The sequence below is a fragment of the Scyliorhinus torazame genome, chromosome 2 (assembly GCF_047496885.1).
Source record: "Scyliorhinus torazame isolate Kashiwa2021f chromosome 2, sScyTor2.1, whole genome shotgun sequence".
NCBI classification, from domain to species: domain Eukaryota; kingdom Metazoa; phylum Chordata; class Chondrichthyes; order Carcharhiniformes; family Scyliorhinidae; genus Scyliorhinus; species Scyliorhinus torazame.
The window spans coordinates 344042473-344330830 of record NC_092708.1 but is presented as its reverse complement, the minus strand read 5'-3'; the positions used below and the strand labels follow the sequence as shown (position 1 = coordinate 344330830).

The following is a 288358-nucleotide window of genomic DNA, read 5'->3' as shown; positions in this document are numbered from 1 at the left end:
ACCAGGTAGGCTGTGAGTGATATGAATTAAATAATCTGAATTTTGAGCCCCCGCCTTGCCTTTGGAGGCCCCATGCTCAGGCATAATGTGTTTAATTGTAAATCCGTCCCTGGTTCTAGTAGTTGATAATGGCTTACTTACAAGTGAGCTGCTAAAGACTACAAAAATTTCACCCAACCTACTCAGATGTAACCAACACCCTGTGGTAGTCTGTGTTAGAAGGATTACGGTACCTGGTAATGCCGGAATACCATTGGTGGAGAATGTACTTGTTCCCATTGGTTAAGCCTGTATGTTAGCTCCGCCCTGCAAGGCGGGGTATAAGAGCCCGTGCCGCCCCAGCAGCTTTCTTCTGTACCTCCACTGCTGGGGGAAACATCTAGCGTATTAAAGCCTTCAATTGTCTCCAATCTCGCTTCTGGAGTTATTGATCATGCATCAATTTAATACGCTAGTTTTTAAAGAATGGAGCTCCGAATCAAGCCGGAGTGTCTGCAACTCAGCCCCCACGCGGCAAACTCAGCGGCAACCTTCAAGCACTAGCTGGCGTGCTTCAACGTATAGCTCGGGACGGCCGAAAACACACCCACGGGAGAACAGAAACTACAAATTCTGCACTCGAGGGTGAGCCCAGAAATCTACACCCCTCATCAAGGACGCGGATGATTTTGATGCCGCAATGGAGCTGCTGAAAGGACATTATATTCGCCCTGTATACCAGGTCTACGCCCGACATCTACTAGCGACGAGGCGACAAATCCCTGGGGAATCACTGGAAGAATGCTACCGTGCGCTCCTGGTGTTGGGGAGAAACTGCAGCTGCCCGCACGTTTCAGCAAACGACCACACAGAACTTTTGATTCGGGACGCTTTCGTTGCAGGTATGCTGTCCTCCCAAATTCCGCCAGCGATTGCTGGAGAAAGAGACACTAGGCCTCAAGGAAGCACGGGCCCTTGCCGGCTCCCTGGATGTGGCCTCCCGAAACGCCCGCGCTTACATCCCCGACCGTGCGGCAGCCCCCTGGGCAGCGTGGAACCCCCCCCGCGGCCGACCCCGAGGCATCTCCCATCCCCCCACAAGCTTGTGCTGCGAGACGGCCTGGCAACCTCGGGGGGCCCCGCTGCTATTTTTGCGGGCAAGCCTAGCACCCCCAACAGTGCTGTCCGGCCCGTTCATCCATCTGCAAGGGATGCGGCAAAAAGGGCCACTTCGTGGCGGTATGCCAGGCCCAGGCAGTCGCTGCGGTCTCCGGAGGCGAATGCGGACCGCCACCACATCCCTCTCCATGGACCCTGTGCAGCCAGCGGGCGCCGCCACCTTCCTCCTCCAGGGCCACGTGTGGCCTCCGGGCGCCGCCATATTGTCCTGCGGACGCCACGTGCGATGGATGGGCGCCGCCATTTTGTGCACCCCCAGCCATGTGTGACCAGTGGATGCCGCCATCTTGGATGGGCTCCCAGGACCCCAGTTCGGCTGACCACACACCGCCCGAAGAGAACATCCAACTCCTGCCATGATTAGCCTCGGTGACCCTGGACCAGTCTCGGCCCCGAACACTCTCGACTGCTACGACGGCGGTGCTTATCAATGGGCATGAAACATCCTGCCTAATTGACTCTGGGAGCACGGAGAGCTTCATACACCCCGACACGGTAAGGCGCTGTTCTCTCCCCGTCCACCCCGTTAATCAAAAAATCTCCCTGGCCTCCAGATCTCACTCAGTAGAGATCAAGGGGTTTTGTGTAGCTAACCTCACGGTCCAGGGAAGGGAGTTCAAAAACTACCGACTCTACGTCCTTCCCCACCTCTGCGCGGCCACACTCCTAGGGTTGGACTTTCAGTGCAACCTCCAAAGTCTAACTTTCAAATTCGGCGGCCCTATAACCCCCTCACTGTCTGCAGCCTCGCGTCCCTCAAGATCGATCCGCCTTCCCTGTTTGCGAACCTCACCCCGGATTGCAAACAAGTCGCCACCAGGAGCAGACAGTACAGTGCACAGGACCGGATCTTTATTAGGTCAGAAGTGCAACGGTTACTGAGGGAAGGTGTCATTGAGGCTAGCAACAGCCCCTGGAGAGCTCAAGTAGTGGTTGTGAAGACCGGGGAGAAGCATAGGATGGTCATCGACGACAGTCAGACGATCAACAGGTTTACACAGCTCGACGCATACCCTCTCCCCCGCATATTCGACCTGGTCAACAGGATCACGCAATACAAGGTCTTTTCCACAGTGGATCTTAAGTCCGCCTACCACCAGCTCCCATCCGCACTAGTGACCGCAAATACACTGCCTTTGAAGCAAATGGGCGGCTCTACCACTTCTTAAGGGTTCCCTTCGGTGTCACTAATGGGGTATCGGTCTTCCAACGAGAGATGGACCGAATGGTTGACCGGTACGGTTTATGGGCCACATTCCTGTACCTCGATAATGTCACCATCTGCGGCCATGACCAGCAGGACCACGACACAACCTCTGAAAATTCCTCCAGACCTCAAAAATCCTTAACCTCACGTATAACAAGGATAAATGCGTGTTCAGCACTGACCGCCTAGCCATCCTCGGCTACGTAGTACGTAATGGAGTTATAGGCCCCGACCCTGAACGCATGCGCCCCCTTATGGAGTTCTCCCTCCCGCACTGCTCCAATGCCCTGAAGCGTTGCCTAGGGTTTTTTCCTACAATGCCCAGTGGGTCCCCAACTATGCGGACAAGGCCCATCCACTTTTCCAATCCACAGTTTTCCCCCTGTCGATAGAGGCCCGCCAGGCCTTCAGCCGCATCAAAGCAGAAATTGCAAAGGCCACGATGCACGCCATCGATGAGTCCCTCCCCTTCCAGGTCGAGAGCGACGCGACGTAGGCGGTCACCCTCAACCAAGCGGGCAGACCCGTGGCCTTCTTCTCACACACCCTCCACGCCTCCGAAATCCGCCATTCCGCAGTCGAAAAGGAGGCCCAGGCCATAATAGAAGTTGTGCGACATTGGAGGCATTACCTGGCCGGCAGGAGATTCATTCTCCTCACTGACCAACGGTCGGTTGCTTTCATGTTCGATAATGCACAGCGGGGTAAGATAAAAAAACGACAAGGTCTTACGGTGGAGGATCAAACTCTCCACCTACAACTATGAGATCTTGTATCGTCCCAGGAAGTTGAACGAGCCTCCTGATGCCCTATCCTGCGGCACATGTGCCAATGCACAAATGGACCGCCTCCGAGCCCTCCACGAGGACCTCTGCCACCCGGGGGTCACTCGATTTTTCCACTTCATCAAGACCCGCAACCTGCCCTATTCCATCGAGGAGGTCAGGACAGCCACCAGGAATTGCCAAATCTGCGCGGAGTGCAAGCTGCACTGCTACAGGCCAGAGAAAGCGCACCTGATAAAGGCTTCCCGTCCTTTTGAACGCCTCAGCATGGATTTCAAAGGCCCCCTCCCCTCCACCGATTGCAACACGTACTTCCTGAACGTGATTGACGAGTACTCCCGGTTCCCATTCGCCATCCCCTGCCCCGACATGACCGCAACCACCGTCATAAAAGCCCTCCTTAGTATCTTTACACTGTTCGGTTTCCCCGCCTACACACACAGTGATAGGGGGTCCTCCTTTATTTATTTTTTTTAATATATTTTATTCAAAATTTTTGGCCAACCATGACAGTACATTGTGTATCCTTTACACAGTAATATAACAATATAAATAACAATGGCCAGTTTTAAACAAGATATAAATAATATATAAACAACATCAAAATTAAAAAACAAAACTAAATGGCAATTGCCTTGTCCCAAATAAATACTCTCCAAAAATACAATTCAGCAGTCCAGTATACAATTACCTATAACAACAACCTATACATATTATACATATACACTAACATCCCTGAGAGTCCTTCTGTTTCCTCCCCCCTTCCCCCCCTCCGCCCCCCCTCCCCCATCTCCCCCCCCATCTCCCCCCCTCCCCCCTCTCCCACCCCCCTCCCTCCCCCCTCCCCCCCTCCCCCCCCCTCCCCCCCTCCCCTTCTCCCCCCCTCCCCCCTCTCCCACCCCCTCCCTCCCCCCTCACCCCCCTCCCCTTCTCCCCCCTCCCACCCCCCTCCCCCTCACCCCCCTCCCCTTCTTCCCCCCTCCCACCCCCCTCACCCCCTCCCCTTCCCCCCCCCTCCCACCCCCCTCCCCTTCTCCCCCCCTCCCCTTCTCCCCCCCCTCCCACCCCCCTCCCCTTCTCCCCGCCCCTCCCCTTCTCGCCCCCCCCCCAACCCCCCCTTCCCCGGGTTGCTGCTGCTGTCTTCTTCTTTTCCATTCCCTCTATCTTTCTGAGAGGTATTCGACGAACGGTTGCCACCGCCTGGTGAACCCTTGAGCCGATCCCCTTAGGACGAACTTAATCCGTTCCAGCTTTATAAACCCTGCCATGTCATTTATCCAAGTCTCCACACCCGGGGGCTTGGCTTCCTTCCACATCAACAGTATCCTGCGCCGGGCTACGAGGGACGCAAAGGCCAAAACATCAGCCTCTTTCGCCTCCTGCACTCCCGGCTCTTCTGCAACCCCGAATATAGCCAACCGCCAGCTTGGTTCGACCTGGACCCCCACCACCTTCGAAAGCACCTTTGTCACCCCCACCCAAAACCCCTGTAGTGCCGGACATGACCAGAACATGTGTGTGTGATTCGCTGGGCTTCTCGAGCATCTCGCACACCTATCCTCTACTCCAAAAAATTTACTGAGCCGTGCTCCAGTCATATGCGCCCTGTGTAACACCTTAAATTGTATCAGGCTTAGCCTGGCACACGAGGACGATGAGTTTACCCTACTTAGGGCATCAGCCCACAGCCCCTCCTCAATCTCCTCCCCCAGCTCCTCTTCCCATTTCCCTTTCAGCTCATCTACCATAATCTCCCCCTCGTCCCTCATTTCCCTATATATGTCTGATACCTTACCGTCCCCCACCCATGTCTTTGAGATCACTCTGTCCTGCACCTCCTGCGTCGGGAGCTGCGGGAATTCCCTCACCTGTTGCCTCGCAAAAGCCCTCAGTTGCATATACCGGAATGCATTCCCTTGGGGCAACCCATATTTTTCGGTCAGCGCTCCCAGACTTGCAAACGTCCCATCTACAAACAGATCTCTCAATTGTGTTACTCCTGCTCTTTGCCATGTTCCAAATCCCCCATCCATTCTCCCCGGAGCAAACCTATGGTTATTTCTTATCGGGGACCACACCGAGGCTCCCGTCTTACCCCTATGCCGTCTCCACTGCCCCCAGATTTTCAGAGTAGCCACCACCACCGGGCTTGTGGTGTATTTCTTCGGTGAGAACGGCAACGGCGCCGTCACCATAGCTTGTAGGCTAGTCCCCCTGCAGGACGCCCTCTCCAATCTCTTCCACGCCGCTCCCTCCTCTTCTCCCATCCACTTACATACCATTGAGATATTGGCGGCCCAGTAGTACTCACTTAGGCTCGGTAGTGCCAGCCCCCCCCATCCCTACTACGCTGCAAAAATCCCCTCCAAACTCTCGGGGTCTTCCCGGCCCAATCCTTTTGAAAAAAGCCTTCGTGATCACCACCGGGAGGCACTGAAACACAAAAAGGAATCTCGGGAGGACCACCATTTTAACCGCCTGCACCCTCCCTGCCAGTGACAGGGATACCATGTCCCATCTCTTGAAGTCCTCCTCCATCTGTTCCACCAACCACGTTAAATTTAACCTATGCAATGTACCCCAATTCTTGGCTATCTGGATCCCCAAGTAGCGAAAGTCCCTTGTTACCTTCCTCAGCGGTAAGTCCTCTATTTCTCTGCTCTGCCCCCCTGGATGCACCACAAACAACTCACTTTTCCCCATGTTCAGTTTATATCCTGAAAATTCTCCAAACTCCCCAAGTATCCGCATTATCTCTGGCATCCCCTCCGCCGGGTCCGCCACGTACAACAACAAATCGTCCGCAAACAGAGATCCCCGGTGTTCTTCTCCTCCCCTGAGTACTCCCCTCCACTTCCTGGAACCCCTCAATGCTATTGCCAGGGGCTCAATCGCCAGTGCAAACAATAATGGGGACAGAGGACATCCCTGCCTCGTCCCTCTATGGAGACGAAAATATGCAGACCCCCGTCCATTCGTGACCACGCTCGCCATCGGGGCCCTATACAGCAGCTGTACCCATCTAATATACTCATCTCCAAAGCCAAATCTCCTCAACACCTCCCACAAATAATCCCACTCCACTCTATCAAATGCTTTCTCGGCATCCATCGCCACCACTATCTCCGCTTCCCCCTCTGGTGGGGGCATCATCATTACCCCTAGCAGCCTCCGTATATTCGTATTGAGCTGTCTCCCCTTCACAAACCCAGTTTGGTCCTCATGGACCACCCCCGGGACACAATCCTCTATCCTCATTGCCATTACCTTGGCCAGAATCTTAGCGTCTACATTCAGGAGGGAAATAGGCCTATAGGACCCGCATTGCAGCGGGTCTTTTTCTTTCTTTAGGAGAAGCGATATCGTTGCCTCTGACATAGTTGGGGGCAGCTGTCCCCTTTCCCTCGCCTCATTAAAGGTTCTCATCAGTAGCGGGGCGAGCAAGTCCACATATTTCCTATAAAATTCAACTGGGAATCCATCCGGTCCCGGGGCCTTCCCCGCCTGCATGCTCCTAATTCCTTTCACTACTTCCTCCATTTCGATCTGTGCTCCCAGTCCTACCCTCTCTTGCTCCTCCACCATTGGGAATTTCCAGCTGGTCCAGAAAACACATCATTCTCTCCTTCCCATCCGGGGGCTGAGCTTCATATAATCTTTCATAGAATGCCTTGAACACTCCATTCACTCTCTCCGCTCCCCGCTCCATCTCTCCCTCCTCATCCCTCACTCCCCCTATTTCCCTCGCTGCTCCCCTTTTCCTCAATTGGTGGACCAGCAACCTGCTCGCCTTCTCCCCATATTCGTATTGTACACCCTGTGCCATCCTCCATTGTGCCTCTGCAGTACCCGCAGTCAGCAAATCAAATTCTACGTGTAGCCTTTGCCTTTCCCTGTACAGTCCCTCCTCTGGTGCCTCCGCATATTGCCTGTCCACCCTCAGAAGTTCTTGCAGCAACCGCTCCCGTTCCCTACTCTCCTGCTTTCCTTTATGTGCCCTGATTGATATCAGCTCCCCTCTAACCACTGCCTTCAGCGCCTCCCAGACCACTCCCACCTGGACCTCCCCATTATCATTGAGTTCCAAGTACTTTTCAATACACCCCCTCACCCTTAGACACCCCCCCTCATCCGACATTAGTCCCATGTCCATTCTCCAGGGTGGACGCCGTTCTTTTTCCTCCCCTATCTCCAACTCCACCCAATGTGGAGCGTGATCCGAAATAGCTATCGCCGTATACTCCGTCCCCCTCACCTTCGGGATCAACGCCCTTCCCAAAACAAAAAAGGTCTATTCACGAATAAACTTTGTGGACATAGGAGAAAAACGAAAACTCCTTACTCCTAGGTCTACTAAATCTCCATGGGTCTACTCCTCCCATCTGCTCCATAAAGTCTTTAAGCACCTTGGCTGCCGCCGGCCTCCTTCCAGTCCTGGACCTCGATCTGTCCAGCCCTGGTTCCAGCACCGTGTTTAAATCTCCACCCATTACCAACTTCCCCACCTCTAGGTCCGGGATACGTCCTAACATGCGCCTCATAAAGTTGGCATCACCCCAGTTCGGGGCATATACGTCCACTAAGACCACCGCCTCCCCCTGTAATTTGCCACTCACCATCACGTATCTCAAACATTACCTGCTTCCCCACTAATATAGCCACCCCCCTGTTTTTCGCATCTAGCCCCGAATGAAACACCTGCCCCACCCATCCTTTGCGTAGTCTAACCTGGTCTATCAGTTTCAAATGCGTCTCCTGTAACATAACCACATCTGCCTTAAGTTTCTTTAGGTGTGCGAGTACCCGTGCCCTCTTTATCGGCCCGTTCAGCCCTCGCACATTCCACGTGATCAGCCGGGTTGGGGGGCTCTTTACCCCCCCCCCCTTGTCGATTAGCCATCCCCTTTTATCCAGCTCCTCACCCGGTTCCCAAGCAGCTGTGACCCCCCCAGGCGGTGCCCCTTGCCCCGCCCACCCCACCCCATACCAGCTCCCCCTTCTCCCCAGCAGCAGCAACCCAGTAAATCCCCCCCTCCCACCCCCCACCCCCCCGCTAGATCCCCCACTAGCGTAGTTACACCCCCCATGTTGCTCCCAGAAGTCAGCAAACTCTGGCCGACCTCGGCTCCCCCCCCGTGACCTCGGCTCGCACCGTGCGACGCCCCCTCCTTCCTGCTTCCCTATTCCCGCCATAATTATCATAGCGCGGGAACAAAGCCCGAGCTTCCCTTTTGGCCCCGCCCCCAATGGCCAATGCCCCCAGCTCCTCCACCTCCCTTCCTCCCTCCCCCACAACCTGTGGAAGAGAGAAAAGTTACCAGGTCGCAGGATTAACAACATAAAAATCATCTCTCCTCCCTTTTTCCCCCCTCTTCGCCCCCCATATTCGCCCCACCACTTTGTCTCAAACGTTCTTTTTTAATAACCCACTCATTCCAATTTCTCTTCAACAATAAATGTCCACGCCTCATCCGCCGTTTCAAAGTAGTGGTGCTTCCCTTGATATGTGACCCACAGTCTTGCCGGCTGCAGCATTCCAAATTTGATCTTCTTTTTATGAAGCACCGCCTTGGCCCGATTGAAGCTCGCCCTCCTTCTCGCCACCTCCGCACTCCAGTCTTGATATACGTGGATCACCGCGTTCTCCCATCTACTGCTCCGAGTTTTCTTTGCCCATCTTGGGCAGCACGGTAGCATAGCGGTTAGCGCAATTGCTTCACAGCTCCAGGGTCCCAGGTTCGATTCCCAGCTGGGTCACTGTCTGTGCGGAGTCTGCACGTTCTCCCCGTGTGTGCGTGGGTTTCCTCCGGGTGCTCCGGTTTCCTCCCACAGTCCAAAGATGTGCAGGTTAGGTGGATTGGCTGTGATAAATTGCCCTTAGTGTCCAAAATTGCCCTTCGCGTTGGTTGAGTGGGGTTACTGGGTTATGGGGATAGGGTGGTGTGGGCTTGGGTGGGGTGCTCTTTCCAAGAGCCGGTGCAGACTCGATGGGCCGAATGGCCTCCTTCTGCACTGTAAAATTCTATGAAAATTCTATGATCTTAGGACCATCTCTCTGTCCTTAAAACGGAGGAATCTCACCACTATGGCTCGAGGAATTTCTCCAGCCCTCGGTCTTCGCGCCATAACTCGATAGGCTCCCTCCATCTCCAGCGGACCCGTCGGGGCCTCCGATCCCATCAACGAGTCAGCAAACTCTGGCCGACCTCGGCTTCCCCCCCGTGACCTCGGCTCGCACCGTGCGACGCCCCCTCCTTCCTGCTTCCCTATTCCCGCCATAATTATCATAGCGCGGGAACAAAGCCCGCCCCCAATGGCCAACGCCCCTAACTCCTCCACCTCCCTTCCTCCCTCCCCCACAACCTGTGGAAGAGAGAAAAGTTACCGGGTCGCAGGATTAACAACATAAAAATCAAAAATCATCTCTCCCCCCTTTTTTCCCCCCTCTTCGCCCCCCATATTCGCCCCACCACTTTGTCTCGAACGTTCTTTTTTAATAACCCACTCATTCCAATTTCTCTTCAACAATAAATGTCCACGCCTCATCCGCCGTTTCAAAGTAGTGGTGCTTCCCTTGATATGTGACCCACAGTCTTGCCGGCTGCAGCATTCCAAATTTGATCTTCTTTTTATGAAGCACCGCCTTGGCCCGATTGAAGCTCGCCCTCCTTCTCGCCACCTCCGCACTCCAGTCTTGATATACGCAAATCACCGCGTTCTCCGACCTACTGCTCCGAGTTTTCTTTGCCCATCTTAGGACCATCTCATCTTAAAACGGAGGAATCTCACCACTATGGCTCGAGGAATTTCTCCAGCCCTCGGTCTTCGCGCCATAACTCGATAGGCTCCCTCCACCTCCAGCCTCCGATCCCATCAACAAGTGCAGCATCGTGCTCACATATGCCCCGACGTCCGCCCCTTCTGCACCTTCAGGAAGACCAAGAATCCTTAAATTCTTCCTCCTCGCGTTATTCTCCAGCACCTCCAGCCTTTCCACACATCGTTTATGGTGTGCCTCGTGCATCTCCGTCTTCACCACCAGGCCCTGTATATCGTCCTCGTTCTCGGCAGCCTTTGCCTTCACGACCCGAAGCTCCCGCTCCTGGGTCTTTTGCTCATCTTTTAGCCCTTCAATCGCCTGTAATATCGGGGCCAACAGCTCCTTCTTCATCTCCTTTTTAAGCTCTTCCACGCAGCGTTTCAAAAACTCGTGTTGTTCAGGGCCCCATATTAAACTGCCACCTTCCGACGCCATCTTGGTTTTTGCTTGCCTTCCTTGCCGCTGCTCTAAAGGATCCACCGCAATCCGGCCACTTTCCTCTCCTTTTTCCATCCGTATCCAGGGGGGATTCCCTTCTGGTTTACCGCACAGTGCTTTTAGCCGTTAAAATTGCCGTTGGGGCTCTTATTAAGAGCCCAAAAGTCCGTTCCACTGGGAGCTGCCGAAACGTGCGACTTAGCTGGTCATCGCCGCACCCGGAAGTTCGGGGTCCTCCTTTATGAGCGACGAACTGCGTCAATTCCTGCTCAGCAAAGGCATTGCCTCGAGCAGGACGACGAGTTACAACCGCCAGGGAAACGGACAGGTAGAGAGGGAGAACGGAACGGTCTGGAAGACCGTCCTACTGGCCCTACGGTCCAGGAATCTCCCAGTCTCCTGCTGGCAGGAAATCCTCCCGGATGCCCTCCACTCCATCCGGTCACTGCTCTGTACCACGACCAACTAAACACTTCACGAACGTCTCCTTGTTTTCCCCAGGACGTCCTCCTCTGGGACCTCGCTCCCGACCTGGCTGGCAGCTCCCAGACCCATCCTGCTCCGAAAACACGTGCGGGCGCAAAAATCGGACCCATTGGTCGAGAGGGTCCATCTCCTCCACTCTAACCCTCAGTACGCGTACGTGGCGTACCCCGACGGCCGACAGGATATGGTCTCCCTACGGGACCTGGCGCCCGCTGGATCCCCACACACCCTCCCACCGGCGCACCCCACAGCCGCCCCCTTCCCAGGTGGATCGGTTCTTCCACCGGCCCAGTCCAGGCCCTCCCGCCCACCGGCGCACCCCACAGCCGCCTCCTTCCCAGGTCAGTCGGTCCTTCCACCGGCCCCGTCTAGGGGGGATGAAGCTGCCACAGAAGCCAAAACCATGCTCACAGACGGCCGAACCTCCACCGGCATCACCACCAAAGCTACGACGATCGCAGAGGACGACCAGGGCCCCCGATCGACCAACTGCTTCATTTTGAAATGTACATTACTGTTGTAAATAGTTAACATATAATAAGGCAAAACGCTGTACGGAGGTATTATGGTACCTTCATAACTGTAACTTCTACCACTTTACCACGTTGTAATAAAAAGCCACCACCCCTGCCGGACTCTTTTTTAACAGGGGGTGAATGTGGTAGTCTGTGTTAGAAGGATTACGGTACCTGGTAATGCCGGAATACCATTGGTGGAGAATGTACTTGTTCCCATTGGTTAAGCCTGTCTGTTAGCTCCACCCTGCAAGGCGGGGTATAAGAGCCCGTGCCGCCCCAGCAGCTTTCTTCTGTACCTGCGCTGCTGGGGGAAACATCTAGCGTATTAAAGCCTTCAATTGTCTCCAATCTCACTTCTGGAGTTATTGATCGTGCATCACACCCCACATCAGTGGGCGGGTGGGTTCTTGGTTCTCGGTCTAGCTGTAGTGGGATGGTAGTTGGTTAGGATGGGCGTAGCCGGCGTGGGTGGGGGGAGAGGGTGGCTAGTTGGGAAGTTAGAGGGATAATTGAATGGGTGGAGTAGTCGGGTGGTAAAGGCTAGTCAGGTGGTTGTGGGGGTTTATTTGGGGGTTTGGTTGTGGGGTTACCCAGTTGTTGGACCAGGTTTTAAACTGTCTAACATTCCCTAGGTAACTATCTCTCCCAACGCTCTGACCCTAGCTCAAGGAGCAGGGGAATTGCCCAATGGATGTTTAAACTTCCTGGGCAATTCCCACCTAGAACCACCATCAAGACTTCCACAGGCACAGCTTCAGTCGTACGTCTGACCTCTAATGATCCAAAGACCAGAGGTTTTGTAGAGGAACAGCTGGAGGACTGATGGTTCATGACTTTGTACAAACAATAGTTCCTACTTAACCCAAGTACTGGAGGAATACTAATAATCAGTCCCTGTAGTCTGCTGTAGAATATATTCCCATATTCACTATCTCCATATTTCTTTAATATAAATTTAGAGTATCCAATTCTTTTTTAAATTAAGGGGCAATTTAGCGTGGCCAATCACCTAGCTTGCACATCTTTTTTTGGGGGTTGTGGGGGTGAGACCCACGCACACACGGGGAGAATGTGTAAACTCCACACGGACAGTGACCCGGGGCCGGGATTGAACCCGGATCCTCGGCGGCGTGAGGCAGCAGTGCTAACCACTGTGCCACCGTGCCGCCCAATTCACCATCGCTATATTAGGGTGATAGGATTGTTTACATTGTCTCTTGTACTTCTGCCCATGAATTTTAAAAATCGCCGCGTAAGGGGGGGCAAGGTCGCACAGTGGTTAGCACAGTTGCTTCACAGCTTCAGGGTCCCAGATTTGATTCCCGGCTTGGGTCACTGTCTGTGCGGAGTTTGCACTTTCTCCCCGTGACTGTGTGTGTTTCCTCTGGGTGCTCTGGTTTCCTCCCACAGTCCAATTATGTGCGGGTTAGGTGGATTGGCCATGCTAAATTTCCCTGTGGTGTCCAGAGGTTAGGTGGGGTTACTGGTGGGGCTGTTGGGTTACGGGGATAGGGTGGAGGTGTGGGCTTAGGTAGGGTACTCTTTCCAAGGGCCGGTGCACACTCAATGGGCCGAATGGCCTCTTTCTGCACTGTAAATTCTATGATTCTATGATAACACGCAGCTTTCTAAAAGAACATTGGATTCCACATTCACAGCTTTTCAGTTTCCAGTACACAAACCATATGCATACTTTTTTTAAGTCAATTACTTTCAACTAAAGATTTCCTGAAGAAAGTTTGTAAGTCAGCTAATTGAAAACATAATAAACAATGATATTACTGCTCTTCTATCAACAAAATGGTTATAACCTGCCTACTTACCATTGGCTGGGGACTAATGACAATCCCACAATCCTGTGGGAGTATGAGCTTCCCCAATGAGGGGGGCGGAGAAACCATTAGTAAACTCCTAGTATAAATAAAGCTGGCTTATACATATATATATATATGTTATAGTAAATAAATGTTATTACTTTGTATCCTTAAAACTCGTGCTGGATTCTTCGTGGCCCTCACAAAACTGGCGACGAAGGTTAAAGTGAATAGCTGTCTACACTGCTGAAGCCACCTCCCTGGATTTTTGTTGGATACAGGTTGGAAGTTGTTTTCTATTATACCATGCCTCTGTACGGACGTTTGGATGTTTTTGATGCTGCGCTGGAAAGCTGGAACCAGTACACACAATGGATATTTCCGGGCAAACAATATCACTGAAAACGAGCGCCAGGTGGTCTTGCTCACCGCCTGCGGCCCGCATACGTTTGGGGTGATTAGGAGCCTTACATACCCAGCTGCGCCGGTCACCAAAACGTTTGACGAACTTGTGAATATAGTGGGGCAACATTTTAACCCAACCCCGTCCACGATAGTCCAGCGTTACCAGTTTAATACCGCTGAGAGGACCCCTGGAGAATCCCTTGCCGATTTCTATCCAGGCTACGCAGGATTGCGGAGTACTGTGACTATGGTGAGACCTTGTCAGAAATGTTACGCGACCGTTTGGTTTGCAGTATTAACAATGCGCCCACCCAGAAAAAGTTGTTAGCTGAGCCAACATTGACTTTTCAACAGGCCATTCAAATAGTATTGTCCCGAGAGAGCGCAGAACGAGGAGTGCAGGAGCTACAGGGAATGGAAGTGCATGCCTTGGGGCGCAACCCCTTCCGTCCGAAAACGTCCCCCCACACTCCTGCGGTACCTTGGGCGAGGCAACGTCCGGACTGACGCCAGTGGCCGTCGGACATTCCTCCCCGAAGGGAGCCTTCTCCAGAACCAATGGATGAGGAGCCATGTCCGTGTCAGACTTGTAGGCGCCGACCCCGTCGCGGACGGCGGTCCTGTGGCCGCCGCCGTTGTTCCGACCGAAACTGGGACCAGCCCAGGGGCCGTAACTGGGACCAGCCCAGGGGCCGTACCTTCCATGTGGATGAACCTGCGGCGACCACTCCTGAGGACGTGGAGACGGAGGACGACTGCCTGCAGCTGCATTGTGTGGCAGCTCCCCGTGTGGCCCCCATTAAGGTGACAGTACGGGTCAATGGCCACCCGCTTGAGATGGAGTTGGATACTGGCGCAGCGGTCTCCGTGATCGTCCAGAGGACATTCGACCGCATCAAGCAGGGTATACAGACCCTTACATTAACCGACTCACAGGCCAGGTTGGCCACCTACACGGGGGAACCACTGGACATTGCAGGAACTACAATGACCCCTGTTGTTTATGGATGCCAGGAGGGGCGTTTCCCACTTATCGTGGTGCGCGGCCATGGGCCCAGCCTGTTGGGTCGGGACTGTTGCGCCATTTGCAGTTGCAATGGCAGCACATCCTCCAAACAGTTTCTGAAGGGTTGACTGAGGTGCTAGGACGATACCCAGATGTATTCCAGTCTGGTTTGGGGAAAATAAAAGGGGCCGTAGCCCGTATCCAAGTCAAACCAGGAGCCACGCCGCGCTATTTCCGGGCGCGCCCAGTGCCTTGCTCGAGAAGGTAGAAGGGGAGCTCACTCGTTTGGAGAGTTTGGGTATTATCAGGCCCGTCCGTTTTGCTGAATGGGCAGCACCAATTGTACCTGTAATGAAGTCGCTTGTGTGGCGACTATAAACGTACAGTGAATACGGCTTCCCGACTCGACCGATATCCAATGCCTCGCATAGAGGATCTCTACGCGAAGCTTGCAGGTGGACTCTCGTTCACAAAATTAGATATGAGTCACACCTACCTGCAGTTGGAGCTGGACCCTGCCTCCCGACCATATGTAACGATTAATACACACCGGGGCCTGTATGAATATACACGGTTGCCCTTTGGAGTATCCTCTGCCTGCGCAATTTTTCAACGTGTTATGGAGGGCATTTTGAGAGGTTTACCATGTGTGGCTGTCTACTTAGATGACGTTTTGATTACAGGGACGTTGGAGCAGGAACATTTGGAAAATCTGGAGGCTGTCCTTAGACGCCTTTCGGAGGCTGGAGTCCGTTTACGTCGCACAAAGTGCGTATTTCAGGCAAAGGAAGTAGTCTACCTCGGTTGTCGGGTGGACCGCGAAGGTTTGCACCCCATCGCAGAGAAGGTGGGTGCAATTCAACATGTCCCCGCACCGACTGACACTTCGCATCTTCGTTCTTTTCTCGGTCTCGTAAACTATTACGGGAAGTTCCTCCCCAATCTGGCAACTACGCTGGCCCCTTTGCACCTTCTGCTAAAGAAAAATCACACCTGGGTTTGGGGTCAGCCGCAAGAAACCGCTTTCCGGCGGGTAAAGCAACAATTGTCGTCGTCTGGGTTACTAACCCACTATGATCCCAGAAAGTCTTTGCTCGTCACATGTGATGCATCCCCGTATGGCATTGGGGCCGTCCTGTCCCACAAGATGGAGAACGGGGCCGAGCGACCGATAGCTTTCGCCTCCTGCACATTGACTGCAGCGGAGAAAAAGTACGCGCAGATCGAGAAGGAGGGCCTGGCAGTGGTTTTTGCGGTGAAACGCTTCCACCAGTACGTGTATGGCCGCCATTTCACTATCGTGACTGATCATAAGCCTCTGCTGGGACTTTTCAGAGAGGATAAGCCAATACCGCCCATTGCTTCTGCACGGATCCAGCGCTGGGCTTTGTTGCTTGCTGCATACGAGTATTCTCTGGAGCACAAACCAGGTACGCAGATAGCAAATGCCAGCGCACTGAGCCGATTGCCTTTATCGACCGGCCCCATGTCGACCCCCACGACCGGTGAGGTGGTTGCAACCCTAAATTTTATGGACACCTTGCCTGTCACGGCATCACAGATCCGTGAGTGGACCCAGACGGAGCCAGTCCTGTCAAAGGTTCGGCACATAGTCCTGTATGGTGGGCAGCATAGACCGCTCCCAGGCGAGTTGCGGGCATTTTCCTCCAAGCTGTCAGAATTCAGCGTGGAAGACGGCATCCTCTTGTGGGGGACACAAGATAACGGCACTCCATTCACGAGTGAGGAGTTTGCGAGGTTCACAAAGATGAACGGCATACGCCATATCCGCACTGCCCCTTACCACCCGGCTTCAAATGGGTTGGCAGAGCGCGCAGTGCAGACATTCAAACGAGGCCTAAAGAAGCAGTCTTCCGGATCAATGGACACGAGACTGGCTCGCTTTTTGTTTACGTATAGGACCACCCCCCATGCGGTGACTGGGGTAGCTCCCGCAGAACTCCTAATGGGCCGGAGGCTTCATACCCACCTTAGTATGGTTTCCCCGGACATTGGCGCAAAAGTACGCCGCACACAAGAACGGCAGGGACAGGGATTTTCTCGGCATCGGCCGATTCGGCAGTTTGCGCCCGGTGACCCAGTGTTCGTTCGGAATTTTGCTGGTGGTGCCCAATGGGTTCTTGGTGTAATCTTTCGCCAAACGGGCCCTATATCTTACCAGGTGCAAGCCCAGGGTCGTCTCCAGCGCGAACATGTAGACCACATTCGGTCCAGAAGACTATCCCCTCAAAAGATTACCCGCCCCCGGAGCTCATTTCTACAGCCGCAGAGACCAGAGACAAGGGAAGGTAGTCCTCACAATCTTCCACTGGTGCCTCACTCGAAGCCTGCGCAGGTCGTTACGGAACCGAATGCAGATAGAGACGCTTCCATGACGGAAGCAGCAGACTCTGACTCCGAGATGGAGCCACAGAATGCATCCGAGGGGGAATCCTCGGGTCCACGGGCCGTGGATGTACAACCGTTGCGCCGTTCAGCATGGAAGCACCAGTCTCCGTCTCGTTACACGCCGCCTGATCCAGCGCCGCGTGCAAATGGTGTCCGGCCTGCGGCCAAACGAGTCCGACGCCCTACTTCGCCAGGGTCTTCGGTGGATTCCTTGGACTTTGGGGGGGAGGGATGTTATAACCTGTCTACTTACCATTGGCTGGGGACTAATGACAATCCCACAATCCTGTGGGAGTATGAGCTTCCCCAATGAGGGGGGCGGAGAAACCATTAGTAAACTCCTAGTATAAATAAAGCTGGCCAGTTCAGGAACCAGCAGGAAGGAGTATGCAGCAAGGGAAGTTACTGCTACTATATGTTATAGTAAATAAATGTTATTACTTTGTATCCTTAAAACTCGTGCTGGATTCTTCGTGGCCCTCACAAAAAAATGTTAGTTACGAACACATCTGATTGTAATCATGTTTATGCTCACACATGACTCGTAATCAAATACCGCCATCTACTGATCATTTGAGATATATGAAAAATGATAAACGTCTTATCTTAATTAGCTCTGCAATCCACTTGTGTTTGGCTTAGTCTGATCCAATTCAAGGTGGTGCACAGGAATCATCTGACCAAGGTGAGGATGAGCGGCTTTATCTCTGAGGTGGAGGACAGGTGTGAGCGTTGTTCTCGGGGACTGGCTAACCACTCTTGTGTATTCTGGTCTTGTCCCAAGTTAGTAAGCTTTCGGGTCTCTTTCTTGAACTCCGTGTCAGAGATACTTAACGTTGATCTGGAGCCATGTCCACTGATGGCCATTTTCAGGGTATCTGACTCGCCAGTGCTGCAGACGGGGGTGAAGGTAGATGTCCTCGCCTTTGCCTCATTAATAGCCTGGACACGAGTTCTGCTTGGGCAGAGGGTGACCTCATGTCGTTCGTACATTTGGAAAAGGTCAAGTACACTACACCATTAGCGGGTTTGTAGAAGGGTTCTACCTAAGCTGGGGGCCATTCATTTGCTTTATAAAAGAGCTAGTCACCGACTTCCGGGTGCGGCGATGACCAGCTAAGTCGCACGTTTCGGCAGCTCCCGGTGGAAAGGACTTTTGAGCTCTTAATAGGAGCCCCAACGGCAATTTTAACTGCTAAAAACACTGTGCAGTAAACCAGAAGGGAATCCCCCCTGGACACGGATGGAAAAAGGAGAGGAAAGTGGCCGGATTGCGATGGATCCTCTAGAGCAGCGGCCAGGAAGGCAGGCACAAAGCAAGATGGCGTCGGAAGGAGGCAGTTTAATATGGGGCCCTGACCAACAAGAGTTCCTGCGGCATTGCGTGGAAGAACTTAAAAAGGAGATGAAGAAGGAGCTGTTGGCCCCGATATTACAGGCGATTGAAGGAGGAGCAAAAGACCCAGGAGCAGGAGCTTCGGGTCGTGAAGGCAAAGGCTGCTGAGAATGAGGACGACATACAGGGCCTGGTGGTGAAGACAGAGATGCACGAGGCACAACACAAAAGGTGTGTGGAAAGGCTGGAGGTGCTGGAGAATAATGCGAGGAGGAAGAATTTAAGGATTCTTGGTCTTCCCGAAAGTGCAGAAGGGGCGGACGTCGGGGCATATGTGAGCACGATGCTGCACTCGTTGATGGGATCGGAGGCCCCGACGGGCCCGTTGGAGGTGGAGGGAGCCTATCGAGTTATGGCGCGAAGACCGAGGGCTGGAGAAATTCCTCGAGCCATAGTGGTGAGATTCCTCCGTTTTAAGGACAGAGAGATGGTCTTCAGATGGGCAAAGAAAACTCGGAGCAGTAGGTGGGAGAACGCGGTGATCCACGTATATCAAGATTGGAGTGCGGAGGTGGCGAGAAGGAGGGCAAGCTTTAATCGGGCCAAGGCGGTGCTGCACAAAAGGAAGGTTAAATTTGGAATGCTGCAGCCGGCAAGACTGTGGGTCACACATCAAGGGAAACACCACTACTTTGAAACGGCAGAAGAGGCGTGGACATTTATTGTCGAGGAGAAACTGGAATAAGCGGGCTAGAAAAAGAACGTTTGGGACAAAGTGGTGGGGCGAATATGTGGGGTGAAGAGGGGGAAAAGGGGGAAGAGATGATTTCCCAAGTTGTTAATCCTGCGACCCTGTAACTTTTCTCTCTTCCCCATGTCGTGGGGGAGGGGGGGAGGGAGGAGGAGGAGCTGGGGGCGCCGGCCATTGGGGGCGGGGCCAAATGGGAAGCACGGGCTTTGTTCCCGCGCTATGGTAATCATGGCGGGAACAGGGAAGCAGGAAGGAGGGGGCCTCGCACAGTGGGAGCCATGGTCACGGGGGGAAGCCGAGGTCGGCCAGAGTTTGCTGACTTCTGGGAGCAACATGGGGGGTGCAATTATGCTAGTGAGGGATCTAGCGGGGGGGGGGGGGTTAACTGGGTTGCTGCTGCTGGGGAGAAGGGGGAGCTGGTATGGGGTGGGGTGGTTGGGGCGGGAGGGCGCCGTTGGGGGGAGATACGGCTACGTGGGAACCGGGTGAGGAGCTGGATTGAAAAAGGAGATGGCTAGTCGACAAGGGGGGGGGGGTAAAGAGCCCCCCAACCCGGCTGATCACGTGGAATGTGAGAGGGCTGAACGGGCCGATAAAGAGGGCAGTGGTACTCGCACACCTAAAGAAACTTAAGGCAGATGTGGTTATGCTGCAGGAGATGCATCTGAAACTGATAGACCAGGTCTGACTACGCAAAGGATGGGTGGGGCAGGTGTTTCATTCGGGGCTAGACGCAAAAAACAGGGGGGTGGCTATACTAGCGGGGAAGCGGGTAATGTTTGAGGCAAAGACCATAGTGGCGGATAGTGGGGGCAGATACGTGATGGTGAGTGGCAAATTGCAAGGGGAGGCGGTGGTCTTAGTGAACGTATATGCCCCGAACTGGGATGATGCCAACTTTATGAGGCGTATGTTAGGACGTATCCCGGACCTAGAAGTGGGGAAGTTGGTAATGGGTGGAGATTTTAATACGGTGCTGGACCCAGGGCTGGACAGATCGAGGTCCAGGACCGGAAGGAGGCCGGCTGCAGCTAGGGTGCTTAAGGACTTTATGGAGCAGATGGGAGGAGTAGACCCCTGGAGATTTAGTAGACCTAGGAGTAAGGAGTTTTCATTTTTCTCCTATGTCCACAAAGTTTATTCACGGATACCCTTTTTTGTTTTGGGAAGGGCATTGATCACGAAGGTGACGGGGACGGAGTACACGGCTATAGCTATTTCGGATCACGCTCCACATTGGGTGGACCTGGAGATAGGGGAGGAAAAAGAACAGCGTCCACCCTGGAGAATGGACATGGGATTATTGGCAGATGAGGGGGTGTGTTTAAGGGTGAGGGGGTGTATTGAAAGGTACTTGGAACTCAATGATAATGGGGAGGTTCAGGTGGGAGTGGTCTGGGAGGCGCTGAAGGCAGTGGTTAGAGGGGAGCTGATATCTATTAGGGCACATAAAGGAAAGCAGGAGGGTAGGGAAAGGGAGCGGTTGTTGAAAGAACTTCTTTTTTTTTTAAATAATATTTTATTGAAAATTTTTGGTCAACCAACACAGTACATTGTGCATCCTTTACACAACATTGTAACAATACAGATAATAATGACCTTTTTTAAATTTAAACAAAAACAACAACAAATAAATAAATATTAAATAACAAAAAATAAAAAGTGGCCCTAATTGGCAACTGCCTTGTCTCAGGCCACCCCCCCCCCCCCAAGTCCTGGGCCGCTGCTGCTGCCTTCTTTGTTCTCCCCTATCTATCTTTCCGCAAGATATTCGACGAACGGTTGCCACCGCCTAGTAAACCCTTGAGCCGACCCCCTTAGGACGAACTTAATCCGCTCTAACTTTATGAACCCCGCCATATCATTTATCCAGGTCTCCACCCCCGGGGGCTTGGCTTCTTTCCACATTAGCAATATTCTGCGCCGGGCTACTAGGGACGCAAAGGCCAAAACATCGGCCTCTTTCGCCTCCTGCACTCCCGGCTCTTGTGCAACCCCAAATATAGCCAACCCCCAGCTTGGTTCGACCCGGACTCCTACTACTTTCGAAAGCACCTTTGTCACCCCCATCCAAAACCCCTGTAGTGCCGGGCATGACCAAAACATATGGGTATGATTCGCTGGGCTTCTCGAGCACCTCGCACACCTATCCTCCACCCCAAAAAATTTACTGAGCCGTGTTCCAGTCATATGTGCCCTGTGTAATACCTTAAACTGAATCAGGCTTAGCCTGGCGCACGAGGACGACGAGTTTACCCTGTTTAGGGCATCTGCCCACATCCCCTCCTCAATCTCCTCCCCTAGCTCTTCTTCCCATTTCCCTTTTAGTTCGTCCATCATAGTCTCCCCTTCGTCTCTCATTTCCCTATATATATCCGACACCTTACCGCCCCCCACCCATTTCTTTGAGATGACTCTGTCCTGCACCTCTTGTGTCGGGAGCTGCGGGAATTCCCTCACCTGCTGCCTCGCAAAAGCCCTCAATTGCATGTACCTGAATGCATTCCCTTGGGGCAACCCATATTTCTCGGTCAGCGCTCCCAGACTCGCAAACTTCCCATCCACAAATAGATCTTTCAATTGCGTTATACCTGCTCTTTGCCACATTCCATATCCCCCATCCATTCCCCCCGGGGCAAACCTATGGTTGTTTCTTATCGGGGACCCCCCCAGTGCTCCGGTCTTTCCCCTATGTCATCTCCACTGTCCCCAAATCTTCAGTGTAGCTACCACCACCGGACTCGTGGTATAGTTCCTTGGTGAGAACGGCAATGGGGCTGTCACCATAGCCTGCAGGCTGGTCCCCCTACAGGACGCCCTCTCTAATCTCTTCCACGCCGCTCCTTCCTCCTCTCCCATCCACTTACTCACCATTGAAATATTAGCGGCCCAATAATACTCACTTAGGCTCGGTAGTGCCAGCCCCCCCCTATCCCTACTACGCTGTAAGAATCCCTTCCTCACTCTCGGAGTCTTCCCGGCCCAAACAAAACCCATGATACTCTTTTCTATCCTTTTGAAAAAAGCCTTCGTGATCACCACCGGGAGACACTGAAACACAAAAAGGAATCTCGGGAGGACCACCATCTTAACTGCCTGCACCCTCCCTGCCATTGACAATGCTACCATGTCCCATCTCTTGAAATCTTCCTCCATCTGTTCCACCAACCGCGTCAAATTTAGCCTGTGCAATGTGCCCCAATTCTTAGCTATCTGGATCCCCAGGTAACGAAAGTCTCTTGTTACCTTCCTCAACGGTAGGTCTTGTATTTCTCTACTCTGCTCCCCTGGATGCACCACAAACAGCTCACTCTTTCCCATGTTCAATTTATACCCTGAAAAATCCCCAAACTCCCCAAGTATCCGCATTATTTCTGGCATCCCCTCCGCTGGATCCGCCACATATAGTAGCAGATCATCCGCATATAAAGATACCCGGTGTTCTTCTCCTCCCCTAAGTATTCCCCTCCATCCCTTGGAACCTCTCAGCGCTATCGCCAGGGGCTCAATCGCCAGTGCAAACAGTAATGGGGACAGAGGACATCCCTGCCTTGTCCCTCTATGGAGCCGAAAATATGCCGATCCCCGTCCATTCGTGACCACACTCGCCACTGGGGCCCTATACAACAGCTGCACCCATCTAACATACCCCTCTCCGAACCCAAATCTCCTCAACACCTCCCACAGATAATCCCACTCCACTCTATCAAATGCTTTCTCGGCATCCATCGCCACTACTATCTCCGTTTCACCCTCTGGTGGGGCCATCATCATTACCCCTAACAACCTCCGTATGTTCGTGTTCAGCTGTCTCCCCTTCACAAACCCAGTTTGGTCCTCATGAACCACCCCCGGGACACATTCCTCTATTCTCATTGCCATTACCTTGGCCAAGACCTTGGCATCTACATTGAGGAGGGAGATTGGTCTGTAGGACCCGCATTGTAGCGGATCCTTTTCCTTCTTTAAAAGAAGCGATATCGTTGCTTCTGACATAGTCGGGGGCAGTTGTCCCCTTTCCTTTGCCTCGTTGAAGGTCCTCGTCAGTAGCGGGGCGAGCAAGTCCAAATATTTTCTGTAAAATTCAACTGGGAATCCGTCCGGTCCCGGGGCCTTTCCCGTCTGCATGTTCCTAATTCCTTTCACCACTTCTTCTACCGTGATCTGTGCTCCCAATCCCATCCTTTCCTGCTCTTCCACCTTGGGGATTTCCAGCCGATCCAAAAACTCCATCATTCTCTCCCTCCCATCCGGGGGTTGAGCTTCATACAATTTTTTATAAAATGTCTTCAACACTTCATTCACTCTCTCCGCTCCCCGCTCCGTCTCTCCATCTTCGTCTCTCACCCCCCCTATTTCCCTCGCTGCTTCCCTTTTCCTCAATTGGTGTGCCAGCAATCTGCTCGCCTTCTCTCCATATTCATACTGTACACCCTGCGCCTTCCTCCATTGTGCCTCTGCAGTGCCTGTGGTCAGCAAGTCAAATTCCACATGCAGCCTTTGCCTTTCCCTATACAGTCCCTCCTCCGGTGCTTCCGCATACTGTCTGTCCACCCTCAAAAGTTCTTGCAACAACCGCTCCCGTTCCTTACTCTCCTGCTTCCCTTTATGTGTCCTTATTGATATCAGCTCCCCCCTAACCACCGCCTTCAACGCCTCCCAGACCACTCCCACCTGAACCTCCCCATTGTCATTGAGTTCCAAGTACTTTTCAATGCATCCTCTCACCCTTAAGCACACCCCCTCATCCGCCATTAGTCCCATATCCATTCTCCAGGGTGGACGCCCTCTTGTTTCCTCCCCTATCTCCAAGTCTACCCAGTGTGGGGCATGATCCGAAATGGCTATAGCCGTATATTCCGTTCCCCTCACCCTCGGGATCAATGCCCTACCCAACACAAAAAAGTCTATGCGTGAATAGACTTTATGGACATAGGAGAAAAACGAGAACTCCTTACTCCTAGGTCTACTGAATATCCACGGGTCCACCCCTCCCATCTGCTCCATAAAATCCTTAAGCACCTTGGCTGCTGCCGGCCTCCTACCAGTCCTGGACTTCGACCTATCCAGCCTTGGTTCCAACACCGTGTTAAAGTCTCCCCCCATTATCAGCTTTCCGGTCTCTAGGTCTGGGATGCGTCCTAGCATTCGCCTCATAAAATTGGCATCGTCCCAATTCGGGGCATACACGTTTACCAACACCACCATCTCTCCCTGTAATTTGCCACTCACCATCACGTATCTGCCCCCGTTATCCGCCACTATAGTCTTTGCCTCGAACATTACCCGCTTCCCCACTAATATAGCCACCCCCCTGTTTTTCGCATCCAGCCCCGAATGGAACACCTGCCCTACCCATCCTTTGCGCAACCTAACCTGATCTATCAGTTTCAGGTGCGTTTCCTGTAACATGACCACATCTGCTTTAAGTTTCTTAAGGTGTGCGAGTACTCGTGCCCTCTTTATCGGCCCGTTAAGCCCCCTCACGTTCCACGTGATCAGCCGAGTTGGGGGGCTTCCCACCCCCCCCCCCCCCCTTGCCGGTTAGCCATCATCTTTTTCCAGCTTCTCGCCCAGTTCCCACGCGGCTGTATTTCTCCTAGACGGTGCCCCCCCCGCCCATCCTTTCCCGCACCCACTCCCCCCTTTCCCCAGCAGCAGCAACCCAGTAATTCCCCCCTCCCCCCCCCCCCCCGCTAGACCCCCCGCTAGCGTAATTACTCCCCCCATGTTGCTCCCAGAAGTCAGCAAACTCTGGCTGACCTCGGCTTCCCCCCGTGATCACGGCTCGCCCCGTGCGGCGCCCCCTCCTTCCTGCTTCTCTATTCCCGCCATAATTATCATAGCGCGGGAACCAAGCCCGCGCCTCTCCCTCGGCCCCGCCTCCCATGGCCAACGCCCCATCTCCTCTCCCTCCCCACCTCCCCCCATCACCACCTGTGGGAGAAAGAAAAGTTACCATACCGCAGGATTAATCATACAATCCCTCTTCGCCCCCCCCCCACTCGTCCCACCACTTTGTCCAAACGTTCATTTTCGTAGTCCAATCATTCCAATTTTTCTTCTACAATAAAAGTCCACGCTTCATCCGCCGTCTCAAAGTAGTGGTGCCTCCCTTGATATGTGACCCACAGTCTTGCCGGTTGCAGCATTCCAAACTTTATCTTTTTTTTGTGAAGTACCGCTTTGGCCCGATTAAAGCTCGCCCTCCTTCTCGCCACCTCCGCACTCCAATCTTGATAGACGCGGATCACCGCGTTCTCCCATTTACTACACCGAGTTTTCTTCGCCCATCTAAGGACCATTTCTCTATCCTTAAAACGGAGGAATCTCACCACTATGGCTCTGGGAGCTTCTCCTGCTCTCGGTCCTCGCACCATAACTCGGTATGCTCCCTCCACCTCCAACGGACCCGTCGGGGCCTCCACTCCCATTAACGAGTGCAGCATCGTGCTCACATATGCCCCGACGTCCGCCCCCTCCACACCTTCAGGAAGGCCAAGAATCCTCAAGTTGTTCCTCCTTGCGTTATTTTCCAGTGCCTCCAACCTCTCCACAGATCGTTTCTGGTGTGCCTCCTGTATCTCCGACTTCACCACCAGGCCCTGTATGTCGTTTTCATTCTCTGCTGCTTTCGCCTTCACGACCCGAAGCTCCTGCTTCTGGTTCTTTTGTTCCTCTTTCAGCCCTTCAATCGCCTGTAATATCGGGGCCAACAACTCTTTCTTCATTTCCTTTTTTATCTCCTCCACGCAGCGTTTCAAAAACTCTTGTTGTTCAGGGCCCCATATGAAACTGCCACCTTCCGACGCCATCTTGGTTTCTGCTTGCCTTCCTTGCCGTTGTTCCAAAGGATCCGCTGCAATCCGGCCACTTTCCTCTCCTTTTTCCATCCGTGTCCAGGGGAAACACCCTTCTGGTTTACCGCACGGTGTTTTCAGCCGTTAAAATTGCCGTTGGGGCTCCTATCAAGAGCCCAAAAGTCCGTTTCACAGGGAGCTGTCGAAACGTGCGACTCAGCTGGTCATCGCCGCACCCGGAAGTCCGTTGAAAGAACTTCTGAGGGTGGACAGACAATATGCGGAGGCACCGGAGGAGGGACTGTACAGGGAAAGGCAAAGGCTACATGTAGAATTTGACTTGTTGACTACGGGTAATGCAGAGGCACAATGGAGGAAGGCACAGGGTGTACAGTACGAATATGGGGAGAAGGCGAGCAGGTTGCTGGCCCACCGACTGAGGAAAAGGGGAGCAGCAAGGGAGATAGGGGGGGTGAGAGATGAGGAGGGAGAGATGGAGCGGGGAGCGGAGGGAGTGACTGGAGTGTTCAAGGCATTTTATGAAAGATTATATGAAGCTCAGCCCCCGGATGGGAAGGAGAGAATTATGTGCTTTCTGGATCAGCTGGAATTTCCTAAGGTGGAGGAGCAGGAGAGGGCGGGACTGGGAGCACAGATTGAGACGGAGGAAGTAGTGAAAGGGATTGGGAGCATGCAGGCGGGGAAGGCCCCGTGACCAGACGGATTCCCAGTTGAATTCTATAGGAAATATATGGACTTGCTGGCCCCGCTACTGATGAGAACCTTTAATGAGGCGAGGGAAAGGGGGCAGCTGCCCCCGACTATGTCAGAGGCAACGATATCGCTCCTCCTAAAGAAGGAAAAAGACCCGCTGCAATGCGGGTCCTATAGGCCTATTTCCCTCCTGAATGTGGACGTTAAGATTCTGGCCAAGGTAATGGCAACGAGGATAGAGGATTGTGTCCCGGGGGTGGTTCATGAGGACCAAACTGGTTTTGTGAAGGGGAGACAGCTGAATACAAATATACGGAGGCTGCTAGGGGTAATGATGATGCCCCCACCAGAGGGGGAAGCGGAGATAGTGGTGGCGATGGATGCCGAGAAAGCATTTGATAGAGTGGAGTGGGATTATTTGTGGGAGGTGTTGAGGAGATTTGGCTTTGGAGATGGGTATATCAGATGGGTACAGTTGCTGTATAGGGCCCCGATGGCGAGCGTGGTCACGAATGGACGGGGGTCTGATTATTTTCGGCTCCATCGAGGGACGAGGCAGGGATGTCCTCTGTCCCCGTTATTGTTTGCACTGGCGATTGAGCCCCTGGCCATAGCATTTAGGGGTTCCAGGAAGTGGAGGGGAGTACTCAGGGGAGGAGAAGAACACCGGGTATCTCTGTATGCGGATGATTTGTTGCTATATGTGGCGGACCCGGCTGAGGGGATGCCAGAGATAATGCGGATACTTGGGGAGTTTGGGGATTTTTCAGGGTATAAATTGAACATGGGGAAAAGTGAGTTGTTTGTGGTGCATCCAGGGGAGCAGAGCAGAGAAATAGAGGATTTACCGTTGAGGAAGGTAACAAGGGACTTTCGGTACTTGGGGATCCAGATAGCCAAGAATTGGGGTTCATTACATAGGTTAAATTTAACGCGGTTGGTGGAACAAATGGAGGAGGACTTTAAGAGATGGGACATGGTGTCCCTGTCACTGGCAGGGAGGATGCAGGCGGTTAAAATGGTGGTCCTCCCGAGATTCCTTTTTGTGTTTCAGTGCCTCCCGGTGGTGGTCACGAGGGCTTTTTTCAAAAGAATCGAGAAGAGTATTATGAGTTTTGTGTGGGCCGGGAAGACCCCGAGAGTGAGGAGGGGATTTTTGCAGCGTAGTAGGGACGGGGGGGGGGGGCTGGCACTACCGAGCCTAAGTGAGTACTACTGGGCCGCTAATATTTCAATGGTGAGTAAGTGGATGGGAGAGGAGGAGGGAGCGGCGTGGAAGAGATTAGAGAGGGCGTCATGTAGGGGGACTAGCCTACAGGCTATGGTGACAGCCCCATTGCCGTTCTCACCGAGGAACTACACCACAAGCCCGGTGGTGGTGGCTACACTGAAGATTTGGGGACAGTGGAGACTGCATAGGGGAAAGACTGGAGCCTTGGGGGGGGTCCCCGATAAGAAACAACCATAGGTTTGCCCCGGGGGGAATGGATGGGGGATATGGAATGTGGCAAAGAGCAGGAATAACGCAACTGAAAGATCTGTTTGTGGATGGGAAGTTCGCGAGTCTGGGAGCGCTGACCGAGAAATATGGGTTGCCCCAAGGGAATGCATTCAGGTATATGCAACTGAGGGCTTTTGCGAGGCAACAGGTGAGGGAATTCCCGCAGCTCCTGACACAAGAGGTGCAGGATAGAGTGATCTCAAAGACATGGGTGGGGGATGGTAAGGTGTCAGATATATATAGGGAAATGAGGGACGAAGGGGAGACTATGGTAGATGAACTAAAAGGGAAATGGGAAGAGCTGGGGGAGGAGATCGAGGAGGGGCTGTGAGCAGATGCCCTAAGCAGGGTAAACTCGTCGTCCTCGCGTGCCAGGCTAAGCCTGATTCAGTTTAAGGTATTACACAGGGCGCATATGACTGGAGCACGGCTCAGTAAATTTTTTGGGGTGGAGGATAGGTGTGCGAGGTGCTCGAGAAGCCCAGCGAATCATACCCATATGTTTTGGTCATGCCCGGCACTACAGGGGTTTTGGATGGGGGTGACAAAGGTGCTTTCAAAAGTAGTAGGGGTCCGGGTCGAACCAAGCTGGGGGTTGGCTATATTTGGGGTTGCACAAGAGCCGGGAGTGCAGGAGGCGAGAGAGGCCGATGTTTTGGCCTTTGCGTCCCTAGTAGCCCGGCGTAGGATATTGCTAATGTGGAAAGAAGCCAAGCCCCCGGGGGTGGAGACCTGGATAAATGACATGGCAGGGTTTATAAAGCTGGAGCGAATTAAGTTCGTCCTAAGGGGGTCGGCTCAAGGGTTGACCAGGCGGTGGGAACCGTTCGTCGAATACCTCGCAGAAAGATAGATGGAATGGAAAAAAGAAGGCAGCAGCAGCAGCCCAGGATCGGGGGGGGGGGGGAGGAACCAGAAGGACTCTCAGGGTTGTTAATATATACTGTATAATATGTATAGGTCGTTGCTACAGATAATTATATATTGGACTGTTAAATTATATTTTTGGAGAGTGTTACTTGTGATAAGGCAGTTGCCAATTAGGGTTAGTTTTCATTTTTGTTATTTATTATTTATTCATTTTCTGTTTATAAAATAGGTCATTGTTATTTGTGTTGTTATAATATTGTGTAAAGGATGCACAATGTACTGTGTTGGTTGACCAAAAATTTTCAATAAAATATTTTTTAAAAATAAAAAAAGAAACACTACGTACTGTTATGTTTGGCCACAAAATCTTGAATAAAATATATATATTTTTAAAAAAGAGCTAGTCACCGTCAGTTGTTAAGGGATTTAGTTTAGTGTTGGGGGCATGGTTAAGTTAATTGGTGCTCTTGGTTGTTTCTCATGTTCTTTGTCACTGTAACTTGAGTTAATTCTTTCATATTATTTTGTTTATAATGGAACTTTTTCAATAAACATATTTTTAATTAGCTCTGCATTCCAGAGTTCCCTTCTTGTACTCTACTAACTTGTTACATTTCTTCCTGTCTTAAAACATTTCCTCAAATCCTTTTTAAATACACCTTTGGTCACCTTCCAAAACTACCCTAACTCTGCCCAATCCTTGTACAACAACACATTTCCTATGAAGTACCTTGAAATCCTAAAGCAACAGCTAAGATACAAGTAGTTGCTGGTTTATTTTTAAATTAAATTTAGCAGTTATCAAAGAAAACATCCTTAAGATCACAACAGACAAATATTAAATTGAATTTTAAGCACAGCAAAAACACTATTAAATGCAGTCTTATATAGGCCAGATCAGATTGTGATCATCTTGAGGGACCTTAATGGTCATCTCGTCATGTGTTGGCCAACTAATTATTTATTGAATTCAACTTCACTACTTAGAAGATTGGAGCTTGAACTCACATTTATTGTTATTACTCCAGTAACCATCAGGCTAATCTAGCCCTACACTATAATCAGATGTTGAATGCATTAAGAATGGTGACATTGCTTTACGTTGCATAAGGAATACCGCATATCATGACATACATCAAGGTTTTCAAACTGTTTCCTTTGGATATACGGATTCACACTGTTCAATGGAACATGGCAACAGATTGCCTATGAGCTCTTTATGGTATTACGAACAATGAATCCTCTTTCATCAAGCTTACCTGTTCCAGGTTTCCTCCATATGCCTCTGCTGATTAAAAATGATATACATTTACTGAGCAATATACAGATTATGTATTTATATATTTTCTAAAAATGTATCCAGTGACAACAACGTTGTCAATAAAGATTTCTAAGCCTAACCCAATAGCAGTTTCTAATCTTAATCCCTAAACCTTTCACCCTAAACTGCAGTGTCAGTAACACACTGCAAGGCCAGCAATAGTGTCAATAGTTGGTAATGCAAGTTGACCATAATGTCAATAGTTACTCCAGTATATACATGTACACATCTCATTAAATATATTATCCTTGCACATACTTCCTGTCTATAAAAACGTAATTCTTATTGGGTGGAAGTGTTGGATAGGGTGGATGTGGGAAAACTTTTTTCTATCTGGGTGAATCTAGAACCAGGCTCTGAAGACCCATTTTAATTCACGTTCCCAGGCTTCCCCATCCAGAATAATCAACCTCTCAGTGTCTACCCTGTCAAATTCCTTCAGAATCATGTATGTTTCAGTGAGATCCCTGTAAACACATAGAGCTTGGGCCCAATTTACTCAGCATTTCTTCATAAGAGACTGTTGTCATCCCAGGAATCAATCTAGTGAATGTTCACTGAACAGCCTCCAAACTAATATATGCTTCTTGAGATATGGAGACCAAACTACACATTGTATTCCAGATGTAGTTCCACCAAACGCCTATACAATCAGGGGTGGATTTACAATGAAACACACCGTGCGGTGGAATGGGGCCCACAAATGACAGGGGGTCCCAAAATGAATGAGTTTCTATCCTCTATGATTGAATCCCATGTGTTGCCGTCCTCTGCTTGCAGCAACTGACGAAACAGACAATCAGTCCTCACAACAAGCTAGATTTAATACAGATTTATTTAATTCATTAAGACTTTTTATTTAAAGACTCACAACTTGAACTAAAAATACTTCCCGATAGAGATAACTTGGCCAGGTTTGCTCTGGAGGGTGCGCGCTGTGAGCTTTCAAACTCAGGGTCTTGTCTTGCGCATGTTGATCCCAGGGTTATTGCTGCTTAAATCTCAATGTCCTACGTTTTAAAAGCTTTTCTTTCTTAGCTTATAGTTCATTCATATAAACAGCCCTGCAGCACATAGGACTCTTTCATCCTTGAGAGAGCGTTTTTTTTGCTGTTTCAAAACAAAGCGTTATCACTGAAAAGTCCAGTTGCGCGTTGTCCTGGCTGTTCCCACGAAATTCATTCTGTTGAGTTTCAGTTTACGCACACAAGTCTGTTAGCCTCTTTGACCATCATGCATCACGGCACAATGTTAGCTATTGCCCTCATCACATGTGACGATGCTTTGTTTTCTTTACAATTCTGTGCTTTGAATGTCATAAAAACAATAGCTTGTACCACAACGGTTGGAAAATAATATGAACAAAGCAGTTCAACTACATGACGTTCTTGGTACTGAGATCCATAAACTCTTCCAAGGTGCTCAGTGGAATTGTTGCTTCTAAGATCATTCACACACCTTGTGTTATTGGGTGACCCTTGTCACATGAAGTTTCGATACTGAGGGCTCGATTCAACTAATTGGGAACAAAGTCCTATAGTAAGCATGTTTAGCTGCATGTTTTCCACCACACATGTTGTATAAGGGGCCTCAGCAAGGAACACGCAGCGAAGGTAGCACATAGCTCCATTTTGTACGCTGAGGAGCTCCGCTTGAAGCTCCAAAGCCCCTGAAGTGATCCCCTACCCTCCCCAGCCCGAACATTCAATGGGAGGGTCCTCAGCCCTCCCCAACACCCATGCAGGGCACCCCAGCCCAATCACACACACACAAAAATGTCAGTGCCTTGTCACACACCTTGTCAGTGCCACCCTGGTACCACCCTTGCTCGTGCCACTTGGGCACCTTGGCAGTCCAGGGCACTGCCCTGTCCAAAGGGCATGAAACGCAGGGCCTCCATTCCTCAGGGAGATCCCCATGAGTGCTGTTCCATCTGGTCCCCATTAGTGGGGACCAGTTTTTTTTTAATTCAAAAAAATATACTTTATTCATAAAATTTATCATAAGCATTACAGAGCATGTCGAATTGTCTTGACTGTACATTTCCGTCAGAGCTACACATTGCCTTGACTTTCTTCCATTCAATTTTGATATCATTATACACATATCACACTTTACGTTACAATTCCTTCTTAAATATTTACATTGTCATGTTTGTTTTATACATTGGAGTGTTGGTGGCCCAAACCGAGGGGGGTTTACACTGTTACCCGCCCCTCGGTGTACATTTGCTGGAAAGACCTTACACAGTGGTCTTTCCCCATTGCGCCTTGGCGGCAGCTGCCCCAAGCTTGAGTGCGTCCCTCAGATTGTAGTCCTGGACCTTGGAATGTGCCAGTCTGCAACACTCGGTCGAGGACAATTTTTTGCACTGGAAGATCAGCAAGTTTCGGGCAGACCAAAGAGCGTCTTTCACCGAGTTGATGACCTTCCAGCAGCAGTTGATATTTGTCTCGGTGTGTGTCCCTGGAAACAGTCCGTAGAGCACAGAGTCCTGTGTCACAGATCTGTTCGGGATAAACCTTGACAAATACCACTGCATCTCTCTCCAGACCTTCTTTGCAAAGGCACATTCCACAAGGAGGTGTGTGACCGTCTCATTTCCCCCACAGCCACTCCGAGGGCAGCGTGCATTGGCGCAGAGCCTTCGGGTGTGCATGAAGAATCTGACAGGGAGGGCCCTTCTCACCACCAGCCAAGCTAGGTCTTGGTGCTTGTTTGAAAGTTCTGGTGATGAGGCGTTCTGCCAGATGACTCTGGCAGTCTGCTCAGGGAACCATCCCACGTCCTCCACTGTCTCCTTTTCCCTGAGGGCCTCGAGGACATTACGTGCTGACCACTGCTTCATTGCCTTGTGGTCAAAGGTGTTTTTCTTCAAAAACTTTTCCACGAAGGACAGGTGGTACGGTACGGTCCAACTACTTGGAGCGTTCCGCGGCAATGAGGCCAGGCCCATCCTTCGTAACACCGGGGACAAGTAGAACCTCAGTATGTAGTGACACTTGGTGTTTGCATACTGGGAGTCCACGCACAGCTTGATGCAGCTGGACACAAAGGTGGCCAACAGGATGAGGGCGGCGTTGGGTACGTTCCGCCCTCCCTTCTCCAGAGGTTTGTACATGGTGTCCCTTCGGACACGGTCCATCTTGGATCTCCAGGTGAATTTGAAGATGGCCCGGGTGACTGCTGTGGCGTAGGGTCGGGTTATGGGCCAGACCTTCGCCACGTGCAGTAGCACCGAGAGTACCTCACACCTGATGACCAGGGTTTTGCCCGCAATGGAGAGGGAGCATTGCTCCCACCAGCCCAGTTCCTGCCTTACCTTTGCTATGTGCTCCTCCCAGCTTTTGGTGCACGCCCCAGCAGCTCCGAACCATATCCCCAGCACCTTCAGGTAATCTGACCTGACAGTGAAGGGGACAAAGGACCGGTCGGCCCAGTTCTCAAAGAACATGGCCTCGCTCTTGCCACGGTTTACCTTGGCTCCCGAGGCCAGTTCAAACTGGTCGCAGGTGGTCAAGAGCCTGCGTACAGACGCAGGATCCGAGCAGAAGACGGCAACATCGTCCATGTACAGGGAGGCCTTGACTTGCATGCCTCCACTGCCTGGGATCGTCACTCCTCTTATACCCGGATCCTTCCTGATGGACTTGGCAAAAGGTTCTATGCAGCATACAAAAAGGGCAGAGGAGAGAGGGCAGCCCTGCCTGACTCTGGATTTGACCTGGAACTTTTCTGATTCCCACCCATTGATTGAGACTGCGCTATAGATGTTTGTGTAGAGCAGTTTGATCCAATTGTGAATTCCCTCCCCAAACCACATTTTAGAGAGCACATCCATCATGTAGGTGTGTGATATTCTGGCAAAAGCCTTCTCCTGGTCAAGGCTGATGAGGCAGGTGTCCACCCTCCTGTCCTGCACGTAGGCGATCGTATCCCTGAGTAGCGCGAGGCTATCAGAGATCTTCCTGCCGGGTACAGCACAGGTCTGGTCAGGGTGGATCACTGACTCCAGAGCAGACCTGACCCGATTGGCGATGACCTTGGCTAGAATTTTGTAATCCACATTCAACAGTGAAATGGGTCGCCAATTTCGAATTTCTTCCCTTTCCCCCTTCTGCTTGTAGATGAGGGTGATGCTGCCTTCCAGAAGCATACTCTCGTACACTTCCAGCAGGTCTGGGCCCATCCAGTCCCACAGAGCCGAATACAACTCAACCGGTAAGCCGTCGCTTCCGGGAGTTTTACTCGTCTCGAAGGACTTGACCGCCTTTGTCAGCTCATCCAGAGTTAGTGGTTTGTCCAGGTTTTCCAGCTCGCTGTCGCCTATGACCTCCGTGATAGTCGACAAGAAGGTCTGGGAAACAGTGCTATCTGTCGGCTTCAGGTCATACAGTCCGGCATAAAAGGATTGGCTGATCCTCAGGATGTCAGACTGCGATGACTTTACAGAGCCATCTTCTTCCTTCAGGCTGCTGATCACAGAGGTCTCTCTGTGCACCTTTTGGAAGAAGAAGCGTGAGCACTTTTCGTCCTGCTCCACGGAGCGGACTCTGGAACGGAAGATAACCTTGGAGGCCTCCAAGGTGTAGAGCGAGGCTTGCTGGTTCTTCACCTCTTGGAGATCCTCCTTGACATCCACCCCCATCGACTGCAGCTGGAGCAAATTTTGCATACTTTTCTGGAGCCTGGACATGACCCCTCATCTCTCTCTCACCTTTTGAACGCCCTTGAGGATGAAAAACCTCTTGATATTCCCCTTGATTGCTTCCCACCAGAGATGTGGGGCCTCAAAGAGGGGTTTCACGGTTCTCCAACCTTTGTAATCCCTCCTGAGTTCCTCGAGGTTCTCAGGGGTCAGCAGTTTTACATTTAGCTTCCATGTCCATCTGCCTACCCCCTGGTTTTCCTGCAGGTGGCAGTCGGCCAGTAGGAGGCAGTGGTCAGAGAAGAACACCGGCCTTACGTCGGTGGACCTGACCGTGAAAGCACGGGACACAAAGAAGAAGTCTATCCTGGAGCGGACGGACCTGTCTGGCCGTGACCATGTGTATCTACACTGCGCTCCGTCTGCAGGGTTGCTGCAGACATCGAGCAGCTTGGCGTCTTTTACCGTTTCCATCAGGAGTCTGGACGTAGCGTCTAGTTTGCTGTCGGCTCTGCCGGATCGTCCAGCCGCATCGATGATGCAGTTGAAGTCACCGCCCAGGATGACCGGCTTGGAGGTGGCCAACAGCAGTGGGAGTTGCTGAAGGACTGCCAGCCGCTCACTTTTTACAGCCGGGGCGTACACATTTATAAGTCTGAAAGGGGTGTTTTTGTATTTGATGTCTGCTACGAGGAGGCGCCCGCCCACCACCTCCTTAACGTCGGAGATGGTGAAGTTGCCTCCCTGCAGCAGAATACCCAGGCCGGAGGAGCGACAGTCGTTTCCTCCTGACCAGATGGATGGCCCGTGGGACCACCAGCTCGATCAGCGCCTGTAGTTGCTGAGGTGCGGAATTCCGCACTCCTGCAGGAACAGTAGGTCAGCTTTTACATTTGCTAAATAGTCGAGTGTGGCTACACACCGCGAAGTATCTTTGATGCTTCTCACATTTATGGATGCAATTTTAAAACCCATTATAAAAAAATTAGTGGGGACCAGTGCTGAACAGTGCTCGCCCGAGGTTTCCAAGGCGAAGGGGATGAATCCCAAAGCCTCAGGTACCTCGGGAATCTGCACATTAGAATGAGACTTGCTGTCTCGCTCTAATATGCAAATTTGCCAAAAGGTGATCCCGCCCACAATGGGCAGAATTTACATCGCAACATCTCGCAGATCTCCTGTGGCTTTGCAAGCCGGGTAGATCCCGGGAGCGGGGTCTCCCGGCTTTTATTGGCCACGCTGCTCCGAGGCAAGATGCTTTTCAGCCGCAGTGTAGCCATTGGATTGCCCCCCTGAGAAACCAAATCCATAGTGCCAGATGCCATGGAGAGGAGGAGACTAACCCCAGTGCTTCTAACAGCTGCTGGCAGCAAGCAAATGGCACTGCCCTGAGTTCAAACAAATCCCGGCCAACCACCGGCTCAGCTTGCCTCCTTATTGAGTTACAAGCCAGTCCGATGCACCAAACCCAGGCCATTAAATTTGGTCATTTATCTGTAATAAGAACATAGGAACTAGGAGCAGGAGTAGGCCATCTGGCCCCTCGAGCCTGCTCCGCCATTCAATGAGGTCATGGCTGATCTTTTGTGGACTCAGCTCCACTTTCCGGCCTGAACACCATAACCCTTAATCCCTTTATTCTTCAAAAAACGATCTATCTTGATCTTAAAAACATTTAATGAAGGTGCCTCTACTGCTTCACTGGGCAAGGAATTCCATAGATTCACAACCCTTTGGGTGAAGAAGTTCCTCCTAAACTCAGTCCTAAATCTACTTCCCCTTATTTTGAGGCTATGCCCCCTAGTTCTGCTTTCACCCGCCAGTGGAAACAACCTGCCCGCATCTATCCTATCTATTCCCTTCATAATTTTATATGTTTCTATAAGATCACCCCTCATCCTTCTAAATTCCAATGAGTACAATCCCAGTCTACTCAACCTCTCCTCATAATCCAACCCTTTCAGCTCTGGGGATAATCTAGTGAATCTAGTGAATCTCCTCTGCATCACAGCGCTGATGTCCCGGGTTTGATCCCAGCCCCAGGTCACTGTCCGTGTGGAGTTTGCACATTCTCCCCGTGTCTGCGTGGGTCTCACTCCCACAACCCAAAGATATGCAGGCTAGGTGGATTGAGCATGCTAAATTGTCCCTTAATTGGGAAAAAAAAAGAATTGGGTACTCTAAATTTATTTTTTTTAAGTCGTTAATTTATTTTTTAACTGTAATCATCAATTTGCTGAGAGATTTTGATCAGCACAATGATAAAAATTGCAAGAACTGCAAAGGTTTTCATTGTCAGCTTTGGGTTTCTGTTGCTCTTTACTGCTTTTGGAGGACTTCAAAGTATCCAGGTAACATTTCAGCATAATGAATGTAGCATTTCAATGTAACTTACAATTTGGAACTTCAGGAGAGATTCATATTCCGTGTTTGCATTGTTGTGAAATTGTAATTTTGATATTATGTTTCTGCTTGAAATGCATTTAAATTGTCAAACGGGTTTACACTGAGGTCCCAATTTCAGTTCCCGTTACAGAGTACAGACTATTTTTAACATCCCCCAGTTATATCCTCCAGGACAGCCTGAGCACACTGATGCCATGGAGGAGGGGAGACATGGGAGGCGTGTTCTAGATACCATAATAGCTGACAGGTTCCAGGAAGGGTAAAACCAAGTCAGATCATCAGATCTGTTCTAGCCCTCCAAGCCATTTCCTGACTCCTGAGGGAATAGCTGAACCGTGGTTGAGAGGATGGGTCCTACATTCACATTAAGAGCTCATGGCTCACTAGGATTAGATCTTGGTTGTGGTCATCTGTGTCGTCCTAATACACTCACGCTGTCAACCTAATGTTCACCAAGTACAGTGAAATGAGTCGAGGCTAGACATTTTCTACACCATGTAAGGCTGCAAACACTGCAGCGAAGGAAATGGGGACCAGCGTAGGGCTATCCTCTTAAAGTCCATGTCTTGGTTTGGGACATTATCATATAGGAAACTCAGAATCACCAAAAGTCACATTGCTGATGAACCCACCTGAGCCATTGCTATCCCCTAGAACCAACGGTTGAGAACTCACCCATCAAACATTTCTAATGAAGAATTACACACATGTCCCTGACAATAGTTGCATTCAGGTTGACATCATATGAATGTTAGTCCTGAGAGGGGACACTCTAAGTGTGAAGAAGGTTGAACCTCAGGGTAATAGGATTGCAAAGATCCAAACTAAAACACATTCATCTGTCTTCTGTTGTTCGTCTTATTCATCCACCTCCTTGCCCCTCTGCCTGCCATCATGAGCCCTCGCCGTTCCCCTGTCCTTGCACAGCCCTCCTTTCACATTTCCCTCCACCCTTTGTGTTTGCCCTCTACCCACCTCCCGCACAACATTCCACATTTACAATTGTCCCCCTTATCTTTGTCAGACTACCATCCCCTGCACCCCCCTCCCCTCACCTTCCACCCCATCCCGTCAAACTTCGGAATTTTGTTCCAATGGCTGCACAGTGCTGCCCATGCAGAGATGGAGGGCAGGAACCAGTCTGCCCCAGCAGAGTGATGTACAGCGCATCAAGAGCAGAGCAGCATTATGTCAGATAGGTTTTGGATGTTGCATTCACCTCGAAGTGTCTTGAAAACTGAGGACCACCTTACGCATGTTATTCTCGATCAATCGGTTTTGAGGCCGACGTAATTTCCTGCTGACGTGATGCAAGATTGGGAGGCCTGATGGGAATGCAGTGGCCAGCTGTTTTAATGATCATTCATGAGATGCGAATGACTGCAAATGGCATTAACACCACCAGACCGACCCGCCATTGGGAGAATTGCAACTATTTTTACACCAGTGGATTTCTAACTTTTTGACTCCAGCTAGATTCTCTGCACCCGCCTGCCACAAAACCGCCACAGGCGAGATGGGAGAATTCTGCCCGTAGTGTCTAATGAATCTAGCCTATGAAATGCTCCAAATTGCAGAAGCACTTAATTACCAAGTATGAGAAATAGAAGGACAAGCAACATTGTTTTCTTTTGTAATTGTATATAACTATTTTTCTTTATATAAATTTAGAGTACCCAATTTCTTTTTTCCAATTAAGGGGCAATTTAGCGTGGCCAATCCACTTACCCTGTACATCTTTTTGGGTTGTGGGGGTGAGACCCACGCAGGAGTTTTTCATACAGAAAAAATACTTATGTTGTCTAACAGGGGATCCACAGACCTTTTATAACATGGTGGATCCCTAGAAACAGAATGGTTGAGAACCCTTGCACGAGATGACCCACTTTCATATTATTACTAATGATTCTCCCATGACTTTGCTCATGGTGTTGCAGAATATGATGGCTGCCTTACCGGTCAGTGTCACCTTCATAGTGGTTGTATCGCTGCTTTCTGACTGTCTGCATTTAATGTTGTTTTGTGACTCTTTTGGTTGTCTCCATTGTATTTTTATCTTTATTTAACCTTTTGACTTTTTATATCAATTCATTTTCTTCTGTTCCTTCTGCATGGGAAGTGGTGCGTGGAAGAATGCATTATGGCAAGGGCAGCAGGATTTTTGGGCAGGTGGCATGGCAACAGCTAAAAGTAATGTGAAGATGCTACTAACATTCTTTCCAATTTTCGGTTCTTGTTGGACATGGCAAAACTGAAAACTGCAATATCCTTCTGTGTCCTTACTACATCTACATGGTTAGTAACAAGGTTACAGCTCGAGTTCAGTTTACATGAGTACATGAGAGACAGTCACTTCCCTACTGCCTACTCTTTACCAGTAACTGTGACCCATAACGGGTGTGTTTGTGTGCATGTGCCAGTGATGCAGTTAGTTCAATTGGCTTGATGGCTCACTTGTGGATCACATTAACTTCAACAGATGAGATTTGATCCCTGTTCCAGCTGTCTCCTCACCCCACCAGTAGTAAAAGATCAGGTCACTTTATTGAGGTTCGATGAATAATCCACAAGGACTAGAGAATTGAAGAATAACAGATTAATTAATATTTAATTAATTTAAATATATGGGTCCTTTAAGTTATTTTGCAGTAGACTTCCGGTGACGGCGGGCGGGAGGCGGCCACACAATGGAGGGCTCCCGTTCGGGAACGGCATTTTCGGGGCTTTAAGCCCAGTCCCAGGGTCCACGGAGGCGGCAAAAGCCGGGAGAAGGCACAGAGGCGGCAGAGTGAAGGCACAATGTCGAGTGAAGAAAAATGTCGAGGGTGAGCAAAAGAACGTCCGTAAGGAAAACAGCTGAAGGTCCGTCAGGGAGTGGAAAGGTCACCGCGGGGTCACCAAGGAAAATGGCGGCTGGAGCAGCAGGGGAGGTCGCATTGCTTACGGCTGAAGAAATAACTAAGGTGATGGCTGCGGAATTCGAAAGGCAGTTTACAAAATACATCGAGACAATGAGGAAGGAGATGAGAGAGGTTTTGAGTGTGCTGGTGGAGGAGGCGATTTCCCCGGTGACGAAGGCGGTGGCGAGCGCAGTGGCGGAGGTGCGAGAGCAAGGGGAGGCGCTGAAGGAAGTGGAGGAGACGTTATTGCAGCACAGTGAACAACTTGCCTCGATGTGGAAGGAGATGCAGAAGGTGATGGACATTAACAAGGATCTGCAAGGAAAAATGGAAGACCTGGAAAACAGATCCAGGCGACAGAATTTGAGGATTGTGGGGCTGCCCGAAGGAGTTGAAGGACCGAGGCTGACTGAGTATTTTGCCGCGATGCTGGCGAAACTATTGGGGGAGGGGGGAGGATCCCTCCCAATATGAATTGGATCGGGCTCATCGGTCGTGGAGACCTGTACCAAAGGCGAGTGAGCCGCCAATGGTAGTGACTCTGTGCTTCCGTAGGTACAGTGTGAAGGAGAAGGTCCTGAGCTGGGCCAAGCAGAAACGGGTGGTGCAGTGGGCTGGAGCTGGTATACGTGTATACCAGGACTTTACGGTGGAGCTAGCGAGGAGGCGGGCTGCCTTCAACCGGGTGAAGAGGGCACTGTACATTAGCAAGGTGCAGTGCGGCATTGTATATCCAGCAAAGCTGAGGGTGACTTACAAGCTCAGGGACTTTTATTTTGGAACAGCAGAAGCAGCGGAGGAGTTTGCGAAGGCAGAAGGACTGTGTCAGAACTGAGAAATGGCCATGTGCCGATGTAACCTCATGACTGTATTTTCTTCTTTTTTGTTTCACTGCGTGCGGGTGTATGGGCTAAAGGAGCCAATGTATATATTTGGACAAGGGAAGTGATGGGACTTACACTCGAAATGAGGGCTCTTTGGGGTGTAGGTGCATATGCGGGGTTTGTGTGCTAAAAGGGGATTTCTGGGCTTTCCTAGGGCCGGGCAAGGGGGAAAGGGACCCAGGCGGGGGCCTTCACGCTGGCCGGTTTAAGCCGGCTAGTGAACGGGAGTGAGGTGGGGGCAGGGGCTGCGGCCATCGGAGCCTGGCAGAACAGGGTCCGAGTGGTCTAGCCGGGGTGGAAAGTTGGGGGGAAGGAACCGAGGTTGGGGGGAGGAGTTTTACAAGAGGCAGTGGACGGGAGGAGTTGGAGATGGGGGGTGGGGGGTACATCTCTTGGGTATCATGTACGGTACTCTTTCAGAGGTTGGAGGGCGTTAAGTGTAGGCGGGGGGTGGGGGAGTGGACTCTATACGTCAATGGTGACCATGGGCTGTCCCGGACTCCTTCTTCTTTTTCTCCTTTGTTTTTTTGTTGCCACCGTGGGTGGGTTTGTTTTACTGCATATATTGACAGGTGTGGCGTTGTTTGGGGTGGTGGGAGGATGGTATCGTTGGTATTGTTAAGGGGATTGATTTTGTATTTGTTACCGTTTACTGTTTGTGGGTGGGGTGTAAATTTGGAAGGAAAATGTGAAAATGGAGAATAAAAACATTTTTAAAAAAAAGTTATTTTGCAGTCACAGTAACTTAAACGGCAGATTTGTGCTGAGCCTGCTTGAAAAATTGTCAGATGGCAGAGGAGAAACATTGTGTTGGAATTTTGCTATGGGCACAGAAAATTGGATTGTTTCTGGGTCCTACACTTCTGTACCCCCCCCCCCCTCAACCCAGGGAAATAGGAGCGGCCTCGGGTTTCATGGATGAAATCTCTTAATTGATATGGAGATGGGTTTGGCGATTAATTAAAGGTCATGGGTGTGGAAACAAATGTTGGACGTTCAAGTGAGAGCCCGACTTAAACTCACCATGACAGCTATTACTGTGACTACTGTGCTGTAACTGGAAAGTGAATCCAACTTTGGGTTGGATTTCTCATTTTAATAACATCTCAGGAGAACCTGGTCTTCAATTTTCAGATAGCAACCTGAAGGAGATCCTCTTTCTGGAGGGTGGCAGGAGGAAGTCTCCTACGCAGATCAAGCAGGCTTTGATGGACATTGTTGTCACTGTCAGGAAAAAGCATGATGCGAAGAATATGGATCCAGTGCAGGAATAGATTCAGCAACCCGATACCATCTATTAAGCTGTGTGCTTTCCCCAACTATCAGGACAGGTCTCTGGGTATTCAGCCTCCATCAGACACACCAGCTGAGGAGCCTCAGGGCGCATGCTGCACAATACCTTGGGGATCCAATGTGCATAGGGAAATTACTGACCCCTGATCTGAGCCAAAGTGCTGCTGAGGAGGGTATATGTTTCAGTGTTGGCAGCTGCCATTGGTCAGAGGACAGCAGTACCTTAATACATTTTATTTTGTTCTTGTAGAGGATACAGGCAGAAAATTCCCAAGAGAGGGTTCACATGGAGGAGAGGGTACTCCTAACTTCAGATCATTATACCAATGGAGGATACAGTAATAGAATAGTCAATATCACAAAACATAAGGAAGCAGTCCCTGGGGATATGTGCACAGGTTGATAACAGACAGCAATGCCACCCTGTCCAACAGCATATTGAAACATTTAGGTTGCGTTAGAATGCCTCAGCACTGCAAGGCTTCTGCTTTTAAGATTAACTGTCATGATCTCTCTGTCTGCCACAGTTGCAGACATCCACCTAAGAAGACTTTCTCCCTCTTGATCATCAGGTTAGGATCCGAATAAAGCACCGTCACACCATATAAGTGCACTGTTCACCAACACAGATGCATTCACCTCGGTGGGTCCTCACATATGTTTAGATAGGATGGCACTGGGTGAGAAGCCAGGAATTAATATGCAGGAGATGCGAGAGAACAGACAGCTTTGCTCAGTTTGCCACAAGGAGTCACTAGAAGAGGCTTTACCTGGACCAGTGCTTCGACATGGCAAGATTTCCCTAAAGCAGACAGGGTCATGGTCAGAGAACAGAGGAACCCATCACGTGTGTGCCACAATAGCTCAGGGCTATGAATGCATGAGCACCGAGAGAGGGGCCAATTTCATAGAGACCCAAATGCAGCAGTATTTGGAATGCATGCTGGAACTGCGCACTTATGTAGACAAGATGCAGACGCTCTATAGCTTGGACTGGTCAGTAGCGCTGCTGGCAGAAATGTTTAGAAGAATGCCAATTGGAGAATCCATATAATGCAGAAGGAAGCTATTCAGCCCATCGAATCTGCACCAACCCTCTGAAAGCACACTCCACCCAAGCCCACTTCCCTACAACCCCTTCATCTAACCTACACAACCCTGGACACTAAGGGGCAATTTAGCATGGCCAATCCACCTAACCTGCACATCTTTGGACTGTGGGAGGAAACCGGAGCATCCGGAGGAAACCCACACACACATGGGGAGAATGTGCAAACTCCACACAGTCATCCAAGACTGGAATTGAACCCAGGTCCCTGGTGCTGTGAAGCAGCAGTGCTAACCACTGTATCACCGTGCCACCCATTGCAACCCAGCTGGTGCTCCAACCACCAAGGGGCGAGAATGTGACCAAGAGTATGACATTGCCATCCCTCAGGGGCGCCTTCATCATCTTCAGCCTCTTTGGCTCCTGTGACAGTGGAAGCATCTGCGCAGCAAAGCCAAGTTTTTGAGGTTTCCCCTCCAATGATGCAGGTACAGCAGCCCTTGGAGATACCCCCATGGGCACTTCCATCCACAAGAACGACCACCAACTGCATGTCAGATGCAAGCCAACACAATTGAGCAGACTGTCTTCTGAGGCCACAAGTAGAGCATCGCATACAAGTGGCGGAGCAGAGGCCACCTTGTCCCATGGAGCACTGAGTGGTCACTGGCATGCCTTCGCTGTAACTCTGCAGTTTTCTTTTCTGAGTACTATGTAAATAAGAATATGGTGGCACAGTAGAAGTGGCTAGCACTGTTGCTTCACAGCACCAGGGACCCTGGTTTGATTCCCGACTTGAGTCACTGTCTGTGCGGAGTCTGCACATTCTCCCTGTGTCTACTTGGCTTTCTCCGGATGTTCCCGTTTCCTCCCACAAGGTGGAAACAACAAGTCCCAAAAGACGTGCTTGTTAGGTGAATTGGACATTCTGAATTCCCCCTCGTTGTATCCAAACAGGCGCCGTAGCGTGGCGACTGAGGATTTTCACAGTAACTTCATTGCAGTGTTAATGTGACACTGATAAAGATTATTAGTAAAACCACTATTTAGAAACGGTGAACAAAACCATATTGATGTGCTGATGTTGATTTCACTGAGTTGAAGCATAAATTTTAGTTATTTGGATTCTCTCTCTTTTTTAAATTTAGAGTACCCAAAGGGGCAATTTAGTGTGGCCAATCCACCTACCCTTCACATTTTTGGGTTGTGGGGGTGAGACCCACGCAGATATGGGGAGAATGTGCAAACGCCACACAGACAGTGACCCAGGGCCGGGATTGAACCTGGGTACTCGGCACCATGAGGCAGCAGTGCAACCACTGCGCCACCGTGCCGCCCTGGATTCTCATTTTAATTGCTAAGTGTTCTGATATGATCAGTAGGTACAATGGTGATGATTGATGTGTTACAATATTTGCCCAAATATGGACTTATTGTAAAACTGGTCTGTCAATGGAATCCTTTTTCAATCAGATATTTCTCAATTTCTGTATAGGAATGGTGTGTTTCCAATCATTTCTCCACCTGGACACCTAAAATTCAAATGGGATAATTGAGAGGTTTGTATATTCAAAATGGTGCATAGTTACAGGCGTATTGGTTTTAATATAACCCACCTTTGCGGTGTATTAGGAGCAGTGTTTTTTTAAAAACATAATTTTATTGCATAATATACTTAATTTCTTTACTTAATTCTTCAGCTGTTATTCTCGGGAATGGTTATTGTCACCTTGGGTTTTGCTTACATGTTGTGTAATTGAACACTGGAAGGCTCGCTCCCGACGGGAAAAAGCAGAATCATATGAATTACACTGTCGGAGCTCCTCATACTGAGTGTTGTCTCCTGAAAGAATGTTCCAGAATCTGAAATGAAAAGCATTGCATTGCCACCCCGATGAAAGTACATTCAATTGGCGCGGCAACGTATGTTCAAAATATATTCTCATCCTCCTCCCCTCGTCACCTGTGGTATTTAGAAAGCGCTTAAAACTTTCGTGGCCAGTGGACATCATAGAGCTGCAGGAATTCGTGCATTAAATTCAAGCAGGATAGCTGTCGGCTGGGACACTCAATCCGACGGGGAGAAGAATCGATTATATTTTCATGTTTTAATTTTTTGTTTTAAAGCTGGAGTAGAAGGACTAATCGGGACCACCAATTAAACAACGCTTTACTCACTTTCACAGCCTGTATAACAAATGAATTGTCTGATACGTGAAGGAAACGTCTTTTTTTAACCACGATAAGCGAGACAGGGGTTTTTGATGGTTATCCAAATTCAAAACAACAAAATTGTGAAACGCCGTTCCATATTCAACATGATATGTTTGGTTGCGAGACGGCCCTCCCCTCCGCCAGCTGGGTCGGCGATGGAGGCGTCAAGTCGCCCTCGCCTCACAACGGCTGAGAAAATTCCAGCAACTCGCGCGGCCCTGGGGCTTTCCGCATTGCCAGCGCGCGCGCGAGAGACCCCCGTCTTCAGATCGCTGATTGGCCCATCCGACCGGCCGCTTGCGACTTCCCGTTGGTCGACGCCGCCGTCCATCAGCGCCAAGGTTCGAGATGCTTCTCGAACTTCAGCTTCGGCCAAGTCGAGGCGCCCTATAAAAGTCTCCTCGCCGTCTTTTCGCCCCGCATAAGCGAAGAGACGCTGCTGCTGTGGGGAGTTGGGTGGGTGCGCGCGCACGCACGTCGGGTAGCAGCAGGCGGCGTTCAAAAACCTCGGGGCGCGAGCGTCCCTTGAAGGAAGGTAAAAGTTTGAGAGAGATGCTCAACGATGTCCATCTCCGTAACTAACTCCGCGCGATTGATTCCAAATATTGGATAGACGAAATGTAATGACACGAAAGGGTTGCGTTGATTCGATCGTGGTTTCAAATCGTCGAGCCGGTTTACCGACTGGGAGGGTGGATGTTTGGAACGATGTCGGGTTTTAATTCACGCAGTTTGTCATTTAACGGCGAAAAGTCCAAATCTATATTTGGGGGCGGGGGGGGGGGAAGGACTGATTTTCCTCGAACGATTCCTCATTGTCGAGCGCTGTTACCGCGCTCAGCTGTCTGGTAACCCCGAGACTTTTCTAGAAGCTTGTTCCAGTGGGTGGAGTCAGGTTGTTGTATTTGGGGGGGGGGGGGGGGGGTCACTGGGTTTCCATCACCAAAATCAATTATCCTTACTACTTGCTGCCCCGTTTCCATTCAATGATTGCGTCTCGTCGCCTTTTTGCTTGTTCATCGAACCTTACTGGGTGTCTTTATTTTCTCTCTCTTTTTTGTGTTACATGAACGACAGATGCCAGAAGAAACTCCGGTAGCTATGCAGGATATGCCGATGGAGGAGGACACCGAGACCTTCGCCTTTCAGGCGGAAATTGCTCAGTTGATGTCTTTGATCATCAATACATTTTATTCCAACAAAGAGATTTTTCTGAGAGAGCTCATTTCCAATTCCTCTGATGTAAGTCATTTTTCAAGTGACTTGTTATCCCGATCTGACTTTCCACGTGGTTTTGGCACTCTTAATAAAGTTTTTTTTAGTGTCGTTCGTGTTATTTTCTGAGGTGCTACAGTGAGGCATTTTATGACTTGTAGCTACTTCGCAACATCTGGTGGTACTGTCAGATTGTTCTGGAAATTGCTTGGTACTGTCAGATTGTTCTGGAAATTGCTGGGAAGCATGTTAACAACTACCTTCAACGAAGAGTGTACTCCACAATAGACTAATGAATGCCATTCACTTAGACATTCCCAACGTCTGGCTTCTTAGTATCTGAAATGAGAAGCATTCATGTTTTGGATTATTTTTTTTAAACTTTGATGAAAGAATGATAACCTTTTTATATGACTTGCTAAAATGAACAAGATGCAAAAGTACGATCTGTCACTATATTGAAACCACAATTAATATGCTTTAAGGCTTAGTTTGGCTCAGATTATGGTAAGAGGGTGGTAGCACAGTGGTTAGCCCTGTTGCTTCACAGTGCCAAGGACCTGGCTCGGGTCACTATCTGTGGGTTTCCTCCCACAAGTCCTGAAAAATGTGCTTGGGTGAATTGGACATTCTGAATTCTCCCATGTACCTGAACAGGTGCTGTAGTGTGGTGACTAGGGGGACTTTCACAGTAACTTCCCTGCAGTGTTATTGTAAGCCTACTTGTGACAAAGATTTTTTTTTTTTTAAATTATAAGTCCAATCATTGACAAGAAAGTCACTAGTCTTTTTATTACAATAATCTTTATTAACACGATGTGGAGATGCTGGCGTTGGACTGGGGTGAGCACAGTAAGAAGTCTTACAACACCAGGTTAAAGTCCAACAGGTTTGTTTTGATGTCACTAGCTTTCGGAGCGCTGCTCCTTGGGTGAATGAAGAGGTATGTTCCAGAAACATATAGATAGACAGATTCAAAGATGCCAGACCATGCTTGGAATGTGAGCATTAGCAGGTGATGTGTTTCTGGAACAGACCTCTTCATTCACCTGATCCCAGGTCCCTGTTGAGGCTGCACTCATGTGTGCGGAACTTGGCTATAAGCTTCTGCTTGGCGATTCTGCGTTGTTGCGCGTCCTGAAGGCCACCTTGGAGAACACTTACCCGGAGATCAGAGGCTGAATGCCCTTGAATGCTGAAGTGTTCCCCGACTGGAAGGGAACATTCCCTTCTGGAATTCCCCGACTGGAAGGGACGCGCAACAACGCAGAATCGCCGAGCAGAAGCTTATAGCCAGGTTCCGCACACATGAGTGCGGCCTCAACCGGGACCTGGGATTCATGTCGCATTACATTCATCCCCCACCATCTGGCCTGTGAAATCCTACCAACTGTCCTGGCTTGACACCATTCACACCTCTTTGACCTGGGGTTACCCCATCTCTGGATCTGTAAAGATTTAATCACCTGCTAATGCTCGCATTCCAAGCATTATCTGGCATCTTTGAATATATATATATATATATCTCACAAGTAAGCATAACATGAACACTGCAATAAAGTTGCTGTGCAAAAAGTCTCCACATTCTGGCACCTGTTTGGATCCATGAAGGGAGAATTCAGAATGTCCAATTACCAACTGCTTGTCTTTGGGACTTGTGGGCGAAAACCCATGCAGACACTGGGAGAACTCTTGGACAGAGTGACCCAAGCTGGAATCTAACCTGGGACCTTGGTGCTGTGAAGCAATACTGCTAACCACTGTGCTTCGGGGCTTTTCCTGTGAAGTCTGATTCTACCATAAGATGGATCCAAGTCTTGTTTGATTTGATGGTGTATATACTTGCTATCTCCTTGGACTAAATTAGGGGATTTAACTGCCATCACCTGGTCAAGATTGGATTTATTTTCTTGTGCTTGCAGAAAATTACCATGTGCGAGCAACTTACTGTATGTTGTGCTGGCAAGACTAGTAATAAATCTTTATTGGTGTCACAAGTAGGCTTACGTTAACACTGCAATGAAGTTACTGTGAACCCCCCTCCCACCCAGTTACCACACCAGTGCCTTGTTCCTAGGTTCCCAGTTTCCCTTGATAATGGATCTTGCTGAACTAGCGCACTGTATGGGTGCTCAGGAGGTTTTGGGCTTTAGACCCAGTGATGGAGGGGTAGAGATCATGTCGACCTGTACAGTATCCTTTTTTTTTTAAAAAAAAAAGAGGAACTTTCAGAAACTGCTGGGCTACAGGGTAACACTGTGGTTAGCACAGTTGCTTCACAGCTCCAGGGTACCAGGTACGATTCCCGGCTTGAGTCACTGTCTGTGCGGAGTCTGCAAGTTCTCCCCGTGTATGCGTAGGTTTCCTCTGGGTGCTCCGATTTCCTACCACATTTTTCCTACCACAGTCTTAAAGATGTGCAGGTTTGGTGGATTGGTTCTGCTAAATTTCCCTTCATGTCCTAAAAAGGTTAGGTTGGTTTACGGGGGATAGGGTGGAGGTGTGTATTTGGGTGGGGTGCTCGTTCCGAGGCTGGTGCAGACTCGATGGGAAATGGCCTCCTTCTGCACTGTAAATTCTATGCCTTGGGTGGAGAAACTGGGATTTTCAAGCCAGCCACTTAACCATGATGCCCACTCTGATCTTCTCTAGTAGCCATGGGTTTTGTTTGTCTTGTCCAATAATGAACCCCTCCCAAGATGTTGGTGGAGGAATGTTGATAGAACATTTTTGGAAAAGGCCATCTTTCCTAACTTTTTTAGGCTAGCAAATAGCCACCTATGTGGACCATCATTCCAATGAGGCTAGTAACGAGCAGACCTAATCACCAAAGGTCTGCAGCCCAGTCAATCATTAAGGCACTAGAAGAGGGCTGTTGGGTCCATGTCAGCTCTTCACCAATGCCACTCTATTCCTGGAAGCATTCCTTGTGAAAGTAAAAGGTAGTAGTATCCCATTGGTGTTATCCAAACCGCTTGCTGAACAGGCACCCCGCGATAATCTGGACATTCAGCCACTAACGATCCTCCGATTTTTATTTTTATTTTCTTCTTCTCAACATAACAAAATTAAGCGTTGATTTTATTTCTAAACTCCACTTTTTAAACTTAAAAAGCCAGTAACAGCTTTGTAGTGAGGTTGTCCGTTCCCTGGCAGCTGATGTTTGGTTTATTCTGTCCAGAACTGGTAACTGTATATACATCTAGTTGTATTACAACATCTTGTAAGGAACCATTTCTTACCATGAGGAATCTTTTAACCCTGATAGCTAGCATGCTGTTAGTTAGTGCATGGTCCCATCACATTTTTGCCATTACTGCAGAGTACACTGACTGTATAACTTTGCTTTTTCTGGTTTATATTGGGGAGCCTTGACAACCTTGTGATGAACTACAACTTGTTGGCAATATTGAAGCCATCAGGAAACTGCATCTTGTCCCTGAATGCGTGTTGAGAGTTTGCTCACCAAGTTTACTTAGATTGAACTCTGGATTGGGAGTTGAACTCTCAAAAGTTCTTCCTCCATGCTAATGCAGAGGTACAGTTGACCATGTAGCACTGAAGGAGTGCTGTATTGTCAATGGTTCTGTAATTTGTCCAACTATTCAAACTGTTGCATTTGTATCTTTGCACTGCACTTGATGATTCCAGAACAAGAGCTGGGGGTTCTCTCTGTCCACTTGTCTCCTCCAACCAACTGGCCAAACACTGATTAGTTGATCACTTAATTTACTTATCGCCGCATACTAATATTTCCAATCATGTTCTATTCGCATGCCATGTGTATTGCCAATTCCTTTGGATCTTAGCAGGGAATGAAGATCATCCATTCAGTGTCAGTGCAACCACACTGACTCTGCCTGCAATGCTCTGCAACCACAACATTTTGTTTAACTAAAACCTCAAAAGGGCCAGTGCAACCCTCATTGGGGAAGACCATCTGATGGAAGGGGGGGGGGGGTGGTTTGTGTTCCCTATTTTCACAATGGTAGCTTTGCTCAAGTAAGGTCTATGTTTGGCTCAGTTATACTGGATAATCTAGAATTAGATCAGGTATAACAGTGTAATATTATAGTTCTGGAATGTGGGTATCTGGTTAGGGTTTTATTTCCCATGTTAATTGCCCTTCCCGAAGGTGGTGTTGAGCTGCTGCAGTCCATATAGTGTAGGTACATCAGTGCTGTTGGGGGATTTCTTGGCTTTTGACCCAGGAATGGCAATATAATTTTCAAGTCGGGTTGGGATGAATGGCTTGGAGGGAAACTTGCAGGTGATGGAGATGTTCCATGCATCTGCTGCCCTTGTCTTCCTAGATGATAGTGGCATGATTTGGAAGATGGTGTAAAGAAGACGCGAGTTACTGCAGTACATCTTGTAGACGGTACACATTATTGCCTTGTGTCAGTTCAAGAGGGAGTGAATGCTGATGGTGATGATCCAGCAGGCTGCTTTGTCCTGGAAGGTGTTGAGTTTCTTGTGTTGGAGCTACATTCACCCAGGCAAATGTCAATCCCACTCTTTTTCTGCCTTGTATAGACAATTGGAGGTGAGTTACTTCCCATATAAATCCTAGCCTCTGACCTGCTCTTGTAGCTATAGTATTTAATGGCTGGTCCAGTTCAATTTCTGGTCAATGGTAACACCATTGAATAGTGTTGGTTTCTCTTGTTGAAGATGGTCATTGTATGGTATTTTTGTGTGGCTCAGATGTTACTTGCCATTTATCATCCCTAGCCTGAATATTGTCCTGGGTTTGTTGTGTATGGGCATGGACCGGCTCAGTATCTGAGGAGTTGTAGGTATTGAACAATGTGCAAATCATCAAACATACCCACTCTGACCTGCTGCAGTGAAGGTCACGAATGAAAGCTGAAGATGATTGGGCCTGACAGTATCCTGCGGAACTACTTTATCCCCAACAATCAACGTGTTCCTTTTTGTGCGAGGTATAACTCCCATCCCTCATGATTCTACCCTCATCCATACTGACCAAGAGCTATCCAGTAATTCTATCTTGTAGTTCTTGGTCCAGCACTTCAGGTGCACGTCTGAATATTTTTACATGCGATTTAAGGTATCTGGCTTTACAACCCTTCCAGCCTTGAGTTCCAGATTCCTGGGTCAAAATTCTGAACTCTTCCCTAATCAATTGCTTATCAAAACCCTAATCCTTTCTATTCATATTTGGTCCTCACTAATTCAATAAAACTTCCCCTCTGCATCTTCAAAAACAATCCCAGCCTATCCACTTCTTTCTCTTGCCAACATTGCAATCACATCCTTTCTGTAATGAGATCAGAACTGTTCAGCTGTAGTCTAGTGCTCCATACTCTTGACCGTGGCCTCAGTTTGACCATATTCTCTACCTCTGTTACTTTAAAGCATCTGTGGAATACATTTATTGGTCTCTATTGCCTTGGTTGTCCTGCCAAATGCATTCTATCAATTTTCTGCCCAATCCATTTGTATCTTCCTGCAGCCTTCTACCTTGCCTTCAACCATATGACTAGAAGTTTACAGGGATCCATTACTGAGCCATGCAACACCCACTTGAAATAGTCTTTGGCCACCAATGCCTATTGACCATAATCCTTTGCTTTCATGTCATCTGAGACCGCTTTGGGTCCAGTGCATTTTTGTTTCTATGCTGCCGGGGGAAAACTGGGTCTGAGGAGAGAATCCGTTAACATGGAATCTGAAGCATGATGCTTTAGATAACATTGACTCTGGCATCTGATCTGTCTTCCATGAATGACCTTGTCAAACCGTAGCAGCTTGAAATCAACAAAGTAGAACATTGATACATTTGGGTAGTAACAAAAGGGTCATTCAAATCAGCCATAACCTTCATCTGTACTGACACCTGACTGACTGATTAATCCATGCAATAAATAGTGACAATGCCATAGAGATATTCCTGTGGACCCTCGTGGTGGAGTTCTGGGAAGTACCATAAATAATACTCCTCCACATTAATACACAATTTGGGATACTGCTGACCCAGTGCAAGCAAACAATACCAAGTTTTAAAGTCTAGTATTTGTCTCTAGTTTGTTATTAGATTCGAGTAACTGCAGTAGATCATCCAACTATATGTCTCAACAGGTGCTCATTTTTCTGGATTGAGGTAGTCTTGGGAAGGTAATTTGAAAATTGTATAGCTTGTATGCACCCACAGCCAGTGAATACTAAACTTTGAACCAGCCAGGTGGTTATCAGAGCAGGTTATCTGTACTGCGTAGCTCCCCAAGGCACCTCCATACACTATCTGTCAGGCGTGTGGTATATGTTCAACAATACTGATGCTTGATACTATCCAGGCCAAAATAGGTGATGGATTTCCTTCCGCCGTGCAAAGTGTCCTAGCTGTAAAATTTTCACCCAGCCTACTTGATGTAGGTGTAGGTTAGCTGGTGGGGATGTAGCACACCTTGTCACTATTCCTCCATCACTGCATCAAAATGTTTAATTGATTGCATTGTGACAGAAGTCATATCAATTTGAGGCTGAGGGATGGGCGATGACTAGCAATGCCACTATACTCCAAACAATGTTCCATTGACTGTTTTAAAGTCTTGTGATGGTAGTATGCACTGAGACCCATATAAGAACTGGATTTTGACCCAGGGCAGGATTTATGGCCACGCCTGCTGGTGACTGGAAATTCCCACCCAAGATCAACAGACCTTTTACATGGTCCACGTTCCGCCTGTTGCAGGCATGGCCGAAAAATCCAGCCCCCCCCAATTTTGTTCTATAATAGATGCTTACAAGTGAGTAGCAGAACATTTAGATTTTTCAACATCAAATCTGAATCCAGGCTCCCAAGAGTAAAAACAATTGTTTCATGTTTGGTTTCACATTCTTTACTGGCATCACATTCTTTACTGGCAAGCTGGCCCAAATAGACACAAGATTTGGCCTGTGACTTGGTTGACCCCCCCCCCCCCAACTACATGCTCATAAGAGTGCTACTTCAACATATCCGTTCTGGATTGAATTTAGCTTTGAACTAATAATCAAATAGTCTGCAGATGTATTATCAAGTTCAAATGAATAATAACTGTGTCAACTGCATGCCCTGGATCTGTGGAGTAACACAAAGTGGCAAAAAAAAATGTTTTTGTTCTGTTGACTTCTAACTAGCCAAGTCGGGATGTGCATGGAAATGTTTTTTTTAGCAATGATGGGGCCCAGCACTTATTAAATCTATGGTGTAGCAATTCATGCTATGTTTGATATATCCTCTTGGAAATGCTTAATTAGGGGTTTGATGCAGTAAATGCGGGGGGTACAGTTTGATAGCCAGAGAAGACCAGATGCAAGAGATTTTCTAAGACCTGGAATACACAACATGAAAACATGTGAACAGTTTCAATAGTGTCTTTTCAAAAGAAATATGCTTTTGAGGGTGAAGTTAATGGATTGCCTGAATAGGTTAATTTAAAGATCTGTCTCAAACAATTGGCTGAATGATTTCTATATTTCAGCATGGAACACCACCTGGAAGGCTTATTTTTATGTCATTTGCCATTGTCATAGTCTAATTTTTTCCTCCATTTTTAATCATGTACCCAGAATTGTGTTTCCTTGCTTTCCTAATTTCTACAATTTGTTTTTAGGCGCTTGATAAAATTCGCTACGAAAGTTTAACTGATCCAAGCAAGCTGGATTCTGGCAAAGAACTGAAGGTTGACATTATCCCAGATCACAAGTTGCGCACTTTGACTCTTCAGGATACTGGTATTGGGATGACCAAAGCTGACCTCATTAATAACTTGGGTACCATTGCCAAGTCTGGAACAAAAGCCTTCATGGAGGCCTTGCAAGCTGGTGCAGACATATCAATGATTGGGCAGTTTGGTGTTGGTTTCTATTCTGCTTATCTAGTTGCAGAAAAGGTAACAGTCATCACTAAGCACAATGATGATGATCAGTATGTGTGGGAATCATCTGCTGGAGGATCTTTCACAGTGAGACTAGACCATGGTAAGTAATTGTGTAGATTAATTACAGACACTATTGAGTCTCTTAAATTGAGTATCCACTTTTTTCCAATTTGGTACAATTTAGAATGGCCAATTCACCTACCCTGCACATCTTTTTGGGTTGTGGGGGTGAGATCCATGCAAACATGGGGAAAATGTGCAGTGGGCCGGGATCGAACTCTGGTTCTCAGCGCCACGAGGAAGCAGTGCTAACAACTGCGCCACTGTGCTGCCCTTGTTCTAATTGTTGACCTAGTTCAATATGTTTGGAATACTGATCTCCATTCTTACACAAAATGAAAAGTGACATTGCAAGATCTTTATAGTTAAAGATAACACCACTTTCGTACCAGAGAAATCGGCCAATTTCGTGTCCAATATTTTTTTTTAAAAACCACTTTCATTTGCATAATGCAAAGATATAATAGCTACTTTGGGTTTAATTTATCTTTAAGGTGAAGAAATTGGCCGTGGAACTCGAGTAATATTGCACTTGAAGGAAGATCAGATGGAATACATAGAAGAAAAGAGAGTAAAAGAAATTGTGAAGAAACATTCCCAGTTCATTGGCTACCCTATTACTTTATTTGTAAGTCTGTTTCTTAATTCGGTATTTTGCATGGCAGCAATTTTGGTCAGTGATGTTGAATATTTGTGTTAATTAATCTAATCCAGAAAATTTCTTCAATTTGTCTATTTTTTAAAAAATCAGGTGGAGAAGGAACGGGATAAAGAGATCAGTGACGATGAAGGAGAAGAAAAAGAAGAGAAGAAAGAGGATGCGGCAGAAGAAGATGATAAACCAAAAATTGAAGATGTTGGATCAGATGAAGAAGAAGATGAAAAGAAAGGTGACAAGAAGAAAAAGAGAAAAATTAAGGAAAAATATATAGATCAAGAGGAACTGAACAAGACCAAGCCTATTTGGACAAGAAATCCTGAAGACATTACCAATGAAGAGTATGGAGAATTCTACAAGAGCCTGACAAATGATTGGGAGGAACATTTGGCAGTAAAAGTACGTGTAATGTTGTTTGTTCACTGCTTAATGATAAACTGACTTCAATTGCGTATACAACAAACTAATCGCAAATATTTTTACAGCATTTTTCTGTTGAAGGCCAGCTGGAGTTTAGAGCATTACTCTTCGCTCCAAGACGAGCACCATTTGACTTATTTGAAAACAGAAAAAAGAAAAACAATATTAAGCTATATGTGCGCAGGGTCTTCATTATGGATAATTGTGAAGAACTCATTCCAGAATATCTCAGTAAGTATTACAAATTATTGTGATTATTGGGTGGATGTAGTTTCTCATTTAGAGTTGCAAGTTTTCTTAAATGTTTGTTTTCTACCCCAAGATTTTATTAAGGGCGTTGTGGATTCAGAAGATTTGCCCCTTAACATTTCCCGTGAAATGTTGCAGCAAAGCAAGATTCTAAAAGTTATTCGTAAAAATCTGGTCAAGAAATGCTTGGAGCTCTTCATAGAATTATCTGAAGACCAAGAAAACTACAAGAAGTTGTATGAGCAATTTTCCAAAAACCTCAAGGTGATCATTGTGGAGCTAGCAAAGGGAAAGCTTTTTTTCTTGCCACTAGTTCAATAACGTAGGTGTTCAACTGTTTAGAGAAAGATGTTGTGCTTCTGCCTAGATTTAAAAAATTTAGTGTCCAATTAATTTTTTCCAATTAAGGGGTAACTTGGCGTGGCCAATCCACCTATCTGCACATCTTTGGGTTGTGGGGGCGAAACCCGCGCAAACTCCACACGGACAGTGACGCAGAGCCAGGATCGAACCTGGGACCTCGGTGCCGTGAGGCAACAGTGCTGTCCACTGTGCCAATGTTGCCCGATTTCTGCCTAGATTTTAATACTGCTAAATAACTGACCCCTTTTAGTAGGTGCAGGTGTTTTTCTTTAAACTTAAAAACAGTGGGGGTGCTTCTCTGCTTGCATGTTGAAATCTAGAAGGTTGCCAAGTGTTTCCACTTGAAGCTTTACATGATGGTATGCATTCAAGGGACCTTTTAATTGCCCACCTTTAACATTTGGGCAAATGTTTTCACTCTTTTCTATCAAGGTATTCCACTACAAAATCAAATATTTGTGTAAATGACCTTTTAGAATCTGCTGGTAATCACAATCTTCACTTTTTTTCTAGAGCTTTTGTCTGAAGCTTAAAAATTGGTCCAGTTTGGATAAGTGCTTTCCTCTTTATATTCTGGGACCACTTTTGGTTTTTTTTTTTTTGTGGTGCTTATTCACACATCTAACCAGTGCAATGAAAATAATACTGACTTTTGTTGTGCACAAATACATGCCAGCAGGACTGTTTCAACCTCTTTCCACCTCACCCTAGCTTGGAATCCATGAAGATTCTCAAAATCGCAAGAAACTTTCTGAGTTGCTCCGGTACCATACTTCTGTGACTGGTGATGAAATGGTATCTCTGAAAGATTATGTTTCCCGTATGAAAGACCACCAGAAGCATATCTATTACATTACTGGTATGTAAATCTACACTTGTGAAATGATTTCTGAAACATAGGATCTCCCTGGTGAAATTACTTCTGAAATGTAGGATCTCATGCCTGGAACCTAACTATTTGCAAAACTGAGGAAAAGTATACATTTCAATTAAGCAAACAATATAGTTGAAAGGCCACTTCAGATTTGCTTGGTTTTCTCTGCGTAGAGACCTTGAAGATAATCTTTTCAGGCGTGATCTTGACACTTCTGTTCAACTTCAATCCAATGGCAAACTCAAACCTATAGACAGACGTGGCCTCTCCCTTAATTACATCTTTTCTACCCTACCTTGAGCATAAGGCATTCCTCTGTCTCCTCCCACAAGATGTCCCCATGACCTGGTTAGCCAGGACCAAAACAATCTTCTTAAATTATCTATACCCCAGGAATCTTCAAATCAATATTCCATTAACCTACCTGTAAAACAAGTACATTTTAAAAATCATGATTACCTCCCCTTTTTACAACCCCGTAATCTGTTTTAGCCAACCTACTGGCTGTATGTATTCTAAACCGGTTTTTAATAACCTTACTACAACAAATATAGCCATTTCTAAAATAAAATTCAGCACAATATATGCATGTATTTTTTTTTTAATCAGGTGAAACCAAGGACCAAGTAGCCAACTCTGCATTTGTCGAACGGTTAAGAAAACATGGATTGGAGGTGATTTATATGACTGAGCCAATTGATGAATACTGTGTGCAACAGTTGAAAGAATTTGATGGGAAAACTTTAGTCTCCGTAACTAAGGAGGGCTTGGAGCTTCCAGAAGATGAAGAGGAGAAAAAGAAGCAGGAAGAAAAGAAGGCAAACTTTGAAAATCTGTGCAAGATTATGAAAGACATCTTGGAGAAGAAAATTGAAAAAGTATGTTCAATGAATAATGGAATACAAGTGTGCTGAGGTGAATGATTGCAGAAAAAAAATTAAACTTTCCTCCTTGAGGGAGAGTAAAGCTGAAGATATATGACTTGAATGCAGGGATAAAAGGTACAGGGCTGGTTTAACTCAGTGGGCTAGACAGCTGGTTTGTGATGCAGAACAAAGCCAGAAGTGGGTTCAATTCCTGTACCAGCTGAGAATTCTGAATTCTCCCTGTGTACCCAAACAGGTACTGGAATGTGGTGACTAGGGGCTTTGCACAGTAACTTCATTGCAATGTTAATGTAAGCCTACTTGTGACAATAAATGTTGTTTTATTTATTTTTACTATAGCCAAATTTGCAGAATTAGCACTAAAATAGGTGGGATAGTAAATTGCAATAAAGAAATAAAAAGTTACAGATATCATAGAATCCCTATAGTACAGAGGCCATTCAGCCCATCTGCACCAACCCTTCGAAAGACCACCCGACTTAGGCCCCATCCCCTGCCCTATAAACTCTCCTTGAGGGGCAATTTAGCTTCCCCAATCCAACTAATCTGCACATCTTTGGACTGTGGGGGAGGAAACCGGAGCAAGTAGGTTAAGTGAGTGAGCCCCGGAGCAAATAGGTTAGGTGAGTGAGCCAGGGTTTAATATGGATAATTGAGTTTGTACATTTTGGTTGGAAAACTGGAAAGGCAACTTACTACTTTGGTGCAGAGGGATCTAGGTGTAGCATGGAGGTAATGGGGAAGGCAAATGGAATTTTGGCCTTTTTATAGCGATAGGAATAGAGTATAAAAGTAGGGACGTGATGCTGCAACTGTACAAGACATTAGTGAGACTGCACCTGAAGTGTGTACACTTTTTTGGTCTTATTTGAGGGATATAGTTACATTTAAGGCAGTTCAGAGGAGGTTCACTAGATTGATTCCGGAGTGAAGAGGTTGAGCAGTTTAGGCCTATACTCTAGAAGAATGAGAAGAAATCTAATTGAGGTATATAAGATGATAAAGGTATTGACAAAGTAAACTTGGAGTGGATGCTTCCTCTTGTGGGGAAATCTAGAAGAAGAGGTCATGTATTTAGGATGAGTGGGTAGCAGATGATTTAAAAATGGATGAGGAGAAATTATTTCTCTCCATAAGGGTGGTGAAGTTGTGGAATTCACTAACCCCCCCCCCCAAGAATGTGATGGATGCCAGGACTGAGTAAATTTTAAGGAGGACATAGATTTAGCAATGGGTTGTGGGGGCAGAGCAGGAAAGTGGTTGAGACTGAGACTATCAGCCATAATCATATTGGAATGGCAGAGCAGGCTCGACTTGTGCGGCAGGTGAACAGGGTGTCAATCTTTTTATAACATGTCAACTTTTTTGGTGGGGAGGGATTAATAACGGAACCATGCAAACAAGACCCATTCCAGCTAGTCTATTGTGCCCATTCATGGGCTTCATACTTGGAAGGGTGTAAAGGTCTTTGAGAAAATGCAAAGATTTGCCAAAATGGTAGCAGGGGCAAAACCGTTCTTGAAGCAAAGATTAATCTAATGACTGACTTGATGTGATTGTCAGAAGTTTGCATGGAATGCATTTACTGGAAGCCCTTCAGTAGTAACTTTGTAAATGCACTGGATAAATATTTGATGGAAGAGCTTGGCTACAGTGGTACTAACTCAGTTGACTGAAATAGCTATCCATAGATATTTCAATGGGCTAAATGGTCTCCTGTGGTTGTTCTGTTTTCATTCTGTAATTGCACTCATTAATTCATCTTTTTTACCCAGGTAACTGTTTCCAATCGCTTAGTTGCCTCTCCATGTTGCATTGTTACCAGCACCTATGGATGGACTGCCAACATGGAAAGAATCATGAAGGCTCAAGCACTTCGAGATAATTCCACAATGGGTTATATGGCAGCTAAGAAACATTTGGAAATCAATCCTGATCATCCAATTGTTGAAACGCTGAGGCAGAAAGCAGAAGCTGACAAAAATGACAAGTCCGTGAAGGACCTTGTCATTCTTCTTTTTGAGACTGCACTGCTGTCCTCTGGTTTTTCATTGGAAGATCCGCAGACACATGCTAATCGCATTTACAGGATGATCAAACTTGGACTTGGTAAGCATCTTGACCAAATGTATTAGTCTTTATGGGAGCCATAACCATCTGAACTTTTTAAAACCTCTGCAAACACTAATCCAAATTTTAACAACTTTGGTTTCTAGCTGCTAGTGATTATTCTAAGCTTTATTGAAGAAGGGAAACTGCCTTTTCTTTCCTTTAGGTATTGATGAGGAAGATCCCGTCATGGAGGATGCAGGCCCAACAAATACAGAAGAGATGCCACCACTAGAAGGTGATGATGATGATACATCACGGATGGAAGAAGTTGACTGAACAAACCAGAACTGGCAGCAATCGTAATTCTTAAGAACTGTTGCAGTCACCAAGTTTTTAAAAACTAGTAATAGACAACTGTAAAGGTATCACACTTCTGTGAAGCACAGTTGATGCTGAGTTTCTGTAAAATTGGCAGTACTGGTAAACTACATGACGTCTGTAGCGACAAACTAAGTTCACAATTGAGCATATGTTGCAAAATAAAAGAATATGTTTAAATTCGTTTTTTCTGAAATCACTGTAAATACTGTTTAGCTTTTTGCCACTGCTGGACCAAAGCCTGTGCCTGATTGCTATAAATATCCGTTCCACAGCCATCCCATTTTAAATTGTGGCTTTTGGGGTGGGGGTGTGTTTTCATTCTGAAATAAAATTGATCTTTTACTTTGCTTAACAAGATTATCATAGACTATCCAGTGCTGAAGGAGGCCATTCGGCCCATCGAGTCTGCACCGGCTCTTGGAAAGAGCACCCTACCCAAGGTCAACACCTCCACCCTATCCCCATAACCCAGTGACCCCACCCAACATTAAGGGCAATTGTGGTTACTAAGGGCAATTTATCATGGCCAATCCACCTAACCTGCACATCTTTGGACTGTGGGAGGAAACCGGAGCACCCGGAGGAAACCCACGCACACACGGGAGGATGTGCAGACTCCGCACAGACAGTGACCCAAGCTGGAATCGAACCTGGGACCCTGGAGCTGTGAAGCAATTGTGCTATCCACAACGCTACCGTGCTGCCTGTGCTGATGAAGTATAAATCGGAGCAGAGTAGTTTGGGATCGCTTCTCCTCAGTAGGATTAACAATATTACAGGAGAGAAGTCCTTTAACATTGTCAATAGGCTTTTTACTACTCCAACATTCTGATGTCTGTCCTGCCTTGTGCCTCAACAGTTGTCTTGCCTCCCCATTTAAATGAAAAGTGACATTGAGATTGGTTATTTTCCTTGTTGGATCCTGTAGTTAATACAAAGACAAGCTAGGTTTGTGACTTGATGTAAATTGGCACTGCTGTACTTCCCTGTCAATTCTGTTTGAGTCTGCATTCATTTTTTGGAAATGGAATATAATTTATGGTCCCTCACTTGTTCAAGGTTTTGTCTGCTCAGGACAATACATCGAGTAAGAAGTTAATTTTGTAACACTTGGATTAACAAGGCCCAAAATGATGGATGTACAGTAAACAAGCTGATATTTAAAATCCCAACCAGATGGGAAAAGCAAGGGCAAGACGGCGCAGTGGTTAGCACTGCTGCGATCCCAACCCCGGGTCACTGTCCTTACACATTCTCCCTGTTTCAGCATGGGTCTTCTCTTTCCTTTCTTCCCCTTTCCTCTTTCTCCCCCCCCCCCCCCAAATCTCTCTTTCCCCCCCCCCCCCCCCAATCTCTTCTCCCCCCCTTCTCTTCTCCCCCCCCCTTCTCTTCTCCCCCCCCTTCTCTTCCCCCCCCCTTCTCTTCCCCCCCCCTTCTCTTCCCCCCCTCTTCTCTTCCCCCCCCCTCTTCTCTTCCCCCCCTCTTCTCTTCCCCCCCCTCTTCTCTTCCCCCCCTCTTCTCTTCCCCCCCCTCTTCTCTTCCCCCCCTCTTCTCTTCCCCCCTCTTCTCTTCCCCCCCCTCTTCTCTTCCCCCCCCTCTTCTCTTCCCCCCCCCTCTTTCTCTCCCCCCCCCTCTTTCTCTCCCCCCCCCTCTTTCTCTCCCCCCCCCTCTTTCTCTCCCCCCCCCCCTCTTTCTCTCCCCCCCCCTCTTTCTCTCCCCCCCCCCTCTCTTCTCTCCCCCCCCCCCTCTTTCTCTCCCCCCCCCCTCTTTCTCTCCCCCCCCCCTCTTTCTCTCCCCCCCCCCTCTTTCTCTCCCCCCCCCCTCTTTCTCTCCCCCCCCTCTTTCTCTCCCCCCCCTCTTTCTCTCCCCCCCCTCTTTCTCTCCCCCCCCCTCTTTCTCTCCCCCCCCCTCTTTCTCTCCCCCCCCCCTCTTTCTCTCCCCCCCCCTCTTTCTCTCCCCCCCCTCTTTCTCTCCCCCCCCCTCTTTCTCTCCCCCCCCCCTCTTTCTCTCCCCCCCCTCTTTCTCTCCCCCCCCCTCTTTCTCTCCCCCCCCCCCCCCCTCTTTCTCTCCCCCCCCCCCCTCTTTCTCTCCCCCCCCTCTTTCTCTCCCCCCCCCTCTTTCTCTCCCCCCCCCTCTTTCTCTCCCCCCCCCTCTTTCTCTCCCCCCCCCTCTTTCTCTCCCCCCCCCTCTTTCTCCCCCCCCCTCTTTCTCCCCCCCTCTCTTTCTCCCCCCCCCTCTCTTTCTCCCCCCCTCTTTCTCCCCCCTCCCTTCCCCCCCTCCTCCCTTCCCCCCCCTCCTCCCTTCCCCCCCCCTCCTCCCTTCCCCCCCCCCTCCTCCCTTCCCCCCCCCTCCTCCCTTCCCCCCCCTCCTCCCTTCCCCCCCCTCCTCCCTTCCCCCCCCTCCTCCCTTCCCCCCCCTCCTCCCTTCCCCCCCCTCCTCCCTTCCCCCCCTCCTCCCTTCCCCCCCCTCCTCCCTTTCCCCCCTCCTCCCTTCCCCCCCCTCCTCCCTTTCCCCCCCCTCCTCCCTTTCCCCCCCCCTCCTCCCTTTCCCCCCCCCTCCTCCCTTTTCCCCCCCCTCCTCCCTTTTTCCTCCCCCCTCCTCCCTTTTCCCCCCCCCTCCTCCCTTTTTCCCCCCCCTCCTCCCTTTTTCCCCCCTCCTCCCTTTTTCCCCCCTCCTCCCTTTTCCCCCCCCCCTCCTCCCTTTTCCCCCCCCCTCCTCCCTTTTCCCCCCCCCTCCTCCCTTTTTCCCCCCCCTCCTCCCTTTTCCCCCCCCTCCTCCCTTTTCCCCCCCCTCCTCCCTTTTCCCCCCCCCCTCCTCCCTTTTCCCCCCCCCTCCTCCCTTTTCCCCCCCCCTCCTCCCTTTCCCCCCCCCCCTCCTCCCTTTTCCCCCCCCCTCCTCCCTTTTCCCCCCCCCCTCCTCCCTTTTCCCCCCCCCTCCTCCCTTTTCCCCCCCCCTCCTCCCTTTCCCCCCCCCCTCCTCCCTTTTCCCCCCCCCCTCCTCCCTTTCCCCCCCCCCTCCTCCTTTCCCCCCCCTCCTCCCTTTTCCCCCCCCTCCTCCCTTTTCCCCCCCCTCCTCCCTTTTCCCCCCCCCCTCCCTTTTCCCCCCCCCCTCCCTTTTCCCCCCCCCCTCCCTTTTCCCCCCCCCCCTCCCTTTTCCCCCCCCCTCCCTTTTCCCCCCCCCCCTCCTTTTCCCCCCCCCCTCCCTTTTCCCCCCCCCCTCCTCCCTCCCCCCCCTTCCTCCCTCTCCCCCCCCCCCTCTCCTCCCTCCCCCCCCCCCCTCTCCTCCCTCCCCCCCCCCCCCCCTCTCCTCCCTCCCCCCCCCCCCTCTCCTCCCTCCCCCCCCCCCTCTCCTCCCTCCCCCCCTCCCCTCTCCTCCCTCCCCCCCTCCCTCCCTTCCCCCCTCCTCCCTCCCTCCCTCCCTCCCTCCCTCCCTCCTCCCTCTCCTCCTCCTCCTCCTTCCCTCCCCTGAGACTCCATTTGTCCTTTGTATATTTTCAAAGGAGGAGTGGTTTCTCTGTTATATTGTTATAGGAGAGGTTTCCTTTTGAGGTTCTTTACAATTCCAACAGAACAGTGGCTTTGTTTTTTTTTTGAGGGGGAGTAGAGTACGGTTTGTCTTGAAGTTTGTCTTGAAGTTAACCTTGCAGTAGAAACTAGATATATTGGATAAATATATACCATTTGCAAAAACACTGTTAATGAAATAACTAACCCTAGGTGCTATGCTATCAACTGTTGGTGGCAAAGCTAATGATGTGCTGCTTTGGAGCACATTTTGGTAAACAACAAGAGGTACTGCAGGTTATTTTGGGAGTGAAGAATGGGTCTTCTGACCTGACTGTTCACATGGCTGTCATTGAATGATATAATGGTGTCTGTTTCATTCAACCTTTCACCATAGCTGGACTAGATTTTTTTTCTTTTCAGGACAATCTGAAGATCTACACTGGATTAGTGATTGGACCACAGAAACTTAGTTATTATTGATCTGGTGCAGTAGCTTCTTAATTGCCAGAAAGGATGCTGCTTCTGTGCTGAAACTGAGCAGATTCCCTTTAACAACCTGCATTTGAGGCACCACTTGTTCCTGCTCTGTGCCCATCGATTTACAAGAGCAATTTAAAAGTTGTTTGTCAGCAGAGGAACGGTAAATGTTGTCTTTTTGAGTGACGGTTGTTTCCTTTTCTTTTGGATTGACTTGGATATTGGAATGCAGCAAAATTTCCCACCAAACATTGACATGTAGCAATTATGTGTAGAATTATACTAATCAACTAGATACTAATCAACTAGTAGACAAGGGGCAGAAGGAATTTAGAGAAGTGCAATAATGCATTTTAATAGGAGAAACAATACAGACAATGGCACAGTACTAAGGAACTCTTGTGTTTCAGTTATTTGGGTACAGCAAATAATTTGGGAAAGCTAATATAGCTCAAACACAATTCAGTTATAGAGGGCGTTGGTGGGAAGGCTGTAGATGCTTTGGGAGCAGTTCAGAGAAGGTTTGCATTGGGAGCAGTTCAGAGCAGACTTACTAGACTTGTACTCCCGTGAGGAAAGGTTGGATAGGGTAGGCTTGTATCCAGTGGTGGTTTTAGAGTAAGAGGCAACTTGGAAGCATAAGATCTGGAGGAGTCTCCTCCTGTGGGAAAATTTAAACCCAGGGGTTGCCCATTTAAGACCGAAGAATAAAATTCTGTGTGTGAAGCAGTTTTTGAATAGGCAAGGTAAATCTACCTTGATATACAAGGATGATGGTTATTGGAAATGAGGATGTTGAGGCTAAAATCAGATCTGCCATTATCTTACTGAATGGTGGAGCAGGCTTGGGGAGGCTAGTGGCCTACTGCTGCTAATTGGTATGCATATGCACAGATGGTTAAAGGTCACAGGACATAAAATACTAGGAGAGGCGTTAAGGCATAGGGGATCTTGGACTTCATGAATGATACATTTTGCTGAATTTTTATAAAGCTCTGGTTAAGCATTTTAGAATCCAATTCTGGCATTACACTTGCATGATTTACTGAAAGGCTCCCAAGAATGTGGGATTTTAGCAACTTTTAAATTGGGAGATGCTGGGGTTGTTCTTGGAAGCAAAGGAGGTTGAGACAAAATTTAGGTGTGTAAGATAGGTTTTAATTCTCATTAACTGATGATACAAGGACTTGGGAGCAAGTGGTAGTGACCTGGAACTAACTACCTCTGAGGATGCTGGAAGCAGAGATGATTTCAAAAGGAAATTGCATAGACATTTGAGGGAAATAAATTGGCACAGAATGGGATTTCTGTTCAGTCATCTTTGCCGAAGTCTCTAAATTTAGAGTACCCAATTATTTTATTTTTTTCCAATTAAGGGGCAATTTAGCATAGCCAATCCACCTAACCTGCACATCTTTGGGTTGTGGGAGTGAGAGACACGGAGAATGTGCAAACTCCACACGGATTCGCAACCGGGTCCTCAGCGCTGCAGTCCCAGCGCTAACCACTGTGCCAAATGCTGCCCAATTTGTCGAAGTCTCTTGACATATTACCAAGCTCAAATTCATTCATAGAACATAGAAAAATACAGCACAGAACAGGCCCTTCGGCCCACGATGTTGTGCCAAACCTTTGTCCTAGATTAATCATAGATTATCATTGAATTTACAGTGCAGAAGGAGGCCATTCGGCCCATTGAGTCTGCACCGGCTCTTGGAAAGAGCACCCTACCCATAGTCAACACCTCCACCCAACACTAAGGGCAATTTTGGACACGAAGGGCAATTTATCATGGCCAATCCACCTAACCTGCACATCTTTGGACTGTGGGAGGAAACCGGAGCACCCGGCAGAAACCCACACACACACGGGGAGGATGTGCAGACTCCGCACAGACAGTGACCCAAGCCGGAATCGAACCTGGGACCCTGGAGCTGTGAAGCAATTGTGCTATCCACAATGCTACCGTGCTGCCCTTAAGAACAAATTAATCTACACTATATCATTCTACCGTAATCCATGTACCTATCCAATAGCTGCTTGAAGGTCCCTAATGTTTCCGACTCAACTACTTCCACAGGCAGTGCATTCCATGCCCCCACTACTCTGGGTAAAGAACCTACCTCTGACATCCCCCCCTATATCTTCCACCATTCACATTAAATTCATGTCCCCTTGTAATGCTTTGTTCCACCTGGGGAAAAAGTCTTTGACTGTCTACTCTATTCCCCTGATCATCTTATAAACCTCTATCAAGTTGCCCCTCATCCTTCTCTGTTCTAATGAGAAAAGGCCTAGCACCCTCAACCTTTCCTCGTAAGACCTACTCTCCATTCCAGGCAACATCCTGGTAAATCTCCTTTGCACCTTTTCCAAAGCTTCCACATCCTTCCTAAAATTAGGCGACCAGAACTGTACACAGTACTCCAAATGTGGCCTTACCAAAGTTTTGTACAGCTGCATCATCACCTCACGGCTCTTAAATTCAGTCCCCCTGTTAATAAACGCTAGCACACCTTAGGCCTTCTTCACAGCTCTATCAACTTGAGTGGCAACTTTCAAAGATGTATGAACATAGACCCCAAGATCTCTCTGCTCCTCCACATTGCCAAGAACTCTACCGTTAACCCTGTATTCCGCATTCATATTTGTACCTTCCAAAATGGACAACCTCACACTTTTCAGGGTTAAACTCCATCTGCCACTTCTTGGCCCAGCTCTGCACCCTGTCTATGTCTCTTTGCAGCTGACAACAGGCCTCCTCACTATCCACAACTCCACCAATCTTCGTATCGTCTGCAAATTTACTGACCCACCCTTCAACTCCCTCATCCAAGTCATTAATGAAAATCACAAACAGCAGAGGACCCAGAACTGATCCCTGCGGTACGCCACTGGTAACTGGGATCCAGGCTGAATATTTGCCATCCACCACCACTCTCTGACTTCTATCGGTTAGCCAGTTTGTTATCCAACTGGCCAAATTTCCCACTATCCCATGCCTCCTTACTTTCTGCATAAGCCTACCATGGGGAACCTTATCAAATGCCTTACTAAAATCCATGTACACTACATCCACTGCTTTACCTTCATCCACATGCTTGGTCACCTCCTCAAAGAATTCAATAAGACTTGTAAGGCAAGACCTACCCCTCACAAATCGGTGCTGACTATCCCTAATCAAGGTCTTTAAGAATTTTTTTTAAAAAATAATTTTTATTAAAGGTTTTCATAAAATATCAATAACAAAATGAGAAAGAACCCAACAGGGTTAAGTACAAAACACAATCTAAAGAAAGCAACCCCCAAACCCCTCCCACCCCTGTACATAAATAATAAATTAACATTAACACCCCGACTTAACACAACAGGTGTATACAGACCCTCCAGTGTAAACAACATAAACAATAATAAAGTAACCCCCCCCCCCCCCCCCCGCAACCTGCTGCTGCCATTGACCAATGTCTATCGTTCTGCCAGAAAGTCTAAGAACAGTTGCTACCGCCTAAAGAACCCTTGTACCGACCCTCTCAAGGCGTATTTCACCCTCCAATTTAATGAACCTTGCCATATCGCTGATCCAGGATTCCACGCTTGGGGGCCTCGCATCTTTCCACTGAAGGAGAATCCTTCGCCGGGCTACCAGGGACGCAAAGGCCAGAATTCCGGCCTCTTTCGCCTCCTGCACTCCCGGCTCTGTGTCACCCCAAATATTGCAAGCCCCCAGCCCGGTCTGACCCTGGATCCTACCACCGTCGACATCGTCCTCGCTATGCCCTTCCAAAATTCCTCCAGCACTGGGCATGCCCAGAACATATGGGTGTGATTTGCTGGGTTCCCTGAGCACCTAACACACCTGTCCTCACCCCCAAAGAACCGGCTCATCCTTGTCCCGGTCATGTGTGCCCTGTGCAGCACCTTAAACTGTATGAGGCTGAGCCTCGCGCACGATGAGGAAGAATTCACCCTCCCTAGGGCATCTGCCCACGTCCCCTCTACGATCTCCTCTCCCAACTCCTCCCACTTACCTTTCAACTCCACCACCGAGGCCTCCTCCTCCTGCATCACCTGGTAAGTTTACGAGATCTTCCCCCCCCCCCCCCCCGAGAGCACCCTGTCCTGTACTGTGTGTGGCAGTAGCCGCGGGAATTCCACCACCTGCAGTCTGGCAAACGCCCTAACCTGTAAGTACCTGAAGGTGTTGCCCGGGGGGTGCCCGTACTTCTCCAGCTCACCCAAGCTCGCGAACTTCCAGTCCACAAACAGGTCCCCCAACTTTCGTATCCCTGCCCTGTGCCACCCCGAAAGCCCTCTACCTGTTCTTCCTGGGGCGAACCGGTGGTTTCCCCCATAATGGGGTCCACGCCGAGACCCCAACTTCCCCCCCATGGCGCCTCCACTGCCCCAAATTTTGAGGGCCGCCACCACCACAGGGCTCGTGGTATACCTCCTTGGCGGCAGCGGCGCCGTTGCCAGTGCCCCCAGACTCGTACCCACACAGGACACCGTCTCCAGCCTCTTCCATGCAGCCCCTCCCCCTCCATCACCCACTTGCTCACCATTGTTGCATTGGCGGCCCAGTAGTACCCACAGAGGTTGGGCAGCGCCAGCCCCCCCCTATCTCGACTCCGCTCCAGGAACACCCTCGGAGTCCCTCGCGCCCACACAAACCCCATTATACTGTTAACCCGCCTGAAAAAAGCCTTCGGGATAAACACGGGGAGGCACTGGAACAGGAACAAAAACCTTGTGAGCACCGTCATTTTGATTGACTGCACCCTACCCGCCAAGGACAGCAGCAACGCGTCCCACCTCTTGAACGCCTCCTCCATTTGCTCCACCAGCCTTGTAAAGTTAAGCCTATGCAGGGCCCCCCAGCTCCTGGCCACCTGGACCCCCAAATATCTGAAGCTCCTCCGCCCTTTTAGTGGGAGCTCGCCAATCCCCCTCTCCTGGTCCCCTAGCTGAACTACAAACAGCTCGCTCTTCTCCATATTGAGCTTGTACCCTGAAAAGTCCTCGAATTCCCGAAGGATACTCATTACCTCTGGCATTCCTCCCACCGGGTCCGCCACATACAGCAGCAGGTTGTCCGCATAAAGCGACACCTTATGCTCCTCCCCACCCCACACCAACCCCCTCCAGTTCCTCGACTCTCTCAGTGCCATAGCCAGGGGTTCAATCGCCAGTGCGAAGAGCAGGGGGGACACCCCTGTCTCGTCCCTCGGTGCAACCGAAAGTACACTGACCTCCTATTTGTGGCCACACTCTCCATCGGGACCTCATGCAACAGCCTAACTCACCTGACAAACCCCTCCCCAAACCCGAACCTCTTCAGCACCTCCCACAGGTACCCCCACTCTACCCTATCGAAGGCTTTCTCAGCGTCCATCGCCACCACTATCTCCCTCGCCGGCATCATGATAACGTTCAAAAGCCTCCGCACATTCGCGTTCAATTGTCTCCCCTTCACAAACCCCGTCTGGTCTTCATGGATGATCTGTGGCACTCAATCCTCATGGCTAAGACCTTCGCCAGCATCTTGGCATCTACATTTAGCAAGGAAATCGGTCTGGAAGACCCACATTGCAGGGGATCCTTGTCCCGCTTCAGGATCAAGGAGATCAGTGCCCGGGGCATCGTCGGGGGTATAGCACCCCCCTCCCTTGTCTCATTAAAGGTCCTAACTAACAGCGGGCCCAATAGGTCCATATATTTTTTATAGAACTCGACCGGGAAAACGTCCAGCCCCGGTGCCTTCCCACCTGCATGCTTCCTATCCCTTTGATCAGCTCCTCCAGCCCAATCGGGGCCCCCAGTCCCACCACCAGTCCCTCTTCCCCCTTTGGAAACCTCAATTGGTCCAGGAAACGGCCCATCCCTCCCTCCTCCCTTGGGGGCTCTGATCGGTAGAATTCCTCGTAGAAGACCCCATTGATGCCAACCCCACTCCGCACCACACTCCCTCCCCTGTCCTTAACTCCCCCGATCTCCATAGCTGCGTCCTGCTTCCGAAGCTGATGCGCCAGCATCCGGCTTGCCTGTTCCCCATACTCGTAGACCGCCCCCTGGGCCTTCCTCCACTGCACCTCCGCCTTCCTGGTGGTCACCAGGTCGAATTCGGCCTGGAGGCTGCGCCTCTTCCTCAACAATCCTTCCTCAGGCTCTTCCGCATACTTCCTGTCTACCGTCACCATCTCCCCCACCAGCCTCTCCCTCTCCCCCCATTATCAGGCCCCCCAGGGGCTGGTTTAGCACACTGGGCTAAATCGCTGGCTTTTAAAGCAGGCCAGCAGCACGGTTCAATTCCCGTACCAGCCTCCCCAAACAGGCGCCGGAATGTGGCGACTAGGGGCTTTTCACAGTAATTTCATTGAAGTCTACTTGTGACAATAAGCGATTTTCATTTTCATTTCACTTCCAAGTCTGGGATCCAACCCAACATACGCTGCATAAAACCCGCATCGTCCCAGTTCGGGGCATACACATTGACCAGTACCACCCTCTCTCCCTGCAACATACCACTTACCATTATGCACCTACCGCCATTATCTGTCACAATGCTCGACGCCTCAAACGACACCTTCTTTCCCACCAAGATCGTCAGCCCTCGATTTTTGGCATCCAACCCCGAGTGAAACACCTGACCTACCCACCATTTCCTCAATCTTACCTGGTCTGCCACCTTCAGGTGTGTCTCCTGAAGCATAACCACATCCGCCTTGAGCCCCTTCAGGTGCGCAAACACGCGGGCCCGCTTAACCGGCCCATTCAGCCCCCTTACATTCCAGGTTATCAGCCGGATCAGGGGGCTACCCGCCCCCCTCCCCCGCCGACTAGCCATGACCCCTCGGCCAGCCACGTGCCCGCACCCCACACCCGGCCCGTTCCCCACAGTGGCATACCCCCGTATCGACCCCCCCACACTCGCTCCAGCTCCTCCTTGACCATAGCAGCAGCAACTCGATCACCCCCCCCCCGGGCTAGGACCCATCCTAGCTGATTTACTCCCCCCATTGCACTTCCGCATGTCAGCTGACCCAGGCCACTCCCGCCTCTCCTTCAACTCCTCCCATTGTGTGGCACACCCTCCTCTCCCGTCCCCATCCATAGGCTCTCCCCCTCCCCCTTCTGTTCTAAGCGCGGGAAACAACCCTTGCTTCCCCGCCCTGGCCCTGCCCCCTTCAGTCTTCAGCACTGGAAAAAGCCCGCGCTTCCCATCCACCAGGCCCCGCCACCTCTGGTGCAGCTCCTTTTACAAGCCCGGTCCCCTCACCCCTGACTCGGGCCTCCCCCTCCCCGCCCCCGCGGGGCCCCATCTCACCTCGAAGAGCCCCCCCAACCAAGACAGTGCTCAACCCCCCCAGCCACCCTCACTGACCCAAAAGAGAAAAAACACAAAGAAAAGAAACCCAGAGCAATACAAAGGCCCCCCCCCTCGAAGCAAAAATAAACATAGCATATCAACCGCAGTCCCCAGTCGCCCGTCCCGACCCTCAATCTGTGTCCAACCTCTCGGCCTGAACAAAGGCCCACGCCTCCTCCGGAGACTTAAAATAATGGTGCCAGTCCTTGTAGGTAACCCACAGTCGCACCGGCTGCAGCATGCCAAACTTCACCCCCTTCCTGTGCAGCACCGCCTTCGCTCGATTGTACCCGGCCCTCCTCTTCGCCACCTCTGCACTCCAGTCCTGATATATCCGAACCTCCGAGTTCTCCCACCTGCTGCTCCTCTCCTTGGCCCACCTGAGCACACACTCTCGATCGACGAACCGATGGAACCTCACCAGCACCGCCCACGGCGGCTCGTTAGCCTTGGGCCTCCTCGCCAGCACTCTATGGGCCCCTTCCAGCTCCAGGGGCCCCTGGAAGGACCCCGCTCTCATCAGCGAGTTCAACATGGTGACCACATAGGCCCGAACGTCTGGCCCCTCCAGCCCTTCCGGGAGGCCCAGAATCCGCAGATTCTTCCGCCTCGACCGATTCTCCATCTCCTCGAACCGCTCCTGCCATTTCTTGTGGAGCGCCTCGTGCGCCTCCACCTTTACCGCCAGGCCTAAGATCTCGTCCTCATTGTCAGAGATCTTTTGTCAAGCCTCGCGGATCGCCACTCCCTGGTGTCTCCAGCAGCTTATCAATAGACGCCTTCATCGGCTCTAGCATGTCCATTTTAATCTCTCTGAAGCAGCGCTGAATACCCTCCTGCTGCTCCTCCGCCCACTGCATCCACGCTGCCTGGTCTCCGCCCGCCGCCATTTTGTCCTTCTTCCCTCGCACCTTCTTCGGGTCCACCACCACCTTTTTTGTCGCCCCGCTCCTAGTTGAAGCCATATACTGACGGGGAACTGTTGTAGACTCCTTCCCACAATGGGAAACGTCAAAACAGTGCCGTTGGGGGCCCTGAAAAGAGCCCAAAAGTCCGTTTTTGCAGGAGCCGCCAAATGTGCGACTTAGCTCCGCATAGCCGCAACCGGAAGCACCAGTCTATTTCTTACATAACACTAAAGCACATTTTGAACAGTTGTGAAAGTGCTTTGAGACATCCGGGGCGAAATTCTCCCCCAACGGCGGGATGTCCGCCGACTGGCGCCAATCAGACGGGCATCGCGCCGGCCCAAAGGTGCGGAAGTCTCCGCATCTTTGGCGGCCTAGACCCAACATTGAGGGGCTAGGCCGACGCCGGAGGGATTTCCGCCCCGCCAGCTGGCGGAAATGGCGTTTGTTTCCCCGCCAGCTGGCGCGGAAATGCGGCGCATGCGCGGGAGCGTCAGTGGCCGCTGTCAGTTTCCCAGCGCATGCGCGGGAGCGTCAGCGGCCGCTGTCAGTTTCCCGCGCATGCGCAGTGGGGAGAGTCTCTTCCGCCTCCGCCATGGTGGAGGCCGTAGCGGAGGCGGAAGGGAAAGAGTGCCCCCACGGCACAGGCCTGCCCGCGGATCGGTGGGCCCCGATCGCGGGCCAGGCCACCGTGGGGGCACCCCCCGGGGTCAGATCGCCCCGCGCCCCCCCCCCCCCCAGGAGCCCGCCCACGCCGCCTGGTCCCGCCGGTAAATACCAGGTTTGATTTACGCCGGCGGGACAGGCAATTCCTGGGCGGGACTTCGGCCCATCCGGGCCGGAGAATCCAGCGGGGGGTCCCGCCAACCGGCGCGGCCCGATTCCCGCCCCCGCCCAATCTCCGGGAGCGGAGACTTCGGCGGGGGCGGGGGCGGGATTCACGGCGGCCAACGGCCATTCTCCGACCCGGCGGGGGGTCGGAGAATGACGCCCCTGGTGTTCGTGAAAAGTGCTATATAAATGCAAGTCTTCCCTGAACTTAAGATTTGCAATGCACTGCCTGATAGGATGGTATTTATATAGTTCAGAAGTAGTCTTCAAAATGAAATTGAACATGAAGGCAACCGACCGTTGGTCAGTGAGGAGTGTGAATCGCCTGCTGCCTCCAATGTCTCACAGCTTCTATGATGGCTTGGGCTTCCTTTTCGATGGAGGAGTGTCGAATTTCGGGGGCATGGAGGCAACGGGAGAAGAAAGCCATGGGCCTGCCCACCTGGTTGAGTGTAGCGGCCAGAGCAAAGTCCGACGCATCGCTCTCCACCTGGAGTGGGATGGACCCGTCCACAGCATGCATCGTGGCTTTGGCAATATCTGTAGAGACAACCCCAGCAACTATAGACCAGTGAGCCTTACTTCTGTTGTGGGCAAAATCTTGGAAAGGTTAATAAGAGATAGGGTGTATAATCACCTGGAAAGGAATAATTTGATCAGACATAGTCAACATGGTTTTGTGAAGGGTAGGTCGTGCCTCACAAACCTTATTGAGTTCTTTGAGAAGGTGACCAAACAGGTGGATGAGGGTAAAGCAGTTGATGTGGTGTATATGGATTTCAGTAAAGCGTTTGATAAGGTTCCCCACGGTAGGCTACTGCAGAAAATACGGAAGCATGGGATTCAGGGTGATTTAGCAGTTTGGATCAGAAATTGGCTAGCTGGAAGAAGACAAAGGGTGGTGGTTGATGGGAACTGTTCAGACTGGAGTCCAGTTACTAGTGGTGTACCACAAGGATCTGTTTTGGGGCCACTGCTGTTTGTCATTTTTATAAATGATCTGGAGGAGGGCGTAGAAGGATGGGTGAGTAAATTTGCAGATGACACTAAAGTCGGTGGAGTTGTGGACAGTGCGGAAGGATGTTACAAGTTACAGAGGGACGTAGATAAGCTGCAGCACTGGGCTGAGAGGTGGCAAATGGAGTTTAATGCAGAAAAGTGTGAGGTGATTCATTTTGGAAGGAATAACAGGAAGACAAGAGTACTGGGCTAATGGTAAGATTCTTGGCAGTGTGGATGAGCAGAGAGATCTCGGTGTCCATGTACATAGATCTCTGAAAGCTGCCACTCAGGTTGAGAGGGTTGTTAAGAAGGCGTACGGTGTGTTAGCTTTTATTGGTAGAGGGATTGAGTTTCGGAGCCATGAGGTCATGTTGCAGCTGTACAAAACTCTGGTGCGGCCGCATTTGGAGTATTGCGTGCAATTCTGGTCGCCGCATTATAGGAAGGATGTGGAAGCATTGGAAAGGGTGCAGAGGAGATTTACCAGAATGTTGCCTGGTATGGAGGGAATATCTTATGAGGAAAGGCTGAGGGATCTGAGGCTGTTTTCGTTAGAAGAAGGTTAAGAGGTGACTTAATTGAGGCATACAAGATGATCAGAGGATTGGATAGGGTGGACAGTGAGAGCCTTTTTCCTCCGATGGTGATGTCTAGCACGAGGGGACATAGCTTTAATTGAGGGGAGATAGAAGACAGATGTCAGAGGTAGGTTCTTTACTCAGAGAGTAGTAAGGGCGTGGAATGCCCTGCCTGCAACAGTAGTGGACTCGCCAACACTAAGGGCATTCAAATGTTCATTGGATAGACATATGGACGATAAGGGAATAGTGTAGATGGGATTTAGAGTGGTTTCACAGATCAGCGCAACATCGAGGGCCGAAGGGCCTGTACTGCGCTGTAATGTTCTATGTTCTATGCCTTGATGCGATTGAAGGCCAGTTGGGCCTCAGCCGTCAGGGGAAAAATGGTGGATTTGATCAGTGGATGGGCCTTGTCCGCAAAGTTGGGGACCACTGGGCATAGTACGAGAAGAACCCCAGGCATCTCTTCAGGGCCTTGGGGCAGTGGAGAAGGGAGAGTTCCAGGAGGGGGCACATGCGGTCAGGGTTGGGCCCTAGGACTCCGTGTTCTACGACGTAGCCGAGGATGGCTAGGCGGGTTGTGTGGAAGACGCATTTCTCTCTATTATAGGTTAGTTTCAGGAGTTTGGTGGTGTGGAGGAAGCGCCGGAGGTTCTCGTCATGGTCCTGCTGGTCATGGCCGCAGATGGTGACGTTGTCTAGGGACAGGAAAGTGGCCCGCAGCCCATATTGGTCAACCATTCGGTCCATTTCCCTTTGGAAGACCGAGACCCCGTTGGTGACGCCGAAGGGGACCCTGAGGAAGTGGTAGAGGCGGCCATCTGCCTCGAAGGCAGTGTATTGACAGTCTTCCAGGCGGATAGGGAGCTGGTGGTACGTGGACTTCAATTCGACTGTAGAGAAGACTCAATACTGTGCAATCTGATTGACCATGTCAGATATGCGGGGGAGAGGGTACGCATCGAGCTGTGTGTACCGGTTAATGGTCTGGCTGTAATCGATGACTATCCGGTGCTTCTCCCCAATCTTTTTTTTTTTTTAATATATTTTATTGAAGTTTTTCAAACAAAGATTTTCCATTTTTACAACTGAATAAAGGAATAGACATTAAATGTTATTTAAATAATATATTAAACTAACAACAGGTGGAAAAAGAAATAAACAAAAAGCAAATATCAACAACTAACTAAGAAAAACAAGAACATGGAGTAATCCTCCCCCCTGGGTTGCTGCTGCTGTCTTTTCTGTTTTTCCATTATCGTTCCGCGAGATAGTCAAGGAACGGTTGCCACCGCCTGGTGAACCCCTGAGCCAATCCTCTTAACGCATATTTTATTCTTTCCAGTCTTGTGAACCCTGCCATGTCGTTTATCCAGGCCTCCACGCCCGGGGGCTTCGCTTCTTTCCACATAAGTAGAATCCTTCGCCGGGCTACTAGGGACGCAAAGGCCAAAACGTCGGCCTCTTTCGCCTTCTGCACTCCCGGTTCTTCTGCAACCCCAAATATAGCCAACCCCCAGCTTGGTTTGACCTGGACCCCCACCACCTTTGAGATCACTCTTGTCACACCCTCCCAGAACTCATGCAGTGCCGGACACGACCAGAACATGTGAGTGTGGTTCGCTGAGCTTCCCGAGCACCTCTCACACCTGTCCTCCACCCCAAAAAAACCTGATCAGTCTTGCTCCCGTCATATGCGCTCTATGTAGAACCTTAAATTGAATCAGGCCAAGCCTGGCACACGAGGACGAGGAATTTACCCTACTTAGGGCTTCTGCCCACAGACCCTCCTCAATCTCTTCCCCCAGCTCCTCTTCCCATTTTCCCTTCAGCTCCTCTACCATCGCCTCCCCCTCGTCTCTCATCTCCCTGTATATTTCGGACACTTTACCTTCTCCAACCCATGCCCCCGAAATCACTCTATCCTGGACCCCTTGTGTCGGGAGCCGCGGAAATTCCCTCACCTGTTGCCTCGTAAATGCCCTCACTTGCATGTATCGGAAGGCATTCCCTGGTGGCAACTTATATTTTTCTTCCAATTCTCCCAAACTCGCAAACGTCCCGTCCACAAACAGGTCCTTCAGCTTCCTAATTCCTGCTCGCTGCCAACATTGAAATCCCCCATCTATCCTCCCCGGGACGAACCTGTGGTTATTCCTTATCGGGGACCACACCGAGGCACTCGTCACTCCCCTATGTCGTCTCCACTGCCCCCAGATCTTCAAGGTCGCCACCACCACTGGGTTTGTGGTGTACCTTTTTGGGGAGAATGGTAGCGGCGCCATCGCCAGCGCTTTTAGGCTCGTTCCCTTACAGGACGCCATCTCCAACCTTTTCCACGCCGCACCTTCTTCTTCCCTCATCCACTTACAGACCATCGACACATTGGCGGCCCAATAGTAGTCACTCAGACTCGGCAGTGCCAATCCCCCATTGTCCCTACTGCGCTGCAGGAACCCCCTCTTTACCCTCGGGGTCTTTCCCGCCCACACAAAGCTCATAATGCTCCTGTCTATTTTTTTGAAGAAGGCCTTTGTAATCAGGATGGGGAGGCACTGAAACACGAAAAGAAACCTCGGGAGGACCACCATTTTAACCGCCTGTACTCTGCCCGCCAATGACAGGGGCACCATATCCCACCTCTTAAAGTCCTCCTCCATCTGCTCCACCAATCGCGTCAGGTTAAGTTTATGTAGGGTTCCCCAGTTCCTGGCCACCTGTATCCCCAGGAATCGAAAATTCCTTGCTACTCTCCTCAGCGGCAGAGCATCTATCCCCCTGCCCTGTTCCCCGGGGTGCATCACAAAAAGTTCGCTCTTTCCCATATTTAATTTGTATCCCGAGAACTCTCCAAACTCCCTGAGTATCTGCATTACCTCTGGCATCCCCTCTACCGGGTCCGCCACATATAGCAGTAAATCGTCTGCATATAATGATACTCGATGTTCCTCTCCCCCTCTAAGCACCCCCCTCCACTTCTTAGAGTCCCTCAGCGCTATGGCCAATGGTTCAATTGCCAACGCGAACAGTAACGGGGACAGGGGGCACCCCTGTCTTGTACCCCTGTGTAGTCGAAAGTATCCCGATCTTTGCCTGTTTGTAACGACGCTTGCCACCGGGGCCGCGTACAAAAGTCTAACCCATCTAATGAACCCCTCCCCGAACCCAAATCTCTTCAGCACCTCCCACAAATAGTCCCACTCCACCCTATCGAATGCCTTCTCTGCATCCATCGCCACCACTATCTCTGCCTCCCCCTCCGGTGGGGGCATCATCATCACCCCCAGCAACCTTCATACATTGGCATTCAATTGTCTCCCCTTAACAAACCCTGTCTGGTCGTCATGTACCACCCCTGGGACACAATCCTCTATCCTTGTCGCCATCACTTTGGCCAGCAGTTTGGCGTCTACGTTTAGGAGGGAGATGGGCCTGTATGACCCGCACTGCAGCGGGTCTTTGTCTCGTTTCAGAATTAGCGATATCGTCGCCTCCGACATTGTCGGGGGTAATGTCCCCCTTTCCTTAGCCTCATTAAAGGTTCTCGCCAAAAGCGGGGCCAACAGGTCCATATACTTCCTATAAAATTCCATCGGGAACCCATCTGGTCCCGGGGCCTTCCCTGCTTGCATGTTCCCAATTCCTTTGATCACCTCATCCACCTCAATCTGCGCCCCCAGACCTGCCACCTCCTGCCCTCCACCCTCGGGAACTCTAGCTGGTCCAAAAAGTGTATCATTCCCTCTTTCCCCTCCGGGGGTTGGGACTTGTACAGTCTCTCATAGAATGTCTTGAACACCTCGTTCACTTTCCCTGCTCTCTGCTCCATCTTTCCCGTTTCGTCCCTAACTCCTCCAATCTCTCTCGCCGCCCCCCTCTTCCGAAGTTGTTGGGTCAGCAGCCGGCTTGCCCTTTCCCCATATTCATATTGCATCCCCTGTGCCTTCCTCCACTGTGTCTCTGCCTTTCCCGTGGTCAGCAGGTCAAACTCCGTCTGTAATCTTCGTCTTTCCCTGTATAGCCCTTCGTCTGGGGCCTCCGCATACTTCCTATCCACCCTCAAAATTTCCCCTACTAATCTCTCTCTTTCTTTACCCTCTTGTTTCCCCTTGTGGGCCCTGATGGAAATCAGCTCTCCTCTAACCACCGCGTTCAGCGCTTCCCATACTACTCCCACTTGGACCTCCCCATTGTCATTGACCTCCAGGTATCTTTCGATACATCCCCTCACCCTTCCGCATACCCCCTCGTCCGCCAGTAGTCCCATGTCTAATCGCCAGAGTGGGCGCTGCTCCCTTTCCTCTCCCAGTTCCAGATCCACCCAATGCGGGGCGTGATCTGACACGGCTATAGCCGATACTCCGTTCCTGCCACCCTCGGGATCAGTGCCCTTCCCAAAACAAAAAAGTCTATCCGGGAATATACCTTGTGGACGTGGGAGAAAAAGGAAAACTCTTTACCCATCGGTCTGGCAAATCTCCACGGATCTAGTCCTCCCATTTGCTCCATGAATCCCTTAAGCACCTTGGCAGCTGCCGGCCTTCTCCCGGTCCTGGATCTGGACCGGTCCAGCCCTGGGTCAAGCACTGTGTTAAAGTCCCCCCCCCCATTAACAAGTTTCCCACCTCCAGGCCCGGGATACGTCCCAGCATTCGCTTCATGAATCCCGCGTCATCCCAGTTCGGGGCATATACGTTCACCAGCACAACCGCCTCACCCTGCAATCTGCCACTCACCATCACATACCTGCCCCCACTATCCACCACTATGGTCTTAGCCTCGAATGATACATGTTTCCCCACCAGTATTGCCACCCCTCTGTTTTTCACGTCCAACCCTGAGTGGAATACCTGTCCCACCCATCCTTTCCTTAGTCTAACCTGATCCGCCAACTTCAGGTGCGTCTCCTGGAGCATAACTACGTCCGCCTTCAGTCTCTTTAAGTGCGCAAACACCCTTGCCCTCTTAATCAGCCCATTTAAACCTCTCACATTTCACGTGATCAGCCGGGTTGGGGGGTCATTTAACCCCCCCCCCTCGTCGACTAGCCATCCCCTTTTTTAAACCATCTCCTTACCCAGGTCTCACTCACCCGTCTGTCCCCCAGACGGCGCCCTCCCGCCCTGACCACCTCGTCTCGTATCAGCTCCCCCTTACTCGCAGCAGCAGCAACCCAGTTAGTCCCCCCCCCTCCCTCCCCCCCCCCCTCTAGATCCCCCTCTAGCTTGATTACTCCCCCCATATTGCTTCCGGAAGTCAGCTAACTTTGGCTGACCTCGGCTTCCCCCGTTCATCCTTTGACCTCCCTGCGTGTGAGGCTCCCTTCCTTCCTGCGCCCTTTTTTCCCGCCATAGTTTCCATAGCGTGGGAAAATACCCGCGCCTCCCTCTCGGCCCTGCCCCTAATCGCGCAGTTCCCTCATTCCCCTTCCCTGTCACCTTTTAGACCGGCGCCCACATTTCTTCATGTCCCCCACATCGGGGGGAGAGAAAAAAAAATTCCCCTTCCAACATTATTTATTACACATTAGCTCTCCCCTCTCCCCACTTTATATTTCTGTGCCACCACCTCGCTACCCCTCTCCGGGCATCAATTTCTCAAGTCTAGTCCAATTTCTCTTCCTGAATGAATGTCCATGCCTCCTCCGCCGTCTCGAAGTAATGGTGTTTGCCCTGATGTGTGACCCACAATCTCGCCGGCTGCAGCATCCCAAACTTGACTTTCTTCCTATGGAGCACCGCCTTGGCCCGGTTGAAACTCGCCCTCCTTCTCGCCACCTCCGCACTCCAGTCTTGATACACGCGTATCACCGCGTTCTCCCACTTGCTACTCCGTGTCTTCTTAGCCCAGTTCAGGACCGTCTCCCTGTCCCTGTAGCGATGGAACTTCACCCCTATTGCTCTTGGTGTTTCCCCTGCCTTTGGTCTTCTCACGAGGACCCGGTACGCTCCCTCCACTTCCAGAGGGCCCGTTGGGGCCTCAGCTCCCATTAGAGTATGGAGCATCGTACTCACATACGCCCCAGCATCCGCTCCCTGTGTTCCTTCGGGGAGACCTAAAATCCGTAGGTTCTTCCTCCTCGAGCTGTTCTCCAGGGCTTCCAGCCTTTCTATGCACCTCTTGTGTAGTGCCTCGTGCGTCTCCGTTTTTACCACCAGGCCCTGTATCTCGTCCTCGTTCTCGGCTGCCTTTGCCTTCACTCCACAGAGCTCCATCGCCTGGACCTTTTGTGTTTCCTTTAGTCCCTCGATTGCCAGTAACATCGGCGCCAGCACCTCTTTCTTGAGCTCCTCCACACATCGTCGGAGGAACTCCTGCTGTTCCAGGCCCCATTCCATCTGGGCCCCCTCGGCCGCCATCTTGATTCTCCCTTCTCTTCTCTGCCGCTGCTCCAAAGGATCCTCCGTAATCTGGCCGCTACTGCCGCTCCTTTCCATCCACCCCCGGGGGGACTGCTTCCTTTGTCACCTCACACTGGGTTTGGCCGCAAAAAATTTCCGTTGGGGCTCCCGATAAGAGCCCAAAAGTCAGTTGAAATGGGAGGTGCCGAAACGTGCGGCTTAGCTGGTCATCGCCGCAACCGGAAGTCCCTTCTCCCCAATCTTGACGACCACCACTTGGGCTTTCCAGGGGCTGTTACTAGCCTCAATGATCCCCTCTCGCAGGAGTCGCTGGACCTCCGACCTGATAAAGGCCATGTCCTGGGCACTGTAGCATCTGCTTCTGGTAGCGACGGGCTTACAGTCCAGGGTGAGGTTTGCAAAGAGGGAGGGTGGGGCGACCTTAAGTGTTGCGAGGCTACAGACGGTGAGGGGGGGCAGGGGTCCATCGAACTTTAAGGTAAGGCTCTGGAGATGGCACTGGAAGTTGAGCCCTAGTAATAGGGCAGCGCAGAGATGGGGGAGAATGTAGAGCCTAAAGTTAGTGTACTCTACGCCTTGTACAGTAAGGGTCGCGACACAGTACCCCCGGATTTCTACTGCGTGGGATCCGGAAGCCAGGGAGATTTCTGGGTCGCGGGTAGAATGGGGAGGGAGCAGCGCCTTACCGTATCTGGGTGTATGAAGCTGTCTGTGCTCCCGGAGTCAAAAAGACAGGCCGTCTCGTGCCCGTTGATCCGGATGGTCATCGTGGACTTCGCGAGGTGGTGCGGCCGGGACTGGTCGAATGTGACGGAGGCAAGTGTCAGAAGGCGGTCGGTAGGCCGGCCGGAGGTAGCAGTGGCCAGCGTGCGGTCGGGTGAGCTGGGGTCCCGTGAGGCTGCGGAGTGGTCCCAAGATGGTTGCCCCCATGAGTCACGCGTGGTGGGTGTCAGCGACGATGGCGTCCAAGATGGCGGATCCTGTGAGTCGCATGTGTCGGCCAAAATTAAAGATGGCAGCACCCATGGGTCGCACATAGCAGGTGGCGCGGCAGCTGGGGGCGGCCCCGACAGGCAGCAGGCAACGCTGCTGGGCCTAGAGGATTTAGGGGGGGGATCGGGCCTGGCAGGCTTTTGCGAAGTGGCCCTTCTTCCCACAGCCGTTACAAGTTGTGTTCCGTGCCGGGCAGCGTTGTCTGGGGTGATTACCCTGGCCGCAGAAGTAGCACCTCGGGCCTCCGGCATTGGCGGGCTGCTGCGTGGTGCAGGCTTGTGTCACACCCAGGTCGGTTGATGGCTGCGCCCACGAGGCCCACGAGGGTGCCGCACGGGCGGAGGTGTAGGCCCCCATGTTCTGGGAGGCCACCTCCAGTGAGTTGGAGAGTTGTACTGTCTCTGGGAGGCCGAGTGTCGCCCCTTCTAGTAATCGCTGGCGGATATTGTTAGAGTTCATGCCCGCGACATAAGCATCCCTGATCAGCAGCTCCACGTGCTGGGTAGCCGATATCACCCGGCCGTCACAGTTCCAGCAGAGGATGCGCAGAGCACGCAGGAATTCTGCGAGTGGTTCCCCAGGGCCTTGCCATCTCGTGGCGAGGAGGTGCCTAGCATATACCTGGTTAACGGACTTCACGTATTGTCCTTTTAGCAGCGTTACTGCTACCGCGTACGAGGGGGCGTCCCTGATGAGGGGAAAGACTCTTGGGCTCAACCGTGCGTGGAGGACCTGCTTCTGGAGGTCTGTGAGGTCTTCATTGAAGGATGTGAGGTATGCCTCGAAGCAGCTTAGCCAGTGTTCAAACGTTTCTGTAGAGTCGGCTGCCTGTGGGTTCAGCTCCAAGCGATCAGGCTTGAATGATGAGTTCATCTTTAGGAGTTTAGTGTATTAAATTGATGCACCATCAATAACACACGATGAGTGATGAACGTAACTGACGCTTTAATACACTAAACAGCAAGCCTCCTGCCTCTGGACCCGAACTGGGTCGGAGGCGGAGACTTGCCACCTTTATACATAAGCCCGAGGGGAGGAACCACAGGCAGAGCCAGCCTAGGCAGAGCCAGCCTGGACAAGCCCAGGCATGCACAATATATCTAATGCAATAACGTGGTTTACCACAGTACATTTAATGGCCTGACTGTTTCCCATTTTACTTGCTGTACCTTGGTTTTTATATTCATCCATCATCACTGTAGCTTTATGCTTTAAGGACCATTTACTTTTGCCCTTTTTTCTCTTCCTTTATTTGTATTAATGACCACCGCCATCTTTTCTCTGCTACTTTTGTAATATGCATCTATTTTTACACGTGTACCGTGTGTAAAATGCTTCACCCGTGCTCTTTCCCTCCCTGTTACACTGCTGCCCAGTTAATTTTCTTAAACATTAATTTTATTTTTCCATCGCAAGGTTCAACTCTATGCGGTCAGTGGTGTCTAATGAAATCTTAAATTAAGTGTTTATTCCAGAAAAGCTCCATTTCCATTATTCAGAAAAAGATCTTCGGTCTGGCAGAGCTGACCCAGATTACGAATCGGGATAGATTAACGTTTCCATCACACGACCTGTTAGCTGACCACGGGCACAATATAGAAACTGGTCTGAACTAAACAACTGTCTGGGTGAAGTTAACTAGATGTCCTTCAAGGAGATAAGCAGAGGGGATTACCTCAAGGACCAGAGTGGGAGAGGTATACTGGGTAACTGTCCCTTGGTAAATGATAATTAGATAGGAAGATGTAATCGAATTTGCTATTCCAATGAAATATCTACAAATCCCTACAATTAAAGTATGTGAATGGGCAGGAAAGAAGGAAACAGCGTGGGCAAATGAGAGGAAAAGGCTCTTTATGGTTGCAACGTTTGGTTTAACGCCTAGTCACCTAAAGGCAGATTGTTACAGGGGGAGAAAAAAACGGCTACTCTTCCCATCCGTTCCGAGATGGGTAAATTTTCTCCCCCCGTCACAAGTAGTTTGTCTCCCTTTTCTGTTCTGATCATGTGTTGTATTTGAATGGTGACTTCTCAGTAAACCACCACTCTTAAACTGAACCGCTCGTGACTTCTCAACTCTTTGGAGTAATCGTTGTCCCAGATCAAAATCTGGCACTGTTGTCAAAAGTATTTTCTGACTGACCTGCCTTCCAATCGCTTGGCTGATTACTTAATATTCAACCCAATAGTGCCCTTATCCACGTGCGCCCACCGGCCATTTGTTCCACCTAATAATTCAGTATCGTGTCTAGTTTAATGTTTTCAATTCTATTCCCTGAATAGTTCCTAGGCTGCTCCAGGTAAATTAATTTATCCATGTCAGCGATTTATTTTCTGGTTTTGATCACAACGAAATTGGTCTAATCTTCCTCCTGACCTATAATAAACACCAAGAGCCCGTAGTTTTAATTACCTCATAACTCTCCACTTAGCTGCCGGACTTCTACTTTATGCGCACGTTGTAGGGTTTGCATTTGAACCGTCATTTCCCAAACTTCAGCTTTGTAATTAATACAACATCTAACTCTATCTTTTTTGCACGTCATTCTTTATTTTCTAAATCTGCTCTCCGCCATACCTACTCTATTTATTTTAATATCCCACATTACCTTACTGCCTTATTTGCAAGTAGAACCAGATGTAATTCTGAGATGACCACTCTTTACTTAATTTTAGTGTCGATTCTCATGCCAGCCTGCTGATTACACAGAACAGAATGCAGAAACTAGTCAGACTACAACCTAAAAATGCTTTAAATGTTGTGGACCCTGTATAACTACTTTACTCCGTGACCAGGTATGTAACACAACCGCATAGAAAATACAGCACAGAACAGGCCCTTCGGCCCACGATGTTGTGCCGAACCTTTGTCCTAGATTAATAACACAACCGCATAAACCATTCTCCACAGAAATGTAAGAAGTGACCAATTTTAAAGTCTCTTGTCGGGGTTCCCACGTTTTATGAACATAATTGAATGGAAATGATTAGGGCAGTGAGAACTTGTGGACACCACAGCTCACAATGAAAATGGCCAGAAGTTCTGCACCTGTTGATGTTTAACAGCTAGCTATCCGTTGTTTATTTCTCTCTGGGAGTGGAGTTTCTGTCAGTTCGCAGCTGTTTCTGATTAAGTGACAAGTAGTCGCTGCTCTCACCTCCCCTTCTCTCTCCCCCCCCCCCCCCCCCCGGCCGAATGATCCTAGGCTTGCCCGGGATGAACGGCGACGCGATGACATTGAGATGAATCAAGCCTATTAGAAAAGTTAAAACAAAACTGAATGCCTTTGGCTCGGTAGTTTGCTGCTTCAAGGAGGGGGAAAGCGACCAACCATGTCAGGCAGGAGGCGAAAGAGGCGACTTCGCTGCTGTGCTCGAGGTGGGGGTGGGATTATGATCTGACAGACTCTGCCTGGGTTTCTTTAATAAGGGACCGATTGTGAAGCTTTTTTCCCCTTTCTATTGTGTCACTGGATTTAGATAATTTAATACCTAACTGGGCTGCTACGAATTGACATCACAAAAATGGAGTTCAAAGAATTATTAATTGGTGCGTTAAAGCCAGTTGCTGTGTTTCCTGTTTGCTTTATTCTTACAGTTAACGTATGGCCATTAATTTGATAATGCCCGTTATGGAATATTAGAAAACCCGAAAATCAATATCAGCACATTTATTTACGGCCACCATTTTAGTTTCACAAATTTGCAGCTTAATATGTGTCAATAGTGGCTACCTATTCTATTAAGGACTCGTCACATTGGGGTCTTACTGAACGTGCTAGTCAACCAAATCTCTGTAAATCTTGTACAGGTGACTGACATGCTTCATACAGGGCCATCCTCCTGTGTTTCAATCCCCACTCACTTGAGCACATCTTATCTGGGGTGACACTTCAAAACAGTATTTATGATACGTCTACATTGTTGGAGTATGTTTTCTTTAAGATGAGATGTTAAATGAGGGCAGCACGGAGGCGCAGTGGGTTACCACTGCGGCCTCACGGCGCCGAGGTCCCAGGTTCGATCCCGGCTCTGGGTCACTGTCCGTGTGGAGTTTGCACATTCTCCCTGTATTTGTGTGGGTTTCGCCCCCAGAACCCAAAAATGTGCAAGCTAGGTGGATTGGCCATGCTAAATTGCCCCTTAATTGGGAAAAAATGAATTGGGTACTCTAAATTTAAAAAAAGGATGAGATGTTAAATCCTCACGATCCCCTTGCCAGCTTGGGAATGTAAGACCCCTGGCATTATTTTCCTTGGTGGAATGATGCAATTGGTTTGTTCTATCATGAAAAGATGGGGGTGAAACGGTGTCTAACAGAATAAATGTGGGATGACCTAGATGCATGTGATGAGTTTGAACCTAATAAGTATTCCTGTTTCTCTCTCCACAGAGCTACCAGGCTTGCTGAGAATTTCCAGCAGCTTCAGTTTTTATCTCCAGTTTCCAGCTTCTGCAGTATTTTGATTTTTGGGTGGGATGATGTGTTGTATTTTTGCTTAATTTTTTAGTAGGTGTAATTTTAAAAGATGATTAGAGTTGAGAGCCGGTGGCTGTATAATTTAATAATATAAAGCTGACACTGGTGTGTAATCGGAAGGTGTAAACTTAATGTGAAAATGGTATTTTTTAAACTTGGGGAAGAGTACCCAATTTTTTTTTCCAATTTAGTGGGGCCCATACACCTGCCCTGTACATCTTTTTGGGTTGTGGGGGTGAGACCCACGCAGACACTGGGAGAATGTGCAAACTCCACACGGACAGTGACCCAGGGTTGGGATAGAACACAGGTCCTTGGTGCTGTGAGACAGCAGTGCTAACCACCATGCTGCCCCCAAGCTTGGGAAAATTACCAGTGTCTTAAAAAAACTCGTATAGCAATGAGCATCCAATTTATTCCACAAAACGCTGATGTTATTTAAGTGATTTTCCTGAGTGATTTTTCTGAATCTAGTGTGTTTTTAGTTGGATGTGGAGGGGAAATTCAAATGAACATGAGTACTAATATCAAATTCCCAGCGCAAACTTTATCAATAGCACTTCAAACTTTGGGGGAGAGAGGGGGATCACCTCTTACTTAAACTCTGTCCCTTCGTTCTTGTCTCTCCTCCAAGATGAAAAATCCTCCAGGTATCCATCAGGACATTTTGTTTCAACAAGATCACCTAACATTCTTCTAAACTCCTATGGGTATGGGTCCAACCTGTTCAATCTTTCTTCATAAGACCTCTCTAGTGAGTCTGGTGAACCTTCGGGACAGAAAGGCTTTATTTATACAGTACCCTTTCATGACTTCTGTGTCCCCCAAGTGTTTTACTGCCTTTGTGTCATCACTGTGTAATCTCTGAAATGCAGCAGCCAAGGTGTATACAGCAAACTCCCAAGAATGACTATGTTTTTTGTTGACAATCTTTTTATTGGCTTTTCTCATTTATAAACAGTTGTTACTTATATACATTACATTTTTCTTGCCCGCGCTAATTTGCTTTATTTTACAGAGAAGTTTGCTTTGTCCTTCATTTGACTAACTATGTATATTTTGCTGCCCTCTGGATCGGTCTATGATATCCCCCCCCCCCCCCCCCCCCCCCCCAAATTGGTTTCAGGACCCTTCCTCTTCTATTCATCTTCTATCCCCATTTTTCTCCCCCATCCCCCACCCCCGGGTTGTGCAGTCCTTTGGTTCTTCATTTTTTTTCCCCCCGGCTTACTCCTCGTTGCTGGCCTCAAGTATCCAGGAAGCCTTCCTCTGACCCTCGGATGGCGTACTTAATCTTCTCCAGGTGGAGAAATTTCGAGAGGTCAGTGAGCCAGTCTGCAGCTTTGGGCGGTGCTGCCGATCGCCAGCCGAGCAGGATTCTCCGGCGTGCGATTAGGGAAGCGAAAGCAAGAGCGTTGGCCCCCTTCCCCATGTGTAGGTCTGGCTGCTCCGATACCCCGAAGATTGCCACTATTGGGCTTGGCTTCACCCTCACCCCCACAACCTTGGACATTGCCTCGGAGAAGGCTGTCCAAAACCCAGCAAGCTTGGGACATGCCCAAAACGTGTGTGTGGTTGGCCGGGCCCCTCTGGCACTGTTCACATTTGTCCTCCACCTGCGGGAAGAACCTGCTCATTCGGGTTCTGGTCAGGTGCACTCTGCACCACTTTGAGCTGCATTAGGCTTTGCTTTTTGCAGGAGGAGGTGGAGCTCACCCTGCTCAGTGCTTCGCTCCAGAGTCCCCATCCCACCTCTGTCCCCAGTTCGTCCTCCCATTTTTGTCTGGTCCCGTCCAGTGGTGTTCAGGCTCTGTCCAGTAGCTGTTCGTATATTCTACCACATAGACCCAGGTCCTCTAGTAGTGTGCTTTCTGGGGCCCCGGGATACCCTACTGTCTCTTTGTGAAGGAAGTGCTTTATTTGGAGGTGTCTCAATTCCTGTCCTCTTGACACTTCCTTATCAGTTCGTCCAGTGTCGTCAGTCTGCGCCCTACTTAGAAGTCCCTGACCGTCAGTGTGCCCCCGTCCCACCTCCATCTTTTGGAGGTGGTATCTAGCGTGGGGGGGGGGGATCTGTGGTTGCCGCAGATGGGGGCCATAAGGGACATTTTGGTTATCCCGAAGTGCTGTCTCAACTGGATCCACGTTCTCAGCGTGGCTGCTACCACTGGGCTCGTTGTGTACCATGTTGAGGAGGATGGGAGTGCTGCTGTGGCCAGGGCCTGGAGGGTTGTTCCTTTACAGGATGCCTCCTCCATTTGTACCCAATCTGTGTCGGGTTCTTGTACCCATCCCCTCACTTTGTCTGCCGTTGCTGCCCATTGGTAGTATTGTAGGCTCGGTAGAGCCAGGCCCCCTCTGACTTACCCTCTTTGCAGTGTCGGTTTGGGAATTCTCAGATTCTTGCCCCCCCATACCAACGCCATGATTAGCCTGTCTATGTTTTGGAAAAAGGCCTTGGGGATGAAGATCGGGATGGATCTAAACAGGAAAAGGAACCTTGGCAGTGCGTTCATCTTGATCGTCTGCACTCTTCCTGCCAGGGGGAGTGGGAGTGAGCCCCAGCGTTGAAGGTCTTTTTTTACTTTTGCCACCAGGCTGGTTAGGTTCCACTTGTGGATCTGTGTCCAGTCTCGGGCTATTTGGATCTCCAGGTAACTAAATCTGTTCTGGGCCATTTTGAATGGGAGCCCCTTCAGCTCTGTTCCTCCCCCTTTTGGGTTCACTGGGAATGTCTCGCTTTTGCCCAGGTTAAGTTTGTAGCCTGAGAAGGTTCCAAACTCTTTCAGTATTTGCAATATTGCCTTCAGTCCCCCCTGTGGCTTTGAGGCATAGAGGAGCAGGTCATCTGCATAGAGTGAGACTCTGTGCTCTCTGTCTCCCCTCCAGATTCCCTTCCAGCTTTTTGCGTCCTGCAGGGCTATCGTCAGGGGTTCGACCGCTAGCGCGAACAAGAGTGGGGACAGGGAGCAGCCCTGTCTTGTTCCTCTCTGTAGCTGGAAGTATTCAGAGCTGGTGGTGTTAGTTCGGACACTCGCTTTGGGAGAGTTGTACAGGAGCCTCACCCAGGCGGTGAATCCCGCTCCTAGCCCAAACCGTTCCAGTACCTTGAGGAGGTAGCTCCATTCGACTCTGTCAACCATTCGACTCTGTCAAAGGCCTTTTCTGCGTCCAGGGAGACGATCACCTCTGGTGTTCTCTCCCCGGGGGGAGGGTCATTATCACATTCAGCAGCCGCGTGATGTTCGCTGTGAGCCACCTACCCTTGACAAAGCCGGGTTGGTCCTCTGTGACCACCTCTGGTACACAGCCCTAGTCTTTTGGCCAGAACCTTTGCGAGTATTTTCATATCCACGGTCAGCAGTGAAATGGGTCTGTATGATCCACATTCCGTCAGGTCTTTATCTTTTTTGGGTATTAGTGAGATTGTGGCCTGCACTAGCATTGGGGGCAGGGTGCCCCTGCCTATGAGTCTGTGAACATGTCCCTTGGGTGTGGGGCCATGAGTGGTGTGAATGTTTTGTCTGGTCCCGGTGCCTTCCCTGCCTGCATGGAGCTGATGCTCTCCATGGTTTCTCTCTGGTCTATTGGTGCTTCCAGCTCCCCCCGTCTGTCTTCCCCCACCACTGGCAGTTCCAGTATGTCTAGGAACTGTTTCATTCCCGCATCCCCATTGGGGGGCTCGGAGGTGTACAGTCTCTAGAAGTTCTACAGTGAATGGTAGAATTCTATTGAATGTATAGAAGTTATACAGTGAATGGTAGAACCCTCAAGAGTATTGAAAGTCAAAGAGATCTAGGAGTACAGGTCCACAGGTCATTGAAAGGGGCTACACAGGTGGAGAAGGTAGTCAAGAAGGCATACGGCATGCTTGCCTTCATTGGCCGGGGCATTGAGTATAAGAATTGGCAAGTCATGTTGCAGCTGTATAGAACCTTAGTTAGGCCACACTTGGAGTATAGTGTTCAATTCTGGTCGCCACACTACCAGAAGGATGTGGAGGCTTTAGAGAGGGTGCAGAAGAGATTTACCAGAATGTTGCCTGGTATGGAGGGCATAAGCTATGAGGAGCGATTGAATAAACTCGGTTTGTTCTCACTGGAACGAAGGAGGTTGAGGGGCGACCTGATAGAGGTATACAAAATTATGAGGGGCATAGACAGAGTGGATAGTCAGAGGCTTTTCCCCAGGGTAGAGGGGTCAATTACTAGGGGGCATAGGTTTAAGGTGAGAGGGGCAAAGTTTAGAGTAGATGTACGAGGCAAGTTTTTTACGCAGAGGGTAGTGGGTGCCTGGAACTCACTACCGGAGGAGGTAGTGGAGGCAGGGACGATAGGGACATTTAAGGGGCATCTTGACAAATATATGAATAGGATGGGAATAGAAGGATACGGACCCAGGAAGTGTAGAAGATTGTAGTTTAGTCGGGCAGTATGGTCGGCACGGGCTTGGAGGGCCGAAGGGCCTGTTCCTGTGCTGTACATTTCTTTGTTCTTTGTTCTTTGTTCTCGAATGCCCTATTGACCTCCTTTGGCTCTTTTACCAGTCTGCCTTTGCTATCCTTAACCTGCGCTATTTCCCTCGTGGCTGCCGGCTTCCTCAGCTGGTGAGCTAATAGGTGGCCAGCCTTGTTTCTGTGTTCGTAGAAGGTCCCCCGTGTCTGACGGAGTTGGTACACTGCTTTCCTAGTGGATAGCAGGTTAAAGTCCATTTGCAGCTTTTTCCTCTCCGCCAGCAGATCTACGGTCGGGGCCTCGGAGTACTTTCTATCGACTTCCAGAACGGAGTCCACTAGCTGTTGCCTGGCCCCACACTCTTCCCTATCTCTACTTGCCTTGTAGGCTATGATCTCTCCTCTGATCACGGCCTTCAGTGCCTCCCAGAACGTGGAGGGTGAGACCTCCCCGTTTTGGTTGTTACTCACGTAATCGCCTATGGCCTGTGATATTTTTTGGCAGAAAGCCTTGTCGGCCAGGAAAGAATGACAAATGTTGATGACTGGATAATCTGTTTTTATGATATTGAATGATGGTAAATATTAATCAGGACTCTGAGATAAAGTCTCATGCACCTCTCTGAAATAATGTAATGGGCTGTTTTTATTACCAGCTGAAAGAGCAAACAGAACCTTGGTTTAGTGTCTCATCCAAAAGATGGCACCTCTGTCGGTACAGAATTCCCTCCGTATTACACTGGAATGCCAGTCTAGGTTTTTTGTGACCAAAGTGAGTCTAACGTCTGACTCGGGGTCACTGAACCACGGTTGATGAGTGAGTGCTTTCTGACATATCAAGACAAATATAATCTTTCATTCCATTTTGGGTGTGTAATATCAAGGACTTGGACATGTGTACCATGTTGAGGAAATCCATTTGCCAATAATTCAGTGGCGGGAACAAGGCTGGATCTTACCATTTATGAAGAAATGGAGTTTATTCTTGAGTATGACAGAATCCTCACTTCACTAAGTCAGCATTTTGATGCCATTTCCAAGCTCTGATGGGAATTGTGTTTATCAAGGAGGTTTCTTCCATCAGAATGTATTATTACTTCCTAGAAAGGATGATTAGATGCGACTCGACCGCTGCATTTTGGGTTCTTAGTCTGTTAGTGGCAGCAATTTTTGTGATAAATATTAATCGTCTTGTCCAAAAGTTTTCAAATGATTATCAGTAATAAGTATAAACAGGCCAACCGCTTTAGATCTTTGTTGGGGAACTCATGACTACACTTGCATTTCATTTCTAGTTTCTTTTTAGTGGAACAAACTGTGAATGTCTTTTTTTAAAAATTTAACTTTTACATCTACTTTGGCAATAAAATGATTAAGCTTCCTGATGAATTTTAATGCAATATCTGTGTTTCAAGTTAATTAGGGGAATGACGAACAAGTGGTTATTGGACTTTGAACACATCAATGTGACTTGAAAGTTTAGGCATGTTGTTATTAAAAGTTAGAGAGAAGGGTAAATATATCAGATGTATGGCAATTCAAGACGATAGCTTCAGGAATATTTTGGGTACAACAACAGCTTAAATTAAATGGTGTTGTATAAATGAGCATCTACTTGTAAATTCTTCCAACATTGCGTGAATGGCAGACAGAGGGAGATATTCCTGGTCAACCATGTGATGGAACGAAATTGGAGCTCTACCAATACTATCCATAGCTCCAGTCTGTGTACGATACTACAGCAGCTGAGACTTCATGGGGGCGGAAGGGTTGCAGTTATCGTGGATCAGATGGCTGCTAACAGCACGGGGAGTCGATTTCCCCCTTCCAGATGGGATGGATTGGGCACCTGAAACCTTGCCTTATCCATGATCGAAGTTGAGGCGCTGTAGATTGGTCCTGCCTTTGGGCAGAGAACTTGAGGAGGAGAAGAAGAATAAAGTTCTGAATTGGGGCAAGGCTGAGGGGAGAGGAAAAGTGGACTGGAAACGGCTAGAACAAAGAACAAAGAAATGTACAGCACAGGAACAGGCCCTTCGGCCCTCCCAAGCCCGTGCCGACCATGCTGCCCGACTAAACTACAATCTTCTACACTTCCTGGGTCCGTATCCCTCTATTCCCATCCTATTCATGTATTTGTCAAGATGCCCCTTAAATGTCACTATCGTCCCTGCTTCCACCACCACCTCCGGTAGCGAGTTCCAGGCACCCACTACCCTCTGCGTAAAAAACTTGCCTCGTACATCTACTCTAAACCTTGCCCCTCTCACCTTAAACCTATGCCCCCTAGTAATTGACCCCTCTACCCTGGGGAAAAGCCTCTGACTATCCACTCTGTCTATGCCCCTCAATTTTGCATACCTCTATCAGGTCTCCCCTCAACCTCCTTCGTTCCAGTGAGAACAAACCCGAGTTTATTCAACCGCTCCTCATAGCTAATGCCCTCCATACCAGGCAACATTCTGGTAAATCTCTTCTGCACCCTCTCTAAAGCCTCCACATCCTTCTGGTAGTGTGGCGACCAGAATTGAACACTATACTCCAAGTGTGGCCTAACTAAGGTTCTATACAGCTGCAACATGACTTGCCAATTCTTATACTCAATGCCCCGGCCAATGAAGGCAAGCATGCCGTATGCCTTCTTGACTACCTTCTCCACCTGTGTTGCCCCTTTCAGTGACCTGTGGACCTGTACTCCTAGATCTCTTTGACTTTCAATACTCTTGAGGGTTCTACCATTCACTGTATATTCCCTACCTGCATTAGACCTTCCAAAATGCATTACCTCACATTTGTCCGGGTTAAACTCCATCTGCCATCTCTCCGCCCAAGTCTCCAAAAAATCTAAATCCTGCTGTATCCTCCGACAGTCCTCATTGCTATCTGCAATTCCACCAACCTTTTTGTGTTGTCTGCAAACTTACTAATCAGACCAGTTACAATTTCCTCCAAATCATTTATATATACTACAAAGAGCAAAGGTCCCAGCACTGATCCCTGTGGAACACCACTGGTCACAGCCCTCCAATGAGAAAAGCATCCTTCCATTGCTGCTACTCTGCCTTCTGTGGCCTAGCCAGTTCTGTATCCACCTTGCCAGCTCACCCCTGATCCTGTGTGACTTCACCTTTTGTACTAGTCTACCATGAGGGACCTTGTCAAAGGCCTTACTGAAGTCCATATAGACAACATCCACTGCCCTACCTGCATCAATCATCTTGGTGACCACCTCGAAAAACTCTATCAAGTTAGTGAGACACGACCTCCCCTTCACAAAACTGCTGCCTCTCACTAATACGTCCATTTGCTTCCAAATGGAAGTAGATCCTGTCTCGAAGAATTCTCTCCAGTAATTTCCCTACCACTGAAGTAAGGCTCACCGGCCTGTAGTTCCCGGGATTATCCTTGCTACCCTTCTTAAACAGAGGAACAACATTGGCTATTCTCCAGTCCTCCGGGACATCCCCTGAAGACGGCGAGGATCCAAAGATTTCTGTCAAGGCCTCAGCAATTTCCTCTCCAGCCTCCTTCAGTATTCTGGGGTAGATCCCATCAGGCCCTGGGGACTTATCTACCTTAATATTTTTTAAGACACCCAACACCTCGTCTTTTTGGATCTCAATGTGACCCAGGCTATCTACACACCCTTCTCCAGACTCCACATCTACCAATTTCTTCTCTTTGGTGAATACTGATGCAAAGTATTCATTTAGTACCTCGCCCATTTCCTCTGGCTCCACACATAGATTCCCTTGCCTACCCTTCAGTGGGCCAACCCTTTCCCTGGCTACCCTCTTGCTTTTTATGTACGTGTAAAAAGCCTTGGGATTTTCCTTAACCCTATTTGCCAATGACTTTTCGTGACTCCTTCTAGCCCTCCTGACTCCTTGCTTAAGTTCCTTCCTACTTTCCTTATATTCCACGCAGGCTTCATCTGTTCCCAGCCTTTTAGCCCTGACAACTGCCTCCTTTTTCTTTTTGACGAGGCCTACAATATCTCTCGTCATCCAAGGTTCCCGAAAATTGACATATTTATCCTCCTTCCTCACAGGAACATGCCGGTCCTGAATTCCTTTCAACTGACACTTGAAAGCCTCCCACATGTCAGATGTTGATTTGCCCTCAAACATCCGCTCCCAATCTATGTTCTTCAGTTCCTGCCTAATATTGTTATAATTAGCCTTCCCCCAATTTAGCACATTCATCCTAGGACCACTCTTATCCTTGTCCACCAGTACTTTAAAACTTACTGAATTGTGGTCACTGTTACCGAAATGCTCCCCTACTGAAACATCTACCACCTGGCCGGGCTCATTCCCCAATACCAGGTCCAGTACTGCCCCTTCCCTAGTTGGACTGTCTACATATTGTTTTAAGAAGCCCTCCTGGATGCTCCTTACAAACTCCGCCCCATCTAAGCCCATGGCACTACGTGAGTCCCAGTCAATATTGGGGAAGTTGAAGTTTCCCATCACCACAACCCTGTTGTTTTTACTCTTTTCCAAAATCTGTCTACCTATCTGCTCCTCTATCTCCCGCTGGCTGTTGGGAGGCCTGTAGTAAACCCCCAACATTGTGACTGCACCCTTCTTATTCCTGATCTCTACCCATATAGCCTCACTGCCCTCTGAGGTGTCCTCCCGCAGTACAGCTGTGATATTCTCCCGAACCAGTAGCGCAACTCCACCTCCCCTTTTACATCCCTCTCTATCCCGCCTGAAACATCTAAATCCTGGAACATTTAGCTGCCAATCCTGCCCTTCCCTCAACCAGGTCTCTGTACTGGCAACAACATCATAGTTCCAAGTACTAATCCAAGCTCCAAGTTCATCTGCCTTACCCGTAATACTTCTTGCATTAAAACATATGCACTTCAGGCCAACAGACCCGCTGTGTTCAGCAACTTCTCCCTGTCTGCTCTGCCTCAGAGCCACACTGTCCCTATTCCCTAGTTCTCCCTCAATGCTCTCACCTTCTGACCTATTGCTCCCGTGCCCACCCCCCTGCCATACTAGTTTAAACCCTCCCGTGTGACACTAGCAAACCTCGCGGCCAGGATATTTATGCCTCTCCGGTTTAGATGCAACCCGTCCTTATGCAGGTCACACCTGCCCCGGAAGAGCTCCCAGTGGTCCAGATAATGGAAACCCTCCCTCCTACACCAGCTGTTTAGCCACGTGTTTAGCTGCTCTATCTTCCTATTTCTAGCCTCACTGGCACATGGCACAGGGAGTAATCCCGAGATTACAACCCTCGAGGTCCTGTCTTTTAACTTTCTGCCTAGCTCCCTGAACTCCTGCTGCAGGACCTCATGCCCCTTGCTGCCTATGTCGTTAGTACCAATATGTACAACGACCTCTGCCTGTTTGCCCTCCCCCTTCAGGATGCCCTCTACCCGTTCGGAGACATCCTGGACCCTGGCACCGGGGAGGCAACATACCATCCTGGAGCCTCTTTCACGTCCACAGAAGCGCCCATCTGTGCCCCTGACTATAGAGTCCCCTATTACTATTGCTCTTCTGCGCTTTGACCCTCCCTTCTGAACATCAGAGCCAGCCGTGGTGCCACTGCTCTGGCTGCTGCTGTTTTCCCCTGATAGGCTATACCCCCCGACAGTATCCAAAGGGGTATACCTGTTCGAGAGGGGGACAACCACAGGGGATTCCTGCACTGACTGCCTGCCCTTTCTGGTGGTCACCCATTTCTCTGCCTGCACCTTGGGTGTGACCACATTTACATAACTGTGATCTATGACGCTTTCCGCCACCTGCATGCTCCTAAGTGCATCCAATTGCTGCTCCAACCGAACCATGCGGTCTGTGAGGAGCTCCAGTTGGGTGCACTTTCTGCAGATGAAGCCATCCGGGACGCTGTAAGCCTCCCGGACCTGCCACATCTTACAGTCAGAGCACTGCACCCCTCTAACTGACATTGCGTCAATTAATTAAAATTAAATTTTTTAATTTAAAAAAAAATATATTTTTTTTAAATTTTAAAGTTACTGTTAACTATCTGTTTCCTAGCACTAGATTTCTAATAGAAATGCGAAAGCTAAATATAGTACTCTCCGATCTCTGGCTTAGATATCCCTCTAAATTATAATTAAGTAATTATGTTTAATTAGTTACCAATGCTTAATTTTTTTAATTTAGTGTAGATTCCCAACCAGCCACTCAGGCCACAGCTTTTCTGTGATGTAACTTCAGTTTCACTCCGACACACACAATTTGAAAAAGGTACAAAAGTATAAATGAGTAAAAATCACTTACTTACCTTCTTAGTGTCTTAGATGTTCTCAGGTTCTCTCCCTGACAGAGACTGCTGCTCCTCCTCCGAACGGCTCCCAAAACTAGGCCGCGATCTTTTAAAATCTCCGCTCCGACTCGCAGCTCCTGCGCTTTTTAAATCTCCCGCGCTGTTTTCAGAGTCCCGGCTCCCTCAGCTCCCGCGCTGTTTTCAAAGTCCCGGCTCCCTCAGCTCCCGCGCTGTTTTCAAAGTCCCGGCTCCCTCAGCTCCCGCGCTGTTTTCAAAGTCCCGGCTCACTCAGCTCCCGCGCTGTTTTCAAAGTCCCGGCTCACTCAGCTCTCGCGCTACTTGAAAGTAAAACAAAGGGTGAGGTTTTCCAGAGGTGCCTGTTGGTGATTTTCTTTCTCACCACCCCCCCCCCCCCACCCACCCCCCAACCCCATGGGTTCCCCAGTGACCAGGGGTGCAAAACATGCTGGGGGGCGGGGGGGGAGTGATTTAAATCCTGCAGAGCAGTGGGAGGCATTCAAAGGGGAGATTCAAGGGTTTCCAAAAAAATGTTCCCACAAAGAAAAAGGGTAGGACAGCCAAATCTAAAGGTTCCTTGGGTGCTTACATGCTAAGATAAGGCAGAAAAGGAAAATTCCTCCTATCAATCAAGCAATACTAAAGAAAGCCTGGAGGGGTGAAATTAAAAGGGGAAATTGGGGAAGCATGAAATAATATTGGCAAGCAAAACCAAGGTGAGACCAGAAATGTTTTATCAATACATAAGAGTAAAAGGATAACTAAGGAAAGAATAGAGCCTGCAGGTGACCAAAAAGGTAATCATTTGTCCTTCAGTGTTGAAGAAGACTATCTTCATTTGTCATTCAGGCGTTGAGCTGTGTGGGTACAAAGGTGGCTTGTCCTATCTTAGAACAAGTTCTAGTGCAACGGGGACAGGACATTGAGGTTGGTATGTAGTTGGGGGCACTGTTCTCATGGTTTTTAATGTGCCATGCACTTGCTTTGAGCTGATACTATCTGTTCATTGGCAATTGCACTTGCACATCTCTAAGCTAAATGGTCCTGGACAAGGGTCTCCCATGATGCAGTGTTAGTTTTGAAGTTCTTGAGTGAGGCTTTCAGAGCGTTCTTGAAGAATTTCATGGGAGTGTGCTCCGTTCTGCTGTTCGCCCATAGAAGATTTGCTGAGGGAGTCAGTTGTCAGGCATTCTAGTGATATGTCCAGCCCATCAAAGCAATTTTTGTCGTAACATTGTGAAGATGCTGACCATGCCAGTTCTCCCAAGGACCTCCATGTCTGGGATTTTGTCTTTCCATTTGATGTTGAGGGACCTGTTGAGGCAGCAAAGACGGTTGTTTTCTTTGCATGTGATTGAAGGACAATCCAGATCTGACTTGTGGAGAGAATGACTGCTCCGTAGACCTTGAGTTTGATTTTTCGACTCCACCCTCTACATTCCCATACTGAATGGCAAAGTCCTCCAAGGGACACTCTGGCCTTGACAATTATGGCATTGAGCTCATCAATATGAACACAGGTGAGAGAATGCGGTCTAGGTGGGTGAACCTGTCTGTGGTGGCCAGCTTCTGGTTCTTTACTCTCACCCTCTGCTCTTGATCGCGTTTTCCTGAGGCAGGTTGGAACGTGACTTCTGTCTTTGTGCTGATGGTGAGACCGAAGTTATCACAGGTGCATAATGTGCTGCATCTCTACCTCACTTCCAGTGTTTAGTGCACCGTGATCAACAAATAGAAAATCGCAGTCTATCAATAAGGACCTTGGTCTTGGCACGGAGGCATCGCAGGTTGAAAAGTTTGCCATCTATTCGGTAGATTATGGCAATGCCTGGGTCCTTCTTCTGAAAAGCATCAGTGAACATAGCTGAGAACATGATGCCCAAGAGGGCTGGTGCCAATATACAGCTCTGTAAACTCCATTGGTGACGGGGAAGAGGGCCAAAGTCTCATTATCATCAAGGATGCGGACCATCATGGAACTGTTGAACCATTCATTTGTCTGGGCACCCAAACTTGCCCTTCACGGCTAATTGTGTAGAAGGTTTTGGTTAAGTCAACAAAGGTGGTGTACAGATTAGCATTTTGTTCTCGGCATTTCTCCTGCAGTTGGTGAGCAGATAACAACAAGTTGATGGTTCCCCGATCTTTTCTGAAACCACACTGGCTCTCCAGAAGTAAACCCTGCTTAAGATGAAATTTGAGCCGGTTTAGAAAAATTCTGACAAGAATCTTTCCAGCAATAGACAGGAGAGGTATTCCCCTGATTGACACAGGACTGTGTGGTTTGGTGTGAACATGGAAGGGACTTTCGGTGCGGCATGTAACTAAGTGGCTGCACATGGAGGAGCTCCCACCAGGGGTCACAATCTTTTTTTATCTTGGAACTTGTACCCCAAACTCCAATTCATTAGTTTAAGCCCCCCAGAGCAAGGGGATGCGGAATAGGTGTCAAACCAGACACAAAAAGGAGGACCAAATTTAATGTTCTTTGATTGCGCTGATGTGGAATCTCAATGTTGCCATGTGAACAAAGAACATTTTCGACTTTGCTTTATATTACTAACACTGCACTAAACAAATAACTAAAATGCCTAAGAAGAATATAGTTGGAAATAAATGTCTTGCACTAAGATACCACAGAGCTACTCTTAATATGTGACTGCTATACAAATGCTTTCTGCCAGGAACACATTGTGTGTCCTGGGACTGTGTATTCACCCCACCTGCTGGTCGGATGCTAGAACTACAACAATAAAACATACCATGCAAATGATGATGAACTACTCCTAATATACAGATGAGAGTCTACCTATCATCACACAAATAACTTTGAAATCGGAAACCTCCAGTGCATCGAGGGGAAATAAAATAGCGGTGGAGACGATCAGTGCCAGGGGCCACCCCCACTAGCTGTGCAGATTTTGGCTGCTGAGTTACAGAAGCTGTGCCGAGAGGTTTCGGGGATCCATGAGAAGGTGATCGAGGCGGCAATTTCCTTGATCCGAGGGGCCCTGGCTGAGGTGGTGAAGTGGCAGGGTGCGAGCTGCAGGAGGCAGGGGTTGCTCTGTCAAAGCAGAGCGACCGGATTGCTTTCTTGGAAGTGGAGATGGCAGCCGATAATAAGGGTCTGAGGGCTAGGATAGACTACGTCAAACTGGTTAAGAAGACTGAATTTGAGGGTGGTTGGATTGCCAGAGGGGTTGGAAGGCCCAAACCCAACAAAGTCCTGTCATGGCGCAGGTGCTCTAGAAGATGGTGGGGGAGGAGGTAATGATGGCCCTTCCTGAGCTGGATTGTGCCCGCAAATTGCTGAGCTAGAAGCCTCATGCCGAGGAACCACCGCGGGCATTTGCGGTCCGGTTCCACCGTTATCAGGAAAAGGAAATTTTTTTAAGATGGGTAAAAGGACAGCAGATGGGAAGGCCTCTGGGTGCCAATAGATCAAGATGTCAGTTTGGAGCTTGCCAGGAGGCGCGCAGCTTTTAACCAGGCTAACGCGGAACTGTATCGCAATTGGTTTGGCATGATTTACCCTGCACATGGGTGAGTGATCGAGACTCCAGAGGAAGCTGAGGGGTTCATTCAAAGGAACGGGCTGGGGTTGAAATAATTGTATTTTGGATTGGATTTGTTTATTGTCACGTGTACCGAGGTACAGTGAAAAGTATTTTTCTGTGAGCAGCTCAACAGATCATTAAGTACATGGGAAGAAAAGGGAATGAAAGAAAATACATAATAGGGCAACACAAGGTATACAATGTAACTCCATAAGCACCGGCATTGGATGAAGCATATAGGGTGTAGTGTTAATGGGGTCAGTCCATAAGAGGGTCATTTAGGATGACCCTAAGGTTATTTGAATTGCAGGAAACTTGTTTGGAAAAGGGAGAAGTGAAGAAACATAATGTTATTACTGTTCTTACTTGGAATTTCTAAATTGTTTTTTGGCACGAAAGGCTGGTTTGGTGCTGTGGAATTTTAAGCTTATCAGAGGTTCTGTGTGCGGGGGCTACTCCGCCATCTCTTTAATTTAGTTAATGGAGATGAGGGGGCTTTAATAGAAGTTATCTGTGGCTCATATGAGAGGATGTTCATTTAGTTTGAGGAGGCTATGTTAGTGGGATAGTTGAGGTGTAGTAAGGGAGAGGCAGGGTGTTTGGGGTTTTGTCTATATTGGTTGTTAGGGTGTGATGTGAGTCGGGGGCTTTTCTAATGGTGACTGGGGACTTTGTCGGTTTGTGATGGATCTGGTGGCCATCTTGGGTGGGCCTGGTGTCTGGCCCAGTGTCGACCCTCCCTGGAGGATTGCTCACAGGGCAAGAATGACTGACTCCAGTAAAAGGGGGGGGGTGGTGGTGTTGGGTGCTCTGAGGTACAGATGAACTAACACGGTTGCAATTGGTACAACGCTGTTTTATTCCAACTTGCTATTTACAGATTTGTCTTGATACTCTGCACGTGGTGACTCCCTGAGAGTGTTGTTAATCAGGTCCTGTCCTTGTCCTGGTCTCTAGATGGAATGGCCACCAGGTGTCATGTTTCTTGTCTTGTACTGTCTCTGTCCTTGTCTGTGATTGGCTGTCGTGTTGTGTGCTAATTTGTCTGTTGGTCTGTCTATCATGTGTGTTTGAATATCATGACATCCCCCCCTTTTTTTTTTTTTTACAAGATTATGTGCCTACGTGGTTATAAATATGAATGTGTCCTGAGTGCAGCTAAAAGTGTGCGTGATAGTTACAGCATGTACATGTGTCGTAACTATATACATGGGGCAATGACGGGTGTGTCATGCTAACGAGGTTGTACCATCATAAAACAAGAAAAAAAACTTTGGTCCGGTCAAACGAGATCTGGAATGATAAAACAGTAACATGTTACAATACAATAGTTGCTAAACTTTGACGTGTGAACAGTCTCATAAGTCCAGTCTAGTAGGTGTGCAACAAATTCGGGTTGACCGCCTCAAGGGTGGGTCGAGAACCACCGGCTGAGGTGCGAGCCTGGCCACGGGTGGCGATGGAAGGGGCATGGTCTGTGGCAGCTCCACGAAGTCACTATCAGGAACCAGTGGAGGACCCGGCGTCTGTGTGTGGTTCCGTTGCGAGCGTGGAAGGAGGCGAAGGGCTCACCGATTGCGCCTACGCACGGATTCATCCGGCATGCGTACTAGGAATGAGCGGGGAGCCACACGTCGGAGAACTTCGGCAGGTGCTGACCAGTCACCATCTGGTAGATGAATGCGGACTTTGTCGCCGGGGGGGAAGATCAGTTGCCCTTGTGTCGTACGAACTCTTCTGGCGTTCACGCTGCAGTTGCACCTTTTGCAGTACCGTAGCATGGTCTGTTGTTGGTGCCAGGATGGAAGGCACAGTTGTTCTGAGGGTGTGACCCATCAGCAGCTGTGCTGGCGAGAGACCCGTGGCTAGCGGGGCCAAGCAATAGGCCAGCAGGGCGAGGTGAAAGTCCGATCCGGCAGCAGCAGCCTTGCAGAGGAGCCGCTTGGCAATGTGAACGCCCTTCTCCGCCTTTCCATTTGACTGGGGATGTAGAGGGCTGGATGTTGTGTGTGAAACCATATGAGGCGGCAAAGGACGACCATTCATGGCTGGCAAAACAGAGCCCATTGTCCGACATGACCGTCATCGGAATGCCGTGGCGAGCAAAGGTGTCTTTGCAGGCCCTGATGACCGTCAGATCGTGTAGGCGTATGACTTCTGGGTAATTGGAGAAGTAGTCCATGATGACAACATAGTCCATGCAAAGCGCGTGAAATAGGTCGACACCCACCTTCGCCCAGGGGGACGTCACCAGCTCATGGGGCAGAAGCGTCTCAGGAGGTTGCGCCGGCTGAAACCTTTGGCAGGTTGTGCAGTTGAGCACCATGTTGGCAATATCGTCATTAATGCCCGGCCAATATACCGCCTCTCGGGCCCTCCGTCTGCACTTTTCGACCCCCAAGTGGCCTTCGTGTATTTGATTGAGAACCAGCTGGCGCATACTGTGTGGAATGATGATCCTGTCTAGCTTCAGAAGGATCCCATCAATGGTGGCTAGGTCGTCCTGTACATTATGAACTGCGGGCACTGCCCTTTGAGCCAACCTTCTGTCATGTGGCGCATCACTCGCTGTAAAAGGGGGTCGGCCGCTGTCTCTGCGCGTATGCGGGCCAGACTGGAGTCGTTAGCCGGCAGATTTGCCACTGTCAAGGCCACTTGTGCCTCGACTTGACATACGAACCCCTCCGCATCTGGTGGTGTACTCGCTGCTCGGGATAGGACATCCGCCACGATGAGGTCCTTCCCTGGAGTGTAGACCAGTTGGAAGTCATACCTCCTGAGTTTAAGTAGGATGTGCTGGAGGCGAGGGGTCATGTCGTTCAGGTCCTTGTTTATTATGTTGACCAGGGGGCGGTGGTCAGTTTCGACCGTGAATCGTGGAAGACCATATGCATAATCGTGGAACTTGTCCAAACCAGCTAGCAAGCCCAGGCATTCTTTTTCGATTTGCACGTAGCGCTGCTCTGTGGGGGGTCATAGCCCGTGATGCATAGGCAACCGGGGCCCATGACGACGTGTCATCCCTCTGCAGGAGCACTGCTCCAATGCCGGATTGGCTGGCATCAGTTGAGATTTTGGTGGGACGAGACGTGCCGAAGAACGCCAACACTGGTGCCGTGGCAAGTTTGTGTTTGAGCTTCTCCCACTCCAGCTGGTGTGGATGTTGCCACTGGAAGTCTGTGGATTGTTTTACGAGATGGCGCAGAGCTGTTGTGTGGGAGGCAAGGTTGGGAATGAATTTCCCGAGGAAGTTGACCATGCCCAGGAATCGTATTGCAGCCTTGTCGGCCGGCCGCGACATGGCTGTGATGGCGCTCACCTTGTCTGCATCCGGACAGACCCCTGACCGGGAGATGTGGTCCCCCAGGAACTTCAATTCGGTCTGGCCAAAAGCACACTTGGCTCGGTTGAGGCGCAGGCCATTGTTTCGTATGCCGGCAAAAACGCGTTGGAGACGATGTATGTGCTCCTGCGGTGTGGTGGACCAGATGATGACATCGTCCACATATACGCGCACCCCTTCGATGCCTTCCATCATCTGCTCCATGATTCTGTGGAAGACCTTGGATGCCTAGATGATGCCAAATGGCATCCGGTTATAGCAGAATCTGCCGAAAGGGGTGTTAAAGGTGCATAGCTTTCGGCTGGACGGGTCCAGTTGGATCTGCCAAAATCCTTTCGAAGCATCCAGTTTGAATATCTTGGCTTGGGCCATCTCACTGGTGATTTCCTCTCGTTTAGGTATGGGATAGTGTTCCCGCATAATGTTATTATTTAGGTCTTTAGGGTCTATACAGATGCGGAGCTCGCCAGAGGGCTTCTTGACACACACCATGGAGCTGACCCATGGCGTGGGCTCCGTGACCCTGGATAGGACCCCTTGGTCCTGGAGATCCTGCAACTGCAACTTGAGGCGGTCTTTAAGTGGCGCAGGAACCCTGCGAGGTGCGTGAACGACCGGGATGGCGTCCGGTTTGAGGCAAATTTTGTATGTGTATGGCAGTGTTCCCATGCCTTCAAATGCCTCCTGGTTGTGAGCGAGGAGCGATTGTAGATTTGCGTTGAACTCCGCATCCGGGAAGTCAGATGTGTCGTCTGGAGAGAGAGACTGAATTCGCTGTACAAGGAGCCTTACATGCCTGTGCGCCCAGCAAGGAATCCTTCAATGAGCCAACTATTTCAAACGAGAGTGTGGGAGTGTGCATTTTGTGTGTCACCTGGAGCTGGCAGGATCCCATGGCCGGGATAACGTTCCCGTTGTAGTCGGCCATCTTGCACCGGGATGGCTGGATAGGTGGTTTGACCTTCATGGCATGGAATGCTGAATACGCTATGAGGTTGGCGGATGTGCCAGTGTCCAGGCGGAAAGTGATCTGCGATCGGTTGACCGTCAGGGTGGCACTCCATTCATCAGCCGGATTGATGGTGTTGACGCGGTTCACATCAATGACCTCAACCCGGAAGGCATCTTGGTCATCTGTGTCGTTGGGTTGGATGTCCTGATGTGTGGGCTGGACGGTCCTGACGTGTCTGCGAGGTTGTCGGAGATGTGTAGGATCCATCGGTTGAACCGCTCGACAGTAGGCAGCGTAGTGGCCCATCTTGCCACATCGTAGGCATTGTCGTTTTTTTGCAGGACATTGCCCTTTTAAATGTGCAGCTCCACAGTTGCCGCACGTCATGACGTCACGGCGTTCGTTATGCCACTGCGTGCAGTTCGGTCTTGCATCGGGCACGCCTGCGCAGTGCGTCCCTCGATGTTGCCGTTGGTTTTGGCGCGCACAAGCGCGGGAGACCTCAGCGCGCAAAACGGCCGCCCTCATCCGGGCTGTGGGCTGGGAGGTACTCGATTGCCTGGATGCTTTCGGCCTCGTGGGCGGCCTGGCTTGCCGATTCGATCGCTAGTGACCCCCTCCATGCCGATTCGGTCGCCTGAAATTGGGCAAAGCGGCTGGTCGCATTTTCATGGAGGACACAGGCTTCCACCGCAGATGCTAAGGTCAGGCCTTTAATATTAAGAAGCTGCTGGCGTAGGCCACTGGAGGCAACGCCAAAAACGATCTGGTCCTAGATCATGGACTCTGAGGTGTTGCCGTAACCGCAGGACTGCGCGAGTATGCGGAGGTGCGTCAGAAAGGGTTGAAAGAGCTCATCCTTACCTTGCAGGCATTGCTGAAAGATACACCTCTCAAAGCTTTCATTGACCTCAACGTTGAAGTGCTGGTCGAGCTTGAGGAGGACCGTGTCATATTTGGATTGGTTCTCGCCTTCCGCGAACACCAAGGAGTTGTATACATCGATGGCGTGCTGACCTGTGGAAGTGAGGAGCATGGCAATCTTTGTTTCGTCCGAGGCACCCTGTTTTTCGTTGGCTCGCATGTACAGTTCAAATCGCTGCTTGAAGAGCTTCCAGTTGGTGCCCAAGTTCCCAGCGACTTGCAACTGCTGCGGTTTGTTGTTGATGTCCATGGCTCAGGATGGCAGATTTGCCGGCAGGTATCGATCCACTCACTTGGTACCATGTGGTGTTGGGTGCTCTGAGGTACAGATGAACCAACACGGTTGCAATTGGTACAACGCTGTTTTATTCCAACTTGCTATTTACAGATTTGTCTTGATACTCTGCATGTGGTGACTCCGAGTGTGTTGTTAATCAGGTCCTGTCCTTGTCCTGGTCTCTAGATGGACTGGCCACCAGGTGTCGTGTTTCTTGTCTTATACTGTCTCTGTCCTTGTCTGTGATTGGCTGTCGTGTTATGTGTGCTAATTTGTCTGTTGGTCTGTCTATCGTGATGTGTGTGTTTGAATATCATGACGGGGAGGGGGTGGAGGCCCCCCCACCAATTTCAGCTGGTCACATGGAATGTGAGGGGATTAGATAGCCCGGTTAAGAGATCTAAGGTTTTCACGCACCTTAGGACGTTAACAGGTGGGTGCGGTGCTGTTGCAGGAGATCCATTTGCAAGTGTTACAGACCAGATACAGTACGGAAGGGCTGGGTGGGGCAATTGTTTCATTCAGGGTTCAATAGCAGGGCCCATGGGACTGCGATCAAGATCAACAGGCGGGTAGCCTTCTCGCGGGAAGGATCTTGATGGACCCGAATGGGAGGTATGTCATAGACAGTGGACTGTCAATGGGTACATCGGTGGTGCTGATCAATGTATACACCCGAATTTGGGCGGCGCAACTTTTATTAATAGGTTGCAGCCATTGATCCTGGATTTGGATTTGCACCAGCTGATCATGAGTGGGGATTTTATTTGCGTTTGGGACCCCCGACTGGATAAATTTGAGGCCTAAGGTGTTACGGCCTTCTGGAGTGGCAAAGACTCTCTTGACCTTCATGGAATAGATGGGGGGAGCTGATCCTTGGAGATTTCTACACCTGGTGGAGAAGGATTTTTTTTTTTCCCAGGCCTATTCCAGGATTGACCTTAGTAGGTCCTTGCTGCTGGGAGTGGTGGAGCTGGGGGGTTGGCTCAGGTCCCACTGAGCACCCCCTCGACCATCATCCTCTGCTCCTGCCACCCAGCCAACTTTGGATCCAATTTGCGAAATTTTATTGGACCCCATGGGCTCTTATATTCGCTCTCAGTCTCCCATGTGGGACCTTATCCAAAAGCGTTGCTGAAATCCAAGTAGATTATGTCAAATGCATTTCCCTCCTTCTGGTCAGGCATGACCTCTCCTTAACAAAATCATGCTAGGGTGGCACAGTGGGTTAGCACTGCAGCTTCACGGTGCCGATGTCCCAGGTTCGATCCTGGCTCTGGGTCACTGTCCGTGTGGAGTTTGCACATTCTCCCCTTGTTTGCGTGGGTTTCATCCCCACAACCCTAAGATGTGCAGGGTAGGTGAAGTGACCACGCTAAATTGCCCCTTAATTGGAAAAAATTAATTGAGTACTCGAAATTTGTTGTTTTTTTAAAAAAACCAAAACCATGCTGCCACTGGCTGGTTGGGTCCAGACGGTAAAGATGATGGTGTTACTGAAGTTTTTGTTTGTGTTTCAGAATCTCCTGATCTTTGTGCCCAAATTCTTTTTTAGGACGGTTAATGGGATATAGTTCACGTGGGTGGGTAAGGCTCTGTGGGCGAGGAGACTGTTCTCAGAGGGATCGGTGGAGGGGGGGGGGGGGGGGTTTAAATGTTGTTGAACTTGCAAAACTATTATTGGGCAGCAAATATTTTAATGATTTGGAAATGGGCTGTGGAGGAATGGTCGGTGTGTGGCCGGATGGAGGCAGCCTCATGTAAAGGGATCAGTTTGAGGGCACTGTTGTTGGAGCCCTTTCCATTCTTGCTGGCCAGATGCTCCACAAGCCCAGTGGCGGTATCCGCTTCGATGGTTTGGAACCAGTGCCGGCAGCATTTTGGGTGCCGATTTGCGACAATTCTAGGTTTACCCCGGCAGGGTTGGATGCGAGGTTCCAGGGGTGGCGACAGGTGGGGATAGAATATTTTGGGGATTTGTTTGTTGGAGGGAAGTTTGCAGACTTGGAAGAGCTGGAGTGGACATAGCAGTTGCCGAAGAGGAATGAGTTCAGGTATCTGCAAGTTTGCGGAAGGAAGTGGCTTAGTTTCTGGCACTTCCACTGCCAGCACTGCAGGACAAACTACTGTCCGAGGAGGAAATAGGAGAGGTGTTGAAGAGAGAGAGTGCCCTGGTGGAGAAGGTTGGGGCGTAAGTGGGAGGCACACTTGGGTGGGCACTGGGGGTTGGAGTATGTAGTGAGGCTTTGCAGAGGGTTAATGTGTCCTCATCATGCGCAAGACCAAGTTTCATCCAGTTCAAAGTGGTACAAGGGGCCACATGACGGTGCCCAGGATGAGTTGGTTCTTTCCAGGGGTGGAGGATGGGTGTGGGTGGTGTGCGGGGTGGCTGGCAAATCATGTCCACATGTTTTGGGTGTATCCAGGGGCGTGGTGGGGGGTGGGTTGGACAGGAATTGCAGTGTTGGAGGATCTGGAGTGCAGGTGAGGAGAGGCCAATGTGTTGGCCTTTGCCTCCCTGATAGCCCAGAGACAGATTTTATTGTGCGGGCAGGACTCTGAGCTGCCAAGTGTAGGGTGTGGGTGAGTGATTTGGCAGAGTTTCTGAGAAAATCAAGTTCATCATCAAGAGGTGTAGAGGAGGGATTCACCTCTAGATGCAAGCTGTTCATCAACTTCTTTAAGAGTATTGAGTTGTCAGCAGAGGGTGTGTGGGGTTTATTTATGGTTGGGCCTGGGTTAAAAGTTTATTTTTTTAAAAAAATAAATAAAAAGGGTAGGGGACAGGTGGCAGGGAGATTTTTGTGGGGTGTGTAAGGATGTTGTTGCGTATATGTATATGTTTGAAAATGCCTCCAATAAAATATTTTTTTAAAAAAACTATGCTAACTATTCTTGATTGATTCCTGCCTTTCTAAATGCAGATTAATTCGGAGTCTCAGAATTGCTTCCAATAGTTTCCTCATCACTTGAGGTTAGACTGTTTGGCCTGTAGTCTCCTGGTTTATCCCTTCTTCCATTCTTGAATAATGGTACCACATGACTGTCCTCCAGCACCCCTCCTGTAGCCAGGGAGGAATTGAAAATTATTGCTGGTGCCCCTGCTATTTCCTCTGCCTCACTCAACAGCCTGGGATACATTTCATCTGGCCCTGGAGATTTGCGTACTTTTACGCCTGCCACACCACTTGGACCTCCCCTCCCTGTCTTGTCCCCTCTGTCTTGTCTATGTAAATCTCTTTAATTTTATTACAGTCCTTCTCCCTGATTTCTAAAACCACATTATCCCTCTCCTGAGTGAACACCGACACAAAGTATTCATTTGGAACCCAACCTACATCCTCCAGCTCCACACACAAATTACCACTGTGGTCCTTAATGGACCCTACTCTTTCCTCCCTTTTTCTCCTGATCCAATGCTGTACATCCCTCAATATCCAGGGTTCACTCTGGATTTGTTGGTCCCACCCTTTTTCTTGATTGGAACATGTTGGCTCTGTACACTCCCTATTTCCTCCTTGAATGCATCCCCTTATTCTATCACCGATTTATCTTAAAGTATCTGCTCCCAGTCCACACTCAGACCCATCCTTGTCCTTTTCCATAACAATCTTGAGACGGATCACTGTCTGCACTTGCCCAGCTTTGTCACTGATAAGTCCAGAACCGCCCTTCCCCTGGTAGGTTGTTCTATGTACTGGCTTAAAATGTTCTCCTGGATGCATTTTAAGAATTCCACTCCCTCTAAACTTTTCATGCTATGTACAGACTTGAGTAGTGTACAGTTCTGGTCACCTCATTACAGAAAGTTTTACAAAAATTGCAGAACTGGAAAATTGCAGCTTTGGACAACCATTGGATAGGGGTTGTTCTTGGAACAGAAGAGGCTGAGGGGAGATTTGATTAATGTGTACAAAATTGTGAGGGCCCTGGATAGAGTGGATGAGAAGGGCCTATTCGCTTTAGCAGGGAGTCGGTGACTAAGGGGTTTAGAACTGATTGGTGGAAAGATTAGAGGGGAAATGAACATTGCTATCACCCAAAGAGTGGAAGGTTTTGGAACTTGCTGCCTGAAAGGGTAGTAGAGGCAGAAACCCTAAACTCATTTAAAAGGTGTCTAGATATGCACCTGAAGTGCTGTAACCTGCAGAGCTTTGGACCAAATGCTGGAAAGTGAAATTAGGCTAGGTGGCTTGTGTTTTGGCCAGCACAGATACGATAGGCCAAGTGGCTTCTTTCTGTGGTGTGAACTTTCTGTAAATCTATAAATGCAGTATAATGTCCCAAGGCACTTCACAGGATGGTTGTCTGACTAGATTTAACACCAAACCTCGGGAGATACAGGGATAAGTGCCCAAGAACGTGGTGAAAATTGCATATCTTAAAGGAGGAGAGAAAGGTTGAAGTTTAGAGAAATCCATAGTGCAAGGCCTAGACAGCTGAAGGCATGACTGCTAATGATAGAGGAAAGGAAATGGCATGCATGACAATTAAAACTTTTTAATTTAAAGGTCTTAATTTAAAGGTCTTAACTTTGTTGACCAACTATGTTTGGTTGTTCCTTGTATGAGGGATATTCTGAAATTCTATTTGGCAAATTACAATAATTTATTTTAACTTGTGTTTGTTTTCTTTCAGAATTTGCAAATGTGTACACAACTCCAGACTGCATGGAAGTCTTGGCAACGCAATACAACGTAATGTAAAAAATATTAAACACTTTTTAGAATAATCTTATGAAAAAATAGGATGAACAATAAGTAACGTGTCTCTTCTTTCCCCCCCCCCCCGCCTCTTTCAAGGAAAAATGTAAAGTAGAATCAAGTACAGAATCTGAATCTGATGCCTGTACTACTGAGGTAATTTTCCCTTTCATGTATGAGGCTAAAAGATTACACATATATTTTTTTAAATATTGCTTTGTTTATCCCCTATAGGCACCGATGAATGCAAATTTAGCTGATTCTCTCAAGAATCATGAAGCAGTGAAGCAAGTAAGTATCTATAATGCTGGTATCTCATTTTCATGTGTGTCCAGCGTTGTTCCTCTGCACTCCTGAATGATCCAAGACCGGTACCCTGGCTTCATTGTAACTGCCGAGTTTGCGGTTGAATACAATTATTATAGAATTTACAGTGTGGAAGGAGGCCATTCGGCCCATCGAGTCTGCACCAGCTCTTGGAAAGAGCACCCTACCCAAGGTCAACACCTCCACCCCATCCCCATAACCCAGTAATCCCACCCAACACTAAGGGCAATTTTGGACACTAAGGGTAATTTAGCATCGCCAATCCACCTAACCTGCACATCTTTGGACTGTGGGAAGAAACCCACGCACACCCGGGGAGGATGTGCAGACTCCGCACAGTCAGTGACCCAAGCTGGAATTGAACCTGGGACCCTGGAGCTGTGAAGCAATTGTGCTATCCACAATGCTACCGTGCTGCCCAATTCTCCTACTACTGATGGCCTACAGTCTTACTTCTGCCCAGTTTTGGGGTGCTGGCTCTGTTCTGAATCAATCCCCTTTTTTCATGGTTGTGGATCTATGCAACACAATGGAGAATGTCTTTGTGTGAAAACAGGACTTCCCCTGCCCAGTGGCTGTGGTGGTCACTCCTGAAAATAATTTCTTGGACAGAAGCATCAAGTAGATTGGTACGGGTGGGGTCTAGTTTCTTGTGTTGGGGGGTTCTCACTTCTGCAAGACCAATCTGGCAGATATGACTCTCGGCTCAGTTAGTGGCTCAGTAGCACCAGCACTTGGACACTGAAGTTTCTTTTCAGCGTACTTTTCTGTACCCTCCGTACTTCTTCCAAATGATGTTCAGCATTTAAAAGCACTGAGGGAGAGGGCAGCATGGTGGCGCTGAGGTCCCAGGTTCGATCCCGGCTCTGGGTCGCTGTCCGTGTGGAGTTTGCACATTCTCCCCGTGTTTGCGTGGTTTTTGCCCCCACAACCCAAAGATGTGCAGGCTAGGTGGATTGGCCATGCTAAAATTGCCCCTTAATTGGAAAAAATTAATTGGGTATTCTAAATTTTTTAAAAAGAGCACTGAGTGAGGGCAGTAGGTGGTAATCAGGGTTTTTTTTCCCCTAGGTTTGACATGATGGTCATGAGACTTGGGGTCAATATTGACAACTCCAGGATCATTCCCTTCAGACTGTATAACATTGTGCTGCCACCACCTCTGGTGGCTCTGAGATGAAGGGACAGGGCACAACCAGACCAGAGATGGTGATGGAGGAGCCTTGGACATCAGCTATCAGATATGATTTGGCAAATGTGCCAAAACCAAGCTGTTGCTTGATATACCTGTGGGGCAGCCCTTCCAATTTTGGCACAAAATCCCAGATGTTGGTGAGGAGAACTTTGCAGAGTTGACTGGGCTAATAGTCTGTCCAGTTTTGTTCTTGTAGCTTTTCTAGTGCTTTGATAAAACTATGGCCTGCTCGTCTATTGCAGAAGATCGATCAAAGTCAACCACATTGCTGTGGGTCTGGATCACATATAGGCCAGACTGCATAAAGACAGCAGATTCCGTTTAGAATTACAACAAGTGTAGGAGGCCATTCGGCCCATCAAGTCTGACCGACCCTCTGAAAGAGCAACCTAACTGGGCTCAAAACCCCACCTAACCTTTTGGACACTAAGGGGCAATTTAGCATGGACAATCTACCTAACCTCCACATCTTTGGACTGGGAGGAAACCGGAGCACCCAGAAGAAACCCACGCAGACACTGGAGAATGTACAAACCCCACAGTCGCCCAAAGCCAGAATTGAACCTGGGTCCCTGGTGCTGTGAGGCAGCAGTGCTAACCACTGTGCCACCGCGTCGCCCTTCTTATAGGAATTAGTGAATTGGTTAGGTTTTTATGACAATCTGTTTGTTTTATGGTCATTATTGCTGATGATGGCTTTTTATCTTCATATTTATTTAATTAACTGAATTTAGAGGCAGCACGGTGATACAGTAGTTAGTACTGCTGCCTCACGGCGCCGAGGTCCCAAGTTCGATCCTGGCTCTGAGTCACTGTCCGTGTGGAGTTTGCACATTCTTCCCGTATTTGCATGGGGTTCGCCCCCCTGCACAACCCAAAGATGTTCAGGGTAGGTGGATTGGCCACACTAAATTGCCTTTAATTGGAAAAAATGAATTGGGTACTCTAAATTTAAAAAGAGATATATATATATATATGTATTTTAAATTTATTAACTGCTGCGGTGGGATTTGACTCATCCCTCTGGATCATTAATCTAGACTTCTGGTTTGGTAGTGCAGTAAGATGAACATTGTTAGTACACCCTCATTTCATTTCTAAGCAGATGAAATAGTCTATTCTCATTCTACCAAAATCATTCATCATTTTAAAAATCTCCTCTTGGTGTTCTCTGGTCCAGTAGCAATTGTTCCAGTATCTAAAGTTTCTCTCATAACTAGTTTTCCACCCTTGACATTATTCTGAATACATGTTCCCTCTGGATTACGAATCTTGATCTAATAGGATACCTGAGACTGGATACACTATTTTTACTGGAGCTTAACCAATATTTTGTTGAAGGAAATCATTATTGCTTTAGTCTTGTAGTCTATGGTCCATTTATAGAAGCCAACATTTATATTGGCCCCTTTTATATCTTGCTTGCTTGAGGGGATTATGTATTTAAATCTGGTGTCTTTGCTCATCTACAACCTTAGTTGACTTTCTATTGAGTGTTATCTTGTGGTCTTTTTTTCTCTCCAAAAAATGTGTTATCTCACTTCTCCTCCACATTATATTTAATCTGCCAATTCCACTAATGCATCTGTCTTTCAAGTCTTTTCCAGTCCTCCTCATTGTATTGACAGCAAATTTCAAGATTTTGCCCCTTTCTATTTTTTTATATACTCATTGTCCATATACCAAAGAGGACATCAAAACTAACTCCCTGGGGTACACCCCCTCCCACCCTTCTTGAATCCAGGAAACATCCATCTGCCCTAACCTTTTTGTTCCCCATTGAGCAAAAGTACACCTCTTGTACCATATTTCATACTGAACCATGAGTGTTTGTATTTTTTTCCATTTGAGATACCTTTTTATTGAATTAAAAAAAAAAAAAATCCATATAGAAACGAGAGTAGTCCTTGAGCGTGTGCTGTTACCATTCAATGAGATTGTGGCCAATCAGTATCTAACTGCCATTGCCCCATTTATCCCTTATTTCCTCTTAACTAACAATTTATCAACTCTGTTTTAGAACCTAATATTAAATGCCACTTGTGGAAGAAAGCTCCAAATTTCCACCTGGCTTTGTGTAAAAGTGCTTCCTAATTTCCAACCTGAAAGATTCAACTCTAATTTTTAAACTCTGTCCCTGAGATATAGACTCCCTACCCAGTGGAAGTAGTTCCTCTCTATCTATCTTATCTGTTGCCTTTATTATCTTCAAAACCTGATCAAGTATCAACTTAACCAATGGTGATCTAAATTCCAAGGAATACAAGCTGTGATCTGATTGGTTGAAGCTGTGATCTGATTGGTTGATAGCAAATCTGCACCCAATTATTAAAAAATAAAAAAAAACACCGCTAAACTCGTAAACTTAAATTAAATTAATTAATTAGTGATGGCTGGTCAGGTGATGTGCTTGAGCTGCTTGATGTGGGAGCTGGCAGATCCCATTGGGAGCTGGCAGATCCCATTGCGAGCTGCAGCGACCACATCTGCAGTAAGTGTTGGCTGCTCGAAGAGCTCCGGCTCAGAGTTGATGAGCTGAAGTCTGAGCTTCAAACACTTGAGGCACATCCGGGAGGGGGAGACTTACCTGGACGCTGTGTTTCAGGAGGCAGTCACACCTGTCGGAGTAAGTAGTTTAAATCCTGCCAGGGACAGCAGGGTGTGTGGGACATCTCTGACCGGCTTGAAAGGATACTGGAGGGGGAGGATCCAGTTGTTGTGGTCCATGTCGGTACCAACAACATAGGCAAGTCTAGAAAAGAGGACCTGTTTAGAGATTATAAAGAGCTAGGATTCAAATTTTAAAAAACCAGGTCCTTAAGGGTCATAATCTCCGGATTACTGCCCGAGCCACGTGCAAATTGGCATAGGGAGGCAAGAATAAGGGAGGTTAACACGTGGCTGAAAGAGTGGTGTGGGAAAGGGGGGTTCCTTTTCATGGGACACTGGCATCAGTTTTGGGACAGGGGGGGACCTATACCGTTGGGATGGTCTCCACCTGAACCGAGCTGGGACCAGTGTTCTGGCGAAAAGAGTAAATAGGGTGGTCAATAGGACTTTAAACTAAAGATTGGGGGGGAAGGGAAAGTCAGGGAACCAAGAGGTGAAGTAATCAGTGGGAAGCGTAGCTGCTTAGGAATACAAAAAAGCACGAAAAGACAGAACTCAGGAGAGGTTACGATAGTCCCCATCCCATAAAATATGACAGTGTATGGAAAGGCTCAGTAAACCAAGGTCCACCACACTAAGAAAACAAAAAGGGACGGTCAATAGAGAATTAAAGGTGCTATATTTAAATGCGCGCAGTGTACGGAACAAGGTAGATGAGCTTGTGGCCCAGATTGTGACTGGCAGGTATGATGTGGTAGGCATCACCGAGACGTGGTTGCAGGGGTTTCAGGACTGGCATTTAAACATCCAGGGGTTCACAACCTATCGAAAAGACAGAGGTGGGCAGAGGGGGCGGGGTTGCCTTAATTAGGAATGAAATTAAATCAATAGCACTAAACGACATAGGGTCAGATGATGTGGAGTCTGTGTGGGCAGAGTTGAGGAACCACAAAGGCAAAAAAACCATAATGGGAGTTATGTACAGGCCTCCTAACAGTGGTCAGGACCAGGGGCACAAAATGCACCACGAAATAGAAAGTGCATGTCAGAAAGACAAGGTCACAGTGATCATGGGGGACTTCAATATGCAGGTGGACTGGGTAAATAATGCTGCCAGTGGACCCAAGGAAAGGGAATTCATTGAATGTTTACAGAAGGGCTTTTTGGAACAGCTTGTGATGGAGCTCATGAGGGAACAGGCCATTCTGGACTTAGTGTTATGTAATGAGCCAGACTTGATTAAAGATCTTAAAGTAAGGGAACACTTAGGAGGCAGTGATCATAATATGGTAGAATTCAATCTCCAATTTGAAAGAAAGAAGGTAGAATCATATGTAAAGGTGTTACAGTTAAATAAAGGTAACTACAGGGGCATGAGGGAGGAACTGACGAAAATCGACTGGGAGCAGAGCCTAGTGGGAAAGACAGTAGAACAGCAATGGCAGGAGTTTCTGGGAGTAATTGAGGACACAATACAGAGGTTCATCCCAAAGAAAAGAAAGGTTATCAGAGGGGGGATTAGGCAGCCATGGCTGACAAAGGAAGTTTGGGAATGCATCAAAGCAAAAGAGCGAGCCTATCATGTGGCAGAGTAGTGGGAGGTCAGAAGATTGGGAAGGCTACAAAAACAGAGGATAACAAAGAGAGAAATAAGGAAAGAGAGGATCAATTATGAAGGTAGGCTAGCCAGTAACATTAGGAATGATAGTAAAAGTTTCTTTAAATACATTAAAAACAAACGGGAGGCAAAAGTAGACATTGGGCCACTCCAAAATGACGCTGGTAATCTAGTGATGGGAGACCAGGAAATAGCTGAGGAACTAAATAAGTACTTTGCGTCAGTCGTCACAGTAGAAGACATGAGTAATATCCCAACAATTCAGGAGAGTCGGGGGGCAGAGTTGAATATAGTAGCCATCACAAAGGGGAAAGTGCTAGAGAAACGAAGAGGTCTAAAAATTGATACATCTCCGGCCCCAGATGGGCTACATCCCAGAGTTCTAAAGGAGATAGCTGAAGAAATAGTGGAGGCATTAGTTATGATCTTTCAAAAGTCACTGGAGTCGGGGAAAGTCCCAGAGGATTGGAAAATCGCTGTTGTAACCCCCTGTTCAAGAAGGGAACAAGGAAAAAGATGGAAAATTATAGGCCAATTAGCCTAACCTCGGTTGTTGGCAAGATTCTAGAATCCATTGTTAAGGATGAGATTTCTAAATTCTTGGAAGTGCAGGGTCGGATTAGGACAAGTCAGCATGGATTTAGTAAGGGGAGGTCGTGCCTGACAAGCCTATTAGAGTTCTTTGAAGAGATAACAAATAGGTTAGACCAAGGAGAGCCAATGGATGTTATCTATCTTGACTTCCAAAAGGCCTTTGATAAGGTGCCTCACGGGAGACTGCGGAGTAAAATAAGGGCCCTTGGTATTCGAGGCAAGGTTCTAACATGGATTGACGATTGGCTGTCAGGCAGAAGGCAGAGAGTTGGGATAAAAGGTTCTTTTTCGGAATGGCAACTGGTGACGAGTGGTGTCCCGCAGGGACTTAAACAGTGTTGGGGCCACAGCTGTTCTTTTTATATATTAACGATCTAGATGACGGGAATGGGGGCATTCTGGCTAAGTTTGCCGATGATACAAAGATAGGTGGAGGGGCAGGTAGTATGGAGGAGGTGGGGAGGCTGCAGAAAGATTTAGACAGTTTAGGAGAGTGGTCCAAGAAATGGCTGATAATTCAACGTGGGCAAGTGCGAGGTCTTGCACTTTGGAAAAAAGAATAGAGGCATGGATTATTTTCTAAACGGTGACAAAATTCATAATGCTGAAGTGCAAAGGGACTTGGGAGTCCTAGTCCAGGATTCTCTAAAGGTAAACTTGCAGGTTGAGTCCGTAATTAAGAAAGCAGATGCAATGTTGTCATTTATCTCAAGAGGCTTGGAATATAAAAGCAGGGATGTACTTCTGAAGCTTTATAAAGCATTAGTTAGGCCCCATTTAGAATACTGTGAGCAATTTTGGGCCCCACACCTCAGGAAGGACATACTGGCACTGGAGCGGGTCCAGCGGAGATTCACACGGATGATCCCAGGAATGGTAGGCCTAACATACAATGAACGTCTGAGGATCCTGGGATTATATTCATTGGAGTTTAGGACGTTGAGGGGAGATCTAATATAAACTTACAAGATAATGAATGGCTTAGATAGGGTGGACGTAGGGAAGTTGTTTCCATTAGCAGGGGAGGCTAGGACCCGGGGGCACAGCCTTAGAATAAAAGGGAGTCACTTTAGAACAGAGATGAGGAGAAATTTCTTCAGCCAGAGAGTGGTGGGTCTGTGGAATTCATTGCCACAGAGGGCGGTGGAGGCCGGGCCTAAGACAGAAGTTGATAAATTCTTGATTTCTCGAGGAATTAAGGGCTATGGAGAGAGAGCGGGTAAATGGAGTTGAAATCAGCCATGATTGAATGGTGGAGTGGACCCGATGGGCCGAATGGCCTTCCGCTCCGATGTCTTATGGTCTTAATCCTAGTTTGCGTGATCACTCCTCATTATTTAACCTTGGAATCTAGGCAAAGTTCTGTTAAATCTACACTACTTTCTGACCAAGGCCAATCTAATCCTTCCCAAGTTGGGATGCTCAGAACTGCTTGCAGTGCTCCAGACATGGAATAAACAGACTAATCTGGCTTTTGTATAGCTTTATATCCCTTGTCTTCTAGACCTCTCAATATAGAGGATGTATTCTATTAACCTTTGTTTATTTTCTGTATCTGTTACTGACATTTTAATGATCCATGTACCTGGATGTTTGGATCTCCACTATTTCACAATGTATTGCATTTCTTTTATCTATCCAATCAGTTACTAAAATTCGAATTAATTTGTCAATATAACCTGTCTCTAAAATACTGCAGATGCTGAAAATCTGAAATAAACTGATGAAAGGCCACAACCTTTCTTTCGTCCATGAGACCTGAGTATTTCCAGCTTACTGCCCTTTTATGAATCGGTTTTGACATTTCTTGATTGCCTCCAACATCTCCAAATGCTTACTAATTATATCCTGAAGTTATGGATTCTAAGGATATGTCCATTATCTGACTAACTGGTCTGTAAACCACCCATTTTTATTCTTCTTTCCCTTTTGATTAAGTTGAAGCACATCCAACTTTTCCCCCCCATTTATTCTTTCATGTGGGTGCCACTGATGAGGCCAGCATTTCTTGCCCAATTCTTTTTTTCTTAAACTTTAGAATACCCAATTAATTTTTTCCAATTAAGGGGCAATTTAGCGTAGCCAATCCACCTACCCTGCACATCTTTGGGTTGTGGGGGAGAAACCCACACAAATATGGGGACAATGTGCAAACTCCACATGGACAGTGACCCAGAGCCAAGATCGAACCTGGGACCACTGCGCCACTGCTCGCCCAATTCTAATCACTCTTGAACTGAGTGAAATGGCCAGATGGAAATGAAGAGTCAATTACATTAGTGGTGAGCAATGGAGACGGACCCGAGAGCAGATTTCCTTCCTTAAAGGGCATTTGTGAACCAAATGGGCTTTTACGACAATCAAACATAGTTTCATATGGTCACCATTATGACGATTAGATTTCAGTTCAATTCCAGGTTTTATTGATTGAACTCCAATTCCACCAGCTGCCATTTGAGGGATTCGGCTCCTGTCCCAGAGCATTTGGCTAGGCCGGTGATATTACCACTACACCACCATCTCCCTTAATGGCATGAGGATTGAGTGGTCAGAGCATCTCTTTTATTTGATATGTTTTGACAACTGAGAATAGATGCCATGAGGATTCTGTGACTTATCCATCTTCTGTTTGTGCTTTTTAAAAAAAAAAAAATCAGAATAAAATCCTTCCTAATTAGAATAATTAATACAGTTATGTTCCCATGGTGCCAAAAACGATAACCTTTAACATTGAAATTGCCTTTTAAACATTTTGTAAGAAATTTCACTATGCAGCCAATTATCAACATGGTTTAACGAACCAACAAATGGTAGAAACATTTTTGGAGACAAAATCATCTATTTCCTCTGATACTGAAATTTCCAATGTTCTAAAAAGTTTCAAATTTAATATAAATAAAGGTGTCTTTTTACATTTATCTATTAAACAGCTATTGGTTCTCTTAATTTGAAAACCTCAGCATCTGCCAAAGGCTTGGCCTTGGGCATGTCCTGCAATGTATACATAATTTCCCAGGTTGTGCCAGCAATACTTAAGATGGTCAAATGATAATCTTTTGGTTGTTAAAGTTGTTTGAAGAAAAGTGAGGGGACAAATTGCAGTAACTTTATTCAGGTGAAGTTTATACTTGGTGTATTTTTATAAAATAAATTTAGAGCACCCAATTCATTTTTTTCCAATTAAGGGGCAATTTAGCATGGCCAATCCACCTAGCTTGCGCATCTTTGGGTTGTGGGGGTGAAATCCATGCAATCATGGGGAGAATGTGCAAACTCCACACGGACAGTGACCCAGAGCCGGGATCGAACCTTGGACTTCGGTGCCATGAGGCAGCAGCACTAACCACTGCCCCACCGTGCTGCCCCTGCTTGGTGTATTTTAATTTGTGTTGTTGAACATGACTACTGATTTAATGCACATTGCAGCTTTAACTGGTGTTTGATGTATTACAGATCTCTAAATTACTGATCTCTAAATCACCGAGACTGTCTTTCCTTGAATTTAAAAAGTGACATTTTGGAAGCACACAAACACCTAGTTCATTGTTCAATGTTGATTAATCAGAAAATGGTTAGATTCTGATTATTGGAGAAACTTCCAGGAACCAGTCCCAAAACTACCAAATTGAATGCTTGCAGATATAATTTCAAAAGTGCTTTAAAATCCCAGGAATCCAGAAATGAGCCAATTCCCACTACTAATGTTGTCATTCCAAGTTCCATCTTCCAACGGTATAACCAAATCAAAAGATCCCTACCCACTTATAATGGATAGATCTGAGAAATACAATCCTAAAAAAGCACGTTACCAAGAATCTATACAAGGAAAATGAATTTTACTTTGTAAACCAGTGTCTGATGCTCCCTACATGGTATAAACATTCTTCCTGTTACACAATGGTACAGCCTCAGTTACTGAGCAATGTTACAGGGCATTAGCCAGTATTTACTGGACTGCTGAGCTTCCAGTGAGACTGAAGATTAGAAGAAATCTCAGTCCACATTGAAACATGTGGCTAAATGAAATGAATATTCACTCCTGTACGATTAATGGATTGAATCTAAGGGTGGGTGTAAATAATTAAATACTTTGTGGTAAGCCTTTCACAGAATGCTGAATTCTGTTTGTTTAATATCCTGAAGTTTTGAATTATACTGATTTTGCTTATTTTAATGGATTTTAGAAGCTTTATTTCTAATAGTTGAATCCTTCAAGAGTTCTGTGGAATTGATGGAGCAAAACTTGAATCTAGAGAAGGAAGATTATTGTTGGGACTCGTATTGGAAGTAATTATTTCTAATAATGGCTTTCCCAAAATTTAGTATTTGGATCCATATGATGGAGACTTGGAAAGTACATCAAGTGAATCGGAGAGTAATGGAGGTTTTCTGGTAGATGCTTACACTGAGAAGATACATTATCAGCCCTATACTCTTGGAGCAATTGATGGAAAGAAGTTACCAATAAAACCATTTAAACAATCATTTCAGACCACATTTGAGCCTGTGTGTAGTTATAAAGAGTTAATCCCCACACAAATGGAACCTGTGCCCACTGCTGATGTGCATCTACAATCTTCTAGTGAATCAGAAGTACTTTCTATCAGAGTACCTGATCTGCCATTTCCAACAAATAGACTTGTCCTAAATACCAAACAGAAGCAGCTTGGATCATTAGATTTGGGGATGCTGACTGACTCTCCTGCTGTAAACGCAACAGACATTGGAGGAGAAAATGGACTTGTGAGCATGCTAGCTCTGCAAAGCCCTGGAAAATATTACCCCAGACAGCAGAATGCCAACTTGTGCTCAGGACAAAAGGTTTCTCAAGAAAGATCTATTGAAGGCAAGTTCACACCAAAGAGGAAACTTGGAAACTCTTTGATTGATATAGGCAATGACCAGACAAGTAAAAAGAAAAGCCATGTAATTTAAAAACAGGTAAACTATTATTTAGTGAAATGTTTGAAAAATGTGTTTCTTTAAACTGTAGCATTACCCAATGTGTACAGTAATTAACATGTATTTTGAATTGATGCATTCTTAAAATATCACTGGGCAATTGAATCTTTCAAATTTCACGCATAGTGTTAGTATTAATAACTCTTAGTTAAGGGTACATCCTGGGAAGGCTCCCATTGCTCTACCAAAGACTGCCTCAGTCCAAGTAAAAAATGTTTGATATATTATTTTTTTAACTTTTAGTTGCCTGATTCAATTGACATATTATTTTGCTGTGGTAAAGTTCTGTAGGTGCTAACAACCTTCAATATTTTGAATGCCAGTGAATTTTGGGAGGATTGCTGCAAGCCCAGTCATTCTCTATAGCATGCAGCAGTATTGGATACCTCGATACCGACCATTGAGGTGTATACATTTTTGTTCTAATTTTGTTGTTCTACATGATTTTTAGAGTGCCCAATTCATTTGTTTCCAATTAAGGGGCAATTTAGCATGGCCAATCCACCTAGCTTGCACATCTTTGGGTTGTGGGTGCGAAACCCACGCAAACATGGGGAGAATGTGTAAACTCCACACGGACAGTGATCCAGAGCCGGGAACCTGGGTGCAATGCTAACCACTGCACCACTGTGCTGCCCTATTCTACATGATTTAATACCAAACTTTACTAATCATTTATCAAGGCATTGTGGAAGCTCTGGCAGAGTTTGTGAAACACATTTGTGGTATAAGGTTATATCTTGTGAAATTAAAGAGATTTCAACTAGATGAAAGCTGCTCTTGATAGGATCTGTGTAACTCGGTTTTTATTGAGTCTAATTTTTTGGCATAGCTTAGAAAAAGGGGATAGCGTATAGATGTTATTTCTGGGCTCACCTACTGATGAGAAGATAATGATCTCCTTCTTGTGACTGCATCATTTCTAGGCCACTTCAGGGGTGTTGGGGAAACAATAAGGTACTTGGACCAGAGAAAAATGCAAGTTTCCTTCCCTGAACAGCATTAAATAAATGCTGAGCTCATTTTTTTCTCTCTGCTGGTCCTTAATGAGCCTCATTTAAACCAAGCATAGAAATTGATGCTGTCACTGGGCTCTTGCTGTGTGTATATTTTTAAATGTTTGTCCTGTAGACGTTTAAGAGTCCAGTGATTCCTACCATTTTGAATTAGCATTGTGAAAGGTCATTCTTATAATAGGTCATTTTTGTAGAATCTACATCTCTAGATGTTTGATTTAAGACATCTTTATTATTGGGGAGGAAGAACTCAAACCCATGTCCTGGTGTCACCAAAACACATCCTTTGTACCAAGGAGAACCTTTGTTTAGATCGGGCAAGGCCTCTCATCATCTGAAAATTGTATTTGATGGGAAATATTTATATGGGATGGGGGGGGGGGGGGAAGGAGGCTTGATAGCCTTGATTAGCATAAAGTAACCACAAATTTAAATTATAGCTGGCTTGATATACATTTTGTATTGTATCTCGGCAAGTGGTGAGTATGCTTTGTGCTGCTTTAAGTGTAAATGTACCAGAAACTCTTAATTCAGTACTCCTGAATGTTGGTACGGGCATACAGTAATGTGCTGAAAATATTAAGTTCAGGAGCATGAGAAGTGTTGTGACAGAACTCCGTTAGACTTGAACAATTTGAAGGCTTTTATTTTTAGATAGCTTTTCACTAATATAGTTCTTGTCTGGCAAGGGAAAGTCCATTAGTGAATGAGTCCTAGTCTTACTGGAACAGGCCAGTTTATGCTGGGTGTTAATTAGGTCCCAAGTAGTTCCATCCCAATGTGGAAGATGGGAAGAATGAGATAATTCTCCTCCATAGTCAGATCTGAAAGTGTAAATTCAGTTGAAAAACATGCTGTTAGATGAGGAAAGGTGGGAGGAGGTTCCTAACGCAAAGGCAGAATGGCCTGTTTTGTTATCCTAAACGTTACATATGACTATGTAGGGTAGGATGAAGAGGATCGAGAGAACACAAGAACTAGGAGTAGGCCATCTGGCCCCTCGAGCCTGCTCCGCCATTCAATGAGATCATGGCTGATCTTTTGTGGACTCAGCTCCACTTTCCGGCCCGAACACCATAACCCTTAATCCCTTTATTCTTCAAAAAAACTATCTATCTTTATCTTAAAAACATTTAATGAAGGAGCCTCTACTGCTTCACTGGGCAAGGAATTCCATAGATTCACAACCCTTTGGGTGAAGAAGTTCCTCCTAAACTCAGTCCTAAATCTACTTCCCCTTATTTTGAGGCTATGCCCCCTAGTTCTGCTTTCACCCGCCAGTGGAAACAACCTGCCCGCATCTATCCTATCGATTCCCTTCATAATTTTATATGTTTCTATAAGATCCCCCCCTCATCCTTCTAAATTCCAACGAGTACAGTCCCAGTCTACTCAACCTCTCCTCGTAATCCAACCCCTTCAGCTCTGGGATTAACCTAGTGAATCTCCTCTGCACACCCTCCAGTGCCAGTACATCCTTTCTCAAGTAAGGAGACCAAAACTGAACACAATACTCCAGGTGTGGCCTCACTAACACCTTATACAATTGCAGCAGAACCTCCCTAGTCTTAAACTCCATCCCTCTAGCAATGAAGGACAAAATTCCATTTGCCTTCTTAATCACCTGTTGCACCTGAAAACCAACTTTCTGCGACTCATGCACGAGCACACCCAGGTCTCTCTGCACAGCAGCATGTTTTAATATTTTATCATTTAAATAATAATCCCTTTTGCCGTTATTCTTACCAAAATGGATAACCTCACATTTGTCAACATTGTATTCCATCTGCCAGACCCTAGCCCATTCACTTAGCCTGTCCAAATCCCTCTGCAGACTTCCAGTATCCTCTGCACTTTTTGCTTTACCATTTATCTTAGTGTCGTCTGCAAACTTGGACACATTGCCCTTGGTCCCCAACTCCAAATCATCTATGTAAATTGTGAACAGTTGTGGGCCCAACACTGATCCCTGAGGGACACCACTAGCTACTGATTGCCAACCAGAGAAACACCCATTAATCCCCACTCTTTGCTTTCTATTAATTAACCAATCCTCTATCCATGCTACTACTTTACCCTTAATGCCATGCATCTTTATCTTATGCAGCAACCTTTTGTGTGGCACCTTGTCAAAGGCTTTCTGGAAATCCAGATATACCACATCCATTGGCTCCCCATTATCTACCGCACTGTTAATGTCCTCAAAAAATTCCACTAAATTAGTTAGGCACGACCTGCCCTTTATGAACCCATGCTGCGTCTGTCCAATGGGACAATTTCCATCCAGATGCCTCGCTATTTCTTCCTTGATGATAGATTCCAGCATCTTCCCTACCGAAGTTAAGCTCACTGGCCTATAATTACCCACTTTCTGCCTACCTCCTTTTTTAAACAGTGGTGTCACGTTTGCTAATTTCCAATCCGCTGGGACCACCCCAGAGTCTAGTGAATTTTGGTAAATTATCACTAGTGCATTTGCAATTTCCCTAGCCATCTCTTTTAGCACTCTGGGATGCATTCCATCAGGGCCAGGAGACTTGTCTACCTTTAGCCCCATTAGCTTGCCCATCACTACCTCCTTGGTGATATCAATGAACCATTTGAGAGAAGTCAAGACGATGGTTGCAGTTGTACAAAGTTGTAAACAATTGAAGATTAAGAAGTTTGAAAGCAAAAAGTAGTATTTGCCTGGAAATGGACAGAGTAATTTATCAAACATTTGAATCCGAGCATGAAATACAATTGCTGCAAAAGCCTTTGCATTATAAGTACTTGCACACTTTCCCCCTTCACATTTCTACCCCTTTAAAATGGTAATATGTATCATTCAAAGTTAACTGAATAAATTCAGGAAGCCAGTGAGCCTGTCATGTCCACGTTCTTTGCCGTCTTTTCACCATAGCCCTGTAATTATTTCCCGTCCTAAGTTGCCAATTCTCTTAAAAGCCACATCCCTAGAACCATTCTGAAATCTTTCCTGCACCCTCGAATGGCCTTTCTAAATTGTGACTTTGCTTCTTGTATTGTAGAAGTGGAGTCCAAGATCCCAATGCATTATTAACCACATTCACTAACTGCCTGTGATTCACCATCGTGCACCTGCATTGTTTTTATTTTACATTGCTACTCATCCTAAAATATCACTTCCACAACTACATTCATCTTCCACTGTTTCCAATACAACTAAGTCTAGGTTATTAATTTAGTGATCTTAATACTGAAAAATTGGTTGGGTAAACAGTTACAAGCGTCAACAGTGATGAGTAGGAAAATAGCTCTGCTGGCATCTGAAATTTATAACTATGCATATTTCTGGTTTCACAAGATTGGGTGGCAGCTTCAGACAACTTCTGGACACAGCGCTCAGCAAATAACACTGCAGAAAGTAGCCAGTTTGATAGGGGAACTAACTCCAAATGCTTGATCTTTGGATATCTTGTAACAATACCCAAGATCTAAAAAAAGTAACCTAAACTGTCTTCTTCAAGGAATATGTAATTACCAATGAAGATCTGTGCCAGAAAGGGCAACAGTTGTCTGATCATTCATGCACAGCAACCTCATGTTTTTTCCACAACCTGAGTGCCAGTGAGCCATAAGACATGTTCAAAGAAACTATTCACTGAAAATCAAAGACTGCCAGGAATAGTCGGGTTAATGAAACTGTGAACAGGCTTAGTTAAGCCACATCAGTTTGCACAAAAGACTTGAACGTACCAAATTGTGTTGGGCAATGATACAGCCACAAGGTGGGAAACTGAAGAATTACTTCCTCATCAGTTAGAATTTGAGCCTACCCCATTTTCTACTCCAGTCCAAGTAATGCAGCCTTGAACCTCTGAACAGATTTGGATGTAGTTTCAGTACACCATACAATTGAAGCACAACTTTTTCTTCACACTGAAAGAAGGTTCCTGTAAGTGTAACATGTTACTACTACTGCATAGTAGCAGCATGAAATGGAGAGCTGTTTTTCAAACTTTGAGATACCTGAAGTGGCATTTTCCACAAACAGGATGCTGCCATCGAGCCAAAAATACCATCTGCCCACCATAGAAATGAGTAATGGGGTGTATGAATTTGTGCACTTTAAATAGTTGACCAGCTTCCTTTGAAATTTGACTGCAAGACAAAGCGGGTCTCTTTTTTGAGTATAATCTAACTTGGAAGACACTAGACTGTCCAATATTTCTAAAATGTCACCAGAAAAGGCTTTGATCATGATGTATAATTTTATTAACTGTAAAACCACTTGGAGAACATTAAATCAATTACAAACAACATTTTCCAACTTTGTTGAATCTCAGAAGCCATTATGCCATCTCGTAACCCAAATAAATCACTAATTACTTCGAAAAAGTTACTATTCAGTTCTAATAGCACATGCAATTATGTAATATGTCAAGTTTCAGAGCAATAATTTCCATTTATTCCGTGCATAGCAATGCAACACCACGTTCATAAAAGCTGCGAGAGTCTTCCTTGGTTGCAATTTCAAAATCAACAGTGAAGATCAGGTCAGCACGAGTGAAGTTTAGGTACACGGGAAGTGTCACCTGTGAAATGGTACATAAGAGGTAGAAGGGTAAAATAAAACCTGAAACAGGTGTTCAGATAAACAAAAAGGACACAACAGTATTCATTGGAAAAGTGAACAAACAGCATAGATTCTGGAAATTAAAATGCCAGGCAGGTGTGGCCAGGACAAGCAGACACTGAAATTTGACTTAAGGGTCCAAACCCACTTGCCTTTTCACTCTACAGATGCTGCACAATCTAAAAGTTCAGAGTTCTCTACATTTGTTTTGTTGCATCATACTATCTCCATTAAGCATTCAGGGAATTAAAGTATAATTGACTCATTTTTGAGCATTCATAATGTGAAAACCGAACACCATTCCTGCATTCAAGGAGGAACCATTTCTTCAATCTGAATAGCAAGATGAAATTCCTTGAAAGATCAAGTAGCTTGCAATGCAGAGAAACTAACTTGTTTATTTTGCTGAAAGTTACTGGATGTGCAAGATGGAAACGCAGTGACTTTTACAGGATATCTGGGATTAGAGAGAACACGACAGCAACTGTAACTCCCTCCTTAACCAGTCAGGTATTGTGCAGAAGGATAGAGAAGTGACAGTTAGAATTTTTATTTGTTCATTGAACATGGTCTCATCAGCAAGGCTAGCTTTATTGCCTCTCTTTAATTGCCTTTGAGAAAGTGGTAGTGGGCCACCTTGAACTGCAGCAGCTCACATGGTGTGGGTACACCTACGTGATGTTAGGGAGGGAGTCCCAGATTGTTGAATTTCATGTCAAATCAGGTACAAAGGCAGAGAGTGCAAGATATATAGACACAAAGGAAAAGTTAAAATATTTTACTTCAAAATCGGCAACAATTAAAACCAAAAATAAAAACCCGATTACATGTCTCAATCTTTTAAGCACCAGAGAAGTTGATTGGCAATAATTACACTCATCACATCCTTAAAAGGATTCTTAGACTTGACTCGATGCATTTCATCAGGAAGGCAGCCAGCCAGATGTCATTTTTGCAAAAATAATGGCAAGGTGGCACATATTCAAACAGCAACTTTTAAAATTGTATATTTAATCAAACATCTGCTGTGCTATTTGTACGTAAACTGCGAACACCCCAAACCTCATTGGCAGAAAATTTGGCAATAATCTTATCCTTCAGGTAATACGAAGTAAACTTCAATTCTCACCACATTAGCTTTCCTTTCAGCATTTGTCTCCTTAACCCATCGAAGCTGCGTAAGAGTCAGTTCAGTGGATATCGAAGTGGACAAAGACAGCTTGTTGTTATTACAAGTGGCACCCTGAAGTGTCAGACCTGTACAAAGGAAAAGGTAAGTCATCTTATATTTAAAATAAATATTTTTTAAAAAGGCTGTTGTTACGTTACCATTTTTGTATCAATGTAACCTGACTACACATGCATCTACATGGGAGAAGTAATCAGCTTATCATGCAACTCCTGAATGTGTCAACAAGCAAACTTTTATATATTATCTAACCCCACACAACTTAATGTCCACGTGGTAAACCAGCCAGACATCATTTGTCATATTATCCACTAGCAATATATTTATGGCTTTTGTAGATTGCATAACTTGTGGAAAAAGTCCCAGACTTTCAATGTCACAATTTTGTCCTGCTTTTTTCTCCAATGGAAATAAATTGAAGATATTCTATATAAATATCAGTTGGAGAAAATATTACAGATGATACTGAGAATTTTAAGAAATAAATTTAGAACCCCCAATTTTCTTTTCCAATTAAGGGGCATTTTAGCATAGCCAATCCATCTATCATGCGCATTTTTGGGTTATGGGGGTGAGACCCACGGAGACACGGGGAGAATGTGCAAACTCTACACATACAATTTCCTGGAGCCGGAATCGAATCTGGGTTGTCGGTGTCATGAGCCAGCAGTACTAGCCACTGCACCACCATACAGCCCTGATGGTACTGAGAAGTGACTAAACTTGCTACTGGAGCAAAGCCATCTGTATTAATAAAACCATGATCCTAAACTGCTATCAGTCTTCAACACTAGATTCAGGACTGCACTAGAAAGAGTTGAAATAAATCCTATAAAACTTTCTAAATTGAACGTTGTCATACAAGTTCTAATAAACAGAACTCATTTCCAACTCAATGATGTACACCTCGAGATCATGTTACTTGTTATCGCAACTAGATGCAACTTGTAATATCCATCAACATAGATGAAAAAGACTGGCACCAACCTGTTATCCCAAAACTGCAAGCATCCAGTACAGCATTCTGATTATTTGTAACAGTGACTTCCAGTCGAAGCTCTTCCAATGACCAACTATTTGCCTGAGCCACATACTGCCGTGTTGCTGTGATGTAAGCTTCTGGCACATACAAGCCACCCAGGCAAACATGGATATTCTACAGCAGAAAACATGTGTAAAACATGGGAAAACACTCTAATCTAGTAATATAAAAGACGACCAGTTGATATTCTTCAGTCATTGGCTCTATGGTTTATAGGTAAAGATGCTTACTGCCCTACTCGGATGAACAAAGGTCTTAATTCACAAGACATCCTTCTGATCAAGAAAAAATGTTAAAAACAAAATTTTACATCCTTTTGAACTAATTTGTCAGTATACCATTGTTGGCAGATGGTATGATGTGTAAAAAGGAAAGCGATTTGCAATACCAATACTATTTTATGCTGACAAAAGTCTATGGGGCGTGCCAACATCAAGTGAGTGATTCTTGAGGAGGAATAGGGAACGCAAGTGTTTTATTTTACTTTTAATAAGCTGTTAAGACAACTGAATTACTGCCTAAAATTATTCTTTCAACACTTATGTATGGTTTCATTGCTGGAATGCAAATACACATTAAGTTGTCTAAAGTTACTACCGATGCTGATTTAAGAAAAAGCCATACATAGTTAACAGCTCGGAATGGTTTGCTGTGCTCCCCCACTTCGTGCTGAGGTACAGCAAGTACTTAAGACAACCAGCTGTAAGGCCACAGGCCCAGACAATATACCAGCAGAATTACTTAAGATGGAGGAGAATCAATATTAGCCAGTGTGTAAAGAATACATTCTGGGGGACGAGCAATTGACTGGAGGATTGGAGTGGCCTAACGTTATCCCTCTTCTGAAGGGTGGTGACCTGAAAGTGCACAAATTATAAATTATAGTTGCTTTGATCTCCCACGCTAATAAGATCCTGGTCGGCATCATCCTGGAGCTATTCCGGAAAAAGACAAGAGATTGATGATGACTAAGTCGGATTCTGATGAGGAAGAGCAGCCAGAGATCAAGTTAGTAATTCGATTCAATCTCACATGAGAATCTCTGGTTGATAAAGTTAGATCTGGGACACCAACCATAGCCAATCTTTATCGTAAGCAATAAACTAGGGTAGGAGCTGCTGACGTGGAGATGCTGGTGCTGGAATGGGCACAGTAAGAAGTTGGACTTTAACCTGGTGTTGCGAGACTTCTTACTGTGCTTTTCAGAATGGTTCAGAGTCAAAGGTGTTAGTCAGGAGTGTGTCCTCTCACTATATTTACTCAACAGTCTAGCGGTGTTACTGGTGTTAAGAACAAATTGTTTGAGCCTGTGATATCAAGGAAATTCTCATATTTTGGACACGTGTTGCCAACAGGAGGGGAGTGTCTGGAAAAGAGATGATGCAACATGGACTGGCCTCTTGATGGGATAGGCAGCGAGGGTAGCAGAGAATAAAAATCAGTGAAGAAAGATTGTTCATAGTGGGCCAACCCTCAGCTTCTTGCTACAAACATCACAAAATTAAAAAGTTGCAACCTATTGTCCAATTAAAATGTTTGGCTTATGCATTGCAAATTGTTTTGTTCACATTTTAAAACAATGCTCTATGCACGATCACAACCAACAGAAGCACAGCCATCACATTGAAATGTATTTCAGGTTTTATGTCAAAAAGACCTAATCATGTAGTTGATCACATCAATTCACATTGAGGCTGGCAAATCCCAAACTTGTACACTTTCAACTTAGCAAAAAGACGATCAGCTAGGGCAGCACGGTGGCGCACTGCGGCCTCACGGCGCTGAGGTCCCGGGTTCGATCCCGGCTCTGGGTCACTATCCGTGGGGAATTTGGACATTCTCCCCGTGTTTGCGTGGGTTTCGCCCCCACAACCCAAAAATGTGCAAGCTAGGTGGATTGGCCACGCTAAATTGCTCCTTAATTGGAAAAACTGAATTGGATACGCTAAAAAATAAAATAAAAAAGACGATCAGCTGGGCTAGCAGCTCCAAGATTTCAAGTGCAATATATAGATATACACCTTTAGTTCTTTAGCTCCACCAATGGATGCTGCCTGAGATATCTGTTGCAGTTGCTTTATACGTTCGCTGAAGTCAGATACCCACTGAATAACTGTCACATCTGCAGGAATTGTGTAGCGGATCCAGCTGCGAGGCAGAATACCTTTTTTTGAAAGAAGAGTGCAAGGATGAGAAAATAATAACGGAATTGTAATTTTTACAAGACAGTCAGACATGCATTTATAGAACATCTTCTGTGGAACATTCCAAAGCACTTGGAAGTACTTTTGAAGTGTTGTCAATGCAGCAGCCAATTTGCATACTGCAGGCTTCCATAATGACTAGATCATCTATTTTAGTGATGTTGTTCGAGGGCTAAATCTTGACCAGGGCACTCGGGATGATTCTTATATTCTCCCTCTAATTGCAGCATGGATCTTTTACATCTACTGGAGAGCAGATGGGGCTTTGGTTTAATATTTTATCCAGAAGACAGTATAAAACAGTTCAGCACTCCTGCACTGGCATCACAGTCTAAAGCCCTTGCATATAATTGGATTAGACCAGATACAAGAGCAGGTTATTATTATTCAGTGTACCACTGGACAATAATTATAATGAATCATTTAAGCAACTCCACAGGTAATTCATTATCAACAGTTTGAATACATTTGCAAAAATATGGTTATACAATTTCAAGTACAGTTCAAATCATTAAGACCACAAATTAATATCCTTACCTTTCACCATCTCGCTGATTAGTGTACGCAGGTAGTTGGTCTGTTTCTTTTTCCCTTCACATACTTGCACTACATCAGCTAGATCTTGGCGAATATCTTGCAATAACTTAGCACCACTCTTAACCTCTCTTTCAAAGAATCTAAACAGTGGATCCTAGAAGGACAAACATTTGTACAACTATCCTCTTTGATTTGAAATGATGTACTTGCAATAGACATTTTAATTTCATTTAAAGACAATTAGACCCACAGTTGGGGAAAATGGAAATAAATATAACATTACAAAGGACTATTCTACACTTCTTACATAAATGCATTGTGCTCACTATTATCTTGAGTTCATTTCTGGGTTCAAAGCTTAATAATTTGATTAAATCATCCACAGCTTCAAAAACATAAAACTTGGCTGTAATTTTTAATAAATGACCAAGATTGCTGAAAGTGCAGAGTTTGAATATATGAAAATTACAACAGAGACATACTAACACATGAAACATAAACTTTGTATCCTAATGTGTTCAAGGCCATTGCCCAGCCTTTCAAAAAAAAAAAAAATCTCCCAAGTGCAAACACAGAGGCAAATCTCTTTTGGATGCTTTTTATGGCAAGTAATCTGCAGGAACAGAAAGAGAAAGTTAACCTTTGATGGACCATCAGTCTTCTCTCTCTACTGATAATGATGAAGTGGTTCCAGCATTTTTTGTTTTTATTTCAGATGCCAAGAATCCACAGTCCTTTTCTTATATTGAAAATCACAAGAGCATTTTGAATTAAAAAGGGGGGAAAAAAAGGCTAGTCTTCTGTGCTGCCAGGTGAGAGGCTGACAGGTAAAATGCGATACACCAACACTTCCTCTAATTATTTTGTGTAGTGCACTGGCAATTTGTTCAAGAGCACGGCTGCGCAGGCATAGTATTTTAAAAGAGTTCACTTGGGCATAACCACAAAAGGAATTTTTGGGGTGCTGCACAGTTCAGAGGGAACACTACTGATCACTGAAAATTCCCGGCCGACTGCCTACTTCTGAATTCCTGAAGAGCTCATCTGCCCCATACATAGAATTTAACAGAGAGAGATATGGGGCAAATGTTAAATTCAAATAGATCTGGGATTCTGAATAAACAGAAGAAACAAAAATTAAGGCAAGAAAGGAAAACTTGTATTTATATGACACCTTTCACAATGTTTTGAAGCATTTCATAACCAGTAGTTTTGAAATGTAAAAACCGTTGCAATGCAGAAAATGTGTCTGTAAAATTATACGGCCCTATAAACAGTAATGAAATAAATTACCAGTTAATCGGTTAGATGTTGGTTGAGGGATACATTGGCAAGCATGGCGATGATAATTGTATACATTAATATAGCACCTAAAACATAGTAAGTGCAGCTTTACAGAACTGTACTCAAAAGTTTGCACAGAGCCAAAGGAAGAAATATTAGAAGTGACATAAGGGATGCGTATTAAGATAAGTCTCAAAGGGGCTGGGGTTACTTGGGGGGTGGTGGTGGATGGGTGTGTGAAGAAAATATACTAGAGCTTCATGCTTAGACAGCTGACTGCACAACTGCCAATATTTGGGGGACGGTAGATGCACAAGCGGTCAGAGCTGGAGGAATGTTCTTGGGAGGACAGTAGATCATGAGATGGTTACAATGATAGGGAGGGAGGGGCAGGAGATCAAATTTTAAATCAAGAGCATTGGGAACCTGGCGCCAATGCCCAGGGGAGATTAATGTGTGGGTGGTGCTGCAGTTAAGAAAAAAAAATTGCAGAATTTTGGATAAGCTGAGAGACCAGGAAAGTACTGGAACAGTCAGGTTTAGGTGGTGATCAAGGCATGGAAGCAAATGAGTGTAGGTCGGGCAAAGATACATAATGCTACAAAGGTGCAACTTTGTGTTGGAAAAAATATGGGGTGAGGGACTCGGCCTGGTCAAACTGGACCTTAAGATTGTGAATTGGATGAACTAAACACACTGGGGACTAGAGGCAAGAGAAACCATTGTGGTTATACTGATAATGGCTCCACTCTCATTGAATAGCTCAGGGTCAGTCTCACCAATATATACAATGGAGGAGTTATACTGGAGGATAAGGATGTGGTCAACTTAGTGTGGGAAATAGGCTATGGGCTTTCTCCTCGATGGGATGTGTGTATAAAGTTGCGTGTACCGGGGAGGTGGTTGGGGCTCCCTCAAAACAAAAGTGTGGGAAAATGTGAGGTTGTCCAATTTGGAGGAAAGAATGGAAAGTCACATTATTTAAATGGAGGAAGGCTGCAGTACAGAGGGATCTGGGTATCCTCATACATGAGCATACAGGTACAAGAAGTAATTATAAAGACAAAAGGAATGCTTGTCTTTATTGCAAATAGAATGGAGCATAAAAGTAGAGACGTCTTGGTCTCCTTATTTAAGGAACATACTTGCAATGTAGGCAGCTCAGAGAAAGTTAATTGAACTGGTCCAGGAGTTGTCTTGTGAGGAAAGGTTGAGCAGGTTGTAGTGAGGTGATCTTAATGGAATATGTAAGATTCTTCATGGGCATCGCAGGGCAGATGCTGAGAGGATGTTTCCCCTCATGAGGAATCTAGAACTGGGGACAGTTTTAAACAAGTCATATTCCACTTGAGACAGATGAGGAATTTCTTCTCAGAAGGTAGTTAACTGTTAGAATTCTCTACCCTAGCAAGCAGTGCAGGCTGGGTCATTGAATATATTCAAGGCTGAAGTTAGATAGATTTTTGATCTATCAGGGTCAAGGGGTTATGGTGAGGGGTTAGCAGGAAAGTGGAGTTAAAGCTAGAATCAGATCAGCAATTATCTTATTTATTGACAGAACAAGCTTGAGGGGCCAAATGACCTAATCCTGCTCTTACTACTCATGTACTTATATTTTATATAAAAGTCGGCAAGAAGGACGAGGAACTTTAGTGCACCATTATGTGTCATTTTATTACTTTGATCAGGGCCATTTCTGGGTAGTGAACTGACTGGCGAGATTCAAAATGACATTGTAAAATGCAGATGTGGATTGGGAAATGACAACACCAAAGACGTGCTGAGAATTGAGGTGGAGCAGTAATTTGAAAGGATCAGAGTGGGTTTTCCAGAGGCTTGGTGAATTTTAAAAAGGGAGAAAATAGACTTACAGTCAGGACTAGGACAGGCTGTGGATATGGCAGAGGCAGTTGATTAGATTGTGTCAATCTTAGTGAGTCATCTGCGAGCTCTTTGGAGTTGGAAGGTGAGAGTGTGGAGGTGACAGCAAAGTGATGCAAGGAGATGACAAGTAGCAGAATTAAGTCAAAAGTTATCTTTGCTCTTTGTTCCCAAAGCCATTCCAGGATGATCCTGGAAAGCAAAGTTCAATAACGCTTGTGGTGGTGCTAGGTCTAGCTAAATGCATTTTTTGACAGAGATACTGGAAGTTTGTGCTTCTTGGGACATGAGAAAGCAAACATGGAGGCCATGCCAGAGGAAATAATTAGGTTGGGACAATGTTGGGTTTTTAAATGCAAACAAGGACTCAAAAGGTCATCAATAGAAATAAAAACAGAAAATGGGTTCTGGAGAGTCAAATTGGGGTAAATATTAACTTTTTCCCTCTCTACAGATACTGCCAGCCCTATTGAGCTTCACCAGCACTTTCTGCTTTTATGTCAGATCCCTAGCATCTGCAGTACTTTGCTTTTACATCAATAGAAGTACCAGGTTTTTCTTTGAATAGTGCAATGGTGATCTTTTATATCCACCTGAGAATGCAAAAGGGCATTTGGTTTAATGGCTTATCTGAAAGACAGCACCTCCAACAATGCAGAACTTCAATATGTCACCCAAGCGTGAGCATTCGTTACAAATTTAGTTTCTGGAGTGTGGATAGAACCCACAACTTGACTCAAAATAGAGCATGCTACTGCTGCACAAGGCTGACACTGGAAACAGCACTGAGTATATCTGAAAATGATGTTCCAACATAGGGTAACATGCATGCTGAACACAGGAGTTGCATACTTCAGCAGGGTTAAATGATCCCTTTATCAATGGATTAAATCAAACTGGAGTGCAGCAGACAAATCCAGAAATGTTTGGACACATCTTCAACCCCAATTTCTTAGCAGATAAACTGTCCTGGCCTCCTCCTGAGTTCCCCCAAATTATAGATGCTAATCTGCAGCTCATTTGATTAACTATGTAATAAAGAAACAGTTGCGGCTATAGACTTCAAAAACATTCTGGCTAATCCGGAGCTCCACAACTAACGACACCTCATAAGTTGTTCTAGTCTAGCTACAACATTGGCACCTACCCGACTTCACTGGAACACAGTCTACTCCTGTTATTTCGATGCTTTTGAGCACCAAATTGCACTTACACATTATTTCCTCCTTGATGTCTGACAAATACCTGCAGTCCCACTACAATTTAAAAAATATGTTTGCAGGTGTATTCCAGAATTTTGAGAATTTGGATTCTAACTACAAATATTTCCTGAAAAAGGGCTTGCCTCATTACAAGGAAACAATTTCAGAATAAAATACATTTTAAAAAAAACAAGGAAACAATTTCTGCACCATGGATCTAAAATCAAGGTTAAAACATTGTGTTTCCGAATACAGATAAGCAATTTCAGCCTTTTCCCAGTTTGGCAATGGCTTTGATTTTATTTCAGATAATTGTTTTTTAAATTCGGTAGCAGTGGTTAGCACTGTTGCTTCACAGCACCAGGTCCTGGTTTCAATTCCTGCTTGGGTCACTGTCTGTGCGGAATCTGCATAGTCTCCCTGCATGGGTTTCCTCCGGGTGCTCCGGTTTCCTCCCACAAGTCCAGAAAGATGTGCGGCTAAGTGAATTGAACATTCTGAATTCTCCCTGTGTACCCGAACAGGCGCCAGAGTCTGTCGACTCGGGGATTTTTGCAGTAACTTCATTGCAGTGTTCATGTAAGCCTACTTGTGACAATAATAAAGATTATTACATTTACGTATCCAATTTTCTTTTCCCAATTAAGGGGCAATTTAGCATGGCCAATCCACTTAGCCTCCACATCTTTGCGTTGTGGGGTTGAGACCCATGCAGACACAGGGAGAATGTGCAAACTCCACACGGACAGTGACCCAGGGCCAGGATTCGAACCCGGGTCCTCAGCGCCGTACGCAGCAATGCTAACCTCGGCACTGTGAGGAAGCAGTGCTAGCCACTGTGCCGCCCGCTTATTTCTGATAAGTGAATGTTAGTAGGTCTAGGCCAAATTTACACACGTGGTCAGTGTACTCCATACATACATTACATAATCCTTTACATACTGTACAGTGTACTCCTTCACATACTGACCCACATTTACAACATACAGAATTCTTAAATTTAAACATTACTCGTTGTAAATCCCATTAAACAGTTGGATTCTACCAAAATAATTATAAATTAGCTTTCGTACACACATCACTGTTCCTTCATTGTACAGAGATACTTAAAAAAAAAAATAATTCAGAGTACCCAATTTGTTTTGCCAATTAAGTGGCAATTTAGAGTGGCCAATTCACCTTCCCTGCACATCTTTGGGTTGTGGGGGTAAGACCCACGCAGACACAGGGAGAATGTGCAAACTCCACACGGACTGGGATCAAACTTGGGTCCTCGGCATCGTCAGGCAGCAGTGTTGACCACTGCACCACCGTGCCGTTCCCATTGTACACAGATATTAAACAATGCTTCACACTTCTTACCTTAATATTGTCAACAGTCCGTTTAAGATGGTTGACTGACTGTGGAATAAGTTGGAGCCAGTTACAGGCTGTGGTATGAAGTGTTCGCATCCAAATTGGGCGTCCATCTGAAGTTGAACCTGTCCGCTGCTTCTTCTCTGTCTCAGCATAAGCTAGATCGTCCTCATCCTCCAACATCTGCATTTTCAGCATTTTGCTGAGCATGTCAGTGCCTGAACCAGATAAGGGTCAAGGGATCAAAGATAGTCTATCTAAATGAAGGTGCTGGCCAATCAGCTAACACTGGAGAATGGTGGTAAAATGAATCAATTTAAATCATATACCACAAGTGTGAAAACAGGCAACTGAAAATATGGTATTCTGCCAAAGATACACTCGGGAAAACTAATTCAACTAGTTCAATAGTAGTCTAGAGATATATTCATTAAAATAAAAAGTGTAAATTCAGGCTGCTGATAATCAGACAAACGCATGAAAGTGCATGTCTGCTGAAGAATGAGATCAGACTAGTGTTAGTGACTGTGTTGCTACACAAGACACAGGAAAACATGCCAGACATAGAAGTAGTAGGAGGACAAATAGAAAAGTATGAATTTCTAAGATTAGACAAGTTGCAGCTTAAAAAAAAGATTTTGAAACAGCACATCCTTAGCAGGTGATGATTTGATGGTTGATTTCATGATCAGCAGTGAAGTGACAGCATCTGTTGCTAACTGTGGAGAAAGCTGCCCACTAAGATCTAGGAACTTCAATAGCCTGGCTATTCCCTTTCTCAACGGTAATTTGAATCTGGCACCTAGTCAAAAGGATCTCCACGTGTCCAGCAATAGTGATGTCGTCAAGTAGGCCAAGCATCAATCATACTGAAGTACTCTCACGGATAGCAAACCAGAAAGAAGGATGCCAAATTATCCTTCACTTTACATTTTAGAGTTAAATAAATGATTGGGCATACACATGGGGTTACAGTAGAAATATCAAACTTTAGAAAAGATGGGAAACTTTATCATAAAGAAACTGGACATTCCACAAATATAAAATTAGCTTTCAGGGCAAAGGAGAATGTTCAGCAGTAATTACGAACTCAGTACACCATTAAAAAAGCTGTGTACCATTCAACAACGTGCAGCCTTTTCAAGGGTTTTGCAGAGAGACTAATAGCATAATTGGACAAGTTCTCGTCAGGTCGGTTATTTCTACGGTTGCAATTTGGATGCACTTACACACACCCAATGGGGAAACATAGAATTACTGACAAACCTTTGGCACTTAACTGCATGTGTGGACTCCAGGAGTTGCTGTCAGATCCAAAGGAGCAATGGAATAAACCCTGACAATTTCACAGACCACCACAAAATATGGACCAGTATATTTCAAAAAAATACAAAGCATATAGCGAATAACATTATGATGCAGTAAGAGGAATTTCCCCGGCAGTTTGCATAGTAATTAGAAGTTAAACTTAATACTTTAATTTTTAAAAATTTTTTATAAAGAGTACCCAATTATTTTTTCCAATTAAGGGGCAATTCAGCATGGCCAATCCACCTATCCTTCACATCTTTGGGTTGGGGGGGTGAAACCCATGCAGACACGGGGAGAATATGTAAACTCCACAGGGACAGTGACCCAGGACCGGGATTCGAACCCGGGTCCTCAGCACCGTACGTGGCAACGCTAACCACTGTACCACCGTGCTGCCCTTAAACTTAATACATTTAACTTATTTAACTGATGAATTTGTGCAGTTCTGCACAAAATTTAAACAATTTCAAATTCAAGAAAAGGGATGCGTGAAATGTACCATCACTGCTTAGTCAACAATATCAAGCTTACTAGACCTCAGAATTATAACATGTTTTATAATTAACTATCTTGTTCACATAATGTGCTTCAGTTTCAATCTCTGGACATCGGAGTTATAAATAGAAATAACTAGAAAATTCTACACATTATACTTATGATACATCAGGAGTGACAAACCTGATTAGCTATACAATGAAGACTTGGAATTTGAACATTAGATACATGGATTGCCAAGACGTTAAGGTATTTGTGGGTGGGGGTGGAAGAGGGAAAGGAGATTAATGGGAAGCAAGTGGGAACACAAAGGTACAGGGGTTGCTTTCAATCCAAATTTTCCTCCTTTGGTGGGAATTGAGTGTAAGTGAAAGAAGTGAAAGCAAGAGCCATCCAAAGTAACTAACTATGGGAGAAGAGTGCAGACACAAGAACTAGGAGCAGGAGTAGGCCACCTGGCCCCTCGGGCCTGCTCCACCATTCAATGAGATCATGGCTGATCTTTTGTGGACTCAGCTCCACTTTCCGGCCCGAACACCATAACCCTTTATCCCTTTTTTCTTCAAAAAAACTATCTATCTTTATCTTAAAAACATTTAATGAAGAAGCCTCAACTGCTTCACTGGGCAAGGAATTCCATAGATTCACAACCCTTTGGGTGAAGAAGTTCCTCCTAAACTCAGTCCTAAATCTAATTCCCCTTATTTTGAGGCTATGCCCCCTAGTTCTGCTTTCACCCGGCAGTGGAAACAACCTGCCCGCATCTATCCTATCTATTCCCTTCATAATTTTATATGTTTCTAGAAGATCTCCCCGCATCCTTCTAAATTCCAACGAATACAGTCCCAGTTTACTCAACCTATCCTCGTAATCCAACCCCCTCAACTCAGGGATTAACCTAGACAAATGCAATAGAATTAGCAAAATGAGAAAAACACAATAAATGAAGTGACAACACCAAATGAGGTACATATATTTTTGACAGAGTCCATCACATGAAATTGCAAAGTTGCAATTATGTTGATATATTTCCAATATCTATTGTATTATCTTTTCAAATCACAACAATATCAATTTAATTATTTAGAATGGTTCGCAAAGTTCTAGTACTTGGAAATCTTATTACCCTGTGTAGTTAGAAGCACTTTTTCAGCATTGTTTGGTAAACCCAGCCAGGATGGTGTCTGAGAGTCAGGAAGCAGCTCAACCCACTGGATGAACTCCTCTCGTCTGCATAAAAGATCATAATTTGTTAATTAAAACTAAAAGGGAGAAACTTCTGCAAGTTAAGTTGAGATAACAACTTTGTCTAATAAGGATTCCATAAAGTAAACACATTTTAAAGAACCAAAGGAGAATCTTACAGCAATTTTTCATTATCTCGGAAGTCAGCATTTTCTTTAAACATGAAATGCATTCTTTTTAGTTGACACAATTGTTAATTGACTTTAAATTTTTACCTGATGCCATCTGGCATTAGAATGTCCTTGTGTCCATCGACCTTACATGCCAATTTAAATTCACTGTCAAAGCTAGCAGTTGTAAATAGACGCTCCAAAAAGGAGTTCAACAACCGCTGATCGAATTCATTATCGATACGTCCACCATAAATGGACTGTGCCATCAGGGTTTTCAAAGCTGCCCAAGGAATTTTATCAGGTGAAATGTTCTGGCGGCCCTGAAGAAAACAAGACATTTAATTTTGAGTCACTGAAGTTGGGCGAGTTTGTGATTTGGTAGTTCACTACATGATACTCTTATTGCTTGCGCTGTAAATAAATTACTAACACTAAAGATTAGTATAATGACAATGATTTTACAACATGTAGGCATTACAAAAGTTTCTAATCATTTGTGTAATGTGTGCAAATTAAGAAATGTTCAGCAAAAGTTAACTAGATTAGTTCCTGGGATAAGGGGCCTGTCCAATGGATGAGGGGCTAAGTAAATTGGCTTTACTCTGCAGTTCAGGATAAAGAGGAACATTGGAAATTCTTAAGGGGCTTGACAATAGATACCGAAACATTGTTTCCCCTGACTGGGGAGTCTAGAATAAGGGAACACAGTTTCAGGATTAGGGAGATGACCATTTAAGGCTGAGATGAGAAACTTCTTCACAGGGTTGTGAATATTGTTTGTGTGGGTTTCCTCCAGGTGCTGTTTCCTTCCACAGTCCAAATGGATTGGCCATGCTAAATTGCCCTTAGACAAAGGTTAGACTGGGTTACGGGGATAGTGTGGAAGTGTGGGGCTTAAGTGGGGTGCTTTTTCCAAGGACCGGTGCAGACTCGATGGGGCGAATGGCCTCCTTCTGCACTGTAAATTCTATGAATACAAGAACAATTTCATCAAAATATGTTAAACTGTCTGTTAAAACAGTACTAGATTTATAGTCTTTTGTGATACACCAGCTAGCTAAATTACAATCACTAAAGAGTATATTTTTAAAAAATAAAATATATTTATTCTCCTTTTTCACATTTTCTCCCACATTTACACCCATCAACAATAAACAATAATCAGCAAGATATGTCAATCCCCATAATAACAACGATCCCATCCGCCCACCAACCCCCAAACATCAGCCCGCATGTTTACATAAACAAATGACAAAAAGGAATCAGGGATTACCCGTAGTCACCCTTAATCTACACAGCCCCCCTTCCCCCCACCCCACCCCCCCAACTAATGTTCGGTGTTATCCAGTTCTTGAAAGTGCATAATAAATAGTGCCCATGACTTGTAGAACCCCTCAGAGCTTCCCCTCAGTTCGAACTTAACCTTCTCAAGGGTCAAGTATTCCAACAGGTCCCCCCGCCACGCCAGGGCACTGGGTGGAGAGGCTGCTCTCCACCCCAGCAGGAGCCGCCTTCGGGCGATCAACGAGGCGAAGGCTATGATATCTGCCTCCGCTCCAGTTTCCAACCCTGGCTGGTCCGACACCCCGAATATGGCCTCCTGTGGACCCGGGTCCAGTTTCACACGCACCACCTTGGAAATTACCCTAAACACCTCCATCCAGTACTCCCCTAGCTTTGGACTGGACCAAAACATATGAACATGATTCGCGCCCCCCCCCCTCGCAACGCACATCCTCTACTCCTTCAAAAAATCGACTCATCCTCGCCCTCGTGAGGTGCGCTCTATATACCTTCAGCTGTATCAGCCCCAACCTCGCACATGAGGTGGAGGCATTCACTCTCCGGAGCACCTCACACCAGACTCCCTCCTCTATAACCTCTCCCAGCTCTTCCTCCCACTTTGCTTTGATCCCTTCCAGTGGTGCCTTATCCTCTTCCAAAATAGCTCCGTACACTGCTGACACTGCCCCCTTCTCCAGTCCCCTTGTCGTCAACACCTCCTCCAGCAATGTGGAGGCCGGTTCCTCTGGGAAACTCTGTATCTCCTTCCTTGCAAAATCACGAACCTGCATGTACCTAAATACTTCTGCCTGCTCTAGTCCATACTTCGCTTCCAGCTCCCTCAATCCTGCAAACCGACCCCGAAGAAACAAATCTTTTAGCGTCTTAATCCCCTTCTCTTCCCATTTCCGAAAACTTCCATCCCACTTCCCTGGCTCAAATCTGTGGTTCCCCCAAATCGGCATTTCCCTTGACCCTAAACCCAACCCGAAGTGTTGGCGAAACTGCCTCCAGATTTTCAATGAAGCTATTATTACCGGACTCCCTGAATATTTCCCCGGAGCTATCGGGAGCGGCGCTGTTGCAAGTGCCTTCAGCCCCGACCCCCTGCACAAACTCTCCTCCATTCTGACCCACTGAGAATCAACCCCTCTGACCCAGCTCCGCACTTTCTCCACATTCGCCGCCCAGTAGTAGTACAACAGGTTCGGGAGACCCAAACCCCCTGCCTGCCTTATCCTCTGTAGCAGCACCTTCCTCACTCTGGCCACCTTCCCTCCCCATATGAATGAGGTAATCCTTCCCTCAATCTCCCTGAAAAAAGACTTTGGCAGGAAAATCGGTAGGCATTGAAAAATAAACAGGAATCGTGGCAACACATTCATTTTAACCGCCTGTATTCGACCCGCCAGTGACAGAGGAAGGCCATCCCACCTTGCCAGATCAACTTTCACTCTCCCCACCAAACTAGTGATGTTGTACCTGCGAAGCCTCCCCCACTCCCGGGCAACCTGCACCCCCAGTTCTTAAAATGAGTCCCTGCTCTACGGAATGGCAGCCCCCCCCCCCCCCCCCCCCCCCCCCCCACCCCCGGCCGGGACACCACAAAGTACTCACTCTTGTCCAGGTTCAACTTGTACCCCGAGAAAGACCCAAATACCCGCAGTAGCTCCAATATTCCTCCTATCGACGCACTTGGCTCCGACACATACAGCAGCAAGTCGTTGGCATATAAGGACACCCTATGCTCTATCCTCCCCCGCACTATTCCTTTCCATGCTCCCGAACTTCTCAATGCGATGGCCAATCGCAAGTGCAAACAGCAGGGGGGGGGGACATAGAACATCTCTGTCTTGTCCCACGGTGGAGAGAAAAGTATCTCAAACTGATATTATTTGTGCGGACACTCGCCTTCGGTTCCTTATATAATAGCTTTACCCAGTTCACAAACCTTGGTTCAATCCCAAACCGCTCCAGCACTGCCATCAGGTAGCTCCATTCTACCCGATCAAACGGCGTCCAATGCCACAACTACCTCTGTTTCCTTTCTTTCCGCCGGTGCCATAACAACGTTCAAAACCCTAATGTTCGAAAACAGCTGCCTCCCTTTCACGAACCCAGTCTGATCCTCCCCCATCACCTTCGGAAGGCACTCCTCCAGCCTACCCGCCAGTACCTTCGCCAACACTTTTACGTCCACATTCAGAAGTGATATGGGCCGATACGACCCACACTCCGTCGGATCCTTATTTTTTTTAGTAACAGGGAAATCGATGCCTGCCCCAAGGTTTGCGACAACACCCCCTTCCCTATCGCCTCCTCAAACATCCCCACCATCAAGGGTGCCAACCTATCCTTACATTTTATATAATATTCCACTGGAAACCCATCCGGCCCTGCCACCTTCCCCGACTGCATCCTCCCAATCGCATCCTTTATCTCTTGATCCACTATTGCTCCTTCTAATGTGGCCCTGTCCCCCTCCCCTAGCCTCGGGTACTCCAACCCATCTAGAAATTCCTGCATCTCACGGTCTCCCCAGAGTGGCTCTGACTTGTACAACCTCTCATAAAACTCCTCAAAAACCTTGTTAATCAGCACTGGGACCACCACCAACTTCCCTGCCCTATCCTTCACCTGAAGAATTTCCCTTGCTGCTGCCTCCCTCCGGAGCTGACCTGCCTTATCTCCATGTTCATAAACTGCACCCCTTGCTCGTCTCAGTTGGCTGGTGGACAGTCGGTCGAAGCTCGCCTGTAGTTCCTTCCTCTTTTCCAGCTTCGCCGGGTCCCCATCCTCTGCATACCTCCTATCTACCTCCAACATCTCATCTATTACCCTCTGCCGCTCCAACCTCTCCTCTTTATCCACCCTGGCCTTAAACAAAATTACCTCACCTCTCACCATCGCCTTTAGAGCCTCCCAGACGAATGCCTTCGAAACCTCACCCGTATAATTGAAACCTACATATTCCTTAATTACCTCTTCAATTTTCTCACAGACTACTTGGTTCCCCAAAAGCCCCACATCCAGTTCCCACCCCGGTCTCTGCGCTGCCGCCTTCTCTAGCACCATATCCACCCAATGTGGAGCGTGATCTGACACTGCAATTGCAGAGTATTCCGACCCCTTGACTCCAGCCAACAAAGCCTTCCCCACCACAAAAAAGTCGATCCGCGAGTATACCTTATGGACCGCTGAGAAAAAACGAATACTCCCGTTCCCTTGGGTGCAGGAACCTCCAAGGGTCCACCCCTCCCATTCCCACCATTAGCCTAGCCAACGCCTTCGCCCCCCCCCCCCCCGATGGGACCAGCGAGCGCGGCCGTGATCTGTCCAACCTTGGCTCCTGCACCAAGTTCCAGCCCCCCCCCCCCACCACAATCAGCTCATGCGTGTCCAAGTCGGGAATAGCCCCAAACACCTTCCTCGCGAATCCCACATCGTCCCAATTGGGACCGTATACACATAACAGCGCCACTAATCTCCCCTCCAGTGCCCCTGTCACAATCACATATCTATCCCCCTGATCTGCCACCACCATCTCCATCTGGAAGCGTACCCTTTTGCTGACCAGCACCGCTACCCCTCGAGCCCTTCCATCAAATCCGGAGTGAAACACTTGGCTAACCCAGCCCTTTTTAAGTCTCACCTGGTCCTTCACCCTCAAGTGAGTCTCCTGCAGCATTGCTACATTGGCTTTCAAACTTTTAAGATGTGCAAGCACCCTTGACCGGACCTCCTAGCCCTCTCACGTTCCACGTGATTATCCTTACTAGGGGCCTCTCACCCCCCCCACCTTTCTTATCCACCATCACCATACCACCGGGCCCTGCCCCATAAGCCTGACCCGCCCCTGTCCATTGTTAACATCGAACCCCTTCCCCCCTCCCAAGAACCCCCCCTACAAAAACATCGCCCAACATCCACCCCTCCACCCCCTCTTGCTCGCCTCATAGGCCCATTGAAGCCTGCTATCCAGGCTCCAACGTCCGCAGCCCTCCTCTCACCTAGCCCCCGTTCACTAACTGACTTTAGTTAGCTAGCACGGGTGGCTCCCCCCGCCAATACCTCTCGCCCCCTTCCACCCAGTCCCAGAGAAAGAAACACCAAAACAAATCCAACAATCCAACCCCTACAATTCACTAACATAACATTTAACCGTCGCAACACAGAACACCATTAACTTGGAACTCTGTAACAATGCAAAGAGAAGTAAATTTCAATACAAATCAGTAAAATGAAAGTTGTAACATTTGTACATTTTCCAGCCGCTCACAGTCCACAGTCTCTCTTCCAGTTCCACTCTTCACGTCTGTCCCAAGCCTTCTTCCCTCACGAACGCCTCAGCCACCTCCGCTGTCTCAAAATAAAAGTCTTTGGCGTTATATGTTACTCTCAACTTCGCTGGGTACACGACACCAAATCGCACCCCCTTCTTGTACAAAGCCGCCTTCACTCGCCGAAACGCCGCTCGTCTTTTTGCCAACTCCACCGTCAAGTCCTGGTAGATCTGAACCGCAGTACCATCCCACAGCACCTCACGCTCCTGCTTCGCCCAGCTTAATACTTTCTCCTTCATGCAAAACTTATGGAAGCAGATAATTACTGCCCTTGGCGGTTCGTTCACTTTGGGCTTTGGCCTTAATGACCGATGAGCTCAGTCTAGCTCGTACAGGGTGGGGCTCTCACCCTCCCCCATCAGCTCCGCCAACTTCTTAGCGAAGTACTGCGTTGGCCTTGGGCCCTCTGCCCCTTCGGGCAAGCCCACAATTCTCAAATTGTGCCGCCTTGAGCAGTTTTCCAAGTCTTCCAGCTTTTCTTGGAGTCCTCGGTTAACCTCCACCACCCTCCGCAGCTCGTCCCCCATCGAGGTGACCTGGGCGCTGTATCGTGTCACGGCCTCCTCCACCTCCTTCATCTTCTTGCCCTGCTCTCTCACCTCGGCCAATGCCTTTGCCACCTCCACCCTCATCGGGCCGATTGCCTCCTCCAACAATGACCTCAACACGGCCGCCATCTCTTTCCTAAGGACCTCCATGTGCCTCACCAAACGTTTTTCCAGCCCCACCACCATCACCTCGGTCATCTTCTCCACCGTGTAGTGCGGCCCCGCCTTGCAGTTCGGCTTCCGCCATCCTGTCAACACTTTTGCTTTTGCTAGTCTTCTCCTTCGGCGGCAAACCCGCGTTTCCTCCTTTCTTTGACGCTGCTTTCCGCATCCTTTAGTGGCTTATTGTTTTCTATCTTCTTTCCTTTCTCCTCTCTCCCCCTTCACCCTCCTGCCCTTCATCAATCTGACATTCTTCTTTTTTGAAAAAAAAACTTTCACCAAACTTCCTTAAATCTTCTTTCTTTCTCCTCTACATTCACCTGAGACCAGGCTTCAACCTTCTTTCTTCTTCCTAGGTGGGAGCCATCCGACGTGGAGCACCCTCCCTACATGCCGCCTCGGCCTCCTCGTAGCTCCGCCCCCGCTGCTCTGACCCGCCGGGCCCGGCGCCTCAGCCCCCGCCGCCCGCGCGGGGTTCTTCGCCGGTTTTTAAACCGGCCCCGCTGGCTGCTCGTGGCGGCCCCAAAGGCCGACGATAGTCGGGGAGTGCGTGAGGACTCGGGGATTTCCCCGAAATTGCCGCGAATCGCAGCCACCGACGGGAGCTCGTTATTGCGGCCGCCCTGCTCGCCCACGCCACCAGAAGTCCCTAAAGAGTATCTTTAAGAGGAAAATTTTGTTCATCGCTACATTGAAGTGCTCAGAATTCCAAAACCTATTAAAATTTCAGTTAAAACCAGGTTGTTTCACACTAAGCAACAAAGGTACAATTATCTTGAAAAAAATGATTTCAATGCAGGCAAGTAGAAATACTTTGAAACATTTTTCTTTGATGAAGCAACAAAATGTGGTCTGCATTAACTAAAATATTAGCTTTCCATATACTGGACATTTGGGACTTGCTTCTGAGAGAAGCTTTATGCAAGTAAGTATTCGTAAAATCCATCATTTGTAGAGTCTGCAACAATTCCCAATAAGATCCAAAATGATAAAACTGAAATACCTGAGTTTCCTGCAATGTGAAATAACATCAACCCAAGTATTTATAAATACTGCACGCAGAGTGTAAATCAGAAGTTTGTCCTTGTAATGTTTTACTTAAGTTATATTTGAAGGACTATTCTTTTTATCTTACCCAACAATGAAATGAAATGAAAATCGCTTATTGTCACAAGTAGGCTTCAAATGAAGTTACTGTGAAAAGCCTCTCGTCGCCACATTCCGGCACCTGTTCGGGGAGGCTGGTATGGGAATTGAACCGTGCTGCTGGCCTGCCTTGGTCTGCTTTCAAAGCCAGCGATTTAGCCCTGTGCTAAACCAGCCCCTACCTTGGAAACATGGAACAAACAAATTACCCCATCCCAATGCAATTTCCACTTTTATTCCTACCTCACCCCAAAACTAAACACATTTAATGCATCCTCTTTAGTTATGGTAATTTATTTAGCAGCAAGAATTCTAACATAATTGCACGGTTATTTCCGTACCATTTTGTTCTGACATCAGGGGCAAAATTCTCCAGAAACGGCGTGATGTCCGCCGACTGGCGCCCAAAACGGCGCCAATCAGACGGGCATCGCGCCGAGCCCCAACATTGAGGGGCTAGGCCGACGCCGGAGGAATTTCCACCCCGCCAACTGGCTGAAACGGCCTTTGTTGCCCCGCCAGCTGGCGCGGAAATGACATCTCCGGGCGGTGCATGCACGGGAGCGTTAGCAGCCGCTGACAGTTTCCCACGCATGCGCAGTGGAGAGAGTCTCTTCCACCTCCGCCATGGTGGAGACCGTGGCGGAGGCGGAAGGGAAAGAGTGCCCCCACGGCACAGGCCCGCCCGCGGATCGGTGGGCCCCGATCGCGGGCCAGGCCACCGTGGGGGCACCCCCTGGGGCCAGATCGCACCACGCCCCCGAAGTCCGCCCACGCCGCCTTGTCCCGCCGGTAAGGTAGGTGATTTAATTTTCGCCGGCGGGACAGGCAATTCATCGGCGGGACTTCGGCCCATCCGGGCCGCAGAATCGAGTGGGGGGGCCCGCCAACCAGCGCGCGCGATTCCCGCCCCCGCCGAATATCCGGTGCCGGAGACTTCGGCAACCGGCAGGGGCGGGATTCACGCCAGCCCCCGGCGATTCTCCGACCCGGCGGGGGGTCGGAGAATGTCACCCCATGTTTCAAATAAAAATTTACCTTTGCTGTATCATCCAACCAGGTGTCCACAGTATCACAAGCAGATCTCAAATCGGATTCACCAAACTCGTACTTCTTGGACCAACCCAGAGGAGCATATCGCAGACGTTCTTGTATAATAGCATGGAACCAGCCCAGAAGGAAGTACAGACGAGCGCGCTCATTTGGGGCCTGAAATAATATTTAAATAGTTATAAATCTTGGGGATTTCTAAACCTGTACAATATTTCAAATTATAATGATTTCTAACTCAAAGAATTCAGTCGGAGAGTATATCAATCTAAATTGTCAAAACAAATGCTAAAGTACAAGCAAAACATACTAATGCTAAAACCCTGTTGTTCTGACAGATAGCAATGTTAGAAGTATGTGAAATCGATAGAGCGCAGAGAAAAAAAGCAGGATAAGCTTTCAATGTATTCATTAGTTTTAAGTACTAAAACAAATGTGACGATTTATCATATAATTAAAATCAATGCTCAATTAATTCACCAGATTTAGGGGATAACGTTAAAATGATATAATGGGAGATACTAACATTAATGTAGTAACACGTTTTCCATTAAATATTATCCAAAATCCTGAGATTATGAAAGTAGCATCAGTGAAGCAGCTGATTGGAGAGTAGCTGCTGAGTCATTATTTAATTATTTCAGGAGTAGGTTCAAGAGTCGAATAAATAAAAGCATAGCAGGGCAGTTCGGACCCTTTTTAAAAAATATATATTTTATTCAAAGTTTTTGGCCAACCATAACAGTACATTGTGTATCTTTTACACAGTAATATAACAATATAAATAACAATGGCCAGTTTTCTAAACAAGAAATAAATAATATATAAACATCAAAATTAAAAAACAAAACTAAATGGCAATTGCCTTGTCCCAAATAAATACTCTCCAAAAATACAATCTAGCAGTCCAGTATACAATTACCTATAACAACAACCTATACATATTATACTTATACACTAACATCCCTGAGAGTCCTTCTGGTCCCCCCCCCCCCCCCCCCCCCCACCCTGGGTTGCTGCTGCTGTCTTCTTCTTTTCCATTCCCCCTATCTTTCTGTGAGGTATTCGACGAACGGTTGCCACCGCCTGGTGAACCCTTGAGCCGATCCCCTTAGGACGAACTTAATCCGTTCCAGCTTTATAAACCCTGCCATGTCATTTATCCAGGTCTCCACATCCGGGGGCTTGGCTTCCTTCCACATCAACAGTATCCTGCGCCGGGCTACTAGGGACGCAAAGGCCTAAACATCAGCCTCTTTCGCCTCCTGCACTCCCGGCTCTTCTGCAACCCCGAATATAGCCAACCCCCAGCTTGGTTCGACCTGGACCCCCACCACCTTCGAAAGCACCTTTGTCACCCCCACCCAAAACCCCTGTAGTGCCGGACATGACCAGAACATGTGGGTGTGATTCGCTGGGCTTCTCGAGCATCTCGCACACCTATCCTCTACTCCAAAAAATTTACTGAGCCGTGCTCCAGTCATATGCACCCTGTGTAACACCTTAAATTGTATCAGGCTTAGCCTGGCACACGAGGACGATGAGTTTACCCTACTTAGGGCATCAGCCCACAGCCCCTCCTCAATCTCCTCCCCCAGCTCTTCTTCCCATTTCCCTTTCAGCTCATCTACCATAATCTCCCCCTCGTCCCTCTTTTCCCTATATATGTCTGATACCTTACCGTCCCCCACCCATGTCTTTGAGATCACTCTGTCCTGCACCTCCTGCGTCGGGAGCTGCGGGAATTCCCTCACCTGTTGCCTCGCAAAAGCCCTCAGTTGCATATACCGGAATTCATTCCCTTGGGGCAACCCATATTTTTCGGTCAGCGCTCCCAGACTTGCAAACGTCCCATCTACAAACAGATCTCTCAATTGTGTTACTCCTGCTCTTTGCCATGTTCCAAATCCCCCATCCATTCTCCCCGGAGCAAACCTATGGTTATTTCTTATCAGGGACCACACCGAGGCTCCCGTCTTTCCCCTATGCCGCCTCCACTGCCCCCAAATTTTCAGAGTAGCCACCACCACCGGGCTTGTGGTGTATTTCTTCGGTGAGAACGGCAATGGCGCCGTCACCATAGCTTGTAGGCTAGTCCCCCACGCCGCTCCCTCCTCTTCTCCCATCCACTTACCTACCATTGAGATATTGGCGGCCCAGTAGTACTCACTTAGGCTCGGTAGTGCCAGCCCCTCCCTATCCCTACTACGCTGCAAAAATCCCTTCCTCACTCTCGGGGTCATCCCGGCCCACACAACTCATGATACTCTTCTCAATCCTTTTGAAAAAAGCCTTCGTGATCACCACCGGGAGGCACTGAAACACAAAGAGGAATCTCGGGAGGACCACCATTTTAACCGCCTGCACCCTCCCTGCCAGTGACATGGATACCATGTCCCATCTCTTGAAGTCCTCCTCCATCTGTTCCACCAACCGCGTTAAATTTAACCTATGCAATGTACCCCAATTCTTGGCTATCTGGATCCCCAAGTAGCGAAAGTCCCTTGTTACCTTCCTCAGCGGTAAGTCCTCTATTTCTCTGCTCTGCTCCCCTGGATGCACCACAAACAACTCACTTTTCCCCATGTTCAGTTTATATCCTGAAAATTCTCCAAACTTTTGGAGAAAGTATCCGCATTATCTCTGGCATCCCCTCCGCCGGGTTCGCCACATACAACAACAAATCGTCCGCATACAGAGATACCCGGTGTTCTTCTCCTCCCCTGTGTACTCCCCTCCACTTCCTGGAACCCCTCAATGCTATTGCCAGGGGCTCAATCGCCAGTGCAAACAATAATGGGGACAGAGGACATCCCTGCCTCGTCCCTCTATGGAGCCGAAAATACGCAGACCCCCGTCCATTCGTGACCACGCTCGCCATCGGGGCCCTATACAGCAGCTGTGCCCATCTAATATACTCATCTCCAAAGCCAAATCTCCTCAACACCTCCCACAAATAATCCCACTCCACTCTATCAAATGCTTTCTCGGCATCCATCGCCACCACTATCTCCGCTTCCCCCTCTGGTGGGGGCATCATCATTACCCCTAGCAGCCTCCGTATATTCGTATTCAGCTGTCTCGCCTTCACAAACCCAGTTTGGTCCTCATGGACCACCCCCGGGACACAATCCTCTATCCTCATTGCCATTACCTTGGCCAGAATCTTAGCGTCTACGTTCAGGAGAGAAATAGGCCTATAGGACCCGCATTGCAGCGGGTCTTTTTCCTTCTTTAGGAGAAGCGATATCGTTGCCTCTGACATAGTCGGGGGCAGCTGTCCCCTTTCCCTCGCCTCATTAAAAGTTCTCATCAGTAGTGGGGCGAGCAAGTCCACATATTTCCTGTAAAATTCAACTGGGAATCCATCCGGTCCCGGGGCCTTCCCCGCCTGCATGCTCCTAATTCCTTTCACTACTTCCTCCATTTCGATCTGTGCTCCCAGTCCCACCCTCTCCTGTTCCTCCACCTCAGGAAATTCCAGCTGGTCCAGAAAACACATCATTCTCTCCTTCCCATCCGGGGGCTGAGCTTCATATAATCTTTCATAGAATGCCTTGAACACTCCCTTCACTCCCCGCTCCATCTCTCCCTCCTCATCCCTCACTCCCCCTATTTCCCTCACTGCTCCCCTTTTCCTCAATTGGTGGGCCAGCAACCTGCTCGCCTTCTCCCCATATTCGTACTGTACACCCTATGCCTTCCTCCATTGTGCCTCTGCAGTACCCGTTGTCAGCAAATCAAATTCTACGTGTAGCCTTTGCCTTTCCCTGTACAGTCCCTCCTCCGGTGCCTCCGCATATTGCCTGTCCACCCTCAGAAGTTCTTGCAGCAACCGCTCCCGTTCCCTACTCTCCTGCTTTCCTTTATGTGCCCTGATTGATATCAGCTCCCCTCTAACCACTGCCTTCAGCGCCTCCCAGACCACTCCCACCTGGACCTCCCAATTATCATTGAGTTCCAAGTACTTTTCAATACACCCCTCACCCTTAGACACACCCCCTCATCCGCCATTAGTCCCATGTCTATTCTCCAGGGTGGACGCCGTTCTTTTTCCTCCCCTATCTCCAAGTCCACCCAGTGTGGAGCGTGATCCGAAATAGCTATAGCCGTATACTCCGTCCCCCTCACCTTCGGGATCAACGCCCTTCCCAAAACAAAAAAGTCTATTCGCGAATAAACTTTGTGGACATAGGAGAAAAACGAAAACTCCTTACTCCTAGGTCTGCTAAATCTCCATGGGTCTACTCCTCCCATCTGCTCCATAAAGTCTTTAAGCACATTGGCTGCTGCCGGCCTCCTTCCAGTCCTGGACCTCGATCTGTCCAGCCCTGGTTCCAGCACCGTGTTAAAATCTCCATCCATTACCAACTTCCCCACCTCTAGGTCCGGGATACGTCCTAACATGCGCCTCAAAGTTGGCATCATCCCAGTTCGGGGCATATACGTTCACTAAGACCACCGCCTCCCCCTGTAATTTGCCACTCACCATCACGTATCTGCCCCCACTATCCGCCACTATAGTCTTTGCCTCAAACATTACCCGCTTCCCCACTAGTATAGCCACCCCCCTGTTTTTCGCATCTACCCCCGAATGAAACACCTGCCCACCCATCCTTTGCGTAGTCTAACCTGGTCTATCAGTTTCAAATGCGTCTCCTGTAACATAACCACATCTGCCTTAAGTTTCTTAAGGTGTGCGAGTACCCGTGCCCTCTTTATCGGCCCGTTCAGCCCTCTCACATTCCACGTGATCAGCCGGGTTGGGGGGCTCTTTACCCCCCCCCCCCCCATGTCGATTAGCCATCCCCTTTTATCCAGCTCCTCACCCGGTTCCCACGCAGCTGTGTCCCCCCAAGGCGGTGCCCTCCCGCCCCACCCACCCCATACCAGCTCCCCCTTCTCCCCAGCAGCAGCAACCCAGTAAATCCCCCCTCCCAACCCCCCCGCTAGATCCCCCACTAGCGTAGTTACACCCCCCATGTTGCTCCCAGAAGTCAGCAAACTCTGGCCGACCTCGGCTTCCACCCGTGACCTCGGCTTCCCCCCGTGACCTCGGCTCGCACCGTGCGACGCCCCCTCCTTCCTGCTTCCCTATTCCCGCCATAATTATCATAGCGCGGGAACAAAGCCCGCGCTTCCCTTTTGGCCCCGCCCCCAATGGCCAACGCCCCCAGCTCCTCCACCTCCCTTCCCCACAACCTGTGGAAGAGAGAAAAGTTACCGGGTCGCAGGATTAACAACATAAAAATCATCTCTCCCCCCTTTTCCCCCCCCCCCATATTCGCCCCACCACTTTGTCTCAAACGTTCTTTTTTTAATAACCCGCTTATTCCAATTTCTCTTCAACAATAAATGTCCACGCCTCATCCGCCGTTTCAAAGTAGTGGTGCTTCCCTTGATATGTGACCCACAGTCTTGCCGGCTGCAGCATTCCAAATTTAATCTTTTTATGAAGCACCGCCTTGGCCCGATTAAAGCTCGCCCTCCTTCTCGCCACCTCCGCACTCCAGTCTTGATATACGCGGATCACCGCGTTCTCCCACCTACTGCTCCGAGTTTTCTTTGCCCATCTGAGGACCACCTCTCTGTCCTTAAAACGGAGGAATCTCACCACTATGGCTCTGGGAATTTCTCCTGCTCTCGGTCCTCGCGCCATCACTCGGTATGCTCCCTCCACCTCCAACGGACCCGTCGGGGCCTCCGCTCCCATTAACGAGTGCAGCATCGTGCTCACATATGCCCCGACGTCCGCCCCTTCTGCACCTTCAGGAAGACCAAGAATCCTTAAATTTTTCCTCCTCGCATTATTCTCCAGCACCTCCAGCCTTTCCACACATCGTTTATGGTGTGCCTCGTGCATCTCCGCCTTCACCACCAGGCCCTGTATATCGTCCTCATTCTCGGCAGCCTTTGCCTTCACGACCCGAAGCTCCCGCTCCTGGGTCTTTTGCTCATCTTTTAGCCCTTCAATCGCCTGTAATATCGGGGCCAACAGCTCCTACTTCATCTCCTTTTTAAGCTCGTCCACACAGCGTTTCAAAAACTCGAGTTGTTCAGGGCCCCATATTAAACTGCCACCTTCCGACGCCATCTTGGTTTTTGCTTGCCTTCCTTGCCGCTGCTCTAAAGGATCCACCGCAATCCGGCCACTTTCCTCTCCTTTTTCCATCCGTATCCAGGGGGGGATTCCCTTCTGGTTTACCGCACAGTGCTTTTAGCAGTTAAAATTGCCGTTGGGGCTCCTATTAAGAGCCCAAAAGTCCGTTCCACCGGGAGCTGCCGAAACGTGCGACTTAGCTGGTCATCGCCGCACCCGGAAGTCGCATCCCGTTTCTTGTGGGAATTCCATGATAACCATTTGTGCAGGAAGTGTTGTCAGATGTAGCACCTCAACCTCCTGGCTTCAGACCTCCAACAGTAGCTGCATTACTGTAGTGTGCCTGTGAGATTGAGTGTTTCATGAATAGCATATTTATAGATGTGGTCACCTGGCAACTAAAGGTATGCAGACAGAGTGGAGGAATGGGTAACTGTCAGGCAGTCAAGAGGGACCAGGTAGTGCAGGAGCACCTGGAGTGCATTTCATTCTCTTACTAGTATTTGGTTCTAAAAACTGGTGAAACTGATGTTTGCTCTGGGGAGTGCATCGCACTACAGCTGCCTCAACAGCGGGAACTAAGGATTAGAAAATGTTGATAGGAGATTTGATAGTTAGGGAAACAGATATGAATCCAGGGTAATATGTGGCCATGCTGGTCTGAGAGTCACGGATGGGGGAAAAGAGTGAGAGAGAGAGAGAGAGAGAGAGAGAGAGAGAGAGAGAGAGAGAGAGAGAGAGAGAGAGAGAGAGAGAGAGAGAGAGAGAGAGAGTGTGTGCTTGTAGTCCATATCTGTACCAATAACACAGGCAGGAAAAGACACGTGATCCTGCAGGCAGAGTTTAGGAACTAGGAAGGAAACTTAACTAGCAGCAGGGCCAGCAGAGTACTCCCAGTACCACATGCAAGTCAGAGCAGATGATTGTGTAGCTGCAGAGAAGATGCAGGAGGGAGGGTTTTAGATTCTTGGGACTGGTCCTGGGGAAGATGGGATTTGTACAAGCGGGACAGGTTGCACCTGAACATAGCCACGGCCAATGTCCTTGTGGGAGATTTGCTCCCATCATTGGGAAGGGGTTTAAGATGGCAGGGGTGTGGGAAGCATGAGGTAATTTTAGAGAGAAAAACCAAGGTGCACAGAGAATTCAGAGACAAATAGCACCAGAGTAGGAAACATAAGGTATTATATGTGAGGTCAGAGTAAAAAGGGAATGTAATACGGTCTAAATTAGGGTTATTGTGTAAGTATGTGAATGTAGAGTTTCACAAATAAGGTTGGTGAGCTGAAGGCACACATATCCACATTGGAGTTTGTGTGACCGTAAAGGAGACCTGGCTCAAAGGGCAAGACTGAGTACTAAATATTCCTGAGTAAAAGGTATTCAGGAAAGAATGGGAAGTGAAAGATGAATAGAACATATAGTACAGAAGGAGGCCATTCAGCCAATCGAGTCTGCACCGATCCACTTAAGCCCTCACTTCCACCCTATCCCCGTAACCCAATAACCCCATCTAACCTTTTTTGGTCACTAAGGGCAATTTATCATGGCCAATCCACCTAATCTGCACGTCTTTGGACTGTGGGAGGAAACCTGAGCACCCTGAGGAAACCCACGCAGACACGGGGACAACGTACAAACTCCGCACAGACAGTGACCCAGCGGGGAATCGAACCTGGGACTCTGGCACTGTGAAGCCACAGTGCTATCTACTTGTGCTACCGTGCTGCCCCAATAGTAATATTGATCAAGGAAAACATTGCAATGTTGGAGACAGAGGACATCCAAGTGAGGTCAAGGGCATAATCTATTTGGTTACAGCTGAGAAACAATAGAGACACCATTTACATTGCAGAGTGCATTCTATAGGCCGCCAGTTAGTGGGAACGATGTAGAGGAATAAATTTGCAAAACAATTGCAGAGAGCAGTGCAAGAACTAGAATTAAGGGCTTCAATTATCCTAAAATAGAATGCGTCAGTAATAGTGCGAAGGGCAGGGAGGGACAAGGGTTCTTAAGGAGTACCTTCCGGAGAATTTTCTACATTAATACGTTTCAGTTCAATGATGTGGAGATGCCAGCGTTGGACTAGGGTGGGCACAGTAAGAAGTCTTACAACACCAGGTTAAAGTCCAACAGGTTTGTTTCGAAACACTAGCTTTTGGAGGGCAGCTCCTTCATCAGGTGAATCACCCAAGGAAGGAGCTGTGCTCCGAAAGCGTGATTCAAAACAAACCTGTTGTGACTTTAACCTGATGTTATAAGACTTCTTACTCAGTTCAATGAGGCATTACTGGATCTAATTCTGGGAAATAATGTGGATCAAGTGCCAGTAGAACACTTAGGGGACAGTGATTATTGCATCATAAGATTTAGAAAGACAAGAAGCAATCCAGAGTAGAAATAATTATTTGGTGGAATGGATGGATGTGGTCCAGGGAAATTGGGATCAAAGATTGGCAGGCAGAACTGCAATAGAATAACAGGTTACCTTTAAAGAGGAGACAGTTCAGGTACAATCAAGGTAAAGCTAGGGCAAACAAATTCAGGATTCCCTGGATGATTTGGATGGATGACGCAAGTGATAGAGCATAGGTGAAGTAAAAAAAGGTGACTGATGGTAGGTGAAAAATACAATTGAGATCCAGCTCAGAGAAGGTTCAGAGGGGAAATTAAAAGGGAAGCTAAGAGAGTATGAGAAGAGATTGGCAACAAAGATAATTCCATAATCTTTTATAGGCATACAAATTGGAAAAGGGAGGTGAGGAGACAATTAGAGACCCAAAAGGAAATTTATGCAGGAGGCAGGGGGCATATGGTACCATATGAACACTTTGCATCAGCCTTTAAAGTGGAAAATGCTGCTGCCCAAATCATATTGAAATAATACTGGATGAGTTAAAAAAAATAAAAGGAGTTATTAGCATGGCTGGCTGAACTTAAGTTATCAGGATCAGATAAGATGCATACAAGGATACGGAGGGAATTGTTGTGGAGACATGGGTTTCAACTTTCCCATCTTAAGGGCAGCATGATAGCACTATGGCTTCACAGCGCCAGGGTCCCAGGTTCGATTCCCCGCTGGGTCACTGTCTGTGCGGAGTCTGCACGTTCTCCCCGTGCCTGCGTGGGTTTCCTCCGGGTGCTCCGGTTTCCTCCCACATCCAAAGACGTGCAGGTTAGGTGGATTGGCCACGCTAAATTGCCCTGAGTACCAAAAAGGTTAGGAGGGGTTATTGGGTTACGGGGATAGGGTGGAAGTGAGGGCTTAAGTGGGTCAGTGCAAACTCGATGGGCCGAATGGCCTCCTTCTGCAGTATGTTCTATCTTCCTTAAATACAGGGGTATTGCTAGAGAACAAATGAATTTCAACTATTATACCCTTGTTCAAAAGAAAAGTGGAATAAGCCCAGCAATTATAGGCTATTCAGCTTAACCTTGGTGATGGGGAAGCTTTTAAAATAACTCAGGACAAAGTCAAGTTACTTGGCCAAAGGTAGGTTAATTAAGGAAAGCCAGCACAGATTTGTTAAGGGCAAATCATGCTCAACTAACTTGATTGAATTTTCTGATGAAGTAACAGAAAGGGTTGATGAGGGACTTCCAAAAGGCAATTGATAAAACACCACATAATGAACATGGCAGCAAAGGTAGAGCTCATAATAAAAGCACCAGTAGCAGCCTGGATATGAAACTGGCTGAACAATAGAAAACAGTGGTGGTGAATGTTTGTTTTTTGGACTGGAGAGAGATAGCGATCCCAGGGGTTGTGTTAGAGTTCCAGCTTTTCTCGATAAACACCTGGACGCAAGGACACTATTTCAAAATTGGCAGATGATACAAAATTTGGAAGTATGGCGAACAGTGAAGAGGATGGTGCTAAACCTAAAGGACGGACAAGGCTGGTGCAATTGGCAGAAGTGGCAGATGAAATTTAATGCAGAGAAGAATGAATGATTCATTTTAGTAGGAAGAACTGAAGCAATATAAAATAAAGGGTGCCATTCTAAAGGGGGTGCAGAAGCAGAGGGCTCTGGGGCAAATGGCTAATTCTTTCGGAAGAATGTGAAGCAATGGAGAGAATGCATAAAAGATTCCTGTGAATGGTTCCAAGGATGAGGTCACATGGATAGATTGGAGCAGCTGGGGCTGTTCTTCTGGAGAAGATTAAGTGGAGATTTGACAGTGTTATTTAAAATCATAAGTGGTCTGGAAGGAGTAAATTGGGAGTAACTGTTCCCATTGGTCTAAGGTCAAGAACCAGGGATCACCAATTTAAGTTTAAAAAAAAGTACCCAACTCAATTTTTCCAATTAAGGGGCAATTTAGTGTGGCCAATCCACCTACCCTGTACATCTTTGGGTTGTGGGGGGCGAAACCCACGTAAACATGGGGACAATGTGCAAACTCCACATGGACAGTGACCCAGATCGAACCTGGGACCTCAGCGCCGTGAGGCAGCAGGGCTAACCACTGCACCACCGTGCTGTCCCGAACACCTATTTAAGTTGACTGGCAAAAGAACCAACAGCAATACGAGCGAAAACATCATTGAGGGAGTGGTTAGGATCTGGGGTCAACTACCCGAAGTGTGGTGGATATGGTGGCAGTTTGGCTTTCAAAAGGGAATTGGATTATCTGCCCAGAAAATAAACTGTAAGAGAGTGGGACCAGGTGAGTTGCTTTTGCAGAGCCCTGGCATGGACACATTGGGTGGAATGGCAGAATGTGCTATAACCCTTCCATGATTCAATGTTGTGTTAAAAAAAAAAAATCATAGTTTGTGTTCCCTATGCAAATATTTGGTAAGTGCTTCGGGTATATTGGGCCCCGAATGCTGATCCTCCAGAATATAGTTCTTAGACTAGCAAGATTAATTTAGAGTAGGGAAATCCAAAAGCAGATCATGTGTTAGTGAATATCTACAATTATAGGCAAGGCATATTTTTTAATTCTGTCAAGCACCTATAAATCATTGTCCTAGACATGGAATTCTCTAGTGAGTGGGAGCAGAATGCATGCTTGTAACAAATGTTTGGTCCCTCGCCTAATTGTCTTGCAAAACAAGCACCTGCTGCAGAAACTCTGAACTTTGAACGATTTCAACAGACTACATCCATGTGCACCCATTTTGTAGTTTGGAAAATGATGGCAAAACATTAATTTTATACTGTGCTGCTCAGCATACCCACATGATGAAGGTCCTGGTTTCTGTATCCATGTAAGATTTAAAAATGTGCTTCTCTGTACTCTGACCAGACTTGCTAGTAGCCTCAGCCTTTGCCCACCTAACATGGGAAATTTGACGTTTGTCAATACAAAATACATTTTCTCCAAGAAAACAGTGGGGTCAAATCTTTTCTTACTTTGCACATCCTGGAAACCGGGATACTACTGAAGGTCCTGAGCATGTTGGCTTTCACACCAGGTGGTGGTTCAAATACAAATATACGCCCAGCTCGCAATAAATTCACAGGAACCTGCAAATAAATTAAAGGATTAATGTGAAACTTGGCATTCTTTTGTTCTATAAAGTACAGGTATACCACAGGTAACAGGAATTAAAAAACTTAATTGTATTCTTTTAAAGCAGCTGGGCACTAAAATTTGAATTACTATCAACTCATTCTCTCTCTAGCCGACAAAGTTGTTTTTCAATTAAATCGGTTTCAAAATATTTGACTTGTGTTTCTTTCACAAAAAATACATACATGTCCCTGATAGGAATGAAACATTTGATTAGATTGCTAGAGGGGTCATAATTGGGCTGACTTCATATCTGTTGGCAGATGGCTATAACATAGTATAGTTAGACTATGTTAAATCAATAGTATGCAGTGATATAGGTGACTTTCTTTTGTAAATAGGAACGTGGAAATACTACCATTGAATAGCACAGTATTGACAAATGTTGACAGATTTTTGATCTTACTGAATGTGCAGCAATTTCAAAGGGCCAAATGGTCTACTCCAGTTCCTATTTCTTAATGCGAAAATAGAAATGTAGAAAATAGGAGTAGGCCACTCAGCCCATCGAACCTGTTCCACCATTCAACATCACGGCTGATCATCCAACTCCGAAACCTGTTTCCGCTTTCCCCCAATACCCTTTTGATATCTTTAGTGCCCCCCCAATATACTTTGATCCCTTTAGCCCCAAGTGCTACATCTAACTCCTTCTTCAAAACAAAATATTTTGGCCTCAACTGCTTCCCATGGTGGGGAATTCCACAGGCTTACCACTCTCTGGGTGAAGAAAGTTACAGTCATAGAATCCTACAGCACAGAAAAGGCACTTCGGCCCATTACATCTGCACCAGTTCATCTCAGTCCTAAAAGGTTTACCTCATATCCTTAAGACTATGACCCCTAGTTCTGGACACCCCCACCATCGGGAAGATCTTTCCTGCATCTACCCGGTCTAGTCCGGTTAGAATTTTATAGGTTTCCATGAGATCCTGTGGAAGGGAAGTTAATGAGTTACCAATTTAGAAGCATGCTGGGAATATTGTCTATATTTTAACACTGCTTTTGAGCGAAAATAAGTAGGTCAAGTAATGTAAACTAAATACTGCTTAGTTTTTTGTACTCGGCCTTATTATGACAATAAGTTGTTCTTCCGAAGGACAACAAAATGCATACTCGAATTGTTTTTAAACCAAATGCAAAACATTCATATTTCCTCTTGCGTATGTTCCCAAGCTTCATCTCTTCAAAGTTGCTTATTTCTCACTATAAATATAATGGTTTTCGGCTGCATAACTCAGCGTGCGGTGCCCTGGCTTTGCAGCTAGAACACTCTGTCTCCGCAAATATATTTGTGTAAATAAATTTCTGTAAATCGAACCTCGAGGAATTTGTCTTTATTATGATTTCCACAACAAATTGGCGTAGTCGCTGCAGTTTCCCAAAGTTAACGGGAAGTGAACCCCGAAACAAATCTCTAAACAGGACTCTCAGCTGAAAGGGAGAGAGCCATAGCGCGACCCCAGCTGAAAGGGGGATTTGCGGCTCGGCAGCCTTAATTACTGGCCAGTGACTCATGCTAGGAGAGTTATCTTAATTAATAAATTAATGATAGCTGCATGAGAAGAAAAAGGTGCCTTAGAGACTAAAATTAAAAAAAAAAGACTTTGAGGTTCGTGAAAGAATAAACACCGGTGTGCGCTCCCTGTAGTATTTGTAAAATGATTTCCGCGGTTGCTGTTAGTTTTATATATATGTTCTAAAGTATTTTTCAGAAGGAACGATGAGCAATGAACTCAACGCCCCCTAACAGGTTGTCCCAAAGCCTCGGTCAAGATATCCGGAGCGAGAAAGAAGGTGAACTTAAAGAGGACAGATAAGGGAGTCAAAATGAGTAAGAAAATGAAAAGAAACAATCGTAAAGCAACGGAATGAGGTAGGAAAACCTATATGTCCCGCATAGGAATCTAATGAAGCTGACCCCCTCTCAAGAAAAAACAGGGGAGTAAAAGTAAATAGAAGATCAAGGTAAAAGCGTAACAGATGAGTTCCTGTAGAGAAAGGGAATTCAGATTTTCTGTAGCCGTGAGATAAGGCTAACGGTTAACTGTGATATTTGTGAGCTGTGAGAATCTGTGTTTTGTTTAACCAATTAATTTTAGTCAAAGCATGAAGTGGGTTGTATTTTTTATTGTCTGTCATTGTGTGTCAGAGATTATAACTTAAGTGATTTTTGTTGAGATTTCTCTGATGAATGGAAACATTGGAAATTACGATCAGTTTAAAAGAAAGTGCCTTTACGAATAAAAGTAATTGAATGTGAATAAGTTTTTAGATTACGTCAAAAAACGTAAATGGCATCATGCCAAGTTCTCCGCCCCTTAGATTCTGCAGGAAATATTAACCATTTCAGCAGACAGTTGATCTTTTCTGAATTGACAAATAAAAAATATACATCTCTAAGAATAGCTAAGGCCTATAAAATCAATCATTGGAAATAGACTTAAATGTGTGCTATTTATAGCCCCCTCCCAGGGGATGTTTTGCTGCTTCTAAAATACTCTGATGGTGCATCTTGGCTTTGAAGGATGCGATCCCACCCAGCATAAATGGGGGCTGGGTTCCCAATAATAATAATCATTTGAATGAAGGAAATGAGTCCCTCGAACACTGGTTGGCAAATAGAGGGAAAGAGACTTTCATGCAAGGGGCCAAGAAGCATTTAACCCCCAGGAAGGATGTACCCCACCTAGCGACACCGTCCCCTATTAGGCAGATAGACACTCTGCAAATTAGGAGTGGTAATACATTGCATTGATAATGGAATGTTTGTAGAACTGTCTCAAATACGAACTCACCAGCTGAAAAATTTAATAACTTCTGAGCCTGCGCCCTATCGCTGTGTCTGTGTTCTATGCTGGCAGCTGAACTTTAACCCTTACAGTACCACTGTTCAAAAAAAATTATTTCAAGACTGCAGGAAGTCTTACAAAAGATTAATGATCCTTGGGCACAGCTATTAAAACACCTGATAAGAGTCCAGATGAGAGAATATAGTGGCCCATTGCATGGCTTGGTATGCTCATGAGGATGAGCACGCATACAATTTATAAACGCAAAGTCACTTAGGACAGCAGACATCATTGCATGTCACTCCTTTTTATTTTTCGGTGTTGTGGGATTAGGATTGTTAGTACAGTTGACCCATAATCAGAGGGACCTTTTTAGGATGGGTTTAAGTTCAGAACCCCATTTAACATTGGCCGTAAGATATCCCGTTAAGGCAAAGCAAATAGGAAAAGTGATCAAAGAGGCCAAAGGAAAAAAGTAATACATGGGATTTATATTGAAATGGACGGACGAAATTCCCTGATATAATTTTATGGCAAACAGGAGGGCAAAGTGACCTGGAAAGAGGAGCAATCCCCGCTACATTTGAAAGGCAACAACCACCCCAAAAGAGCCATCATTTACTCCCGTCAATCCTGGCCCAGGTACTGGCACATCTATGGGCCCAATATAAAAATCATGTTGGAAAAGTACATTCTGCCCCAGCGCATAGGGTGAAGTTACAGGAGAACATTGCCCTGCCCTGCTTAAAACTATACAGGTTGGCACCGGAAGCAGAAAAAGGGATAGGGGGAGTGATCAATACACTATTACAGCAAGGGGTGCTGAAGAGAACACAAAGCCCCTGTAACACCCCTATACTCCCCATTCCAAAGGTAGGAAGACCCAACGAGTGGTGGTTTTGCAAGATCTTCGAGCCATCAATAAAATTGTTTATCACTATTGCTCCATTGGTGCCGGACACAGATGTCATTTCGTCTTCTATACCACCAACAACGGATACTTTCTCAGCCTTTTCTCCATACCATTGCACCCAGAAAGTCAATATCTATTTGCCTTTACATATTGGAATTAACAGTATTAAAAGAGACTTGGACGAGTGCCAGTTGTCTGCAGGCTCAACATTCCTTCAATATGATGACGATTTATTGATAGCCTCAGAGGGAGGGCTAGTTTGTCAACAGAATACCCTTTCGTTATCACATCTGGCAGAAAGAGGGCATAAGATCTCAATGGACAAGCTGCAATTCTGTCAGGAGACAGCAGTATTTGGGATTTCAGCTGCAGCAAGGACAGCGGAGGCTTGGGTCTGAAAGCGTACAGGCCGTAGCAAGGGTACCAACTCCACGCACGAGAAAGGAAACATTTACCTTCCTCAGAATGGTGGGCTATTTCAGGCAGTGGATAACAGACTATAGAGAGATGGACGCAGTATTGCGCAAGGCTACCCTACAGGATGCCCCTTCAGTTGTTAGCTGGATCCCAGAAAGGGAGCAAGCATTTCGTAATTTGAAACAAGCCATGATTAGCACCCATGCCTTGGGACTTCCTAATTTCAGCAAGCCCTTTACTCTTTATTTGAATGAAGCAGGGGGATTTGCAATAGGGGTCCTGACGCAAGAGTATTGAGGAGGGAAAAGACCCCTTGCCTATTACCCGGTGTGGCAAACGGTATGCCAAATTGCTTAAGAGCAGTAGCAGCCACATAGCAGAAAAACAAATCATCAGATTTGCTGCTGCTTAATTCATCCGCAATGCAGCATTTTACTGCGGCTCGACACACTGGGTACGAAGTAATCCTCTCTTAAACCAACTTTACCTACAAGCGAGCGCCAGCTGTCAACCCTGCAACACTCTTGCCCTCGGAAGCAGAACATATGTATGATCATGACTGTTTACAATTGGTTGAAGCCACCACAACCCCTCGACCTGATTTATTGTGTCACCCACGAGAAAATCCAGACATCATCTTTTTCACCAATGGGTCAGCAAACCGACCAAATGATATGACCCCCCTTGCCGGCTGTGCAATAGTAACTCCATTCGAGATATTGGAAGCTTTTGCTCTGCCTTCGGGAACGTCTGTTCAAGCAGCCGAATAGTTTGCCCTTACTAAAGCATGTATTCTAGCTAAAAATAAAACAGTCAATATTTATACTGATTCCTGATCCGCTTTTGGGGTAGTATATGATTTTGGCCAATTATGGAAAAACAGGGGATTCATAACTTCCTCCGGCCGACCTATTAAACATGCTAAATTGGTTTTAAATTTACTAGATGCTGTTCAGCTGCCCAGCAAGATAGCTGTTTTAAAGTGTAAAGCGCATACTACCGCAGACGATGAAGTCTCATGCGACAATAGATATGCTGATAAAATAGCAAAAGAATTGGCTCTCAAACAGCAGCCACAAATGCAAGCGGCTGCAGTTGACCTTCCATCCATCATAACAGAACCAAAGTTAAAACAGGCACAGGAGCAAGTCTCCCTACAGGAGCATCGCTCTTGGCTAAAAGCAGGTTGCTATCAAGACAATTTAGATAGGTGGATAAGGGCTTTGAAGATAGACCAAATGTATGAAGCTCTCAAAGAATTTATACTTTTGGAGGAGTTTAAAAATTCAATTCCTGATGTGGTGAGAACTCATGCAGAAGAACAGAGGGTTAAAACTGCGAGATTAGCAGCAGAAATGGCAGATGATTATGAATTAGTTCATAAATCTCTCCTAGTAAGTCAGTCCAATTATCCCATAAACCTTTGCTACATTTCCCCTATAGCAAGAACATTCTTCTTCAGATAAGGAGACAAGACTGCATACAATATTCCAGGTGTGGTCTCACCCAAGGTCCAGTATAATTGCAGCAAGACACCTCTGCTCCTGTACTCTAAATCCTCTTGCTATGAAGTTCAACCTACCATTTGCCTCCCTTGCCGCCTGCTGCACGCTTACCTTCAGTGACTGGTGTATAAGAATACCCAGGTCTCGTTGCACATTCCCATCTCAAATTATAGCCATTCAGATAAGCAATTATGTTTTTGCTACCAAATTTATCCATCCTCACACCTAGCTTTGTATCATCTGCAAATTTGGAAATATTACATTTTGTTCTCTACATCAAAATCATTAATCAGCTATTAATCCTATCACAGAGTCCTAGCACCAATCCCTGTTGTGCTCCACTAGTCACTGCCATTCGGAAAAAGACCCGTTTACTCCTACTCTGTTTCCTGTCAGCCAATTTGTTTTCTATCCACCTCAATACACTGGTCTATAATTCCCTGCTTTCTCCTTAACCCCCTTTTTAAATAGTGGGGTTACATTTTCTACCCTCCAATCTGTAGGAACTGTTCCAGAGTCTATAGAATCTTGGAAGATGACCACCAATGCATCCACTAATTCTCTAGGGTCAGTTCCTTAAGTATTCTGGGAAGTTAGATTATCAGATCCGGGGATATATTGGCCTTCAATTTCCCCAACACCATTTCTCTACTAATACTGAATTCCTTCAGTCCCTCTCAGTCCCAACATTTCTGGTACATTAATTGTCTTCCTTTGTAAAGACCAAACCAAAGTATTTATTCCGTTGCTCAGCCATTTGTTTGTTCCCCATTATAAATTTCCCTGCTGCGGACTGCAAGGGATCAACATTTGTCTTCACCAATCTTTTTCTCTTCACATACCTGTAGAAACCTTTAGTCAGTTTTTAAGTTTCCCGCAAGCTTTCTCTCATATTCTATTTTCCCCTTCTTAAATCGATCCCATGGTCCTCATTTGCTGAATTCTAAGCTGCTCCTAGGGCTCAGTTGTTGTTCCCGGCCAATCTGTATGCCTCTTCCTTGGATCTAATATTATCTCTAATTTCCCTTGTCACCCATGATTTGACCATCTATTCAATTTTACTTTTGCACCAGACAGGAATAAATAATTGTTGCAGTTCACCTATGGGCTCTTTGAATGTTTGGCATTACCTATCCACCGGCATCCCTTTAAGTAACGTTTTCCAATCCATCATAGCCAACTTGCGCCTCATATCATCAGTTTCCTTTACTAAGCTTCAGGACCCTAGTTTCAAAATCAACTACGTCACTCTCCACCTTGATGAAAACTTCTGCCATATTATGGCCGCTCATCCTCAAGGGAATGTCGCACCACTAGACTGCCAATTATTCCTTTCTCATTACACAATACTCAGTCTAAGATGCCCTGTTCTCCGGTTGGTTCTTCAACGTATTGGTTCGGAAAACCAACTTGTATACACTCTATGGTTGTCCAATCTATATGCAGTTTAGAGTCACCAATAATTACCGGTGTTCCTTTATCACATGCATCTCTAATTTCTTATTTAATGCCATTCCCAACATCAACACAACAGTTTGGGGGTCTATATACAACTCCCCACTAATGTTTTTTGTCCCTTAGTGGTCCTTAGTTCTTTCTTTTTAATTTATTGGTATTTGAATTTAAAGTCTGGTAAAGATTGACCAATATGTTCAGGGCAAATTTAATTCATTTGACTTCTGTATATGAATTAATCTAGTTTTAAAAAATAGTTTGGCAAAAAGAAAGCTGGCCATAAATACTAGTGGAGTTATAACCTTCGGTAGAATCCAAAATATATAAACAGCACTACCAATTTATTGAAATTCCAATATTTTGATTTTAAGTGCAACACATTACCTTGGGATTGATCTCCATGGTAAGGAAGAGACGGAAATTAGCATGAGGTTGCAAGGAATGCAGCTTCTTCTCGAGTTGCATGAGCCAACCAGGAGCTAAATGTACATTCTTCAACATCACCCACCTATTAAGACCATTAAGTTGGTTACAAAGTGACATGAGCATAACATCAAAGGCACATAACCGGTCCTTAATTCTTGGTCAGGTAATAAATCCAATGCACTTTAAAAAAAATATTTAAAATGTTTTTTATTTTTATTTTTAAAAAGAGTACCCAATTCTTTTTTTTTCCAATTAAGAGGCAATTTAGTCTGGTCAATTCACCTAGTCTGCACATCTTTGGGCTGTGGGGGGTGAGACCCACACAAACACGGGGAGAATGTGCAAACTCCACACGGACAGTGACCTGGGGCGGGGATCGAACACGGGTCCTCAGCGCTGAGGCAGCAGTGCTAACCACTGCACCACCGTGCCAAATCCGATGCACTTTAATTGTCATATCCATTTACACTTATTGACTGCAGGGTAGAAGTGCATAATATATAAATTTATCAAGATACTGATTTCTAAATTGGCAAAACAAGTATTTTGTTGTTCATGCAAGCACAGACTTTAGCCACTCCAGCAGTGCGTAACTTCAAATTCTAAAACGATCCGAGAAAATCAAGATAAATTTTTGTGCATAGTACGCAATGCGTACTAGGGCAGCACGGTAGCACACGTGGCTAGCACTGTGGCTTCACAGCGCCAGGGTCCCAGGTTCGATTCCATGCTGGGTCACTGTCTGTGCGGAGTCTGCACGTTCTCCCCGTGTGTGCGTGGGTTTCCTCCGGGTGCTCCGGTTTCCTCCCACAGTCCAAAGACATGCAGGTTAGGTGGATTGGCCGTGATAAATGCCCTTAGTGTCCAATAAAGGTTGTAGGAGTTATTGGGTTATGGGGATAGGATGGAAGTGAGGGCTTAAGTGAGTCGGTGCAGACTCGATGGGCCAAATGGCCTCCTTCTGCACTGTACGTTCTATGTTCTATGCAAGACCAGACATTGTAGGTTTTTAACATACCGAATATTTCTAATAGTACAAACATTTAACTAGGTTTTTAAAATACCGAATATTTCTAATAGTACAAACATTTAACTATAAACAAGAAACTTCAACTGTGAAATATGCAGAGTAACCTCATTTACCTGCCAGATTTGACAGCTGTATTAATAGCCTTTTCTGCCTGGTTGAAGCCTTCTGCAGAACCTATATTGTATTTGTTAAAATAAATAGTCAATGGAAAGCTCATTTAAGATCTCAATGATTAGAAAACTGCAGTTGCATTTCAGTGATAAAATGATATTTACTGCAACAGCAGCATTCTTACCAATGGCAATAGATGTAATCTGTGTGTTTTGCTCAGCTGCAAGATCCTCTCCACGTCCACTGGCATCATAGCCAGGTACAGAGCACATAAGCACTGGAGTGTTTGGTTTCACCTAGAAAGATAGTAAGCACACACCTTCCCTTTTGAAACTGCTTCGACTACCCTTTCAGGATGTGCATTCCAGTTCAGAACAACAAAATAATGACAGATTATTTCCACCCAAAACAATGGCTCTTCAAATGTTGTACAAATTGTTTCATCTACATACCTCTGTATCTACGATTGATGATAGGTCTAATGGCTGCTCGATTGATGACATGAAACTGTCTCCCAAAACTGTAGCCACAAAGATGTGGGCCATTGCCAAGAGGCGGTCTGGTCGGAAAGCCTGGATCAGCAGCAGTCGGTGCATAGCCTGCCCAATAGTAGCTGGATAATAGAAAATAATTTGTAACCTTGCATGGAGCTTGGAAAATTAAAATGAATAAACTCTACCACAAATATTCAATAAAGTTTTGAAATTAAAGACTTGCTGCTTACTGAAAGGTTTCTCACTAGTCCACAGATAAGGCACAGTTTGTTCAGGTGAACTACTCTCCAGCCAGATGTTAAATTGCTGCAGTAAAAGAATACTTGTAAAATTATTGACCAAAAAAGTATCCAATACTTGAATAGTGTTTTGTTTTTAAATAAAAATAGTTGTTAGATGTTCTAAGTAGCAAACAATTGTTTTGTAGGACTGGAGCTAAAAATACTTAAATTAGAAACAGCTATATATTTCAATTGCAACAAAAATATTGAGACATATCAGTGTTACATGCATGTTTTGTATGGTATACTTTTCACTATGTAACAATGCACCATGACAGTGTTCCATGATGGATTTTGAGCAATGTGCAAAATGCTGTAATCCGAATAAAGCATTTGAATTAGAGGTGCCATGAAGTCTTTCAACACAACTAGATCAGTTATTTCAAGCTTGCTCTTTTTCTTGAAGGAAATATTTGTTTCACTATTTTCTAGAATGTGAGGAGAGGAGTATTTCATGACATACTTTGAAGGTACAAGTTAATGTTGAAGTGTTGTGTACATAGATTTCCAGAGCTTATCCACATTTAGAATGAAATTATTCCAATTTGTTGCTACTGTTTTTATTAAAACTCAAGCAAATTTATAATTTATTTGGAACAACGTGAATTGCAATGAGTTGAATAAATATATGCTGGACATCAGTGCACCATGCTGACCAGTCCAGACCAGAGACATCCTATTTGCATGTGAACAAGTTTGAGGATGATTGAGATTGTTTTGGACAATTGATTTGTGTTTACAACCTCTTTCCCGAGTCCAAGTAAAAGTTAAGACAACTCAAAATTGTCTGCAAAGCGGCAAGCTTCAGACAATATATTCAAGTATAACTGCAGATATCAATTTCTTTAAAATGCAACTTACATCATCCACCTGAACTTTGGAAATTAGATCAAGAAAGACAGGTAAACGGCTTAGTCTCTCCATGCCTTCAATTTGTTCTGTAGTGAGATAATCTATCTTACACAAAGAACCATTCAGCACAATCTCTCGACCACGAAGGAAGTGGTTGAACTCCGTGTCATATGATGGTTCACTGAAAGAACAAATTAGAGGATTTATATTTAGAAAAAAATGTTTATAGCCTATTTGTTAAACAAAACTGAACTTTTACAAATAAACTATGAAATTCCCAAAAGGACAAAAAAATGAATGCCTATCAACCATCCTTGGAATGCAGAAAATCAGACAGGATGGACCAAATGTTAAAAATTAGCTAATTGCTTCGGAAATAAACTTTCTCACAAAACAAATGTTAAAATTGATTCATGGATGGCAAACAAAAAAAAACATTTACCTAGTTAGACCTTTGAGGCGAATCTTAGCCAACAGCATTGCAATGGTGATATGATCATTGTGCACCATACCGCGTGCCACTCTGTTAAATGTTCCCTGTGACATTAGAAAATAATGCATTTATCTGTATGCTTGCAAAAATATAGCCCTTTTTGTATAACATTTACAGCAAAGCTTTTTATTGTCTGTTGATACATACCTGGAAAAGATCCTTAGTAATAACAGAGAGGCGTTGTGTATGGTCAGTAACCCCTTTCAGATTTGGATTCTCGTATAGAACAGTGTGATAAATATCCAGGAAGAACTGAAGCGAATACTGATATAGGAAGTGAATCTATTGATGAATGAACAACATAAGCAATCTGATCAGATTATCCAGAAAGTACTATCATATCTTTTCATTATTTTCTGAATCCTCAGATCTTAGGAGCCAGAAGAATCAAAATACATTTGATCATTCGCAATGCGTAAAAAATGAATCCAATACATCATTAGGCATGGCATGATTTATATGATTGAATAGCCATACCATGCATTGCACAATGAGTAACAAACTATTTCACCTCTAATGGTTTTATTCGGATTTAACTGATTATTCCAAAACAAACCTAGTCAAGTCTTGAAACACACCTGGCCAGTTTGTAACAAGAGCTAATGCATTCACACAAAATATAAATGAAGGATTTACTACTTTTTTTCATGTCATACATTTTTCAAAAATATTATCTTCCAAATTATTTTTAATTAAAAACATATCATAAAAATGTAAATCAACTTCTATATTTGCTTTGATTCATGGGATAAAAAAGATTTTATTCTACCTGGTTTAGTGATTCCATAGTGAAATAAATGCTGCTACATGCTGTAGAAAGTGGTAAGTACTGTTGGGAGACAGCATCCACCTCTGCCATAACAATATCTGTTTCTTCAACCTTCCTGGTGACCTCCGCTGCCTCTTTCTTTAGGTTCTCCAGTGTAGTGATGATGGTGTCATCATCCAAGATACGACCTTTAACTTCGTTCAAAGCTTGTAGTAAAGACTTCTCCAGTTGACGCAAACGAAGCTGGAATTCACCTATCAAAAACAAAATAAGCAAAATTCTAGCTCTTGTTTAACCATAATCAGAATTATACCAAAACGGCAAAATACAACAGTCCCCATTTTTAGTAAACAAATTAAAGGAGAATAAAACGATCAAATACTTCAATTATAAATATCTACTACATCGAGAGGAGATTGGAGAATCTAGCTGTCCAATTTGTGCACTACCAAGCTATCTTCTCTGCCCAGCAAGGCATTAACAATTTCACGCTATAGTTCAAACAAGTGGAAAGCAAATTTAGTTTTACTTTAAAAAAAAAATAAATTTAGAGTACCCAATTCTTTTTTTCCCAATTAACGGACAATTTAGTGTGGCCAATTCACCTACCCTGCACATCTTTGGGTTTTGGGGGTGGGATCCACGTAGACACGGGGAGAATCTGTAAACTCCACATGGACAGTGAACCAGGGCCAGGATTTAACCCGGGTCCTCGGTGCCGCGAGGCAGCAGTGCTAACTGCTGCGCCACCGTGTTGCCCACGCAAATTTAGTTTTACATGCTGTTTATAATTTTTATGAACCCCAGTCTATTCACGAAGGCTTAATTTTTTATAAAAAAGTCACCGGTGGATCAGTGCTTACTGAAAACCAACCTTGTAATTTCAACAGGTCTGAACGTTTCTCATCTACATCTGGTCTCTCTGCCTTCAGCACCTCATTCAGACATTGGCTTTGTAAGCTGCTACGAGTCACTGTGAAGTTAACAAATGTAACACGAGAGCAAAGGTCTGGTGGGAATTCAACCTATAAGAGAACATATGAATAATAACTATTTCTATTTAAACTCACTTCATATCAATAACCAATTAAGTTATCTCCAGACTCCCAGAATCATCTTTATTCCCCCTCTCTACTAAATTATCCATTCAATTTCAAAGGCTGGAGTTGCTGAAATATGGTCCCAAGGGTGGCCTCTGGAATGCATTGAAATTTGATAATGACTGTAAACGTTTTTTTCGTTTACTGTCAGGGGCATTTTGGCTTAATTCGACCGAGTATCTTCTGCCCAATGCCAACACTCCCATATTTCAGCACACTTCATGACTAGATTAACTGATTTCCTGCACCAGAGATGCTTTTATTACAAAATAATAACGTAGTCCTGGATTTCAGCACAGATAGAATGTTTTAAAAAATAAATTTGAAGTTTGAATATGGGATTTCTAAAATTGTGAATTCTGAAATTTTCAACTTAATTCAAGATGGCTGTAAAGAAACCGACTAAGGTGTTGCCAAGTACAGTGAATATGCTTTGAATCAAAGTACGGATTTCTAGAGACCTTTAAAATAGTGATTAACATTTAGCTAGCAACTAGGGGGAAGGAGAGAACTTGCAGCTCTATGAAAATGTACAATTAGTCTTTAAAATTAGACCATCCTGACCACATTAATTTCAGTGACTTACAGTTGGGTCTCGTGTAGAGAGGAAAATAACAAATGATGGTGATAGGTCAATATCTTGATCACCAAGAGTAATGAGCACTCGACCCCCAGTTCTGCGAACTTCACGATTTAGCACTGGGTTCAAGATTGGATCATAACTTTCAACATCCTAGAATTAAAGGGATAGACAGAGTAATTGTACAGAGGCTAGCAAGAATAAAAAAATATGTTTTGCAATGTAACTTTACTACATACCTGTACCAGTAATGGGTTACCGAATCTCAATGCACTTTCTAGGTTCTTTCTAAATGCATCATCCAAGAAGCTGGTTCTAGTAATCTTGCGTTCTTTGTACTCATTCATGATGAACTCAGTGGCCTGACCAGATGGGTCAATAATTAATGGGTACCTTTACAAAAATAGTATGTTTGAGGGAATTACAATGTAATAAACACATGAGCTAGATCCAATTCTTTAAATAAAACGTAAAAGAACATTTGAAACTTGTTAATATTAAAAAGCCAATATAAACAAGCCAATGTGCAAACCTGAGCTCCAAACGGTAGAATAAAGAATTGAGCATTTGGACCCTCAATGGACAAAAGGTATTTTGTAAGCACCAAGCCATACAGATTAGGTTCAAAGATGTGCGCCAGTGCATGTTAAATTAGATTATCAGGCATAGGAAATATTCTGGCCTTGGTTTGTACAGCAAATTCTGACCTTGACATCAAAGCCCTCATTCAACGAATGAATAAAAACCATTGTAGAACACAAAATATCTTGCATGAGAGAATGAAATTCTAAAAGGAAAACTTGGCATTGGATTTCACCAGCAACCCTGCCTGACTCAAGAATATATGTTTGTTGACATTGCAGTGCTTTTACAAGTGAACATGTGAATTTGGAACAGCTGCATTAAAAGCAGGAAGAGCAACTAGAATATGGAGGGCATATGGGTCACTAACAGGAATAGGAAGTAGCTAAACCAAGGCTGTTAGGGAACAACAGAGTGTGCATCCCGACTAAACAAGTAATTTAAAGTGGGTGCATGGATTCTCAGTCACAAGAAGATTAATTGATTTTCCTAGTTAAACATCTGTACTCATACATGGCACATTATCACACTATGTTTGGGCCACAGGTGAAGAAATTCATTTGCACCCTTTTCATTTTTACCACATTACTCCATTTCACCTCTATTTGCAACTACTGCATTAATTTTCTGTTTCTATTCATCTCAGACATTAGTTTATGAAAAAAAACTGTTCCACAGATAAGGTGCATGTTCCACAGATAAGGTGCACGAGAAAGTATTTCAAGTGAAAATTAAAACTCAAAACATTGGTGTGCCTTAACAATAAAGGGGAAAACCCCATTGTTACCTGCAAGATTTCAAATGAAGATCTAAGGCCCATCGACTCTGCACCGACCCACTTCTCCGTAACCAATAACCCCATCTAACCTTTTTTGGTCACTAAGGGCAATTTATCATGGCCAATCCACCTAACCTGCACGTCTTTGGACTGTGGGAGGAAACCGGAGCACCCGGAGGAAACCCACGCAGACACGGGGAGAACGTGCAGACTCCGCACAGACAGTGACCCAGCGGGGAATCAAACCTGGGACCCTGGCGCTGTGAAGCCACAGTGCCATCCACTTGCGCTACCGTGCTGACCAAGTAACAAATACCAAAATAACTTAGGAAACAACTGTACACTAAAATTGAAGTATCACTTACGAAACAACTGAGCGGTAAAACCAAAGTAACAGAAAATTCCCCACCAAAGTCCATGTCCCTATAAGTTGCTCTTCTAAAAAGCTAACGGGAATATTTCATTAACCTGACCTGCAAGGAGTATGAAGAGTCGGGGGGGGGGGGGGGGGGGGCGGGCAGCGGGAGAGATCAGTGGTCTCAGGGAGGGGTTTGGTGTTTTTCTCTAATCACAGAAGCTTCTTAGGCAGGCCCCTGGATGCAGGCAGTGGTGTATAGACACCTCCTGAATCCACAAAGTCTTCACCTTGGTGAAGCTGCCGGATTTCCTTAGACTCATGAAATCCAGCCAACAGCAGCTGAATTCCAAAAATAAAAAAACAAACCTTACAGCCTCATCATATTTAAAGTTATAATAATAATAATTATTGTCACAAGTAGGTTTATATTAACACTGCACTGAAGTTAGTGAAAAGCCCCTAGTCACCACATTCCGGCGCCTGTTCAGGTACACAGAGGGAGAATTCAGAATGTCCAAATGATCTAACAGCACGTCTTTCAGGACTTGTGGGAGGAAACCGGAGCACCCGGAGGAAACCCATACAGACACGGGGAGAACGTGCAGACTCCACACAGTGACGTAAGCCAGGTATCGAACCTGGGACCCTGGAGCTGTGGAGCAACAGTGCCAACAACTGTGCTATACATTCCAACCTGCCTAATTAGAATGGGTTTGTTTTCCACACAGCTTTCAGTCTCAACCAAAGCTGGAAATGGGTGGGGCAGATAGGTTTGGGCTGAGAAACCCACAGTTTCTCCTTTCATGTGTCAATTCATTCACCAAATTAAAAATTGTGCAGAGGTCAGGTGTTACATCTGAGAAAACGTCAGGATTATTTTTGCCAACAATTACGTTGTTCCACATTTTTGGAGTTTTAAAAAGAATTAGTTCTAGAGTGCTGATACTTTAAGCATGTTCTGGTTTTAAGTGCCAATGAACGAGAAAATGAAGTAACCCTTCATGAGTACTGTGCTGCATTCAGCTAGAGACAGTTAAACATACAAAATATTTTCTGTACATTTAAGCCAAGGTCCTTTTGTCAGATCAAAAACGTAAAGGCAAGTTTCCATTTTTACACCATGCACATACGTGTTAAAGACAGTGAGTGGTTAAAACCGTTTCAATCATTAGTCCAAACATTAATGTTGCATGCTTAAGCTACCTGAAATACAACAGCTCCAACTACTGCCTTAAACTGCAGAAGTATCCAGCAAAATAGTCTTTTGGTAGTACAGAACTTGTGTATTGCTGAAAAGGGCACGTTATCAAAGCTTACTCATCAGGACAATTCTCAAGAAAGACAAATGTAAAGGGAACAACGATCAAGGGAGACAGTGGTGTAGTGCTATTGTCACTGGACTAGTTATCCAGAAACTCTGGGTATCGCTCCATGGATCCAGGTTTGAATCCCATGGCAAATGGTGTAATCTGAATTAAATAAAAGTCTGTAATTAAAAATCAAATGACGACCATGGCACCATTGTCTATCGTCTTAAAAACCCATTTGGTTGAAAAATCCCCTTTAGAGAAGGAAATTAACCATCCTTTTTTCCTGGTCTGACCGACATGCGACTCCAGATCCACAGTGGCTTGCAAGGCACATTGCTCAGTTTGAGGTCAATTAGGGCCTATTCAGTGACGCGCACACCCCATGAATGGTTAGAAAAAAAATTATATTGCATGAGTGTCAATTGATTGGCAAGTGGAATCGGATTGGTACAGTGCACCAGTTAATTGACAGCAAATGGGTTTTCTGCATAATTGTTAAGGTCCATGTATATTAATGCAAATTTTCAGATACTTTGCGCCATTCTCAAGTCCATTTCCCAAGGCAATAGGGCAATGGCTAATTCGAATTTAAACACAATTGACAGTTAACTGCTAAGCAATCAGTTAACTGGTGCAATCTCCACTGCAATACTTCTACCAATCAGCATCTCATGCAATATAACTTCGTATTTTTGCAAATTGTACTGATAAGTGCAAAATGAAAAGCTTCGACGACATATCTTTTTTCAGCAATATCCAGAAAAAGTTCCTTCACTGATTTAATACTTCGTCATACTATTGTTCCAAATCAAACTTTACGCAAAAGTATTTTCTTTATAATACATACCTATTGAAACGTTTCAGCATGATAGCATTTTCCGTGCACAAGTCATCTGCGGGTAGAGAGTTTGCTTGCCAACGTAGACGTTCATCAGCATTAGACAGATACTCCGTTCTTGCTATGTCTGTACGGAACTGAAGTTAACGGCAATGAATAACTTGTAGAAAACTAATTTTGCCCATGTATGGTCAAATTAAGAATTATTGGTATGTAGAATAGTTTCTTTGGAAACAAAGACAGGAGTAAGTCAACAGTCCCCATGACTTCATCCTGCATTCGATCAAATCAGGACTGATTTGTACCTCTGCTGATTTACTGGCCTTCAAACCATATCCCTTGCTCCTCTTAATTAACAAGTACCTATCATACTTGTTCTTGGAAATTTAAATGGAGCCAGCATGTCCAGCCTTTTGGGAGACAAGATTTCCACTGCCAAGTGTTACGTGACACTTACTTCACGCTTAGCTCTAATTTTGAGATCAAACCTTCACCAGAAAAATAGTTTCTGTTGCTTAGGATTTAGACAGTTAATTTTTATGGAGATTCCCAAGGGCAGGCTCAACACAATCCAATGTTGCCTGCTTTGCTTTAGTTAGCCGTCACTAAGTCAACTAACCTGCATTGTCAGAAAGTGACCGGTGTGTGGGTGTGCGTGGGGTGGGGGAAGAAAATTTTGGAAGGCTGAAAACTTTAAATGGGAAACACAGCAGAAACATTGCAAGTTTCTGATTGGAGTGGAGAAGCAAAGTCATCTAACGGTATAGATATACAAAACACAAAGTAGTGATGAAGGTTAATACAATCATTAAAAAGGACAAAATGCTGGACTTCATTTACAAAGGAACAGAATTGAAGAGCACAGAAGCAACTTGCATCAAAGTCTGGTTAGACCACATCTGCAATACAATGACCAATTCTGGTGCCCATATTATAAAAAGGGTAGGCAGGCGTCAGAGGAGGTGCAAAAACGGGTTGATAACCAGAATGGATAGAGTACTCTTATTACTAAAGGCGAACAGGTTAGTGCTCTTTTCTCTGGGAAAGAGAAGGTTGACTTAATAGAGGTATTTTAAGATAATGAATGGGCTAGACAGGGTTTGGATTCCTCTTGTAGGGTATGCAAGACTAGAGGTTTTAATCCAATATGGAACTCAGGAGAAATATATTTACCCAAGAGTAAAGAGAGAGAATGTGAAACACATCACGAGAAGTTGAGGCAAATGGTCTACATACATATCAAAGGAAACTAGGTAAAGGTGAGGGAGAAAGGAAGGAATAGGGAAATATTCTGATCGGATTAGATGAAGTAGAGAGGGAGGCGACTTGTGTGAAGTGCTCCAACATGCAATCTAATAACACTATTATTTTGAACACCTTAATTGGGTCACCACTGGGCTTTTTGAATACATGTGAATACAAAACAAAATACTGCAGATGCTGAAAGTCAGAAATAAAAACAGAAAAATGCTGGAATACTCAGGTCAAGCATTGTGTGTGGAGAGAGAAACAGAGTTAATGCTTCATGCCAATGAACTTTCATCACATCAGTTCTGTTGAAGTTATTGGGCGGAAACAAGATCTCTCTCTCTCTCCAGAGGCTGCCTGACATTGAATAGTTCCATGATTTTCTGTTTTTACTGTTTAAAATTTGTAAATTACCAGAATGCTTGCTTGCTGTAGGTGGTGTGCCCAAGTTGTAAACAGATTTTGGCGCATTTGCTGATCAAAGTATCCAGCATAAGCGATGAAAGCAGCTGATAATAAGCAGTCTCCAGCAATAGTGGCCATCTGATTCTTAAATGTTTCACTGGTCTTTTCCCAGCGGTCTCGTTCGGCAGACAAACTCTTCAATAGTGCTGTACTTCTGTTAACCTGAAAAAAAGGATTTTATGGCCAACAACACATTTTTATGGCCAATAAAACATTTTATTGACCAAAATATTTTTGAACCCAACAGATGAATTATCCATGCCCCAGTTGCTGTCCCATCTCTGCACTCTTTACAAGGATTTCCATAACGCAATTGGAAAGCCTTTACTAATGACACCCACCTTCGCTTCCACAGCTGCAAGATCTGCTTTAATGGCTTGGGCTTCAGATATCAGAATAGCATACTCTTCTTTGTAACGAGCAATGCTGGTTTCCAGATCACGAATCATTTGCTCTACTTCATCAGCCTTTTGTTGGTTCTCTTTTGCATCATCTTCCAGTTTCTGTAGTTCATTGCGCAAAGGTTCTACTCGCTTTAACATATCAGCATAATTGAGCTACGGAACAAAACAATGGTATGAAATTAAAGTGCATGTGCAGGACTGCAAATAGCCGGGGGGAGGGACGGACGGACGGATGGACTGGAACCCCCCCCATTCCACCCCCAGTGAACCTACCTTTTAAAAAGGTTATATAGAACAGAAAGTGCAAATTCAGAGTAACAGCAAAACACAAGCTCACAATTTAAATCTGAAGTGTTTCAATCAAAATAAATGACAAAACAATTTTCTTTAAAAAAATTAAATTTGTTACATACCACGAGGATAATCAAGGGGTTATGGATAAGAAGCTTAAGCTAATTAATTTCACTGGAGAAAAAATATTGAAAATTTTTTTCTAAGAGGGAGGTGTGGGCTTGGGTGGGGTGTTCTTTCCAAGGGCCGGTGCTGACTCGATGGGCCGAATGGCTTCTTCTGCACTGTAAATTCTATGATCTATAAGGGGCAGCAGTGGATTCATAGTTTAGGATTATCCTTAATTCTCCAAATTTTAGAACAGTTCCAGCAGGTTGGAAGTTAGCAAAATTAACACTGCTATTCAAGAGAGGGTGGGATAAGGCAGTTAATATGGGCCTGTTAATCTGACATTCCCAGAATCCCACATCCTTCCATCAATAAAAGTTTGACGCGTAGCAAAAAAATACATTTTGGATGGGGTGTCTTTATATGGTGCATTTTTTGCTGATGGTTGAAGAGACCAATCCTTGAGAGGCAGGTTAAACCATTAGTGCCACATATGAAGCTACCAATGTCTTTGTGTTTTTTTCCCCCGCATTGACATTTGTTGCTAAGCTGCCTTGGACATTGGTCATCATGGTGGTGCACACAAAACCAAAGGAGGTGTCACTATTTTCCTCTTGTCAGCTAAATACCAGGTGCAGTATTCAAAGTCCAGGGCCCATAGATCATGCTTGCAAGCACCCTTCGCTTGGCTCCGGCTACCTTGCCATACATCCTTGGGTACATCACCTGCCCAAGTTAACGGAGCCTCCTCTGTTTGATGAATGCTAATAAACTTGGGAGCTCAGACACATTCGTAATTTTGTCCTGCCTGGATATACTCACATGTCTGTAACTTTGACTATTAAGAAAACCCATGGTCATGGGATAAGGTGTTGAACCTCTGCCCAATCACAGTAAATAACATCCTGCTGAAAGCGGTTTGCAAATTTTGCTACTGCAGGTTCATGGTGACAGACGATCTGTCCCTTGATGTAGAACCCAATATAAGCAATGGGGAAAGCAGTTACCACTGTTGGTCAACTCTCAAAAGCCACATGGAATATCAAGCTGACCCTTAGGACCAAACTGATTTATAAAGCCAGTGGTTCTCAGCACCTTACCGTATGGTGCGAAACGTGGACCCTGTTACCAAGAAAAGCATCTCATCAATTTTCATCTTCTAATCTGACATCAGTGGTCAGGGAAATGGCGGAATCGATTATGAAGGAAATCTGAACAATGGACTTTGAAAATTATGGTATAAATATACCAGGAGATGAAAGAGGGGGAGGCATTGGTAGAGGAGCTGAAGGGTAAATGGGAGGAGGAGCTGGGGGAGGAGATTGAGGCGGTGTAGCCACGTTAAATGGCTGCGTTCCGATTAATCTGGCCAAAACCCAGTTTAAAATGGCTAACCCGAAAGACTGCTGGGAAAAGCAGCTAAGAAGACAAGCAGGCAGCTGCAGACAGTTTTGCATATTCGGCTCTGGGAAGTTAGCCCAGATCGATACTCAGGGCTATCAACAGCCCATCAACCCAGGTATTTGCAGTTGCATTCAGGACTGTTTGCAGCCCATCCTCACCATTGGACACATCGACCCCAGAGATTGGGGACAAATCCAGTCACTTGTGACTCAGGGTCAAGGGCCGCCCCGGGAGGCGGGAAGCCCCTGGGCCCTATAAAAGTGAGGGGCCAAGTTCAGATCTCGCTCTCTCCTCTTAGCCTGCTCGAGACCTTTGCAAGAACAGCAACCGGCAACAGTAAGTTTGAATCCAGCGATCGCTATCCGGTAAAGACACCTAGCCATCGACCTGTAGCAGCCTTTTGAATCCTGCGGGCCAGATCTGATTGGACAAGCCATTCGTTTCCCTGACCTGGTGGGCTCTTCCTAAGTTAAGTATTGGCCAGTAGTGATAGGTTTATTATATAGAAAGTAGTATTAGGGTATTAATATTGCTTGTTGTATATAATAAATGACCGTTGTTTTAATCCTTACTAAGCGGTGTGCTGTATTATTAATCATAACCTGAACTTGAACCACGTGGCGGTATCATAAAGATACCTGGCGACTCGTGAGCAAAGGTGACGTAATCAGAGCCAATAGACTAAGGTTAAAAAGAGCAACATAATTTGCGACATCCTGACGGGACCCGACACAGAAGTGGAAAACCACTCCGGGAGAACCCCAACATTTTGAATTAGAATCCAATCGGAAAAAAAAAACCCACAAGTGTTCAAGCGGTTCTGGTTAATAATTCACAATTCGGAAGTGTGTATATGCATGCGTAACTAACAGGGTTATAAGGCAAAACTGATAGATTTTTTGTTGCGTCAAAACTATCGGCAGTTGGTATTTCGGAAATTAGTGCAAGCCGTACCCGCATCTACCACACCACCTTAGCCCCCTGTTCCAAATTCGAACGTAACGAGCAGATAAGAGAGAGCCATGCAGGCAATGCAAGCGATGCAGCGCCTCATGAACCCCGAAGATTTTGCTGTCGCACCAGTCAGCAGCGTAGGAGCGGGACAGTGTCCCGTTTGGGAAGTGGAAATCCGCATAATTCTGCAGGACAAAGGATGGCCCATGTGGAAGGATTTCTGCAATAACGACGACTCAGGTCCTGGAAGTATAGGGCACTCTTGGTGGGAGAACCTGTGTGAGATTCACAGAAAGAGTTTAGCAAAAGCGCGCAAGCCGATGGCAATTGTGTCCTGTCTGGCACAATTGCGAGGCACAGAGGTGGTCGTCAGGACGCTCCGCAAGGAAATAGAAGGCATACATCGGACGAGTAAAATCGACGTATGCGAAGTTGAGAAAGAGAACCTGGAGTTAAAAGGGAAATTAGCAGCAAAGGACGAAAGGTGGCTGACGCCAAAAGGGGTCACCAATCTTGTCTGGCGCACTGGAGTAGTTTCCAGTCACAATATGAAAAGGCTTATCAGGATCTGCAGCGTGCAGTCCTGGTAAAGAAAGAAACAGAAAACCAGTTAGAGACGCTCCAGAAACAACGCAGTGATCTCAAGGCAGCCTTGAGAGCGCTCCACGCCACAACCACGGAACAAAGGCAGAGTACTTTGGACCATGCAAAGTGCCGAAAGCAGATTGCAGACTTGAAAGCACTGCTTTCTGTCCAAAAGGGATTTCAAGAAACCTTTGGGGAAAGTTTAGACCAGGAAGACGGCCCTGATTGGGAAGAATTGCAAGAGACAGCGCAGAGATATGTTCAGGGAGCATGTGCGCAGGGAAGACCCCAAAGGAGGAAAGCACCCCCAACCCCCACACAACAGATAATACAGGCTCCCATGAACTCTGTAACAACCCACCGCACCGCCACAGCAGACGTGGCGGAAGTCTTATATTCCACCCCCCTCACAGTGACCCAATTACGGGACGCGTGTGCCAAAATCACACCGTTCCTCCCCGCTTCAGACCCACACCATTTCTTTGCCACCGTCAAACACCAGGCGACCATGTACGGCCTGGATGAGAAAGAGCAGGTAAAGCTCACGGTCCTCAGCTTAGACCCATCGGTCACAGCAGCCCTTCCCGACCCACAGAATGTAGGAGGAGGCACCCTTGCAGAAATGCATACTGCGATCCTGGATGCGATCGGGTACAACCGGGGCGACCCCGTAGACGGTCTGAATAAATGCAGACAGAAAAAGTCTGAACACCCCACAGCGTTCGCAGGACGCTTGTGGATTCATTTTGAAGCCGTTTTCGGCAACGTAGATCGTGCCCATTTGTCCCCAGACAATATGGCCAAGTGGACCCGCACCCTTATCTCCCATGCCACGGAAGCAGGACAGAATGCCTGTAGCAATTATGACCCCTCGGAGGAGGCTCATGATGAAAAGTGGGTGGTCAAAAGATTGTCCCGCGTTTGGGAACAAGCGGCTCACAGCAAATCAGCAACTATAACCCCCGAGGAAAACCAAGCCGCCCGCCGCAGACGTGCAGGCTAAGAACCACTCTTCACAACCCCGCCTGGGTAAACGAGGGAAAGAACAGCCCCCCAGCCAAACCGCAAGAGTGCTACAATTGCAGACAATTGGGACATTTTGCTAGAGAATGCAATGGCCCTAAGAAACCACAGAGTGCCCAACCGACAGGCACTCTCGATAAGAAGGCAGAGCCCATAGCGACCGAGAACTGAGGTATCCACATGATGATTTAAAGGAGACACTTGGTGAAAAGTGTTGTCCTTTCTGATGGAACCTGCAGAATGTTTTATGTTGTCTGTCTGTTTGTTAAATGTTGTTCGTCCTACAGGAGAATTTTCTCACCGCCCCACACCCATTCACCTGAACTTTTAGCTCTTTTCCAATTGGACAAGCCAGACGCTTGTTCAGCGGTACCAACTTGTCCACAGATACCTGGTCAGCAGACCAGACGCCCATTCAGAGGAACTAGCTTTTCAGCTGATACGTGGTCACCAGACCAGAAGCCCGATCGTAGCTACTCTTCCGATTTGATGGTAGAATCAGAACAGTAACCCCACCATGATGACTACATTTTTGTCCGTTCTTTGGTCGCTCAGGCAGTGGAGAAACGGTGAGACCCGCCCCGCCTGGGGACCCCCCCCGTTGGTCAAAAACGCTCGGGTAGGGAAGATATGGTATTGGTAGCCGTCCTACCCGGGGACTCCACCCAAATCTTACCCGCCGCGGCCCACACGCACCTCATTCGAACTTTTCTTTCAAAAACAGTTTTATTTTATTTAGGCAACCTTTGGGTTGCTGCCACATGCTATTTACATCCTGGAACATTTGGATGATAAACCTAGCACTGGTCCACAATTGGGAAGTGTGCAGTGTCCAAACATTTGTTTTGAAAAGAAAATGGGGGGAGAGTCACATACTGGGACCAATTATAAGGGTTTAATTGGCCCCAAGGAGGACAGACACACTAACACACCAGATATTAAACCAAAGTATTTACACACACTACGCTTTTCTTACAGAACTCCAGAAGCTCCAAGTCCGGAGAAAACCAGCGAACACAGGAAAAGGAAGGAAAGAAGACAGCCATGAGGACTCCTTTCATCATGCTCAACACTCTTTTGATGAACTTTTGGTTACGCGGGAACGCGGACCCCATCACTCCAAATCCCTTTACTGTTAATACTTCACGGCCCAGTAGTACCGAGGGCCCAGTCACCAACCACGCTGCATTATCCTGGTGTGCCAAGTTCATAACTTGGTACTCCCTATCGTACATCATTGAGGCACTGTTGGCATTGGCTATACTCAGTTGTGCAGTACAGACCATGCGCCTCCGCAAGTGGAAAAGGAGAGCGTACCGCGCTCGAACCCCGGTCTATCGGATCCGATCCCCGATATTCGGCTATGACCAGACCCCAGAGACATATGAATAATAAAACATGCACTGGCGGTTTTTCCTGTAAATAAAAAGAAAATGTATGGAAATGTATGATCCTGAGCTTGACTGCCAAGCCAGGAAAGAATATATTAAATGTTGTGATTGTTGTTGTATGTTTAGAGAGATAAGATTGTATAATGCTTGGAGAATTGTTTAGGTAAAATTAGAGGTTCCCAGTTTATTTTTTTATAGATACATGCCCCTGCCTGACATAGCGCCCTCAAGAATTGTTTAGGTAAATTTTTGTGCACAGCTAGGGTCAGAGTAGTGGCCATGTAGGAGGTGCCACCCCCCGGGTCAGGGAACGAAGAGGACAAAATTTATGTGATCCTTCACGCTTCGCGTTAGGATCACAAGGCAGGAATGTAGCCACGTAAAATGGCTGCGTTCCGATTAATCTGGCCAAAACCCAGTTTAAAATGGCTAACCCGAAAGACTGCTGGGAAAAGCAGCTAAGAAGACACAAGCAGGCAGCTGCAGACAGTATTGCATATTCGGCTCTGGGAAGTTAGCCCAGATCGATACTCAGGGCTATCAACAGCCCATCAACCCAGGTATTTGCAGTTGCATTCAGGACTGTTTGCAGCCCATCTATTCAGACATCCACAGTTAAATCGGCTATCGCCGGGAACAATTGCAACATATTAGCAATTGAATACCGGGCCAGACCTGTCGGCGCCTGCAGTGGCCGAAACAAAGACAGGAGAACGACCACCCCCCCCCCCCCGATCGAGGAATCGCCTCACCATTGGACACATCGACCCCAGGGATTGGGGACAAATCTAATCACTTGGGACTCAGGGTCAAGGGCCGCCCCGGGAGGCGGGGAGTCCCTGGGCCCTATAAATGTGAGGGGCCAAGTTCAGATCTCGCTCTCTCTCCTCTTCGCCTGCTCGAGACCTTCGCATGAACAACAACCGGCAACAGTAAGTTTCAATCCAGCGATCGCTATCCGGTAAAGACACCAACCTGTAGCAGCCTTTTGAATCCTGCGGGCCAGATCTGATTGGACAAGCCATTCGTTTCCCTGACCTGGTGGGCTCTTCCTAAGTTAAGTATTGGCCAGTAGTGATAGGTTTATTATATAGAAAGTAGTATTAGGGTATTAATATTGCTTGTTGTATATAATAAATGACCGTTGTTTTAATCCTTACTAAGCGGTGTGCTGTATTATTAATCATAACCTGAACTTGAACCACGTGGCGGTATCATAAAGATACCTGGCGACTCGTGAGCAAAGGTGACGTAATCAGAGCCAATAGACTAAGGTTAAAAAGAGCAACAGAGGGGCTATGGGCTGATGCCCTAGGTAGGGTTAATTCCTCCTCCTCGTGTGCCAGGCTCAGCCTGATACAATTTAAGGTGGTTCACAGAGCGCACTTGACGGCGGCGAGGTTGAGTAGGTTCTTTGGGGTAGAGGACAGATGTGGGAGGTGCTCAGGAAGTCCGGCAAACCATGTCCATATGTTTTGGTCATGCCCGGCACTGGAGGGGTTCTGGAGGGGAGTGGCGGGAACAATATCTAAGGTGGTGAAAGCCCGGGTCAAGCCAAGCTGGGGGCTAGCAATATTTGGAGCAGTGGACGAGCCGGGAGTGCAGGAGGCGAAAGAGGCCGGCATTCTGGCCTTTGCGGCCCTAGTAGCCCGGCGAAGGATCTTGCTAATGTGGAAGGAGGCGAAGCCCGCCCAGCGTGGAGGTCTGGATAAATGACATGGCTGGATTCATTAAGCTGGAGAGGATAAAGTTTGCCTTGAGGGGGTCTGCGCAGGGGTTCTACTGGCGGTGGCAACCGTTCCTAGACTATCTCGCGGAGCGTTAGATGAAGCAGCAGCAACCCAGGGGGGGGGGAAGAGAGTCTGCCTCGTGAGGGGGGGGGGGTCGTCTGCCTAGGGGGTATTTGAGCAAGAGAACACATGAAAGATCTGGAAAACTGGCATGTACGGGAGGAATCCAGTGTACAAAGCTCTGTAATATATTGTTTTACCATGTTTACATCCTGCTCTGTGCGTTTTCTTCCTATTTTGTTACGAAGGGGGGGGGGGGGGGGGGTTGTTTGTAAGGGTGAAAAATTGTGTTAAAAAACTTTAATAAATATATTTTTATAAAAAAAGGAAATTATGGTATAATCAGACAAAGGCAATATTGTTTTATGAAAGGGAAATCTTGTTTGGCAAATTTAAAGGATTTATTAGAGGATTTTTGAGAATTTTTTGGAAGGTAGATAAAGGGGAACTAGTAGTATACTTGGGTTCCAAAGGGATGAAAAAAAAAATCATTGATGTGATGTAGCCGTCGCTGGTTAGGCCAGCATTTATTGCCCATCCCGAGTTGCCGTTCAGAAGGTGGTGATGAGTTGCCTTTTTGAACTGCTGCAGTCCTTGAGGTCTAGGTACACCCACTATGCAGTTAGAGAGGGAGTTCTAGAATGTTGCCCCAGCGACAGTGAAGGAGTGACAATATATTTCCAAATCAGGGTAGAGAGTGGCTTGGAGGGAAACCTCCAGGTGGTGGGGTTCCCAAGTATCTGCTGCTCTTGTCCTTCCAGATGGTAATGGTCATGGATTTGGACAGTGTTGTCTAAAGAAACTTGGTGAGTTACTGCAGTGTATCTTGTAGATCATACACATGGCTGCCACTGTTCGTCGGTGGTGGAGGATTTGAATGTTTGTGAAAGGGGGAGCAATCAAGTGGGATGCTTTGTCCTGGATGGTGTCGAGCTTCTTCAGTGTTGTTGCAGCTGCACTCAGCCAGGCAAGTGATTCCATTACACTCCTGACTTGTGCCTTGTAGATGGTGGACAGGCTTTTGGTGTGTGTGTGTGGTGGGGGGGAGGGACACTGTTTCATTATGAGAAGTCACGAATTGTGAACAATGCGCAGTCATCAGCAAATATCCCCACTTCTGACCTTATGATGGAAAGGAGGTCATTGTTGAAGAGCTGAAGATGGTTGGGTATAGGACACTACCATGAGGAACTCCTGCAGTGATGTCCTGGAGTTGAGATGATTGACCTCCAACCACGTTCCTTTGTGCCAGGTATGACTCCAACCAACAGAGTTTAGATAAGGTGTCAGTCAAAAGCTTATAATATGCAAATTAAGGACTCATGGAGTTGGGGGCAATATATTTAACATGGCTAGAGGGTTAGTTAAATGGGGCATTTTCAAGTTGGCAGGGTGTAAGTTGTCATGTCGCAAGAATCATTGTTGGGTCTCATCTACTTCCAATCTATTTTATTACGATCCCAGGCCAGACCCCAACAGTTGCTAGGATGCCGGACAGAAACCCCAATATTTTATTTAATTTGTGAGACTGAGGGGAAAGAATATTTTGCTTCAGGAGTGATTCCACGCACAAATAGGGATATGGTACATTAAAACAAAATCAATACAGTATTACTAGCTACAACTTACAAATACCCATTAAACAATGTTTAACAACGAAATGAAACAAATTCTAACTGCCATATTTTATCTCCACTCAAGAAAACCCATCTCAGGTAAAAATCCACTTTAAAATATAGTTAGCAGACCCAGGTATACCTGCTGTAAAGAGATGTCTTGGATAGAGGGACAGATCCTTCAGGAACCAACGTGCAGATTCTGGCCTGTGTCAAACCACTGTTTAACCTGCCAGCCTCTTGAGAAACTGCTGCTCTGTTCACAGGCAAAATCTTTTTAACTAAGCTGCTTTGAGAAACCACTAATTTGTTCACAGATCAAAACTGAACTCAAAACCTGGCTGCTTCAACCCCTGGCCTTCCCTTACAAAGGCCAAACACAATGTCTCCAATTATCTACTCCCCAGGGAGCCTTCTTTATATATAGCAAAATTGCACGAGCCCAATGTCAAATGAACAATATCCATTGCTGGAATTATCTTACAGGCGACGGAATGTGGCGACTAGGGGCTTTTCACAGTAACTTCATTTGAAGCCTACTTGTGACAATAAGCGATTTTCATTTCATTTATGATGCTTTAATTGCCTCTTTGTAGCCAAAGTGTCTGTCTTTTAACCAGTACTAAAACAAAACTGCAGCATTCAGATACACAATAATCCAGGCTTTTAATCCTTACTACACCAAATATATATAATACAATATATATCTGAAATTCTACATTTATCACAATATCATTATTTTGTTTTATAAATTTAGAGTACCCAATTAATTTTTTTCCAATTAACAGGCAATTTAGCATGGCCAGTCCACCTACTCGGCACATCTTTTGGGTTGTGGGGCGAAACCCACGCAGGTATGGGAGAATATGCAAACTCCATACAGACAGTGACCCAGAGCCGGGATCGAAACTGGGACCTCGGTGCCATGAAGCAGCAGTGCTAACCACTGCTCCACCGTGCCGCCCTCTGATCACAATATTAATGACTTAGATGAAGGAACTGAATGGAACATATCCAAGTGTGAAAGTGTACAAACTCAGCAATAGCATGATGGGAAAAATAGCCAACTTATGTAACCAAGTGTAAGACAGCTGTGTCAGCTAAGTGCCAAGTTCAGACCCTGACAAACTAGACAAAGCTAAGAATCCACATAATCGTATCATACAAGGCCAGAAGAGGGAAAATAGTGCCTGACCTTAGTAAAACCTGATAACAAAGCCACGATCTAGGAATGTCCTAATAACACAACCTCATGACCTAGGTCCATCTGCGTCAAGGCATCATGAGGGCAGAGGTGAAAAACAAAATAGGACCACGTCTTAAATCCTCTAAAGACAAAATACTGCAAATAAGCCGAGTCAGGGTCTTTCCATGACAACATGTTTGATCAGAAGTTATGACTGTATTGACATTTTTGAACAAGGTCTGTTTTTGTAAAATGATACAGCTTTTGTATAAATATTGAACGTTTTCTCCATGTCTTTGCGAGCTTGAGAAAGAATGAGCAGGTTTACCTTAACAGCTCTCTCTCTCTCTAACCTGTAGCCATCTGCATGCAGACTTTGGTCAATAAAGACAAAGTTATTTATTTCGAAACAGAGTTGTAAAGTTGTTTTCTTCACAGTCTTGAAGTAGGAAAGATTTTAAAAGACGACAAAGTACTGCCAGACAGCGGAGTTTTTCCAGTATTTTTAAAATTATATATTGAGAGTACTGGTGTGTACTCGCAAAGGTAACACAAAGTTATTAGGCTAGTACAGTAAATAGCCAGGAAGGCAAATGGCATATATTACAAGGGGACTGGAGTACAAGTAGAAAGATGTGTTGCAACAATTGTACAGGGCTTTGGTGGGATCACATCTGGAGTACTGTCTACAGTTTTGGTTTCCATGTAAGAAAGGATATACTAGCATTGAGGAGGAACTGCGAAGATTCAACAGCTTGGTCTCAAACAAGGAACGATTGGCTAAGATGAAGGGCTCAGTAAATTGGGGCTATACAGTTTAGAAGAATGAGAGGTGGTCTCACTGAACCTTGCAAGATTCGAATGGGACTTAACAGGGTAAATGCTGGAGGTTACGTTACTTCACTTGGAGGGTTGTGAATCTTTGGAGCTGTCTACCCGAGAGGGTTGTGGATGCTCCATTGTTTAATACATTTAAAGCAGGTATTTGATGTCTCAAAGAATCAAGAGATATAGGGAGCAGGCAGGCAAGTGAGGAAGATCAGCCATTATTGTACTGAATGGCAGTGCAGGTTCAAGGGATCATATGATCTACCCCTATAACTATTGATGTTCTGAAGTTACTCACCTGTGCAATAGCCCACTTCACCATTGGACCACAAGCCAAAGATGCTCTGTTGACTATTTCATAGTTGTAGCTTGGATTGGACATGTAGTTTTTCTTCATCTTCTCTCTAATAACGTCACTGATGAATAAAAATGAAAAATGTTAACAGATGCCCTCTTGACATTTTAGGGACGGAAATTATATTCAGTTTGATAAGAGCGCTACAAAGAAGGTGCTAGTTACAAACTAGGTGGTGCATAGCAATGAAGCGCTGCAACACAGTCAAAATGTAAGATAAACGTGATTTTTAAAATAAAAATAATGAATACCTTAATTCTTCAGTATTAAAGTTGACTATGCTGGTGATGAAATTATCTCTGATAATAACTTGTCTGATCTTTTTCCAGTCATTTGTCTCCTCACCCAGCAGGAGACAGATTGATTCTAACGCGAGTTTTACTGCGGCAGGTGGATTGGCCATGGCTCTCACTTCAACAAGATGCTGCTTCTTTATAGAGCTCACAGCTAATAGAGGGGTGAAAAGAAAGGGGCTTTAAATGGACATGCAAAAGGATAAGGGTGTATACAATCACTGGGATGTGAAAGGAAATTTTGAATTTGAAGACCAGCAGCACACCATGACTGAAACAGCAAATTTGTTTGGTTAATAAATGCTATGCCCAAATATTCAAATTCTATTCAATGATCAACGCCTTTGATAGTTTCCCTTTCGTTTTGAGCTTTGGCTGGTCTTCTGAGCAATTTCCTTCTACCCCAGCAACTGCATGCACCCCATTATTCACCTGATTTCGTCAGCTGAAAAATTTACTATGGTCGGAATGAAGTTTTCCCTCATAATGATCGATCGGATTTGTTTCCAGTCAGTTGTACTTTCGCCCAGGAGAAGACAGATTGACTCGAGTGCTAGCTTCACTGCACCTGGCGGATTAGCCATTGAACGAACCTCTACCAAGTGCTGCTTCTTGATCGATTTTACAGCTAATCAGACCAGCACCGTAGGCCACAGTGCAAATAAACAGTAAGAGAAAGTGAAGATTAGGGGAGAAGATAATTGAGAGATAAACACCACACAGAAAAGATCAGTTATTCAGTTGTTTAAGAAAAGTAGAAAATTAATAGGATTATAATTCCAAAAAATATATAAACTAAATAAAATGTTACCATATATAGCAATTCAGCATACTAGATAAATTTCATTAAAAGATATATATGTTATAAAAAGCTCAATTCAAAATACATCTAACCATTCTGAGCCTCAATAACAGCAGGCTCTACCATGTCCAGATCTTCCTTCACTTTCATCTGTTTGTCAGCAATAATTTCTTGCTGCTTGTGAAGCTGCTCCTGAATTTCTTGGCTCATAACCTATCAAAAATACAGTGAAAGGTGTCTTACTTAACCAGACTTTACTCTCCAAGCCCATGATTTTCATTCCTGATACAGAGTTCTATAAGCTAGATGTGATTACCTTTTTCTTTTCAGCTTCTTGCTGGTCCTTCACCATTTTCTTCAACTTATCATTGGCTGCTGCATTTTTAACTTCCAATTCTTGACTTTTAATTCTCAGATCACGTCGTAATTCCTCAACCTGGAATGAGTGAAATAATTTTTAAAAATAAAGTAGCAAGTATTTATTATGATGTTTCCACGGTCAGTCAGTCACCGTGTATTGGTATCCAGGCACACATTTACCCAGACCAAAAACGGTTAGCATTGTTTGGTTTACTGTTATAAGAAAAATGATTTTACACATTGAGAAACGAACAGTAGAAAAATATTTATATTATATTCTTAAAAAGGAGGGATGAGGAGGAAGAGAACAAATCCAAATTGGATTTATAAAAATCAAAAGAGCATAGAAGATGTTTAGTAACATTTTCTGCCAATTCTTGGTTTAATCTCATGCGGGTAGTGGTGCGGAGGGAGAAAGGAAGGACTACTTGGGGCGTTAGCCCTTTAAGACTCCAGTATCATTAAGGAGACCTCAGATGCAAGACAAATACAATCAGTTCCAGCTGACAGAATGAGCGTAAAGTTAAACAGAACTACCACAAAAAAGGGTAATTAAATCCCATTCAATCTTGTACGTATAGTAATGTCCCAAGCCATTATAATATTCAAGACCAATTGAAAACTCTCAATGACTAAATTCAGAAAAAAGCAGCGGCTGCTGGCCATCCAATAATACTTTATAAGTAATATTAACATATAAAATAATTTACACTTGGGGAAGTTGTATGAAATCTGAAAGGGTGGTGAACAGGGGAAGAAAGAAAATAAGCAGTTGGGTGTTGCCCCCGACGATGTCACAGGCAACGATTTCGCTGATTCTTAAGCGGGACAAGAACCCGGAGTTGTGTGGGTCCTACAGGCCGATCTCCCTGTTGAATGTAGATGCCAAGTTGCTAGCCAAAATCTTGTCCTCCAGGATCTAGGATTGTGTTCCAGACGTTATTGGGGAGGACCAGGCAGGGTTTGTTAAGGGCAGGCAGTTGGTGGCCAATATAAGAAGGCTGTTAAATGTGATCATGATGCCCCCGGAAGGTAGGAGGTGGAGGTAGTGATCACAATGGATGCAGAAAAGGCTTTTGATCAGGTAGAATGGGACTACATGTGGGAAATACTGGGACGGTTCAGATTCGGGCAGGGTTTTATTGACTGGGTCAGGTTACTGTATCAGGCTCCTGTGGCAAGTGTATGGACGAATCGGACAACATCGGACTATTTTAGACTGCACCGGGGGGCGAGACGGGGATGCCCCCTCTCCCCACTGTTGTTTGCGCTGGCTATAGAACCGATGGCAATTGCTCTGAGAGCCTCGAGGGGCTGAGAGGACTGTCCGGGAAGGGGGGGGGGAAGCACAGGGTTTCGCTCTATGCGGATGACCTGCTGTTTAGGTTAGTAGAGGGAAGCTTTAGGTACCTAGGCATCCAAGTGGCGCGGGAATGGTATCGGCTGCATAAATTGAATCTGGCCCGGCTGGTGGACCAAATGAAGGACGATTTTCGGAGATGGGATGCGCTTCCGTTGTCTCTGACTGGGAGGGTGCAAACGGTGAAGATGACGGTCCTCCAGAGATTCCTATTTGTATTTCAGTGTCTCCCCATCTTTATTCTGCCGTCCTTTTTTAAGCGGGTCAACAGAGTGATCACGGGCTTAGTCTGGGCGGGCAACACCCCGTGAGTAAGGAAGGTAATGCTCGAGAGTAGTCAGGGAGAGGACGGGCTGGCGTTGCCAAATTTTAGCAACTATTACTGGGCGGCTAATATAGCCATGATCAGGAAGTGGGTGGTGGGGGAGTGGTCGGCATGGAGGCGGCTTAATGTAAGGGCACCAGTTTGGGGGCGTTGGTAACTGCGCCTCTGCCGTTCCCGCCGGCACGGTGCTCCACCAGTCCAGTGGTGGCGGTGGCCCTGAAAGTTTGGGGCCAGTGGAGGCGGCATGTGGGAGCATCGGTCTGGGCCCCAATCTGTGATAATCACCGGTATGGCCCTGGGTGGTATGGATGGGGGGGTTCCGCTTATGGCGGAGAGCGGGGATTGAGAGGATGGAGGATTTGTTCAGAGGGGAGCTTTCAGAGTATGAAGGTGTTGGAGGAAAAGTTTGGGTTGGCGAGGAAAACAAATTCAGGTATCTGCAGGTGCGGGACTTCCTTCGTAAACAGGTGCCAACCTTCCCGCTCCTGCCGCTAAGGGGGATTCGGGACAGGGTAGTTTCCAGAGGGTGGGTTGGAGAAGGGAGCGTCTCAGACATTTATAAAGGAGCTGATGGGGTTGAGGAGATGCAGACCGAGGAGCTGAAGCGCAAGTGGGAGGAGGAGCTGGGAGGTGAGATAGAGGATTGTCTATGGGCAGACCCGTTGAGTAGAGTCAATGCGTCCGCAACATGTGCCAGGCTCAGTTTGATACAATTTAAGGTTGTTCAACAGGCTCACATGACAGTGGCCCGGATGAGCAGATTCTTTGGGGTGGAGGACAGGTGCGCAAAATGTGCGGGAGGCACAGCGAACCATGTCCACATGTTTTGGACATGTCCAAAGCTTAGGGGATTTTGGCAGGGGTTTGCGGACGTCATGTCCACAGTGTTACAAACAATGGTGGCGCTGAGTCCAGAGGTGGCGATTTTCGAGGTGTCAGAAGACCCGGGAATCCAGGAGGAGAAAGAGGCAGACGGTCACTGTTAGGGTTCACCCGGAGGTGGCAACAATTCGTCGACTCCTTTGCGGGAAATTAATCGTCAGCAGACCCGGGGGGGGGGGGGGGGGAAAGAGTAGTTTAGATTAGAGTAGGGGGGTCAATAAGGGAGGGACCTGTACGAGAGGTAAATGGCTTTTCCATGTTGGCTTTACGAGATGCAAGAATACCTTTATGAAAAAGAGAAATCCATAATGTTATGCATTCTGGTAGTTTATAACAACATATTAATAGCATTTAATGTATTCACTATCTGTAACTTGCTTGGAAACAAATTTAACCAAGTTTTTTAGCCAAATAAAAGTTAGAACCAAGGCCATCACTCCGTCAGCTTATACAGAATCTTGACACTTAGTGAAAAATTCCTTCAGACAGAAAGCACACAGTAAAGGTTCAACACCATGATTTCAGAAATTAGTGAGATTATACAATATGATTTTACAACTTGTTCACTGTACCTGGTCTACTGTTTCCTTTATCTTTCTCAGGCCAACGTTTAAATGCATCTGTTGCTCCTCCAATTCACTACGCTTTTCATTGAACATGTTGGCATAGTGGTTAATGAAGTCCAGATAATGACGAGGAGTGATTGCCATTATTCTGCCTCCACGTTTGGCTCGCCGAGTATTTGCCTAATAAGAAAAAAATTATTTCCACTTCAGCTGATTTCAGATATTTATCAGATGAGCATTTTGAAATTTATGCCCAGAAACAAGTATTATCTAAACAGTACTATAGCTGCTGCTAAGTACTTGAACATCAACAACTAAATCAGACATTATGCAAAACAAGGAGGAAAAAAATAAATGACTTCATACTACCCTGGAGATTTAGCTAAACTTATTAATCTACAAAACTGCTTGAAGTTGATTTTTAAAAACTGATTCTTGAAGTATCACCTGAATTTGCAGCAAAAACAGCAAACTTTTATCTAATCAAAAAGCACCAAAATGGTTTCAGATTGCAATTGAGATCACAGTTCTGTTGACTTTAAATCCAAAATATGTAAAGCCCGTTTACTCTAAAAATCTTCATCCAGAGAGATTTGGGCTGTTTTACACTTGAACTATTTTTTCCCAAACACCTGATAGAAGGTCACTCCACTTGAAATGTTAACTCTTTCTCCACAAATGCTGCCTGACCCACTGAGTTTTTCCAGCATATTTAGTTTTTATTTCAGATTTGTAGCATCTGCAGTACTTTCCTTATTTATTTCCAAACATGATTTCACTTACAATGGTACTCTGTTCACATTTAGAAAAAATAAATCTATATTGCTCTGGATATTTTTTGGGTGAAGTATTCTTACCTGGTGCAATGTCAGATGAACAAACACACAACTGTTGACAATAGCTTCTCTGTGGGATGGTGGTTGAGGGAGTTTATCATATGCAATTGGCATGTAATCCGGTACAATATAATTGGGTTTTTCAAGGTCCATTTTGCTGGTGAACTCTTTGCCGACTTGATACAAGGCTTCAGTGGACCAGTCCCCAAACCAGTTCAAGACACATCTAAGGGGGTTTAAAACAAAAAGGAAAAAAGTTGCATGGCAAAAAAATTATATTTATGATGGGTTTAACCCTTCAGCTAATTCTACACAAAGCTGGACATAATGCCCGAATCAAATAAAGATAGCACAGCTTCATATTAATTGTGTTACCTAAAATACAGCTTCATATGAAAATCTATCACCTTTCAGGTGACTTTAGTTTAGAATACATTTTAAAATCCAAGAAAGGGAAAATGAAGGGAGAACCTCAAACCATGACATCTCCACATCGGTGTTCTACCTCAAGCTCTCCCAAAGGACAGAATCCTAAACTTCAGCCGTTTAATATTAATGAGCCAACAATCTGGTAATAGCTGTATTCCGATTGGTGGATTTAAAAAAAAAAAAAATGTTTTTTATTCTCCTCCTTTTTCACGTTTTCTCCCACATTTACACCCATCAACAATAAACAACAAACAACAAGATATGTCAATCCCCATAATAACAACGATCCCATCCGCCCACCAACCCCCAAACCTCAACCCGCATGTTTACATAAACAAATGACAAAAAGGAATCAGGGATTACCCGTAGTCACCCTTAATCTACACGGCTCTCCACGCCCCCACCCAACCAACGCCATCCAGGCCCTAAGAGAGTACCGTGCATTATACCCCACAGTTGTCTCCCCCCGCCCCCCCCCCACCAAAGTCTCCAGCTCCTCCCATCCACTGCCTCTTGTAAAACTCCTCCTCCCAACCTCGGTTCCCTCCCCCCAACTTTCAACCCCGGCTAGACCACTCGGACCCTGTTCTGTCAGGCTCCGTTGGCCGCAGCCCCTCCCCCACCTCACTCCAGTTCACTGGCCGGCTTAAACCAGCCAGCGTGGAGGCCCCCGCCCGGGTCCTTTTCCCCCTTGCCCGGTCCTAGGAAAGCCCAAAGATCCCCTTTTAGCACACAAACCCCACATATCCACCTACACCCCAAAGAGCCCTCCTTTCGAATGAAAGTCACGTCCCTTCCCTTGTCCAAATATATGCAACATTGGCTCCCTTAGCCTCTACCCCTGCGCGCAGTGATACAAAAAAAAGAAGAAAATACAGTCATGAGGTTACATCGGCACATGACCATTCCTCAATTTGTCAGTTCTGCCACAGTCCTTCTGCCTTCGCAAACTCCTCCGCTGCTTCCGCCGTTCCAAAATAAAAGTCCCTGAGCTTGTAAGTCACCCTCAGCTTCGCTGGATATACAATTCCGCACCGCACCTTGTTAATGTACAGTGCCCTCTTCACACGGTTGAAGGCAGCCCGCCTCCTTGCCAGCTCCACCGTAAAGTCCTGGTATGCACGTATACCAGCTCCAGCCCACTGCACCACCCGCTTCTGCTTGGCCCAGCTCAGGACCTTCTCCTTCACACTGTACCTACGGAAACACAGAGTCACTGCCCTTGGCGGCTCACTCGCCTTTGGTACAGGCCTCCACGACCGATGAGCCCGATCCAGTTCATATTGGGAGGGGTCCTCCCCCTCCCCCAGTAGTTTTGCCAGCATCGCGGCAAAATACTCAGTCGGCTTCTGTCCTTCAACTCCTTCGGGCAGCCCCATGACCCTCAAATTCTGTCGCCTGGATCTGTTTTCCAGATCTTCCATTTTTCCTCGCAGATTCTTGTTCGTGTCCATCACCTTCCGCATCTCCTTCCCCATCAACGCAAGTTGATCACCGTGCTGCAATACCGTCTCCTCCACTTCCTTCAGCGCCTCCCCTTGCTCTCGCACCTCCGCTCGCCACCGCCGTCTTCACCGGGGAAACCGCCTCCTCCACCAGCACATTCAAAACCTCCCGCATCTCCTTCCTCACAATCTCCATACATTTCTCAATCTGTGCCAACTGCCTTTGGAATTCCGCAGCCATCACCTTAGTTAGTTCTTCAGCCATAAGCACTGCGGCCTCCCCTGGTGCTCCAGCCTCCATCTTCTTTGTTGACCCCGCGGTGACCTTTCCCCTCTCCAACGGACTTTCAGCCGCTTTTTCCCCAGCCGTTATTTTGGTGTTTTTTGACATCCTTCTTCTCCTTGCGCTATCTCCCGACTTTTACTACCGTCGCTGGCCCTAGGACCGGGCGTTACTCCCCGAAAATGCCGTTCTGAACGGGAGCCCTCCAATGTGCGGCTGCCTCCCGCCCGCCGTCACCGGAAGTCCCGATTGGTGGATTTTGACCATAGTTCTCTGGTCCCAGGAACTTTCAAGAATTAAAATCACACACATGTACAAACATTCAAACACCTGTACAACAAACAGATGTTATAATTGAAAGATACCACACATGCAAATAAACTTGCTAACTAAAGGGGTTTGCCAAGGCCAGTGGAAAATGTAAAGAAACTGTTAACTGAAAAGTGTTCAGTATAGACCACAATTTGGCCAGCAGGTGGTTTCTGTTTTACAAGTATTGATCCTCCTTCCAGGAGTTCAAAAATCAATAAAAATGCTCAGGAGCAATTGTAGTTATTTCAGAACTCACTCAAATCCAGAAGAGGACACCATCAACTGATCGCCCTCAAATGTATTTCCTCAACAATAAAAAAAAAAATCAGGAATATACTGTTCTTTGAACAATGTAACTAGAATTGAAAAGGCCGTACAAAAATCAATTTACCTGTTAAAGAGAGCTGGAGAAGTTGCAGCTCTGTCTTTCAAACCTTCAGATGATGGATTCATGGTGAATACAACATGCAAGTTGCGAATAACCTGGCCAGTGAACCACTTGTACAGTTCTTCATGAGTGTCAAGCATTAAACCTTCCTTCTGAGCACCTTCTTTGCATTGGGTCATTAAGGTAGCATACTCATCCCCTTCAAATAGCCCAGGCACCTGTTCAGAAGCAAGTCACAGATTAATGTACTTGATTTTGGCCGGGTTTTAAGTATTTCATTTCCCCAAGTGTAAGCTTAGTAAATCTGAAGCTTTTCACAGTTTGCTTCATTTTATCTGATAAAAGATGACCAATCTGAAACATTAACCTTCGCCCCACATATACAGGCAAACCTGCATATGACATCCAAGACTTTCTTTTGTTTTACTCTTTGGTGTTTAGGTATCAACATTTCTGCCTAGTCAAGTCCAAACTCAGGTTGACCAAATTTAAGAGCTACCCAATGTACAAGAATCATCACTTAAAATCCTTCTTCTAATGGCAAGAAAATCAACGTTTTGCAAAGTTCAGTGTTAAAATTGCTTTAAAGGCGGCTGGAGGTGGCGTCATGCAGAGGCATCAGCCTAGGGGCACTAGTCACGGCGCCGCTGCCGTTCTCACCGGCGCGATACACCACAAGTCCGGTGGTGACAGCGGCACTGAGGATTTGGGGGCAGTGGAGGAGGCATAGGCAGGAGGAGGGGGCCTCAGTGTGGACCCCGATACGGAATAACCACATATTTGCTCCGGGTAGGATAGATGGGGGGTCCAAGGCTGGTATAGGGCAGGCATTAGGAGATTGGGGGACCTGTTGATAGACAGGACTTTCCCCAGCGTGCAGGCGCTGGAGGAAAAGTTCGGCCTGCCCTCGGGGAATGCGTTCAGGTACCTCCAGGTTTGGGGCTTTCTTATAAAGCAGGTGGGGACATTTCCGCTGCTGCCCCCACGTAGGATAGACAGGGTTATGTCTGGCATCTGGGTAGGGGAGGGGGAAGGTGTCGGACATATATCAGGAGCTGCAGGAGGCGGAGGAAGCCTCATTGGAGGAGTTGAAGGGCAAGTAGGACGAGGAACTGGGCGAGGAGCTGGATGAGGGCCTGTGGGCTGATGTCCTGGGCAGGGTAAATTCCTCCTCATCATGTGCCAGGCTCAGCTTAATTCAGTTTAAGGTGGTGCATCAGGCTCACATGACAGCGGCGAGAATGAGTTTAAGTTCTTTGGGGTGGAGGACAGGTGCGCGAGATGTGCAGGGAGTCCGGCGAATCATGCCCATATGTTTTGGGCATGCCCAGCACTTAAAGAATACTGGCAGGGCTTTGCAATGGCGATGTCTAGGATTTTGGACACTCGGGTGAAGGCGAGTCCAACAATAGCGATATTTGGGGTGTCAGAGGATCCGGGAGTGCAGGAAGCGAAAGAGGCCGAGGTATTGGCCTTTGCCTCCCTGGTAGCCCGGAGACGGATCTTGTTAATGTGGAGGGACTCGAAATCCCGAGCATGGAGACCTGGGTTAGCGATACGGCGGGGTTCCTCAGCCTGGAGCGAATAAAGTTCGCCTTGAGAGGGTCCTTGATGGGGTTCTCCCGGCAGTGGCAACCTTTCCTTGACTTTCTAGGGGAGCAGCAAGTGTCAGCAGCATCACGGGGGGTGGGGGGAATTGTGGAAATGTGAATTTTGTTTTGTATAAAGAGAGCTCCCACCTTGTTTTGTTCAATAATTCTCATTTATTTTTATGTAAAAACGTTGGTTGGAAAAAGCTTTAATAAAAACATTAATTTTTTTTAAAAATTGCTTTAAATGGAAAATATTTAGGCTTTTTAATGCTATGGTAGTTCATTAGTTTGAAAAAGATAGTTCATATTTGGAATTAACCAAGTTAAATATTTACCTCTCCATTGGCCAATAATGTATTCATGCGTTCCAAGAAACTGGAATCCAGTACATTGGACTCATCCATAATGAAAGCAATCTTTTCATTTTTGCATCCAGAACGCCTCAACACTGTTCTCAGATCTTCATCAAAATCCTCACCAGTGTACTTCCTATGAACCTGCAGACACCAACATTTCACTTGTAGAAATTGAACGGTGTTTTTAAAAAAAAAAGCTACCTCAGTTTTTAAGTTTGCTAGAACATGTAAAATTAGGACTAACCTTTATCTGATAAACACTGAGGCCATTCATCCAGGCAACAAAACGAGATAGTGTAGTTTTTCCTGCTCCACTAACTCCAATAAGCAGTAAATGGCCTTGCGGTTGTCGGAATATCCTTTAAAAAAGTTCAGAGAGATTAGAATGAAAGAATTATAATTGACATTCTAATGTTTAAGTACTACTCAAGTGTAAACAAAACCACTCAAGTTACAATTTGCTGGGGCAGCACAGTGATTAGCACTGCTGCCTCACGGCGCTGAGGTCCCGGGTTCGATCCCGACCCAGGTCAGTGTCCGTGTGGAGTTTGCACATTCTCCCTGTGTCGGTGTGGGTCTCAACCTCACAACCCAAAAATGTGCAGATCAGGTGGATTGGCCACGCTAAATTGCCCCTTAATTGGAATAAAAAAAAGAATTGGGTACTCTAAATTTATTTTTAAAAAGTTACAATTCACTTTTGAACACATCACAGGCGATACAGCAGGCCACAAAATCCTAAACAATAAGGGTCACATTCCTTTCAGAGGTTTTAAGCATCAACATTCTAGCATTAGTCTTGTAAGCTCATCTCACCTTTTCATCCAACCAGCCACCAAATTTGGTCATTGTCTTCCTAGCAGAAAAACTCTGGTACACCAGTGTCACAATTTTAAGGAGCTTTCAGACTACCAATTCAGTTGCTGCTCCTATCAGACTGTAACTCCTTGACCAATTTCAAACATGAATTTCAGTCCCAATCCAAAACCTCTTCTCCTACCTATCCATTTTTCCTATCCATGCTGTTGGGCTAAGTCTTTGGATTTTGTCAAACTGCACAGCCCTGCTACCTTGTTTCCCATCCCTTTATCTCTCACTTCTTATTTATGCCCGGGATCTCAGTGCTGTTCCAGTTCTGGCCTTCAGTGCATTCCTGATGTGCATCAGCCTATTACTGGCAGTTGTGCCTTCACTTATCTAGGTCCCAAGCTCTGGAATCCCTTCACTAACCTCTCCACATCAACTTCCTTCAAATTTGGCTCCAAACCATGCATGGAGATTTTAATACAGGTAACCAAACAGCATGCTCAAAGAGGTATGTTTTATGCAGTAGCTCAAAATGAGGGTAGCTGTCTAAGGAAAAAATTTCAGTTTAGGGCTTAGACAGCTGTAAGCAGGGCGAAGGAAATCGGAGAAGCACAAGAGGTCAGAATTGGATGAAGCATAGCATTTGTGGAACAATTGTAGGATTGAATGAGGTCACAGAGAGAGGAGGAGCGACAAGGCCATGAAGGGATTCCAAGACAAGGACGAGAATTTTAAAACTGAGCAGTTGGTCAAGTGGGAGCCATTGTTGATCACAGCTGAATGGGACTTGATGCCAGATAGATTATGTGTAGAGTTGTGCATGAGCTCAAGTTAATGGAGGATGTAGAGTGGTAGAGTGGAGGCACCACGGTGCCTGGAGAAAATTGCAGTCACTGAGCCTGGAGTCAAACTATCATCCAACTGTTGTTAGATAGAAAATGAGCTCTAGCAGGGCAGAGACCAATGACGCCTGCTCAGGTGCACCGAGGGAAAATTCAGAATGTCCCATTCACCTAACAGCACGTCTTTGGGGACTTATGGGATGAAATTGGAGCTCCCGGAAGAAACCCACGAAGTACTAGGGAGTACAATGTAGCTTCCCATAAATTCAAATATAGGTACAAATCAGTGTCATATCAGCTTTCATTAATCCATGGGTTCACTAAAAGTTAAAGATTACATGGACTTTTGTGCATAATTGTTACCTGTCAATTTTCAGCACATGATCCAATACTTCATTAAACAACACCAAGGGGACATCCAGCTCCTCCTCATAGAATACTTTGAGTCTGGCTTTGACATAGTCTCTTAGTTCTTCTTGATCTACTGGTATATAATCCTAAAAAAAGTATACACAAGACTTTAAAGATTGTTCAATATATAATTTAATGTGCAGAATGTGGAATAGAGTGGTTCCAATTGTTGCTCACAAATTACTTGTGGGGGAATGGAAAAGCTATGTCAGCATAGTCTTTAAAAAAATATATTTTATTAAAGATTTCATAATTAACAAACATGATCTAAACTACAATACAACCATGAAAATTGTTCAAACATGGTTCAATTATCGCTTTAACACTTTAGATACTTTAGATACATGCAGGTTCGAGACTTTGCCAGAAAGGAGATACAGAGCTTCCCAGTAGAGCCGGCTTCCACATCGCTGAAGGTGGTGGTGACGGCAGGGGGACTGGAGAAGGGGGTAGTATCGGCGGTTTACGGGGCTATTTTGGAGGAGGAGAAGGCATCGCTAGAAGGGATCAAGGCAAAGTGGGAGGAATAGTTGGGAGAGGTATGGAGGAGGGGTTCTGGTGTGAGTTGCTCCGGAGGATGAACGCCTCCACCTTGTGTGCGAGTTTGGGGCTGGTACAGCTGAAGGTGGTGTACAGAGCACACCGTACAAGGTCGAGGATGAGCCAGCTCTTTGAGGAGGTAGAAGATGTGTATGAACATTGCGGAGGGCCCCCACAAACCACATTCATACGTTTTGGTCCTATCCAAAGCTGGAGGATTCCTGGGAGGTTTTTAGGGTAATCTCTCAAATGGTGCACATGAAACTGGACCCGGGCCCGCAGGAGGCCATATTCGAGGTGCCAGACCAGACGCGGTTGGAAACGGGCGCGGAGGCAGATGTTGTAGCCTTTGCCTCGTTGATCGCCCGAACGCGGATCCTGTTAGGGTGGAGATCAACTTCTCCACCCTGAGCCCTGGCGTGGCGGGGGGACCTGCTGAAATTCTTGATGCTTAAAAGGTCAAATTGGAACTGAGGGGAAGGATGGAGGGGTTCTACAATTCATGGGCATTATTCATTCGGCACTTTCGAGAATTGGATCACATCGAACATGAGGGAGAGGGGGAGCTGGAAGGGTCGAGGGGAGAGGGACTGTGTGTGTTAATGGTGACTATGGGTGATTCCTGATTCCTTTTTGTCATTTGTTTATGTTAACATGCGGGCTAATGTTTGGGGTTTGGTGGGAGGATGGGATCGTTGTTATTGATATGGGGATTGACACTGCATTCGTTACTGATTATTGTTGGGTGTAAATTTGGGAGAAAATGTGAAAAGGGAGAATAAAAATATTTAACAAAAAAAAAAAAAAAAAAAAAAAGCCCCCCACCCCCTGCCAACTGTAAGATTTCCTCCAACAGGGAAGGTGGTGGCGGCAAGGGGAACACAGGGCAAACTCCACAAACGTAGTCACTTATTGAAAATATCGGAGTAGGTGTGTCCTTCATAGCTGGAATTCCACCAAGATCTGCTCCCCACTGGCGAACCGTCCATCTATAAACAGGTTCCAAAGCATTCTACCCCCTGATCTTCCATGCCTTAAAAGTCAAATCCAAATCTGATGGCGCAAATAAATGGTTACCACGGATGAGAGCCAATAATGACATGGCACTCAGCTGGTAATGTTGTCTGAGCTGCCTCCATATCTTCAAAGTGAAGATCAACACTGGGTTTGAGGTATATTTCGTTGGGCGTGTGTGGGAGTGGTGCTTTTACTCGGACCCAGAGGCTTGACCCTTTATACGAACTTGCCTCCATCTTCCCCCACATGATGTCCGATTCGCTGTACCATGCCAACACCTTCTCCACTTTAGCTGCCCAGTAGCACATGAGGAAATTGGTTAGTACTAAACCCACTAACTGTCAGCCCCTTTGGAGGTACACCGTCACATCTCGGCATCCTACTTGCCCATATAAAGGAGTTCATTAACTTGTTCACCCTAGCAAAGAACAATTTCGCGAGAAAAATAGGAAGTCATTGGAATAGGAATAGAAACCTCTGCAGAATATTCATCTTGATGGTTTGAATTCTGTCCACCAGGGGTAATGGGAAGCTACTCCATCGCTGCAAATCAAGTCTCATCTTATCCAACAAACTTATAAAGTTTAACTTATGAAACCTATGCCAATCATATGTCACTTGGATACCCAGATACCAGAAGCTACCTCTGGCCACTGCGGTGGAAGGGTAATACCCCCAGATTGGCACCTCTTCCTGGGGGATTAACCGGAAAGTACTAAATTCCCCCAGGTTTAATTTATAGCCAGAGAAGGAGCCAAAGCCCCTCAACAGTCTCGTTATCGGCCTATAGAGGAGACGGGATCGGTGACATATAGGAGGCCATCAGCATAAAGCGGCATCCCATGTTCCTCCCCCACCCCCCCAATCAATCCCCCTCCATCCCCAGAACCTCTCAGTGCCATCGCCAGAGGTTCTGTTGCCAGAGCAATAAGGAGCGTCAACAATGGGCACCCCTGCCCAGAGGGAAGCACTGAGCTTTTTGCATTGGTGTGAACGCTAGCCATGGGGTTTTTGTACAGCAGCCGCACCCATGAAATAAATTTCAGCCCGAACCCAAACCTCCCAAGTATTTCCACTCCACTCTGTTCAATGCTTTCTCTGCAATCCATAAATATAACCACCTCTGGATCGGGGGCCGAAGGCAGCGAGAGGGCAACGTTCAGACCTCTTATGCATATTAGAGGACAACTGCCTACACGTCACAAATCTTGTCTGGTCTCCTGCCACTATATCTGGGACACATGGTCTAACCACAAAGCCAACACCTTAGCCAATATCTTGGTGTCCACATTTAGCAGCGAAATGGCCTGCAAGAAATACACCCCATGGGGTGCTCATCTTTCTTTAAAGTAAGGGCGATGGAGGCCTGTGCAAGTGTATCAAGCAGGTAACCTTGAGCTAAAGCATCGTTGAACATATCTACCATTAATGATACTAGCTGGTCTGAAAATATTTAGTCAAATTCAACAGCATACCCATCACAGCCTGAAGCCTCGTTCTCCTGCATCAACCCAATCACTCTCAGCGCCTCATCCAAGCCTAGCGGGGCCTCCAGCTCCTCCCTATTCTCCTCTTCTACCATCGGGGCAACCGGTCTAGAAACTCCACTATATCTGACACCCCCTGCGGCAGCTCCAACCTAAACAGATCCCTGTAAAAAGCTTCAAAAGCCACATTGATGTCCCTCTGTTTTGTCATTAAACCACTCCTCAAGTTCCTGCCCGGCATAATCTCCTGAGAGGCCACCTGCCGCTTCAGTTGGTGTGTCAGCAGACGATCTGCCTTTTCCCCATGCACATATACTATGTCCCTCGTGCGTTATAGTTGTTTCACCACCTTTCCAGTGGATACCCAGTCAAACCGCACCTGGAGCCGCTTCCTGGTTGCAAACCGCTCTGGGGTAGGAACCTCCGAGTAGTGTCCGTCTCTTTCCAGGATCTCGCCTACCAAATGCTGATGTTCCTCCCTCACTGCCCCAAGTGTGCTTCATACGAGATCACCTCTTGTCTTATCACCCTATTTTTTTTTATTTTTATAAAAAGAGTACCTAATTATCTTTTTCCAATTAAGGGGCATTTAGCATGGTCAATCCGCCTACCCTGCACATCTTTGGGTTCTGGGGGTGAGACCCACGGAGACACGGGGAGAATGTGCAAACTCCACATGGACAATGACCTGAAATGCCTCCCATTGTGTTGAGAGAGAGACCAATTCATCGTCCTCCCACTTGCCCTTAAGCTCCTCCACCGGGGTTTTTAACAGCTCCTTGCAGATATCCGACACCTGGGTGGGGAGGGGAAGGTACCAGAAACTACTCTATCCTGTCCCCCCCACCCCCGTGGCGGCAGCAGCGGAAAGGCCGGCACCTGCTTTCTCAGGAGGACTCACACTTGCAAATATCTAAAACCATTCCCTGGCGGCAGTTTAAATTTATCCTCAAGCGCCTCCAAGCTGGGAAAGCTTCCATCTATAAACAAATCCCCCATCCTTCTAATTCCTGCCCTCTGCCAGCTCTGGAACCCGCCATCCAGCTTGCCCAGTGCAAACCGGTGGTTGTTACAAATCGGGGTCCAGACCGATGCACCCTCCACCTTCTTGTACTTCCTCCATTGCCCCCAGATCCTCAGTGCCGCCACTATTACCGGACTTGTGGAGTATCGGGCCGGTGAGAACGGCAGAGGTGCCGTTACCAATGCGCCCAGACTGGTGCCTTTACAAGACGCCACCTCCAACCGCTCCCATGCCGACCCCTCCCCCATTATCCACTTCCGAATCATGGCTATGTTAGCCGCCCAGTAGTAGTTGCAGAGGTTCGGCAGCGCCAACCCACCCTCCCCCCGACTACGCTCCAACTACATTTTCTTCACCCGCGGGGTTTTATTCGCCCATACAAAGCCCGAGATGATCTTGTCCACCCGCTTGAAAAAGGCCTTAGGGATGAAGATGGGGAGGCACTGAAAAACAAACAGAAATCTGGGGAGGGCCGTCATTTTCACGGTCTGTACCCTCCCCGCCAGTGACAACGGGAGCATGTCCCATCTCTTAAAGTCCCCCTCCATTTGCTCTACCAACCGGGATAGATTAAGCTTATGCAGTGCCTCCCATTTCTGAGCCACCTGGATTCCCAGATAGCGAAACCTCTTCCCTACCATTCTAAGTGGCAGCTCTCCTCCTGCCCTCTAGCCTGAATCACAAACTTCTCTCTCTTCCCAATGTTCAATTTATACCCTGAAAAACTGCCAAATTCCCCCAAGATCCGCATAACCTCCCCCATCTCCTCCAACGGGTCCGAGATGTACAAAAGCAAATCGTCGGCATAGAGCGAGACCTGGTGCTCCAAACCACCCCCGAACCAGCCCCTGCCAGTTCCTCGAAGCTCTTAGCGCCATGGCCAGTGGCTCTATAGCTAGAGCAAACAATATAACGGGGAGAGGGGGCACCCTTGCCTCGTCCCTCGATGGAATTTAAAATACCCAGACCTCAGCCGGTTCGTGCGCACGCTCGCTACAGGCGCCTGGTAGAGCAACCGCACCCAGCCAATAAAGCCCTCACCAAACCCAAATCTTCCCAGCACCTCCCACAGGTACTCCCACTCCACCCAATCAAAAGTCTTCTCCGCATCCATCGCTACCACCACCTCCGCCTCTCCTCTTTCTGAGGGCATCATAACATTTAAAAGCCTCCGAACGTTGGCCTTGAGTTGCCTGCCTTTAACGAATCCCGTCTGGTCTTCCCCCATCACGCCCGGAACGCAGTCTTCTATCCTTGTGGCCAATAGCTTAACCAACAACTTGGCATCCACATTCAAAAGCAAGATCGGCCTGTATGACCCACACTGCTCAGGATCCTTCCCCCGTTTAATAAGTGAAATCGAGGCCTGCGACACTGTCGGCGGGAGGATTCCCTTCTCTCTAGCCTCGTTAAATGTCCTCACCAGCAGTGGGCTCAATATCTCTGAGAACTTTTTATAAAATTCCACCGGGTAGCCGTCCGACCCCAGAGCTTTGCCCGACTGCATGCACTCCAGCCCCTTGATTAATTTCTTCAATCTCAATTGGGGCTCCCAGCCCCTCCACCAGGTCCTCCTCCTCCATCCTCGGAAACCTCAACTGATCCAGAAATTGCCTCATCCCCTCCACTCCCACCGGGGGTTCCGACTCATATAATTTACTGTAAAATTCTTTTAAAACTTCGCTCACCCCCCCTGGGTCCAAGACCATGTTACCATCCCCATCCTTCACTCTACTCCCCTTTTCCCCGTACTCATAAAGTGCCCCCTTTACCTTCCTCAACTGTTCCACTGCTTTCCCGGTGCTCAACAACTCAAACTCCGCCTGTAACTTCCGTCGCTTCCTCAGGAGCCCCGCATCCAGGGCCTCCGCATATCTCTTGTCCACTCGGAGTATCTCCACCACTAATCTCTCTCTCTCCGCCCACTCCCACTTTTCCCTGTGGGACCGAATCAAAATTAGTTCCCCTCCAACAACCGCCTTCAGAGCTTCCCAAACCGTCGCTGCAGATACCTCTCCCGAGTCATTTGTTTCCAGGTAGTTCTGGATAGACTTATTCACCCGCCTGCAGACTGCTTCATCCACTAGCAACCCCACATCCAGTCTCCATAACGGACGTGGCCCTCTCTCTTCACTAACCCGCAAATCCACCCAATGCGGGGCATGATCCGGCACTGCAATTGCCAAGTATTCCGTCCTCGCCACCTTCGGTATTAGCGCCCTGCTCAGAACAAAAAAGTCGATGAGAGTAAACCTTATGGACGTGAGAAAAAAAGAGAAAACTCCTTCGCCCTCGGCCGTGTAATCCTCCATGGGTCTATACCTCCCATTTGTACCATAAAGCCCTTCAATTCCTTTGCCACAGCCGGCCTCCTCCCTGACCTGGATGTTGACCGGTCCAATTCCAGATCAATGACCGTGTTAAAGTCCCCCCCCATGATTAGGTTGTGTGACTCTAAGTCCGTGATCTTACCTAGCACACACCTCAAATTCCACATCGTCCCAGTTTGGAGCATACATGTTCACGAGCACCACTCGTACACCCTCCAACCTTCCACTCACCATTATGTACCGACCCCCCTTATCTGACACAATTCTCCCAGCCTCAAATGCCACTGGCTTACTAGTCAAAATTGCTACCCCCCTGGTCTTGGAGTCCAGCCCTGAGTGGAACACCTGGCTAACTCATCTCTTCCTCAATCTCGTCTGGTCTATGACCTTAAGACATGTCTCTCGCAGCATTGCCACATCTGCCTTCAGTTCCCTTAGGTGCGCGAACATGCGAGCCCTCTTGACTGGCCCATTCAGTCCTCTCACGTTCCACATAATCAGCCTGGACGGGGAGGGGGGGCTCCCCCCCCCCCCACAGACTAGCCATCACCCTTTTTAGACCAGCTCCGAGCCCGTGCCCCCCGCTTCCCCGAATACCCCCATGGGCAGCAGCCGTTCCCAACCTCACATTTATTCCCCGACAATAGTTCCTTCCCTGTCAGCAAAGCAGCACCGCCCCCCCCCCCCCCCCCCCCCCCCACCCCCGCCCACCAACAGCACCAGAAACCTAATCCCCCAGGTCAAGTACCACCATTGCTATTAAACCTAACGTACTCAACAGCCACAGCTACATGATCGCAGACCGCCTCTCAGCCAGTAGTGCCAAATCTAATCTCCATGGAGCCCGCTGGATGGGATCTGTCCCCAGTTCAAGGTCTTCCAATCCGGGATGGAGGCTAGCAGATCTTTGATAAATATATCGTCCCAGTTAAGAGCATATACATTTACTATAACTAACAGAGTACTATTGCATATCTACCATTAGGGTCAGTCACAACCGCGATGGTCATAAAAGGCATTCGCTTATTAATCAAAATTGCTGCGCCTCGGGCTCTACATCAATGCCCAAGTGGTGCACGTGCCCTATCCACCCTCTTCCTGAGTTTGGTCTGATCCCTCACCCACAAATGTATCTCCTGCAAAAACACCACATTAGCATTTAAGTTCTTTAGATGGAAAAAGACTCTTCACTGGGCCACCCAGTCCCCTTACATACCAGTGACCAGTCAAATTGGGGGTTGGGTAGCACAGTGTTGCAGTGGTTAGCACTGCTGCTTTGCAGTGCCGAGGACCCGGGTTCGATCCCGGTCCACTGTCTGTGTGGAATCACATATTCTCCCCGTATCTGCGTGGGTCTCACCCCCATCAACCCAAAGATGTGCAGGGCAGGTTGATTGGCCCGCTAAATTGCCCATTAATTGGAAAAAGAAGAATTGGATACTCTAAATATATATATTTTTTTTTAAAAAGTCAAATTGGGGGTTTCCTAGCCCCACCTTGTTCCGGATTAAGCCATTTCCACCATCGATATGCAAATAAACCTTTAGGAGTTATCGACCAAAGGACCCCTCAAGATGACAGTCAATCCCACCTCCAGAACAACACAAAGAATGTTCAAGAATAGCCATCAAACCCCTCATCCTTTATTTCTAACCCCCCCCACCCCTAAATTCCCAAACTGGAACCAGATCCATGGCTTCAGCTTGCAGCTGTGTAGTCACCATCTTAGGTGTTGAGGCGTTCCACAAGGCTCCCAAGTCCATTGAGAGCCGATCAAATTTGGGCTTCCTGGTTTCTCTTCCTTTTCATTTGGACATGGCACAGGGAGGACCTTTTTTTTTTTTTTTTAAAAACTACCCAATTCCCCCCCCCAAATTAAGGGGCAATTTGGCATGGCCAATTCACCTATCCCGCACATCTTTGGATTGTGGGGGTGAGACCCATTCAGAAAAAAAGTGGGATCCGAACGGAGCTCCCAGAAGAGTGACCTCCCTCTTACGTGTTGCGCTGGAAGTCAATGTCAGCATTGTCCTTTTTATTTAAATGGGGAGGCAAATTCATATTGGCTGATTAATAATTAGAAAAACTTAAACCCATAAATGAAAAGGGGAGAACACTTTGGATCCACTACTGAGATGATACAGGAGGAAGACCACAAGAAATCAAATATGCAGAAATAGAAAACCCAAAGCAGTGAAATAGAATTTTTGCCTTGGAAACATGGAGACAAGTAGATATCACACAATCTGTTTTTACCCAACTAAAAGAGGACAAGGAGTGAGAAATGAAGTCAAGTATACTAAGTTTACAAAGGAAGTGGTATCTTATAGTCAAGGAAAATTTACATGTTTTTCAAAGAAAATAATTGAGATTTGACAAGTCTTTATCATAGAATTTACAGTGCAGAAGGAGGCCATTTGGCCCATCGAGTCTGCACCGGCTCTTGGAAAGAGCACCCTACCCAAGGTCAACACCTCCACCCTATCCCCATAACCCAGTAACCCCACCCAACACCCAAGGGCAATGTTGGACACTAAGGGCAATTTATCATGGCCAATCCACGTAACCTGCACATCTTTGGACTGTGGGAGGAAACCGGAGCACCCGGAGGAAACTCACGCACACAGGGGGAGGATGTGCAGACTCCGCACAGACAGTGACCCAAGCCCGAATCGAACCTGGGACCCTGGAGCTGTGAAGCAATTGTGCTATCCACAATGCTACCGTGCTGCCCTATACTGTTTATAGACTGTTTTGGAAATTAGCAATAAGTTAAAGTCACTGACAGGCCTCTGCAAAAGAAAATATAGGCGGGTGCACTGTTTCAGGGGGTTAAAGACTAAGCCTCTGTTGTAAAGGAGCTGAAAGGCTAAAATGGGATAATTTGCACACGTGCAGGGATTTACTGAAATTCACCACTAAACCTTTTCAAAACCCTGACCACATTTCCCACAAGGGAGAAGGCATTGTGAATTTGGTAGAGCTCAATTAAAAAAAAATCATTGTCATAAGTAGGCTTACATTAACGCTACAATGAAGTTACTGTAAAAAAAAAAACTAGTCCCCAGATTACGGTGCCTGTTTGGGTACATGGAGTCCAAATTACCTAACAGGTCGTTTTTGAGGACTTGTGGGAGGAAACAAGGGAGAACAGGGGGTTGACAGGACTATTAAGAAATTAGAATCCAGGAAAGTTCTTCTGGCAAGCATTGGATTCCATACCTAGAAAGCAAATTAAGGGGGTGGAGGGGAAAGGGAAGAGACAAATGAAATAAGGAATTTTTGCAACAGGTTTTCAGTGAGAGGGTGTAGAAATGCGAAATAGATTGCCAGTAGGGACAGTGAACAAAATCAAACTGTATTGAGCTTCAAAACTAGGAGGTCTTATTGAAGAAATTTAAATAGGATACAGGACCCTTAATTCCAGAATCAGAAGAAGGAATCAGATTCATGTGTTGGAAGGGTGGACCAGAAGGACAAAAACATTTCTAATATACTCATCAAAAAATCACAAGCTGTGTTACTCACGTTTACTAATTACACATTTATCCAAGCATAAGACATTTACAACGGTTTAAGTTTATGAGACATGGATTATGAACCATTCACAAATAATCTTTAGTACATAGTGTAAAAGATTTAACTGAAAACTAATAAATTGAACACAAGGCCACCAAGTTTTGACAATTTGCATTTTAGGAAAGTGTCTCACCAGCCAATATCTTACCTTGGATAGCCAGTTGCTATACAAAATGGGTCTGGTCAAAGCTTTTTCTTTGTCAATATTAGGGAAATGCTTGAGGGCCACCACATCAATGTTCTCATCTGTCCACTGTCTTTCATCATCATCTACAAGTCTTAAAAATGGGAACAGTAGAACATGGATTTTGCAGCCATGCATTTTAACTTAGTTCAATGTAAACAATGGAAATCGCAGTACTGATAACGTCTAGAATACAAACCTGTCTTGGAACAAACGCAGAGCCTCATGAGCCCAGATTCTAATCAAACCTTCGACAGCTAGTGTTTCCAACGGTCTCAAAGCTTCAAAGATTCCTCTCACCCAACGTGTCATTTCACGAGGGGAGTAAATGTAGTGTGGCTGTATGTCTTGGGTGAAACGCTCCTGTGAAATAATTCAGGAAGTGCTATTGAACAACGCTTAGTTTTTAAATCATTTCAATAAAATGTAAAACTGCATTTAATTGAGAAGGTAATCATAAACTGCCTGAAGACCTTTAACTTGTGCAAGAAATGCACAAATCACTTGTGCAACTAATGCAGACAGGTAAAGCACCTGGTCCGGATGGATTCCGTCAAGTTTGCTGGTCCCATTTCTGTCGGATATGTTCAATGATTCTCTGCCCCGAGGTTGCTGCCAGCCACACTGGCGCAGGCATCGATCGCCTTGATCAAGGATCCCACAGAGTGTGGGTCGTACCGACCTATTTCTCTGCTAAAAGCTGTCGGTCAAGGTGTTGGCAACTCGTTTGGAGCACTGCCTGCCGGGGGTGATTTCAGAGGGGCAGATAGAGTTTGTTAAGGGACGGCATTTGTCGGCCAACATTAGGAGACTCTTGAATGTGGTGCTGTCACCCACCTCAGTGGCCGAGCCAAAGGTGATTATCTCGATGGGCACGGAAGAGGCGTTTGATCGGGTTGAGTGGAGGTACCTTTGAGATTATGGGGCGATTTGGTTTGAGGGCCAAAATTCATATTCTGGGTTAGACTTTTGTATAGGGCCTGTAGAAGCCAGGTATTTCGAATACAACTAGTATAGGTAAAAGATAGCTGTTTAAGTACTCATTTTAAAAATGAGAATTTCAGCACACATAAATTCAGGACTTCAATATGATACATGAAACAGCATAAAATTCCATTATAAGATTATAACAGCACAGTTGCAAGACAATTTGACACTGCTTGTGCTAATTGTCAAGGACAAGGACTGAGTTCCATGACAACGAGGTGGCAAGAGTCCAATGCAGTTTGTAAGAGCATTGAATCATATAAATTTTACTCAATCTTCCTCGATATGAAGTCTCAATTGTTACATTAGCCAAGCCAGCTTACAACCAGTCTATTGCTGGTAAAGATTAGCAGAATATCACATTCCATAACATGTAGACATGAAACAATTAAAAAGCTGATGTTGCACATTGAAGATGGACGGCTTGCCATCAAATCAAATGTGTTTGAGTCTAACCCAAACCAATTAGGATTATATTGGGGTGTGATTAGATGACTTAAGACAGATATGAAAGTGTATAACTGAAAAGTTTTCCCCCGTCATTTTAGCGTGTTGTTTTTGGTGTGTTGTCTCTTGGTGTTGTCTGTCCTTAATTTCTGTCTTTGTGTTGTGTTGTCTTTCTGTTAGTTTAGTCAGTTTTGTCCTTAATAGTCTCTGTTAGAGATGTCTTTTGGGGGTTCTGTCAGCCTGTCAGTCTGTGTCAGTGATGTAATGCACTTTTGACTTTGAGTTTGAGTTTAGCTGAAGATTAGCTCTCTCTCTCTCTCTTCATGTTTCATTGCCAGACTTTGACCTTTTAAAAGTTACTTTTGAGCTGTCTGCCTAAGCAAACAAAGATAATGTCTGTAATTCTCTGAAAGCTTCGAATTGTCTACGAATTGCCTTTTTAAATGACTTTCAAATTGTAATCAAGCGACTACAAATAAAACAATTCTTTTTGGCACCTGAGAAGTTTTAACTGACATTTCTGCTGAGTTCCAGTATTCGCAAAGTGTTACTGATAACCGAATAGCAGAGATTATATAAATTCCTTCAACTTTACGCAGTCGAATAATACTTGGAATCGAACAACTTGGCATAGTCCAGAAATAGTACAAATCTTACAACTTGTCTATTGCGCCAGGACTTTGATTCCCCCAAACTTGGTGTAGTTCGGCAAGTTAAGATCCCATCAATTAAAGATTCCTATAATTGCCGTAGTCGGCAGGATTTGAGCAATAGGCTGCATTTGAGCAGCTGCAGTGTCCGTACTAATGCCCTGAGCTCAGGGTACTTTCAACTGAACAGGGGTACAAAGCAGGGGTGCCCACTATCCATATTGTTGTTTGTCTTAGCAATTGAGCTGCTGGCTATTGCGCTGAGATTGTCTTCTAAGTGGAGGGGATAGAGCAGGGAGGGAAGGAGCATTGTGTGTCCCTAAATGTGGATGTTTGTTATACATTACCGACTCTCTCTCCAATATATGGATTGGACATGATAAATTGCCCTTGTGCCCAAAATTGCCCTTAGTGTTGGGTGGGGTTACTGGGTTATGGGGATAGGGTGGAGGTGTTGACCTTGGGTAGGGTGCTCTTTCCAAGAGCCGGTGCAGACTCGATGGGCCGAATGGCCTCCTTCTGCACTGTAAATTCTATGATAATAATCTTTACATTAACACTACAATGAAGTTGCTGTGAAAATCCCCTAGTCGCCACACTCCAGTGCGTGTTTGGGTACAGAGAGAGAGAATTCAGAATGTCCAATTTACCCAACAGCACGCCTTTCGGGACTTGTGGGAGGAAACCGGGGCACCCAGAGGAAACGCACACAGACACAGGGAGAACGTGCAGACTCCGCACAGACAGTGACCCAAGTGGGTGAGATAATGGAGGTACTCAGGAAGTTTTGTTCCTTTTCAGGGTTTAAGCTAATCCTGGGCAAGAATGATTTTTTTTCCAGGGAGGGGAGCTGATCTGTGGAGGCTACTTTTTTTATCTGGCCAGAAATAATTACCAGTATCTAGGAATTCAGGTGGCTCATGACTGGAGCTCACTTAATTTGGCCAGTCTGGTTGATGGGGTGAAGACTGATTTGAAGAGGTGCGATGCCTTTCCTTAGACGGGTAGAGTCCAGATGGCGAAGATGAATATTCTCACAAGGTTTCTGATCTATTCCAGTGTCTCCCAGTCTTTCTTTCCAAGGCTTTTTTTGGTAGGGTCAATAAGTTAATATCTACATTTGTTTGGGCAGGCAAGATCCTCGGGTGAACTTGGAACCAACTTAGGCAACATATCAGATTAGGCTCCATGTTGCTGTTGCCACCAATTTGCAGGAAACATTGGTTTGTGCTGTCTGGTCTAGATTCAACCTTGAGCATGGGAGGGGGAGAAGAGGTTGGGGAGTATGTTTTTGGATGGTAGGTTTGCTGGGCGAGAAAAGATTTTAGAGAAGTTCCAGCTCCCAAGAGGGAACATATTTATATACTTGCAAGAATGAGATTTTGTGCGCAAGTAGCTTTCTTAGTTTCCCCTGGTGTCGGCGCCTTCGCTTATGGATAGGGTTCTGTCCTTGGCGGAGCATGGGGAAGGAAGGACCTCAGACATTTATGGGCAGATATGGCGAGAGCGGGCTTCGTTGGAGAAGTAAAGAGTGAGTGGGAGGGCGAGTTGGGTTTGGTCTTGGGGGAGGGGGGTGGAGTGAGGCTCTACATAGGGTCAACTTCACCTCCTCTTGCACAAGGTTAAATTTGACACAGTTCAAGGTGGTGCATAGGGCACACTTGACCAGGGCATGTATGAGTGGGTTCTTCTCAGAGGTGGAGGATAGATGCGAGGTACTAGGGGACTGGCGAACCACACGCACATGTTTTGGTCCTCCCCTAAGCGTGTTGATTTTTGGGTCTCCTTTTTTGAAACAATGTCAGGGATTCTAGGTGTTACGGTGGAGTCTTGCCTGATGGTGGCCATTTTTAAGAGAGTTGGACTTGCCGGTGCTGCGGGAGGGTAAGCCTTTGCTTCTCTAATAGCCCAGAGGCAAGTCATGCTCAGATAAAGGTCCCTGGCTTTGTTAGAGAACCTGGTGGAGTTTCTGCACCTGGAGAAAATCAAATATGTCACGAGAGGGCCGGTGGATGGGTTTTACCCAAGGTTGCAGCAGTTCATTACCTTTTTCTAGGAGCTGGTTACCATCAGCTATTAGGGAGCAAGGGTTGACCAGTCCAGTAGGGTTGTGTGTGTGTGTGTGGGATGGTTTTTTTTTTGGGGGGGGGAGGGGGTGTCAGGGTTATTTTTTTTGTAATAATGAAAAGTTTGTTTGAATAGTTCGAATCATTTGTCTGTTGTTAATGAAAATTCATGAATAAAAGTATTTTTTTTAAAAGAGAATTTTTATATTCAAAATTTTAAGGGTATTTAACAATTAAAAAAGCATGATGCTGCAAAAAAATTGGAGGTGAAGACTTTTTTAAAAATAGAGTGTGTAAAGGGCTATTAGCCCATCAAGTCAATTCCATGCAAAATCTGGGTAATATTATTCTATCAAGAATATCCTTCCCATGGCATCTTTGATTTCCCAATTTAAGAAATGTGCAACTTCCTTCCCCAGACTCCTCTGAAAAATATCAGTGTTAGTCTATCCCACGTAATAGATGCTGATCCAGCCTTTTGTTTGCTAAAAGAAATGGAGCCAATTGAACCAACTATCTCTGGGAGTTTGTTTCACTATTCTGCAGCACAAAACACAACCTCCCCTTCTCCTCACCATTCTCAACTGTTTTGGTTCTTGTGCACTTTAACCCCATCATCATAACCAAGATGATGACATTTCTCATGCATCTACATTTTCTATTAATTTGAACCCTGGAAACATCTTTATCTCAGGCTTTGATGCACCAGGTCTACCTGTGACATAATGTAGAATTCCACCATAGCTGCAGTAAGGGGATCTGCATACGTCCGTAAAGATGGAATGAGTCTAAGCATAGCACGGTTGAAAGTTCCATAGATCTGAGTGAGAGAAGATGGTCCCGGATAGTCCACATACACAACAGGCACATGGCGCAGGAACCTATGAAGAAAGAGGTGTAAAGGACTTTATAGGTTCCCAACTATTACTTACAGGCTTAACAGCACAAATTTAGGAGCTTTGAATACAGTTGATCCAAGGCTGACTAAACCAGTTATCCTGCTGGATCCCAATGAGAAAAAAAGAAACTTAGAAAATTTATGGATAAAGCATTTTTACTATGCATTAGGAAAAGATCCAGGATTCTGATATTAGTAAAAAGAAAATTGACAAAAACGGAGTACTTTATGTAAAATTTCAGCCAACTTATTTATCTTCTGTGAATTATTTTAAATATATTCTGTGACTGAAAACTAGCAATTAAAATTCTGTGTTGTCCTTTTTAATATTTATTCCTTAATTTTTGTCTAACTTTATACACGCCACTCTACAAGCGGAATTAATTCAAAACCTTAACCTTCTGTACGCATTAAAGATTGGTAGTTAAAATGTGAAACAGCAGAATTTTTACCTGTGGGAAAGTGGCTTTCTTCCTGGATCGGTTGATGGGTTACAAGCTCCAACAAATTGAATTCTTTCCAATTTAACCCATGTCTGGTCTGAAGTACGGAAGAAACCTCCATGTTCTACCATCTGAAACAAAGTTGGCCAGGAATGATTACGCTTCAATCAATGCACCTTTGCTTTAACTGAAACTGTCTGCCATGTCTCCTTTCACTAACCTGTCTAATAAAGGATATAACTCGTTGAGTGCCATATTTGTCCATGTCTGGAAGATTGATTTCATCACAAAAGAGAACAAGCCATTTGCCAAGCTGCACAGGTGCTAAGACAACTCCATTTGGAGTCCGACGGTATTCGCAGTAGTGATCAAATGTTTTCAGAACTAACTCAGGGGTAGTTGCACTGGAGAAGTTCAGACCCACAACCTAATAAAATGGAAACAAACATTGCTAGAAAAGCTTTAAACTTGCATTAGTTATATTAACGAAAACTAGGAAAGAGAATGGATATTCCAGGAGCAACTGTTACACATGCTATTTCAATGGCTAAGTACAAATTAAAGTTAAAAGATGATAATTCTTACTTCCATGTCTGGTAGAGCTCTTAGGGCACTGAATAGGGTCATAGTCTTGCCAGAACCAGGTGGGCCACATAAAACCAATGGTTTATGTTCAGCCAACCATGTGTACAGAAGGGCCTCATGACGGACTGTATCCAAAGTTGGTACAACAACATCTGGGGCGGCAACTTTGTGAGTCTCAACTTCAATCTGTGGTACCTTTGACTGCCAAGGAACCCATTCTCCAGTAATGGATACCTAAATATTGGGGGGGAATGTAACAAAACCAAGTTAATTATTTTTAATTTGAATCTGCTCAGTTTAGTTTGTGATCAAATAACTTTTGCAAAGAGAACATTTTAGTGGAGTAAAATCTACAGTTTGCTCTATCAAAACAAGATAATCCTGACCATTTTCTAGTAGTATACAAACATATAACATTACATTCGTAACACAAATCATGGTAGCACAGTGGTTAGCACTGTTGCTTCACAGTGCTAGGGTCCCAGGTCAATTCCTGGCTTGGGTCACTGTCTGTGCGGAGTCTGCATGTTCTCCATGTGGCTGTGTGGGCTTCCTCCGCATGCTCTGGTTTCCTCCCACAAGTCTGAAAAGGTAAGCTTGTTAGGTGAATTGGACATTCCGAATTCTCCCTCAGTGTACCCGAACAGGTGCTGTCGTGTGGCGACTAGGGGATTTTCACACTACTTCATTAGTGTTAATGTAAGCCTACTTGTGACACTAATAAAGATTATTATTATATCAAACATACTGCAGAGTGAATTGCTTGGACAGGACATGGTTTCCACTTGATTTTCCAAGTAATTAATCTTAGCTATGTTATCACAAGTAGCTGTAACTAGAGAACACTTTTCTTTCCATAAGAGGGAGAACAAAGGAGGGGAAGAATTCAGAAGAGAGAATCATAATTCCCAGTCCAGTTTTAGAAAAGCATTAGCACATGCCTGGAAATAGGTTGTTGGTCTTCTTGTTCAATGCAGTAAAGGGGAAAGATTGTTGGAATGTTGGTCCATACTAGCCATGGATCTCTGTTTCGAGGATTAGCATACAAGTGAAAACACCTTTCAGTTCTGCTCTATGAGGCAGACTTTTAAAAAAAAAAGTGTGAATTCATTTTTATGGGACGTTTGTTTCGCTGGGCAGGCCAGCAATTGTTGCCCATCCCTAATTGCGCTCGAGAAGGTGGTGGTAAATGCAGCCCTTGTGGTGTAGGTACACCCACTCTTCCAGGAGTTTGACCCAGTGACAGTGAAGGAGCAATCTATTTCCATGTCAGGATGGTGACTTAAGGGGAACATCGAGGTGGTGGCATCCCCATTTATCTACTGCCCTTATCCTTCTAGATGGTAGTGGCCGTGGGTTTGGAAGGTGCTGTCTTAATGAGCCTAGGTGCGTTCCTGCAATCTTGTAGATGGTACACACAGCTGCTACTGTGCATTTGTGGCAGAGGGTGTGAATGTTTGTGGAAGGGGTATCAATCAAGCAGGCTGCTTTGTCTTAGATGGTGTAGAGCTTCGAGTGTTGTTGGAGTTGCACTCATCCAAGCAAGTAGGGAGTATTCCATCACACTCCTGACTTATGCCTTATAGGTGATGGACAGGCTTTGGGAGTCAGGTGGTGAGTTACTCACTGCAGGATTCCTAGCCTCTGACCTGCTCTTGCAGACACTGTATTAATATGGCTAGTCCAGTTCAGTTTTTGGTTAATGGCAACCCCCAGAATGTTGATTGAGGGGGCCTCAGTGATGGTAATGCCATTGAATGTCATGGGACGGTGGTTTGATTCTCTCACATTGGAGATGGTCATTGCCTGGCACTTGTGTGGCGTAAATGTTACTTGCCACTTTTCAGGTCAAGCCTGTAAATTGTCCAGGTCTTGCTGCATTTGCACGTGTCTGAGTCGTCGTGAATGGTGAACATTGTGCAATGTTCTTGTTGAAGGAAGGTTATTCATCCATGTCCTGAGCATGTGGGAGATATTTGCTTAGTCACTGTTAATAGCAAGAAAATAATTGAAATTCAGTGGACCACTAGAATTTGCACATTCTCCGTGTCTGCGTGGGTCTCACCTCCACAACCCAAAAAGATGTGCAGGTAAGTGGATTAGTCACACTAAATTTACCCTTAACTGGAAAAAAAATAATTGGGTACTCTAAATTTATTTAAAAATAAAGGAATTAAGTGGACCACATAACCATGGAATGAGATGGAGGGAAGAGGGAATACGGAGAGGGCAGCACGGTAGCACAGTGGGTAGCACTGTTGCTTCACAGCGCCAGGTTCGATTCCCAGCTTGGGTCACTGGCTGGGCAGAGTCTGCACGTTCTTGGTGTCTCTGCGGGTTTCCTCCGGGTGCTCTGGTTTCCCACAAGTCCCGAAAGACACGCCGATAGGTGAATTGGACATTCTGAATTCTCCCTCTGTGTACCCGAACAGGCTTCGGAATGTGGCAACTTAGGGGCTTGTCACAGTAACTTCATTGCAGTGCTACAGTGCTTAAGCCTACTTGTGACAATAACGATTATTATTATTATAAGGAAAGCACTGTTGACATATTATATATAATTATATGACTTCCAAAAGGGGTATGACAAAGTGCCATAGAACTTGTTGCAAAATTAAGCCCATGGGATCAAAGTGACAGTGACAGCATAAACACAATAAGCAAAGGGGCATAAAGCATAAAGCAGTGGAGAACAGTTGTTTTGCTGAACTAGAGGAAAGTATAAAATGATTTTCTCTGAAGTCAGTAAAGATTTGGACTTCGGCACAGGAGGGCAAAATTTCAAAGTTTGCAGTTGTTTCAAATCTCGAAATGTAGTAAACAAAGGAGAATCTTAGGACACAAAGAATGGGTGAAATGGGTAGATAATTTCAGCACAGGAAGTGATTCATTTTGGTAGGAATAATGAGTGGCAATACAAAGTAAACGGTACAATTTTAAAGGAACAGCTGGGAGTACATGTATGCAGATTTTATGGTCGGTAGACAAGTTGAATAGGCTGTTAAGAAAGTATATGGGACCTTTTTTTTCCAATTAAGGGACAATTTAGCGTGGCCAACCCACCTAGTCTGCACATCTTTGGGTTGTGGGGGTGAAACCCACGCAGACACGGGGAGAATGTGCAAACTCCACACAGACAGTGACCCGGGGCCGGGATTCGAACCCGGGTCCTCAGCACTGTCTGTAGTCCCAGTGTTAACCACTGCACCACGTGCTGCCCTTAGTATGTGGGATCTTTGGCTCTTTTACAGAAGCATAAATACACAAGCAGGGAATTTATACTAAATAAGTTCTGGGCCTCAATTGGACTAGTCTGCTAAATTCTGGACAACGTACTTTAGGAAAGATGTCAAGGCCTTAGTTGGTGCAAGAGATTTACTGGAATTGGTACTGAGGATAAGAGACTTCAGTTATGTGGAGAAACTGGGTGTTCTCCCTAAAGCAGAGAAGGTTTGGAGGAGTTTTGATAGGTGTTCAAAATAGAGTAATTGTGAAGTGTTCTGACAGAGTAAAGGAGTAATTTATTTTAAATGCAGTAAATAGTTGTGATCTGGATTAATGGAAGCTGGCTCAATAATGTTCAAAAGGGAACTGGATAAATACTTAAAAGGAATAAAATTACATGTTAATGGGAAGAGGTAGCGGCTATGCCAACAAATTGGCAGACATGGACTGAATTACCTATTATTCAATAATTTGATCCATGGCAACTTAATTAAATGATGTTCCCTGCTGATCTGTGCTATTTACCAAGTATCATGTGCATTAAATATTCTGTCCATCCCAACCCAACAGCATTATGGGTGTACACGCACCAGATAACTGCAGAATTTCAAGACAGTAGCTCACCACCATCTTCTCAAGTGTAATTAGGGATGGACTTACCACCAATCATAAATTAATTCCATAAATGAAAATCTACTGAATCAAGCATTTAAAGGTGAAATTTAAGCATACGTCCCTTGCTTAGAAGTATCACTAAGATTAAGGAGCACCAGAAGTTCAGAAGAGAATATAAAATGTTCCAAATGGGCGACAATTGGGATTAGATCTTCAAATTATACACTTCCTACCTCAAAGTCAATGATAGGCATGTTAGGTGTGCTTGGCAGTGGAATGGTGGTAATTCGTCTGATGTATTCACCAAGTTCTGCTCTCATCTTCAATCTTGCATCACCCGAAAGCGACCACAGAATGGCATAAATTAGGTATTTCTAACCAAAAAAAACCATGAATATTTTAAAGAGGTTAGATGACTTGTTACATTAGTTCATTTCGATCATGGAAATGAATCTCAAGATTTGCAGAAAACCATACCTGGATATAGCTTTCCAATTGGTCGCTCTGCATTGGGAAGTCAGGATGGTTAGCATTATATAATGCAATATTTCGGCAACCTTGGTGCATCATGGAGAAGAGAGAACCAAGACATCGTAATCGGGTAAAATCCATAATGTGTTCCATTTTAGCTGCATGTTCTACTGCTTTGATAATCAGGCCATTTGAAGTGAAGTATGGCTGCAAAACAGTTGCTGCATCTCTCTGTATCTGTAATAAAATGTTTAGTGTAACGTAACTTTTCGCAAGTTTATCACAACATTTTAAAGCAATTATCCAATCCAATCACTGTAGATGTCAGTGCATAAGTTGACCTTTGAAACCTCAAACAATCCCTCCAAAAATCAGCAGCTGATCTGCACGCAGACTTAAGTAACACACTGGTGTGGAGGTGGATGGTCAACATTTTCAAATGTCATCTGCTTCTGATGCAAAAATTGCACGTGGTATAAACTCCCACACAACTTTGCAACACAGCCCATATGGCCTGCTTGATCCTTTATGCTCTTTGAAAGAGGTACTAATTAGTAAAACATGCATTTGTGGGGAGAAAATTTGAGGTCAATCACTAAGTGAATAAAGCATGCCATAGTTGAATCAAGTTCAACAGCTTCACCAAGTGTGTACAAAAACAGGGTTTTTGGGATGTAAAATGGTTAGTCTTCGGAATTCTCTAGTCCAGAAAGCAGTGGATGTTAGGTTTTGAATATATTCAAGGCTGAGTAATACAGATTGTGTTTTTTTTTTTAAAATAAACATTTTATTGAGGTATTTTTGGTATAGAAACAACAACAAAATAAACAAAATACATGAAACCATAAACATAGTGCAAAAACCGTTTACCTTTCGTACAGGTCCTACCCTTATTAGTCCCCTGCTCTCACCCAAGCTACTCCCCCCCACCCAAATCTGCTGACGATTAATTTTCCGCAAGAAAGTCGACGAACGGCTGCCACTTCTGGGCAAAGCCTAACAGTGACCCTCTCAAGGTGAACTTACTTTTCTCCAGACAGAGAAAGCTAGCCATGTCCGATAGTCAGGTCTCCGACTTCGGGGGCTTTGGGTCCCTCCATGCCAATAGTATCAGTCTCCGAGCAACCAGGGAAGCAAAGGCCAGAACATCTACCCGTGTCTCCTCCTGGATTCCCGGATCTTCCGACACCCTGAAAATTGCCACCTCTGGACCCAGCGCCACCCTTGTTTTTAAAACCTTGGACATGATGTCCGCAAACCCCTGCCAAAATCCCCGAAGCTTTGGACATGTCCAAAACATATGGACATGGTTCGCTGGTCCTCTCGTGCATTTTGTGCACTTGTCCTCCACCCCAAAGAATCTGCTCATCCGAGCCACTGTCATGTGAGCCCAGTGCACAACCTTAAATTGTATCAGGCTGAGCCTGGCACATGTTGCGGACGTGTTGACTCTACTCAACGAGTCTGCCCAAAGACCATCCTCTATCTCCCCTCCCAGCTCCTCCTCCCACTTGCGCTTCAGCTCCTCGGTCTGTGTCTCCTCCGACCCTATAAGCTCCTTACAGATGTCCGAGACGCTCCACTACCCTAACCACTCTCTGGAAATTACCCTGAATCCCCCTCAGCGGTAGGAGCGGGAAGGTTGCCACCTGTTTATGAAGGAAGTCCCGCACCTGCAAGTATCTGAATTTGTTTTCCCTCGCCAGCCCAAACTTTTCCTCCAGCGCCTCATACTCAGAAAGCTCCCTCTATGAACACATCCCCCATCCTCTCAATCCCCGCTCTCCACCATACCCTGAATCCCCCATCCATACTCCCTGGGGCAAACCGGTGGTTATTACAAATTGGGGCCCAGACCGATGCTCCCACATGTCGCCTCCACTGGCCCCAAACTCTCAGGGCCACCACCATGGGGCTGGTGGAGTATCGCACCGGCGGGAGTGGCAGAGGTGCAGTTACCAATGCACCCAGACTGGGGCCCTTACAAGAAGCCGCCTCCATACGCATCCACGGCACGCCCCTTTGGCAGCGCCAACCCGCCCTCTCCCCGGCTCTGCTCGAGCATTACCTTCCTTACCCGCGGGGGTCTTGCCCGCCCAGACGAAGCCCGTGATCACCCTGTTGACCCGCTTAAAAAAGGACTGCGGAAGAAAAACTGGGAGACATTGAAATACAAATAGGAACCTCGGGAAGACTGTCATTTTCACCGTTTGTACCCTCCCGGCCAGCGACAACGGGAGCGCGTCCCATCTCCGGAAATCGTCCTCCACTAGCCAGGCCAGATTCAATTTATGCGGCCGGTCACATTCCTGCGCCACTTGGATGCTCAGGTACCTAAAACTACCCCCTACTGACCTAAATGGCAGCTCCCCCAGTCGCCCCTCCTGTCCCCTCGCCTGAACCACAAACATCTCACTCTTTATTCATGTTTAGCTGATACACCGAAAAACAGCCGAATTCCCCTAAAATAGTCATGATTTCCTCCATCCCCTTGACTGGGTCCGAAACATACTGAAGCAGATCATCCGCATCGAGCGAAACCCTGTGCTTCACGCCCTCCCCGGACCAGTCCCCTCCAGCCCCTTGAAGCTCTCAGAGCGATTGCCAACGGTTCTATAGCCAGCGCAAACAAGTGGAGAGAGGGGGCATCCCTGTCTCGTCCCCGGTGCAGTCTAAAGTAGTCTGAAGTTGTCCTGTTCGTCTGCACACTTGCCACTGGAGCCTGATACAGTAACCTGACCCAGTCAATAAAGCCCCGCCCAAATCCGAACCGTCCTAGTCCCTCCCACAGATAGTCCCATTCTACCCGATCAAAAGCCTTTTCTGCATCCATTGCAATTACTACCTCAACCCCCCTACGTTCCGGGGGAATTATGATCACATTTAACAGCCTTCTTACATTGGCCACCAACTGCCTACCCTTAACAAACCCAGTCTGGTCCTCCCCAATAACGTCCGGAACACAATCCTCGATCCTGGAGGACAAGATTTTGGCTAGCAACTTGGCATCCACATTCAGCAGGGAGATCAGTCTTTTGGATCCACACAGCTCCGGGTTCTTGTCCCGCGTAAGAATCAGCGAAATCATTGCATGTGACATCGTCGGGGGCAGCACCCCTTTCCCTTGCCTCATTGAACATCCTCAACAACACTGGCCTCAGTATCCCAGAGAACCTTTTATAAAACTCCACTGGGTACCCGTCCGGACCCAGGGCCTTACCCGCCTGCATGGCCTTCAAGCCCTCCACTAACTCTTCCAACCCAATTGGGGCCCCCAGCCCTTCTACCCGCTCTCCGTCCACCGTTGGGAAATTCAGCCCCTCCAAGAAGCACCTCATCCCCTCCGGCCCCGTAGGGGGTTCCGACCTGTACAGCCTGCTGTAAAAATCTCTAAACGCCTTATTCACCCCGACCGAATCACCAACCAGGTACCCCTCACCGTCCTTTACTTTCCCTATCTCCCTCCCTCTTCCTAAGCTGCTGTGCAAGCATTCTGCTGGCCTTCTCCCCAGGTTCATAAATCACCCCCGTCACCTCTCTCAACTGTTCCACCACCCTCCCAGTGGTCAGCAAGCTAAACTCCGCCTGCAGCCTCCACCGTTCTCTCAGGAGCCCTGCCCCTGGGGTCTCCACATACCTCTTATTGATCTTTAATATCTCCTTTACCAGTCTGTCTGTCTCTGCCCTGTTAACCTTCCCCCTATGAGCCCGGATCAAGATCAGCTCCCCCTTTACCACTGCCTTCAGTGCTTCCCAAACCACCACTGCCGAAGTTTCCCCAGTGTCATTGACCTGCAGGTAGTTCAGAATACATTTCCTCAGCCGCTCGCACACCGCTTCATCCGCCAAAAGCCCCACATCCAACCTCCAGTGTGGGTGCTGGTTACTGTCTTTACTAACCTGCAGGTCAACCCAGTGCGGAACATGGTCTGAGATTGTAATCGTCGAGTACCCAGTGACCACCACCCCAGCCAGAAAGAGCCTGCTCAAAATAAAGAAATCAATCCGGGAGTACACTTCATGCACGTGTGAGTAGAAGGAGAACTCCGTCGCTCTCGGCTGCCCAAACCTCCATGGATCCACCCCCCCACCCCCCGGTCATCAGCTCCATAAACCCTCTTAGTTCCTTGGCCATTGCTGGCACCTTGACAGTTTTCGAGCTTGATCGGTCGAAGCCCGGGTCCATAACTGTATTGAAGTCCCCTCCCATGACCAACCTGTGCGAGTCCAGGTCCGGTATTTTCCCCAGCATCCTCTTTATAAACTCCACATCATCCCAATTTGGCGCATATACATTCACTAACACCACCTGCACCCCCTCCAGCTTTCCACTGACCATAATGTACCGACCTCCCACATCCGAAACTATTCTACCCGCCTAGAACATCACCCGCTTATTGATCAGGGTCACGACCCCTCTAGTCTTTGAATCTAGTCCCGAATGAAACACCTGGCTGTCCCAGCCTTTCCTCAGTCTAACCTGGTCCATTACCTTAAGGTGCGTCGCCTGCAACATCACCACTTCCGCCTTCAATCCCCTAAAATGCACGAACACACGTGCCCTTTTGACCAGCCCATTTAACCCTCGAACATTCCAGATGATAAGCTGAGTTGGGGGGCTCATTGCTCTCTCTCCCCCCCCCCCCATCTGCCGATCAGTCATCCCCTTTTTTAGGCCCGCCACCAGCCCGTGATCCGCACCTCCACCGGTCCATCCCCAGGTAGCACCCGCCCCCAACCTCCTCTCTGTCCCTAAGCCCAAGTCCCTCCCTCGTCAGCAAAACATTCACCCCCCCCCCCCCCTAGCAACAACACCCTGTAATCCAATCCCTTTCCTAAACCAAACATATGCACACCCCCCCACTGCACTTCCGAGAGCTAGCTCGCCCAGCTAGCTTGGTGGCCCCCATCCCCGGCGCCAGATAGTCTCCCACCTATTGTTCCCTCCCCACCCTCGACCCCGCTCATACAAACAAACTCCAACATCAAACAATCCCGACACAATTGCCCAACCAAAAAACACCAAGATCAAAACTAGCACACCTCCATCCCCCAACAGTGCAAATGAAAACCTCAACTCACCCAGCTCTACTGCTGGTTCCATGCAAAACGAGAAACATTTTACAAAAACAGAGAAAACAGAAACACGAACGTTGCAGCCAAGTTCAACACGTTCTCAGTCCTTCGTCAGCCCTTTCTTTCTTGCAAAGTCCAATGCGTCTCAAAATAAAAGTGCTGATCCTCATGCGTGACCCAGAGACGGGCTGGGTATAACAGTCCAAACTTCTGAAAAGGATCGCCCTGATCTGGTTGAAGCCTGCTCTCCTCCTGGCCACCTCCACGCTCAGGTCTTGGTAAACCCGCAAGATGCTATTGTCCCACTTACAGCTCAGTGTCTGCTTGGCCCACTGCAGAATACGCTCCTTATCCGAGAACCTGTGGAATCTCACCACCTTAGCCCTCGGGGGATCTCCCATTCGCGGTTTCTTCGTAGGTGCTCTGGGAGCCTTATCCACCTCCAAGGGCCGGGAGAATGCCCCATCCCCCAGCAGCTTCTCAAATAAGCCTGCGACGTATGCCCCAGCGTCCGTTCCTTCGGACCCCTCCGGGACCTGCCGGCGGGACCTATTCTCTAGGTCCTCCACCTTCTCCAGAAGCTTCTTTTGCTGGTCCCTCAGCATCCTCACCTCTAGCTCCACCGCGGTCTGATGCTCCTCCTGCTCAGCCAGCGCCTTCTCCACCTTCTGGATTCGCCCGATCCTGTGAGTCCAACCTGAGCTCCAGCCGCTCAATCAACGCTTTTATCGGGTCCAAGCAGTCCCGTTTCTTCACAGCAAAGCCCTCCTGGATGACTTACATCAGCTGCCCCATAAACTGCTGGGTCGACAAGCCAGAGGTTCGCCCCTCCGCCATGCTGTCCTCTGTTGATACTACAGCCCAAGTCTTCTCTGTCTCATTTCTGCCCTTACGAACACTTCTAGTCCTTTTCTCCATGCACCGAAGTGGGAATTCAGTAGAGAATTGCCACTGACATCCGCTCTACAATTCAAGTCCGTTAAAAGATCGGGGGGGAAAGGTCCAAAAGTCCGACCAGAGCGGGAGCCACCAAATGTGCGACTTACTCCTTCATAGCCGCAACCGGAAGTCCAGTTATACAGATTGTTGATTGACAAAGTAGTTTAAGGGTTATGGGAGGCAGGCAGCAAAGTGTCCCAAAGTGCCCCTAAGGCCCCCAATCAGAATAGCCATGATCTTATTGAATGGCAAACAGGCTCAATGGGCTGAATGGTTTACTCCTCTCATTTCTTATGATATGTGAGTATGTATTACAGTACAGCAAGGTAAAGTCGCCATAGTCCCCGATGACCATAGGCTGCTTGGGCAGGAGGCTGGGGAGGAGAGAGAGAGAGAGAGAGAGAGAGAGAGAGAGAGAGAGAGGGGAGAGAGGAGAGGGGGGGGGGGGGGGGGGGGGAAAAAAGAGAGAGAGAGAGAGAGAGAGAGAGAGAGAGAGAGAGAGAGAGAGAGAGAGAGAGAGAGAGAGAGAGAGAGAGAGAAGCTGGTGGTGATTTAACCTGAGGATCAACTTATCGTCATGATCTGGGGTTCTCGGATGAGGTTGGGGTGCCTTTCAAGCCACGATAGGCATGCTCTTTTGGGTCAATCTATTTACCCCTTATTGAGGGGTGGGCAACAAAAGTTGACTTAAACATAGTTGGCCTCACCACCGGAGGAGGTGGTGGAAGCAGGTATGATAGTGACGTTTATGGGGGGGTCTTGACAAATACATGAATAGGGTGGGAAAAGGGATACAGACCCCAGAAGTGTAGAAGGTTTTAGGTTCGACGGGCAAAATGGTTGGCGCAGGCTTGGAGGGCCGAAGGGCCTGTTCCTGTGCTGTACTTTCCTTTGTTCTTTAATCACCACACCTCAGGTAATAATAATAATAATCTTTATAATCACAGGTAGGCTTATATTAACACTGCAATTAAATTCCCATGAAAAGCACCCAGTTGCGACATTCTGGCCTGTTCGGGTACATAGAGGGAGAATTCAGAAATGTCCAAATTACCTAACAGCATGTCTTTCGGGACTTGTGGGAGGAAACAGGAGCACCCGGAGGAAAGCCACGCCGTCACAGGGAGAATGTGCAGACTCCGCAGAAACAGAGACCCAAGCCGGGAATCGAACCTGGGACCCTGATGCTGTGAAGCAACAGCGAGGAGCAAGGTTTAGAAGGTGGGACCTTCATGAATAACCTTAGCTGGTACGGGAATTGAACCCATGCTGCTGGCCTTGTTCTGCATCACAAACCAGCCACCTAGCCAACTGAACTAAACCAACCCCCATAGTACACAGCAGTACTGGTATTCCAAGTCTATCTGTGCGTGGAGTGATTGGGGGCACATTAGCAACAACAATTGATCGTTAGAATAGCTTGGTCACTTACAGGAAATGGAGTTACATCAGTAGTACTGCAGCTCAGGCTGTTCCCTTATTTCTACACTGACAGCATTTCCCTCTTGTCAGCTACCCTAGTGAAAAACATTCCAACACTTCCGGAAATGAACAAAGCACCTCTGATCTCGGTTACTTGGGAGACTTAAAAGTGTGACCTATTTGAGCCATTTACAAGTACAAAAAAAGTTACTATGGTGCTATTTAAGGACATTAATATTAACTGCCACTTTACAGTTAACATTCATTCTTTCAAAATTAAAATTCATGACCATTAAGATTGAGACAGCTTGAAAACTAATTTAAATCAAGCAATTAAAGCAGGGTTGTTCAACAAATGGTTCGTGGGCCAGAATCCAGACCCACGAGGAAAACTGAACGTTACCCCTCACAAATAGGTTGGACACCCTGACGTAAAATGTTCTTCGAAGAGATATTCAAAGTAATTCATGTATAAAAAATGCAAAACAGGTTTGCAAGAAATCTACTGGTGGGAAAATACAGTTCGAGTTTTGTATTATTCAATAGGGGAAGTTACAGCACCATTTAACTTTTATTTCAATACATCTCCACTTACAACGTCAATGTAGCTTCTCTAGTCATCCAAACTGTCTGGTTCATATTTTTAAGATTCAGCCTCTGCGAAACCAATTCAGGTGCAAATACAAAAGTGTCCAGTCTGCTCTGGGAGCAAGTTACATCATTTTTACACAGAAAATTCACCAATAAACTAGGTTGGGTACCTGAAGCATCGGGGAAGCAGCTTCTTGTTCCTCATCTTCTTGGCCCTTGCGTCTACGCTGGGCCTCATCCTCTCCCTCATCCAGGGGAATGGTACGTAGTCTAGCCAAGAAGTTATTGAATATCATATCAGTACTGAGAACATCTTCACTAAACCATACCATTCCACATCTGGATACAGTGGCCAGTGTAGCATATTTCAAGTCTTGGACCTCAAACATAATTCGTACCTATTGAAAATAAAATTTTACAGTATATATTTTTAGGACTTGTCACTTTTATTTTGGAGGAGCATAAATTCTGTATCCATACTTTTGCAAAAATTCTTACATTTGGTGGAAGGCTGAGTCGCTCTCCATTGGGCAGGGTAAGCAGTTTGTTATCATCTAGAACAGAATTCAAATTTTCTACCCATTCAGGATCCACATCACCATCAAAGATAATCCACTGCCGTTTCTGCAGCTCACCGCGTACGTTGTCAATAATCCTAAAAACCATTGCATTTACATAGTTAACAATGCTTGACATTCTTATATTTTACAGGATAAGCACATTAATACTGATTTTTAAAAAAAAACATTAAAATTCCAACAGATGAGTGAACGTTTACCCAGACTGTAGCAGAGTCATGTTGACCAAGTCTGCTCCCCACCAGTCAGACAATTGCAGCGCAATAACCACAAGTCAGGAAGGAAACCAACAGAAAACCTGGGCTAATCCTTGCTGGAAGTGTGGACATTTGGCTCAGATCGAGTTTGGCTACTATGTTACTATGGGCAGCACAGTAACCCACTGTAGCACAGTGGGTAGCACTGTTGCTTCACAGCTCCAGGGTTCCAGGTTGGGTCACTGTGTGGAGTCTGCACATTCTCCCAGTGTCTGCGTGGGTTTCCTCCGGGTGCTCCAGTTTCCTCCCACAAGTCCCAAAAGATGTGCTGTTAGGTAATTTGGACATTCTGAATTCTCCCTCTGTGTACCCGAACAGACGCTGGAATGTGGCGACTAGGGGCTTTTCACAGTAACTTCATTTCAATGTAAGCCTACTTGTGACAATAAAGCTTAATATTATGTTACTGCTGTTGAATAGCCGACTGGCATCCAATGTTATAACTCAGATGTAAAAAATGGCTACTTGGGTAAAGCAGAGGGCAACCAGCACCTTGGAATTATACTGGGGATTCAACATCTTCAGGAAGAAAAGGAGAAAAACTGGTGAGAAAACAAAATTTCCATTCAACTTACTTTCTAAGAACATGTGTGAACAATCCATCAGTCCATTCTCTAGTGTTTGGGTCTAATGTTCCATATAAATGTTCCTTGCTGATAGCTTTTGGATCAATGATGTGAGCAACGCCTTCTATTCCCTCAAGCCGCTCAAGGGCTTTTAATAAAACACGCCAGGCCATACTTTTTCCACTGCCTGATGGTCCCACCATCATTAAACCATGGTTTATCTGAGAGATCTGATATAGCTGAAGCACCTAATGTGGAACATTCAATTAAAGTTACTTCACAGTTACACAGCCAAAGAATATACAAAAACTTAAATGCTGGAGAAGGCATAAAATCTACAAAGCGATGGAAATTCAGAACTCACCTTTTCAACCCACATTCCACCAACATCTTCACCATCACCATAGGTAAGGTACATTTCTTGACAAACTTTCTTTAATTCCTCACGCAAATTAGTCATTGCTCCGCGATGATACTGTACTCCAGGGAATACATCAGACAAAAGACTAAAGAGCAGTGGGATATCTTCTGCAACAAGCTTGGGAACCATTGTCTCGCAGACACTTTGGATCAGGATCTGTAGAGAATGTCAATTAATGACTCGAATTATTCAACATAAAAATGGTTCTACGAGTATTAACAAAATATAAAGTGACGGTTTAGTTGATGCAGAGGTCAGATATGCTTATTTTAAGATGCGCTCGAGTTACATCTTCTAATGGAGAATGAATGAGTACATGAGTACAATAACCAAAAAGGTACTCAAGATACACATCAAGCTAATTTAACCTATTTTAACCTCTTAAACGTTCTATATTTATTTCTCAATATTTTGTTAGTGACATGGGCTTAAAAATTTAAAAAACAAATGGTAAGATTGAAAAATACGACAACAGCAATGATCAGGATAGAATAACAATGAAATACATTTTAGTCTTACATGTATTTTTCTTTTCAACTTGGCATTGAACTGCATATGTAAAAGGAAGTGAAATGGAATTGCAACCTTTCCAGGCATGTTTTGTTGAACTAACCTCTTGTTCAGGCAAGTTCTCGGCAATTTCTGCCTCATCGACAACTTCACCACGTTCCCCTTTTTCTTTCTTTATCCTCTGAATCCTCTCCCTCTTCACATTACCTGCACTTACTAACACACTCTTCAGGGCTCGCAGTCCAAAATCGTAGTGGCTCTGAGATGACAGCTGCTCATCACAAAGCCTTTAAAAAACAATTTTGAACAATTTCAATGTATGCCAGTTGTGTAATTAGAACATTTAACAAATCAGAAAAAGTTTACAATTTCTCAATGCGTCAAAAAACTTTTTAAAAACATTTTTTATTTTTTTATTTTTTTTTATTTTTTAAAGTGAAGCACAGTCAAGTTTAAGTTAAGATGCTTACTTGAAGAATGGAACAATCTTGTTTGCAAGGGTTTCAGCTGTGCGGAACCCTTGTGAATACAACATAACCTGCGCAATGAGTTGGCGATCTGGTTTTGTCATTGCCAGACTACGGAAGAGTTTTTTCAAGTTATCTGGTAGGTTGGAGCGACCAGCATAGCCTGGATTCATAGTAATGAAAATAGCCATATCTGCTCTGACTTTTACTTGTTTGTTCAGCAGCTCACATGTGATAGTAGGAGAACCTGAAAGAAAATGAGCAGATCTGAAATTGTAAATTCAAGTGCATCACGTAAGATTAGGAATAGGTTGGTCAGCATCTCAAGCCTGTTTCGGCATCCCATTAGATCACGTCTGAACTGGTCCACAATTCTCTTGCCCATCTTTCATATATAGATATATATATTATACATAAATCCCTCAATGCAGTCATCCATATACATCCCAATGTCCAAATACATCATCTTTCTGATAACTGATGCAACAAAGCTGGTGCCAAATAAAATGCTTTGCATTCATTTGGACTTACTGCGGTGGAGAAGGGAAGTCAAGGGTCTCCATAACTTTTGCCCAAGCTTGCATCCTGGAGAGGATACCCTAGTTTCACTGCGGAACATAAGCACACCAGAGGGGACAGAAGTTATAAGTGAGAATTTCAACTCAAGCAACCCCCAAATAGTGAAGTGTTGATCCACCATGGTCCATCTGCTTTCATAGGTGTTTGGAGCTTAGTTCTGCTCAACTAGTGGCTGGAATCCATCACACCAGGTAAAACAAACAAAAAGATAGCAGGCTGCAACATCAGGAGCACCCATAAAGAATAACATGACTTGGGAGAGGCACGGTGGTTAGCACTGCGCCAGGGACCTGGGTTCAATTCCGACCTCGGGTGACTGTGTGGAGTTTGCATATTCTCCCCATGTCTTCGTGGGTTTCCTCCGGGTGCTCCAGTTTCCTCCCACAGGCCAAAGATATGCCGGTTAGGTGCTTTGGTCATGCTAAATTGCCTCTTTGGGTGGGGTTGCGGGAATAGGGTGGGGGACTGGACCTAGGTGGGGTGGTCTTTTGAAAGGTCAGTGCAGACTCGATGGGATGAATGGCCTCCTTGTGGACTGGAGGGATTCTATGATTCTAGAACTTGCAGCTGGTCAATAAAGTATGCAAGACCACGGTGATCGACGTGGAACTTCATCGGCTGAACATCAACATGGCACTCAACAAGACACCAGGCTCGCTGAGCATATCACGAAGATAAACATTACATGTTCATCTGGCAGGGTAAACATTTAGAAGCAACGTCCGAATAAGGTGTGGGCTTCGCTGTGAGGAACTCTCTATTCTCTATGACAGATCCCTCCAACAATTGCTCAGAACGTGTTCTTTCCATCAACCTCAACTCTGACAAGGCCAGTTAACCTCATGAGTAGTCATGTTCCAATGCTGTGTTCACTAGAGGTGAAAGATCAGTTTTGACGTGCTGGACACTAGCATCAGCAGAGTTTCTAAGTCAGAACATCTTTATCTATTGGGGGATTTGCACAGGGGTGAACACAGCCCATGAGACCTGGTCTTCCTGTTCAGATTTCACTTCCTGGGAAAGATAAATGAGAACAAATAAGAGACAACTTGAGTTTTGCTGCTGCCATGAGCTGAGTGTTACTAATACCTCCTTTCAAAACTTACCGTGTCACAAGGTGCCCTGGAAACATCCAGATTAGGGCACGGGGACCAACTGGATATGAGCACCAGTCTGAACAACAGTCTCAGACACAGAAATGTAGAATATAGGAGTAGGCCATTTGGTCCTTGGACTCTGCTCCATTATCACGGCTGATTATCCAACTCAGTAACCTGTCCTCCCTCTCTCCACCCCATATATTCTTTGATCCTTTTAGCCCCAAAAGCTTGAAAACATAAAATGTTTTGGCCTTAACAGCTTCCTGTGGTAGAGAATGCCACAGGCTCACCACTCACTGGGTGAAGAAATTCCTCCTTATCTTAGTCCTAAGGGGGCAGCACATGGCAGTGGTTAGCCCTGGGAATGCGGCGCTAAGGACCCGGTTTCGAATCCCGGTCCTGAGTCACTGTCCATGAGGAGTTTGCACATTCTCCCCGTGTTGCGTGGGTTTCACCCCCACAGCCCAAAGATGTGCAAGTTAGGGTGGATTGGCGACGCTAAATTGCCCCTTAAATGGGGGGGGGGGGGGGGGGGGGGGGGGGGGGGGGGGGGGGAAAGAAATGGGTACTCTAAATTTATATATTTAAAAAAATCTTAGTACTAAATGGTTTACCCCGCATTCATGGACTGTGACCCCGGTTCTGGACTCCCTCAACTTCCTGCATCTAGCCGGTCTAGTCTCGATACAATTTTATAGGTTCTCTTAGAGTCCCCCCTCACACTTATGAACTCCAGAGAATATGATCCTAACTCAGTCTCAAATGGTGGTTCAAGGCCAACATCATTGTTATGCAATCGGTCATTGAAGCCATGTAGTCTACTTTAATTACAAGACAAATCAGCGTGAGAAAACTGTGAAAAAGAGAAACTTGAAATAAAAGCCAATGGGCTACTCAGTGGTGCACCAATGCTATTGGTTATATTCAGATATCCTTGGAGGAAGGGGGCAGTGCTATGAGATATACATGATACAAAGACAGTGACCCTGTACAAGAACAAGGGCAACCGCAGTGATTGCAACATCAAGGCACTGAACAGTGTGGGGCGTATTCACCCACATTGCACTGGTCAGGCTGCACATCTTGGCTGAATGCATCTACCCCCCCCCCCCCCCCCCCCCCCCCCCCCCGCATCCTAGTGTGGTTTTATGACTGGAAGATCTACAATTCAAAATTTTCAGTCCGACAGCCGCAAGAGAAGCCTCATGAACCAAGAAAACTACCATATATTGCCTCCATCAATCTTGCCAATGCATTAGACCACGTGACTACAGGCAGTCCATTTAAACTGGAGAAAATTAACTGCCAGCCTAAGCTGCTCAATATGATTTCCTCTTCACAGCGTGCAACATCAGAACCGGGTATACAACAGGATTGCATTGACATCAACACCCATCGACATATTTGTCTCTTTGCTGCAGTCATATGCCTTCAGGTCATCAACAATAACGGTCTACTTACACGCCAGAACTGATGAAAATCTGTGCAGCCTTGCTCGCCTGAAATCTAAGATGAAGGTGCGCCAAGTGATCATCAGGGTGGTTGATGATGCCACACTATTATCCATACTGACGAACACTTTCCCATTGGACAGACTCTCTCTTGCCTCAAACAAATTTGGTTTGAACATGAGCATCAGAAAGACAAATTACAAATTCAATCCTGATAATGGCAGCATCCTGGACTATGTGACGCTAGAGGTAGTTGATAGTTTTGCATATATAGACTCCACAAACAGCAGCAATCTGTCACTTAATGCTAAAACCAACACATGCAGCCTAAAAGTTGCAGTGATTGTGTCCGAGTAAGGGGAGTGTGGAATGACAATAATCTGACTGAGAACTTTCAACTGAGTGACAAAAGCCTCAGACCTCAACACATTCCTCTCGTGGTGAGACTTAAACTAGACAACAAAAGATAGACAGGAGAAACGGCTAAATAGTTTCCACCTTTACTGCTTAAATGTATCCCCTCTTGGTACAGCAAGGTTACTAACACAAGAGGTCCTGGAGTGTGCTAGTTCTATCAGCATAAACTAAGTCAAAGATGTCTGTGCTGGCTCCAGAGGTGAAAGTAAGCCGGTATGCCGTATTGGTTAAGAAAGTGGCTAAGATGGAGAGGGAATGTAAAGATGCAGGGAGGGAGAATGACAACTGGCAGCTCGAGAGGTCATCTTCCTCTTATCTCCACCAGCCTTACTGACACCTCCCTCCCTTCCTGTAGTTCCTGGCGATGCCTCTTTGGTTAATAGAATCTCTATAGCATTTGATAAGGTTCCCATGATAGGCTCATTCAGAAAGTTAGGGGGCATGGGAAATTTGCCTGTCTGGATACAGAATTGGCTGGCCGAAAGAAGACAGCGAGTGTTAGTGGATGGAAAGTATTCTGCTGGAGGTCGGTGACCAGTTGTGTCCCACAGGGATCTGTTCTGGGACCTCGGCTATTTGTGGTTTTTATAAATGATTTGGATGAGGAAGTGGAAGGGTGGGTTAGTAAGTTTGCCAATGACATGAAGGTTGGTGGAGTTGTAGATAGTGTTGAGGGCTGTTGCAGGTTACAACAGGACATTGACAGGATGCAGAGCAGGGCTAAGAAGTGGTAGATGGAGTTCAACCTTGATAAATGTGAAGTGATTCATTTTGGAAGGTCGAATTTGAATGCTGAACACAGGGTTAAAGGCAGGATTCTTGGAGGTGTGCAGGAACAGAGGGATCTTGGGGTCCACGTACATAGATCCCTCAAAGTTACCACCTAGGTTGATAGGGCTGTTAAGAAGGCGTATGGTGTGTTGGCTGTTATTAACAGGGGGATTGAGTTTAAGAGCCGTGAGGTTTTGCTGCAGCTTTATAAAACCACACTTGGAATATTGTGTCCAGTTCTGGTCACCTTATTATAGGAAGGATGTGGATGCGTTGGAGTGCAGAGGAGATTTACCAGGATACCGCTTGGACTGGAGGGCATGTCTTATGAAGAAAGATTGAGGGAGCTAGGCCTTTTCTCACTGGAGCGAAGAAGAAAGAGAGGTGACATGATAGAGGTGTACAAGGTGATGAGAGGTATGGTTAGAGCGGATATCCGGAGACTTTTCTCCAGGGCGGAAATGACTGTCACGAGTGGACATAGTTTTAATTGGAGGAAGGTATAGGGGAGATGTCAGAGGTTGGTTCTTTACACAGAGTGGTGGGTGCGTGGAATGCACGGTCAGCGGAGGTGGTGGAGTCAGAGTCATTAGGGACATTTAAACGACTCTTGAACAGGCACATGGACAGCAGTAAATTGAAGGGGTGTAGGTTAGGTTGATCTTAGATTAGGATAAATGGTCTTTGGCCCTATATTGTGCTGTATTGTTCTATATTCTATAGTGCAGAAGGAGGCTGTTTGACCCATTGCATGCTGGTTGGGGAAACACTTGTCCCAGGCTCCACCAATTGGAGCGCTGCCTCTGGCAGTTGGGCAATGGCGCAACCCGTACGTTCCCAGAGAGGTGCGGCACAAGGGCTTTGAAAACAGCCACCAAAACTCACGAGTCGGATGAGTCTGATACAGTTTAAGGTGGTGCACAGGGTTCTGGCGAGAATGAGTGGGTTCTCTCAGGGGGCAGATGAGTGTGAGAGGTGTGGGTGGGGGCCAGCGATATCACGCGCACATGTTTTGGTGTTGCGAAAAATCTGGGTGGGAGTCTTCGCGGTCTTAGCCAGATAGACGAAGAGATGTAGAACCTGGAACCTTTGGTGGCGATATTTGGGGTTTCAGAAAAGCCAGAGCTCATGGAGAGGAGGTAGGCCGATGTCTTAGCCTTCGCCTCTCTGATTGCACAGCGGCGAATTTTGCTGGAGTGGCAATCAGCATTGCTACCGAGGGTAGCAGCTTGGTGACCTGTACGGCTTCCTGCGATTAAACAAGATAAAGTATGACTTAAGTGGCTCAGCAGGGGGATTTGAGAAAAGGTGGGGGATGTTTGTGACCGTGTTTGAGGGGCAGTTCGTCGCGGGGGAGTGAAAAAGAGGAAAAATCTGTACAGACTTTATAGTTGATTGTTGGGAAGTGTGTTTCCCGGGGAGTTTGTTCGCTGTAACCTGTTTTGATACATGTTTGTAATAAAATATATTTTTTTAAACTCATCAGTCACTCCTGGGCAAGGGAGTACAAGGCTCGAGTTGTCCTTCAGGGAGCGGATGGGGTTGGTACCATAAAGGATGTCACAGATAATTGTCAGAAAGCAGGAGGCTGGAGAAGACATTTAAAAGATTGTGCACGAGAAAGAAAATAATTATTTTAAAAAACCATAAATGTAGAGTATCCAATTATTTTTTTCAAATTAAGGGGCAATTTACTGTGGCCAATCCACCTAACCTACACATAGAACATAGAAACATACAGCACAGAACAGGCCCATCGGCCCACGATGTTGTGCCGAACCTTTGTCCGAGATTAATCATAGATTATCATTGAATTTACAGTGCAGAAGGAGGCCATTCGGCCCATTGAGTCTGCACCGGCTCTTGGAAAGAGCACCCTACCCATAGTCAACACCTCCACCCAACACTAAGGGCAATTTTGGACATGAAGGGAAATTTATCATGGCCAATCCACCTAACCTGCACATCTTTGGACTGTGGGAGGAAACCGGAGCACCCGGAGGAAACCCACGCAGACACGGGGAGGGTGTGCAGACTCCACACAGACAGTGACCCAAGCCGGAATCGAACCTGGGACCCTGGAGCTGTGAAGCAATTGTGCGATCCACAATGCTACCGTGCTGCCCTTAAGAACAAATTAATCTACACTATATCATTTTACCGTAATCCATGTACCTATCCAATAGCTGCTTGAAGGTCCCTAATGTTTCCGACTCAACTACTTCCACAGGTAGTGCAATCCATGCCCCCACTACTCTCTGGGTAAAGAACCTACTTCTGATATCCCTCCTATATCTTCCACCTTAAATTTATGTCCCCTTGTAATGGTTTGTTCCACCCGGGGGAAAAGTCTCTGACTGTCTACTCTATCTATTCCCCTGATCATCTTATAAACCTCTATCACGTCACCCCTCATCCTTCTCCGTTCTAATGAGAAAAGGCCTAGCACCCTCAACCTTTCCTCGTAAGACCTACTCTCCATTCCAGGCAACATCCTGGTAAATCTTCTTTGCACCTTTTCCAGAGCTTCCACATCCTTCCTAAAATGAGGCGACCAGAACTGTACACAGTACTCCAAATGTGGCCTTACCAAAGTTTTGTACAGCTGCATCATCACCTCATGGCTCTTAAATTCAATCCCTCTGTTAATGAACGCTAGCACACCATAGGCCTTCTTTACAGCTCTATCCACTGGAGTGGCAACTTTCAAAGATGTATGAACATAGACCCCAAGATCTCTCTGCTCCTCCACATTGCCAAGAACTCTACCGTTAACCCTGTATTCCGCATTCAGATTTGTCCTTCCAAAATGGACAACCTCACACTTTTCAGGGTTAAACTCCATCTGCCACTTCTCAGCCCAGCTCTGCATCCTATCTATGTCTCTTTGCAGCCGACAACAGCCCTCCTCACTATCCACAACTCCACCAATCTTCGTATCATCTGCAAATTTACTGACCCACCCTTCAACTCCCTCATCCAAGTCATTAATGAAAATCACAAACAGCAGAGGACCCAGAACTGATCCCTGCGGTACGCCCATGCCTCCTTACTTTCTGCAGAAATCTACCATGGGGAACTTTATCAAATGCCTTACTGAAATCCATGTACACTACATCCACTGCTTTACCTTCATCCACATGCTTGGTCACCTCCTCAAAGAATTCAATAAGACTTGTAAGGCAAGACCTACCCCTCACAAATCCGTGCTGACTATCCCTAATCAAGCAGTGTCTTTCCAGATGCTCAGAAATCCTATCCTTCAGTACCCTTTCCATGACTTTGCCTACCACCGAAGTAAGACTAACTGGCCTGTAATTCCCAGGGTTATCCCTATTCCCTTTTTTGAACAGGGGCACGACATTCGCCGCTCTCCAATCCCCTGGTACCACCCCTGTTGACAGTGAGGACGAAAAGATCATTGCCAACGGCTCTGCAATTTCATCCCTTGCTTCCCATAGAATCCTTGGATATATCCCATCAGGCCCGGGGGACTTGTCTATCCTCAAGTTTTTCAAAATGCCCAACACATCTTCCTTCCTAACCAGTATTTCCTCGAGCTTACCAGTCTGTTTCACACTGTCCTCTCCAACAATATGGCCCCTCTCATTTGCAAATACAGAAGAAAAGTACTCGTTCAAGACCTCTCCTATCTCTTCAGACTCCATATACAATCTCCCACTACTGTCCTTGATCGGACCTACCCTCGCTCTAGTCATTCTCATATTTCTCACATGTGTAAAAGGTCTTGGGGTTTTCCTTGATCCTACCCGCCAAAGATTGTTCATGCCCTCTCTTAGCTCTCCTAATCCCTTTCTTCAGTTCCCTCCTGGTTATCTTGTATCCCTCCAATGCCCTGTCTGAACCTTGTTTCCTCAGCCTTACACAAGTCTCCTTTTTCCTCTTAACAAGACATTCAACCTCTCGTCAACCATGGTTCCCTCACTCGACCATCTCTTCCCTGCCTGACAGGGACATACATATCAAGGACACGTAGTACCTGTTCCTTGAACAAGTCCCACATTTCGCTTGTGCCCTTCCCTGACAGCCTATGTTCCCAACTTATGCACTTCAATTCTTGTCTGACAACATCGTATTTACCCTTCCCCCAATTGTAAACCTTGCCCTGTTGCACGCACCTATCCCTCTCCATTACTAAAGTGAAAGTCACAGAATTGTGGTCACTATCTCCAAAATGCTCCCCCACTAACAAATCGATCACTTGCCCTGGTTCATTACCAAGTACTAAATCCAATATTGTCCCTCCTCTGGTCGGACAATCTACATACTGTGTTAGAAAAGCTTCCTGGACACACTGCACAAACGCCACCCCATCCAAACTATTTGATCTAAAGAGTTTCCACTCAATGTTTGGGAAGTTAAAGTCACCCATGACTACTACCCTGTGACTTCTGCACCTTTCCAAAATCTGTTTCCCAATCTGTTCCTCCACATCTCTGCTACTATTGGGGGGCCTATAGAAAACTCCTAACAAGGTGACTGCTCCTTTCCTATTTCTGACTTCAACCCATACTGCCTCAGTAGGCCGATACCCCTCGAACTGCCTTTCTGCAGCCGTTATACTATCTCTAATTAACAATGCCACCTCGCCACCTCTTTTACCACCCTCCCTAATCTTATTGAAACATCTATAACCAGGGACCTCCAACAACCATTTCTGCCCCTCTTCTATCCAAGTTTCCGTGATGGCCATCACATCGTAGTCCCAAGTACCGATCCATGCCTGAAGTTCACCCACCTTATTCCTGATGCTTCTTGCGTTGAAGTATACATACTTCAACCCATCCCCGTGCCTGCAAGTACTCTCCTTTGTCAGTGTTCCCTTCCCCACTGCCTCATTACACTCTTTGGCGTCCTGAACATCGGCTACCTTAGTGGCTGGACTACAAATCCGGTTCCCATTCCCCAGCACAAATTAGTTTAAACCCTCCCGAAGAGGACTAGAAAACCTCCCTCCCAGGATATTGGTGCCCCTCTGGTTCAGATGAAACCAGTCCTGCTTGTACAGATCCCACCTTCCCCAGAATGCGCTCCAATTATCCAAATACCTGAAGCCCTCCCTCCTACACCATTCCTGCAGCCACGTGTTCAGCTGCACACTCTCCCTATTCCTAGCCTCGCTATCACGTGGCACCGGCAACAAACCAGAGATGACAACTCTATCTGTCCTGGCTTTTAACTTCCTGCCTAACTCCCTAAACTCATTACCTCCACACCCCTTTTCCTACCTACGTCGTTGGTACCAATGTGCTTCTGGCTGCTCCCCCTCCCCCTTAAGGATCCTGAAGATACGATCCAAGACATCCCTGGCCCTGGCACCCGGGAGGCAACATACACTGTGCCACCCAAAAAATAATTAATTTAAACCTCAGTGGTCAAATATTGAGGGAATGGAGTTGAAAATGAGCAGTTACAGCTAGAATCGAAACCATGATAATTCAGAAGAATACCTTAAAGTGCTTGCTTTTGTTTATCTCTCGCGGAGACTAAAATGACTTCATATTTCATTAAACGGTTAGCTACAGATTAAACCAACATTCTGTTGGAACAAATTAAAGTGAAAATACGCAAATTGCGTTGAAAATTGTACACTTGTTAAATGGACAAGGAAAAGAAAAATCCAGTTCGTAATTTAAGCTTGATTTTTTAAAATAGGAAATTAGTTTGGAATATTCTTGTACTGTAAGGATTAAAAATAAAGAATAAATTGCATTTTGATTTTTATGAGGTGAATTCAGTTTACAAATTGTATTTAATATTTTAGAAATTCACCTCGTGGCATGGCACAATGAGAACCAGGAGAGCAGTCTTGGATAAAATGGTAAAAAGGTATGAACTGTGACTGCAACACATCAGGTTGTTCCTTCAAGCGCCTACCACCATAGATTTTCTCCTTCACCCCACACCATAACAATGGACTCTTGAACATTTTCTCCCTTCTGCAATTATTGATAGCAGAGCCTGCGTTTGCCCCAGTCTCATGCTTTAGAATTCCCTCCCCTTACTCAGCCTCACCTTGGTTGCCACTAAAATCATCGATTCAACTCAACTTTCGGTTACTTTGCTCAACTCTACCACCAGTGCTTGGCATAAGTCTTGATTTTGTTTTATCCCCATTCTCTGTAAATCCTAGGATGCTTTTTATACATAAACACAATTAGTTGCACTATTCGTGGTTTTGCGATATATTTTTAACCAAAAGTCAATAGGTGCAGAGTCAACTGAAGATAATGTACTTCAATGTGGAATATTTTGGCTAATAGCAAAACATGCCTGCTGCAAAATGTAAAAGTAACAGTAAAAGGTTATTGCACTGTAGAAATGTTGTAAACTACCAATATAGAGAAAGAATAGCAGATCAGCACAAATCAAATACTGAACAATGTTACTCACTTCTATCACGGCTGGGATTAGAGTGCTCACGGAGTGCTTCCTGGATGCACTGTATTTGTTGGGATACAGCTGACAGCATACGTTCTTCAAGACGATTGAATTCATCAAAACAACCCCAGGCTCCCACTTGACAGAGACCCACAAATATACGACCCATGGCCTAAATTAAGGAAAAGTTAATTAGGCAAGCAAACATCTTGGGGGGGGGGGGGGTTTAAACGATTTTACCATTTCGCTCAGTAATTAGAGGGGTTACATTGATATAAACTTCCCCACCTCAACTTCCTTTCATGAACTTTGAACTTTGTTTTAAACTATCACAGTTAATACTAGATACCATGACACTAGCATATTGAAGGTACAATTCATATCACAACTGCTCAACATACAAGCAAAATTCCACTGCACTGGAAAAGTATTCCTGAAAATAGTTTTCTGCAAGTTTAATAAATTACATTTGATAAATTGGCACCACAGTACTAAACTCAGCACCTGGAAATCAAAGGTCTCATCACAGTTAAAGACCAGAACAAAGCGTCCAAGCTGGTGTCCAAGTGCTTTGACAGATTCTGTTTTTCCAGTACCAGCGGGACCTAATGCAGAACAAAGATGGGAACAAAATAATTAAACGTGATACACATACCACTAAAGTAACTTTTGCAAGAAAATGAAATGTCACCACAAACAGACGCGGCTTTTCAAATAACTAGTTAAAAGCTAAATGCTTTGGAATGTGCTTTTTCTTATCATTTGAACCATCCATGCAAGAGCAATTCAGTTGGAACAAACCAAAATGTTGATGCGGCCAATATTAAAGTGTTTGTCTTAGCCAATTTTACACCTTCCTTCTCTCCTGATTTTTATCCTTGCTAAGATCAAAACAGAAGCAGCAAGCAGAAGTTGTCTTTCATTTGTCAGCCTATTTAATGGTGGAGAGCGATACAATTAAACTCGATTCAGGCTCCATCAGGTGAACATGGGTGCACAGTTTGGCAGGACAGGTTATCAGAGAGTTATGAGAAATACTAATTTTCTTCTCCCCACCCTGCCACAGTTAAGCAAACTCATGCTCCAGGAGGCAAACTAGGAATCTTCAGTCGGTTTCATGATAGGGATAGACGACTTAGGAGCAGGCCATTTGGCCCAACAAGCCTACTCCGCCATTCAATAAAAACATTGCTATGGTCTCAAATCCACTTTCCTATCTGTGCCTCATAACCTCCAATGTCTTATCAAAAATCTGTCTAACTCTGCTTTGAATAAACTCAAAGACCCAGCATCCACTGTTGAGGAAGAGAATTCCACTAATGTACCTTAGAAAACAATTCCTCAAGGCTCAAAAGGAAGACCTGATTCTTAAGCTCTGTCCCCTAATTCTAGTCTCTCCCATGAGTAGAAACATCCTCCTGGTATTTACCCTGTTAATTCCCTTAGTATTTTATGTTTCAAGATACGTTCATCATATCTTACATAATGACCTTTAGACAGCTTTTGGAAATCAATGGAAAGGTAATTTAATTTTCTTTAGTGTAGCTAAGCTGTTGACTACGTTTCCACCACCTACCAAATGGAGACCCGCCAAGACGAGCTTCCAGAGCTTGTGTCATAGTCAAATAACAACGGTCTGTGAGAGGTGTCTGAACGAGTTTATCTTGAACACCAAGGTACTCAAAACCATAGTTGAACTTTGCATTAGCCATTTGTATTGATAGCTGCTGTAATACATCAGTTTGCTTGGGATCAAAGTAGAATCGCATTTGACTGAGCCAGTCAAAAGATTTAGGCTGATCTACTTTATTCTTGATCAGCATTCTGGTTACATCTCTCTGATGCACTAATTCAGTGATCTGTAACAAAAGATATGAAGTGATTAAAAGCCAAAAGTGCTAGTCAGCTAAAATTTTATCCAGTACATTTTTTGTGTAGTCAATTTATATATCTCCAAATGCTTTTTAGGAGGAATTCATTCCAGAGAAAGTCTTTCATTAATCTCTCGACACTAAAACCCAAGGTTTACTTCGAAAATCCATTCAACATATGCACATACCATCTTCTACAGGATATCGGAGTCAACTATTTGCAAGTTAAACATTAAATATCCAAATGTTCATTTGATTTTGGATAACCATACCAAAATTGAGAAAAATATTAAGGACATATTGAGAATGTATGTTTCAATTAGATCTCCAATTTAATAGAACAGTTCACATCACTACTAAATTTTCTCTGCAGGGATACAGGATGTTCACTCACCAGGTGCTCAAGTTTCCTCCTGCGAAGTGCTGGTTGCTCCATCAATACAGAATCCGCTAACACAGTCAAAGTTGCTTCCACATTAACCAGGACTGGGGCAAGTGGGGACTGACCACCACTAGTACCATTATTTAGGGCATTTTCCACATTTTCAGACCATGATATCTGAGCTGAAAGGACAACAAGCTGGGCCTACATTTAGAGATAAATTAAGCAAATTAGTTCGACGTTAGTGTAATCTTTTTAACGGATTACAGCAAGGATAAAGCAAAGTCTTCAATGTTCTAGTTTTAGAAGCGTTTACCAAGATTTTCATATTTGGACAGTGAAAGTGCATCATGAAGAAAATAAATTGAGCATCATACTACTGAAAAAGTTATTAGAAATTATATACTGCTACTTCACTGCATATTAGCCATTCTTTACTTCTGCATACATACCTGGTATTTATCAATCCAGCAAATGTAGTCTGCAGAATCGATTGAAGTGCCTTGGCCAAAGATCCCAACTTCAGTGACTGACTCGGCCAACAATTTAGCCAAGGTGACCCTCATTTCTTTCTCCACCAAGGTTAGCCACTCATTAATCTTTGGGTGCTCAGTGATTGAAACAGGAGTCTTGAAAAGCACCTGTCAGAAAAACGTTAATTTGAAAGATAATTAGATGCATTTTAAATTGATTAATATTGCTTCTACCATATCTAAACCAATGTACTCATGAACTTCAGTTGCTAAAGCAAAGAAATGCACAAACAAACCTCTTCTCCCTCACGCGATGCAATTCCCAAGACAACTGTAGCATCTTCATTAAGAATGATACTAGAAACACCTGCAAACATCTTCTTAAAGTGCTTCTGCAATTTAGCCACATTCTTACTGTTGCCAATAATCTCCAACAAGTCCTCATCACCAACAAAATAGAACCTGAAAATCAGTACAAGTATATACCGTGTTCATTAGTGAAAAGAATAAGGCCATACAAAACAGTATACCATTCAGCACGAGAGTACTCTGCCATTCTGTAAGATCATGGATGAATTTCTACATCAACACCACTTTCCTGCAGTCTCCATATCCCTTTATTCCTTTCCTGCCCAATCATCTATTAAACTCAGTCTTAATATACTCAACGACCGACAATTTTGAAGTTCACAACCCTCTGAGTGAAGAAATCTCTGATCTGACCTAAATGGCTAATCTCTGGCCTGAGACTATGACCCCCTTTATCTAGACACCCTGGCAAAGGAGAAAGGGTCTCAGCATGTCAGGCCTTCAGAATTTGATGCCTTGGAGAAATCATCTGCCGTTCTTCTAAACTCTAAGTATATACTTCCTTAGAAAAAGAGAGGGGTGTGACTCTACACAGTATGCAGGGCATGGTCAAACCAAAGCCTTATACAAGCATGATGTCCTTAGTCTTATCACCCAACTCTCTTGTAATAAAGATTAACATAATATTTGCCCTCCCAATGGCTTGCTGTACCTCCGCCAGCTAGGAGAAAAGCAGAGGATCCATCACCACTTGCAAGTTCTCTTTCAGGTCCCTCACCATCCTGACTTTCAACTATATCGCCCATCTTCCACTGTCGCTGGGCAAAATCCGGAACTCTTAGACAGTTCTGTGTAGACTGCACTTATTCAAGGTGGTGTTTCACCACCGCTTTAAAGCAATTAGGGTCAAGCAATAAATGCTAGTCTTGCCAGCCATACCCACATCCCAAGGACAAATAAGTTAACTGTGAAGAACACCCAAATTCTTAATACCAACATTTACTGGTGTCTCACCTTTTAAAAACATGCTATTTTTCCTACAAGTGGATTATTTCACATTTCCCCACCGCATATTCCACCTGCCAGCTGTTTACCCAGTTAACCTGTCTACATCCCTTTCCAGGCTCTTTGCACCTTACTTTCTGACCTGGCTTTGTATTGTCAGCAAACCTAGATATATTACATTTTATCCCCTCATGCAAACCACTAGAATGTAAATTTCTGAAACACAAACATGGACGCTTGCAGCACTTCACAGAAGTTACACACCAATCCAAATAGAACTCTTTCTCGGTCCTTTAACCAATCCTTAATCCATGTTAATATATTATCCAATCTTTTGTACCATCAGATGACATCTTTAAATCCAAATCTATTACCATCCGCTGGCTCTCCCTCATCTGACCCCCTAGTTACAACATCAAAGTGGATTTGTCAAACCAAAAAGGACACAGATGATGTGCTATCATTTTGTAATATAACATTGTCACAATGAATTGGAAATAAATTGCATTCAGCTCTGATTTACATAATCTAAATTTGATTACTAGAATAAGTACAGCCTCAAACTTTCTGCATTTTTATAAACGAGACTGATCTCTAAATTAGTGAGATAAGGCAGAGGGGTAGCCATCTAGTTCATCAAGCCCATGCTCACTCTGTAGAGCAATCCAGTCAGTTCCATTTCACCCCACTAGCCCTGCAATTTTACTTCCCACCCATCCAATGCCCTTTTGAGCCACTTCCTAAACAACATTACAAGCCTTGCTTTGTACCCCTAAGTATACGTCACCCTCTTTGGCCCAAAAGGGCCCAACTGTCCTCTTACTATTTACACGATAGTAGAGGATTTCCGGGTTTCCCTTCATATCATTCACTACCATTCTATTCTTATATCCTCTCTCTGTCAGTCGTATTTTCTTCATCTTCCCTTTCAACTTATTGCATTTGGCCAGGTTCTTGCACGAATAATTCACTCGGTGTCTCACACACCGTGTTTTTTGTTTCATCATATTCTCTATCTCCTTTATCATCCAAGGAACCCTGGGTTTGGTTCACTTATCTTTAATCCTTGCTGAAACTGTATCTGAAACGTCTCTTCCTCAAAGATCACCCATAGCTTTGTTAGTTTTTCCTGTCCATCTCATTTTACCAAGATTAATCTCTTCTCATCCCATTGAAGTAGTTCTTTCGGTTGTTCCTGGCTCCTCTCCATTACTAATCCAAACCTTGATATCATGCTTATCCAAGTGGTCTCCCACAGACATTTGGTCCACTTAGCCTACGGGCAGCACGTTAGCAGTGGTTAGCACTGTTGCTTCACAGCACCAGGGTCCCGGGTTTGATTCTCACTTGGGTCACTACCTGTGCGGAGTCAGCATGTTCTCCCCATGTCTACGTGGGTTTTCTCTGGGCGCTCCAGTTTCCTCCCACAAGTCCCAAAAGATGTGCTGTTAGGTGAATTGGACATTCGGAAATCTCCGTGTACCCAAACAGGCGCCGGAGTGTGGCGACTAGGGGATTTTCACAGTAAATGCATTGCCATGTGAATGGAAGCCTACTTGTGACAATAATAAAGTTTATTATATTATTAGATTCATCAGCACCAAATCCAACATTGCCTCCTTCCTAGTTGGACTAAGAACATACTGGTCAGGGAAGTGCTCCTGAACACAACTAAATATCTCCCACTCCATTGCCTTTAGATTATCTCAATATTTGGGTCATTAAGGTTAATCAATATCAATACTTTATAGTTCTTGCAATCTGATTTCTCAGAAGATTTGCTTTTCTGCCTCTCCGTAAGACAAAGGAGCAAAATTAGGCCATTTGGCCCATCGTGTCTGCTCTGCCATTCGATCATGGCTGATATGGTACAGGGCAGCACGGTGGTGCAGTGGTTAGCATTGCTGCCTCACAACACCGAAAACCCAGGTTCGATCCCTGCTCTGGGTCACTGTCCGTGTGGTGTTTGCACATTCTCCCCTCGTTTGCGTGGGTTTCGCCCCCACAACCCAAAAATGTGCAGGGTAGGTGAATTGGCCACACTAAATTGCCCCTTAATTGGAAAAAAATTAATTGGGTATTCTAAATATATATATATATATATATATATTTTTTTTAAATGGCTGATATGGTCCTCATACCCATTCTCCTGCCTTCTCCCCATAACCCTAAATTAATCAAGAAATCCCAATATTAATCAAGAACACCAGATTTGTGCTTGAAGTGCTGTTACCTACAGGGCTACAGAGCAAGAGCCGGAAGGTGGAATTAGACAGAATAGTTATTTCTGAAAATATAAGAACTGGGAGCAGGAGTGGGCAACTTAGCCTTTCAAACCTGATCCATCGTTCAATGCGATCATGGCTGATCTCACCATGGCCTCAACTCAACAGTCCTGCATAACCCTTCAACCCATCACTAATTAAAAATCGATCTAATTACCCCTTAAATTTATTCACTGTCCCAGCATCTACCGCACTCTGGGGTAGGGAATTCCAGATTCACAACCATTTGGGAGAAGCCTCTCCTCATCTCGGTTTTAAATATGCAACCCGTTATCCTGAGACTATGACCTCTTGTTCTAGTATGCCCCACAAGAAGCATCTGCTCCACATCGACTTTATCCATACCTTTTCTCATCTTATATACCTCAATTGATCTCCCCTCATTCTTCTAAACTCAAGAGTGTAGGCCTAAAGTGCTCAATCTCTCTTCATCTCTGGAATCAATCTAGTGAACCTCCTCAGAACTGCCTCCAATGCCACATCTTTCCTCAAATAAGGGGACCAAACTGTGCACAATACTCCAGGTGTGGTCTCACCAATGTCTTGAACAGTTGCAACAACACTCTTACCGTTATATTCTATTTTTCTCGTTATAAATGCTGCCATTCCATTCACTTTCTTTATTGAGGCTCATGCATGAGGAGACTCCGATCCCTTTGCATCGGAGCCCCCCAAAGTCTCTTTCCCATTTAGATAATTTCCATTTTTCTGACCAAAATGGATGACCTTACTTATCAAGTCAAAATCCATCTGCCACATTTTAGCCTACTCATCTAACTGATCTATATACATTTGTAAGGTTAGTTCCTCATTGCAACTTACTGTCCCACCTATTTTAGTGTCTTCCGCAAATTTGTCTATGGAACCTTTTATTCCTGTATCCAAGTCATTGATTCCTGTATCCAAGTCATTAATACGATTGCAAATAGTTGAGGTGTAAAGACTGAACACTGTGGCACCCCACTAGTTACATCCTGACATCAAGAAAAAGACCCATTTATCCCAACTCTGTCTCGTCTGTCAGCCAGTCTTCTATCCAAGTGACCCCTGACCCCATGTGATCTAAACTGCGAATTAACCGTCTGTCTGGCACCTTATCAACTGCCTTACAGAAGCTCAGGTATACTACATCTAGGAGGATTTGCATTATCCACTTGGCTTGTTACATCTTCTAAGAACTGTTGCAAATTTGTCAAATATGATTTATCCTTCATAAAACCATGCTCATTCGGATGGATTGCGTTTTGACTTTCCAAATGTCCTGATATTAATAATGGTTTCCAACAATTTCCCAACAAGATGTTAAACTAACTGATCTGTAATTTCCTACATTCTGCCTCCCTCCCTTTTTGAATAAGGGCATTACATTAGCATTTTTCCAATCCACTGGAACCTTTCCTGTGTCCAGGGAATTTTGGAATATTGTAACGAATGGATCCACTACCAATTCCTTCTAGAGACTTGTCTGCCTTCAATCCCAATAGTTGGTTGAGTATTGTTTTCCTATTGATGTTGATTGTTCCAAATTCCACCCTATTAACTCTGAATTACCTCTTTCACTATGTGGAGGCCAACTGAATACCCCCAATAGTGACCATTCCCCATATGTCTCAACTCCAACCAAACTAGCTATATTTCTCCATCAAGGGCATCCTCTTTCCAACACTACAATTCTCCCTTAATGAGTATTGCCACCCCACCAACCTGTTATCCTTCCCTATCTTTTCTGAATACTTTGTACCCTTGAATATTAAGTGCTTGTTCTTCAGCATTGTTACACCAAATTTCCATTACTGCCACTACATCATATTCCCACACAACTTTTGCTTGTAGCCCACCAACCTCATTCATCCCACTTTGTTCACTTACATACATGCATTATAAAATTATCTTTGTACTGAATATAGTCCTTCTTAGTCTGTTCATTTCTAATATAGAACTTCCTTCTCCAGGAAGCTAGCTTTCTCCCTTGTGTCATTTCGGTCTCTTCTTTCCAGCACCCAATGGAGTCATTTTTTTTTAAAATAATAAAAGTAATCAATTCTCTACCGAGGGAAGGATGATCGTTCTCTCTCCAGATATTCTCCTAACGCCTTCTGTATCTTGCCCAATAGATCTGCCAACCGTTCCAATGACCGCTGCACTCCTGGGATATTCAAAACATCCATGACGAGGGGAGACTTGGTCACTTTCTTCATTAGTGCTAGGAACTCTGTGCTGATGCTGTTTAATGACAATACAATCAGACCATACAGTTCAATTTAAGAACTTCTGAATAACTGTTTAAATTTAAATGTTAATGCACTCAAGTACCTCTGGAATCTTTGAGTTTCCACAGGTAGCAAATGCTTAATGTCAGCACTTCCTGTAAAGATGCCTTCAAGATAGACCCAGCGACGCTGGACATCAATCCATACATCAAAGAGTGCCATTATACGATTTAGCTTATCTTCCCAGCTCAAGGCATCCTCTTCAAAGACCTACAGAAATGTCACAATTAGCACAGAAAATTATACTGATTAGGCTTTTACCAAAACAGATAATCTGCTTACTGCTTAATTAGTTGAACAATTTTGCTTTGGAAAACCATAATTTCTGAACTCTACAAATATTTTGAACAGAGCAGAAATCTTAAGTGTCTTAAAAACAAAAAATAACTGAAATGTCACTTGCATCAAAAATGACTACAAAGACACGCAGCAGATACCTTGTAATTTGGTAATGCCTAATGCAAGGTGAGCGAAAGCATGAAGGAATAGAAATTAAATGCAAAATTATAAAAGTATGAACACAAAGCTGGAAATGTAACAATTGTAAAACATATGGTGGAAGGATGATTAACTACAATTCAGAAAGGATTTCATCTCAGTAGGAAAAAGGGCAAAGCATAAAGCAACAGAATGTTAAAAAAACACTCCCATAAATACTTACTTTGTAGTAGGGGGACAATTTCATTGCAGACACACTGTTGATGTGCTCTTTCACCTTGTTGAATAGATCATCCCAGCCACGAATCAACCTACACTTGTTTTGATAATTCACTAAGTCCAACTCATAGGAGTTCCACATTTCTCTAATCTGTAACAAATTTTAGACTAAGATCAGTTAATCAGAATTATAGAATTTAGCCCAATGATTATTTCAGGGGGCAGAACAGAATACTGTTAGGAGATCATTTGAGCAAAATAAGTGTTTCTGAATTTATCCTTGATGGTTACTGGACAATACTTGGACTAATTGCATTGAATTATCAACAAACAGGAAATTTGCTTTGACTAGCACATCATCCATGGGCAAGTGTAAAATATTTAAATCTTATTATTTTCATTTTATTTTTTGCATTCAGACTAAAATTTATTGGGACAACTAGAAAAATGAGACACTTGGAAGTTGTACCACTTGTATACTGAGACGATACACATCAGTGCTAGCCCCAAGGAGATGCCATTGAAGAGGTGTAGACAACCTGTATTTCATCAGATCTGGAAACAAGTTTCTAAAAGTTCACAAAGTTATTCCTTCCTTATCTACCCTAAACTCAAGAGGGAAGTGAAATTTGAAAGTTACCAAAATCATGCCTTGGGAAGGCTATTTTTTTTCTTCTTTATTCCTTCATAGGATTTGTGCATCCCTAACTGCAGTGGGCAGTTGAATCAACCACACTGCTATGGTCTAGTCATATGTAGGCCAGACCAGGCAAGGATGGCAGATTTTCTTCCTGAAAGGACATTAGTGATTAGATGGGATTTTATAACAAATCAACGTGAGTTGATATGGTCACTATCACCAAGATGAACTTTATAAATATAGAAAGTGGAGCAGGAGGCAGCTATTCAGCCCTTCGAGCCTGCTCCGCCATTCATCATGATGATCCAACTCAATAGCGTAATCACACTTCCCCCCCCGCCCCCCCGATATCCTTTGGTTCCCTTCAACCCAAATGCTATATCTAACTGCTTCTTGAAAACATATGTTTGGGCCTCAACTGCTTCTTGTGTTAACAAATTTCACATGCCAACCACTCTCTGGGTGAAGAAATTTCTCTTCATTTGTCCTAAATGGCCTACCCCATATCCTCAGACTGTGCCCCCCCCCGCTGATTCTGGACACACCCACCATCGGGAGCATCTTTCCTGCATCTACACTGTCTAGTCCTGCTAGACTTTTTCTTGGCGACACCCCTCATTCTTCTGAACTCCAGCGAATACAATCCAAAGCGATTCAATCTCTCCTCATTCTTCAGTCCTGCCATCCCAGGAATCAGTCATGTCAACCTTCGCTGCACTCCCTCTAGAGCAAGCTTCCTCAGATAAGGAGAACAAAGCTGCACACAATATTCCAGGTGTGGCCTTACCAAGGATCTGTATAATTGCAGATGGACATCCCTGCTTCTGTACTCTAATATTTCAGGTTTATTAATTAAATTTAAATTCCACCAGCTACCATGGAGGAACCCATGTCTCGAGCGCATGACCCTGGATCTCTGGGTTACCAGTCCAATGACATAACCACAAAACCACCATCTCCCCCAGTCCTATTCATAAATTCAAATACTGCGTTTGTTCATATGGAAGCATCTTTATTTTTAAAAATGGACACTCAGTGGCTAAGTTGTTTGCCAAGGATCAGCTGGATTTTGCAACTTCAACACAGGCTACCTGAAGTTTCCAGAGAGTCCCTCATTTAAGCATGATTGGTGATTTCCCCCTCTGGACTGGACATATCAACATGAATACCATCTGCAGGATTTACATTTGCTACTGTTTGGGGATTTACCCAAAACACACTCCACATGCCTCAGTGTTGGAACCTTAATAATGAGCTGGGCAGAATCCAATTCAACGCAAGTGTGAAGCGCTCATCTGTTAACCCCATTGTGTAGCATTGGCTTTAAGCCCGTCAAGGCGGACAGTTGGTCATGCAACCAAAATTAGCTTGAGACCAATTTAATCACCTGAAGACCCAGAAAGACCTGGGCAAAGAGCACTGCAAGCCACAGCAGTGTAGATAGGCAGTGTCATTCATTTTTTGCCTTTAACAACAGGAGGCTGCAAAATCTAAAATGTCTCCCAACCCAATTCCTAAATCCAAGTCCACCTGTAAAGAAATTGGACCCCCGGTACAAAAATCACAAATGTCTAACTTCATGACATGCTGAACATTAATTTCTTCGAGGGAACCCTGCAATTGTCTAGATATCCAACATCAACTATTTGAACTCATCAAAACTACAACTCATGGGTGGAAAAGTCCTTTCTTTACTGGGCCCTTCATGACTGCTATCCTATAATAAACCAGACACATGAAATTATTCTTTTAGTTACAATGTGAAGTATAGTATTCTCTTTAGCTGTATCTTTATGTGTGTCGGCATGAGTGACGTAGAATTTAGGGGGAAATTCATAAATGATCTTATTTAAACCATGAATGCTTGCTGCTGTTATTTAAACTGACCACACACATCTACCGTTCCAAAGAAAGCATACTGATTATGGGAAGTAAGGGAAAGGGTACAAGAGTTTCAAATTCTCGCCCAATCCGGTCTGTAACAAACCTGTTTCAAGAATTCTTCCAAAGCCATTTCTCCCTGGGCCACAAGTAGCACATCCTTAACAACAGCTTCATTTTTTTGCAAGTCAACATCCCATATCTGACCCAGGGTTAATTCAGACACCACCCAGTTAACATGGAGTCGTTTCATCAGCTGCTTCCAGTGACGGTCCTTCAAAGCCTCAGACTTTAGCTCAATCACCAACATGTTAATCTACAAGAAAAAGTTTAAAGTTAACATTTATCATTTGGTCATACAAATCAACAAAATGTTTCCCATTATATTAAATTTATAGGACATACCTTCATGTAACCCTTCAGAAGTCTCTGTACAAACTCATATGAAGCGTACTGGCGCAGGCGAGCTGGGAAATTTTTTAGTTGGTTAAGCAATCCATCTAAGTTCTGACGAAGCTGTTTTTTTGTGAAGCAAAATAAGTTAACGGTGAGGTATCAATTATCCATAAAACACATTATTACTATACCAAATATCTGGTGTAGGGATTTTAACCACCAACAGAAGAATTTCACAGAAACAGAAGATAACTTTCGGAGCTCAATCTGCATTTTAACATTATGTTGGTACAAAGAGAAATTATCTAGAATGCCTTAGAGAATATGCGGAACACCTGGCACCAAGTCAGGGAGAAAAAGGAACAATTTCCAAATCAGCACCTGTAAATAACAAGGATATTGAATTCCCAATGCGAGTGTTAACTTACTTTCCATGCATCTCGTGATAATCAGAAAGATGCTATTTTATATAAAAGTCAGCGATCAGACCACAGGATAGAAGGGTTACTGATTTCTGGCGTCTGATCTACCCAATCTCTCTATTAAATGCCATTTTTGGGATTTTTAAAACTAGTTTTATAAGGAGAGTTCTGCAACTATACATCATTCTGTGGAAAGAAGAGTGGTTTATTTTTAACATGTGCCTGGCTTTTATCCATTTTTTAAGTAAAAGCCAAACCAACACATCTATTGTTAGAGGCTTAACTGCTAATTATGGATATCCACGAAGTGTGCTAAGTGCCTGTACTGGGAATTAATCTGGGCTTTACTGATACTGTTGCAGATGGTAAAAGTGGGTGTGGACCCTGTGGCCTGGCATAACTAAACTACAACTCACCAGTAGGTTCCTGTGGTCAACCAGTGAACCGAGATAGAGAGCATCAGGTAGACAGCAATTAGAGTAGGAATGGGTTTCTAAAGTCCAAGACTGTATCTTCAGGCCAAAGCACTTTGAATTTGGTGGCATTTTTGCCTGTTTATCTGTCACGTGGTACTTTCTTACTGTTGCTGGGAATCCTGTACACTTCTCCAACAGCCTTTATGTGCAGTGCTACAGTACCAAATAGTCTAAATCTCTCATGGTAGGAACAATGGTAATTTCTTCCATGGGTAAATATTCTTTCTTCCCCATCGCTCTCTCCACAATATTTGTAAGTAGGGTTTGTCTGAGCAATCTATAGCAAGTTTGCATTTTCCATAAACACCTGTATGTTTAGAAAATCTCTACAAAACAAGTGCACGCACATCTAACTCCTTTTCTTTCTTCCCCTCCAGCTCCACTCATGTCCCTGTCTCTTACTGAATGCCAAGCAGAATATTCACATTTTCCCAATCATGCAACAAAAGACAGGTGATGAAAACCGGAAGCTGTCTGCACAAATAACTTCTCAAATTTAGGCATTCTAAATTCGGGGAAAAAAATTAACCTCAAATAAACATTAGCAAATGTGTTTTCATACTTTGCGTGGCTGAACTGAAACCCATGGTTGTTCTTTCAATTGGTCAATTTGCTCCCAGACTTTGGATAGCTCAGACCAGACTCCTTTGAGGTCCTGCAGTTCTTCCAATGCAATCTGATGAAAAGGGAGATAAATGAGAGCTGTAGTTAAGAGGCATCATCTGCAAAGAATGATATTCAGGATACATACCACAAAAGTACAGAAGCAGAAGTGAGCAATAATATTTTCTATCAACAGACTAGCTTGCTTAGCACATTTCCAGAATGGACACGTACGTTCTATTTAATTTTATACATAATAGAGCAGATATTCCAGTCAGGTAATAGCTTATGTTTAAGTGGCCCCTGGCAGATTCTGGAGACGAAAACAGAAGGGTACTGTTTAACCAAGCCTTCAAGGTTAGTCCTTTAAATTAGTCAATGTTGACACAGGTGACTCTCTGCCCATCTCATATCAGGTACATTTTGAGAATGACATCCAAACCGAGGAAATTGAAACACCAATTAGAGCTTAGCTCTTCCTATTTCACCGATTCCCTTCCCTCCAGCTCATCCAGATCTAGACAGCACCGAGTTCCAGTAGGACAAAATCATTCTCATTTTCAGCTACTAGCTGCCAGAAATAGTTGCACAGCAGCACCAAATCATGTCTTCAAAGTTGTTAGAATACATACCTGTACTCGTTCTTCACTTCCACTGAGCAATCCTGTATCTGTCAGCTCCAAAGCCTCTTTGGCTTTTGCACATTTTTCACGATCATCTTTTAAACGACCAAATTTTCCTTCATAGATAGTGAGAGCTTGCAGAGCGTCCTCAGGTCGAAGGTTCCCCTAAAAAAGTTTCATTTTTATAATTAATATATATATTTAAAGTACTTCCCACTTTGAAACAGCACCAAGTACTTCGCACAAAAAATTACATTTTAAATACAGACTTGTATGAGCAATATGACATTTTATTTTCTCGAGCTCAAAACATTTTAGATAGAAATAATTTTGTTTACTGACCAATTAAACTTGCATCAATTCACGATTTTATAAACTACAATGGACAAAATCTTTACTCCAGTTAAAGTTTATGGGAATCATGTATCCAAAAGAACAGTATTAGAGCCATAGAAATAAATTGTAATAGACATTTAGTGCAAACATTAAACATGTAATATATGCTAGGAAACAGAACAAATTTCTGAAACGTTTGAAGTAAGAACAATTACTTACAGCCACAGGTTTTGTTTTCTCCCATTCACCCAGGAGATCAGTAGTACGGCTTTCCACAGCACGATCCTCCTGGACAATCTTCATTTGTAGGTTAGCCACCTGTTGCTGGATAGCACTGTCCTTTCTGCGCATGATGTCATTGAAAGCACCCCATTCTCCCTCAATGTTATCGATGTAAAGCCAAGACGGAGGAAATTGGAATCGCTGTTTTTCCAGTAAACGCTGGCCATTGCGATAAAGCTACAGGTGGAGGAATGGTCAATGAACTTTGAACAAACTTATTTTAAAGTTTCATTGAATCGTACACTGAAGACTCAGAAGTGAAATCTGGAAAGGTTAGTAGTGAGGAGGAGGAATACCAAATTGGTGTTTTTCCTTCTAATTGCTACCTTGTGGTCCCATGCCAAGGAGTATTTATGCAGATGTCAAATTAAAACAGGGGTAGGGTTCAAAAGTAAAATTACATGGCTGAATGTCTCATAAATACTCTAATTTCAGGTTCTTCCTCTAGATTCAACCAACTAGAGGAAATAGTTATTCTGCATCTACCCCATAGGGGCTGGTTTAGCACAGTGGGCTAAACAGCTGGCTTGTAAAGAACAAGGCCAGCAGCGCGGGTTCAATTCCCGTACCAGCCTCCCCGAACAGGCGGCGGAATGTGGCGATTAGGGGCTTTTCACAGTAACTTCATTTGACGTCTACTTGTGACATTAAGCGTTTCATTTTCATTTCATTGTTTCCATTATTTTAAAACACCCCTCGACCGAATAAATCCACGGGAACAGACTAGGTTTGTGCATCATACCCTCATACCTTAAACTTAAGCCCTGTTGGCGAATATGCACCGTTTCTTCCGCCCCCCCCCCTCACCACCACCACCACACACACACACACACACCACTTCCAAACCCGGTTGTCAAATATGCACCGTCCCCCCTTCCAAGGTCAATCTATCTTTCCTGACGTTTAATGCCCAGAACTGAACACACCACTCCAGACAGGCTCTGACCAAGACCCCGTACAGAGAAGCAACACTTCCTCATTAATTTCCAGATCCTTAAAGATGAACGGTAATTTTTAAAAAATTTTTTAAATAAAAGGACCTGTTGAACGTTAAAATGCTTCAAACGTTAAAAAAAAATACTGCAGCCCTCCCAGAAACAGTTGGCACTGGATTATAGCCATCTCGGTTGACCTGGTCCAGGACCACATTCAGCATGGCTAAACCCTTTATCGTGATTTAACTGCCACTCTGCATCCATTCCTGCGACCACAAACCTCACCATTCTCCCTGACATATAGCTCAATGGCAGGCTTGCTGCTCTATCTCCAACGTTCCACTTCTCCAAGTGGCTTTGTTCGTGGGCTTCCCACCAGGCATTCATTTCTTTTGTCCCTCCCATTTCAGTAATACTCAGCACCTAACAGGGGACAATGTGTTTTTAGCAAAATGTTGTTCGCATCCAACAATTCTAGGAACCAGCTTCTCTTCCCTACTTCTTGTTGGACATGGCCAGGTTTAGTTTACTACCCAACACTAAGGACATAATTATAAACCTTTGAAAATAATTTAGCAGCTCTAAACTGGGTGCTGGAAATCCTTACCCTCTACTAGGTTAGCACAGAGGGCATTGAGATATCAAGCAAAGCTCCCTGCCAACTTGGCCACAAGCTCACACAGTCCCATTCCCACTTACAAACCAGGACTCTTACTTACATCTCATCCACAACCCCTTGAACAACCTTTATTGCTGTCCCTCACCCCCAATCCACACACTCTTGCCATCTATCCCAGACAACTTCACCATAGAACATGTTCTTATGGCCTAAAATGTTCATTATCTCTGCTGCTCTCAATTTCATTTGTCATCAGCTAATCCTCCATACTAACGAGATTTGCTCCCCCATCACCCTCACACCCTTTAACATCAACCTTCAATGTAATCTGCCTATTCCCACTTAAAGTCCCAGCTCTATGTTCAATCGATACCACTTGCAACAATTTTCATTATGTAATGCCTTTGACTTGGTAAAATGCTGCAAGGCTCTTCACAGGCAAATTAGAAGAATTGGATCTCGAGTCACTTAAGGAAACATTAAGGCAAATGAGCAAAAGCTTGGACAAAGAGATCGGTCTTAAGGAGCTTCATAGAAAGAAAGTGAGAGACAGAGAGGGAGACAGACAGGCAAAGATTGTCGCAGTTTAGGACCTTAATAATTGACGGCACAATTTATGGCAGAACAGTTAAGATCGAGAGGTGCACAAGAGGCTGGAAATGGAATAACAGAGAGATCCATGGGTTGGAGGAAGTTAGAGATTGGGAGGGAACACAAGAATGTCATTTTTAGACTTGAGATTTACCTGGACTGTGAGCCAATGTTGGCCAGTGAGCATATAAGGTCAGCGAGCATATAAATGATGAGTTAATGGGCCTTGGTGGAAGTTAGGGAACAGGCAAAGTTTTGGTCCAGTTCAATTTTATGAAGGGTGCAAGACAGGAGGCTCGTTATAAGAGCAGTGGAGGCAGGATGAGGGTTTCAGCTGCAGATGAGATGACACAAGAACAGAATCAAGTGATGATGTTAGGAGATAAAAGTAGTCTTGGTGTTGGAGCGGATATATTGTCAGAAGCCCATCTCGGCATCAAATGCAATAGTACTGTTGCAAACAGTCCAGTTTAGTGTCAAGATGGTTGCAAGAGAAGGGGATGGAATTGGTGGCAATGGAATGTGTCGGGTACCTAAAACACCCCAGCAACGGTCCTGCTTGCCTCAATCCAAGTTCACAATGCTCTCCGAAACCACTATTTTCTAGCACTACATTGGGAATTGGCCACATCAATTACCCGAATGAAAGAAAACAATGCTGGAAGGAAATAAATGAATCAAAAAGAAAGGGGACAAAGATATAACTAGAAAAGAGACCCGCATTTAAATCTATAGGGCATCATCTGCAATGACAAAAAATGTTTGAGGAAAAGAATGCCAACTCAACACTTACATCTACTTGTTTCTCAAACTGCTTGATCTTGCGTTTCAATGACTGCACGTAAGTTATGAAGGTCACAGCATCTGAAGTACTTGCTGTATCCACTGAGTGTTGCTCCAACTCTTGGCGAGACTGGATTTAAAAATAAAACAACATTTAGAGACAAAAGATCACAGAATCCAATCATACAAATGCTGTGCACATTACTCCAAAGCCTACATCTTACCTTGGAAATCTGCGAATGGAATTCCTGCATATTCTGACCAAGCATCTGCCCAAATTTGCTGAGAACCTCCTTGTGCCAAGAATCATACTTTAGATTCACCTTTGATTGTACCTTGAAGAAAACAAAAAAGTTGACAATACAGTTCTAGATATACAGTGAAGTCAAAGGTCTTAAGTACTGACGCAGCATGGAAACATGCAGCAGTTTCATTAAAGCACTTCAGGTCTGATTACTTACACCCTACTGAGAAGTCAGTCCAATAAACAGGCAAATTAAATCTATGTTTAAACCTAAAAAGAGAATAATGTCCAAACTATTCAGTGCTCTTTTACCTTTCCATAATCAATGACAACAGGCCCAAATTCTTTTCTAGTTTCCGCGTTGTCAAAAGTTCCTCTAGCTTTTCTGATTTGGACAAGCAGGGCTTGCCATTTGTTAAGATCATCTTCTAAACGGTTATAGATATTTTCAGGTTGCATATCCCACAAACACTGGTACTGAAGCCAAACCTACAAGAAAAATATAGCACACATAGAAAGATTTGTTGAACAGTGCAAGACTCGAAGCTCAATACAAGCAATCCTCAAAATGCTTACCTTGACATATTTTTCAACTTCTCTGACAATTCCCATAACAGCTTCATGAGCTTCTTCCAAAGCAGTTGGCCCATCTGGCATTCTTGTTAGTGCATTTCGGTAGAATTTCTCCTCTTCAGACAGTTCATACTGAAAACCAACCTATAAAAGGGCACGGGAAGAAAATCAAAATACTCTAGATCAAAGTAGCTCGTAGAATTTAAAGTCATAGCTGTTAATAGCTACAATTTTTTCCAATAAGTTAAATGGAGCCAAAATTAAACGTTTTCCATATTCCAAATCCGGTAATAGTGAACAGGAAAACTTTATAACATTGTAATTACTCCAATTATAATATAACCGTCTAATGTTTTTGCTTCTTTTACAAAAGAGGTCATTAACTAGTATTTTCAAATTTTATCTAAATGGTGTACACGATTTTGTTCAGCTCAATTTCAACCACTTCCATAGAATTTACAATTTGGGAGGGTGCCAATTGGCCCATCGAGTCTGCACCGGCCCTTGGAAAGAGGACTTGAGCCCACGCCTCCATCCTATCCCCAACTAAACCTTTTTTAAAATAAATGTTTTATTAAAGTTTTTCCAATCAGCGTTTTTACATAACAAAAATAGAAATACAGATGGTAATAAAAAATAACAAGCATAGCCCAAAGCTTACAATAAAACTAATTACAAAACAGAATTTTTTTTTTTTTTTTTTTAAAAACAGAACAAGGTGGGTTTTGTCTCCATGCCCATCTCACATTATATCAACAGTACCCCCCCCCCCCCCCCCCAAGGATGCTGCTGCTGACACTTACTGCTCCCCTAGAAAGTCAAGGAAAGGTTGCCACCGCCGGGAGAACCCCATCAAGGACCCTCTCAAGGTGAACTTTATTCACTCCAGGCAGAGGAACCCCGCCACATCGCTAACCCAGGTCTCCATGCTCGGGGGTTTAGAGTCCCTCCACGTTAACAAAATCCGTCTCCGGGCTACCAGGGAGGCAAAGGCCAGTACCTCGGCCTCTTTCGCTTCCTGCACTCCCAGATCCTCCGCCACCCCAAATATTGCTACCCTTGGACTCGCCTTCACCCGAGCATCCAAAACCCTAGACTTCACCCTTGCAAACCCCTGCCAGAATCTTTTAAGTGCCGGGCATGCCGAAAACATATGGGCATTATTCGCCGGACTCCCTGCACACCTTGGGCGCCTGTCCTCCACCCCAAAAAACCTGCTCATTCTTGCCACCGTTATACGCGCCCGATGCACCACCTTAAACTGGATTAAGCCGAGCCTGGACATGAGGAGGAGTTCACCCTGCCCAGGGCATCGGCCCTCATCCAGCTCCTCCTCCCACATATCCTTCAACTCCCGCACTGAGGCTTCCTCTACCTCCTACAGCTCCTGATGTGTGTACGACACTTCCCCTCCCCTACCCAGACGCCAGACACCACCCTATCCTGGATCCTACGTGGGGGCAGCAGCGGGAATGTCCCCACCTGTTTTCTAAGGAAGTCCCGAACCTGAAGGTACCTGAACACATTCCCCAGGGGCAGGCCGAACCTCGCCTCCAGCGCCTGCACGCTGGGGAAAGCCCAGTCTATAAACAGGTCCCCCATCCTCCTAATACCTGCCCTATACCAGCCTTGGTACCCCCCATCCATCCTACCCGGAGCAAATCTGTGGTTATTCCATATCGGGGTCCACAGAGGCCCCCACCTCTCCCCTATGTCTCCTCCACTGCCCCCAGGTCCTCAGTGGAGTATCGGACTTGTGGTGTATCGCGCCAGCGAGAACGGCAGCGGAGCCATGACAAGTGCCCCTAGACTGGTGCCTCTACACGACGCCGCCCCCTCCTCCAGCATCCATTTCCTGATCATGGCCACATTGGCCACCCAGTAATAACTGCAGCATTTCGGCAGAGCCAGTCTCCCCCACTACGCTTCAAGAATACCCTTTTGACTCGCAGGGTTTTATTCGCCCGCACAAATCCCGTAACAATCCTATTCACCCGCTTAAAGGACTTGGGGATGAAAATGGGGAGGCACCGAAATACGAAGAGGAACCCGGGGAGAACCGTCATCTTCACAGTCTGCACCCGTCCTGCCAGGGAAAGCGGGAGCATATCCCACCTTTTAAACTCTCCCTCCATCTGCTCCACTAGCCGGGTTAAGTTGAGCCTGTGCAGGGCATCCCAGTTCCTGGCCACTTGTATCCCCAAGTACCGAAAGCTCCTCCCCACTATCCTGAGTGGGAGCTCCCTCATTCTCTCCTCCTGGCCCCTATCGTGGACCACGAACAGCTCACTCTTCCCCACGTTCAACTTATACCAAGAGAACCTCCCAAAGTCCCCCAGGATCCGCATGACCTCCCCCATCCCCTCTAATGGGTCCGAAATATACAACAGCAGGTCATCCGCATAGAGGGAGACCCGGTGTTCCTCCCCTCCGCGCACCAGCCCCCTCGAAGTCCTGAGCGCAATGGCCAACGGCTCAATTGCCAGGGCAAACAGCAACAGGGGACACCCGTCTCATCCCCCGGTGCAGCCTGAAATATTCCGACCGTAGCCGGTTTGTGGACACTCGCTACAGGGGTCTGGTACAGCAGCTTGACTCACTCTATAAATCCCTCCCCAAATCCAAACCTGCCTAGCGCCTCCCACAGATACTCCCACTCCACCGCATCCACAACCTCCACCCCCCCTCCCCCCGAGGGCATCATGATGATATTCAGGAGCCTCCTTACGTTCGTGTTCACCTGCCTGCCCTTAACAAAACCCGTCTGGTCCTCCCCAATCACTCCTGGGACACAGTCCTCTATTCTGGTGGCCAGAATTTTTGCCAACAGCTTGGCATCTACATTCAGGAGCGATATCGACCTGTAGGACCCACACTGAAGCGGATCCTTCTCCTTCTTCAGGATGAGCGAGATCAAAGCCTGCGACATTGTCGGAGGGAGGGTCCCTTTCTCCTTTGCCTCATTGAAGGTTCTCAGCAGGAGCGGGCTCAGCGGCTCCGAGAACTTCTTATAAAATTCCACAGGGAAACCGTCCAGGCGCGGGGCCTTGCCCATCTGCATGCCTACCTGCCCCGGACTACCTCCTCCAACTCAATCGGGGCCCCCAGTCCCTCCACCCGCTCTGCTTCCACCCTTGGGAACCTCAACCGGTCCATGAACTGCCTCATCCCTTCCCCCTCCTCGGGGGGTTCCGACTCGTGTAACTTCCCGTAGAACTCCCTGAAGACTTAATTAATCCTCTCTGGGCTCAGCATCATGTTGCCTTCCCTATCCCACACTCCCCCAATCTCTCTGGCCGCCTCCCTCCTGCGCAGCTGGTGCGCCAGCATCCTGCTCACCTTCTCCCCATACTCAAACTGCCCCCTTCGCTTTCCTCAGCTGCGCCTCCGCCTTCCCAGTGGTCAGCAAGTCAAACTCCGCCTGTAATTTCCAGCACTCGTTCAACAGCACCCCCTCTGGGGCCTCCGCGTACCTCCTGTCTACCCTGAATATCTCTCTCACCAGTCTTTCCCTCTCCGCCCTCTCCTTCTTCTCTCTATGGGACCTAATGGAGATTAACTCTCCCCTAACGACCGCCTTCAGAGCCTCCCAAACCACTGCCACCGTCACCTCCCGTGTCGTTCGCTCCCACATAATTCTCAATACTCCTGATCTGCCCGCACACCTCTTCGTCCGCCAGCAGCTCCGCATCCAGTCGCCAGAGAGGGCGCTGACCCCGTTTCGCCCCCAGTCGCAGGTCCACCCAGTGCGGGGCATGGTCCGAAACCGCAATGGCCGAGTATTCGACCCCCTCCATCCTCGAGATTAACTCCCTACTCAGCACAAAGAAGTCTATTCGCGAATAGACATTATGGACATGGGAGAAAAAGGCCAACTAAATTAAAGGCAATTTATCATGGCCAATCCACCTAATCTGCACATCATTGGAGCACCCGGTGGAAACCCACGCAGACACAGGGAGAACGTGCAGTCTCCGGACAGACAGTGGCCCAAGCCGAGAATCAAACCAGAGACCCTGGAGCTGTAAAGCAACTGTGCTAACCACTATGTTACTGTGCTGCCCACTTACTTCAATATTCTCCATGCAAAAACAAATACACAGCTTTAGTCATGACCTTGCAAAAAAAATCTAAAGTTGCATATGAAATAAACAATGTTGTATGAAAAACCATTCCACTGAAACTAATAAACACTTTCCTAATTGAGTTGAGCAGCAGCATAAATTATGCCAACCATGGTCTCATGTTATCCAATCAATTTCATAGATTCCATAGAATTTGCAGTTCAGAATATTGTATGAGCACTTCCTTACATAAACCACAAAATAGTAAGAAACTATTGCCGTTGCTGTTTTTGCTCACCTGATATCGTTGACTCTGTATTCTAGGAAGCGTTAGGATTATCATCTTCCAGCTAAACAGCTCTTGGTATAACTTGTATCTGCAGTCTTCAATTGGTGGGTGTAAGTAAATAACCTGATTTGTGATGTGAAGCTCATGTACGATATTCTAGAAGTGAAGGGGAGAGAAAGTAGTTTTCAAATAATCTTGGAGAAAATTTATATTTTTATACAGTCTATCTATCCAATTCCATAGAAACAGGTTGGACAGCAGAGAAGAAATGTCAGGAAACCCATTTGGTACACCAAAAAAAAAAAAAAAAAGAGGGGGGCCTGGAGAGTTATAAAAGTTTCACAAAACTTGCTTGTTTACACTCTCTCTCTACTTTTAAAGCTAAAGACCCCATATGCCTTTTTAAACAGTCTTCTTGAGTGGTCCTGCTGCTTGTTCATGCCCAGGTCTCTGCATTCCAGCAACCCCTTTGAAATTGTAACATTTTGTTGACGCTGCCTTCCTTCAGTCTTCCTACCAAAGTAAACCAGTTCACACTTCTCTGCATTATCTGCCTGCCAGTTCAGCAGTCTGTCCACATTGTCCTGATTTCTATCATCCTCGGCACTGTTACACATTTCCAAGTTTGTCACCTGCAAATGTCACAATTATGCCTGAGGTTATTAGTATATATCAAAAAGAGCTGTGGGTCCCAGCGGTAACCAGGGGGGATACCATTACATGCTTTTCTCCAGTCAGAGGTAACAGCTCACCAATACTCTTGGCTTTCTGTCCCTTGGCCTATTTCAAACCCACACTTTTCATTTGATCTCTTAGATTTCAACTTTGCTCACAATTCTATGTGGTACTTGATCAAACACCTTTTGAAAGCTCAGTCAAACTACACAACCCTCAACTAACCCCTCAATTACTTCAAGGAGTTAAAGATAATCAACCACAAGTGGCCTTTAAAAATCCATACTGGGGTGGCAATTAATATTTTCCCAGATTAATGTTGTCACTGAAGGTTACCCTACTACTTGTCAGATTTGCTGGCCTACAATTGCTGAGTTTATCCTTTTCCCTTTTTGTGAACAGCAGCATACTATCCAAAATCCTGATACCAACCCCATATTTGGGGATGGTAAGTTTGCAGCCAGAGTTTCCACAATTTTCTTACTTCCCTCAACAACCTAGGATGCATTCCATTCAAACTACTGTACTTGAGTTTTACATTTTTAGCTCTGTCAATCACTCTTGCACCCCTACTATTTTACCCTATCTAATTTCTCCAAAACCACCTACCTTTACTCAGAATGTGGCAGAATCATCACCTTCAGTAAAACGCAGATGCAAAGTACTCATCATTTAGTACCTCAGTCAAGGCCACTGCTTCAATAACATCTTTTGCAATCAGTCCATCCTTTCTATGATTATCCTATTACTATTTGTATGTGTAAACATGTCATTTGGGTTCTATTTATGTCACTTGCTCATTATTTGCATATACTCTTCGCTCCGCTTATTGAGGCTGCGATAGGAGTAGATATTGCCAGAATACTTCCATTTCCTATAATCTCCAATCCTGATCTTACTAATATTTTTTTTTTTTTTTTTAAACTTTAAAACTAATGCTACTGGCAATTTAGTCCACATTGCCAGCAGGGAGGTGACAGAAGTGAAAGTATTTTTAATTCTCATTTAAACCAGCGCAAATGCATGCCTTGACAAAAGTAGAAAAATCTTACTCTGATCTTCGGATCACCTCCTGGTTTATGGCTGGTTTGTGGAGCATCTGTATCCATATCAACATCAGCCTTGTCATCAGCCTGTCCAAACAAAACCTGGGTCCATGCTTTCAACCCAGCCTGTAAACGGACTCCCAAGATCCTTTCAATCTACAAGAACAGTTCAGTTAGTGAATTCTTCAATCTAAATAATCTATTTCTCCCTTTACAAAGGTTTTCTGTACATCTTCTGACTATGGCACATCTTACCTCAATATCCAGCTTATTGACCCAGATTGGCAAGTTGGAATATGAATGGAGGTTCAAGTCGTCAACTGCTTTCTGAACACGGTTCAGGATTTCAGAAAATATTTTCTGGTCATATATGCAGGTTTCCAATGAACGAACTTCAAGATCTACTTTTTCTTCAATAATTAGAAGATCATCCACCTGAAAGATTTAAGCAGTTAACAACCTATGTTACTGCATTCATTTAATGTAATTGCTTTTCTGAAGTAGCTTTCTCATGTCTTAGATATTATATATCCATTGATTCCAAGTTGTGAACAGACCTCGTCAGGTCCTCAGTTACAAATTCCACACAAATATTTGCAGAAATAAACATCTAAAATAGGAAATATTGAAAAAAAACGATTAACTGTACTCAGCAATACTTAGAACTATCCCTCCCTCCCCTCCACACCCCCATCACGTTCAAAAACAACTCAATTCCAGTCATGTACCAAGCGCAACCAAAATTTAAAAAGAAATACAAACCTTTTCCTGGAAGCTGAAAACACTCTCTGCCAAACGTTGTACATAAGGGTCTAATTTGTAGGATTCCCAGACCAAGGCAATTCCTTCAGCTATCAATCCCTGAACTTCTCTCTTCAGGCCAGCGACTAACAGAGATATTGAAATTCGCTCCTCTACCTTCTCACATGTTCTTTCATAGGTGCGAACACTTTCAATCAGTGAGATAGCAAATGGATAGAGTTGATTGGCTTGGTGAGCTTTATTTACAATTGCAAGTGGAACACGGAACCCAAGCCATTTAAGATTGCGAACTTCTTTGGAAAGTGTAATAATCTCAGGCAGAAAGTTCACTTTCAACTTCAGAACATTCCCGCTCCGACCACGAGCACGTGTGCTTTCTATAGTGAAGATACGACCAGACACTCCAAGGTTACGCTGTTGGACCTTTCTTGCCCAGTCATCAAAAATCTCTTGTGTGTTAAGCTTCATGCGAAAACTGTCACCATCTTGTTTGAGTTTCTGTCCTTCTACATGATTCTCCCAACCCTTACCGAGAACATCTTCTACACGTTTCATGTAAGCTGTGAGCTGTCGGTCAATCTGTTTTGCCCAAATAATAGACCCAGAAACAGGAGGCAAGTCACGGACATGGCTCATTTTGCAAGCCTGGCTTTGTGGATACTGTACTTTGAACTTATCATGCAAAGCTTCAATATCATCCTTCACGCGTTGGATTAGCTGTGTTTGGTATTCACGAATAGCACCTCGAATGTGAGGACGAACAAAAAGAGCATTAAATCTGGAAAATATTCTAAACATTTCATTGGCATTTTTTGCAGTGCCAAGCTGATCTCTAAGACGGGCTGTAATACGTGTTTCAACTCTATCAATTCGCTCATCATAACGCTTCAGTGCTGCTTCCCAAGCTTCAGTTCCTTCTTTGGAAACATCCAATCCATCAACCTCCTTGACGTTTTCATAAGCAAGGTTCACTTCTTCAATGGCATTGGCATCAGCTGCATCAAAGAGAACTTCTGCTACCTTCATGTCCTGGGGTTCAGGGCCTTCCCCCTGAGATTGCTGGGCAACTGCAGTCACCTATAAAATTTGAAAAAGAAACATAAACAACTCCTAAAGTGTGGTAACGGAATGTTAAAAGCAATTTTTTTGTTGTCTCAAATATCAAGAAGTTGAAGACCTGCTTTACATATATAGGATAAATGTGCTTCAAAAACTGACTAAAGCAAAAAATTTCCTTCGGTGCTTTAAAATTATGCATGACAGTACTAATATCATTGACTCCCAACACAGGTAGGAAACCCAAGAAAAGCTTCTTCGGATTTGCATGTTAAACTGGAGTGCCATTTTCTCTGGCCGTGACCTGAAGTCACTTATAATTATTAAAATGTGAATTAAACTTTATGCTCACTGCATTGAGAAGTTATTCTAGTTAATACACTGTATAATACAACTATGAGCTTCATCTGGCTAAAGCTCCTGTACATCGAAAATTACCTGAGGTCTAAGAACTCGCACAATAACAGCTCTCAGTTGTTCATGCTGTCGCCTAAATTTTCTCATTTGGTCAAGACGAGCCTGCAGCCTACGATGAGCAGGATTGATACGCCATACCATCTTTAGATTTTCTTCCCGCTTTCGTTTAACAATATCTCGGAGCAAAACTTGAAGCTTCTCATATTCATCATCCCATGTCTGGAACACTTCAAAACATGCCACCATCACCTGAAAAATAATATTAATCGCTTATTGTCACAAGTAGGCTTCAATGAAGTTACTGTGAAAAGCCCCAAGTCACCACATTCCGACGCCTGTTCGGGGAGGCCGATACGGGAATTGAACCCGCGCTGCTGGCCTTGTTCTGCATTACAAGCCAGCTGTTTAGCCCAGTGCGCTAAACCAGCCCCTCAATATGGTTCCATATAAAGTTCAATATTAATATAATAAATTATTTTCACTAAGGTTATGTACATGAGCTTGGAGAATCCGCCATAAAAGTAGGTCAAGTATGGAAAAAAGATAAAAACTATAAATCTCAACTCACCTTTTCAAATTCTTCATATGCAACATGCATCAATTTTCGTGTTCCCAAGACTTTAAGCAACTGGGAGCTCAGGTCTCTTGAAATTGCTTCCACCAGTCTCAAGGCTCTCTGAATAGGATATTTTGTGTTTCTGATTTTTCGCAAGTGAGTGAAGATTGCAACTAGTGCCTGTCTTATTTTATCCAATTCAGTTGCAGAGAGTAAATCATTAAGCGGAAAATCCTTCATCAGGGGATTATAATCATTTACTGTTTCCAATGCCTGTTTAAGTCCTATCATTTAAAAAAAAATATCTTGTAGTTAAAAAAAAGCAAATGCCTTCAATTAAATTGATACGCAAACATCCTCCAAGATAAGTATGACACTTTTATGACTTGTGACCCAACCTTCTCAATGATTTGTTATTGACAAGCTCTCAGTACTCTAGATGTGATCCAACCAGGCGTCGGTACAGCTGAAGCATTCTGTTCATCTAGCTATAGAGGCCAGCATTCTATTAACCGTAGAGATTATTTTCTATGCCTGTTCAAGACATTTTAACAATCCATGTACATGGAACCTCAAATCACGTTGGACGTCCGTTGTTTCTAGCTCTTTAATTAGCAAGCACACCGTTCTATCCCTTTTTATGCTGAAAGTGAAATCCATTTGTTACTCTAACGTCCTAGTTTATGCTTCCACTGCTTACAATACGGAGAGATCAGTAAATTTGGAATGTGGGCTCTCTCCAATCATCTAAACTGATAATAAATACAGGAAGAGGAGACCCCCACACTTTGTAGGACACTACTAGTCAAAAATATCAATTGGAGCACCTGCCCATTATCCTTCTTTCAAAATTCATGTTAGTTCTCCCTGAACTGAATTTTTTAAGCTGTTCAGTCACCCTATCCTTAATTATAAATACCAGCAATTTTATGACAACAGATGTAGGGCTAATTAGTCTAGAATTCCTCGACTCCCCTCTCATCTTTACTACATAATAGAGTGATATATGCAGTTTTCCAATCTAAATGAATGTTTCTTGAATTAATAGAATTTCAGAAGATTAGTTTGGGCATCTGCAATGTCTTCACCTACTTTTAAAATTCTTGGATGGAAACCATTTAATCCTGGGATGTTGCACTTTAATGCCATTAATTTATCTAATAAGGTTGTCCTGCTTGCATTAATTTTGTTGAGTCCCTATCCCCACTTCGGTTAAGGCTTCCTTGGCATGCTGACCTCTTCCTCTATTGTAAACCCTCATGTAAACTATTCAGCCCTTCCACTTTCAATGACATCACCATGATTAGTTTTCAAGGGATTCACATTGTTTCGGACTGCTTTTCCTAATGTAATTGCAAAACAACAAGATTTTGATATCCCTTATGAGTTTCTTTCCGTACTCCCTTTTGTAGCTGTTACTATGTGCATTGACACTATTCGCATATTTTCCATTCGCCATTTTTTAATTTAGTGTTGTATCTTACTGCTTTTGTTGCCCCTGGGTGCCTTTTTTGGTAAATAGAACCCTTTCCCCTTTGTGGGAATAAAATGGTTTATATTAAATCATTTTTCAAACACCTCTCCCTGATCCACTGTGGTTTTATCAATTAATGAATTTTCCCAATTTATTGTGGATCATCTGTCTCAACCCATTGAAGCCAAACTTGCATAAATCTAAAATCTTTGTTTCATTTTTCTCCTTTTTAAACACATCAAAACCGGTATTGATTGTTATTTGATAAATGCTCATACACTGCTAGTCCATTAAGATGTATATAATTACATAATTACATACATGTATATAATTACATACAAGTGCATACAATTACATACCAGTATCTGTATCGAAGCTCACAGTGGCATGAAAACGTTTGCCATGTTTGAGAATTTCTAAAGTCAGGAGCACTTCTCCACTTTCTCGTTTCTCTTGAATGCGATATAGGGCTCGCTCCAGATTCAGCCAGAAACTGATTTCTTGCAAGGCAGTCCCTGACGCAGGATCACGGTCAAGCTTGGTTACCTACATATAAAATTTTGACAGAACAGTATATCATACCGAGTTCCCATTATCTTTAGATATTAGCAAAATTCCTTTAATGTGTGTGTGGAATTGAACAATTAAAATCAGGAAGGTCTTATTATTGACCCCTAACTGGATCTGACCAAAAACTGGACACATGTATATACTGCATTTAACCAAGGTACTAGAATGGATGCTTATGCATACAATTTTCTAATGTGCCAACAATCTATATTTCTACACCTGCTCTTCTTGGCTTAACCTGGTTGAAAATTCAGACACATGACCAGCTAAAAACTGAATCGATTAGAAATATGCTCATTGCATTAAAGGCTGGTAGACAGGAATGTGAATAAGTCTCAAAAGAATGAAGGAAAAATATGTCCACATAATTATCCAACTTTAAAACTTAAAAAATTTTTTTTTTTTTTTTTTTTTTAAGGCTCCTTCCTCCAACTTTATTCTCCTCCATAAGAGTTTATCATCTTGTTAGGATGCTAGACCCAGCTGAAGACAGGGAAAGACCTGATGCGAAGAGTTGGAGGTGACTCGTGGCGCAGCACCAATTACAAAAATGACGGAGAGGAAGGGTCATCATCGACAGGAAAGCTGCAGATGGAGGAATTGATGGGCTTCATTAAAACGGAGTTTCTGCAGCGAAGGAAGGAAATGCAGAGCGACTGGTCGAAGGCAATTGAGGGAGCAGTGGCACCTCATTGGGGTCCTTGGAACGAGTGGAAAAGTTTCTCAAAACACAAGAGATGGAGAAGCTGGTGTCTGACCAGAGTGACCGTATTGTCTTTGGAGGCAGAGGTGGCGATCCTGGGATCTGTGCAATCGCTGCAGTCGAAGGTAGAGGACAAGGAGAATAGGTCCAGGTGACAAAACTTAAGATATTGGTCTGTCAGAGAGAACAAGTGCCAAGACCTACGTCAGAAGGATGCTGGCCAGGTTGGTGGAGGAGGTGGTGTTGAACAAGGCTCCAGAGGTGGACTGGGCCCATGGGCAGTTGAGGCGCGGGGGAGCCACCGCGGGCAATGATTGTGCGGCTGGACACGTTTCTGGACAAGGAAAAGATCCTGAGGTGGGCCAGGGCAAAACGGGTCTGTGAATGGGAGGGAAATCAAATTCGGATTTATCAGGACATTTCTAGTGAGAAATTGACATAGAATTTCCGTGGGCTGAATGAGCCAGTCAAGAGGTCCCGGGTGTTAGCACACCTGAAGAGTTTGACAGCGGAAGTGATGTTCTTGCAGGGGACGCATCTCCGGGTGAAAGATCAGATAAATCTGAGGAAGGGGTGAGTGGGGCAAGTGTTTCATAGTCGAGGGGGACTGATCATTTTGTTGAGCAAGAAAACAGAATTTACGGGGGGCCAGGGAGGTGCGGGACCTGGGGGTATGTGAGTGGGGTGCTAGAGGGGGCGTCGGTAGTGTTGGTAAACGTGTATGCACCCAATTGGGAAGATGTTGGTTTTCCAAAGAGGTTACTGGGATCTATTCCGGACCTGGACTGCCCTAAGTCGATGGGAAGGTCAAGAATGGCGAAAGAGTTGGGAGGGTTCATGGAAAGGATGAGGATGGTGGATCCATGGAGGTTTGGGAACCCAGGAGGATGAGAGTATTCCTTCTTCTCCCATGTGTATAGGGTGTGTTCCAGGATTGATTTTTTTTTTTTGTGATGAGCCGGTCAGTGCTGATGGGGGCGGTAGGGGCAGAATATGCAGGAAATGCGATCTCAGACCATGTGCCGCTAGATGTGAGGCTTTGTTCGGTTCAGGTGCAGAGGCCAGGGTGGAGGTTGGACTCAGAACATTTGGCTGATGAGTTTTGTGGGAAGGCAAGAGTGGCGATTAAGAACTATGTGGAGCTCAACCAGAATGGAGAGTTGTCAGCCGCTATGTTTTGGGAGGTCTTGAAGGCAGTGGTCGGAGGGGAATTTATATTGTTCAAGGCCCATTAGGGATACGACGAAGAAGGAGGAAAATTGGCGGTTATTGGACGAGATAATTGAGGTGGACAGGGGATACTCAGTGGCCCCCACGAAGGAGCTGTTGGCAGAGAGGCAAAAGGTGGTGGGGCAGCTGCGGAGGGCGAGGGGGTTCCATTATGAGTATGGGGAGAAGGTGAGTTGCAGGTGAGGGTGGATAAGGGGGAGGTGGTGTCAAGAGCTGAAGAGGATGAATGAGCTGTTTCAGGCATTCTATGAGGAGTTGAATAGGCTGAGCTGGTGGAGGCGGAGGATATGGGGCGGTTTCTGGATGGGTTGGAGTTCCCAGAATTGGAGGGGAGGGACATGCATTGGTCAATTGTTGGGGTTAAGGGAGGGGATGGAGTGTATTAGTTGAATGCAGTCGGTGAAGGCCCCGGGGCCAGAAGGCTGTCCGTTGTGGTTGATAAGAGATTTGCGACAGAGTTGTGCCCCCCCCCCCAAGGATGGGTATGTTGAGGAGGTGGAAAAGGGAGAGTTGCCAGCTACATTAGCACAGGCATCGATTTTGTTGATCCTGAAAAAGGGGAAGGACACACTGGAGTGTGGGCCCTACAGGCCTATTTCATTGCTAAACACAAACATGAAAGTCCTGGCGAAGGTGTTGGCTTGTAGGTTGGAGGGGTGCGTCTTGGAGGTGGTTTCTGAGGATCAATCGGGCTTTATGAAGGGGAGGTAGCTCTCTAGTAACATTAGGTTGCTGAATGTAATTATGACTCCCTCAGGGGGACAGGAGCCACAGGTGACTGTATCCATGGACGCGGAGAAGGCACCTGACTGGGTGTGGAGGTACCCGTTTGAAGCTCTGGGAAGGTCTTATGGTGCGGAGGACACAGGTTCGATCCCAGCTCCGAGTCACAGTCTGTGTAGAGTTTGCACATTCTGCCCGTGTCTATGTGGGTTTCACACCCGCAATCCAAAGATGTGCAGGTTAGGTAGATTGGCCACGCTAAATTGCTTCTCAATTGGAAAAAAAATAATTGGTTACTCTAAATTTTAAAAAATGTTCTGGGAAGATTTGGACCAAAACTTGTGCCATGGGTTTGATTGTTGTATGCGTCCTCCATGGCTTGTGTTCGAACGAACGAGACGGGGTATTTTGGGTTGCATAGGGGGACAAGGCAGAGGTGCCTGCTATCGCAGTTGTTATTTGCGATGGCAGTCAAGCCCTTGATGATGGCCCTTCGGGTGTCAGATGAGTGGCGAGGGGAGTAGGGAGCACCAGGTATTACTCTGTGCTGACGACCAGTTGTTGTTTGTGTCTGATCCGTTGGAAAGTATGGGCAGAATTATGGGCTTTTTGGAGCGATTTTGGGCTTTTTTCAGCTATACATTGAACGTAGGAAACGAGTGGTGCTCCCAGTGAATGCAGCGGGGCCGGGGGAAGAGAGACATGGTGGCGGTACCATTTAAGGTGACAAAGGTGCGGTTGAGTAACGCATGAGTGGGCCACAATGCATAGGTGGAACTTGACAGGGTTAGTGGAAGAGGTCAAGACAGGGCTTTAAAAGGTGGGATACGTTGCACTTGACATTGGCAGGGAGTGTGCAGATGATAAAATTGAATGTGCTGCAAAGGTTCCGGTTTCTTTTTCTGTCCCTCACGATTTTTTTCCCCCCCAAACCTTTTTCCGGAAGGTGGAGGCGCTGGTCTCAGAATGTGTGTGTGGGGTGGGGGAAAAGAGTGCTTTGCTACAAAGGCAGAGAGGAGAGTTGGTGCTCCCGAAACTGATGCACTACTGTTGGGCAGAGAATGTGGAGAAGTGGGGTAAGGATTAAGTGGAAGTGGGAGTTGGAGGTAGATAGAATGAGGTCTCTGGTGTGAGTGAACTCAACCTCCTCCTGTCCTAGAATGAGCTAGATTCAGTTTAAAGTGGTGCACAGGGTACACATAACTTGGGCTCGGATGAGTGGGTTCTTCCTGGGGGTAGCGGGTGCGAGAAGTGTGGATGGGGGCGGCAAATCATGTTCACATGTTTTGGGGTTGCGATAGGTTGGAGAGCTTCTGGAAGGTGGGGTTTGGGACCTTATCGAGGATGGTGGGGGCCGAAGTGAAGCCGGACCCCACGATGGCGATCTTTGGGGTTTCGCCGCTCTGATTGCCTGGTGACAGATTCTTTTGAGTTGCAAGTTAGATGTGGCACCGGGGGTTGCGACTTGGCTGGGAGACCTGTCCGTGTTTCGCCGCTTGGAAAATATTCCGTTTTCCTTAAGGGGATCAGAAAAGCGCTTCAAGGTGCGGTGGATATTTGAGAAGCTGTTTGTGTCTTGGGGGTGTAGCGATTAAAAGGGGGAAAATGTACAAACTGTTAACTCTATTTTGTTGGAATGTGAGTTTGTTGTTATTGTTTACGTTTGGAATAAAATATATTTTCCAAAAAAGAAAGGATTTTAGACAACAAGGCAGTGGCTTGTATCTCAATGGTTTAACACAAGAGGTTAGAGAAAATGGCAGGTAGTGAAATGAAAATTAGAGCACTAGATGGCATTAAATTCATGCACTGCCTCAGCCTAGAATCAAATCAAACGTAAGCTGCCTAAATCAAAGGCTTCTCTGCTAACTATGGGGTTGGCTGCAAAATTAATTTGGGGAGTTTTAATTAAATGGTTGATGGGTGCGGGTCCATGTTACTACCCATATAACATACAATCTTGCTTATGTGTGGGGCACAAACATGCTGCTATTGGAAACTGGAGAAAATTTACAACAGTCTAATATAAGGGTCCTTTTTAAGAGACGGGGAAAGAAAGTTTTATTTCCATCTAATTGCACGGAATCTCAACATGGGAATAGTAGTGGGGAAAATATAGCGCTCCAAACCCCAGCACTAACAATTCCCAAGCCAACGTGTAATTTTCATTTCAAAATATAAAAGGGACCATGGATAGGTTTTTTAAAACAAATACCAGGAAAGGTTTTTTTTTAAATAACAGGCTGAGTGTTGAGTACCCAATTCCTTTTTTCCAATTAAGGGGCAATTTAGCATGGCCAATCCACTACCCTGCACATCTTTGGGTTGTGGGGGTGAGACCCACACAGACTGTACAAATTCCACATGGACAGTCACAGGGCCGGGATCAAACCCGGGTCCTAGGCACCGCAAGGCAGCAGCGCTAATCACTGCGTCACCATTTTCCCACTGCTAAATAAACCCAAACATTTCCTCAGTATTATAAATAAAAATTTAAATATGATTATGAACAAATTTCTATTACTTTATAGGGCTTCACCAAATATTCCTTTAACAACAAATATTAAATTGGTACTAAATTTGGATCACCACCTATGGCGTTTTGCTTAAGCAGCATCGTCTACATATTAAACTCCAAAATGGCTGCAGTAAAAGTTACTTCAAACTGAAGATTATTAAAGTCTGGACAATTATTCAAATTTTGCTCTGAACTTAGAATTCCTACTGTGCAAAAGGAGGCCATTCAGCCCATGAAGTCTGCAACAACCCTCTGAAAGAGCATCCTACCTAGGGCCACTATTCCTGTAACCCCACCTAACCTGCACATCTTTTGACACAAGGGGCAATTTTAGCAGGGCTAATCCACCCAACCTGCACATCTTCGGGCTGTGGGAGGAAAACCGAGCACCCCAAGGAAACCCACGCAGACACAGGGAGAAAGTGCAAACTCCACAGTCACCCAAGGCCGGAATTGAACCCAGTCCCTGCACCACTGTGCCACCCTTAGCTTCCATATCCATCATGACCTTAAACAAATACTGACAAACATTCACACATTTAATGTAGAGTTTTAATGGTCTCATATCTGTAAAGCATTGTGCATAGCAAATGTTAATCAACTCTCACCTTCTGGATTTCTCTAATCCAACGGTTTACACCAGACTGCAGTTGGTTGAGGAAGGTTGGATCCTCTACTTTATCACCAAAGTCTGTAACTTTAGGTTTCTCTCCACGTTCATAGCACTGCTTGGCTAAGTTGGTTATGACGGGATGGATTGGGAGGCTGATCTCTGGGATCTCAATATTCTGCTGCAGATGTAGAAGCCCCATTTCTAGCTCTGCAATCTTCTTCTCAACAGATGGTGCCATTTTGTCACCATCCCTGATAAAGCAGAGTAAATAATTATTTGATGGAAACAAAAGCATTGAAAACAGAAAATATATACTTCATGTAAGAATACATTATAATAATAATCGCTCGTCACAAGTAGGCTTCAATGAAGTTACTGTGAAAAGGCCCTAGTCGCCACATTCCGGCGCCTGTTCGGGGAGGCCGGTACGGGAATTGAACCGGTGCTGCTGGCCTGGTTCTGCAATACAAGCCAGCTGTTTAGCCCACTGTGCTAAACCAGCCCCATAATCCTTTAGAGATCCAGTTGCAACAAAACAGAGGATGCAAACTACCTGAAGATGTCCCTTGACAGCTTGTCAAGGCTTTAAGAAACTAAAATTGGACAGACTCTGCTCAACTTATATTACTCAAAGGACCATATTAGCATACAATGATTGGCTGTATTGATCTAACCAAGTTTGATCATAATCGTGGTTTTATATGCTCAGCTTACTGTGAAATAAAAAGCTTATTGCTTCATTGCACCAAATACTACGACCGAGGTTTTGTGCAAGAGTCAACAAATGACTTACAGCCCTAGGTTTCATTAGCAGATAGTTAGATATAGGGCATTGGCAGTCAACTCCTGCTAAAAAAGGAATTTAAAATCACTTACAGGAGCAAATGGCACCACTGATCTCAAGAATTCACTTATGGAACTCATTGCAACCACCCTAAAATCTGCTAACGACCCTCTTAAAACCTTTCACTGAGAGCAATCCTGCAGATACCTCAGAGTAGGGGTGGTGGGCAAGATGATAGGATAAGCAAGGCCCAATTTAAATTAAGGAGATGGTGCTCTGGCAGGTAAAGGGAAATATAAGAAATTAAATCAAGAGCTAAACTCAAAGGTCATCATTACCCCTAATTTGATTACTCTTGGTTGATCAAGACATTTTATTGCTGTGATGGTGGTGGCAGTTTTGCCAACAGCATTTGATAGCGTACATTTTGATGCTCTTTATAGTCACCATGCAATAACTTTCAAGCTGGAAGATTAGTTGGCGATAGTCTGCAGTTGATTTGCAGTTTAGAGTTAACATATACCCGTGACATTCTAAAAGTTAGGGAATAAAATATATTTGTGAGACTTGAGATGTAGATATAAACGTAGAATATATTGCCACGTTAAAAAAAGTACCTGTCCGCCTTGCCAGACTCTCTAATGTACGACTTGAAGAATGGAGCCACTGCATTGCTAATGATTGAATGCAATGTTTCATATGGAGAATCTTCACTTAGTGTGATAACACGCAGCTGAGATGAAATTGGTTTATCTGCATCAATAACTGGAGTACGTTTTATGAACGCCAAACTAGAAACAGAAATATTTTTGAAATTGAAACATGTGACTAAATTATGCACAAAAAAACAAATTAAAGTTCAAAGAAATATACACAAGAGATTGGTTTTCAAAAAAACAGATTAATCTCATTGTAAAATTAGTATGCAAGTAGGGCACAAACATAACTTCATAATTAATTGCAACACACCAGAGCAGTACATTTCATATCAAAATAGTAAATCTTTTCAAATACACATAACAAATTAATGTATTACATGTTGTTCAAAGCAAATAGGTTTGTGACAGTGAATGCATTAAATACTTATGCAAATGAATAGAAACAAAATGGCACTGTAAATTTGGCCAAAACTAATCTGTGCTAATGTTTATAATTCCAAAACTCAGTACCTGTTAGATTTAAGTCCATAATGAATATCAGTGTTAATGTTGTAAGCAATGTGCTCTTTCTCTTCTTCCCCTTCATCTCCAACATCCTCTATAAAGTAAACAATTGTTAAAATAAAATCTGATGGCATCTAAAGGGTAAACAATCAAGTAATATTGCTTAAAAACAGTAATCGGCAACACGGCAGCACAGTTGCTTCACAGCTCCAGAGTCCCAGGCTCGATTCACACTTGGGTCACTGTCTGTGCGGAGTCTGCACGTTCTTCCCGTGTTTGCGTGGGTTTCCTCCGGGTGCTCCGGTTTCCTCCCACGGTCCAAAGATGTGCAGGTTAGGTGGATTGGCCATGCTAAATTGCCCATAGTGTCGAAAAATGTTTAGGTGGGGTTACAGGGATAGGCTGGAGGTGTGGGGATAGGGTGGAGAGGTATGGGCTTAGGTAGGTGCTCTTTCCAAGGGCTGGTGCAGACTCGATGGGCCGAATCGCCACTTTCTGCACTGTAAATTCTATGCATCTATGAACACAGTACTGCTGCCTCACAGCACCAGGGTTCAATTCTGGTCCTGGGTGACTGTTCTCCCATGCCTGTGGGGGCGTCCTCCGGGTTCTCCAGTTCCTTCCACAGTCCAAGATGTGCAGGTTAGGCAGTTACGACGATAGTGTGGGGAAGTGGACCTGGGTGGGGTGCTCTTTCGGAAAGTCAGTGCAGACTTGATGGGCTGAATGGCCTCCTTCTGCACTCTAGAGATTCTGTGATTTTGTGAAAAAATTTCTATGGTAAAATTTCAGAGTTTGTTAATTGTTTCAGATTTTTTTTCTAAATGGCACAAAAGCACATATTTCATACTGAGCCATATCATATACAATTTGAAGGACAGAATTAATGCTTTTGTAGACAAAAGGCTGCCCACAGCAGCTTTCATATTTTATCCGATAGCCAGTTAAAAGTCTGCACTGACAACGCCCCAATAGAAAGGCTGCCTCTGTGACCGGAAAGGGAACAAACAAATTAAAAAAGACAGACAAAATAAAATTCCAAGACATTTAGGATCCTGAAGAATATTTGTAAAACGCCTATATTATATCTGCACAATAAGAAGTTTGATCAACATTTGACAAACAGTGTTGCTCTCCACAGACATCCAAAAAATGTAAAGAAATGGCTGACAATGTTGCTACTCGCCCCCCCCCCAAAAAAACTAAAATCTACATAAGTTTAAGTCCCTTCCCATGCAAGTCTAGATAAAACATATGTAGAAAAAAAAGGTAATAATTTGCAGTGAAATCACTGAAAATATTATACTGCTTGCTCATTTATGATTGGGCCTTCATATTTTAAATGACAGTTGAGGACTAAGCATAGATCCAATTCATGAACACTGCAACACAGATGAATTATGACCCAAACGTTGCTGATAATTTGACATCAAATTACTATGGAGCATTTAATACATAAATTCTCAATAAAGATATAATTGAATTCTGATACACTCCAAAACACATTTACACAAAACTAATTCAACAGTTCCTTCTGAACGATGCTAACAATTTATCATTTCTACCAAATGCACTGTCCCAACTTCAGTCCAGTGTTCTTGCTCTGATATTTTAAAATTTGCAAATATACTTATGATTAATTAGGGTAATGTATATACTTAACAAGCCTGTACACAATGGAGGGGGAGGTCACAATTCCTGTTTTAAAAGTTAACTTCGATTAATACAAAGCTAACATCAATGCATCTGCTGGAAATGCAGAAAATGGTATGTTCATGCACTGATCCATCCCAGTAGTTGTGGAGGAAAAACAAATATCCATCGATATACTAAATTAGCAGATGTAATTCATTAGGCGAATCACATTCATCAAATCGCAATAACGTTACTCTTCCGCAATATAACAGCATTAATTACTACTTTTAAACGCAAATTCAACCCAATGTCCCTAAAATTATCATTCAAAAATATGGGGGCGTGGAGGATCAGAAGTTGGCCAAATTAAAATATATGACTTGCAATTTGGGGACTGAGGGGCCTGAAACATCAAATGTCTAGGTTTTTTTTGCCCCGCGGTGGCTGCCAGACCTGCTGAGTGCTTCTAGCATATTCTGTGTTTAATCCCAGATGTCCAGCATTCGCCCTATTTTGTATGTGTCGTGTTGCAGGATTCAGGAATGAGGGATCCGCCCCAAGGGGAAATCTTGCAGCTGTGCTCGGGAGCTGTCACAAGAAGCGTCCAGGGCCCCCTGTATAGACAGAGTTTAGTCTGATGAAGACTTCAGCCCCCCTCTTCTTTTAGATTCTCCGTCATTTCTCATCGGGTCTTCGACGGACCTAACCAGGTTTTCCCTTCCCTGGGGGGGGGGGGGGCTTTTTCTTCAGCGGCCGGCTGGGTGTGGCCAGCTTTCCCGGAGACAAAGCGCTCACACACAGAGCGATGCACAGCGGGGCGCGACGTCGACTCACCTTTCAGGGTGGTCCGCTCCACCAACACCGTGTGCATCTGAGGGTCGGAGAGGAATTTCTTCATCTGCTCCACCGCGCTCTTCTCCTCGAAGGCCGTCTCCAGGGCGGCCGGCGCCTCGCCGCCATCTTCCAGCAGCAGCGGCACCAGCTTGCGGATGTGCTTCTGCAGGAGCGACACGTCGGCCACATTTTGAACGGTCACCTCCAGGCCGGTCGTGCTGTCCTCCCCACCTCCTTCGGACATGGTGAGCGCCTGCCGATGCGCCACAGCCCACCCGAGACCAGCTGCTTCTCCACGCCGACCGATCACAGCGACCCAGCCACCCAACTGAGGCTGGCCAGCCTGCCGCGTCACGTGACACTGCGGCGGGTGAGGTAATGCCGGAGGCGTGGTGCCCGCTGGGAGTGGTAGTCCGCCTCCCGCCCACAACAGTGCCTCGCCGCGGAATGAACTACATCTTCCAGAGTGCACCGCCCTATCCGCAGCCTCTCACCAAGCTGGGCGGCTTTGCTCAGTCTTGTATTCCCACCGGCTCCCTCCCCTCCCCACATTAGCTAGAAATTGAATAGAATGTTTTCCGGGATATTACGGCTGCTGGTCTCTGCGATCCCGCTAGCCAAGGAGAATGCTCCCATTTTCCAGTTTGCTCCTCTCACTTCGATTATTTTCACTGGGTGGGTGCCGCAAAAGCTGCTGGAAATTAAAAGAGAATTTCGAAAGCCTGCATCTGATTGAACTCGAAAGTGGGAATCTTCTTGCTTGAGCAGT

General features: G+C 46.0%; 2 protein-coding genes across 4 annotated transcripts; one reads left to right on the top strand and one right to left on the bottom strand.

The window, feature by feature from the left end:
* The first annotated feature begins 46095 nt into the window (after positions 1 to 46095).
* Positions 46096 to 60957, top strand: LOC140403113 (heat shock protein HSP 90-alpha). Of its 2 annotated transcripts, none has more exons than XM_072490747.1 (11): positions 46096 to 46267; positions 46810 to 46974; positions 54570 to 54936; positions 55391 to 55524; positions 55648 to 55953; positions 56040 to 56205; positions 56297 to 56487; positions 57298 to 57445; positions 58070 to 58338; positions 60123 to 60456; positions 60623 to 60957. In XM_072490747.1, the coding sequence occupies exons 2-11, from the start codon at positions 46810 to 46812 to the stop codon at positions 60733 to 60735; spliced, it is 2193 nt and encodes a 730-aa protein (XP_072346848.1). In that variant the 5' UTR covers positions 46096 to 46267; the 3' UTR covers positions 60736 to 60957. The 2 variants fall into 2 exon arrangements, with proteins under 2 accessions (XP_072346848.1, XP_072346856.1); XM_072490755.1 differs by having other exon boundaries at positions 46174 to 46352.
* A 67346-nt stretch (positions 60958 to 128303) lies between these two features.
* Positions 128304 to 287929, bottom strand: dync1h1 (dynein, cytoplasmic 1, heavy chain 1). 2 transcript variants are annotated; one of them, XM_072490732.1, is made up of 78 exons: positions 287590 to 287929; positions 285127 to 285214; positions 284575 to 284748; positions 283169 to 283424; positions 277176 to 277362; positions 275355 to 275626; positions 274808 to 275035; positions 273314 to 274390; positions 272807 to 272986; positions 272558 to 272707; positions 270840 to 270986; positions 266481 to 266621; positions 266217 to 266393; positions 265885 to 265995; positions 265671 to 265790; positions 262670 to 262909; positions 262124 to 262279; positions 261451 to 261564; positions 260000 to 260110; positions 259701 to 259910; positions 257078 to 257224; positions 256460 to 256626; positions 256196 to 256369; positions 250844 to 251009; positions 250527 to 250715; positions 250087 to 250278; positions 249398 to 249680; positions 248326 to 248426; positions 247834 to 247993; positions 237105 to 237348; positions 236738 to 236921; positions 236068 to 236280; positions 235713 to 235951; positions 234801 to 234957; positions 234473 to 234700; positions 226281 to 226511; positions 226037 to 226177; positions 221964 to 222197; positions 221599 to 221805; positions 221388 to 221509; positions 220753 to 220918; positions 216087 to 216250; positions 215852 to 215981; positions 205679 to 205812; positions 203911 to 204025; positions 203646 to 203807; positions 201722 to 201936; positions 198883 to 199087; positions 198032 to 198205; positions 194849 to 194968; positions 194625 to 194745; positions 194163 to 194358; positions 193381 to 193498; positions 181844 to 182059; positions 181452 to 181664; positions 179799 to 179926; positions 176163 to 176316; positions 175930 to 176076; positions 175118 to 175268; positions 174244 to 174497; positions 173622 to 173756; positions 173424 to 173518; positions 172991 to 173162; positions 172079 to 172154; positions 171807 to 171967; positions 171539 to 171650; positions 171357 to 171417; positions 170172 to 170295; positions 162546 to 162659; positions 151068 to 151238; positions 142649 to 142866; positions 142315 to 142418; positions 139389 to 139600; positions 133660 to 133813; positions 132940 to 133082; positions 130864 to 131032; positions 129817 to 129944; positions 128304 to 128646 (listed from the first exon to the last, which is right to left on the bottom strand). In XM_072490732.1, exons 1-78 carry the CDS (start codon positions 287831 to 287833, stop codon positions 128518 to 128520), a joined length of 13923 nt encoding a protein of 4640 aa, XP_072346833.1. In that variant the 5' UTR covers positions 287834 to 287929; the 3' UTR covers positions 128304 to 128517. The 2 variants fall into 2 exon arrangements, with proteins under 2 accessions (XP_072346833.1, XP_072346834.1); XM_072490733.1 differs by lacking the exon at positions 194163 to 194358 and adding an exon at positions 193689 to 193884.
* Between the last annotated feature and the right edge of the window lie 429 nt (positions 287930 to 288358).

Bases quoted from the DNA above. Each gene is read 5' to 3' on its own strand.
- LOC140403113 (XM_072490747.1), top strand. From the start codon at position 46,810: ATGCCAGAAGAAACTCCGGTAGCTATGCAGGATATGCCGATGGAGGAG. The intron at 55,954-56,039 runs GTACGTGTAATG...ATATTTTTACAG, and splicing joins AGGAACATTTGGCAGTAAAA to CATTTTTCTGTTGAAGGCCA. The intron at 56,488-57,297 runs GTGATCATTGTG...ACCTCACCCTAG, and splicing joins AATTTTCCAAAAACCTCAAG to CTTGGAATCCATGAAGATTC.
- dync1h1 (XM_072490732.1), bottom strand. From the start codon at position 287,833: ATGTCCGAAGGAGGTGGGGAGGACAGCACGACCGGCCTGGAGGTGACC. The intron at 182,060-193,380 runs GTGAGTAACTTC...TTTGTTCCGTAG, and splicing joins TGAAGTGGGCTATTGCACAG to CTCAATTATGCTGATATGTT. The intron at 176,317-179,798 runs GTATGTATTATA...ATTTTTGTAAAG, and splicing joins ATGCTGAAACGTTTCAATAG to GTACCCATTAATTATTGACC.